General features: G+C 44.0%; 1 protein-coding gene across 1 annotated transcript; it reads right to left on the bottom strand.

Moving 5' to 3' along the window:
• Nucleotides 1-48,698: 48,698 nt before the first annotated feature.
• c19h8orf34 (chromosome 19 C8orf34 homolog) lies at nucleotides 48,699-281,967 on the bottom strand. Its single transcript, XM_060900851.1, has 15 exons — nucleotides 281,899-281,967; nucleotides 240,399-240,546; nucleotides 240,131-240,262; nucleotides 228,484-228,612; nucleotides 228,356-228,384; nucleotides 224,942-225,105; nucleotides 176,225-176,391; nucleotides 129,835-129,970; nucleotides 105,319-105,404; nucleotides 104,873-104,949; nucleotides 84,859-84,988; nucleotides 62,931-63,349; nucleotides 57,971-58,067; nucleotides 50,769-50,816; nucleotides 48,699-48,977 (listed from the first exon to the last, which is right to left on the bottom strand). Exons 1-15 carry the CDS (start codon nucleotides 281,965-281,967, stop codon nucleotides 48,946-48,948), a joined length of 1,863 nt encoding a protein of 620 aa, XP_060756834.1. The 3' UTR covers nucleotides 48,699-48,945.
• Nucleotides 281,968-288,358: the final 6,391 nt, after the last annotated feature.

Genomic DNA, 288,358 nt, shown 5'->3' with positions numbered 1-288,358 from the left:
ATATATTTTTCTGGATATGAATTAAACACAGCTACAATTTGGAAAACATTTTTAAACAAAAACACAGCCGAGAACATTTCACACTACAGACCTGGATTAAAAGTGAAGGGTTATCAAAATTGTCAATAAAACATTTCTCAGTCAAAATAAGTAAAATATAGGGAAAGTGTCATTGAATGAAATGTGTGGCACCCAGCTCTGTTTGGCTCCCCAAGGTCAGTGCTTGTGCCTATTCCAGAACACTCTGCTGTTACTGCTGAGGTTCCTGACAAAGAGCTGCTTTCAATAATGATCAATTTTTAAACAACATGCCACAATTTTAAAATATAAAATGTTGTTAAAACAAGAAAAAATGTCTGCACACTTAGATCCTTTTATTCATTAAATTGCCAAGCTTTCGATCAGAGACCTTCCTCAGGGCACAAACAGATGGAGCATACAACAAACTAATCATCTCATCTCATTATCTCTAGCCGCTTTATCCTTCTACAGGGTCGCAGGCAAGCTGGAGCCTATCCCAGCTGACTACGGGCGAAAGGCGGGGTACACCCTGGACAAGTCGCCAGGTCATCACAGGGCTGACACATAGACACAGACAACCATTCACACTCACATTCACACCTACGGTCAATTTAGAGTCACCAGTTAACCTAACCTACATGTCTTTGGACTGTGGGGGAAACCGGAGCACCCGGAGGAAACCCACGCGGACATGGGGAGAACATGCAAACTCCACACAGAAAGGCCCTCGCCGGCCCCGGGGCTCGAACCCAGGACCTTCTTGCTGTGAGGCGACAGCGCTAACCACTACACCACCGTGCCGCCCCGAGCATACAACAAACTAATCAATTAAGATTCATTAAGGTGCTCAGTCACACCTACACAGATGAGTTGTAGTCCAAGTGTGGGAGTTGTAGTTTTTCTGTTCTTCCTGGTTTCATATTTCCTCTACCCAAGGTAGCTAGCATTAAATTGACCCCAAATGCACCAATAAAATTACCCACCACAAAAACATCTTTTTACATACAAACTTAAGTACACCCACACACACATATAAGCAAGTGTAAGTTCAAGATAACTGCATAAACATCAGCAAAAACTTCATAAACAGTTTGGTTTTACTTCTGAAAGTGACTTCCCGAGTGACTCCGACTCCTACCATAGTTCCCATCACTCCCAAACATGTCAGCCTCCAAAAAATGATCAAAGGGACAACGGAAAGAAGCCGCAAGGAAACAGAAGGGGACGAGGAGGACGAGGAGGGGACAGAGGAAACAGAGGAGTAATGGGGACAGTGACACGCCAACAGGCCAGAGTCCGGTTGTGAACCTGTCTGACAAGGTACTCACCCCACAACATCTGTCAGCCCTGAGTAAGGGGTTGAGCTTTGTTCCCACCAACCATACAAACTCTTTTGAAATTAAGACTGATATGTTTTATTTTTTCAGGAGAATTAAATTAAGATATATGTTTGGGACTGGAAATGAAAATCAAAATGTAAACAAAGCTAAGTTTAAGCCTAAAAGTACCTTTGTGCTTCATGTAAACCATCCCTCGATTGATACATTCTGTAGGGTTGTTGAACAGGAGATTCTTGAGAAGTTACAGAATGCACCTTACTCACATCAGCAAAATTTGAGTCAAGATGAACGACATGCCATTCAGGAGCTTGCAAAAGACCCTGAAATTATAATAAAACCAGCCGATAAAGGTGGGGCTATAGTCATCCAGAACAGCACTGACTATATAACTGAGGCATACCGTCAACTGAATGATGAAACATTCTATAGGAAGCTTAAGACTGACCCCACTATGGATTTTAAAAACATAATTGTTGAGCTGATTACTCAAGCATTGGAACAACACTGGATAACCAAAGATGAATTTAATTATCTAAATAAACAACATCCGGTCACTCCAGTATTTTATATGCTTCCTAAAATTCATAAAAGCCTAATTAAACCTAAGGGCAGACCCATAGTTGCCAGTATTGAGTCCCTACTTGAGCCATTATCGAATTTTGTCGATTATTTTATCAAACCCTTTGTACAAAACTACCTGCTTATGTACAAGATTCTACTGTCATAAATAAAATATCTGAACTTCAAGATCTCCCTACTGATACCATCCTTGCCACTTTTGATGTAGAAAGTCTCTACACGAACATTTCTCACAAACGAGATATTATAGCACTTGAATATTATTTGCAGAACCGCTCGGAGGATGAGAACCCCCCAAATACCTTCATCTGTGATTTGGCATCATCTATCCTCAGACTAAATTTCTTTTCCTTCCACCAGGGAGAGTATTACCTCCAAGTTAAAGGCACAAGTATGGGGAGTAACTTTGCCCCCAGCTATGCTCATTTGTATGTGTGATTTTTTGAACAACAGTTTATTTTTAATGAGGACAGAAATCCGTTTTATAGTAACATCATCAGATATTTTAGATATTTAGATGATGTTCTTTGTGTTTTTAAAGGGTCTCAGAATGAGCTGAATGAATTTACCACATATTTGAACAAAATGAGCCCTGACCTGAAATTCACTGTGGAGTTTGACTCTAAACGTGTGCATTTCTTAGATATGTGGATCAGACTAGAAGATGGGAAACTGACCACAACCCTCTACCGAAAGGAAACGGACCGCAATTCTTTCCTGTTGGCAAGCAGCTCACATCCTAGTGCCCTAAAAAACGGACTGCCCAAGAGTCAGTTCTACAGACTCAGACGGATCTGTCACTCTACTGAAGAATATGAGGAGAATGCATTAGAAATGAAACAAAGATTTTTGGCTAGGGGTTATTCCATTAAGATTGTTGAGGAGGCATACAACATTGCCCTGTCCACGCCACGGCCATATCTTCTGAAAAAAAGTGTTAAAAAAGATAAAGTTTTCAGTTTCTTGCATTACTACTTTTACTCCAAAATCCTACATAATTAAAAACACAGTCATGAAATATTGGCATTTAATATGTGATGATCCTTCACTCCAGGGTAAATTTAAGGACCCCCCGTTGTTTGTCTCCAGACGGGGTCCCAACCTCAGGAATAAGCTTGTTAAAGCATGTATAAGATCTGCTCCTGCTCAAACACTCTTAGCACCCCTGAGGGATGGTAACTACCCCTGTGGCAACTGTGCCCAATGTAACAGTACATATAAGACTCATACTTTTAAACATCCCAGGTCTGGTAAAAATTACAATGTGAAGGGTTTTATTACATGCAATATAAAGAATGTTGTTTATTTGTTAAGATGTCCCTGTGATAAGGTCTATGTGGGAAAAACTACACGTAGCTTAAAACAAAGGATCAGCAAACATAAGAGTTCGATTAGACGGGTTGATCTTAATTACCCTGTGGCTTGTCACTTTGTAGAGTGTGCCCACCCTGTTTCTTCCCTACGGTTTCAGGATATTGAGCAAGTTAAATTGTCAAGGGGTGGGAACATTGATAAAGTGCTATGGCAAAGGGAATTGTTTTGGATCCATACATTGGATGCCCTACAACCCAAAGGGTTAAATGTAGATTTTGACATGAGTGTTATGTTATGATTGGAGGTATACCATTTGTTAAGTCTTGAAACTGCAGTTTATGAAGTTTTTGCTGATGTTTATGCAGTTATCTTGAACTTACACTTGCTTATATGTGTGTGTGTGTGTACTTAAGTTTGTATGTAAAAAGATGTTTTTGTGGTGGGTAATTTTATTGGTGCATTTGGGGTCAATTTAATGCTAGCTACCTTGGGTAGAGGAAATATGAAACCAGGAAGAACAGAAAAACTACAACTCCCACACTTGGACTACAACTCATCTGTGTAGGTGTGACTGAGCACCTTAATGAATCTTAATTGATTAGTTTGTGGCGGCACGGTGGTGTAGTGGTTAGCACTGTCGCCTCACAGCAAGAAGGTCCTGGGTTCGAGCCCCGGGGCCGGCGAGGGCCTTTCTGTGTGGAGTTTGCATGTTCTCCCCGTGTCCGCGTGGGTTTCCTCCGGGTGCTCCGGTTTCCCCCACAGTCCAAAGACATGCAGGTTAGGTTAACCGGTGACTCTAAATTGACCGTAGGTGTGAATGTGAGTGTGAATGGTTGTCTGTGTCTATGTGTCAGCCCTGTGATGACCTGGCGACTTGTCCAGGGTGTACCCCGCCTTTCGTCCGTAGTCAGCTGGGATAGGCTCCAGCTTGCCTGCGACCCTGTAGAAGGATAAAGCGGCTAGAGATAATGAGATGAGATGATTAGTTTATTGTATGCTCCATCTGTTTGTGCCCTGAGGAAGGTCTCTGACCGAAAGCTTGGCAATTTAATGAATAAAAGGATCTAAGTGTGCAGACATTTTTTCTTGTTTTAACAGTCTTTTGGTTTTGTTTTGCACCTTTTCATCGTGAGTGCGGTGTGATTCGTTTAAATGCAAAATATAAAATGTTAAAATATACCCCTCCCCCCCAACACCACCATCATGTATATTGGACAGTAGGCTAATGGGCCAAAAGAACCTGTTATTTCACAGTTTGTGACGCTGCCAACAATCAGCCAGATCAGAGGCAAGAGTATGGGCAAAATTGATGTTTTTTCTTTTAAAATCTGGAAATATCGTAACCGACCAGCCTCCCCTGTTTGAAAGACTACCAGCCGCCACTGATATAGGGTATTACTATATAGAGGACTATATAGTGAGCTCATTGGTAAAATGAAAAAAACCTTTTCAGACACTAGTCCGTTGTGCTGGTATTTACGTCATTACTGTCGCACAATTAAAACTTGCCAGATCAGTCAGCTGGTGGGTTTTCAAAATAATAAATCCAGGTAGTCGTCGACTTACGACCTATGCGACTTACGACTGATCGACTTTACGACCGTCTGGTTATGACTGGCAAGTGTTTCCCAGCTGAGCGTATGACAGTTTCCGCCCCAGCTCCCGGCAGCACCTCTCACCGCATACAACAGTTTCCGCCCCAGCTCCAGGCAGCGCCTCTCGCCGCGTACAACAGTTTCCGCCCCAGCTCCAGGCAGCGCCTCTCACCGCGTACAACAGTTTCCGCCCCAGCTCCCGGCAGCGCTTCTCGCCGCGTACAACAGTTTCCGTCCCAGCTCCCGCCAGCGCTTCTCGCCACGTACAACAGTTTCCGCCCCAGCTCCAGGCACATGCGCAGTCTCTCTCGCGCTCCCTCACGCACTCCGTCATACAGTTTCCGCCCCAGCTCCTGGTTTATGAAACGAGCAAATGCTCCCGCCAGCCCAAGCGCTGCAACAGCTGATGATGACGTAGACGACCCACAGCCAAGCACCAGTGATGCCAGTGGTCACTAAGTTTTGTATTTTGCTATGTTTTACATTTGTATTTTGGTATGTTATAAACTAAAATGTTTTCTATTTTTTATTTTGTATTTTTTGTTTTGCACATATTAAACGAATTGCACTGTACGCAGTGTAGTATGCAGTGTTTGACTTAAACCAAATAATGAGCCAATGTAATGAAATAAGAAATGTTGATAAAATAAGACTTTATCATTACACATCACAATATACTTACGTTCATTTAACATGGGCCGACTTACGACCTAGTCAGTTGTAACCAAACGCAGTCGTAAGTCGACGACTACCTGTACATGCATGTGTTTTTGTGATAAATCCATATTATACTGAGCGCATTTCCAGAGGTGGACAAAGTACCCAACTTCATTACTTAAGTCAAAGTACAGATCCCACTGATCAAATGTTACTCTGATACAAGTGAAAGTTGTCCAGTCAAATTTTTACTTAAGTTAAAGTACTGAAGTACTTGCTTTTAAAAATAAGCATTAAAAGTACATTTTCTGTCAACGTATCGTTATATTATTGCCACAACGCTTACAAAACCTAATGCCGTTACCAAAGACAGAAATGTGAATTCACAAAATGAACGCATGCTGTGCCATCATGGTGGTTTAACATTAAGCTAGCTAGTCAGTGACGCACCACCTGACATGCTAGCAAACTCTTTTCAAACTTGAAATCATATTGGGTAGCTAACATTACTAGAAAAAAAAGATTTCTACATTCTATTTATTTGGCAAGATTATGCTAAAACATTTTTCTGAAAGGACTTCAGATAAGTTAACGTAATTCATGTTAGCATAACTCCGTTTTTACATGCTAACTAACAGTGTCCAAGTTAACTCGCTATGTGTAAACGTTAGCTGTGGACAAGGCTACGACAACTTGTTGGGAAAATCCATAGAAAGCCATTTGACTAACCAGACTGCATAGCTATTGCAATGTTATCGCTAGCTCTAAAAGCACAGACAACTTCACTGCAAGCTTTCTCTTGGAATAAAATGTTTACATACTTCAATATGCTTCTGCAGATTGGACGGCGAGTTTTTGTAGGCCGTGATGTGGTTTGTTTTCGACAAACAAAGCAAACATTTAAAACGAAACAAATCTTTAATCCTTGCAGAAAACTGAAACATGGGTTCATGGACCATGGGTGTGTGCATTCCCGGGAAGAACCGCCTCCTTCCATTCTGCCATCAACTGATCGTGTTCAAATAATACTGCTGAGAAATCACTGATCTTGATTTTATACAGTCTATGGACGTGACGTGACCCGAGTGATTACTGATAGGCTGTCTCAGTGTCACCTGCAAAAAAAACCAATCACCTTTTAGAAAAGAAAAGGAAAAAAACATCCACTTTCAAAGCTGCTTAATAGTATGAGGACCTTGATAGAAATGTAGTGGAGTGAAAAGTACGATATTTGCCTTTCAAATGTAGTGAAGTTAAAGTCATAAGTTGACAAAAAAATAATGCTCAAGTAAAGTACAGATACTTAAAAAGTGTACTTAAGTACAGTACTCAAGTAAATGTACTTCGTTACTGTCCACCTCTGCGTATTTCCCACATTAATCAATACAAAGTACCTGCATCTTTCAATTTTTTTAAAATCTTTCAAAAATCTTGCCTGCTCAAGCACCTAGAGCACAAGTAAATTGAGCATCTACGAGTGGTCACCCATACCTTGTCAGTGTACCTAAATCTAACACCCAACTCCATCTATCTTCAGATGTCCCAAGGGCAAGCAGATTGTGGAACTCACTTCCAGCTTCTGTATTTCCCAACACTGTCAGTGTGGACAGATTCAAGACTGCTATAAATGCACATTTCCTGAAGTCATTGTCTCATCTCATCTCATTATCTCTAGCCGCTTTATCCTGTTCTACAGGGTCGCAGGCAAGCTGGAGCCTATCCCAGCTGACTATGGGCGAAAGGCGGGGTACACCCTGGACAAGTCGCCAGGTCATCACAGGGCTGACACATAGACACAGACAACCATTCACACTCACATTCACACCTACGGTCAATTTAGAGTCACCAGTTAACCTAACCTGCATGTCTTTGGACTGTGGGGGAAACCGGAGCACCCCGAGGAAACCCACGCGGACACGGGGAGAACATGCAAACTCCGCACAGAAAGGCCCTCGTCGGCCACGGGGCTTGAACCCGGACCTTCTTGCTGTGAGGCGACAGCGCTAACCACTACACCACCATGCCACCCTGAAGTCATTGTAGATACATATATTTATATTTGTATTGCTATTAATGATAGTCAGATGACAATGCGATTGCGATGTAATTTATATTACTATAAATTCCTAGAGCCACTCTTCATCTTTTAGATGGCATCACCAGGCTCAGAACTCAGATGTAAAAATAAATAAATAAATAAATAAATAAAGGCTGAATACTTTCTTCTTTGCTGCTGCCTTTTATTAAATCAAATTTGAGGCTTTTAATTTGATTTCTTTCAGCATAACCGCTATGCATGATGGGATATATTGCTTTGGTTAGTGACTATCGGGTGTACACTACTTTTTGTGATGCATTGTGGGATACTTTGAGTGCACTATATAGGGTGTAAATAATCCTCACTAAGGTTTCGGACAGCACTACAAAATGGCGTCCTCGCTATATAGTGCCCTATATAGTGAGTAGGGAGCGATTTCGAACACAGGGCAGATATTACCCCAAATCCCCTGCGGTTCTGAAAGTGTATGTAACACCTCTAAACCCCACTTTTTTTCCTTGTACAAAGCAACAATCATTGTTGATTGACCATGTGTTTTCGAACCATAGCTGATCCAAAAGGCCATAAATTGATGGAAAATCAATAAGATCAGCCGATTTTCACGGAATCTGCCAAGACTGAAAGGGGTGCATGACGTCACATGTGTAACAATCCAGGTATCAGTTTCGTTCCTGTGTACAGCAGTGATTAGACCAGTCTCAATATGGAATCACGTTTTGGAGAGAATTCTGATAGTGATTGGCATTCTTATATGTCGGATGAAGGGGCAGATGATTATCAAGGATATTCCGGAGTAAATGATTATCTTTTCGAGTCCCCAAGACAAGAAACTGCTAGTTCACTCAGTTCATGACAGTCTTCCTCTGTAGAGCACAGGAGAGACAGACAGATAGAGAGAGAGATGTGCAGAACGTGGTGGTGACCTTTCATCATGTTTTCATCTCATCTCATTATCTCTAGCTGCTTTATCCTGTTCTACAGGGTCGCAGGCAAGCTGGAGCCTATCCCAGCTGACTACGGGCGAAAGGCGGGGTACACCCTGGACAAGTCGCCAGGTCATCACAGGGCTGACACATAGACACAGACAACTATTCACACTCACATTCACACCTACGGTCAATTTAGAGTCACCAGTTAACCTAACCTGCATGTCTTTGGACTGTGGGGGAAACCGGAGCACCCGGAGGAAACCCACGGGGACACGGGGAGAACATGCAAACTCCGCACAGAAAGGCCCTCGCTGGCCACAGGGCTCGAACCTGGACCTTCTTGCTGTGAGGCGACAGTGCTAACCATTACACCACCGTGCCGCCCCCATCATGCTTTCTTGAACAAAACTAAAAACAAATCAAGTCTTGCAATATTGCAATCTGAGAGCATTTAACAGGCTTCAGTTAATAATTAATAATGATGATTTCGCACATGCATTTTTCTTCCTGCACTGTAAAAAAAAATCCGTTGTTTTTACGGAAAAATATTGGCAGCTGTGGTTGCCAGAATAATCCTGTTAAAAATACAGTGAAATGTAAACAACATTACAGAATAACTTGTACATTTCACTGGGATTCCATGTACAATTAATGATAACTAAATGTAAATTTTACAGGTATTCAATGTACAATAATCAATACATAACTGTTAATTTTACAGATATTCATTGTACAATAAAAAAGCATCTAGGAATGAATTGCGAGTGTTCTCGATTATTGGTTTTTGTGGCTCCAAAATGATGGTTACAAGCAATGATCTACTAGACAGATATTTTATTTGATTTAGAGTTTTACGAAATGTGCCGGAGAGCCTCTACTGACATTTTTTAAATTTTTTTAACAGGGCAATGATGTAATTTTAACTGTCACATTCTGTTTTAGTGTTACAGTTTGTCTGTGTTTAAACTACAACAATTTGTAAATTCTACAAAAAAATATGATCAATTCAACATATTCTTACTGTTAAATTAACAGTGGTATTTGGTTAGGAGTTTTACATTATATTGATGTAAATTACACACTGCTTCATTGTTTTTGTATTTACAGTTTTTTTATGTCATGATTTTACATAAATTCACTGTTAATTCTACGGACATTTTTTACAGTGTGTTAAAGCGCATCAGATATGATAAGATTGGATGTTGCGAACGTGTAAATGTTGCCCATAATCCTGCTTCTGGTGCACTGTGTGTGTGTGTGTGTGTGTGTGTGTGTGTGTGTGTGTGTGTGTGTGTATGTGAGATAATAGGGGAATCAACGAACTGTCTAAATGTCAGATCAAATGTCATTTATTAAATAAATGGGTTTCTTTTTGCTCCAATAATTCCCATGTGGTCGTTCTGATGGCGATGAACAATTGATGAATCAGATTTATTATTAGTCAGTGACACAAAATCTGCCCGCTTCGTTTGCACAAACTTCACCCAGTGTCGCTTTAGATTAGTGTCATTTCTTAGAAATTCGTGAACTGAATGTCCTGTTGTGTAAAAAATCTACCATGGTTTACTATGGTTTTACCATGGCTTTTATGTAGTAACCATGGTTCTACTATGGTATTTCATGGTGATTCTAAGTACTATGAACCAACCATAGCATTACTGTGGTTTATCCATAGTACTGCAGTAGCTGTGGTAGCATCATAGTTGTATGTGTAATAGGTCATAGTAACTACGAAATTAGTGTAAAAAGGGATAGTATGGTTTTTAAAAGGATGCACTAACTGTAGTAGAGAAGGATCTCGATTAACAGCCCAGATACATTAACATTTACTTAGAACCTAAAAATTTAAGTGAACATTGAGGTAAAATACACCATGGTTTTCATGGTTACCCAAAAAAACATGAAAACCATGAATAACTATAAACCATAGTAAAACCATGGTTAGTTTTCATAGTAAAACCATGGTTAATTTTCGTAAGGGTGAATCTGAACACAGAAACACAACACAGCACTTTCACATTGTTATTTTTGTAAGATTCCAACAACAATATCCAATTTCAGTAAGTAAACAAGCACGGAGTCAGATGAACTGAAATAACCCAAATAACCGGGGTTCCAAGCGTGACGTCATGCGAGATTAGCCCTGAGGCAAGGCTGCCTTTTTCCAGGATCCAGGCACTGCAATTTATCAATAGTTTTGTGCTTGCTAAAATAATTAATCATATTTCCCCCCTGCTTTATTAATTCATTTTGGTCATTACTAATGATGTATATTCATTTTAAAGCATTACAATAAGACATTACATACACTTTAATGAGGACTATCAAGAAAAAGATTAAACAAATGGACATGGAGGACAAAATGGGCTGTTTTTGTCTCCTTTAGAGCGGAATTTCAGTAGAATTTAACTGCCTTGGGTTGTTTTTTTTAAATAACGAATGTTCTGTGAACCTTCTGCCTGAAGATGCACACACACACACACACACACACACACACACACACACACACACACACACACACACACACACACACACACACACAGGGTGTTTCCAAAAAAAGGTGATATTATTTGAGATATAAATATCCCAGAAACTACATAGTCTAGGCAAATGAAACTGAACAGGCTTAATGTTGAGCAATATAAAATTTATTCCTCAAAATTTGAATGAGAAATTCAAAGGTGTGTGGATTCCATGAACGATTTCACAAATTTTCAATATGCGCGCCACCTGAGAGACAGCACATGTCAGGTTAGTAGTCCAACTCCTGCCATACATGCTGCAGCATGTCTTTGGTAACAGTCTTTTCTGGTAACAGTGCATTTTTAGAGAATTCTCTCATAAATGCACACTGCTCAGTCTTGTTCGACTGTGTTCGAGTGTACTCTAAAGCCCGGCGCACACGGGCGGCTTCTCGTTGCAAGCATATTGCGATTTTAGGACGTAAGTTTCCCCTCTCGGGTAGCTGTGTGTGCATTATCTGCGACCAGTTGGAGATTTGGGGAGGGGGATGCAAGTCACTTGGAAATCGCATGACTACTTCGCAGGCGGGGATTGGTTTAGCCTTTGGATGTGATCGCTTCATTATTGCAAAGACACGCACATGCAATGATATCTCTGCAGCAAGTCAGCGACTGGCAATTTTTTTGTCATAGGATCAAGCATGTTCGATACCTGCGATCTGTCGCAACAAAAAAATCCCCATTGCAAATATCCGCACACGAAGCAATTTTTCACTTGCATCAAAAAGTTGCATGACCAAGCAATGGAAAATTGCCCATGTGCACTGGGCTTAACACACAAAACGCCTTTTCTTTTCCAGTAAATGGCATTTCTATACCTAAAAAGATAAAACCAAAAAACATTAAACATAAAATTTTGACCTGTTTCCACACATGCTGTTAAAATTTGAGGTCATTTGAATGAGAATTGGCAAAGTTATTAGATTGTGAAATGATATAAAAAAATTTTTTGAAACACCCTGTATATAGTGTGGGAAATAAGGCTGGACCGGCGGACATTGACCGGTAATTTTCACATTAAGTCAGTCTGTATTTCAAAAGCATCAAACCAGATGGCCCATGAAAAATTGTAAAGATACGGGTCTAAGCTACTTCTAATTTTCTTCCAAATGTTACTGTACACACGATGCTGTTATCAGCTGGGTAGGTTTACCACTAACGTTAAAAGAAAATAAACTACTACAGGTTTTGGACCCTGACAAAGTGTTTTTTCCATCATATTTTAACCCTGTGGGGTCCCAGCGAAGCTCGGCAGGCTTAGAATGAGTAGGTCATGTATTTAGATAAATACCTTTGTGAGATTTTATCATATAAGCATGATAAACACTGACAGAAACTTTATACTTTATAATTTCCTATGTGCCCACTGCCAAATAATATTAGATTTGTTAAATTACCTAAATCAGATGAAACATAAAACTTGTCTCCTTACTCAGTCACACCAGAGTCAGAGTGCTGAGCACACACTTACGCATTCATAAACTATTCACATGGTAACAGCATGATAATCACTTTCACGCTTTCGGTTTCCATTGGTTTCTCTTTCGCTGTGTTGTCTTCTATTTTCTAAGTTCTAGTCCAGCAGATTTTAGTCTGAATGCCAAATGATATGACCGTGTCTAGTTTTGAGTCATTTTGTTCCAAAGTTACTTGGAATCTCGTTCTCAAAATTTTAACTCAATTATGTAAGAATAGTTGTCTTGTTAATTACTAAATTTCTTATAGATTTATTATAAACATAGTCATTGCTGACATAATGTTTCACGAGTGTTATTATAGTACCTATATATGAGTCCTAGTAAGTTGTAACCAACTGGAACATCCTTGGGCCCATCGTACTTTTTCTCTAGACATGGAACTGACCTGTGTGCGCTACTGTTTTCTTGACTATAACTTTAAGCAAGTTTTTCTGGAATCTTTCTGATATTTTCTTGTAAACTATATTCAGTTTGTAGTGTAATTAGCAACTAATGTCTGGTGTAATTTAGCCTTTGAAGATCACAAAAATGTGCCTGGAAATAGCTGAGAAGCCATCTCCAGGCATCTAAAGCCCTTTAGCTTCCAGGGCCCACCTTAGGGCCCCGGACCCCCCAGCCACATTGTCCTGGGGCTTTGATAAATAAATAAATAAATTTGATAAATAAAAACTTTATACAAAATGTCCGACAAGATCATTTCCATTTAGAATGTAAACAAACCGGCAAAATGACAGTAGCAATTTGTAAAAAAAAAAAAAATGCTATAATAATAATTCTTGAAAAATAAAAAAAGATATGTTATTTCCATCAAATACTTTTATTCCACATTTTGTTGCTTTTTTGTATTTTGGGGGGTTTTCTTCTTCTTCTTCTTCTTCAGGGTTTTTTGGTGGTTGGCAAAAAAACTTAAAGGTACATTACCACCACTGACTGGGCTGGAGTGTGGAACAGGAGATATTGGAGAAAAAACAAACAAACAAACAAGTATATTCTTTTAGCTATTTCTGTTTCTTTTAAAGACTTTTTTTCTTTTAAATAAGTTTTACATTCCCAAAGTATGACATCATGTTGTCTTGACAACCATGCAATATCGTAAACCGTATTCAACGCTCATTCTCCATTGGGTAGAGTGACGTAATACACGTAGGATAAGTGATATGCTAACAATATTGTATGCTATCAAACCAAATGAATGAAACCTGCTAGAAGGGAATAGAACACGTTTTTATTCCATCAAAAAAGTGGCCTGTATGTATAATAATCAGTGATATTTCACTCCGATGGCGTCACTCCCAGTGTTTTCCCGCTGACTAGAAGTGTGTTGTCAAAATGGCAAACCGGTTCAGAATTAAAATCCTTTTGATTAACTGGAGTATTTATTTATTTATTTATTTATTTTGGTGTGTGGATGTGTCCATATAATATAAAGAACATTACACGGTGGCACGAAGACGTGAAGTGTATCTTCTCATGTTGAATATTATATCACTCGTTCACTGCACTCACTCGTGAAATATGTTCACCACTTGAAGATAAACTTCATAACTTTGCACCACCGTGTAATATCCTCTCTATATATGTTAACCTGTGCTAACTTTGCACAGTGGTACTATTTGCACTTCTGGTAGATGCCAAACTATACTTCTTAGTATCTGTACTATGCAATGACAATAGAGTTCTATCTATCTATCTATCTATCTATCTATCTATCTATCTATCTATCTATCTATCTATCTATCTGCTGTCTAAATGATTTAGGACTTCATATTTATTGCTTAAAGGCAGGGTAGGCAATTTATTTGTGAAGCATTTTTTTAAAATATTTCTTGACGTTCTCTTTATATCAAAAACAGCAAGGAAGAAATCATATACTCTGACAAAAAAGAAAAAAAAACCCTGTCATTTGTGGCAGTTATTCGTTATGATAAAATTACATGTTTTCTTACATGTGAATGAGACATGAGGCAGTTGGATATGACAGTGACGTGCAACTCTCTCTCTCTCAGCAGTAATCATGGATTTTGGAGGAATGACTTTAGACTGAGCACTAAAGTACGGGGTAGCATTTTTCAAAATCTAGCTACAGTTGTGGTCAGAAGTTTACATACAGTGACATGAATGTCATCTTGGATACAAATGTCATGGCAATATTTGGGCTTTCAGTCATTTGAACTGTTCTTTTTCTGTGGCAGAATGTACAGCATACATCTTTAATAAAAAAAAAACTCAAATTTGATGCACAAGTTTTAATTTTCTTTGGGTTTTCTGAAATCAACACAGGGTCAAAATTATACATACAGCACACCTAATATTTGGGTAAAATGTCTCTTCGCAAGATTCACCTTGACCAAACATTTTTGTCTACCATGAACAAGCTTCTGGCAGAATTCTGGTGGGATATTTCATGACTCTTCATGGTAGAACTGGTAGAGTTCAATTAAATTTTTTTTTTCTTGGCATGGACTCGACTTATAAGCACGGTCCATATATTTTCAATAGGGTTGAAGTCAGAACTTGTTTTAAGCTTAATGTTAGCCTGCTTGATCCTCCACAACCAGCTCTGATGTGTGTTTGGGTTCATTGTCCTGTTGTAACTCCCAAGTCATGTTCAAGTTTCTGATGGTTTATACTGAAGAATTCTGAGGTAGTCTTCCTTCTTCATTATTCCATCCACTTTGTGCAATGAACCAGTTCCACTAGCAGCAAAACAGCCCCAGAGCATTATGATCCTACCACCACCACCAGCTGGTACAGTGTCCCTCTCTGCATGGTGGTCATTGTGGCCAAACAACTCAGTATTTGTCTCATCTGACCATATAGCTTTCCTCCAGAAGACTTTTTCTTTGTCCATGTGGTCAGCTTCAAACTTTAAGCTTGAAGGTGTCAGTTTTGGAGCAGGGGGTTATTTCTTGGATAGCAGCCTCTTAGTCCATGGTGATCTGAACTGTAGACAGTGATCCATAATCTTCCAGTTCATGTCAGGGCTGTAGAGTGGTGGTTCCCAGGTTGCTCCTGACCATCCGAACCAATTTCCTTTCAGCTGAGGGTGACAGTTTGGGTTTTCTTGAAGTAAAGTGGCTTGGCAAAGTAACTACACCTCACAATAACTTGGATACCATTGTTTGAATTGATCTTGGAATTTGCAGTTGTTTAAAAATGGCTCCAAGAGACATTCTGGAGTTGTGTGCATCTGCAATCCTCTTTCTCAGATCTGCACTGAGCTCCTTGGACTTTCCCTTACTGTGTGTTGGTCAATCCAATGAGAGCTGTAAGCAAACCCTTTTTATGAAGCCACAGAGAAGCTACCAGCTGTAGTCAATCATGATCACTAACAGGAAATTAAGATACCTTGGCCTTGGCAAGATAAGAGACATTTTGGAAGTTTCAGCACCTCTGAATTAATAATCTAAGTGAGCGTGTGTAAATTTTAGGACCCTGTATGTATAATTTTGACCCTGTGCTGATTTCAGAAAACCCAAAGAAAATTCAAAATTGTGCACCGAATTCTACTGTGTTTTTTTTTTTTTTTTATTAAAGATGTATGCTGTATATCTGCCACAGAAAAAGAACAGTTCAAAGAAATTACTGAAAGCCCAAATATTGCCATGACATTCATATCCAAGATGACATTCATGTCACTGTATGCAAATGTAGAAATGGTTAAGGTGGGTGGAGCACAGAAGCACGGCAGGCCAGAACTGAGTTTGCAAAAACCCTTTTTATTTTAGCTTTTCAGCTTTTAATTATTCTCCCACACACACACAAGTGTTCTTGTTCAGGGAGAGCCCCCTTCCTCTGCTCTCCCTCTCCTCTTATAGGGCGTGGTCACTGAAGAAGACACACAAACACAGGTTAATTCCTGTCAGGTGCAGTGATTCTGCCACTTACCTTCCCTGACTCCACCTTCCATTCACAGAACAACACTTGACCACGCCCCCACTGCCACATACCCCCACCGCCCGACTCAGGCCGGGGAGCCGTCCTGGACGGGAGAGGAAATCCGCCACGACCATCTGTGCCCCCGGCCTGTGGACCACCTTGAACTTAAACAGCTGGAGTGCCAGATACCAACGGGTGATCCGCGCATTGGCATCCTTCATGCGGTGGAGCCACTGCAGGGGCGTGTGGTCCGACCAGAGGGTGAAAGGGCACCCCAGCAGGTAGTAGCAGAGGGCAAGGACCACCCACTTGATGGCAAGGGATTCCTTCTCTATGGTGCTGTACCTGCCCTCGTGCACCGACAGCTTGCGGCTGATGTACAGCACTGGACGGTCCTCCCCCTCCACCTCCTGGGACAGGACAGCCCCCAGCCCTCTGTCCAATGTGTCTGTCTGCAAAACAAAGGGGAGAGAAAAGTCAGGGGAGTGTAACAGTGGCCCCCCACACAGACCAGCCTTTACCTTAGAGAAAGCCTACTGGCATTGCTCCGTCCACTGGACCTGATCTGGTGCCCCCTTTTAGTGAGATCAGTCAGTGGGCTGGTGACGTCCAAATAATTAGGTATAAACCTACGATAGTAGCCAGCCAGCCCCAGGAACTGTCTCACCCCATTTTTGGTCTTGGGCCTCGGGCAGGCTGCAATCGCTGCTGTCTTATTGATTTGGGGACGCACCTGCCCATTGCCCAAGTGGAAGCCCAGATGCTGTACTTCCACCTGCCCAATCACACACTTCTTCGGGTTGGCTGTGAGACCCGCTCACCTCAGTGACCTAAGGACGGCCCTTAGGTGTTCTAGGTGCTGCGGCCAGTCATTACTATAAATAATAATGTCGTCCAGGTATGCGGCCGCATAGGTGGCGTGGAGGCAGAGGACCCTATCCATAAGCCGCTGGAATGTACCGGGCGCCCCAAACAGCCCAAAAGGAAGTGTGATGAACTGGTGTAAGCCAACCGGTGTGGAAAAGGCCGTTTTCTCTCGGGATAGTGGAGTCAAGGGGATCTGCCAATATCCCTTTGTCAAATCCAGTGTCGAATAAAAATGAGCCGTGCCTAGTCGATCGAGCAACTCATCAATACGAGGCATTGGGTATGCATCAAACTTAGACACCGTGTTGACTTTTCTATAGTCCACACAGAACCGGACCGACCCGTCAGCCTTGGGAACCAAGACCACCGGGCTGGTCCAGTCACTGTGGAACTCCTCGACAATGCCCATTTTGAGCATGGCCTCGAGTTCTTCCCAACTACCTTCTTCTTGTGTTCGGGCAGTCTGTAAGGGCGGCTGCACAGTACTACCCCCGGGGGCATCTCAGTGTGGTGTTCTATGTGGTGGGTGCGGCCGGGCAGGGGCGAGAACACGTCAGAAAATTCTGTTTGCAACTGGGCTACCTCCGTGAGCTGGGTCGGGGAGAGGTGGTCTCCACAGGGGACCGGAGTGGTGGGCGATGTCAATTTTCCCTTTTGAACCTCCGGCCCCAGCTCCGCCTTCTCTGGAACCACCAATGCCATGGGCACCTCCTCGTTCCAAAGTTTTAACAGATTGAGGTGGTAAATCTGTAACGCCCCACCCCTGTCCGTTTGCCTCACCTCATAGTCGACGTCCCTGACTCACCGTGTGACCTCAAAGGGTCTTTGCCACCTGGTGATCAATTTGGAGCTCAACGTGGGCAACAACACAAGTACTATATCTCCCAGTGTGAATTCCCTAAGGTGCGTGCCCCTGTCGTACAGATGGACTTGACATTCTTGGGATTGCCGCAAATTCTCCTGGGTTAGGTGTGTGAGGGTGTGGAGTTTGGTGCACAGTTCAATAATGTATTGAATTTCATTTTTGCTTGTTGAAGGTCCATCCTCCCAATTTTCACGCAGCACATCTAAAGTGCCGCACAGCTTACACCCGTATAATAATTCGAACGGGGAGAACCCCGTGGAGGCTTGTGGGACCTCTCGCACTGCGAATAACAGGGGCTTGAGCCATTTATCCCAGCTGCATGCGTCCTCGCTTACAAATTTTTTAATTATGTTCTTGAGGGTGTGGTTGAACCGTTCGACTAAGCCATCCATTTGTGGGTGATAAACGCTGGTGCGGATAGGCTTAAATCCCAGTAACCCATACAGTTTGCGCAGTGTGCGTGACATAAACGTAGTGCCTTGATCAGTCAGAATCCCTTTGGGGATTCCGACTCGGGATATGACGCGGAAGAGTGCTTCCGCAATACTGTGTGCTGAGATATTGCGAAGAGGCACTGCTTCCGGATATCGCGTTGCATAGTCCACCAGAACTAAAATAAAGCGATATCCTCATGTTGACTGATCTAATGGCCTGATGAGATCCATCCCAATTCTTTCGAATGGGGTCTCGATTAATGGCAGAGGGCGCAAAGGCGCTTTTGGAATGGCTGCTGGATTTACTAACTGGCATTCGCGGCACGCCATACACCACCTACAGACATCGCCGCAAATCCCTGGCCAATAGAACCAGGCCATTATTCGGGCTAGTGTCTTATCCTAGCCTAAGTGTCTGGCCATGGGATTAAAGTGAGCTGCCTGGAATATAAATTCCTGGCAGCTCTTTGGGATCAAAAGCTGTGTTATCGGTTCCTTAGTCTGAGCGTCCTGCGTTACTCGGTATAATCTTTCCTTAATAATGGAGAAATAGAGGAAGGACGGGGTGGCGTTTGGCTGGAGCATTTGACCATTGATTACTCTCACTTGGTCAAATGCATGCCACAGAGTCTCGTCTCATGACTGCTCTAATGGGAAATCCGCGAAGGAATCCCCGAGAGATGGAGGAGGAGCCTGCTGCTCCTCACTCTGATGCGGTGATGATGTAGACGGCTCTGTGACAGCTGCTCCTGTCAAAGCCACACCAGGACCTCCCTCCGCTAAACTATGGCAGGCCCCACTCTTCACTAAATGTGTCATTAATTCCCCGAATCCTGGCCAATCAGTCCCCAAAATTATTGAGTGGGTAAGGCGAGGATTAACTGCCACCTTTACTCTAAATTTCTCCCCTCGAAATAGAATGTAGACCAACACTAAAGGGTAGTTGTGAACATCCCCGTGCACACACAACACCTTCACCAATTGTGCTCTCCCCAATGCCTCATCTTGCACCAGGCTTTGGTGGATTGAGGTCTGATTACAACCGGAGTCCACTAAAGCCTGATACGTATCCCCTTGGATACTCACTGGTATGCGATACGCTCTGGCCCGATCGAGGGCGGTCCCTGTCGCATCGGGGATCTGGACCACCATGCCCACCTCCATCGCCGAGCACTGATGCTGGAGGTGCCCCAGCTCTCCGCAGCGCCAGCATACCGGCCCAGGCTTTCCCTCTGCACCGGTGTTCTGGAGCTCGCTCACCTGAGGGGGGGAAGACACAGACACAGAAGTAGGAAATGGTAGGGCACCACGGGTGCGGCGAGCCGGCTGGGGTGGAGCCAGCCCCCGCCTCCGTGGTGGGGGAATGGGGCGAGGACGAGGAACAGAAGGAGAGAGAGAGAGAGAGAGAGAGAGAGAGGGAGAGAGAGGGGAGAAGAGGAGACATGCTGTCCTGCTGTCGGAACAGCCGCCATATGGTCCTCCGCCAGCTCGATGGCCTGATCCAGCGACACCGGGCGATGGCACTGGACCCACTCCGCTGTTCCTTCCGGCCGTCGGGCGATGAATTGTTCCAGCACCACCAGGTCAATGATTCCCTCGGCGTCGCAGCTGTTGGCCCTCAGCCACTGCCACCAGGCATCCCGGAGTTGCTGGCCAAACGTGAACGGCCGGCCGACCTCCTCCAGGCGCAACGCGCGGAAGCGCTGCTGCTCCGGGGTGTGCCCCACACATTGGAGGACGGCCCTGTGGAGGTCACCATAGATCAGCCGGCTGTCGGTGGGGAGCTGTAGCATGGCCAGCTGTGCCTCGCCCATTAGCAGGGGGAGGAGGCGTGCCGCGTGTTGTTCCACCGGCCAACCCCATGCCTCTGCCGCCTGCTCAAAAAAAGCGAGGAAGGCTTCGGGGTCGTCCTGTGGACCATCTTCATTAGGGTAAGGTGGGGAGGGTCCGCGGCGGTGGTGATGGTGTACCCCGCCAACGCGAGCAGGTGCCGGAATGCCTGGCGATCTTCCTGCTGTGCCAGCACCAGGGCTTCAAACCATTTTTCCTGCTCCTTCTGGAGGGTGACCAGCACCTGTTGCTGGCTCTGTTGGGCTGAGGCGAGGGCATGGACCGGGTCCTTGAAGGGGGAGGACTCCATGAGGCTGTTCTCTTCTGTACTCCGTCCCGGGTTTCAGCACCACTGTAGAAATAGTTAAGGTGGGTGGAGCACAGAAGCACGGCAGTCTAGAACTGAGTTTGCCAAAAACCCTTTTTATTTTAGCTTTTCAGCTTTTAATTATTCTCACACACACACACACACACACACACACACACACACACACACACACACACACACACACACACACACACAAGTGTTCTCATTCAGGGAGAGCCCCCTTCCTCTGCTCTCCCTCTCCTCTTATAGGGTGCAGTCACTGGGGAAGACACACAAACACAGGTTAATTCCCACCAGGTGCAGTGATTCTGCCACTCACCTTCCCTGACTCTGCCCTTCATTCACAGACTGATGCTTGACCACGCCCCTGCTGCCACAGTAAACTTCTGACCACAACTGTAAATCTTGCTGGTTTATCCAAAATTTCCTACTCTACCCTTAAATATAGATTGCACATTCAAAATCTACCTCTTCCCTTTGCTACCATTCGTCACATATATCTTGTACTCACTGTCTGTGCACCTACAGTCTGTCTTTTGTCTACTGTCTTGCACCTGAGAAACAGCCTGAAAGTTTCATTGTATTGTACAACACTTGTATTGGTATATTGGCAACAAAGACGAATCGAACTTCTCTGAAAAAAAATCCAAAAAATTCTTTCTGGGTTCTCTAGTTCTTGAAAATCTTTTGGCTCTAGTTCTAGACCCACCTTTAACTTGACCAAGATAAAGATGAATGACTAAATGAATAACCCTTCTCACATTTGGACCAGGCGGCACGGTGGTGTAGTGGTTAGCGCTGTCGCCTCACAGCAAGAAGGTCCTGGGTTTGAGCCCTGGGGCCGGCAAGGGCCTTTCTGTGCGGAGTTTGCATGTTCTCCCCATGTCCGCGTGGGTTTCCTCTGGGTGCTCCGGTTTCCCCCACAGTCCAAAGACATGCAGGTTAGGTTAACTGGTGACTCTAAATTGACCGTAGGTGTGAATGTGAGTGTGAATGGTTGTCTGTGTCTATGTGTCAGCCCTGTGATGACCTGGCGACTTGTCCAGGGTGTACCCCGCCTTTCGCCCGTAGTCAGCTGGGATAGGCTCCAGCTTGCCTGCGACCCTGTAGAAGGATAAAGCGGCTAGAGATAATGAGATGAGATGAGACATTTGGACCATCGAAAACCAGATTTTATTTGTTTGTTTTTTTCAAGCAGTGACACTTGTACAGTGTTCATATGAGTCCTATTAAATGTCGTATCTTTGCTGCACACATTTCCCCCATGTGCCAGATAATATATCGCTAAAATGTTTTTCTTTTGAATAATTTCACACTCTTGTTTTAACAATGCATCCAGAAGGAGCTTGGTTGTGTTTTTAACTCAAAGCGTCCATGTAAACCTGTTTCAACCCTGTAGTGCTGTAGGCAAATTCACTTAGTAATTAGTTCAACGTGATCTCAAATTGTGGGATATTTGCATGATGAATGATCCAATTTAATAAGAGCCTTAAGGCTGACTTACAGACCCCACAGCAATACAACACTGCAGGACTGTGTGACCAAATTACAAATGCAGACAAACCCGAATACGTTTGTTCTATTTTCTTTAGTGAGATTACAAAGTTGGGAGATGTGCCTAGTGTGCCTGGCTAATAAGATGGGTGTAGCATGAGTTCTAGATGGGTGGAGCACAGAAGCACGGCAGGCCAGAACTGAGTTCTCAAACTCTTTTATTTTAGCTTTTCAGCTTTTATATTCACTCTCTCACATACACGCACGCACACAAGCGTCCAGGTTGGGGGAGAGCTCTCTTCCTCTGCTCTCCCTCTCCTCTTCATAGGGCATGGTCACTGGGGAAGACACACAAACACAGGTTAATTCCCATCAGGTGTAGTGATTCTGCCACTTACTTTCCCTAACTCTGCCCTCCATTCACAGACCGACGCTTGACCATGTCCCCGCTACCACATACCCCCACCGCCCGACTCAGGCTGGGGAGCCGTCCAGCCTGAAGCCGACTCCCCCCCCCCCCCCCCCCCCCCGATGGGAGAGGAAGTCTGCCAAAACCATCTGCGCCCCCGGCCTGTGGACCACCTCGAACTTAAATGGCTGGAGTGCCAGATACCAATGGGTGATCCACGCGTTGGCATCCTTCATGCGGTGGAGCCACTGCAGGGGCACGTGGTCCGAACAGAGGGTGAGAGGGCGCCCCAGCAGGGAGTAGCAGAGGGTGAGGACCGCCCACTTGATGGCGAGGCACTCCTTTTCTATTGTGCTGTAGCGGCCCTCGCGCACCGACAGCTTCCGGCTGATGTACAACACTGGACGGTCCTCCCCCTCTACCTGCTGGGACAGAACAGCCCCCAGCTCCCTGTCCGACGCGTCCGTCTGCAAAACAAAGGGGAGAGAGAAGTCAGGGGAGTGTAATAGTGGCCCCCCACACAGTGCAGCCTTTACCTCTGAGAAAGCCCGCTGGCATTGCTCCGTCCACTGGAACGGATCTGGTGCCCCCTTTTTAGTGAGATCAGTCAGCGGGCTGGTGACATCCGAATAATTAGGTATAAACCTACGATAGTAGCCAGCCAGCCCCAGGAACTGTCTCACCCCCTTTTTAGTCTTGGGCCTCGAGCAGGCCGCAATCGCTGCCGTCTTGTTGACTTGGGGACGCACCTGCCCATTGCCCAAGTGGAAGCCCAGATACCATATGTGGCAGTTTGTATGAGTGGGTGGAGCACAGAAGGATGGCAGGCCAGAATTAAGTTAAAAAAACCCTCTTTTATTGTGCACTTTTCAGTCGCACTCTAATTCCCCTGGCCCCACACACACACACACACACACACACACACACACAAGTAGTCTGGTTGGGGAGAGAGCTCTCCCTCTGCTCTTGCTCTCTCTTTAAGTAGGGCGCGGTCACTGGGGAAGACACACAAACACACGTTAATAGACCTCAGGTGCAGTGATTCTGCCACTTTCCTTCCCTGACTCCGCCCTCCGGTCACAGACCAACGCTTGACCACGCCCCCGCTGCCACATAGCCCCACCGCCCGACTCAGGCCGACTCCCCCCCCCTTGACAGGAGAGGAAGTCCGCCACGACCATCTGCGCCCCCGGCCTGTGGATCATCTTGAAGTTAAAGGGTTGGAGCGCCAGATACCAACGGGTGATCCGTGCGTTGGCATCCTTCATGCGGTGGAGCCACTGGAGGGGTGCGTGGTCTGAACAGAGGGTGAAAGGGCATCCCAGCAGGTAGTAGCGGAGGGCGAGGACCACCGACTTGATCGCGAGGCACTCTTTTTCGATGGTGCTGTAGCGCCCCTCACGTACCGACAGCTTCCTGCTGATGTACAGCACTGGACAGTCCTCCCCCTCCACCTCCTGGGACAAAACAGCCCCCAGCCCCCTGTCTGACGCATCTGTCTGTAACATAAAGGGGAGAGAAAAGTCAGGGGAGTGTAACAGTGGCCCCCCACACAGTGCAGCCTTCACCTTAGAGAAAGCCTGCTGGCATTGCTCCATCCACTGGAACGGATCTGGTGCCCCTTTTTTAGTGAGATCAGTCAGCGGGCTGGTGACGTCCGAATAATTAGGTATAAACCTACGATAGTAGCCAGCCAGCCCCAGGAACTGTCTCACCCCATTTTTGGTCTTGGGTCTCAGGCAGGCCGCAACTGCTGCTGTCTTGTTAATTTGGGGACGCACCTGTCCGTTGCCCAAGTGGAAGCCCAGATACCGTACTTCCACCCGCCCAATCGCACACTTCTTCGGGTTGGCTGTGAGCCCCGCTCGCCTCAGCGACCTAAGGACGGCCCTCAGGTGTTGCAGGTGCCGCGGCCAGTCATTACTATAGATAATGATATCATCGAGGTACGTGACCGCATAGGTGGCGTGGGGGAGGAGGACCCTATCCATCAGCTGCTGGAATGTAGCGGGCGCCCCAAACAGCCCAAAAGGAAGTGTGACAAACTGGTGTAAGCCAAACGGTGTGGAAAAGGCCATTTTTTCTTGGGATAATGGAGTCAAGGGGATCTGCCAATAACCCTTTGTCAAATCCGGTGTCGAATAAAAGCGAGCTGTGCCTAGTCGATCGAGCAACTCATCAAAATCATTGGGTAAGCGTCGAATTTAGACACCACGTTGACTTTTCTATAGTCTACACAGAACCGGACCGACCCATCGGCCTTGGGTACTAAGCCCACTGGGCTGCTCCAGTCACTGTGGGACTCCTTGATGATGCCCATTTCGAGCATGGCCTCGAGTTCTTCTCGAACCACTTTTTTCTTGTGTTCGGGTAGCCTGTAAGGGCAGTTGCGCACTACCACCCCCGGGGGCGTCTCAATGTGGTGTTCTATGAGGTGGGTGCGGCCGGGCAGGGGCGAGAACACGTCCGAAAACTTGGTTTGCAACTGGGCAACCTCCGCGAGTTGGGTCAGGGAGAGGTGGGCTCCACAGGGGACCGGAGAGGTACACGATGCCAATGCTCCCTTTTGAACCTCCGGCCCCAGCTCCACCTTATCCAGAACCACCAACACCAATGCCATGGGGATCTCCTCATTCCAGAGTTTGAGTAGACTGAGGTGGTAAATCTGTAGCGCCCCACCCCTGTCCGTTCGCCTCACCTCGTAGTCGATGTCCCCGACTCGCCGTGTGACCTCAAAGGGTCCTTGCCACTTGGCGATCAATTTGAAGCTCGAAGTGGGCAACAGTACAAGTACTTCATCTCCCAGTGAGAACTCACTAAGGTGCGTACCCCTGTTGTACAGGCGGGTTTACCATTCTTGGGCCTGCCGCAAATTCTCCTGGGTTAGGTGTGTGAGTGTGTGGAGTTTTGCACGCAGGTCAATAATGTATTGAATTTGATTTTTACTTGGTGAAGGTCCCTCCTCCCGATTTTCTTGCAGCACATCTAGAATGCTGCGCGGCTTATGCCCATACAACAGTTTGAATGGGGAGAACCCCATGGAGGCTTGTGGGACCTCTCGGACTGCAAATAACAAGGGTTCGAGCCATTTATCCCAATTACGTGTGTCCTCGCTTACGAATTTTTTAATTATATTTTTGAGGGTGCGATTGAACCGTTCAACTAAACCATCCATTTGTGGGTGATAAACGCTGGTGCGGATAGGCTTAATTCCTAATAACCCATACAGTTCGTTCAGTGTATGTGGCATAAATGAGGTGCCTTGGTCAGTCAGAATCTCTTTCGGGATTCCAACTCGGGAGATGACGCGGAAGAGCGCTTCCACAATACTGCGTGCTGAGATATTGCGAAGAGACACTGCTTCTGGGTATCGCGTTGCATAGTCCACAAGAACTAAAATAAAGTGGTACCCTCGTGTTGACTGATCTAATGGCCTGACGAGATCCATCCCAATTCTTTCGAACGGGGTCTTGATTAATGGGAGAGGGCGCAAAGGCACTTTTGGAATGGCTGCTGGATTTACTAACTGGCATTCGCGGAACGCTGTACACCACCTACGGACATCGCCGCGAATCCCTGGCCAATAGAACCGGGCCATTATTCAGGCTAGTGTCTTATCCTGCCCTAAGTGTCCAGCCATGGGATTAAAGTGAGCCGCCTGGAATACCAATTCCCGGCGGCTCTTTGGAATCAAAAGCTGCGTGACTTGCTCTTTAGTCTGAGTGTCGTGCGTCACTCGTTATAATCTAGCCTTCATAATAGAAAAATAGGGGAAGGACGGGGTGGCGTTTGGCTGGAGCGTTTGACCATCGATTACTCTCACTTGGTCAAACGCATGCGGCAGAGTCTTGTCTTGCGACTGCTCTAACGGGAAATCTGCGAGGGATTCCCTGAGAGAGGGAGGAGGAGCCTGCTGCTCCTCACTCTGACGCGGAGATGATGTAGATGGCTCTGTGACAGGTGCTCCCACCAATGTGACACCAGGATCTCCCCCTGCTGAACTACGGCAGGACCCACTCTTCACTAAATGACTCATTAACTCCCCGAATCCCGGCCAATCAGTCCCCAAAATTATCGAGTGGGTGAGGCAAGGATTAACTGCTGCCTTTACTCTAAATTTTTCCCCTCAGAAAAGAATGTGGACTGACACTAAAGGGTAGCTGTGAACATCCCCGTGCACAAACAACACCTTCACCAATTGTGCTCTCCCCAATGCCTCGTCTTGCACCAGGCTTTGGTGGATTGAGGTCTGATTACAGCCGGAGTCCACTAAAGCCTGAGACATATCCCCTTGGATACTCACTGGTATGCGACACGCTCTGGCCCGATCGAGGGCGGTCCCTGTCGTGTCGGGGATGTGGACCACCATGCCCACCTCCATTGCCGAGCACTCATGCTGGAGGTGCCCCAGCTCCCCACAGCGCCAGCATACCGGCCCAGGCTCTCCCTCTGCACCGGTGTTCCAGAGTTCACACATCTGAGGGGGGGGAAGACACAGACACGGAAGTAGGAAACAGTAGGGCACTGCGGGTGCGGCAGGCTGGCTGGGGTGGAGCCGGCCCCCGCCTCTGCGGTGGGGGAATGGGGCAAGGACGAGGAACAGAGGGAGAGGGAGAGAGAGAAGAGAGGGGAGAAGAGGGGACACGCTGTCCTGCCATCGGAACAGCCGTCATATGGTCCTCCGCCAGCTTGATGGCCCAATGCAGCAACACCGGGCGATGGCACTGGACCCACTCCGCGGTTCCTTCCGGAAGTCGGTCGGCGAATTGTTCCAGCACCACCAGATCGAGGATTCCCTCACCATCGCACTTGTCAGCCCTCAGCCACCACCAGCAGGCATCCCAGAGCTGCTGGCCAAATGTGAACGGCCGGCCAACCTCCTCCAAGTGCAGCGCGTGGAATCGCTGCCACTGCTGCTCCTGTGTGCACCCCATACGTTGGAGGATGGCCCTGCGGAGGTTGGCGTAGACAGGGAGCTGTAGCGCAGCCAGCTGCACCTCGCCCATTAGCAGGGGGAGGAGGCGAGCCGTGCACTGCTCCACCGGCCAACCCCACACCTCTGCTGCCTGCTCAAAAAGAGCAAGGAAGGCTTCAGGGTCATCCTGAGGACCCATATTCGTTAGGGTGAGGTGGGGAGGGTCTGTGCCGGTGGTGATGGCGGACCCCCCGACACGAGCAAATGCCAGAACACCTGGCGATCTTCCTGCTGCACCAGCACCACGGCTTCGAACCATTGTTCTTGCTCCTTCCGGAAGGTGACCAGCGCCTGGTGCTGGCTCTCTTGGGCTGTGGCAAGGGCATGGACCAGGTCCTTGAAGGGGGAGGACTCCATGGGGCTGTTCTCTTCTGTACTCTGCGTCCCGGGTTTCAGCACCACTGTAGCATGAGTTCTAGGTGGGTGGAGCACAGAAGCACGGCAGGCCAGAACTGAGTTCTCAAACTCTTTTATTTTAGCTTTTCAGCTTTTATATTCACTCTCTCACATACATGCATGCACACAAGCGTCCAGGTTGGGGGAGAGCTCTCTTCCTCTGCTCTCCCTCTCCCCTTTATAGGGCACGGTCACTGGGGAAGACACACAAACACAGGTTAATTCCCATCAGGTGTAGTGATTCTGCCACTTACCTTCCCTAACTCTGCCCTCCATTCACAGATCGACGCTTGACCACGCCCCCGCTGCCACAATGGGATTTGGCAGAAATTTAATTAGAAATGAAGGAAGTAAACATAATAGATCCTTTTCGATCCCAGTAGAAGTGTCCAGGACCAGAAACTACTTTACTAAAGCGTATGTTAAAGCAGGTTGCATTATGCCTTCAAAAGTGTCTCTTCAATGAAGAAAAAAAAACCTGGATAGAATTTGACTTTCAAAATAAACTGATGTTTTACAAAATGTATGTAATTAGAAGAGTTATTAGGAGTAGCATGTAGTACTGAAATACTCCCGAACTACATATGGCTAGGCTCAATATTATTTGCACAATATACAGTGGTGCTTGAAAGTTTGTGAACCCTTTAGAATTTTCTATATTTCTGCATAAATATGACCTAAAACATCATCAGATGTTTCACACAAGTCCTAAAAGTAGATAAAGAGAAGCCAGTTAAACAAATGAGACAAAAATATTATACTTGGTCATTTATTTATTGAGGAAAATGATCCATTATTGCATATGTGAGTGGCAAAAGTATGTGAACCTCTAGGATTAACAGTTAATTTGAAGGTGAAATTAGAGTCAGGTGTTTTCAATCAATGGGATGACAATCAGGTGTGAGTGCGCACCCTGTTTTATTTAAAGAACAGGGATCTATCAAAGTCTGATCTTCACAACACGTTTGTGGAAGTGTATCATGGCACGAACAAAGGAGATTTCCGAGGACCTCAGAAAATGCGTTGCTGATGCTCATCAGGCTGGAAAAGGTTACAAAACCATCTCTAAAGAGTTTGGACTCCACCAATCCACATCCAGACAGATTGTGTATCAATGGAGGAAATTCAAGACCATTGTTACCCTCCCCAGGAGTGGTCAACCAACAAAGATCACTCCAAGAGCAAGGTGTGTAATAGTCAATGAGTTCACATAGGACCCCAGGGTAACTTCTAAGCAACTGAAGGCCTCTCTCACATTGGCTAATATTAATGTCCATGAGTCCACCATCAGGAGAACACTGAACAACAATGGTATGCATGGCAGGGTTGCAAGGAGAAAGCCATTGCTCTCCAAAAAGAACATTGCTGCTCATCTGCAGTTTGCTAAAGATCATGTGGACAAGCCAGAAGGCTATTGGAAAAATGTTTTGTGGACAGATGAGACCAAAATACAACTTTTTGGTTTAAATGAAAAGTGTTATATTTGGAGAAAGGAAAACACTGCATTCCAGCATAAGAACCTTATCCCATCTGTGAAACACGGTGGTGGTAGTATCATGGTTTGGGCCTGTTTTGCTGCATCTGGGTCAGGACAGCTTGCCATCGTTGATGGAACAATGAATTCTGAATTATACCAGTGAATTCTACAGGAAACCATCAGGACATCTGTCCATGAACTGAATCTCAAGAGAAGGTGGGTCATGCAGCAAGACAACGACCCTAAGCACACAAGTCGTTCTACCAAAGAATGGTTAAAGAAGAATAAAGTGAATGTTTTGGAATGGCCAAGTCAAAGTCCTGACCTTAATCCAATGGAAATGTTGTGGAAGGACCTGAAGTGAGCAGTTCATGTGAGGAAACCCACCAACATCCCAGACTTGAAGCTGTTCTGTACGGAGGAATGGGCTAAAATTCCTCCAAGCCGGTGTGCAGGACTGATCAACAGTTACAGGAAACGTTTAGTTGCAGTTATTGCTGCACAAGGGGGTCACACCAGATACTGAAAGCAAAGGTTCACGTACTTTTGCTACTCACAGATTTGTAGTATTGTATCATTTTCCTCAGTAAATAAATGACCAAGTATAATATTTTTGTCTCATTTGTTAACTGGTGTCATGTTCCACCTCGGACTTCCACTCCGGAGATTTATTATCTCCCAATTCAGCGCTAATCTGGATCCGGGATGGGACCTCCATCTTGCCGGAGTTCACTTCCTGGTTTGCTCTGCTGTGTATAAAAAGGCCGTTCTCAGAAGGGGACTTTGCTAGAACATCTCGTTGGTTTTTCACGTCGTCTCTGTGCCATTATTGCTGTTTGGATTTGCTCTCTGTTTTGCCTGTTTCTTGTCCCAGTTTTTTGCACTACTTTTTTTGTCTTTTTTCATGTTTGTTGTGCTACGTTTTTGTCTTGTTTTTTTGGTCTAGATTATTTTCTATGCTATCGGTTTTTTTTTTTGTCCTTGCCTGCCTCGCTTTTTTTTGTCCCTAGCTTTTTCTGGATTATTTTTGGTTTATTTTTTACTCTTATTAAATCTTTTTTATTATTGGATTTACTGGTCTGTGTTCTGCTCTTGGATCCTTCTCACCACCCACAACAACTGGGTTCTCTTTATCTACTTTTAGGACTTGTGTGAAAATCTGATGATGTTTTAGGTCATATTTATGCAGAAATATAGAAAATTCTAAAGGGTTCACAAACTTTCAAGCACCACTGTACACTCACTGGCCACTTTATTAGGAACTTGTTCTTGATTCTAAGATTCTTGGCTGGCAGGAGTGGAACCCAATGTGAATCCACTTAATTCTAATAAAGTGGCTGGTGAATGTGTATTTGTCCTATATACATATGTAGTTGAGTTATGAACTTTCCCAGGATTTCCATGGGACTAGTAGGTTTCATATTTAATTAGAAATAAATAAAATAATTAATTGATCATTTAAAAAGTAAACGATCAATTAATTATTCACTGTTGGTTGAAACACACAAATATGAATATTTGGAGTGCTAAACATATAGTGTGTTGTGTGATACCTCAAATATATACTGGACATACGTGTACATACCATCCATCCATTATCCATAACCGCTTATCCTGTGCAAGGTCGCGGGCAAGCTAGAGCCTATCCCAGCTGACTATGGGTGAGAGGTGGGGTCATCAAGTCACCAGATCATCGCAGGGCTGACATATTGAGACAAACAACCATTCACACTCACATTCACACCTACGGTCAATTTAGAGTCACCAGTTAACCTAACCTGCATGTCTTTGGACTGTGGGGGAAAGAGCACCCGGAGGAAACCCATGCGGACACAGGGAGAACATGCAAACTCCGCACAGAAAGGCCCTCGCCGGCCACGGGGCTCGAACCCAGGACCTTCTTGCTGTGAGGCGACAGTGCTAACCACTACACCATTGTGCCACCCACGTGTACATACATACATGCTAAATTATGTCAAGCACATAAAGTTTCTTCATGGCTCTACGTCTACAAGTCATATTGTCACCTAATACTGCTCCACTTGTAGAAAGACTGCACAGTGGTTCAGAGAACAGAAGAGTTAACACCATGTATTACATCCAAACGTAAATACACTAGTTAGTGATACTCGATGTCTACACTGTCCTTCACTGAATCAGTTTAACAACATAACAGTTCAGAAGATGGATCAAAAGCCGGAGGTTTTGGGACTTTCTTCCCAGAAACTTTACAATCACCAGCCACTTTATTAGGAAAACCCATCCACCTGCTGTTTGATGCAGTTCTCTAATCAGCCGATCCCTTGACAGCAGCATAATGCATCAAATCATGCAGATACAAATCAAGAGCTTCAGTTAATGTTCACTTCAAACATCAGAATGGGAAAAATTACTATGATCTCAAAGTGTGACTTTCTTTCACTGTGGTATGGGTGTTGGTTTGAGCCAGATGGACTGGTTTGAGTATTTCAGAAACTGCTGATCTCCTGGGGTTTTCACACACAACAGTCTCTAGAGTTTACACAAAATTGTGCGAAAAACAAAAAACACTGAGCAAGCGACAGTTCTGTGGGTGGAAACAAACGCCTTGTTGATAAGAGAGGTCAGAGGAAAATGGACAGATTGGTTCGAGCTGCCAGGAAAGATATAGTAACTCATAGCAACTCTTTACCATGGTGAGCAGAAAAGCATCTCAGCATGCATCAGCAGGAGACCACATTGGGTTCCAGTCTTGCCAACCAAGAACAGGAATCTTAGAATCAAGAACGAGTTCCTATTAAAGTGGCCGGTGAGTGTAGTCATACAGTGGGCTCCATTTCTCAAAATAGAAACAAACTAGTAGTATAATTTAAACCACTGGGACCCTGACCAGGCAGTTATTAAAGAATAAATGAATAAGCACTGTAAGCTTATCACTCAGTGATTCAGGATCAAGTTAAAGAAATTGGTTTTGATTTGTTAACTAACTGCTCGAACCACAAACAGCTCCCACTGTGACTTTTTGTTGCATCCTGCAGAATCCCAGTCTTGAGCATCTCCATATATGATATATAATAGATGTGTGGACTGATTGTTAAATATTGAACAAATATGAGACACTGTGACCACTTTAAAAGAAAAACAAAAGCCAAATCTTAAGGATGGATGTCCATCGGTGGGTCTATGTAGAACCCTCCAACAGAAAAGAGTTTTCAGACACTAAGAATCCTTTAATATACAAAGGAACCCTTGAAGAAGAGTGCAGTGAACAGAAGATAAGGGTTGAACTAATCAAGGATCCCCAGCTGATTCCTGTGCTCCATTTGTTGACAAGCTTCTGGTGTTCTACATGCTCTTTTTCGGATGTTTACGCCTGCTGTGGGTTGAACTCAGGATCAAACCTTGATGTCTACTCAGTACTTCACATTATCCAGACCAGTGACGCATCTGTGGCCATCCAAGGCCAAATTCCTCATTTTCTTTTACCAGGCTTGTTGGGAAATGGAAGCAGTTCCAGAAATGAGAAATTATCCCCCAAAATTTTTTCGAGGCCAGACTTTGGTTTCCGATTCACATGGCATGGTTTAAAACATCTGCTTGGAAGTTCATAACATTGTCCATCAGCCAAGCATTGCTGCCCAGAAGCTTCGACTGAAAGGGCGTTTCATGAAGCAGGTGAATTCGATATTTCCCCACACCATTATAAGAGTTCTTTGGGTTTGACCTGAAGAACTGAGCTTGACAGTGCAGATTGGATCCATGCAGCACATGGGAGCAGAACGAGGCCAGCATGTCATGTGCATGCCTTCAAAGCATAATTTGTAGATTTATATGTGCATTATGTCAGGATTAACATGGCCAAATTCAGCAATAAATACAGAGATGAGGCAAGTCAGCTAACCGCAAAAATGGTGCTCCAGGTCTCTGTGCTACTTTTGGGTGGCCAATGGCCTTTGAAAAGATTTCTGTTATGTTTATTGCAGAGAGCGCATTAAACATAAAGGCAGTTAGACATTGAATTTGGAGACAGTCGGCATTAATGTAAGGCCCTGGTCTCACTACAGCTCACGATGAGTTTGCGAATACTTGGTGAGGAAAAATTGGAAGCTTCGCCACCAATCATGTGATGCATGGCAGTTGTTCTCTGAAGTTCGCAAGTTGTTTTTTGGTATGTCTCCTCCTCATGAGTGGCCAAAAACGTTGTGAAACATTTTAATGCATGCATTGAAATTTGGTGCTGATGTTTTTGTCGGAAAACTAAGCAGCAAAAATTCACAGATGGGTGATTCCTGAAGCATGGGGAACCTTCGGGGAGCCTTGAGATGTGTTTGTCTCAAATCCATGTACCTGATGCTCGTGGGAGCCTCATCGACACAGCGGCTCAGCGTCACTTAACCTTCGCCGAGACTTATAAAGAGCATTTAAATTCGGGGATCCTTCAGAGTGTGTTGTGCGCACACTTGGGACCCAGTCATTATGGGAAACACTTGATGCTGATCTGAGCGCAATCAGCGCATGCATACAAGGACGCTGTTTTCACAGAGACTTTGCAAGTATTCTGTCAGGTATGCACTGGTAGACTGATCTAAGTGCAGGAAGAGTGTTTATTAGCAGGCATGATAAAAATAAAACACAAACCAAACCAGAAGCAAAACAGAAAGCAGAGTCATAAAGCTGTGTATTTAACCGGAGCCATAAACATGGCGAGAAACAAACGTGACAGTGATAATGATAATACTTCCTAAAGCCTCTGTGTCCTTATATACATGTGCTGATTGTGCTTAAATCAGCATCAGGTGTTTCCCATAACGATTGGGTCCTCTGAGCGAGCGTGGCCATTTGAGCGAGCAAAGGCGTGACAGTCAAGCGTTCGCCTGCTGTGTGACCACAACTTTTAGCTCACCTGTATATCGCCATGCATCGCCACCAAAACGCCTCATTTTCATTAGAGCATCATGAGCTGGAGTGTGACCATAGCTTTAGGAAAACTAATGGTGGAGGTTAAGCAGGAGGCTAAGCTTGTAGTAGTACATTAGTTTAGTTTTTCTTTCACCTAAAACTTTTGACTTTTACTTTCAGCAGGATGAATCAGGCAAGTCCGAGGAACCCCAGCAAACTTTCAACTAGTTTGGAATGTCAGAGTTAGCGTGCTTGCTAACACTTCAGAGATTAGGAAGAATGTTGTTGTTCTTTGACCTTGATGTTAAAGATTTTTGATGTTCTTTGGTGAAAGATGCACTAATCTACTGAGCATGAGGCGAGAACCCACCCTGGATCACAGGCTGCCAGGATGTCACAGGGCACCATTCACACCGAGGGGCAATTTAGAATAGCTAATCCAGATACTAGCATGTTTCTGGGAGATGGGAGGAAATTGAAAGAACCCTATGCAGCTACAGAGAGAACACGAGAACCTTTCTTTCTTTCACAAAATTGAAAGAGTTTATACTTTTTCTCTACTTTAATTTCAGCAAAGATTTTGCAGCTATACTTCCACTTGTTCTAGCTAATGCATAAAAATCTGGGTACTTTTACCTCTTCCTGTGCATATGAAACAATTTACAACCCCGATTCCAAAAAAGTTGGGACAAAGTACAAATTGTAAAGAAAAACGGAATGCAATAATTTACAAATCTCAAAAACTGATATTGTATTCACAATAGAACATAGACACCATATCAAATGTCGAAAGTGAGACATTTTGAAATTTCATGCCAAATATTGGCTCATTTGAAATTTCATGACAGCAACACATCTCAAAAAAGTTGGGACAGGGGCAATAAGAGGCTGGAAAAGTTAAAGGTACAAAAAAGGAACATCTGGAGGACCAAATTGCAACTCATTAGGTCAATTGGCAATAGGTTATTAACATGACTGGGTATAAAAAGAGCATCTTGGAGTGGCAGCGGCTCTCAGAAGTAAAGATGGGAAGAGGATCACCAATCTTCCTAATTCTGCGCCGACAAATAGTGGAGCAATATCAGAAAGGAGTTCGACAGTGTAAAATTGCAAAGAGTTTGAACATATCATCATCTACAGTGCATAATATCATCAAAAGATTCAGAGAATCTGGAAGAATCTCTGTGCGTAAGGGTCAAGGCCGGAAAACCATACTGGGCCTTAGACGGCACTGCATCACATACAGGCATGCTTCTGTATTGGAAATCACAAAATGGGCTCAGGAATATTTCCAGAGAACATTATCCGTGAACACAATTCACTATGCCATCCGCCGTTGCCAGCTAAAACTCTATAGACCCTTTTCAGTCACGTGACCTTCGTAAACGCGACCACCATTTTGGACATGTAGCGGACTTCGGCTCGAATTGGTTTGAATGCAAGGAAGGCGACAAACGGAGAACATACAAGAAAAAGGAGTGAGATGCAGAAAACACCTTCGCTATCCAGCGACGTAGGGCATTTACAGGGCGAGCAGAGGGAGAAATAACAGTAACGACACATTAGCAACGCTGTACAGAAATAACGGTTTATGGCACAGACCCTTTCGGTTCTCGCTCATCTAGCTGCTACAATGACTGCTTAGACTGCAACCATAATACCTAACACACATTTAAGTATCCGTCGTAAAGACGTGAAACTCGTCGAGTGACGAGTGTGTTCATTGATAAGCTAACACAATCTAAAAGTAGACATACCATCACACTGCCCTGGCGCTGTGTACAGTTTACCTTCTATGGTTTGTGCACTCACTATTTGCCATTACTTTCTCCAACCGTTGTGACAGATTACAGGGAACGGCCTGGATTTAAGAGACAAATACATGTTCCTCTTGTTTTGAACACTTATTTGTAAGCAGTGCTTAATTTGTAAAGTGGGAGGTCCCGGAGCGCAGAGGATGAGCGGCTCCGGTGCGGAAAAAAGAGGGGGGGAGGGGGGCGCGGCGCTGCGCTTCTGGGCATGTTTTATAACAACACTGCAAATTAAGTTCATCTGCAGATATTTTGTGGATGTCGTTTCATGAGAGAAATCACCAACAAGACAGATATCAAAATCAGACATTAACACTAAATAAACTTGCATTTTTTTATTTAATTATTTGTTTGTTTGTTTTTTGTTACATAGTCAAAAGAGGTGTCGGATCACCGGATCCAGTGTAAATAGCTGCCGGAGCCAACGCCCGAGGTTCCGGAGCACGCTCCGGCTTGCTCCCCCTCAAATTAAGCGCTGTTTGTAGGACACTGCCTCTGATCTGTCCTACAGTCTACCAACAGCAAAGGAACACAACGCTAGCTAATGTCGTTAGCTAATAGCTACTACAGAAGAACAAAGAGGTTACAATGGGTTATTTTAGCCTATTTGGTTACACACTCGCCCCCACAGAATGTTAACAGCAATGTAATGCCTTTTCTGGCTAATTTTATTCATCTTACCTCCAACAAAGTGGTCACTACACAAGCGCTGGTATGCCGAGGGCTGCCAATCTTTCCTGTTTATGTCCGCTATCCATCTACCGGGATCCGATAAAATGATAACCCTTGCCTTGTTTGTTGATGGTTACTACATCCAGGTGCACAACAATATAGTGGCACGATGGAAGTCTTGCTGAAAATAAACACTTTCTTTGCTGCTGTTCCTCAATGTTGGCTGTGGTAAACTACTGGTAGTACATGTCCAAAATGGCGGCCGCGTTTGTCGTGACGTCACGTGAAAAGGGTCCATAGTTCAAAGAAGAAGCCGTATCTAAACACGATCCAGAAGCGCAGGCATCTTCTCTGGGCCAAGGCTCATTTAAAATGGACTGTGGCAAAGTGGAAAACTGTTCTGTGGTCAGACGAATCAAAATTTGAAGTTCTTTATGGAAATCAGGGACGCTGTGTCATTCAGACTAAAGAGGAGAAGGACGACCCAAGTTGTTATCAGCGCTCAGTTCAGAAGCCTGCATCTCTGATGGTATGGGGTTGCATTAGTGCATGTGGCATGGGCAGCTTACACATCTGGAAAGACACCATCAATGCTGAAAGGTATATCCAGGTTCTAGAGCAACATATGCTCCCATCCAGATGACGTCTCTTTCAGGGAAGACCTTGCATTTTCCAACATGACAATGCCAAACCACATACTGCATCAATTACAGCATCATGGCTGCGTAGAAGAAGGGTCCGGGTACTGAACTGGCCAGCCTGCAGTCCAGATCTTTCACCCATAGAAAACATTTGGCGCATCATAAAACGGAAGATACGACAAAAAAGACCTAAGACAGTTGAGCAACTAGAATCCTACATTAGACAAGAATGGGTTAACATTCCTATCCCTAAACTTGAGCAACTTGTCTCCTCAGTCCCCAGACGTTTACAGACTGTTGTAAAGAGAAAAGGGGATGTCTCACAGTGGTAAACATGGCCTTGTCCCAACTTTTTTGAGATGTGGTGTTGTCATGAAATTTAAAATCACCTAATTTTTCTCTTTAAATGATACATTTTCTCAGTTTAAACATTTGATATGTCATCTATGTTCTATTCTGAATAAAATATGGAATTTTGAAACTTCCACATCATTGCATTCCGTTTTTATTTACAATTTGTACTTTGTCCCAACTTTTTTGGAATCGGGGTTGTACAATGAGTGTTCCTTTGGACAAATCTAGAACGAACTTAAGTCCCCAATATACTCAGTTTGTGCTTGCGATCAAAGCCAAAGTAATATACTTGCTGTAGTAATATTCAGAAGAAAGCAATAAAAGTATTAACTTCCATGGAGATGAACTGAAAATAACATCTAGCTGATTTCCGTTTGCTTAAAACAGGAACACGATGCTTCAGAGCAAGGAAAAGTGAAGCAGTAAATCAGTGACTTGTTCAAATGGTGAATGGCACACACGCACACACACACACACACATGCAAACAGTTACAACTAATAACATTGATCCAAAGTGAGGTATGTTCTCCGAGCTCCCTAACCACATCCCTCATTCCTCACACCAGTCTAAACATTATAAGGGAAATACCTGAATGAGATGGTACGCATACCACAGTTAATAAAATTGCGATAATTTTTTTTAACACAGGAGACTGATGATGATGGTTCAATCACAGCAGTTTTTCATAACTCCTTTTTGGAAAAGCAGACATGCTGAGGCTTCTCAAAACCCACATCCTGCTTAAAAGCTTTGCTTTTAAGGTTTGGAGAAGGCCAGCTTGGTAGGATGCTGGCAGCGGCCCACTGATCTCACGCTCTTGTCTGAATAAATGAGTCTGTCCTGAAAAATGAGCATGAGGCTGCTGTTTGTCGGTCAGTCGTGAGGTCATCTGTACACACCCTGATGATATTTTTGAGGAATTGTCATGGAAAACGGAGGTGATGGAGCCTGGAGAGATTTATTCCTGGGAGAGGTTTCTAAGTTCAGGATCAGGTTCGGTAAATCTTATCATGTACTGAGGAAGGTGTATCCAGCTGATTTCCGTTTATTTAAAGTCATGCTGACCTTTCGCAAAAGCCAAGATCATTACAACTCGAAGAACTTGAGGCATGAAACAAGAGCTGCTGAAATCTCAATAGCGTCAGCTCTGAAAACAACATCTGTCTGGCTGATGGAGAAATCATGGGGCTTAACTGACTCTAAAGAGGAGTAAAACTTCCAGAGTATACAGTGAATGTCACACGAATGTGTGATTGTTGTAAAATATGTCAGTGGTGGTGGAGCCTGGGTTAAAGACCAAGTGTGATTTGGACGCCATTTAGATACAAACGAATCTTTTCCACTGAAATTGCTGCCCAGAAACAAAACAGCTAGACTCTCAGGTTTCCCCGAATCGAACGTTTTCAAACCAATTAAACAAATTTACAGCCTACGTAGGAACAGCATCAGGTTCAGGTGAAGCTTGATCAGGATCTGTGCTTTTGACGTCAAAATTCGAAGCCCTCGTCAAAATTCAGAGATGTTTAAAGTATGGAATTTAATCTGTGTGGGTTCAAAGTGCTGAAGGAAGAGAATGAGTTTCTTTTTCCTTTTATTTTCTCATCCTTCACTACCGCCATGGCAACAAGAAGCAGCATTCAAAGTGATGTCACTGTTATAGCTATTCTCATTGAAATGTATCTCACCACAGCAAATGAGCTACTCTTAATTATGATCATACAAAACAAAGACAATCAACTGATATGGAAGTGCAGAATATGGTGCAAAAGTTTACACACCCCAGAGCAACACCCATGTGAATGAATCTGATGATATGCAAAAGTAGGTAAACATTCCATTAAGCTTAATCAGCACCATAAAGAAGTCTAAAGAAAGAAAAAAAAACAAAGTAAAACACAAACACACATACATACATACATACATACATACATACATACATACAGTGGGGCAAAAAAGTATTTAGTCAGCCACCAATTGTGCAAGTTCTCCCACTTAAAAAGATGAGAGAGGCCTGTAATTTTCATCATAGGTACACTTCAACTATGAGAGACAGAATGGGGGGAAAGAATCCAGGAAATCACATTGTAGGATTTTTAATGAATTAATTGGTAAATTCCTCTGTAAAATAAGTATTTGGTCACCTACAAACAAGCAAGATTTCTGTCTCTTACAGACCTGTAACAACTTCTTTAAGAGGCTCCTCTGTCCTCCACTCATTACCTGTATTAATGGCACCTGTTTGAACTCGTTATCAGTATAAAAGACACCTGTCCACAACCTCAAACAGTCACACTCCAAACTCCACTATGGCCAAGACCAAAGAGCTGTCAAAGGACACCAGAAACAAAATTGTAGACCTGCACCAGGCTGGGAAGACTGAATCTGCAATAGGTAAGCAGCTTGGTGTGAAGAAATCAACTGTGGGAGCAATTATTAGAAAATGGAAGACATATAAGACCACTGATAATCTCCCTCGATCTGGGGCTCCACGCAAGATCTCACCCCATGGGGTCAAAATGATCACAAGAACTGTGAGCAAAAATCCCAGAACCACACGGGGGGACCTAGTGAATGACCTGCAGAGAGCTGGGACCAAAGTAACAAAGGCTACCATCAGTAACACACTACGCCACCAGGGACTCAAATCCTGCAGTGCCAGACGTGTCCCCCTGCTTAAGCCAGTACATGTCCAGGCACATCTGAAGTTTGCTAGAGAGCATTTGGATGATCCAGAAGAGGATTGGGAGAATGTCATATGGTCAGATGAAACCAAAATAGAACTTTTTGGTAAAAACTCAACTTGTTGTGTTTGGAGGAGAAATAATGCTGAGTTGCATCCAAAGAACACCATACCTACTGTGAAGCATGGGGGTGGAAACATCATGCTTTGGGGCTGTTTTTCTGCAAAGGGACCAGGACAACTGATCCATGTAAAGGAAAGAATGAATGGGGCCATGTATCGTGAGATTTTGAGTGAAAACCTCCTTTCATCAGCAAGGGCATTGAAGATGAAATGTGGCTGGGTCTTTCAGCATGACAATGATCCCAAACACACCACCCGGGCAACGAAGGAGTGGCTTCGTAAGAAGCATTTCAAGGTCCTGGAGTGGCCTAGCCAGTCTCCAGATCTCAACCCCATAGAAAATCTTTGGAGGGAGTTGAAAGTCTGTGTTGCCCAGCGACAGCCCCAAAACATCTCTGCTCTAGAGGAGATCTGCATGGAGGAATGGGCCAAAATACCAGCAACAGTGTGTGAAAACCTTGTGAAGACTTACAGAAAATGTTTGACCTCTGTCATTGCCAACAAAGGGTATATAACAAAGTATTGAGATGGACTTTTGTTATTGACCAAATACTTATTTTCCACCATAATTTGCAAATAAATTCTTTAAAAATCAGACAATGTGATTTTCTGGATTTTTTTTCTCATTTTGTCTCTCATAGTTGAGGTATACCTATGATGAAAATTACAGGCCTCTCTCATCTTTTTAAGTGGGAGAACTTGCACAATTGGTGACTGACTAAATACTTTTTTGCCCCACTGTACATACATACTGATGCAAATAGACACAGTGAGGTGGATGGTGAAGGAAGGGACAAAGATTCTGAGGGTTATCAAGTTTCAGAATTGGCCAATAGACACCACCTCCATCATAACGAGGTTTAAAAGAAAAACAACAACATACAATAAACCTCCTTTTTTCACTGTAAAATATGGTGGCAGAATCATGAACATGAATTCATATATTATTTAATAATATATAATTTATTAACATATTATTCATATATTATTCAATATATATATTTTTTATTCTAGTCACATTCACTGGATATGAGCAATCGAGCGCTCTGATTGGCTACTCTACTACTAGGCTATCAGCCTGTATACCGTGAGCAGAGAAAAACAAAATGGCAGAGTGTGTTGCTAAACCAACTGAGGACAAAATAAAAACTCTACTCGAAAACAACCCCCCCAAAATGATCAAATATTTAAAAGAAATAGCTAAAATAATATAGTTTTTTTCTTTCCCCGATATCGCCTGTTCTACACTCCAGCCCAGTCAGTAGCAGTAATGCACCTTTAAGTTGGTTTGCCAACCACCAAAAACCCTAAAGAAGAAAATCCCCCCCCAAAAAAAATCAACAAAATATGGAATAAAAGTATTTGATGGAAAGAACCATCGTTTTTCAATAATTATTATTATCATCGCATTTTTCACAAATTGCTGCTGTCATTTCGCCGGTTTGTTTACATTCTAAGCAGAAATGATTTTGCTGGACTTTCTGTATAAAGTTTTTAATTATCGAATTTGCAAAAAATAAAAATGCTTCATTTCTCAAAATCCAGTGAATGCGGATACAATAAAATAGTTATTCCACTCAATCTCCTCATATACGGCTTATCACCAACTCGGTGGTATGCGCCTCATCGGCTATCAGCTCATATACGACTCGATTTTGTGGAATAACTGTTAATTGTATTTTCATTATGCACACTGTGATTAAATTAACATATACACTAGATCAGGGGTCATCAAACTACAGCCCGTGGGCCGAATCTGGCCCGTCACCCCCCTTTGACCGGCCCCCAGCCCCTCTGCCCCCCACCACTTGAACTGGCCCTATGAGTCAGTCCCCAAAAGTGGTCATGGCCTATTTTTTTTTTTAAATTGCTTTTTGGCAAATAATAACATGTCTGCATCTTGTATTTTGTTGATTTTATCAATTAAAATTGATATTTAGTTATAAAATGAACTATTCATATTTTCCGAATTTTCGTCATATGCTCGCGATCAAGCAGTGACAGGCAGCGCACGCGCAGAGAACTGTCAGTGTTCAGGACAGCAAAATGGCTAGCGGTCAGCGAAAAGCTGACAGAGAGTGCAGAGTTTTTAAAGAACAGTGGACCACCGATTATTTTTTCGTTCAGTGTAAGGACCGTGCAGTTTGTCTTGTATGTAAAGAAAGTGTGCCGGTTTTCAAAGAATATAATCTGCGTCGTCACTCCGAAACCCGCCACAAAGAGTATGCTAGTTTGCGAGGGCAAACAAGAGAAGACAGGATGAAATACAGACTGGCTGCACAACAGAATGCATTCCTTCGCCAAACCCAGATCAACCAGGCTGCTGTCCGAGCTGGCTATAAGGTAGCTCACCTACTAGCTACCCATGGAAAGCCGCTTACTGATGGGGACTTTGTTAAAGTATGCATGCTTGCTGTGGCCGAGGAGGTGTGTCCCGACAAGAAGGATGCGCTCAACGCGATGAGTCTCTCCGCACCTACTATGACCAGGCGAACCGAAGATTTGGGGGACAACGTGTATGACCAGCTGAATGAGAAAGCGTCAGAATTCGAGTTTTTTGCTTTGGCCATGGATGAGAGCAATGACATGCAGGACACAGCACAACTGCTGTGATCTATTGATCTATTGCTCATATTATTATAATTTCACTGGTTTTTTTAAATGTATTTATTTTATAGGCCTATTTATTTGACCTTTATTAAGTGCTGCACACAATTATTATTAATATTATTAATAATATAAACAGGCCTACCTACAATTTATAATTTTCCACTCACCTTTGCCAGTGTCAATCACCTCAACTAGGCAGATGTTTCTTACCTTGACAGCTTTGATGTTATTTTTATTAGAAAATAAATAAATGGAATATCTGTGGTATTTCAAATTAAAACAAAGTGTGAAGACTCGATTACTACTTTTGCAAACCACTAGTAAAGATAAACAAATATGTGCCAGGAATCAAGTGTTGATGGGCGGCAGGGTGGTGTAGTGGTTAGCGCTGTCGCCTCACAGCAAGAAGGTCCAGGTTCGAGCCCCGTGGCCGGCGAGGGCCTTTCTGTGCAGAGTTTGCATGTTCTCCCCGTGTCCGCATGGGTTTCCTCCGGGTGCTCCGGTTTCCCCCACAGTCCAAAGACATGCAGGTTAGGTTAACTGGTGACTCTAAATTGACCGTAGGTGTGAATGTGAATGGTTGTCTGTGTCTATGTGTCAGCCCTGTGATGACCTGGCGACTTGTCCAGGGTGTACCCCGCCTTTCGCCCGTAGTCAGCTGGGATAGGCTCCAGCTTGCCTGCGACCCTGTAGAACAGGATAAAGCGGCTAGAGATAATGAGATGAGATGAATCAAGTGTTGATATACGGTAGTAGTGTGGATATAGTAGTGTGGGATGGCTGTGCCAGGCTAGTAATCTCTACTACACAATGAGGCCTGCTGGTGGTCATATTTGTCTGGGTCATACAATTCTATGTTATATAGCTGACCCAACCCCGGCCCCCCATCACAGTCAGGAACGACAATGTGGCCCCCAGAGAAAAAAGTTTGGTGACCCCTGCACTAGATGGTCTATGTGGACACGTGACTATCACACATAGAAGAGCATGGTGGACATCCAGTTCCAAAACCACGGGCATTAATATGGAGTGTCGTCCCCCCCGCCCCCGCCTTCATGGCTATAACAGCCTCTTCTAGGAAGGAGGGGTTTCTCCAAACCATTGCTACAAGGATGGAAGTATCTTCTTCTTTAAGTTGCTACCATTAGGAGTCGCCACAGTGGATCATCATGATCTGCATATTTGATTTGGCATAGGTTTTACAACGAATGCCATTCCTGCCGTAACCCTCCCCAATCTACCCGGGCTTGGGACTGGCGCAAAGTATGCACTGGCTTGTGCAATTCCAGTGGCTGGGCATTTTTGACCTAATCTGCATGTCTTTGAACAGTGGGGGAAACTGGAGCACCCAGAGGAAACCCATATAAGAATGGAAGTATATGACTGGCTAAAAACGTCTTTCTATTTTGCAGCATTAACATTAACCTTCACTGGAACTAAGGGGCTCAAATGCTGCAAAACAGCCCCAGACTGTTATCCCTCCTCCACCAAACTTTACTGTTGGCACTATGCATTCTTTTAGGTAGCGTTCTCCTAGCATGTGCCAATCCCAGATTTGTCCATTAGACCAGATTCTTGATTTCCATTCTTGTAACTCCAACTCCATCTCTCCTACAAGATATGGAGATTTTTAGGTGCAAACTGGCAAGTCAAATGAAAAAGGAATAAAACAATAATTGCAGTGAACCCGTCATTTCCATCGTTAATAGCATTTCAGTATTCAACCACTAGAGGGAGGGTAGAGTAGTCTGACTAATTTCCCTGGCTAGCTGGACCTGCCGTCTATCTCCTTTGGCTACAGAGCTGAGTTGAGTGTTAAACAGCTAACTAGCTAGCTAGTGAACACAAGTGATTATGCACGTAAACATGATCCAATGGCTTACAAAAATGAAAGCAAACAAAAAAGGTGAAGCTGCTCAAATGTGCAATAACAACAGATGGGTGTTGTTGCAGAAGAATCCACAACCGATAACCAGGATGGTCTTCAATAAGACCCATCCTGCTGTCATTGTTTGTCTATAGAGATGGCTCTATATTGGCTATGTGCTTGATTTTATTCACCTGTTAGCAATGGGTGTGGCTGAAACACCTGAACCCAATTATTAGGAGGGGTGTCCACATACATGTGTCCATAAACACTCACTGGCCAATTTAATAGGAACTCGTTCTTGATTCTAAGATTCCTGTTCTTGGATGCAGGAGTGGAACCCAATGTGTTCTTCTGCTGTTGCATGCTGAGATGCTTTTCTGTATCTCACCATGGTTGTAAAGAGTGATTATATGAGTTACTATATCCTTTGGTTTGTTTCCACCCACAGAACTGTCGCTCATTTGATGTTTTTAGTTTTTTGCACCATTCTGCGTAAACTCTAGAGACCGTCGTGTATGAAAACCCCAGGAGATCAGCAGTTTCTGAAATACTCAAACCAGTCCATCTGGCTCAAACCAACACCCGTGCCACAGTGAAAGAAAGTCACACTTTGAGATCACAGTAATTTTTCCCGTTCTGATGTTTGAAGTGAAGCTCTTGATTCGTATCTGCATGATTTGATGCATCGTGCTGCTGTCAATGGATTGGCTGATTAGAGAACTGCATCAAACAGCAGGTGGATGTATGGGTGTTCCTAAGAAAGTGACTGGTGAGTGTATGTATCTACAACCCCGATTCCAAAAAAGTTGGGACAAAGTACAAATTGTAAATAAAAACGGAATGCAATGATGTGGAAGTTTCAAAATTCCATATTTTATTCAGAATAGAACATAGATGACATATCAAATGTTTAAACCAGGGCTTTGAACCAGAATTTTTTTTCCTATTGGTTCGTTCCGAACAGAAACGGAATTTTAACGTTTCCGGTTTTGGGTTCCACCATTAAATAGACGTTCCCGAACCGGTTAGAACAAAAAAATTTCGTTCCCGGAACGGTTAATTACGTTCCCTGTCAGCTGTTTAACAAATGGCTATAAAATTGTCTCATCCAGCTTAAGCCAAATGTAGGCTAATTCTATTACAACCTTCATTAAATAAGACAAGAAATAATTCAAAACAATTATTATTTCAAATGTTGGCGATTTGGATTCTCAGTATGTCTTCCCATCTACACAAACAGAAAAAGTGCCAAAAATGAAAGAGAATTCGTTTAGTGTGTTACCAAAGGCTAGTCAGGCCCTGTAGAGGGCTACCGCATGACGTCACCGTGCCGCGAGATTTTGTTAGGCGCCATATTGGAAGACCAAGTACACTATGCAAGTACATACATACATAAAACAAACTACACCTGAAATGTAGCCAGGGCCGGTTCTGCCCTAATCTGGACCCGGGTGCAACATCGCGCAACCCCCCTCCAAAAAAAAACCACCAGTCTAAATCAGGACAACCATCACATAACTATAACTATAAACATTTTAGATCAACTATTTTAACTAAATGGGCTATAATAAATAAGCCTGCAGGCAGCCACGGCGGGCTGCCTCAGAAAAGTAACCATTTGTCCTACCTTAAAACTCATTTTGCATTTTCTGCCTCCTTTTTTGTATTTTCAACCCTCCGTTTATTTTCTTTCCTTTTCTGAAAACCCGATTTGTGTCCAGACATTTTGTTCTGCTACCAACGAACTAACCCGTCAGGTCTCGTCTCTCGAGCCCGCGATGATTCCCGTGGGAAGGGCAACAACTGATACATTTTTACAAACAGCCAATAGGGAGGTTGCAACGTTCAGGCTCTTCTTTGCTCAGACACTCGTGGCTTTTTTATTTGTAGGCTACGGAAACTTTGAGGAACGAAATAAAAACCGGTATTAACCGGTTACCATTATTTTTAATAAGCGTTTCTGTTCCGGAACATAAAAAATAATAAAGTTTCTGGTTTCGTTTCTGTTCCATGTGAAATAGAAAAAGTTCCCGGTTTTCGTTTTCGTTCCTTGAACCGGTTCAAAGCCCTGGTTTAAACTGAGAAAATGTATCATTTAAAGAGAAAAATTAGGTGATTTTAAATTTCATGACAACAACACATCTCAAAAAAGTTGGGACAAGGCCATGTTTACCACTGTGAGACATCCCCTTTTCTCTTTACAACAGTCTGTAAACGTCTGGGGACTGAGGAGACAAGTTGCTCAAGTCTAGGGATAGGAATGTTAACCCATTCTTGTCTAATGTAGGATTCTAGTTGTTCAACTGTCTTAGGTCTTTTTTGTCGTATCTTCCGTTTTATGATGCGCCAAGTGTTTTCTATGGGTGAAAGATCTGTACTGCAGGCTGGCCAGTTCAGTACCCGGACCCTTCTTCTATGCAGCCATGATGCTGTAATTGATGCAGTATGTGGTTTGGCATTGTCATGTTGGAAAATAAAAGGTCTTCCCTGAAAGAGACATCGTCTGGATGGGAGCATATGTTGCTCTAGAACCTGGATATACCTTTCAGCATTGATGGTGTCTTTCCAGATGTGTAACTGGCCCATGCCACACGCACTAATGCAACCCCATACCATCAGAGATGCAGGCTTCTGAACTGAGCGCTGATAACAACTTGGGTCATCCTTCTCCTCTTTAGTCCGAATGACACGGCGTCCCTGATTTCCATAAAGAACTTCAAATTTTGATTCGTTTGACCACAGAACAGTTTTCCACTTTGCCACAGTCCATTTTAAATGAGCCTTGGCCCAGAGAAGACGTCTGCGCTTCTGGATCATGTTTAGATACGGCTTCTTCTTTGAACTATAGAGTTTTAGCTGGCAACGGCGGATGGCACGGTGAACTGTGTTCACAGATAATGTTCTCCGGAAATATTCCTGAGCCCATTTTGTGATTTCCAATACAGAAGCATGCCTGTATGTGATGCAGTGCCGTCTAAGGGCCCGAAGATCACGGGCACCCAGTATGGTTTTCCGGCCTTGACCCTTACGCACAGAGATTCTTCCAGATTCTCTGAATCTTTTGATGATATTATGCACTGTAGATGATGATATGTTCAAACTCTTTGCAGTTTTACACTGTCGAACTCCTTTCTGATATTGCTCCACTATTTGTTGGCGCAGAATTAGGGGGATTGGTGATCCTCTTCACATCTTTACTTTTGAGAGCCGCTGCCATTCCAAGATGCTCTTTTTATACCCAGTCATGTTAATGACCTATTGCCAATTGACCTAATGAGTTGCAATTTGGTCCTCCAGCTGTTCCTTTTTTGTACCTTTAACTTTTCCAGCCTCTTATTGCCCCGTCCCAACTTTTTTGAGATGTGTTGCTGTCATGAAATTTCAAATGAGCCAATATTTGGCATGAAATTTCAAAATGTCTCACTTTCGACATTTGATATGTTGTCTATGTTCTATTGTGAATACAATATCAGTTTTTGAGATTTGTAAATTATTGCATTCCGTTTTTATTTACAATTGTACTTTGTCCCAACTTTTTTGGAATCGGGGTTGTAGTACAGTATATCCCCCCCAACCCCAAAAAAGAAGCTGGACACAGGACAAGACAAGGAACCGTATAAATCAGTTTAATTTGCATCATACAAGTTGTAGCAGGCTATATATGCAGTGCATCATTGGTACAAAAGAAAATAAATCTCATCTTGTTCTACATGTTGCTTCTGTCATTCATTGTAGGAAGTAAAAGAGTGCTTGCTGTGTTGGTCATCCAGGGCAGTGATACAGGATAAAGCCTCTTTTACACTGTACAATTCTGTCACGCTGTATGACATGATCCCAGAAAACTCGTTCCTCAAATTCTACTTCAAGTGAAGTTTCTCTAGAGATAGACCTGCAATTACAGAAAACATCTACATTCTGTTTCTGAAACATTCTTCAACATGAGCTTGAGGTAAGAAGGATGTTGTTTTTTTTTCCATTAGCAAGCTTTGTTCTGTCCCGTGATCAGTGTGTAATCCTAAGTCACCTTACTTTTCGACAAGCTTTGAAGCAGCACTCACTCTAAGGCTACAGTCACACTACAGCTCGCGATGCTTTGCGAAGGGTTATTGGTGAAAATGAGGCGTTTTGGTGGTGATGCTTCCCCGAGTTTCAGGAAGTGTTCCCAAACCCATCTATGAGTATTCGTGGCTTGGTTTGCTGATGAAAACATTGCCACCAAATTTCAATGCATGCACTGAAATTTTTTGTGACCTTTCTGGTCACTCACGAGGCGGAGGCACACCCAAAAACAACTCACGAAGCTTGAAGAACCATTGGTGGCGATGCTACCAATTTTTCATCGCCAAGTATTCGCAAACCCATCGCAAGCTGTAGCCTAAGATTCTACTCAAATGTTTCAAACACCGAAAGAACTTTTTTCCATCAGCTGTTTTTGGATACAATGCCACTAAATTTGCTGGACTGACCCGACTTCTTTTACGATGTGCGATTTTTCTCTGCAACAATAAAATTGGGCTGAAAATTGTAAAATCATACAGTGTAAACCCGGCCTAAGGGTGCTTCTCTACCGAGCTTTAACATTCACAAATCCATCTCATGCCAAACAAGGCTGCCATTTCATTTAGTGAAAATGGTTAATAAAAATGTCTTCTTTTTTTCCCCATCAATTGGCACATAAAATCATATACATAACTTCAATGCAAGGCCATGTGTCAAGATATTGTCCCATAATTCAGTAATGGGAGGCATGCTAAAAAGGCAAACAAATCAAAAACAGCAGATAGACAGCATTCTTATCAACATACTACATTCTCTAATTTCAAGTATTTGTACTTTAGCATACAGATGTGCCAGGTTCTAAGAAATATTAACCTCTGTGGAAAAAACTACACAATCCTTTTTTTAAATAGGAATTATAAAAAATAAGTCTCTCTGGCTTATTCACAATGTTCAAAATGCCCGCTTAGATTGCATAAATATAACTGGGTCTCTGTCTGCAGTTGTCGTGTTATAAGCCTGTTAAAAAAAAAAAAGAGCAGAGGCAAAAATCATTAGTTGTTTAGAGACGGGAGTCATTCAAATCCAACCACTAAGAAGAATAATGACAGTGGTAATGACCACAAACACACCCTTTAATATTCAAACATGCCAAAGATAAACATGAAAGTGGAAAATTGAACTGCTGTGTGAATTGCCATCCAATCTGATATTTTATGATGTGTGTGTTTGTGCGGGTATCTAGATGAGATCGCACAGAGAAATCTCCGTAAAATCCACCCGTCCCCCCTCATGTAAGAACGACGACCGCAGATGAAACGGCCAGACGCTTCCCTCACTTTTTCGCCTCTGGAGCTGTTTGAGTCAGTGGAAATGGGCATCAAACATAGTCTTTCCTCACCAGCTGTCTGGTGCGCCATCGACTCTTGCAGGCACTCTATATCTTCTAATAAAGATGTGGTAATAATAGGCAGCTCTACAAAAGCAGGCGAGGGCATCTGACTCATTCATGACTAATTTGGAGGGAAAAGCAGCAGAGATTTGTCTGGGATGAGATCACTGACAGAAAGTGGGGGAATATTAAATACTCATAATGGGTTTGTCAGTTTTTATGCACTCGTGGTGTCACGATTCTTTGACTTCTTCATAGCTTAGTAACTCGTCAAATGTTTAGCAGGCTTACCTGAAAACACTGATCGTTTACTAGCATCTCTCATTCCGCCAGGGTTACCTATGAACAAGAAAAAAGATGGGAAAAATTTAATAATGGACCATTGTAGAATTGAATAAAATAATCTGTTTTGAGCAGTGGACAGATGGATGGATGGATGGATGGATGGATGGATGGATGGATGGATGGGAAAATAAATAATGCTGGACAGGCAAAGATACTGAAATAAATAATTTAAAGACAAATGTACATTTCATAATTATTACAGAACAGATTGATGGCTGTATGAAGGGATGCATCAATGGATGGACACAGAGATTGATAGATCTTGGGTGGAAATTGGATGGACATAAGGATGATATGAGTCTAAACGTTTTAAGAATGCATGCATGGATGGATTGCTTGATGACTGGAACCATTAGATGGATGGCTGGATGGATGGACGGACGGATGGACAAATTAATGATGTGGATGGATGGATGGATGGATGGATGGATGGATGGATGGATGGATGGATGATGTGGCTGGCTGGCTGGATGGATAGATGGATGAATTAATGATCTGGCTGGCTGGCTGGAAGGATGGATGGATTAATGGATAGATGAAAGATGTATAAAAGATGGGTTGCCAAGAATAAACCCAGCATAAATACATGGAAACACCTACAGCATGTATGTATGTATGTATGGATGGATGGATGGATAGGTTGATGGTTAGGGATATGGTTGAACAGATGAATGCAAGGAGGAAAGGATGATGTTGGTAGATGGATAGATGGAGAGATGTATGGTTGGATCATTGATGTTGATAGCTGGATGACTGTTTGGTTGGACAAATGAATGAAACAACATGGATAAGTAGATAAAAAGATAGATGAAGTGGGTGGATGGGATACATAGAAGTACCTACACTATGGATGGATGGATGGATGGATGGATGGATGGATGGATGGATGGATTAATGATGTGGCTGGCTGGCTGGATGGATGGATGGATGGAAGGATGAATTAATTATGTGGCTGGATTGATGGATGGATGGATGAATTAATGATGTGGCTGGCTGGCTGGAAGGATGGATGGATTAATGGATAGATGAAAGATGTATGAAAGATGGGTTGCCAAGAATAAACCCAGCATAAATACATGGAAACACCTACAGCATGTATGTATGTATGTATGGATGGATGGATAGGTTGATGGTTAGGGATATGGTTAAACAGATGAATGCAAGAAGGAAAGGATGATGTTGGTAGATGGATGGATGGAGAGATGTATGGTTGAATCATTGATGTTGATAGCTGGATGGCTGTTTGGTTGGACAAATGAATGAAACAACATGGATAAGTAGATAAAAAGATAGAATGGATGGATGGATACATAGAAGTACCTACACTATGGATGGATGGATGGATGGGTGCATAGATAGGTTGATGGTTAGGGATATGGTTGAACAGATGAATGCAAGGAGGAAAGGATGATATTGGTAGATGGATGGATGGACAGACAGATGGTTGAACCACTGATGCTGGACAGATGAGTGAAACTGGATGGACAAGTAGATAAGGAGATGAAGTGGGTGGATGGATGGATACACAGAAGTAGCTACACTATGGATTAATGGATAGCTGGATTGATGGATGGATGCGTTAAATATAAACAGTCCATCCCAAGATTCCAGGGGGTCTAGATTTGTATCAAACCCTGCATGTACTTCAATACAATGCTATGCTACACTCATAAATAAATCTGTTATTCAGGCTAACCTTGGGGAGAGTTAACCAATATTTGCTTTGTGGTTGATGTTTTAGTGTGTTGCACATGTTGTATCATACACACTTTAGACCACAGCAGGTTGTTCATCAGCTAACATTAGGAATTAGGTCAAACACACGAACCACAATAAAGGATGGAGAAAGACCAAAGGCTGTCTTTCATCTTTCAGGGTTAGTGGTTAGCCCATTCTGGAAGCCTCCGGAATAACAGGAAATGGTTATGAGCACTGCCCGCTCTCTTCACGTTCGTACCATAGGCTTGGAATGGGCTCAGAAACAACCACTGGCATGGAAGCGCAGACAGGAAAGGAGGGGTAAATGAACCCCTGCTGATCGACTCAATGAGCACGTCTTTCAGCACGCCAGGCAGCACACGGACCTGTCTGGTGGTTGGCAGTGCCAGTGGTTTTCTGGCTCACGACTCGCATCCTGTTAATACACTGCTTTATTTATTTACTTTATTATATAGGAACCCATGCTTTACTGTATATGCTTGTGAGATTTAATTTTGGCAAAAGAAAACCAGCATTCCTCTGGATCAGCTCTCATATACTGTACAGTTACACTCTGATTTGATTGCAAGACTTGTGTAGTGTTTTGTTGGACTTCAGTTGTTCCTGCCCCATGACTTCTATTAAAAATTGGCCGAAGCTTTGTCTTGATAATTTTGCAATTTCGTATCTGGATAAGTTGTTTACTAGATGTTAATCTGAGAACTTTTCAGTGTTTGCGAGAACAGATGGGTCAGTTGAGATAAAAAAAAAAAAACACTGTTTTGATATTTAATAACCAATGAAGGTGAAGCCAAACTGCTGACCTTTCCATTTGACTGAAGTCATTTGCTGGAGCAAAAACATTGTGTAACCGCTTAAATACAATACATATAAAGATTAAGAAGTAATCAGCTGTCCACACACACACACACACACACACACAAACTTACGTAATGTGCAAGCGCAAAGCTGCCATTTCTGGGCCAGGACTTTGATTTAAAACTACATTAATGTCATTATAAGACTAACGGCTCCTGGAGGACGCGCTACATCGGCCGTGCCATGTGAGAAAAAAAAATGAGGCCAGCGGTATTTATTAATGACGCTGAGGTACAGTTTGGGCAAAAAACCCCATCCCTTTGCTGACTTGGTGCATGCTTAAATCTTTCAGTTTTTCCTTTGAAAATGAAACCTAAGCTATAATCCACTAGACAATATGAACACAATCAAAGCATCTGCTGCATTTCAGCCTCCAAGTCAAACAAGGTGCAGCCGCGTACTGATACTGCGAGAGGTAGGCTTTAAAATGCCTTGGCACGCTGAAGGATCTCACAGACAGTTCTACCTCAGCTCTTCTCAGACAGTCTCTATTATTTTAGAAGAATGTCACATTAACATATCGCTCTTGAATTACTTGCGTGCCAGTTGTAAAAAGCACTGCGATGAATAAAAATGGGGGAATGTATATGCCGTATAATTAGTAATAGGATCTCTCTCGTATTCTTTGTAAGAAGATATGACCGAGAGAAAGAGTTATTCTGTATATACACCAATATCTGTCTGTATTAAATTAACCCTTACCACGACATCTTTCTCTGTTTGACGATGTGTTAATATACCGCTACACCTCAGAGATGCCGAGTTCTCGATTCTGACTTTATTTGTCACATGTACACTCTGCATTGGGGCGGCACGGTGGTGTAGTGGTTAGCGCTGTCGCCTCACAGCAAGAAGGTCCTGGGTTCGAGCCCAGCGGCCGGCGAGGGCCTTTCTGTGCGGAGTTTGCATGTTGTCCGCGTGGGTTTCCTCCAGGTGCTCCGGTTTCCTCCAAAGACATGCAGGTTAGGTTAACTGGTGACTCTAAATTGAGCGTAGGTGTGAATGTGAGTGTGAATGGTTGTCTGTGTCTATGTGTCAGCCCTGTGATGACCTGGCGACTTGTCCAGGGTGTACCCCGCCTTTCGCCCGTAGTCAGCTGGGATAGGCTCCAGCTTGCCTGCGACCCTGTAGAACAGGATAAAGCAGCTAGAGATAATGAGATGAGATGAGACACTCTGCATTTAACCCATCTGAAGCAGTGAACACACACAAGTGAGCAATGAGCACACACACACAGACCCAGAGCAGTGAGCAGCTATGCTACAGCACCCGGGGAGCAGTTGAGGGTTATGCCGCTTTTCCACTACAAACGCGGCTGAGCCGTGCCGTGCTGAGTCGGGCTGAGCGGGGCTGTTGGAGTTGCATTTCGACTACAACCGCGCTGAAGTGGGTGGACACATTGGGTGGAGTTAGCGAAAGTGAGTGGACGTCACGTGATGTCGTTAAGCAGCGCAAACAGTGACATCAGTGATCTTTTAAGCGGTAGTCTCACGACCCGGATAGTAAACAATAAACATGGAGGACATGGAGTCGTTAGTGTTGCTGGTCTTGGTGCTGTGGCTTGTTGTCACCGACAACGCGGACAGATACTGGCAAGAGCATATAGATGAGGCGAGGCGCATAAGGCTTCAGAAATTCTCGTAATTCGTAATTCTTCTCCTTCCGGGTTTGCGGTGTTTACAGATCCCAGCGTGCTCGCGGGGCGTGTGTGGGCATGTGAGGACACTCCTCCTCACCAATCAGTGCACAGGGGAGTGTCTGCTCATGCCCCCAGCCTCACTCGGCTCGCTTTGGCTCGCTTCAGCCCCACTCCAAAACGGTGCGAGTTTTAGGGGCTAAGCAGGGCTGAAGCGAGCTGAGTCGTGCTGGTTTTTGGTAGTCGAAACGCGAGCCGTGTCGGGCTGAAGTGAGCTGAAGCGAGCTGAAGTGAGCTGAAAAAGGGTAGTGGAAAAGGGCCATTAGGTGCCTTGCTCACGGGCACTTCAGCCATGATACAGAGGGAAGGGAAAGTGCTGTTCATTCATTCAACTCCCCTCACATTTTTCCTGCCGGTCCCAGGAATCGAACCAGCAACCATTTGGGCCCAAGGCTACTTCTCTAACCTTCAGGCCTCTCTTCCTTAAAATGGCAGATTTATAATAATGTTCTCATTTTTATATCTATAGTATGCACTTACACAGACAATGGAATAGCGGACACTCTACATATTCTAAAACTAATAATAAATGCAATGAAAATACATAAGTAATTTAACAAAGAAAAACAGGAGATGTTTATATCACATTTATGGAAGGAGTGGCCAGAGTTGGCACTTGGGAACAACCAACAAGTTTTCCACCATGGGCAAGTCTTAAGGACTGATGACTTCGCGATACGGGGCTAATCAATAACATGACACGATGTTTGTTTTTTGTCTGATTAACTTTATGATAGAGAAAACAGAGAAGCTGGTGAGGGACCTACTACAGTACGAGTTAACAGGAAGCAACTAAAAAAAATTTTTTTTACTGCTTTAAAATAATAAAAAAAAAAATGTAATCATTGGCAAATTGCTGTGTGTCAGGTAGCAGAGATAGTTAAAATACTTTTCACAGAACAACAATCGGGAATAATCTGGCTAAAACAGAAAAGTGTCAGCATTTACTTTTTCAGCAGTTTGTACTACAGTAGCTCTTCTGTGGGATTGGACCATATGGGCTAGCCTTCGTGTCCCATCAATGAGCCTTCAACACCCATGACCCTGTCGCCAGTTCACAGGTTGTCCTTTGGATCCTTGGACCACTTTTGTTCGGTACTAACTACTGCATACCGGGAACAAGATGCTCAGACCCAGTCATCTCGCCATCACAATGTGGCCCTTGTCAAAGTCGCTCAGATCCTTACGCTTGCCCATTTTTCCTGCTTCCAACACATCAGCTTCAAGAACTGACTGTTCTCTTTCTTGCTGCCTAATATATCTCACCCCTTGACAGGTGCCATTGTAATGAGATAATTAATATTATTCACTTCATCTCTCAGTATTTTTAATTTTATGGCTGATCGGTGTATGTAGTGTGTGATCAGTAATTAGGTGAGCTTGTACATTGGGAATTGTGGTCTATGGCATCCATCTTTGTAGGTCATAATGCTGAGGAGTTGTAGTGAAGCTCTGATTCTGGCATGGATATAACACTGTGATGATAGTAATATGCTTTGTTAAGTATTCTTAAGGCAGGGTGATGTGGTTAGATTTTGCTTGACTGAAAAATCATAGTACATTACATTAATGTCACTTATCAGACGCTCTTATCCAGAGTGAGCTACAACGTACCCAGAGGAGCCTGGGGAGCAGTTAGGGTTAGGTGCCTTGCTCAAGGGCACCTAACCCCCAACTGCTCCCCAGGCTGCTCTGGGTACTAATGGTTAGAGAAGCAGCTTTGGGATCAAAAGGTTACTGGTTTGCTGGTCCAGGGAATCAAACCAGCAACCTTTTGATCCCAAAGCTGCTTCTCTAACCATTAGTCCATGGTTTCCAACATATACTCAGCAAAAATAAAAACTTGACACTCATTATTTTTCAAATAGTGTTTAGAAACTTTTCTTGAAAGAGTTCTTGTTGTGATTATGGTTAAATGCATTGTCAAGGGCATTACGTCACACATTCATTCTACTGGTCGGGCCTATGTAGCACGTGCGAGAGCACTGCACGCTAAAATCACGTTTCCATGTGACACAAGTGACGTGACCTATTGATACACGTGCAATTGATCTCACGGTAGCAGAGTAGAGTGTCATCTCAGAAAAACAAGGTTTTATGGTTAATTATTCGTTAATTTGCAATGCCACGACTGTCAAACATTCAGCGTGAACGTGCCATTGGCATGCTGAATACGGGAACATCCGTCACTGACGTTGCGAGGGTTATGGGATGCAGTCGACAGACCATCCATAATCTCCAGACACGTCTCCATCAAACTGGCACCACAGTAAGGAACCCTCCACAGAACTTGCAGGAGCTTGGTACCATGTTGGTACAAATATGGCGGTGCATTCCCCAAGCTGTGTTCAGACGCATCATCCAATCCATGAGGAGACGTTGTATCGCAGTTGTGAACGCCCATGGAGGACACACACGATATTGACATGATTTCATTAAGTTGTGACTCACAGTTTTTGATCATGGACATTGTCGTCGCATTTCCGGTGGAACCGATTCCATGACAAACATGATCTGTATGCTATAGCATCTTTAATGACAAGATAATTGAATACAATCGTTATTTCAAACCTATTTTCCAAAATGTTCAAATTATTGACTTTGAAACGAGTGTAAAGTTTTTATTTTTGTTGAGTATATATGACTTCTTGTTGGAATAGATACGAATTTGCAAGTGTGAGAACATGTTGTGTTTATCTGTAAGATGGTCTTTGAAAGATGTGGATTTTCTTTTTTTGTATTTATCAATTTGTATTTAAGAGAGAAATAGAGAGAGAGAGAGACAGACAGACAGAGAGCACTACAGCAGCTCCGGCAAGTGCCGAGTAAAGCTTGGTGTAAATGTAAACGTGTTGGAAAGCTTTAATATGCTCACACGTGTCCTGCTCTGGACGCTCCATACACTCGCTCTCAGTGTCACTGGGGATGAGCCAAGGCTGTCTGACGGCCTGCAGCTGCCGGTAAAATTCATCCTACACACACACACACACACACGCAGAGGAGTGAAAATTATTCTCATGATAAAGCAAAATAATGGGATGGCAAAGGATTACTACTGTGCACTTTTGGTCAGAATGTGTTGATTATTTTTCTATAACAGCAGCTCTGACAGTACTGTACTTCTGGCTTCAAAGCAACATTATTGCTTCTACACTCTCAGAAAATAAACTATATTACTGCACCCTTAGGGGTACAATGTCTTGTCACTGGGGTAGGACCCTCGAAGGTACTTATTTGTACCCTTTATATGCTGCTTGGGAACATATATGTACCTTTTTGGACCTAAAAATGTACACATAGTTACCTTGAGGTCCATTAATGAGCCCTAGAAGGTGTGTTAGTGCAGACTGTACCTTGAGGGACAGAAATGGACTCCTACTATAGCCCTATTTCTGACAGTGTAACACAGGGATTTAACACAGACACTCCACATATTGATTAAAAAAAAGTATATTCATTGAAACGGTGACGTTTTCTGTCAGGAGGCGATCCTTTTTCTGCATTTTGGAAGGAGTCTCCAGTGTCAGCACTTTGTAAGAGTCAGAGGTAAAACTGTAACTTTTCTGTCGTTTTCTGTCATGACTATACTCTGTCTTCGAGAAGCATGACCTTTATACTTAATCACCCAGCTATTGTGCATCCCATTAGATATACTGTACATCGTCAAAGGACAGAAAAGAAATGCTGTAAATAGTATGAACATAATGTTCTTTATAGCTATAATATTAGTGCTTAAGGGAAACTAAATCAGAAAACCAAATCAGTCAATAGATTGTATGAAACCTTACAAATAATCAGCACTCTACTTTCTCCCATGTCGAATGAGTCTAACTGGTGTGCTGGTGTATTAGCGTATGGAAAAGTCCAATCTTCACATTACGCTGAGATCTTCATCTATGCTAAACTCGAAGCAGAAAGGAAGACAGCTGGCACGCGTGCATGTCAGACCCATTACTTCTACAGATGTTTTTATTTTTCGTTGAGTTAAAGTGCACCTCAGAGTCGAGTCCTCAGGGCCACCGTTTAATAAATAAATTGCCCTGCATTCCCTTCTGTGCACTTTTATGCCTTCTCGTCTTTCAAGTGCTAGAAGGTGACGGTGGTCCAAGGCCTACCAGGCAGAGGATGCAGTCATGCATCTTTGCTACATTTCAGGCCTAAATTACCCACAGGAAGGAAAAAAAGAAAGACAAATCGTCCTCCATTCCCCGTGTTCCTGCACATCCGATCTGCGAGGCACACTGCAGAATAACTGTTTCCACTTCAACAGCACGCCAGGTGGCTTGAATCAAAGAGCGTTCAGTGACCTGATGTTTCTTATAACAGCACTAAAGTATTAAGTGTAGGATTTGTTAAGGAGTCACGGTGAAACTGTAAACTCCTGCTAGTGACGAATATAGTGCCTAATAAAGAGCTTCAGGTTTAACAGCGCTCCCGTCCATGAAAAATACTAAAAATAATACAGGAGGATGAGAAAACCAGTCGACATACGTACCATATCTCAAATACGTGTCAAATATGTTTTATTGGTGGCTAAATCAGTGACCTCAGGTTTACAAGCTTTACACACTTCTCAGATGCTTTAAAAGGACATGATGAGCCCAAGACAGATGCTCTACTCTGCTTTATCAGGTGATGCAACACTGATTTATCTGGGAGGGACACAAATCTGGTCCAGAAATCCAGCCACAACTTCTGGCGAAGATGAATCACATTATTAGCCATGAAAGTGTCATTTGAGCCATTTTAATTAAAAAAAAAAAAGGTTTAGAGTTTGGTGTTTAACCACCAACACATCGCTAATTATTCAACTGAGGATTGTGTGACACAAACTCAGGACATCTTCTAGGCTTTCCCTCCTGAATTTCTTGTGTCAATTGTAATAAATGTTTGCAATGCTTGCTGCTAATAAACAACAAGAATTGCACAGCTAGCTGGCTAGTGCGCTACATCATAACTGCTAATACTGGGCTGCCAACTCTCACGCAATGAGCGTGAGACACGCATTTGACTGCCTTCACACGTTCACACGCCATACCTCCGATTTCTCATGCTAGAAAAAAATCTAGTTTATCTATCTGATCTAGGCTACCCATTGCATCGCGCCAACCACTTGCGATCGATCAATTACGCCTTACGCACGGCTAAACAGGCAGAGAGGTGTTCTCTTCTGTACACACTCCCCTATGGTAGGTGGCGCATCTAATGATGCTGCACTCGCCGGAAGTTGGATAATTGCCTACCGTCAATTTAGAGGAAGAGGAGGGAGAAGAAGGTATCCGAGTTGAAGACGGGTGTCTCAGACAGGTTTGTACATATGCACGCCAATGTGTGGCGTTACTGGCGTAATTATGAACTTATATAAAGTTTCTTAATCGTTTTAGCCTATGTGTTGTGAGAATATTTAATGCCATATCGAGAGCTATGTACCAGGCATGCTAAATCATTATAGGCCTACTGCCGTGCCACAGCCTCTATCTTCCCCAACAAGCAGCATGGGAGAGCACCTCCTTAGCACACATTTATTAAGGCACATTTTTAGTTTGTTTACTGTATGTTATCATACTTTATGACTTTATTTGAAGCCATACTGGAAATGTTGTAAAATAAAGCAAATAAGAGATAATACACTACCGTTCAAAAGTTTGGGGTCACCCAGACAATTTTGTGTTTTCCATGAAAAGTCACACTTTTATTTCCCACCATAAGTTGTAAAATGAATAGAAAATATAGTCAAGACATTTTTCTGGCCATTTTGAGCATTTAATCGACCTCACAAATGTGATGCTCCAGAAACTCAATCTGCTCAAAGGAAGGTCAGTTTTATAGCTTCTCTAAAGAGCTCAACTGTTTTCAGCTGTGCTAACATGATTGTACAAGGGTTTTCTAATCATCCATTAGCCTTCTGAGGCAATGAGCAAACACATTGTACCATTAGAACACTGGAGTGAGAGTTGCTGGAAATGGGCCTCTATACACCTATGGAGATATTGCACCAAAAACCAGACATTTGCAGCTAGAATAGTCATTTACCACATTAGCAATGTATAGAGTGCATTTCTGATTAGTTTAAAGTGATCTTCATTGAAAAGAACAGTGCTTTTCTTTCAAAAATAAGGGCATTTCAAAGTGGCCCCAAACTTTTGAACGGTAGTGTATTACAAATGCAAGAAGAGCCATTAGCCACCATACCTATTGCAGGGTATTTATTTTTAATTATTTATGATGTATGTAATTGCTCAGTTAAAGTAAATAAAGCATGGTCACCTGTAATATCAAAGAACTTGAACTTGTGAATAATTGAAAAAAAAAAGAGAAAACAATACTGAGGAGACAGGGTTTCAAAGAGGGCAAGACAGGTAGAGAATATTTGTCAGATAACAGGCCCTGACGAATGCTCTATTACTAATAAGAAACATAGATAAGAAATAAATTAATAAGAAATGTATTAATATAGCTTATTTAAGTATGACCAAAATTTTTAAGCCCAACTTTGTGTGCACAGTCCCACCTATGGCCAAGGTTCAGCTTTTTGTGTTTCAATACTGTTCAAACTTAATCATTGTAATGTTTCTTGTAGCACATGCACATTTTGCTTACTGTTTTAAACATTTTATTTGTTCTTTTGCTGTTGATATTTTTCCCCATGCCAATCTTCTGCTGAACCCAGTGGTGGGGAAAGCCCTTAAATGCATAATGAATAGTCAGTGAGGGACAATCTTATTTTTGCAACAGTTATTAAAAACTTAACATTTAGTTTCAATTCAGAAGGTGTTTAGGCTTAGCTGATGAAATATTTTCAAACATGAACTTGCCTTTAAATCTGAAACACAGGTCTATAGGGCTACAGGAACATTGGCAGTCATCTGTAGTTTTCTAATGTGGGGGCTTTTAAGCCAAAACTTGGTGCTTTTGTTGGGCACAAGCTGAAGGCTTGGCAAGTCAGGGTGTGTAAGAATGTAGGTATGGCACAGCAGGCCACTCCAAAAATCCACCAGAATGCAGGAACAGCTACTAAATTCAAAATCTCAACCCCCCTTCATTGTCCATCTCCAGCTGGACGACCCACAAACAAAACACCAGAATGCAGGGGGACAAGTGAATATCAAACTGAATACAAAATTCCCACTTACCGCGTGGTGTGCGGAAAAATTTTGCTGTCGACCCCCCCCGCCAAAAAAAAATCTCACTCCAAGGAATTTTGAAAAGTTGGCAGCCCTGGCTAATAAGCTAGCTTGCATGACTACGACAATAGAGAGATGATCGTAGGATTTCAGTATCCATGTCTCGATATGGATTGTGATATATTCTACACTATTTATAAAAGAAATCATAACCTCAAAGTCAAAATATATCAGACACTCAAGATTTAGCTAGCTAGCTTAGCATGCTGGTCCTGTAGCTAAAGGTTTCTGGCGACGGAAATAAGAACATGTTCTTTCAACATATTGTTATTCTTTCATAAACTAAGTTTACATAACTGTATGTCAAGGTGAATAAGAGTGAGTGTGTGTGAGACCCCTTGCCATTACCACAGCTAATAAACAAGCTCACCATGACTGTGCAATTTTTGGCCAATCATCTAGGGCTCCAGGACTCTTAGAAAAAAGGTTCTTCAAGGGGTCTTTGGACAATTAAGGGTTCTAACAGGTTTTCTATTTAACCCCCTGTACTTCCTGTCAAAGTGTAGCATCGAATGCATAGTATATACCATTACTAATCCTTTGGATTTCGGTCTACTTCCTGTTTTTTGCTTCTTGTTTAGACGTCTTCTTGTTTTTGAACTTTGTAGCTGAAAAGATTTGTCTTTCGTGACTGCATGCCACATGGCTCACCTCAGACAGTGTGCTGCGCAGACTGAAGCTGTCTGTGCTGCTGAGACCGGGAGGGGTCAGAAGAGGTCGTGTTATTTGCCCAGTCGGGGTAACCGGTCTGCTCCTTGAGCGCCTGTACATGCGATCTGGGTTTCCGTGGCTTGTAGTAGGTAGAGAGCGCATCATGAGGCTGTTGGGGGTCATGGGCCTGCTGGGGGTCTGGGCTCTGCTGCAGGGGTTGCTGGGAGATTGAGTCCGGCTGATGATGAGCGGCAGCACGGGAGTCTTGCTTGGCGAGTTGGGCTTGGAGCTGAAGCCTGGCATGGGCAGCGCGTTGGCACTGTGAGGGTTCACAGGCAGGAGCAGGCTGCTGTGGGGGCTGATGGGACTCCTGCTGAGCTTCCCTTGTTCAGCCAGCTTGGCCAAGTCCTTCTCCACCTCTGGAGAGAATAAAAGTGGATTAGCTGTTTAATGAAATAAAGAACACAGCTTTTTAACTGATAACATCGAGGCCAAAAGTTTGTATACCCCTTAGGACAAAATGAAGAATACACAAAGGTTTAATTAATGCCAAAAGGACATTCTGAGGGTTCCACAGATGTTCTTTTTTTATTCATGGTATTTATACCACAGTGCCATCGAATTGGCAAATCTGATTGGCTGAAAGATGTTGCTTAATTTTCTATGTTCATATAAATTTGCTCATTCAAATACATTACTGTGGGCGGCACGGTGGTGTAGTGGTTAGCGCTGTCGCCTCACAGCAAGAAGGTCCGGGTTAGAGCCCCGTGGCCGGCGAGGGCCTTTCTGTGCGGAGTTTGCATGTTCTCCCCGTGTCCGCGTGGGTTTCCTCCGGGTGCTCCGGTTTCCCCCACAGTCCAAAGACATGCAGGTTAGGTTAACTGGTGGCTCTAAATTGAGCGTAGGTGTGAATGTGAGTGTGAATGGTTGTCTGTGTCTATGTGTCAGCCCTGTGATGACCTGGCGACTTGTCCAGGGTGTACCCCGCCTTTCGCCCGTAGTCAGCTGGGATAGGCTCCAGCTTGCCTGCGACCCTGTAGGACAGGATAAAGCGGCTAGAGATAATGAGATGAGAATTAAATACATTACTGTTACTATAGTAATAGCTAATTCACATGGATTTAGCAGATGATTGCTGAGAAATCAAACACTTCAGGCAGGATGTTATAAGAAAAGAATCAGGTCATAACAGGAACTCTATTTCACATTGGACCATATCACACCACCCTATTGTTGATTAATTAAATAATGTTGGCTGGGTTTTTTCCTGGTCTATCAGATATATTCCATTCAGCTAGCATGATACTGAACGAGTCGAAGACGAGTAGCTGAATGGAATATATCTGATAGACCACGAAAAAAGCCAGCCAATATTATTATCATTATTATACATTCCTTTCAGGTGTTCAACGTGTCTTTCTCTTTCAAAACTCTCTCAAAATCTTCCATATTTAATAAAGCAAACCTGGTGGCCGCGTTTGTTTACAAATTGTCACAGTCGCTCGCTAGCGCGGAAGTTTTATGTCTCCGATGTGTGACGTCATGTTGTCTTGACAACCATGCAATATCATAAACCATATTCAACGCTCATTCTCCATTGGGTAGAGTGACGTAATACACGTAGGATAAGCAATATGCTAACAATATTGCATGCTGTCAAACCAAATGAATGAAACCTGCTAGAAGGGAATAGAACACGTTTTTATTCCATCAAAAAAGTGTCCTGTATGCATAATAATGTGCTATAATAGCACACCTCATTATGTTTTAGCGAATACATAAATCAATCTAACATCAGTTGATCTTTCATTCTGACAGTAATAAAGATATTCTTTCGACTTTTTTCCCTGCCTCCATTACATTACAGGAATTTAGCAGACGTTCTTATCCAGAATGATGTACAACATACCCACAGCAGCAGCCTGGGGTTCAGTGCCTTGTTCAAGGGCACTTCAGCCATTCCTGCTGGTCCAGGGAAATGAACCAACAACCTTTTGGTCACAAAGCAGCTTCTCTAATCATTAGGCCATGGCTTCCCTGTAGCCGCCAACATCTTTTCTATCATCAGAGCAGCTTAAAGTAAATTAAAGGCACTTTTGACTATTTTTTAAACACACAATCCATAAGAAATACAAATTCAGCTGTTTGTTCTGTTTGGATTAAAGTGACCTTTCTGAAATTTTTCCTAAAGTAGCACAACGATAAATGTAAATACATGAAAACTTTTTTTTTCCGATATTGCTTGCCTCAATGTTTGGGTTGCATTTGGGTGAATTTGACCTGAGAAATAAACTAACAGTGTTGAAAATGAAGCACAAACTGAAACAGAAATATGATCTTATCCCCTGTCCGCAAATATGGCAGGAACTTTAAGCGGTGTGTTTTTATTGGTAATAACTGAGATATGCTGCGTTTTATGGCAAATAATTTAAAAAGATTGCCAGGGTCGATGGAACATTGTTAAGTGCTGAACCGAACATGAAGGTTAATCTGCCAAATCACAACCGCAGCCCTGCGGGGAACATTTCAAACAGCTCATTTTGGTGATTTAAACATCCTTGCACACCTGAGTCAGCTTATGGAGGGCTTAATATTGATCTGATGAGTTGAAACAGGTGTGTATGAGCAGGATAAACCCCTGAAATAAGCTGTGCGGGATTAGGATCGACAACAGCAAGCTGTTACCTTGCGTTACCTTAAATGAATTAATGAACAAATAAAGAGATAAATGAAGTAAGGGATAAAATACAACGTGGTGTGCTGGAGTAGGAGAACAATCCACGATAGGGTGGTGTGATACGGCCTGATTCAAAACAGAGTTAGTGTCATCACCTCAAAGCAAAGTACAACAATTTTACAAGAATTTTTTTGTTTATTAAAACATGACGTCATGCGATTTATCAATTTATAGCTATGTTTAATGATGAGAAATGCCACGTCATGTTACTGAAGTGCAAAGTCCTGTGTTACAAACATGACAAACCCTTGACACTAGAGATTCCTTCTATAAATGTTAATAAACGCATCACCAGATCAACAATTTTTGTGAAACAGTAAATTTTTTAACCCATTCCCTGTATTATTAGTCTTAGATTAAGTGCAATGCCCTCTATACATGTCCCCGTGTAAGAAAAGACAATGAGCACATTAATATAAACCTGTGATTTAAAGAAAATTAATCCACACCTTCTGACCAATCAGATTCAAGACCGCACCAGTGCTGTGGTAATTAAAAAAAATGAAAGGACAATGAAATAAACGAATGTACAAGCTATTTAAAAGTGAACACTCTTCAGTCACTCACATCCACTTGGGCTTGCGGTGATACACACATGTGGCTGCCGTCTAATCCCTTACATATTTAGTCAGCAGCGTGAGAGCATCGTTTCCTGCCGTTTGCCCCAAAGTGGTTTTAATAGCGATGGGTAGGAGTATTTACTGGCTGTGTAAATTGTATGAGAGGCTGCTTCCTCTGACAGCGTTCAAAACATACTTAACAGAGCCACAGCTCTTCAGAAATATACTTATTGGCTTTGGTAGGTGTTCAGATGTTGTTGTTGTTTGTGCTGTCTTTTCTCCTCCCATTTCTCAGAAAGAACATCTGGGCTGCTCTCGCTATGCTTTTAATATCATTAGCGCCACTCTTTTTTCTTGGGTTTTTCCCTCATGGAAGAATTTTATTCCCCAAAATAGGACTTATTTTGAGAATTCCCGGGAAGCACACATGCGTGATGTGCGAAACACGGAATATGTGTATTTCCTAAAACCATTACTTCTTCTGTAGCCAAGAGCGAACATGTGCATAATAAAATTATGAGATCACAACTGTGGCGCACATACCAGTGTTGTAGTTGAGTCAATAAACCTCGAGTCCGAGTCCAGTCTCGAGTCCCCAGTGTTCAAGTCTGAGTCAAGTCCAAGTCATTAAAAACAATTTCGAGTCACGTACGAGTCGAGTCCACGATTGAGCCGAGAACAAGACTCCAACTGCGCCATTTGACGGTGGCTGTTTCAGCGCCATTAACATTAGTTTGTTCCTGAACATGACATATGAACAGGTGAACGTGCATTCTCTTTATTAGGGAGTGTGAAGTATTCTGTCAGAGATGGTTGGGAGATGGATGCAAGTGCAGAAGGTGTGTTTATTAATATAAGTGAAGACAGGTAAACAATCCAGAACGGCAGGCAAAATTGTAAAACAGTAAAACAGGCAATAGGTCAAGCGAGGCACAAAGAGGCTATCGTAGACTCGGCAGAATCAAAGACAAGAAACAGGAAATCAGGGATCAGGAACCCAAACAAGGAAATAAGGCTCGGTAATGTGTCAGCAACGCAACTCAATACTTCGCAAAGTAAGTGTGTTTTCACAGTTTATATACAGGCGCGCTGATTGTGCCTTAATCCTGTGCAGGTGTGAGTTGTTTACAGCGCATGCAAGAGTCCGCTTGGTGCGTGCACTGTCTGGAGCGCACCCGAGAATCTATCTGATGCACTCGCCAAGGCACGCAGGTATGACACAAAATTAGCACATAAATTAATGTAGATCAGGGCTTTGAACCAGAATTTTTTTCCTATTGGTTCGTTCCGAACAGAAACGGAATTTTAACGTTTCCGGTTTTGGGTTCCACCATTAAATAGACGTTCCCGAACCGGTTAGAACAAAAAAATTTCGTTCCCGGAATGGTTAATTACGTTCCCTGTCAGCTGTTTAACAAATGGCTATAAAATTATGTCTCTGTCTCATCCAGCTTAAGCCAAATGTAGGCTAATTCTATTACAACCTTCATTAAATAAGACAAGAAATAATTCAAAACAATTATTTCAAATGTTGGCGATTTGGATTCTCAGTATGTCTTCCCATCTACACAAACAGAAAAAGTGCCAAAAATGAAAGATAATTTGTTTAGTGTGTTACCAAAGGCTAGTCAGGCCCTATAGAGGGCTACCGCATGACGTCACCGCGCCGCGAGATTTTGTTAGGCGCCATATTGGAAGACCAAGTACACATCTATGCAAGTACATACATACATAAAACAAACTACACCTGAAATGTAGCCAGGGCCGGTTCTGCCCTAATCTGGACTCGGGTGCAACATCGCGCAACCCCCCCCCCCAAAAAAAACAAAAAAAAACAAAAAACAAAACACCAGTCTAAATCAGGACAACCATCACATAACTATAACTATAAACATTTTATATCAACTATTTTAACTAAATGGGCTATAATAAATAAGCCTGCAGGCAGCCACGGCGGGCTGCCTCAGAAAATTAACCATTCAATGACACAACTGAAAGCCTGCAGCCACGGCGGGCTGCCTTAAAAAGTAACCATTTGTCCTACCTTAAAACTCGTTTTGCATTTTCTGCCTCCTTTTTTGTATTTTCAACCCTCCGTTTATTTTCTTTCCTTTTCTGAAAACCCGATTTGTGTCCAGACATTTTGTTCTGCTACCAATGAACTAACTCGTCAGGTCTCGTCTCTCGAGCCCGCGATGATTCCCGTGGGAAGGGCAACAACTGATACATTTTTACAAACAGCCAATAGGGAGGTTGCAACGTTCAGGCTCTTCTTTGCTCAGACACTCAGTAATGGAGACATGATAGCAGTCCACCTTCCCGCTCTCTCCATTCAGTCAGCGAACGTCACACAGGAAGTGAACCCCAGCGGGTCATAGAAACTTGTGCAGGAGAAGAATGACTTTTTTATTTGTAGGCTACGGAAACTTTGAGGAACGAAATAAAAACCGGTATTAACCGGTTACCATTATTTTTAATAAGCGTTTCTGTTCCGGAACATAAAAAATAATAAAGTTTCTGGTTTCGTTTCTGTTCCATGTGAAATAGAAAAAGTTCCCGGTTTTCGTTTTCGTTCCTTGAACCGGTTCAAAGCCCTGATGTAGATATAAATATCTTATGCCAAATTATTATGGCATGTTAAAAAAAATTAAGAGAAACCCGAGTCCTTGTCTCCAATTTATGAGTCTGAATGCAGTTAATGCACGAGTCCGAGTCTGAGCCATCAGTGCTCAAGTCCAAGTCAAGTCACGAGACCTTAAAATCAGGGCACGAGTCAGACTCGAGTCCAAGTCCTGGACACGAGTACTACAAGCCTGGCACATACTGTACGTATATGCATTCCACATGCTGTCCACACACAGACTCAGACTTCAATCACAGGAAGAATGGCTCACTCTCATCTCATTATCTCTAGCCGCTTTATCCTGTTCTACAGGGTCGCAGGCAAGCTGGAGCCTATCCCAGCTGACTACAGGCGAAAGGCGGGGTACACCCTGGACAAGTCTCCAGGTCATCACAGGGCTGACACATAGACACAGACAACCATTCACACTCACATTCACACCTACGGTCAATTTAGAGTCACCAGTTAACCTAACCTGCATGTCTTTGGACTGTGGGGGAAACCGGAGCACCCGGAGGAAACCCACGCGGACACGGGGAGAACATGCAAACTCCACACAGAAAGGCCCTCGCCGGCCACGGGGCTCGAACCCAGACCTTCTTGCTGTGAGGCAACAGCGCTAACCACTACACCACCGTGCCGCCGGAAGAATGGCTGTTAAAAAAAAAAAAGAAACTATGTACAACCCCAAAACAGGAAAAGTTGGGACAGTATATGGAAAACACAAATAAACAAAGAAAGCAGTGATTTCTAAATTGACTTTGACTTCATTGCAGACATAATGAACCCAAGATATTTCATGTTTTGTTGGTCAACTACATTTCATTGGTTAATATACATCCATTCCTGCAACACATTCCAAAAAAAAGTTGTGATGGAGGCAATTTAGGGCTAGAAATGAAGTAAAACAATTAAATAATGATGTGATTTGAAACAGGTGATGTCAACAGGTGATTATAATCATGATATGGTACAAAAATCAGTATCCAAAAAAGGCTGAGTCTTTGAGGAGCAAAGATGGGCGAAGAATCTTCAGTTTCTCAACAAATGCATGAGAAAAGTGTTTAAAAACAATGTTCCTCAAAGAAAGATATGAAGGGATTTGGATATTTTACCCTCTATGGTGCATATCATTAAACGATTCAAGGAATCTGCAGGAATTTTGGTGCGTAAAGGGCAAAGGCTCAAGCCTAATCTGAACGCCCATGATCTCCGATCCCTCAGACGGCACTGCATCAAGAACCCTCATTCGTCTATAGCTGATAAAACCACATAGACTCAGGATTACTTTGGCAAACCTTTGTCAAGCTACAATCCAGAGTTGCATCCACAAATACCAGTTAAAACTCATTCTCATCTCATCTCATTATCTCTAGCCGCTTTATCCTGTTCTACAGGGTCGCAGGCAAGCTGGAGCCTATCCCAGCTGACTACGGGCGAAAGGCGGGGTACACCCTGGACAAGTCGCCAGGTCATCACAGGGCTGACACATAGACACAGACAACCATTCACACTCACATTCACACCTACGCTCAATTTAGAGTCACCAGTTAACCTAACCTGCATGTCTTTGGACTGTGGGGGAAACCGGAGCACCCGGAGGAAACCCACGCGGACACGGGGAGAACATGCAAACTCCACACAGAAAGGCCCTCGCCGGCCACGGGGCTCGAACCCGGACCTTCTTGCTGTGAGGCGACAGCGCTAACCACTACACCACCGTGCCGCCCCAGTTAAAACTTTACTGTGCAAAAAGGAAGATGATTTTGCTATATCTCCAGTATATAGCTCCAGTGCAAGGCTGGTTGTGTTTAGATATAATCACATGATCTTGTTTATGCTGTAAAAGTGGAAAAACCACATTTACACACTCAGAGACGTAAACAGGATACACTCGGGAATAACTCCACCACACGCTCTGCCGGGTCCAGTCAGGGTTAAATCTGGATTTAGGAGGCGGGGAAGCCCTACTTCTTTCACTGGTGCGAAGAATCTGTTCTTATATCAAGCAATATCACGGAAATGTTTTTTAGAACAACTTGCAATTAAAGTAACTCCAACTGGATGGCCAAAACTAAAGTTTGTTTGTCAAGTTTCAGCATCAAACTTGTGTCAAAATATATTCTGGTTGTTTTCTGGGAAAGTTATAAGACACAGTAACGTAATTAAACTTGCTAAATAAACCTGTTTTTGATTTAATAACCAAAGGTCTTCTTGAAGAAACAGTCTATAAAGTAGTGTGGAACTGTTTTACACCATCATATTAATCATCACCATGATGTCTTTCTGTGAATTACAGTATCAGAGTTCACATCATCTCACCATTTATATAAACCAAAGCTGGAGGAGTTCTCAGAGTCCCAGATTTACATTGCTTTCTACTTACAAACATTATTTATACTGTAAATATATTATTGTAGCCAGGGCCGGCTCTAGGTCTTTGGCTGCCCTAGGCGAGATTGAGTTTTGGCGCCCCCCCCAAGAAAAAAACCCCTCTATCTAAATAACACTTTAATCTAATCACTCTATTCTATTACTATTAAACAATGTACGGTGCATGGACAATAAACAAGAAGTCATTTTTATCTTTTTCATTATTGTTATCATTATTAACATAAAGTGTCACAAAGTAAAATGACCACACAAATTCAATACATATCTCCATATAATGGGCAAAAACTCTTCCGCACCCTGTTCAAAGTGTAGTGCATGGACAATAAACAAGAAATTATTTTTAGTTTCTTTTTTGCTATTAAAAGTTAAGTCATCTCTGAAGAATTAACAAATTAAATGAATAAAAAATTCTACAATTCTAAATTGTGCAAACTTAAGCACCCTGTTAGGACATCAATGGGCTGTATTTTCAAACAAAAGTGCCATTATGGGTACTTTGTTATTGAAGTCTATTGCTGTTTGCATCTAGTTAGCTAGGCAGACATTGATTCAGGCGTCTAAAATATTAATTTGCCACTATAATGGTTGATATGAGAGATTAGATCAGACTTACCTCTATACTTGGCTCTATTTGTTTCTTCCTGTAGCCTTCGTTTGCGCCCTAGTTTGGATTTCTTCATTTAAGCACTTGTAGTCTGGGCTACTTTTTGCAGTGGATAGCCATTCTCATTCCCCGATGAACACCGCTCCCCCCCCCCCCCCCCCCCCCATAACCTATCATTGTGCATTTTTAGTAGGCATAAGGAAATCACCGACCACTACTGCGTAGGCTACACTTGTTTTTCAACCTTTCTGAGCCAGGGCGCACTTTTTTCAATGAAAAAATCTCAAGGCACATCACCAATAGAAAATGTTGACTGAAACTAAAACGCTGTTGCCAATATTTACAATATACAGTCATTCTATAATTTTCCACGGTACACTTGGTGATCTCTCACGGCACACTAGTGTTCCGCGGTACTGGAGTTCGGCAGCACAGTGGTTGAAAACACTGTACACCACTGATGCACTTGGTAACATCTCCATTCAATAACTCCATCCCTCCTTTTTGGTGGGGTTTTGGTCACCCTTGGCGCCCCTGGGCACACTTTGCGCTCTAGGCAATTGCCTAGGTCGCCTATAGCAATCGCCGGCTATGGCCAAAACAGAGAATAGCCGCGGATGCGCACTTGCGCGCCCGAAGACACACTATAGACAGGGCGAACCACTGTTGAGCACTTATTGTTTCATGATTAACAACCACCACCACGATTTTTTTTGACAAATCGCACCCTGACTACATGCTTTGCTGTACAATTAAATTAGGCTAAGACATTATAATGCTGACTCGTTTTCAGAAGAGTGGAAGTCATAATTTTTCTCCCCCCATTTCTGCGCCCCTGGATGGACGCAGCGCCCTTAGCATTTGCCCATACGCATGGGCCGGCTCTGATTGTAGCTACTGTATCTGTGTATAAAACTGAAGTCTGTGTGTATATCCTTTTTACACAAGTGTGTTTTAACATACCTGAGCTTGCATCCACTCCGATCCCACGCTCGAGCAGTTTTTTTTTTAAACCTGCCCTTGATGTTTCTAAGCAATCTAAGTAAATTATTTAAAGGAAACTGACTCCTTTTTACAATTTTTCCCCCCTAATTCTACATGAATAAGTTGAGTCAATATATTTAAAGGTGCTGACTGCAAAGTTGAATTCTAGGCAGAATGTTCTATTTCTGTTGCTGTTGGAGTTTTGAGATGTTTCGCTGCTGCACACACACTGTGTATCCTGTGTGTAAATGTTTTGCCGAGATTAAAAGCGTGCTGCATTTTACAATTCCGGAGATTGCCAAAGCAAGTGAGCAACAATATCACGTGACCACTGTGGGACGTGTTTGACCTACTTTAACCAAAACAAGTCGGCGTGGGCAAACATGGTGGATTCGGCTCTCCCGCCAGCTAACGTCAACCACAAATTACATCCCTGCAACTCAAAACTCTCCGAGGTTGATGCAGAGTCACGATGTTTTCCGCATGTCGCCATCTTGGTGTGATGCAGTTCCATAGTTATGCTAATTAATTAAAGCTCTTCGCATTCAGCTGTTTCTGTCGGGCCGTACTGTTTACCTCAAGAGGGGGGAAAACGGTCCCAAAATGAAGAAAAGCGACCCTCAAGACATCAAAATGATCATATCTTGTCTGCATGATATTATTCTTGTGAGACAGAGGAAAATGCCATGCACAATACAAAAATGAGAAAATTTCAGATGTCTTTGCAGTCAGCACCTTTAAGGGCATTGCCAAGGATCCAACAGTGGCAGCTTGGTAGTGCTCAGGCTTAAACTCCCAATCCTTCCATCAGTAACCCAGCACCTTTACCGTTTGAGCCAACACAGCCTCAATGATATGTCAATTTGACTTTTTTGTTAAGTTCAGTCCTAAAAGTCATGGGTTGACTCTCTCATCAAGAATGAAAAAACCAACCAAACAAAACTTGACACATATTTGCACAGCCAATATAACATCAATTAAATGGTGTGAACTCTATCAGAAACCTGTCCAAAATACAACATTGAGAAAAACTAAACACAGGTACTATATATTTTGTTCCTAATGTACTCATGAAAGAAAAAAAAGTCACAGTCTTTGTTAGCACTGGAGGTGTGACAGTGTGATGGAAATCTAATCTAACTTCCTTCCATCCATTATCCATAACCGCTTATCCTGTGCAGGGTCGCAGGCAAGCTGGAGCCTATCCCAGCTGACTACGGGCGAAAGGCGGGGTACACCCTGGACAAGTCGCCAGATCATTGCAGGGCTGACACAGAGAGACACACAACCATTCACACTCACATTCACACCTCCGGTCAATTTAGAGTCACCAGTTAGCCTAACCTGCATGTCTTTGGACTGTGGGGGAAACGGGAGCACCCGGAGGAAACCCACGCGGACACGGGGAGAACATGCAAACTCCACACAGAAAGGGCCCTGTCGGCCACGGGGCTCGAACCCAGGACCTTCTTGCTGTGAGGCGACAGTGTTAACCACTACACCACCGTGCTGCCGTATCTAATCTAACTTTTACAGGATAATATTAAAGCCTAGGTCACAACCGGACAAACGATTTTTTGGCCGTGTGATTTTTGGCGTTTCCCAAATCGCTGTGTTTTTTTTGTTCATGGAGAAAGATGCACGTTGGCCGTAAGTTTGTCTTGCAACCTGAAAAAAAACGTAAGCGCCCGTAGAGTTTGTTTGACATGACAAAGAACCTCTGCGGCCAGTCTACGGCTCGAAAATCAGCACGTCATACGCGCGCCCTCCGTGCGTTTCTTGCGTTTTTTGCACGTAGACCGGCCGTAGGAGCACGTACGGCCGGTTGTGACCGAGGCTTAAGTCATTGTTTTTAACATTTTGTGTAACTGAGTCATAACCATGATTAACCTTCTCATTATCTCAAAATAGTGCTTGTGGTATAAATTTGTCTTCAACTCACAGAAATGGACTTAAGCAAAAATAATACCTGCTTGTTGGTTGTAACAGAATGGACACACAGCTGTCGCTTCTGCATTTGCATTTTGTACTTTTAACTAGAAGCACTCATGAAGACAAAGCGGTAAAAAAACAGGGATGTGCTATTTCATTCATTTGAGTTAGTAAATTAATTTGCACAAAACTTGTCAATCTATATTCTTCTTCAGCCAGCAAGGGCACCACTGATGACATTTTAACAGTCCATCATTGATGTGTCTAAAGCCTCACTCACAACCTGCCAGACGTGCTGCTACGGGCGGTCTACGGTAAAAAATTTGGCAAAACCGTGCTTGAGACTTGCGCGACACTTGCGTGTGTTTGGCACCGTAGAAGGTCACAGACTGCCCGTGGAGACTTTTGGTCCTGCACATGCAAATTCTACAGGTCTTGCGACAAATCAAGAATCCTTTTGTACACCTGAACCAAGTCAGCAGCGCAGCGAGTAGAGGCTTTTTGCGATGACAGTAAGACGCATGAGTGATGCACGGTCATTGTATGAGTGACGTGCCTCAGAAGTACTACACAAGTATTCCACACTTGCCATTTGTGCGGTGTGCAAGACAGAAGTACCTCTCACTTTCTACCCCATGTGTGGCGTGCACGCAGCGCACGCGACACGAGGGGCAAGACTCTGGGTATACAGTATATATTGGGGAGGAACCAAGGAACCGATCGTGTAGCGTGTAGCATTGTAGAAAGGAAGAAGACCACCTCATTTGCTGTTTTTATTTGAGTATATGTTAATTTGCCATGCAAACGTCAAATAATAAAACATGAGTATAAGGGAATAACACATTTTATTACATTGTAAAAAATCCCAACTAAATAGCCCAACAGTTTGAGCACTGAAACACACTTTGACTCCAAGCTGCTGTCCTGCTCCTACTGCTGCTGAGTGGTGGGACGGGGTGTCGGGATGTCCTTGTCCTCATCACTGAGCATGGCACAATGGCCCGACAGCGATGATGGGATTGCAATGTCCTCACTTCTGGGCGTCGTTAGCTGAAACATACATGAAAATCAGCACATATAGTATTAATTACATAAGCATATAGATGTTGAAAGTTTAAAGCACGTGTATTTACCTGTGAAAATCCCTCTGGCGGGGTGCTGGGCCTTCTGCCGGCTTGAAGGCAAACTTCTCCCTGTCCGTGCAGGGCTCGCCGGTGCTGCTACCATCATCATCAAATTCTTCCTCCTCCTTCCCCTCTGCTGTTTCAGGCTGGGTTACTTCACTTTCGCTCGCTTCTTCTTGGGTCCCATTTTCTAAACTTTAAACTGAAAATTTTTAAATTTTTCCCACAAAATATCCAATGTTCTTCAGCCGAAAGAGAGATGCAGAATGCTGCAGACACGCTGGTTTTATACCCACTCCTGGCTTGCATCACACGCAAGTTATGAGTGATTGTAATGTGCTAATCACATGCATCACACACGCTTCACAAGTGCGGCCCGAACTCGTAGCGCAGGAAACTGGTCAAATGCAAGTCTCACACACTCCACACTCACTGAACAAGCACTGATGACATGCGTCAGATATACGCTTTCCACGGGCTAACATCGCAATTTTTTCCACGCCTCAAGGAAGTCAGGTGGGCAACCTGTACTTGACAAGTACTTTGCCCGTACTCCTCCCCCAAACTTTCCCCCAGGTTCACCGCGACCCTCCAGCACGGCTGCGAGCTACCAAACCCTGCGACCCGTGCGTGTCCAAAACACTTACGACGGGTTGTGAGTGAGGCTTAAGGCATTTTAAACTTGGCAGAGCCCATTCTTCTCCAAGCTTGATCAGTTTAGAGTAGTCAGTTAGTCTTTGGAGTGTGGGGAGAAACCAGAGCACCTGGAGGAAACCCACAGAGACACGGGGAGGACTCCACAAAGAAAGGCCTCTCATTGGCCATGAGGTTCAAACCTGGAACCTTCTTGCTATGGGGCAACAGTGCTAACCACTACACCACCGTGCCACCCAAATACTACATAGCTTATTCATAAAATAAACTTCACTTCAACCTGAGATGCTGCCAGAATCTAACAGGGTCTTGGACTGTATTGAGCTGAGAAGTTGTTATTTAAGACCTGACCCTTTTCTACATTTTCAGCAATCAAACTTAGCTAAATTCCACGTCTGTTCAGGGTGTAAGGGCGTGTGTTAATCGCTGGTCTTGAAATGTCATTAACTCAAGCAAGAAAGAGTTAATAAATATTGTCCTTTTTGGCTCAAGTCTAATTAAGATGGACTCGCTTCCAGGAAAGCATATTTCTGTCACCTATTCTATTAATAGTCGACACTTTAGCTTGTGGTAAAGTTCAACAGCTGGAGCCAATTCACAACTTTCAGTTATATCAAATTCTGCTAAATTTGGGCACCCTGATATTATTAACGATCGTGTTCGTAATTAATATCACTGTATGGAAAGCCAAAATTCCAGTCCCAGAGCATATCCAGATGTTAATAAAATCTGATTTGGAGCTTGGAATCATCTCCCTAATGTCTATCACATTGCTCATTCTCATTCTCCATAGACATATCACTTTACTGAACAATTTTTTTTTTCTGGAAAAGCTTCACATCATCATGGCTGGCTGGAAGAATTGTTTATGTCTGTGTACTGAGTGGCGTGTGGCTAAATCAGCTCCGATCTCAGGCTCGATTAGGGCTGATTAAACAAGAGAGGATGACTTTGAAGAAACGGGGAAGAAATGTAAGCTCGGGAGTAGATTGAATCGAATCTTTTTTGAATAGTCTTTGATCAGAAAAAGGAGGAAAAATGAATTGTCTCTTTGAATAACACAAGTATGAAACTCATCCCTGAGCGGGAGGATGAGATGAAAAATAAGTCATGTGGAACGCTGTTACAGTGTTTGGAGTTACTCAGAACAATCGTACAGCATATACGAATTATCCACGTGTAGCAAAAAACGCTATTGCACAGGAGGAAATAATAATAATAATAATAATAATGCAGATCCATTTGCCTTATCATAAATAAGGCAAAAGTGCTAGCTTTCGATATGGAAGGCATAACAAAAGCATGAAAGAACTGAATTAGGCTGCTGGACGGTCAAATGCACCTCCTCATGGAGAAATCTGTTTAGATAGAACCCATGGTGGAAAAATAAAATAAATCCATGTTTTCTGAGAGACTGGAGGGAATTTTGTTGATCTGTTATATCAGTCCACCAAATAACATGGATATTCTCAATACAGTATACAGCATATACACTCACTCACCACTTTATTAGGAACACCCATCCACCTGCTGTTTGATGCAGTTCTGTAATCAGCCGATCCCTTGACAGCAGCACAATGCATCAAATCATGCAGATACAAATTAAGAGCTTCAGTTAATGTTCACTTCAAACATCAGAACGGGAAAAATTGTGATCTCAAAGTGTGACTTTTTTTCACTGTGGCATGGGTGTTGGTTTGAGCCAGATGGACTGGTTTGAGTGTTTCAGAAACTGATGATCTCCTTCCTGGGGTTTTCATACACAGCAGTCTCTAGAGTTTACACAGAATGGTGCGAGAAACAAAAAAACATTGACTGAGTGACAGTTCTGTGGGTGGAAACAAACGCCTTATTGATGAGAGAGGTCAGAGGAAAATGGCCAGACTGGTTCGAGCTTTTTTGCCAGGAAGGATATAGTAACTCATAGCAACTCTTTACAACCGTGGTGAGCAGAAAAGCATCTCAGCATGCAACAGCAGAACACCACACTGGGTTCCAGTCCTGCAGCCAAGAACAGGACTCTTAGAATCAAGAACAAGTTCCTATTAAAGTGGCCAGTGAGTGTACATCGACCTCTGAATGTACTATAAAAATTGATTATAGCCTTAGGTAGCTTTTACATATTAATATACCTAACGTCTATGTTACTACAATAAATTAAGTTTGTAAATGTACATATTTCTATTTAATAAGTTTAACATATACCTGCCATTATTTCCCGATTTACGTTTTGTTAGACTTACATACTGTATTTTTACGTCTGCTCTTAATTTAAATAAATTGAGTTATGAATGGCTTTTTATCAGAGTGATATATGTCACTTTATCATCACCCATGCCTCCTGGTTCCAAAAACAAAGCAGGAGACTATAATGATTTTAAAAGCAAGCCAGAATTTGTTTTCTAAACTGTTGCATGTCAGAATCAGAAAAGAATCGAATTGGACTCCATTCCAAGCTAAAAGAAGATAGACACAGATAATGAGGAGGTTGGAGAAGCTCTCACCAATTAGAAAATCAACCAAAATGAGACTGTTCAAGGCAACCGTAGAGTCAATTCTTCTTTATGGTGCAGAATCCTGGACATTAACTGAGTCTCTAAGGAGAAAGCTTGATGGAACATACACTCGCATGTTGAGAAAGGTCCAAAACGTCTCTTGGCAATTGCATACCACCAACAGCTCACTATATGGAAACTATCCTCGCCTTTCTGCCGTCATTCGACAACGCAGACTAACATTAGGTAGTCGTGTGGCAAGACACGAGGAAGCTGCCGGTCGTGTTCTTTAATGGACTCCAGATGCAAAAAGAAACATTCGGAGACCCAGAACAACTCTAATCAATGTTCTGGAAGAAGACACTGGTCTCAGAGGGGATGAGTTATTGACTGCGTTGTTGGATCGAAAGAATTGGAGGAAGAATTTCGTTCATGTCACCAATCACGTTGGATGCGGTTAAGTAAGTAAGAAGCTCTGGCTTTGCAGATGTTATTTTATCTCAGCTAAGTAGCTAACTATTACATCAGTATCAGCTGAAGTTGGCTTGCTAACTAATAATTTAACAGGCTTAGCTTCCTAGTTAGCTAACATGGCAAATTTATATTGCTTTAAAAATCTAACATAGCTCACATAAATCCACAAGAAACTAGCTAAATACATACTTATACACATTCTTACTCAGGAGTTATCACCTCTTCCAACTTTGTTGGAGAAGGTTATATTTTCACCTCCGTTTGTTTGCTGTTCCCAACATATCTCAAAAAGTAGTGAACAGATTTTGAGGAAATGAGATCCAGGAGCCAAGGAACAATTGATTTAGATTTTGATGCAAATCCAGATATGTATGCGAATCCAGGATTTTTTTTTTTGTCTGTTCCCAATGTAACTCAAAAAGTAGTGAATGGATTTGGATGAAATTTGGTGTACAGCTTTACTATTATCCTCTGTTCAAGTGATTTGATTTTGATGTTGATAATTTGTGGCTTGGCGGAGGTATGCACTCTACCGGGTGCCCTTCTAGTTTATAGTGGACACATTTAGCTGTTCAGTTTATGGCATCTGGTTGGGCAGCACCTTTGGCAGTTAGTGCTATGCTGCCGCCACTGCCAATCTTGTAATTGTAAAACATTACATTGTGCCCACAAACAACAACAAGAGACTTGTACGGCTTTAATATCTCTCTGTCAGCTGTCCATCGCTAGTAATGATGAATGCTTCATTAGGATGCGCAGAAACGCAGATGGGCCGCGAGGCCTGCACCAGAGTGACAGAGTCGCCTGTGGCGGCGGCATGAATGGCTCGGCCGAGCCACCACAGAATTTCCAGTCTCGTGAGCTCTTGCATGCTATTCTCCTTTCCTAACGAAGTGCCTTGCACAGTAAGGTAAGACAAACAATGTCATGCCCCCATCGTCTTGTCTCTCTGGACTTCCAGACCTGATGCCAAGTGGTGCACAAAAGTGCCACAGACCTGACAGGTATGGAAGTTGCCCTGCAGTGACAACTGACTTGCTGAGTGATGCCATCCATGGGCCATTTGAGTGGCTTTTCCACATGCCATCTGCTGGTGTGCCATTGACCCTGTTGGGTTCATCTGCCACATTGCACCAAAAAGTGCCCTGCTGCCAGTGCCTTATTGGTGATGTACAATTTAACCCATAGCTGGAACCCAAGCAGGTGCTACCACTCCGGGTCAGAATGGACCTGGGAGCAGTGGTGATTAAGGGGTAATTGCACTTTCTCCAATACTCAAGTCCTCCTTGAGCAGTGGTGATTAAGGGGTAATTGCACTTTCCCCAATACTCAAGTCCTCCTTGACCTGAGACTCACCACGGGTTGCAGTTTAAGGTCATACCCAGGACTATATATTTCTAATATACAGTAAATGGTTGGAATTTTAAGAAAGAAAGAAGCCTTTATTTGTCACATGCACACTTCAAGCACAGTGAAATTCATCCTCTGCATTTAACCCATCTGAAGCAGTGAGCACATGCACACACACATGCAGAGCAGTGGGCAGCCACACACAGCACCCGGGGAGCAGTCAGGGGTTCGGTACCTCGCACCTCAGCCCAAGGCCGCCCCACGTCAACCTAACTGCATGTCTTTGGATTGTGGGGGAAACCGGAGCACCCGGAGGAAACCCACGTGGAGAACATGCAAACTCCACACAGAAAGGCTGGGTTCGAACCCGGAACCTTCTTGTTGTGAGGCGACCGTGCTAACCACTACACCACCGTGATGTGGTGTAGTGATGAGATGTGATGAGATGTGTATATACTGTATGTCTAGTCATTGCAGACTAGACCAAGCATAATGCCATAAAACCAGAAGGATCTCCTCGGGTTAGTTTAATCCTTTCAACTGGTATAACTCCTTGTCTTGAACTGTTTGTCCATTTTAGCAAATGTCAATCTGATTCCTAAATAAAATTCTTGATACATTCTTTAGTCAGATTATAACTAATTAGCATCTGCTTACTTGGCTCCTCAGGTCTTTTTCAGACCAGGCTCCGTGCATCTGTTTTTGTTTACAAACATTTAAGGGGTCTGTATATAAAGTATACAGTATAACCTGTACAATCTATGTGTGTGGCAGCCTGGAAAAATGTTGACGTTATCACGAATTTGCCGTTCTCAGCACACGTTGTGGATCTCAGTGCACTTCACGACTCTCATTCAAATAGTGCTGTTTCCGTTTTTTTGTATTTATTTGTATAGCCAAGTCAAGTTTATTTGTATAGCGCTTTTAACAATAAGCATTTTAACTCCTGTCACATTTTTTTTATATACCCAAATGCTCTTTATTTTCATTCCATCCTTGTCTCTGTCCCACCCTGTCACTGCCCTACTGTATTCACTTACTTCCTGTTTGGTTGTTGATTAGTCTCTCAAAAGAGACTACTTAGTGTGTTTATACAATAATTCCTATTCTTTCACTCTCTCTTTGCAAAGTCTTGCCAGTGTTATGATGTGTTACTAAGCCTTATTTCTAACCTTGTTTACTAAATACATGTTTTCTGGTTTTGAACTTTGTTTGTGTTTTCTGTTATGATTATGAATATTTCTTTTTAGATGCTATCTGACTTTAATTTGACCCTTTCTATGGACTGTGCCAGACTGCGTTAAATTACCCTCCTGATTTTACACACTTGCACCCTACCTTTTTCAACTACACATTAAAGCTAGACAGCCTTTTGATTTCATAAAATTGGTGAAATTTAGTTCCCTCTGAAATTTGGTCATTGTGATATATGTTTATTTCTGTAATATCTCACAAAATATGAGGCCATTCTGTGCTCACTGACCGCCGATATTTATTAGTTTGGTCCTGCCTTTCCTTTCCTTCACAACATAACGTCTTTTCTTCTCGCTTTCTGTTACTGTAGTCAGTCTTTCACATTTCATTCTCACACTCACGTCCTCCATTTTTCTCTCCCATTTCAAATTTGAATCCCGCAATGCCTTGCGCGAACGGGGAAAGCCCACCATGTGATGCATGACATAGTATCTTGAATTGGGTCATGGTGAAGCAGGAAAAAACAGCGGAGAATTTAGGGCCACATGGCTCTAAATTCATTAATTGTTCTATAGGTATTTTTAAAAAAACTAATAAAATTGGAAGTGTGTGATTTGAATTCAGTAGCTTTCGGTCCACTAAACAAAAATAACTGGGTGTAAGGGAAAATTTTTTTTATGACCTACACTTGAAAAATCTGAAAGGCAGTCTAGCTTTAAAGCTTTTTTCTATTATATAAAATTCTGTAAACTACAGACTTGCCTAAACTGAACTGTTTTGACTTTTGCATGCATCAAGTAAAGTGCTAGCATTTTAAATCTGGTTACAGTCAAAAGTGAAAAAGAAGAAAATTGTATTTAAGATCGGCATGTAACAATATATCATGCAATGATAAATCATGCTAAAAGTTTATAATGATTCGAATCAATAAAATAAAAGATTAATCACAATTATTATCACGCTATGTAATCTCTTAGTTTTTCCTAGCTGTAACTGCATTGTTTCGACAGCTGAGGGTGCAATAACGTACAATAGCGAGAACACACATGACCTCACTGTAGTCAGAAGTAACACAGCTCTAATGCCGTGAAAACATACACAAAAAAAAAACAGATTTAAAATGGGAAAGAGCTGTTGTGTGATTGCCTGTACAAATAGATTTCATAAGAAATCAGAGCTCTATTGTTATAGACTGCTGACAGCTAAAGAAAAGAGAAGCAAATGGAGGTAGTACAAAAGTTTATAAAAGTTCATTGAGAAAAGGCCTATTTGTTATTCACTTTTTTATTTTTAAGAAAATTAATATGTTAGTAAATAGGCTATTATATTTTACTCTGACCTTTACAAATCTCATCATCTCTAGCCGCTTTATCCTGTTCTACAGGGTCGCAGGCAAGCTGGAGCCTATCCCAGCTGACTACAGGCGAAAGGCGGGGTACACCCTGGACAAGTCGCCAGGTCATCACAGGGCTGACACATAGACACAGACAACCATTCACACTCACATTCACACCTACGGTCAATTTAGAGTCACCAGTTAACCTAACCTGCATGTCGTTGGACTGTGGGGGAAACCGGAGCACCCGGAGGAAACCCACGCGGACACGGGGAGAACATGCAAACTCCGCACAGAAAGACCCTCGCCGGCCACGGGGCTCGAACCCAGGACCTTCTTGCTGTGAGGCAACAGCGCTAACCACTACACCACCGTGCCGCCCACCTTTACAAATGTGGGCAAATAATAATTGTTGGTTATTAAGAAAATGAAACCAAAGATTTTTGTTTTTTTATTTAACAAAAGGAATAATTAAATTGATACAGAATAGGAAAATAAATGTTGCTTTTTTTTTGGAAATAAAATTTTCTTCATTAATTTTTTTTTTCAAAAAATATCACAGGGAATACTGAATCATGAACCCAATATCGTAAATTGAATCGAATTATGAATCATGTGACTCATTACACGCCTAATTTAAGGCTTTCAATTCCACTGAAATATGCCAACACACTGATCATCTTAAAGCAACTGTTGTTTATTACTTCATTTTAATTTGCAGCTAATTCAATAATTAGCAAAAAAGATATACAGATTAAAGATATGTAAGATCACGAAAATTCCAACCCTGTGAATCTTTACATTGACCGACAGGATTTTCAGAAGTCCTGCCCCTCCAGAAGAACAACAGAGCTCCAGTAAAAAGGCCAGAGAATGTAGTACAAAGTAGATGGACTGTTTTTTTTTTTTTTACACACACACACACACACACACACACACACACACACACACACACACACACACGCGCGTACAGTAGGTGTGGCACAAACACAACACACAGCTGCAATCCTGCTGACTCAAAGCCCTTAAGTGTTTTCAGAGAGTTCCACATCCCTCTCAAGATCTGAAATTTATGTTGTGTACAAAAGCTAACCGGATAAAAAAAAATGGAGGAGCGCTATAAACACACAAATGCTTAACACATGTCAGCTCTCCGAGATCTCCAACTCTGTGTGCTTGTGCTTTTAATAAACGAATGATTTCTCATGCATCTCGATCTCACCGCAACCCGAAGAGACATGAGATCAAACCTGGTACACACACACACACACACACACACACACACACACACACACTGCTTGAGCTCCCTTTACGTCAGTCACACACTCTAACTGCGTTGACAGGCGTCAGGAAATTAATCAAAGATGGCTGGAATCATCAGAGGGTTTTGTCACCATGTTCTCTGATGTGAGAAAACAGAGACACTGCCTGATTGATGTGTGTGTGTGTGTGTGTTTTAATACTAACCAGCAAGGTGCTTGCCCATGTTCTCCAGCTCTTTCGAAAAGAGAAGCTCCTTGAGCTGTAGCGCTCGCCTCTGTGCCTGTGGGCTCGTGCCTCTCACCGGCTTCACGTCAGATGTCCATGCAGGGTAGCGCTGTCTCACATACATGTACACAAAAGAAAGAGAGAGCAAGAGAGAAAAAGAGAGAGAAAAAAGTCATAGAGCGAAAGAACCCATATCTGTTATAATGAGGCAACAATAATTTTAATAAGCACTAGAAAAACAGTGAAAACCACACCAGTCGGAGATGAAAGTGCTCATGGGTAATAAGGAATGTTTTGTGTGTGAGTTTCAGGGTGGATTTTGAATCAGCAACCGTTAAATCCAAATGATCAAGAAAGGCATGATGGCTGGCACAGTGCCTGACAGGGGTTCTGCTACCACACTTTACAAACTTTAATAAACCGCACAGTTTTATGATAAAAGAAAACTGAATATAAATCTAGATCAAGGATGATTCAATCAAATCGCCCACCAAGAAAGACTTGTGTAATTTGCTGATCTTCTGGGACGTCAACAGTCTCACTATGCAGAATGGTGCAAAAAAAAACATCCAGTGAGCAGGAGTTTGACTGGTTCGAGCTGACTGGCTACAGTAACTCAAAAAATAACCACTTTTTACAACCGTGTTGAGCAGAAAAGCATCTCAGAACGGACAACATGTCAAACCTCGAGGTGGATGGGCGACAAGAGCAGAAAACCACGTCGGATTTGACTCGCATCAGCCAAGAACTGGACAGATGAAGATTGGAAAAATGAATGAGAGTTCTGATTGCCATTGTCAGCACTGAACGCGTGTACAGAAACTCAGCTAGACAGGAATTGGACAGGGATTCAAAAGACTATACGAAGACAGATTCACATTTTCCTATCATCATGCAAACATTTGGTGTCCTCAAAGAGAACCAGACAAACCACGCACAAATAAGAAACACCTCCGAGCCCACACAGTCTGACGTTAGCAAAATTTACGGCTCGTCTGAATGTCGTTTGTCTAAACATGTGGAAAAGTCGGTTTCTCTCGAGTGCCTTGGAATCTCCTCGTACACAAGTATCTTCATCTTCTGTAACAACAAATAAGGTCGAAAAACTTTACAGTACTCATTAGGTGAATTATGACTCGACATCTTTTAAGTGACGCATGTCAATGTTAACGTTTGTGAAGATTTTAATCCCTAATATTATTTTCCCTCTGTTGCCGCTCCAATGTTTTCTCTTGTGGTTTTCTGGCTCATATATTAGCGGCATCACCAAATGCTCCAACCCGATGAAGACTTTTCTCAGTGACATCATGATCTGGAAAAGAAACGCAGTGGTCTTCGCTATAGCATGATTGTGGCTTTCGAAAAGGCAATTGTCATTATTGATCATGATGCATGCGTGCAACGCAAACCGCAATGAGTCAAACGTCTTTCATGCACATGAGGGAAACTTTCGCCTACTGGCACTGGCCGGAGTTGTTTATCAGCCAAACACAAAACCAGCGTTTCCGTTTACGAGCGGCAAAGGGATCTGTTAAAGCTGGCATGGTGAGGTCTCGACCAAGACTTTTGGAGAAGCTTCTGTCCAACTGGGAGATGTGGATCCAATTTCTTGAGAAATTAAATCCATGTTGAGGAGTCAATATGAGAACCCTGTGTGAGTGTCCACATCTAAAGAGCTCTTTGGTATGCATGTGGGTGGGAGAGGCTGTGTGTGTGCATTTATATGCATTTCTATGTGTGTGTGTGTGTGTGTGTGTGTGTGTGTGTGTGTGTGTGTGTGTGTAAAGCAGCAGCGGTCAGAGGCTGCAGTGAACCCAGTTATGGTGAGCCTCAGTCAACTATGGGCCAAAAGGCCACTTTGAGCAAGTGAACCATTAAAACCCCACACAGTTTCGTCCATAACGGCCCCCGAGTGTGCACGAGCGTAGCCACATTCATTGGAAACAGTTTCCAACACCACGAAAGGAAGCCAGAGCTTTTAACAGCCTGCTGCACAGAACTGCAAAAGCCACCAGGACACACACACACACAGAAAATGTAAAACATGCAGCTATACATTTTTATACATTAATACACAAGCCAGAATGCACATTATAGCACAATACTGTATCATGTGCTCAACATGCACTTGCTATTATAGGTATTTTTAACAATTTTCACCTTTAAAGTGGTAGTCATGTTGTGCAAATCAAATGGTGCTAACGCCCCAAAAATCCATTTTAATTCCAGCTTGTAACGCGACAAAACAGGACAAACACCAAGGGGGATGAATACTTTGGCAAGATATCCATGCCATAATAGCAGTGGTGAACCATTACTATTAGAGCTGGGGCTTAAGCACAGCCAAAACTTAGCCAAACACCAAAAAAAGCAACAGGGCAAAGGATTTTGCAAGGGATAAGCGACAGGCTGCCAGGTCGCTCTGTTTGGTGTAGCTGTCGATATTGATTTTAAAAGTAACTAAGTAAATTACACAGGGAAATGAATACCTAAGTATGAGTGAAAAACACTGCGGTGAGCGTGCGGCACGGAAGAAGAGTCTGGAGACATAAATCTTAGTTTCTCAGTCATTAGCCTGTGCTACTTGCTCTCGATAGCACTGGATTGACCGCTTTATTAGCATACACTAACACTACTGATGAACGCTACACCGGCTGGAAAGTGACTGCACTGCTGCGCTGATGGCACTGATTCGCTGTTAAGCTCACGTTGGCCTTCAAGAAGACCTAGGGCGATAAATTTTTGGTCCCTCCCACTATAAATCAAAATATGATTGGTTAATTCATCTGTCACTTCCTACATAAACATACACTGCCATGACCTTCTGTCCCGGCAATGAAGTCCAAACCAATGAGTGAGCCAGCTCTAAACTCTTCTCAGCCTAGAGACAACAAACACAAAAATCTCACTGGATAACTCTATATTAATGTTTTCAGGACAGTAACCCTTTCATTTCTGAAGCAAATTTGATAGAAAATGAGGCCAAATTAGAAGAGAATAATTATAATGAAAGAATGAAAGCAATGAAAGAATGAAATAAATTAAATATAACATTTGAAATGCTGATATGTTTGGGCCTTCTCTGATGGCCTAGAAGGCCCTGACGGTTCCCTTCTGCATAATAGGAGGTTACTGAAGCATGACATGCTGTAGTTTTTACCCATTTATAGTTACATATCTTGTTGTGGAACATGTCAGTGAAACAAGTTAGTTCCTGTTATCACTTATGTTACAGCAGCTATAAACACCAGCCTCGCTTTTTTCCTCTCTGTAAAAAGTAATAAGACAGAAAATAAATGCAGCTTGTCATGTTAGAGAGAAACCAGAACTCGAAAAGTCTTCTGTCTTTAAGACTTACTTCCTGTTACAAAGTGCTGATGCTGAAGACTCCCTCCGTTAACATGAAATATACATCTTTGAATAACGTCGAAATACGGTAACATGCTTCTAAATTGGTTTATTATTACACATACATACAAGCCCCTGTGAATGAGCTGTTACTATGGAAACGATAATGTGTTAGAATGAATGCATGAATATCAACCTGTGCTTTGGATTACTGTCAGAGCTGAGGTTATAGAAAATGAGTCTACACCTTCTGACCAATCAGATTCAAGATGTTATGACACCACACACACATACACATGTATACGTTGTATACATTATACACGTTAGCACACGTTATACATGAAGTTTATACACATGATACACATTATATATGTAGGTACCACATGCTATACACCATACACACTAACCACGCCAGCACACACACCCACACACATGCTGTTTATTATTGTATTATATAGAAGGCTTCCAGCCTGAGCTTGCAACATGTTCAGCACAAAAAGCAGGAATGCTGCATATCATGTGAATTCACACCATCCCTGGGGAGATGGAGTGATGGTTAGAGGGAGAGGGAAAGATGGTTAGAGGCAGAGATGGGAATCCCAGCTAGGCTCCACCAGCAACCACACTGCCGCAATGCCACAGCCGTGCGCCCTCTTAAAACCAGTTTAGAAGAGGTTTTGTTGTTTGGCTGCAGGATGTGAGCTGTAGGGAAGTTTTAGATGAGGAGGGGGATTTAAAAATACTTCATTATGATTTTTGCTGTTTTCCCTGTGGTGGCCTGCCTTTGAGTTCACAGAATTCACTCGAAACTGATTTCTGATCTATTGCCATATGATGAAGAGACACACACATGCTTTATACACTGTGTTTGATCATGAAATTTGATTTATAAGAAAAAAATGTTGCAGTTATTTCATTTAACAGGACAATTTTTCTTGGCCTACATCACTTTCTCTGCTCCTGATTGGCTCACATAGAGTGTGGTTCCTCCCCTTATACTGCCTTCTGGATATGACACTGGATACTGCCTTTGTTTACTGTTTTCAGCAGTGTGTAAACCAAATAAAGTTTGGTTTTATTTGCAGAGCACTTTTAACACTTGGTACTGTCCCGAAGCAGCTTTACAGAAATCCGGATTTAGATTTTGCTCAAGAGGCAACAGTGGCAGGGAAAAACTTCCTGAGTAGACATGAGGAACAAACCTTGACAGGAACCAGACACAAATGGGAAACATTACTACAGTAAGTGATGTTGGACACTAGGTGGCATGGTGGTGTAGTGGTTAGCACTGTCGCCTCACAGCAAGAAGGTTCTGGGTTTTAGCCCAGTGGCCGACGGGGGCCTTTCTGTGTGGAGTTTGCATGTTCTCCCCGTGTCTGTGTGGGCTTCCTCCGGGTCCTTTGGTTTCCCCCCACAGTCCAAAGACATGCAGGTTAGGTTAACTGGTGGCTCTAAATTGACCGTAGGTGTGAATGTGAGTGTGAATGGTTGTTTGTCTCTATGTATCAGCCCTGTGATGACCTGGCGGCTTGTCCAGGGTGTACCGCGCCCCTCACCCATAGTCAGCTGGGATAGGCTCCAGCTTGCCCGCAACCCTGCACAGGATAAGTGGTTACGGATAATGGATGGATGAATGGATGTTTGTGTCTATGTGTCAGCCCTGTGATGACCTGGCAACTTGTCCAGGGTGTACCCCGCTTCTCACCCACAGTCAGCTGGGATAGGCTCCAGCTTGCCTGCGACCCTGCACAGGATAAGTGGTTACAGATAATGGATGGATGGTTGTTTGTGTCTATGTGTCAGCCCTGCGATTACCTGGCAACTTGTCCAGGGTGTACCCTGCTTCTCACCCACAGTCAGCTGGGATAGGCTCCAGCTTGCCCACGACCCTGCACAGGATAAGTGGTTATGGATAATGGATGGATGTTGAATACGAAGATTATAAATCATTACCCTTCTAAAACTGTATACTATTTAAAAAAAAAAACAGTGCTAAGTGTTTTGAAAGTCTCATCTCATTATCTCTAGCCGCTTTGTCCTGTTCTACAGGGTCGCAGGCAAACTGGAGCCTATCCCAGCTGACTACGGGCGAAAGGCGGGGTACACCCTGGACAAGTCGCCAGGTCATCACAGGGTTGACACATAGACACAGACAACCATTCACACTCATACCTACGGTCAATTTAGAGTCACCAGTTAACCTAACCTGCATGTCTTTGGACTGTGGGGGAAACCGGAGCACCCGGAGGAAACCCACGCGGACACGGGGAGAACATGCAAACTCCGCACAGAAAGGCCCTCACCAGCCACGGGGCTCGAACCCGGACCTTCTTGCTGTGAGGCGACAGCGCTGACCACTACACCACCGTGCCACCCTGTTTTGAAAGTGTGTTCTGTATATGCATATTGTATTGTGTCACCAATACAAGTCCTGGGATGACCACAGGACAGTGTTGATGATTACAGCAGCAGTTCTTACTGTAGGTACAAATCTACAGTCTCGAGGTGACTTTATTCACCGAAGGAAAGGCAGGACATGGGTATAAACAGTTTATGGAAAGTGCAAATCTTTCAGGTATTCATGTGGAATTATCCACAGCAGCAAAAAGTGAGTGACGGTCAGCCGGATGAATCAGGCAGATCCGTAGGGTGACAGGAACCCATCAGTAGTGTGCCAGGATCTAATATTTTTCTGTGCTTGGATGCTCATACATATACACAATTATGGGTTTGTCCACGTTTACCCCATCACTCAGGTTTATGAAACTATATCTTCCTGTGTTGACTATACATCAGTAAAACTAAACAACACACTTCCACCTCCGGCTGCTGTGCATTATGGAAAACTTGGAATCGTGGAATCACTGGAACAATCAAAATGAAATTTTATTTAAACAACCAACACATTTTTCAAGCTTTTATCTTTCACAAAGCACTCATTAACAAATGCAAATGCATTTCCCATTCTAACTCATTTCATCCCGGCACAATTAGATTAAAAATGCTTCGTGACTGCATTTGCAATGCTTTATGCATTCAAATTCCTCCACCAAAATGCTCCAGGAGGAAATTAAGTCTAACACGTGGAATGATTAAATCCGGTTGAGTTGGCTTCACAAGCTTATAGTTAATAGAAGCTCTCGGGCACTGGGCCGAGACAGGACTGCCAAGAGCATCGAGGATATTGACAATAATGCAATTACTATCTTATGTATCTGCATTATGCACGAGTCTACATGTTAAACGAAGACGTCAAACCTCAAAATGAATTACAGATAAGAGCAACAAAACAGAATGCTCAAACAACAGCTACATGCATTCACTGGCAATTATTACGGCATGGCAGCAAATGTCAATGGTTATGAAGTTGTTCCTGTGGCATTGGGATGACATTATTGACACCAAAGTGGTACATTGTATTGGGCTACACCAATACCTCCTCACCAGATTGCCAGCGATCCATCCATCCATTATCTGTAGCCGCTTATCCTGTGCAGGGTCGTGGGCAAGCTGGAGCCTATCCCAGCTGACTATGGGCAAGAGGTGGGATACACCCTGGACAAGTTGCCAGGTCATCACAGGGCTGACACATACAGACAAACAACCATTCACACTCACATTCACACTTACAGTCAATTTAGAGCCACCAGTTAACCTAACCTGCATGTCTTTGGACAGTGGGGGGGAAACCGGAGCACCCAGAGGAAACCCACGCAGACACAGGGAGAACATACAAACTCCACACAGAAAGGCCCCCGTCGGCCACTGGGCTCAAACCCAGAACCTTCTTGCTGTGAGGTGACAGTGCTAACCACTACACCACCGTGCCGAGCAATGGCCAGAAAAGCTTAAATCTAAAACCCAAAGAGGTCAAGGAAACCTTTTCTGGCTTGTTCATCAAGAGGAAACCCAAAAAAGTTCTATGCAAAACCCAACAAGAGGGTGTTTTCCTATTAAACAGGGTTCCAACTAGAACCCCTTTAGGAAGTGAAGAACACTGACCACTCCAAAGAACACATAAGGAACGCTTTTCTAAATCATTCCATCTAGCACTGAAAAGTGTTCATAACCTTGACACTCTGGTAGTTAGAAATCTACTTGAAAAATTTCCTTTTCAGAATTTGTTACAAAGAACTCCTTTAGAATGCTGGAACTATTAACCAAAGAACCAAGACTCTAAGAGTTCATTGATTAAAAAATACCTCAAACTGAAAAGGAGAGAAAAGAAAACATAGTTTGTTGCATAATACAGTTTTTAATTATACAGTTTTTAATTTATTGGCATCTTGTGAGATGGCCAGAAGAACCAGATTGATGCCCAAAACTCTTCCTTAAGTATCCCAACCATTCTACATATTTGTTATCTTCCATAAGCCATTATTTTGCTGAATCATGTGTGTTATTACTAGAGTTGAGCAAAAAACCTGTGTGTATGGGATGGTAATCACCTGCCAAACTAGATTTTCAAGATAGGCTGTTTAAAAGTTCAAGAAACTGTGCAGGAAACAGTGAAATATCCAAAAAGCTGTCTGCATGATGAACAGTGGTTAAAGGTCAAATCCTTATGGGGCAGAAAGAAAGCTAGTGAAATGCTTGCTCGGCATCTGGCAGAATCATCTGGCACCAAAGTCAACACACTGAGTGTGAGCAGAAATGTTGGAGAAATGGTCTTGTAGGGTATACTGTAGCTAAGGAGACGTTTTCTGCAAAAAGGCAAAACAGAAGAGACTGAAGAATGCTCAGGATTATAAAAAGTGACACAGCAACCAGAAGCAGAAAGTGTTGTGGGATGGCAAGTCCAGCCAAAAAAAAAAAAAGCACATTAAATCTTTCATGAACTTCAGAAATTAACTGCATCTTCAGAAAGGTCACACAAATACAAAAAAAAAAAAAACAAATCTTGCCATTTTATTACTTACTATTATTTACTATTCTTTTAGGCATTCAAAAAAGTGCAAACGTTTTAAAACTTTTACACAGGGAGAAGGTTATTCTCCAACAGTGCGCTTCCCTATACAGGACTCCAGGTTTAATTTCTTTAGTAAGCAGCTCTGTAGTAAGCTAAGAAACTATAACTGTCATGCTCCACCCTGGACTTCCACTCCTGAGATTACTTATCTCCCAGGTCAGCGCTAATTAGGATCCAGGACGGGAATTCCATCTAGCCTGCATTTCGCTTCCTGGTTCTCTCTGCTGTGTATAAATAAGCCGTTCTCAGACCCTGACTTTGCCAGAACGTCTCGTTTTGCTATTCTAGCCGTTTCTGTGCCTTTATTGCGTTTCATGGTTTTTGCTCGAGCTATTTTTCTAGTTCATGGTTTTTGCACTTAGGGTTTTTTCTTGTTTACTTTTTTTTTTTTGCTCTAGCATTTTTGTCCTTGTCTGTCTCGTGTTTTTATCAAGTTTTTTCTCTCTTTTTACCTGGACTATTTTTGCCATTTGTTTTTATCCCGTTTGTTTACCTTTTTGCCACGCCCTTTTCCCTGAATTAAGTCACCTTATTTATTGGATTACTGTCTGTTCTGCTTGTGTATTCTTCTCACCACACCTCCGCCCCCCCTAACAGTACGTTCTGGCCAACATGGATCCAGCGGAACTCACCCGTCTGAGAACGGCCATCCAGCAGCAAGGGACTCTTCTCGGGACCCAGCAGCAAGACCTCTAGCAGATCACCCAGAACCTCGCCACCCTGTCCAACTCACTCAACCTCCTCACCACACAGATGCAGCGCTATCAAGCCGTGCCTACCCCTGCCCAGCCGTCTCCTACTTAGGCTCCTCTCTGTGAACCCAGACTTCCAGCGCCTCAGCCCTACGATGGAGAACCAGGTACTTGCAGATCGTTCCTATCTCAATGTTCTTTGATCCTAGAGCTGCAACCTCTGGCCTTCCCGACAGAACGCTCCCAGGTAGCATACACTATCATGCTCCTCACCAGCAAGGCCAGAGAGTGGGGAACAGTGGTCTGGGACGCCAATGCACCCTTTTGTTCTTGTTTCAAGGATTCCTCCGAGGAGATGAGGCGAAATTTTGACCGCTCTGTCAGGCCGGGAGGTGGCTAGAGAGCTCATGGAGCTGCGGCAGGGGTCCCGGTCTACCTTGGACTACGCCATCAAGTTCCGGACATTGGTGGCATCGTGCGGTTGGAACGAGAGCACCCAGGTCGATATGTTCCTGTATGGCTTGTCCAACGCCATTAAGGATGAACTGGTATTGTGGGAACTGCCGTCAGACCTTTCCAGTCTCATGGACCTCATCAACCATATCGACGCCCAGTTCCAGCAACAGAGGAAAGAGAAGACCCGCCCCAGCTTCACCTCTTCTCCACCTCCTGCCTTGTCCGCCGGACCCATGCAGGTAGACCGGGTACAGGTGTCAGTGGAGGAACGACAGCACCGGCAGAGCACAGGGGCCTGTTTCTACTATGGTCAGCGAGGACACATCTGCCGAGCCTGCCTGGGAAAGGGAATGAGACCACCAGTGAATCGAGGGGCCCTGGTGGGCAACACTTGGAACCAGCCCCCCGCTGATCGACCGTTACTCTCTGTCATCATCATCCATGACAACCAGCATCACCATCTCCAGGCTCTCGTTGACTCCGGGGCGGACAGGAACCTGATCTGCTCCGCCACCGCCAAGTATCTGGGAATTCCACTACTCACCCTCGACGTCCCTCTCACAGTTCTGACACTCAATGGCACTGGCTTGACCACAATCACTCACCTTACTCACCCTGAGGATTTCCGGCAACCACTCTGAAACCATCCAACTCCACGTCATGAACAACCCCCACATACTCATCATCCTAGGATTACCCTGGTTAACGCAGCACAACCCCCACCTAAACTGGGCCGATAATACCATCCTAGGCTGGAGCCATTCCTGCCTAGCTTCCTGCCTGAACTCTGCTCTGCCTCCCGCCAAACCACTGCAGCCTTCAGCGAGTGAGTTTCCCGACCTCTCTCACGTGCCTCTGGAATACCTGGACTTAAGACTTGTTTTCAGCAAGACCCAAGCAGTGTCCCTCCCTCCTCACAGACCCTATGACTGTGGAATCGACCTCCTGCCTGGGACGCCGCCACCCAAAGGGCGACTCTACTCTCTTTCTCCCATTGAAAGGCAAGCCATGGAGAAGTACATCTCTCAATCTCTGGCAGCTGGGATCATCCACCCTTCCTCCTCCCCAGCAGGGGCCGGATTTTTCTTTGTGGAAAAGAAGGACAAGTCGCTCCGCCTCTGCATTGACTATTGAGGCCTCAACGCCATTACGGTCAAGAACCACTATCCCCTACCGCTCATGACTATAGCCTTTGAACTACTCCAGGGAGCCAAGATATTCACCAAGTTGGACTTACGCAATGCCTACCATCTCATCAGGATCAGGGAGGGGGACGAGTGGAAGATGGCATTTAACACCACCACTGGCCACTATGAGTACCTCGTGGTCCCTTTCGGCCTGACCAACGCGCCCGCAGTCTTCCAGGCACTCGTCAACGACATCCTAAGGGACTTTCTTAACATCTTCATTTTCGTGTACCTGGATGACATCCTGATCTTCTCTCGCTCCCTGGAGGAACATCGGTGCCACGTCCGGCAGGTCCTCCAGCATCTGCTAGAAAACAAGCGGTTTGTCAAGGCGGAAAAGAGCGAATTCCACGTTTCTGGGGTTCATCATCTCCCCAGCTAGGATCCAGATGGACCCCCTCAAGCTTGAGGCAGTCGCAGACTGGCCTACCCCATCCTCACGACGAGAGCTCCAGCGTTTCCTGGGATTTGCTAATTTCTACAGGTGCTTCATCCGTGACTTCAGCATGGTGGCCGGACCTCACACTGCCTTGACCTCGATTAAGACCTCATTCAAGTGGGGGGAGAAAGCAGAGAAAGCCTTCTCCATGCTCAAGCACAAGTTCACCACAGCACCCATTCTCACCATACCTGACCCGACCAAACAGTTCATCGTGGAGGTTGATGCTTCAAAGTCTGGGGTCAGAGCCATTCTCTCCCAAAGGGCCAGCAATAACAAGGTCCACCCCTGCTCCTTCTTCGCTCACTGGCTGTCCCCTGCTGAACGTAATTACGACATCGGAGACAGAGATTTGTTGGCCATCAAGCTAGCCTTGGAGGAGTGGAGGCACTGGCTCGAGGGGTTAGATCTCCCCTTCCTAGTCTGGACCGACCATAAAAACCTGGAGTACCTCAAGTCTGCCAAGCGTCTCAATTCCCGTCAAGCCTGTTGGTCTCGCTTCTTCTCCTGGTTCAACTTCATGCTCTCCTACCGCCCAGGCTCCAAGAATGGCAAACCCGATGCCCTGTCCAGGATGTTCTCTTCCCACCAAGAGGAGTCCAAGCCACCCGAGGCCATCCTTCCTCCACACTGCCTGGTGTGAGCTGCCATTCTAAAGGTTGAGACGCTTGTGCAGAAGGCCCTGGAGCAGGACCCCAGTGAAGGTAACTCAAGCAACATATCACCTAACCATCTGTTTGTTCCCTGTTCTGTGTGAACCCAGGTGCTGCAGTGGGGTCATGGCTCCAAGTTGGCTTGTCACCCGGGAGCTGCTTGAACCCTGGCGCTCGTCCAATAGTGCTTCTGGTGGCCATCCATCAAGGAAGACATCCAGGAGTTCGTGGCAGCCTGCAACACATGTGCCTGGAACAAGACAGCCAATCAACCCCCTGCCAGCTTGCTAAGACCCCTCCCAATTCCTCATCGACCCTGGTCTCACATCGCCTCTGGACTTCATCACAGGACTCCCCAACTCAGGTGGCAATACATGCATCCCCACTGTCATTGACTGTTTTTCCAAGACCGTCCATTTCATTCCTCTGCCCAAGCTCCCCTCAGCCAATGAGACCGCAGAACTACTCATCCACCACATTTTCCGCCTACATGGCCTGCCAACCAACATAGTTCCTGACCGGGGTCCCCAGTTCACTGCACAGTTCTGGAGAGCCTTCTGCAAACTCACTGGGGCCACCTGTAGTCTCTCCTCAGGCTTCCACCCACAGACCAATGGCCAGGCAGAACAGGCTAACCAGGCTTTGGAGGTTGCACTCAGGTGCATGACATCCAGGGATGCCAGTTTTTGGAGCAAGTACCTACCTTGGATCAAATACACATATAACACTCTCCCTCTGCCACAGGTCCCTCTCCATTCCAGTGCTCACTAGGGTACCAACCACCACTGTTCCCCAGCCAGGAGGAGGAGGTCGCCGTACCCTCAGCCCAGACCTTCATACGCCACTGCAGGAGGACGTGGGCAATGGCCCAGAGAAGACTCATTCGCTCCACCCTAGCATCCAAGAGGCAGGCCGACAAATGCCACTCTAAGGCACCCACCTACTGGGTGGGACAACGAGTCATGCTCTCCACACGCCACCTGCCACTCAGAACTGTCTCCTGCAAGCTGGCTCCCAGGTACCTAGGACCTTTCCTCAGCAGCAAGGTAATCAATCCATGTTCCATCAGACTGGCTTTACCACTCACCATGCGACGTGTTCACTCCACGTTTCACGTACCACAGCTTAAACACCTCTGGTCTCCAGTCCTTTGCATCACGGACTGGGATGTGCTGCTTAGCCCACACTGTGAGGGCATAGAGGGGCTGACACACTGTCTGACAGATTACCTTAACTTCTGTGCAGACATGGTCTCCCCCACTAAGACTGTACGGTGTTACCCTAATAACAAGCCATGGGTAACACAGGAAGTCAAAGCTGTCCTCAACAGGAAGAAGGCCGCCTTCAGGAGCAGGGATAGGGAGGCAATGAAAGCAGCACAGCAGGAGGGAAAACACTGCATGAGGGAAGCTAAGGACAGCTACAGGAGAAAGGTGGAGCAGAAGCTGAAGGAGAACAGCATGAGGGAGGTCTGGGAAGGTGTGAAAACCATCACAGGCCACAATACAAAGACCAGAGTCATTGAGGGGACAGTGGAGAGGGCGAATGAGTTGAATGACTTTTTCAATCGGTTCAACCAGCCCACGTCCCCCCCACCCTCTCCCTCACTGCAGCCATCTCTCCTTCTTCCCTCAACACACCTCCCCCCAGTCATCACAGCAGTCCCCTCCTCCCCCACCTCAACAGACTCCTCCATGCATTAATGCAGACCAGGTCAGAGGTCAATTGAGGAAGCTTCACCCCAGGAAAGCAGCAGGCCCGGACAAGGTGTGTCCCCAGCTACTAAAGACCTGTGCTGCTGAACTGGGTGAACCACTCCAATGCATCTTCAACCTTAGCCTGCAGCTGGGGAGAGTGCCCACCCTCTAGAAGACATCATGTATCGTTCCAGTTCCCAAAAAGAATCGGCCCAGCGAGCTGAACGACTTCCGACCGGTGGCACTCACTTCACATCTGATGAGGACATTGGAGCGGCTCTTCCTCAGCCTCCTCAGACCCCAGGTACAACATGCCCAGGACTGTCTGCAGTTTGCATACCGGGCAGGTGTCGGTGTGGAAGATGCCATCCTCTACCTGCTACACTGAGCCCACTCGCATCTGGATAAGGGAAATGGCACAGTGAGGATCCTCTTCTTGGACTTCTCGAGTGCCTTCAACACCATCCAGCCCCTACTGCTTCAGGACAAACTGAACAGGATGCGAGTGGACCCCTGCCTGGTCACCTGGATCTCCAGCTACCTCACTGACAGGCCGCAGTACATCAGGCTGAAGGACATCATGTCTGACACTGTGATTAGCAGCACCGGAGCACCCCAGGGCATGGTGCTGGCCCCTCTTCTCTTCACCCTGTACACCGCGGACTTCTGCTACCACTCGGAGCTGTGTCACGTTCAGAAGTTTGCCGATGACACAGCCATCATTGGTTGTATCAGTGACGGCAGAGAGGAGGAGTATAGGAGCCTGGTGAGGGACTTTGCTGTGTGGTGCAACAGGAACCATCTGCAGCTCAACACCTCGAAGACCAAGGAGCTGGTCATTGACTTTGGGAGGTCCAGACCAAGGTCACAACCAGTTCTGATCGAGGGAGTTGAGGTGGAGGCTGTGGATTCCTACAAGTACCTCGGGCTGTGGCTGGACAGCAAGCTGGACTGGACTTGCAACACCAAACACTTATACAGGAAGGGACAGAGCAGGCTATACTTCCTTAGGAGGCTGCGGTCCTTTAACATCTGCAGGAAACTCCTGTGGATGTTCTATCAGTCTGTGGTCACCAGTGTCCTGTTTTACACTGTGGTGTGCTGGGGGGGGCAGCACATCCAAGAAGGACACATGCAGGCTGGACAAACTGATCAGGCGGGCCGGCTCTGTGGTCGGCATGAAGCTGGACTCTCTGGTGACGGTGGCAGAGAAGAGATCTATGGACAACCTATTGAACATCATGGATGATGCCAGTCACCCTCTGCACACCGTCATCAGCAACCAGAGGAGCCTGTTCAGTGACAGAATGCTCCTTCCCAAGTGCTTGAAGAACAGACTTAAAAACTCCTTTGTCCCTCACGCCATCAGACTGTACAACTCCTCTCTGGGGGGTAGGAGGGGTAACAGGAGGACAGAGGATGGGAAGGAGCAGTAGCCTAGCCTAACAATAAGCAATACCCCCTTTTTTTCTCCCCCCCTCCTTCCCCCCTCTCCTTCCTCTTTTCCCCATATCTTATTCTTTTTATATTTGTATATGTAAATAATTTATTTTAATTTATCTAGAAGTTTTCTCTATTTCTTTTCTCTGTTTATCTGTAATGATGCTGCTGGAATCTTAATTTCCCTGAGGGAACCCACCCAAAGGGATTGGGAAGTTTTATCTAATCTAATCTAATCTTTATTGTCTTTCATGTTTTTTTGCACTAAGGGTTTTTGCTAGTTCATGGATTTTGCACTTAGGTTTTTTTCTTGTTTGTTTGTTTGTTTGTTTTTTTGCTGTAACATTTTTGTCCTTGTCTGTCTCGTGTTTTTTGTCAAGTTTTTTGTCTCTTTTTACATGGACTATTTTTGGCATTTGTTTTTGTCCCGTTTGTTTACCTTTTTGCCACGCCCTTTTCCCTGAATCAAATCACATTATTTATTGGATTACTGTCTGTGTTCTGCTTGTGGATCCTTCTCACCACACCTCCGCCCCCCTAACATTACCCCCCCCCCCCCCCAGAACATACAACTAAAAATCAACTGCCCAAAAGTGTATGTTAAGATATGAATAATGATAAATAAGAAAACTGGATGGATTCAAAAGCATGAAAGTGCTATAAATATTTTACAACACTTTTCTAAACCATTGCGTTGAAGAGCCTTGGCAAGGAGTACAACAGCAAGCTGACAAACTGAACATCAGTATAGGTAGCCTGCCAGGAGCTGGACAACTGGCTGAAAGCTGACTGGTCAAGACTGCCTGGTAAATTCAAAACATTTATAGACCAGCACAGGATCCTAACAAAAATTGTGTTGCCATTGCTGTTGAATGAATCCCCAAGTTCACAAATTGAGAGGTTAGAGGGGAAGAGAAGTCCAAGGTTACTCATGCAAGAGGGGACGATGCAGTATAGGGAGTTGAACTACCCCAAAGTCCTGACTGTGCTAAGAGATCCCAGCAGAAGTGTCTCAGAACTGAAGAAGCCTTTCAGATGAGAGGTGAAATGTCTTCAAGAATTTCAAGCAAGTCCAGTTGCCTTCTTTAGCATCTACGGTTCCCAGTGAAAGTGCTGACACAGGGGACAGCAGGCCTGTGGATCTGTTCAGTCCCCAGGAACTTTGATGATACTTTGAATGGGAAGGAGAAATGATGGTTTTTGATGAGAAAGTAAGGGCAGCTCTTGAGGAGCACAAAATCAGCAGAGCAGTTCCACAGAAGCAGCAAAGTGCTTGGATGAGGTGGGAGCAAGTGATGGAGAGGACACTAATGTGGGATGACTTCTGGCAGGTGGAACCACACCATATTAAATTCCTGATCCAAGCAGTGTATGTCATCCTTTTCAGCCCATCACACTTGTAATACTGACAAAAGTGGGATCTATTACTCATTCAAGTACTTGAAGGTTAACGGGCCTTCCTAAAGGGCCCAACAGTGACAGTTTGGCAATGCTGGGATTTGACCTTCTGATTAGTAAGTCAATGTCTTAACCATATGGCCACCATGCTAAAGACCACTGCAGCAGCATTCAGCACAGAAGCAGCAAGGAGGTATAGCCCTCCTACCAGCCCATTGCCTTTTAAGAACAGGAGAGTAGCTGTGAGCAAGATGCCATTGGCTGAGATCTTGGCAACCGCATGAGACTGGAAGATACCGATTTACATGGAGAAGCAAGTAAGTCTTTCCCAATACAGCAACCAGACAGCTCTATGGCCTGACACTGTACTGCTCTCAGAAGCAACAAAGTAAGTTATCCTACTAGAATTGATGGTATCTCAGGAGGAATGTCTTGAGGAGGCCCATGAGAGACATCACAATACTGGAAGGCAAAGTGTATGCCCATCAGGGTTGGCTGCAGATGCTTTGTGGCACAGTCCCTGCAGGCCACTGGAGGAAAGCCATCCAGAATACCACTGAGGTAGCAAAGAAAGCTTCAAGATGGCTTTTGATGAAAAGACCAAGGACATTGAGAGCCAAAACATAATGACACTTGAGCACAAGTCATGGTTTGCTTAACCAAATCTGGGTCACTTTGGAGAGGATGTATGATGTTGAAAGACCCAGAAAACACTGACCCCAGGGAACATCACTGATCATCAGCCCTTTTCCACTGCATGGTCCCAGCTCAACTCAAGTCAACTCTACTCACTTTTTTTTGTTTCCTATCTGGCAAAAGTTGTGGCTAGTACCCGGTCCTTTTTTGATATCACTACTTTTGAGGTTCTAAACAAGCTGAGGCATTACTAAGAGGTGATGTGAAAATATCACAAACTACTGATTTCTTTTTTATAGATAGCTTCATATGTATTTTTTACCAAGTGGCCTAACACCTTCACACAATTATTCTTTTATGCCAGACATTTGTGCACTTGAAATTAATGGCACATTTCTATTCATACTGACGTGATTAGTAGAGCAGGAGGTCTCAAAAACACATTTTTAAACAATCAATTACCACCACGCAGATTGTTTCTCTTAAAAGTGAATTAGTGGCTATATTTATAGAAGCAGTTCTGTGAACCACATAAGCACATTTTATTCCTCTATCCCATTTGTTTTCTGGGTCCATTGAAGGCAAGTAATTTGCATTTGTTTTGCTGTTGTTTTTCATTTCCCCGAATGCAAAAGGCCGTCCTTTATTATCTGTGATTTACATGCATGTTGTGTTCATGAGACATGGAGGATTGCATTAATGAGGGACTGCGGTTACTCATGGGCACGCATGTTCGTGTGCTCATGGATATGTGAAGATGACAGGTCATAGGAGGGTTAAACATATTCGAGTGAATACACTGGAATAAAAGAGCACTCGGGATAGAATCCAGACCAATTTTTAGCCTTAGTGCTAGGTTTTGGACATTTTAAGACTGAGAAGTTTAGCAGTTGATTAAAACTCTATCTGTGCATAAGGAATAATTCTATTAGTTGGACACTGAACTTGAAATTAAAGCTCTGTCTATACCGAGCAGTCAATTGCCTCATTTCTGGTCTATGCTCTGCCTTAGCAGGAAGGAAAAAGTAGCAAAAGTGCATGTAAAAATTTCCTATAAGATTTTTTAATGTCTTCACAGGATTAAGTCAATTAAGCAGTGAGGCCAAATAAAATAGCCCCATTAATGAGCAGTATCTTATGCAATGCAGCAGGCACACCAGGGTCCTGAAGGTGTAAGGGCAATAATTCATATCTACTGAGGTGGAATGCCAGATGAAGGAGGCCTGGTCTCCTTAAATAAACCAGCTTGTAAGGTGCACTTTGGGTTATACTACTACGATGATTGCTTTCAGATAAAAATGAGTTATTCTCCTTTAGGTCATTTTATTGTTGTTTCATCCAAGTTCAGGCTCGAGAGAATTAATTATACCTATCACATGATGCTTATAAGGCTGGAATTCATTGGAAATTTCTCAAAGAACTGCTCGGAGGACATCTCTGAGCTTTAGCTTAATGAGGCAATTATTATGATGCCTAGTGACCAGCTTGAGCAACTAATGAGGTATGTTAGTAGCTCCGCCAGTTAACAGCGAAATAAAGAGCCTGGATCAATGTTCTATCAAATTTATGCACGATATTAAACCAGCTTCTATGTGCTTAGGAGACCGTTCCGCATCTCAAAGTTGTGAAATGAAAAGCGCTGAGATTCACAAAATTCACATCACACACATACACAGCAGTCGACTTTGGATTAGAGCCTGATCCAAACCCAACAACTCTGAGCGTCCCTCTGAGGGCTCTCCATAATATAAAACTGGTGATTATCAGTGCTGTTAACTGCACATGTGAAAACCGAGCAAGACAGGGAGCAGAGATATGCCACACACACACACACACACCTTCAACTATTGTTGTCCCAATAAATGACTCAGCCTGTAAAAGCATTACGTTTGTTTTCCGCGACAGTCACGGTGGTGATGGGAGAAACCCTGCAGGACCAGTTAAACTAATAAGCTATTAAAAAGACAAATTGCATTTGCCTTTCAAACAGTGCCTAAAATAAGCAATTATATGCACAACAACCACATCAGGCCTTAAAAAGTTTCAGTAGGTGAGCTAAGATGTTCACAATCGCCACTGCATATGGAAGAGATTACCCTCATTGCTCTGGCACTGCTTAACCTGTAGACACCGAGGCCTCCTTTCTCTCTCTTTTCTCAATTCAAAAAAAAAAAAAACAACAACCCACAAGTAAAGAGAGCCTGTCTTTGTATGAATATGAAAGGAGATCTGTGTATGTGTGGGGCTCTGTACAGTGTTAAGCCTGGCTACATGGCATTATTTACTCTGTGACATGCTTTTCAAGGCGATGCCAGGTCCTTGGGTGGAGCAGGCGGAACGAGTGCGGTAGCACAAGGCTAGACGAGACGATACGATTCGAGACGAGGCCTCGTGCTCCCGACGCTGCCAGCATGTCTGGAGCCCTCTTCCATCTGCTCGGCACACCACACGAGCAAAAAAAAAAAAAAAAGCTGTTAAAAAGACTTTCCAGCACCAGACTGCTATAATTATGGCACTGCCTAGCCTTGGTGTCGCTGCTGATAGGAAAATAACCACTTTATGATGAGGGGAGAGAGTGCAGTGTTGAGCACTGAATCCATAGCAACAAAGGCCAGACAATTAAGAAGCCGTGAGGTCTCGCTTTTCTATGAAGCGAGATCAAGAGCATCAAGCACTTATGTTGTTGTTGACAGGTTTGATTGAACAGGGGCTGCTCCATGATTCCACGACCTCCATGTCAACTCCATAATGCCATGTAATTGTAAACCCCTTTTTCTTCTACAGCTCCTGTCTGGACTAGAGTTCAAGGCTCCATACAGCTCTGTGATGGCTCCTGGATCCCAAACTCTCACACCATGAGCTGTTTCGGCATTGTTTAGGGAGCTAAGTTATCCGTTACCGTGACAAGCCTAGAGAAAAACAGACACGTCAGGGTGGGATAGCTTTGTAAGAAAGAGTGATTAAGTGGTTTTATCTGTCTCTGTGACAACACATGCACAATGGAGATGATGGAGAAGACGTTAACGAGGGAAGAAAAGCGATACGTGGACCATTTCTTTCTTGGTCAGGATCGCTTACCGGTGCGGACACTTGAGAAGCGCTCTGGAGTTCCAGCTCGGTGGCAGTCAGAGGCTCAGTCACTCCAGGCAATGGACCTGTTCCAGAAAACACACATCGAGCAGGTCTTTACCACCCACGCTCATCAGAGAACATATAGACATGCAGCCCCCATGCTCAGGTAGCGATACTCAAGACCTGCCACTCAGCTTGATCCACCAACGGCATCTTTTTAGCAGTGTTCCAAATCAAGCACTAGGGCAAGAAAGCAATGGGAAAATTAGGTGTTGCAGTGCCAGGTTGGAACAAATACCTCCATATTCTGTTGGATCAAGTTGAGCACCCTTTAGGCTTAGAAAAAAAAAATAAATTTTATATATATATATATATATATATATATATATATATATATATATATATATATACTGTAAAACACAACAAGATGAACTCTCAAATCTCTCACTCACATGTCACTTCAGGCATGGCCTGCTCAGGAATATGCGGTACTGGTTCCTCCTCAGCGCCGGCTGGAGCGAGACTATCCCCCTGAAGCCTAAGAAACCCAAAACACACACACATGCAGAACGCACAGCACCAAACAAAAGGATTCAATTTCACACCAATCTTTGATGCACTCTCAAGATAACAGCACTAATAATCTCATGTTTGTCACAGAAGGGAGACTTGAGGGAAACACCGTGATTCACTGAAATCCCATCAGCCATCTTGCCTGGATGAGAGAGCAGGAGACACTGTGTCTCCGTTCATTAAAAGGTATCGAAACAGCCCAGGTAAGCCATTTGTCTTATCAGCCATCACTCTGATGGGGAAAAAGTAAGGGGCAAACAAGAATGTTGAAGATGTGATAACTATCCACAAATGATTTCCGGTCATTCGGAACAACTTTCACACCCCTATCGTTCACCTTCTCATATCTAAAAGAACTCCCGAGATTATGAGCTTGTCTAAAGAGGATGTCTTCGATGCCAGCTTAAAGATGGCAAAATTCCCTTCTGATGTGTCATTGGCAAAACTCCTCTTTCCTAGTAATGTCCCAGGGGATGCACTGACACAGAATTGACTTATTTAATCACAATATTTGGGGTTTTGAGTGATTTTAAGCTTGGAAAATACAATAGGATTTTAGACCTTCAGACTCTACAAATTTATGCGCTACTCAGCATGCAAGAGTTATGCACCCAAATTAGATTTTGCCTTAAACAGAGGGGCATCTCAGTTCTGCATGAGTCCGATTGGTCTTAAGTGCATTTTTCTAGTGAGATAACAGCTCAACCAAGCAGCAGGGCAACACTGTCTTTTAGTTTGATGTATTGCATAAGGCACTATACAGCCAAAAGTTTGTGGACACTCGATCATCATACCTATATGTGCTTTTTGAACATCCTGTTCCCCATTTATTCGCTTTTTGCTGTTATAATAATCTCCACTCTTCTGGGAAGGCTTTCCACTAGATTTTGGAGCATCGTTGAAGGGATTTGTCCATTCAGCTACCAGAACATTAGTGAAATCAGTCACTGATGCCATGAGAAGAAGCCTGGGATGGAGTCAGAGTTCAAATTCATTCCAAAGGTGTTCGGTGGGATTGAGATGCAGGACAACCAAGTTCTTCTACTCCAATCTTGGCAAATCATGTCTTCATGGAGCTCGCTTTATGAACAGAGGTATTGTGATGCTGGAAGAGGTTTTTGTCTCTTAGTGCCAGTGATGAGAAATTGTAATTATGGAGCAAACAAAGACATTATAGACAAGTGTGTGCTTCCAACTTTGAGGCAACAATTTGGGCAAGAACCACATATGTGTGATGGTCAGGTGTCCATGTACTTTTGACCATATAGCGTATATGAAGCTGAGATTTATGTTATGGGCTGTAAATGCACTAAAATACTATGGAATGCAATCAATCAATCAATCATCAATCAATTATCCTTTTAAAATGCGTGAAATTGTTTGTTTACGTACGCACTAGTAGTTATTGCCCGTGACAATTGAAACTTTCGGGCGAGTCAGGGAGGGGATTCCTTGCCAAGGCTGCGTGCAGTGTGTTAGCGTGAGCATGTAACCTATGGGAAATGAATAGTGTGTTGGATTAGCACTAATCCTATGTTTTGGAAAATCGAAAATGTTGTCTTGGGCCCCTCTGGGGTGTCACCAATCCATGTGCAAAGTATGGAGTATGTGCATCCAGCCTTGTCGATTTGCACAGGTGAACAGACAGAGAGACAGACAGCCTTCCTTTAGAAGTATATATGACACTGGAGGATCTTAATAGGAGATGCTGCTTATTAACAGTGATTTTTTTTTTATGGATAAAGTTATACATGAACCAAAAGTGACTAGTATTCGGATGCCAAGTCAGCTTATCCTTCAAACCATGGCATGTTTTCTAAATGGTGAACTAAAAACACAATAAAATCATGCACACGTTACAGTTTCATGACCTTGATTCAGTATATCATGGCTGCAATAAGTTGAGCGCATGATATTAAAAAAAAAAAAAACCTTAAACGTGATAATAATCAGGGGTGGGTTTCCCAAAAGACTCTTAACGCTAAGAGCATCTTAAATAGGAGAGACAGCGCTCATTGTGCTGCTCGCTCTACTTGATGATCTTTGTGCTACAATGCTTTTGGGAAACTCAGGCCAGATGTGCTAGATCAAGTGCTATTTTATAATCTATCAAATAATGAGGATAGAAGCCATATTGTTAAATTAAAACCAAATTTTGCAGTGATTGTGATAATTACAACTAGGAATATTCATGCAGCAATATATTCGCTGTTTACAAACCTCATATGAGATGTTCATTTGTTGACTGCCCTCATCTTTAATCATGTATCATATTATTTTTTAAAAATAGTTTTCATTGTGAAATTGTCTCTTGCTTTTAGCTTACATCTTATTACATTCGACAGCGAAGGAAATTTGATGCTTTTTCAGTCCACGTTTTCTGTCCCGGATTTTTAACAGTCTTAAAGCCAGGTGCTTATGTGTAAAAGCAGTGATCTATTAAAACATTTTCTCAGATGCTCCTCCTTAATAAAAATAAAATAAAAATAACAACCTGAATATGGATCACAAAACATTGACCTCGGTACTCGATTTTTCAAAAAATAAAATCTAACTTAACTTTTGGAATAAAGTCAGCGAGTCCGAATACGTCCCCTTGAGCAGATCTGAGGTTAATGAGCATGTGTTTGGAGGTTTAGCATTAGATTTAAATTTATGGTGCTGCAACAAAGTGAAAAATTCCGGCAGCTGACTCAGTTTTCATGAATAACAAGCATAAAAGTAAGTAAAATGTATTCATACGTGATAAATGATGAAATAAAAACAGTCCTAGTGGAGCCTGCTGTATTTACAGCAGCATGTGGAGCTCTAGTGAGTCACTTGAGGTGTCCGTGTAGGATATGATGACAAAATATTAACTATAAATCATACACACCATGTCCTGCAGCGAATGTGGTTTTGGCAGCACTTTTAAATGACGCAACCCAAATTCAAAGTATTATGATCTATTAGATCATCTAGATCTTATATTCTTGAAACTTCGGCTTGAAAAGATCAACAAAGGGGTAACCCAGCTCAGGGTACTTTCTAAATGATCAGTAACCAAAAACCGTTGAAAGTGTTGAAACTGGGACCACCAAGGATCAAAGCAGTAAAGAACACTTGCACACTGCTGTAGACAAATTTCAATTGTAAACTGACATTATCCTTCCACAGGGATGCAAAAATGGGTCTTGGTGTGTGTGTATATATATATATATATATATATATATATATATATATATATATATATATATATATATATATATATATATATACACACACACACACACATACACACACACACCACACACACAGGGGTGCTTGAAAGTTTGTGAACCCTTTAGAATTTTCTATATGTCTGCATAAATATGACCCAAAACATCATCAGATTTTCACACGAGTCCTAAAAGTAGATAAAGAGAACACAGTTAAACAAATGAGACAAAAATATTGTATTTGGTCATTTATTTATTGAGGGAAATTATCCAATATTACATATCTGTGAGTGGCAAAAGTATGTGAACCTTTGCTTTCAGTATCTGGTGTGACCCCTGTAGCGAGACCCTGATGTGGGTGGACCGCAGAAGCATGGCAGGCGGTTGTTTCCATCTTAATTATTTTCTTTATTGCTGCTTTTCAGCACACAACTCAAAACACTCTCTTCTCACACACACACACACACACACACACACACACACACACACACACACACAGGCTACTATCAAGCCTTCAGCGCCGACCTCCTCTTCTCACCCTCCTTTTATAGGGCACGGTCACTGGAGGAGACACACAAACACACGTTAATTGACAAAAGGTGTAGCGATATGACCACTCACCTTCCCTGACTCCGCCGTCCATTCACAGACTGACGCTTGGCCATGCCCCCGCTGCCACATACCCCCACCGCCCGACTCAGGCCGGGGAGCCGTCCGGCCTGCAGCGGACTCCCCCCCTTGACGGGACAGGAAGTCTGCCACGATCATCTGCACCCCCGACCTGTGGACCACCTCGAATTTAAATGGCTGGAGGGCAAGATACCAACGGGTGATCCACGCATTGGCATCCTTCATGCAGTGGAGCCACTGGAGGGGCGTGCGGTCCAAACAGAGGGTGAAAAGGCGCCCCGGTAGGTAGTACCGGAGGGTGAGGACCACCCACTTGATGGCTAGGCACTCTTTCTCTATCGTGCTGTACCTGCCTTCCCACATTGACAGCTTCCGGCTAAGGTACAGCACAGGATGCTCCTCCCCCGCCACCTTCCGGGACAGAACGGCCCCCAGCCCTCTGTCCAACGCGTCTGTCTGTAAAATAAAGGGGAGAGAAAAGTCAGGGTAGTGCAACAGTGGCCCCCCACACAGTGCAGCCTTTGCCCTAGAGAAAGCCTGTTGGCATTGCTCCATCCACTGGACCGGATCTGGTGCTCCCTTTTTAGTGAGATCAGTCAGCAGGCTGGTGATGTCTGGATAATTAGGTATAAACCTACAATAATAGCCAGCCAGCCCCAGGAACTGTCTCACCCCATTTTTGGTCTTGGGTCTCAGGCAGGCCACAATCGTTGCCATCTTATTAATTTGGGGACGCACCTGCCCATGGCCGAAGTGGAAACCCAGATACCGTACTTCCACTCGCCCAATTGCACACTTCTTTGGGTTAGCTGTGAGACCCGCCCGCCTCAGCGACTTTAGGACAGCCCTAAGGTGTTCAAGGTGCCACGGCCAGTCATTGCTGTAGATGATAACATCATCGAGATACACGGCTGCGTAGGTGGTGTGGGGGCGGAGGACCCTGTCCATAAGCCGCTGGAACGTAGCAGGTGCCCCAAACAACCCAAAAGGAAGTGTGACGAATTGGTGTAAGCCAAACGGTGTGGAAAAGGCCGTTTTTTCTCGGGACAGAGGAGTCAAGGGGATCTGCCAATATCCCTTTGTTAAATCCAGTGTCTGTGGCAGTTCGTATGGGTGGGTGGAGCACAGAGGACAGCAGGACAGAGATCACGGTTTGGAATAGGGCTTTTATTGCCACACTTTTCAGTGAACAATATTTGTCTCAAACAGATAGACACACACACACACGACAGGCGTCTTGTTCGGGGATGAGCTCCTCTGCTCTCGCTCTCCCTCCTTAAGTAGGGCGCGGTCACTTGGAAGACACAAACACAGGTTAATTGCTCTCAGGTGTAGTGATTCTGCCACTTACCTTCCCTGACTCCGCCCTCCTGTCACAGACCGGCGCTTGACCACGTCCCCGCTGCCACATACCCCCACCGCCCAACTCAGGCCGGGCAGCCGTCCGGCCTGCAGCCGACTCCCCCCCCCCCCTTGATGGGAGAGGAAGTCTGCCACGACCATCTGCGCCCCCGGCCTGTGGACCACCTTGAAATTAAAGGGTTGGAGTGCCAGATACCAACGGGTGATCCGCACGTTGGCATCTTTCATGCGGTGGAGCCACTGGAGGGGCACGTGGTCCGAACAGAGGGTGAAAGGGCGCCTCAGCAGGGAGTAACGGAGGGCAAGGACCGCCCACTTGATCGCCAGACACTCCTTTTCAATGGTGCTGTAGCGCCCCTCACGCACTGACAGCTTCCTACTGATGTAGAGGACAGGACGGTCCTCCCCCTCCACCTCCTGGGACAAAACTGCCCCCAGCCCTCTGTCCGACGCATCGGTCTGCAACACAAAGGGGAGAGAAAAGTCAGGGGAGTGTAAAAGTGGCCCCCCACACAGTGCAGCCTTTACCTCTGAAAAAGCCCGCTGGCATTGCTCCGTCCACTGGACCGGATCTGGGCCCCCTTTTTAGTGAGATCAGTCAGTGGGCTGGTGACGTCCGAATAATTAGGTATAAACCTACGGTAATAGCCAGCCAGCCCCAGGAACTGTCTCACCCCCTTTTTGGTCTTGGGCCTCGGGCAGGCCGCAATCGCTGCCGTCTTATTAATTTGGGGACGCACCTGCCTGTTGCCCAAGTGGAAGCCCAGATACCGTACTTCCACCCGCCCAATCGCACACTTCTTTGGGTTGGCTGTGAGCCCCGCTCGCCTCAGCGACCTAAGGACAGCCCTCAGATGTTCAAGGTGCCTCGGCCAGTCATTACTATAGATGATTATATCATCTAAATATGCGGCCGCATAAGTGGCGTGAGGGCGGAGGACTCTATCCATCAGCCGCTGAAACGTCGCGGGTGCCCCAAACAGCCCAAACGGAAGTGTGACGAATTGGTGTAAACCAAACGGTGTGGAAAAGGCCGTTTTTTCTCGGGATAGTGGAGTCAAGGGGATCTGCCAATATCCCTTCGTCAAATCCAGTGTTGAATAAAAGCAAGCCGTGCCGAGTCGATCGAGCAACTCATCAATACGAGGCATTGGGTACGCGTCAAATTTAGACACCGCGTTGACTTTTCTATAGTCCACACAGAACCGGACCGACCCGTCGGCCTTGGGTACCAAGACCACCGGGCTGCTCCAGTCACTGTGGGACTCCTCGACGATGCCCATTTCGAGCATGATCTCAAGTTCTTCCCGAACCACCTTTTTTTTGTGTTCGGGTAGCCTGTAAGGGCGGCTACGCACTACCACCTGCAGGGGCGTCTCTATGTGGTGCTCTATGAGGTTCGTGCGACCGGGCAGGGGCGAGAACACATCCGAAAACTCGGTCTGCAACTGGGCGAACTCCGTGAGTTGGGTCGGGGAGAGGTGGTCTCCACAGGGGACCGGAGAGGTACGGGATGCCAATGCCCCTTTTTGAACCTCCAGCCCCAGCTCCGCCTTCTCCGGAACCACCGACACCAACGCCACGGGGACCTCCTCATTCCAGAGTTTCAGCAAATTGAGGTGGTAAATCTGTAGTTCCCCACCCCTGTCCGTTCGCCTCACCTCATAGTCGACGTCCCCGACTCGCCGTGTGACCTCAAAGGGTCCTTGCCACTTGGCGATCAATTTGGAGCTCGACATGGGCAACAGTACGAGTACTTTATCTCCCTGTGTGAACTCCCTAAGGCGCGTACCCTTGTTGTACAGGCGGGCTTGCCGTTCCTGTGCCTGCCGCAAATTCTCCTGGGTTAGGTGGGTGAGCGTGTGGAGTTTTGCGCGCAGGTCCATAACGTATTGAATTTCGTTCTTACTTTGTGAAGGTCCCTCCTCCCAATTTTACCGCAGCACGTCTAGGATGCCACGCGGCTTACGCCCATATAATAATTCAAACGGGGAGAACCCCGTGGAGGCCTGGGGAACCTCTCGCACTGAGAACAACAAGGGCTTGAACCACTTATCCCAATCACGTGCGTCCTCGCATACGAATTTGTTAATGATATTTTTGAGGGTGCGATTGAACCGTTCTACTAAACCGTCCGTTTGTGGGTGATACATACTGGTGTGGATCGGCTTAATCCCCAATAACCCATACAGTTCGCACAGTGCTCGTGACATAAATGTAGTGCCTTGATCAGTCAGAATCTCTTTCGGGATTCCGACTTGGGAGATGACGCGGAAGAGTGCCTCTGCAATACTGCATGCTGAGATATTGCGCAGAGGCACTGCTTCCGGGTATCGCGTTGCATAGTCCACCAGAACTAATATAAAGCGGTACCCCCGTGCTGACCGATCTAATGGCCCGACAAGATCCATCCCGATTCTCTCAAACGGGGTCTCGATCAATGGAAGAGGGCGCAAAGGCGCTTTTGGAATGGCCGCTGGATTCACTAACTGGCATTCGCGGCATGCTGTACACCACCTACGAACATTGCCGCAAATCCCCGGCCAATAGAATCGGGCCATTATTCGGGCTAGTGTCTTATCCTGCCCTAAGTGTCCAGCCATGGGATTAAAGTGAGCCGCCTGGAATACCAATTCCCGGCGGCTCTTCAGAATCAAAAGCTGCGTGACTCGCTCTTTAGTTTGAGTGTCCTGCGTCACTCGGTATAACCTATCCTTTATAATTGCGAAGTAGGGGAAGGACGGGGTGGCGTTCGGCTGGAGCGTTTGACCATCGATTACTCTCACTTGGTCAAATGCATGTCGCTGAGTCTTGTCTCGTGATTGTTCTAATGGGAAATCCGCGAGAGATTCCCCAATAGAGAGAGGAGCCGGCGGCGGCTCCTCACTCTGACGCGGAGATGACGTAGACGGCTCTGTGACAGCTGCTCCCACCAAAGCGACACTGGGCCCTCCCCCTGTCAAATGGCAGGACCCACTCTTTACTAGGCGTGTCATTAAACCCCGAAATCCCGGCTAATCAGTCCCCAAAATTAAAGAGTGGGTAAGGTGAGGACTAACCGCTGCCTTCACTATAAATTTTTCCCCTCTGAAAAAAATGTGGACCGACCCCAAAGGGTAGCTGTGAACATCCCCGTGCACACACACACAACACCTTCACCCCCTGTGCTCCCCCCAGTGCCTCATTTTGCACCAGGCTTTGGTGAATTGAGGTCTGGTTACAACCAGAATCCACCAACGCCTGATATGTATCCCCTTGGATACTCACCGGTATGCAATACGCTCCGGCCCGATCGAGGGCGGCCTCTGGCGCGTCGGGGATCTGAACCACCGCGCCCACTTCCATCGCCGTGCACTGCTGTTGAAGGTGGCCCGGCTCCCCGCAGCGCCAGCAAACCGGCCCGGGCTTTCCCTCTGCACCGGTGATCTGGGGCTCACTCACCTGAGGTGGGGGAGAGACAGACACAGAAGGGAGAAACAGGAGGGCACCGTGGGTGCGGCGGGCTGGCTGGGGTGGTGCCGGCCCCTGCCTCCGCGGTGGGGGAATGGGGCGAGGACGGGACACAGGAGGAGGGGGAGAGAGAGAGAGAGGAGAAAAGAGAAGATGCCATCTGCTGTCCTGCCGCCGGGACAGCCGCCAAATGGTCCTCCACCAGCTCCACTGCCTGATCCAGCGACGCCGGGCAGTAGCACTGGACCCACTCCACGGTTCCTGCTGGCAAGCAAAGGACGAATTGTTCCAGCACCACCTGATCGATGATTTCCTCAGCGTCGCGGTTGTCGGCCCTCAACCACCGCCAGCAGGTGTCCCGGAGCTGCTGGCCAAATGCGAACGGCCAGCCGACTTCCTCCAAGCGCAACGTGCAGAAGCGCTGGCGCTGCTGCTCTGGGGTGCGCCCCACGCGCTGGAGGACGGCCTGGCTGAGGTCCGCGTAGGCCAGCCGGCGGTCGGCGGGGAGCTGTAGCGCGGCCAGCTGTGCCTCTCCTGTTAGCAGGGGGAGGAGGCGCGCCGCGCGCTGCTCCATCAGCCACCCTGAGGCTTCGGCGACTTGCTCAAAGAGCGTGATGAACACCTCAGGGTCGTCCTGCGGGCCCATCTTGGTGACAGTGAGGGGAGACGGGCCCGCGGTAGGAGCGCTGGTGGACCCCGCTGACGTGAGGTGCCGGAACGCCTCTCGATCTTCTTGTTGGGCCAGCACCAGGGCCTCGAAGCGTTGCTCTTGCTCCTTCCGGAGGGTGACAAGTGCCTGGTGCTGGCTTTGCTGGGCTGTGGCAAGGGCGTGGACCAGGTCGGCGAACGGGGAGGACTCCATGGGGCTGCTCGGCTGGTGCTCCACTTTTCCCGGGTTTCGGCACCACTGTGGCAGTTCGTATGGGTGGGTGGAGCACAGAGGACGGCAGGACAGAGATCACGGTTTGGAATAGGGCTTTTATTGCCACACTTTTCAGTGAACAATATTTGTCTCAAACAGGTAGACACACACACACACACACACACACGACAGGTGTCTTGTTCGGGGATGAGCTCCTCTGCTCTCGCTCTCCCTCCTTTAGTAGGGCGCGGTCACTGGGAAGACACACAAACACAGGTTAATTGCTCTCAGGTGTAGTGATTCTGCCACTTACCTTCCCTGACTACGCCCTCCTGTCACAGACCGGCGCTTGACCACGCCCCTGCTGCCACAGTGTTGAATAAAAACAAGTAGTGCCTAATCGATCAAGCAGCTAGTCAATGCGAGGCATTGGGTACGCGTCAAATTTAGACACCACGTTGACTTTCCTATAGTCCATACAGAACCGGACCGACCCATCGGTCTTGGGGACCAGGACTACTGGGCTGCTCCAGTCAATGTGGGACTCCTCAATTATGCCCATTTCGAGCATGGCCTCGAGTTCATCCTGGACCACCTTTTTTGTGTTCGGGCAGGCAGTAAGGGCGGCTGCGCACTACCACCCCCGGGGGCGTCTCAATGTGGTGTTCTATGATGTGGGTGCAGCCGGGTGGGGCGAAAACACGTCGGAAAATTCTTTCTGCAACTGGGCTACCTGCATGAGTTGGGCCAGGAAGAGGTGGTCTCCACAGGGGACCGGAGTGGTGGGCGATGTCAATTTCCTTTTTTGAACCTCCGGCCCCAGCTCCGCCTTCTCCGGGATTACTGACACCAATGCCACGGGGACCTCCTCATTACAACATTTTAATAGATTGAGGTGGTACAATGCCCCACCCCTGTCCGTTCGCCTCACCTCATAGTCGACGTCCCCGACACGCCGTGTGACCTCGAAGGGCCCTTGCCACTTGGCGATCAATTTGGAGCTCGACATAGGCAGTAATATGAGTTCTTTATCTCCCAGGTTTCAGCACCACCGTAGAGAGACCCTGATGTGGGTGGAGCACAGAAGCATGGCAGGCGGTTGTTTGCGTCTTAATTATTTTCTTTATTGCTGCTTTTCAGCACACAACTCAAAACTTTCTCTTCTCACACACACACAGGCTACTATCAAGCCCTCTGTGTCAACCTTCCCTTCTCACCCTCCTTTTATAGGGCGCGGTCACTGGAGGAGACACACAAACACACATTAATTGATAACAGGTGTAGCGATACGACCACTCACCTTCCCTGACGCCGCCCTCCATTCACAGACTGATGCTCAGCCATGCCCCTGCTGCCACACCCCCTTGTGCAGCAATAACTGCAACTAAATGTTTCCAGTAACTGTTGATCAGTCCTGCACACCAGCTTGGAGGAATTTTAGCCCATTCCTCCGTACAGAACAGCTTCAACTCTGGGATGTTGGTGGGTTTCCTCACATAAACTGCTCGCTTCAGGTCCTTCCACAGCATTTCCATTGGATTAAGGTCAGGACTTTGACTTGGCCATTCCAAAACATTAACTTTATTCTTCTTTAACCATTCTTTGGTAGAACAACTTGTGTGCTTAGGGTCATTGTCTTGCTGCATGACCCACCTTCTCTTGAGATTCAGTTCATGGACGGATGTCCTGACATTTTCCTTTAGAATTCACTGGTAAAATTCAGAATTCATTGTTCCATCAATGATGGCAAGCCGTCCTGGCCCAGATGCAGCAAAACAGGCCCAAACCATGATACTACCACCACCATGTATCACAGATGGGATAAGGTTCTTATGCTGGAATGCAGTGTTTTCCTTTCTCCAAATATAACGCTTCTCATTTAAACCAAAAAGTTCTATTTTGGTCTCATCCGTCCACAAAACATTTTTCCAATAGCCTTCTGGTTTGTCCACGTAATCTGTAGCAAACTGCAGATGAGCAGCAATGCTCATCTTGGAGAGTACTGGCTTTCTCCTTGCAACCCTGCCATGCACACCATTGTTGTTCAGTGTTCTTCTGTTGGTGGACTCATGAACATTAGCCAATGTGAAAGAGGCCTTCAGTTGCTTAGAAGTTACCCTGGGGTCCTTTGTGACCTTACTGACTATTACACGCCTTGCTCTTGGAGTGATCTTTGTTGGTCGACCACTCCTGGGGAGGGTAACAATGGTCTTGAATTTCCTCCATTTGTACACAATCTGTCTGACTGTGGAATGGTGGAGTCCAAACTCTTTAGAGATGGTTTTGTAACCTTTTCCAGCCTGATGAGCATCAGCAGCGCTTTTTCTGAGATCCTCAGAAATCTCCTTTGTTCGTGCCATGATACACTTCCACAAACATGTGTTGTGAAGATCAGACTTTGATAGATCCCTGTTCTTTAAATAAAACAGGGTGCCCACTTACACCTGATTGCTAGTCCTAGAGGTTCACATACTTTTGCCACTCACAGATTTGTAATATTGGATCATTTTCCTTAATAAATAAATGAGCAAGTATAATATTTTTGTCTCATTTGTTTAACTGGGTTCTCTTTATCTACTTTTAGGACTTGTGTGAAAATCTGATGATGTTTTAGGTCATATTTATGCAGAAATATAGAAAATTCTAAAGGGTTCACAAACTTTCAAGCACCTGTGTGTGTGTGTGTGTGTGTGTGTGTGTGTGTGTGTAAGCGAGGGGGAACTGTAAGGAATTTTGCTTGCATCCAACAAGCTGTCACATGCCCTGAGATGGAACGAGAATGAGAGAGCGTTTGTTTTTCTATGGGAATGATAGCGTGATAAAGAAACGGAAACAGATACAAAATGAAAACTGCATAAACGTATACATACAAGGCAAATCACATGTTTAGATTAAAGTGCTTATTCAAGTACATCATTTCTATAGTAACAACATACAGATATGCCACTTAAACAGAAAAAGAAAATGGTAAGATTTTCAGTGAGGACACCTTTAGTTCATATTTGTGGAAGCATCCAAAAACCGCTTACTACCCAGATAAAATTCGTATTCATGCTTTTAAAATCACACGTGATAATCTCTGCATGGTTGCATTCAGCTTCCAGGGGCCATCCTACATGTGTGCAACAGATAAAATAGTCATGCACGATGAACATAAAGAGGCAGGTAAAGCCCAAACACAAGCGGACAAAGACATGAATGTGTCACCCATCTACTCCAACAAATAGAGCTTTATCAGGCCCTGGTATCAGAGCTAAAGGGCTGAGCCGTGACACTGAGGCAAGCGCTGTGAAAAAGCAGCCTCAAAACAGGAAGTGCACTGAGGAGAACAGAGATGATAAAGAAGTCTATCAGCACTCTTATGAAAACAAGAAGATACAGAATGGTAGAGGCGTTTTTATGTCTGAAGCTGTTTGGTCTGGAGATAAAAGGCAGAGCGGACACCATTATCTCGGGATTTTACACTATTTTACACTTGCCCCAAATGGAGATGTGTTTGGTGGCTGGAATTTGCTCATATAACTTTGTATGGATCTAAAAAGCTCATGTACTGTACAGTGCTCAGCGTAAATGAGTACACCCCCTTTGAAAAGTAACATTTTAAACAATATCTCAATGAACAAAAACAATTTCCAAAATGTTGGCAAGACAAAATTTAAAATAACATCTGTTTAACTTATAACATGAAAGTAAGGTTAATAATATAACTTACATTACACATTTTTCAGTTTTACTTCAAATTAGGGTGGTGCAAAAATGAGTACACCCCACAACAAAAACTACTACATCTAGTACTTTGTATGGCCTCCATGATTTTTAATGACAGCACCAAGTCTTCTAGGCATGGAATGAACAAGTTGGCAACATTTTGCAACATCAATCTTTTTCCATTCTTCAACAATGACCTCTTTTAGTGACTGGATGCTGGATGGAGAGTGATGCTCAACTTGCCTCTTCAGAATTCCACAAAGAAAATAATTTCTTTACACCACAAAGATGAAGGCTACAAATAGATAAGCAAAGCTTTACTTATCAGAATACAGTAGCAAAAGTGGTACACAAATTTAAGATGGAACTGCAACCATCTCACAGAGACGTCCAGGTCATCCACGGAAGTTAACACCTCGACAGGAGCGTCTTCTGATGAGAAGCATTGAAGAAAATCGGCATGCAAGTTCAATGCAGTTATCTAAAGAAGTAGAAAGCCAAAGTGGGGTGACTATTTCCCGTGACACAATACAGCGTACACTGCAAAGGAATGGCATGCATGGATGCTGTCCATGAAAGAAGCCTCTCCTAAAGCCCAGGCACAAAAAAGCCTGCCTAGAGTTTGCCAGGGCCCATGCTGACAAAGATGAAGACTACTGGGACTCTATACTCTGGAGTGATGAGACCAAGATAAATGTTTTTGGAACTGATGGCTTCAAAACTGTATGGCGCCACAAAGGTGAGGAATACAAAGAAAAATGCCTGGTGCCCACAGTGAAACATGGTGGTGGCAGTGTCCTTATGTGGGGCTGCATGAGTGCTGCTGGTTTCGAGGAGCTGCATTTCATTGATGGCATCATGAATTCACAGACATATTGCTCTATACTGAAAGAGAAGATGCTACCATCACTCCGTGCCCTTGGTCATCGTGCACTTTTCCAACATGACTAAACGCACATCTAAGGCCACTGTTGGATTTCTGAAGAACAGGGTGAAAGTGATTCAGTGGCCAAGTACTGTATGTCTCCTGATCTGAACCCAATCGAACACCTATGGGGAATTCTGAAGAGACAAGTTGAGCATCACTCTCCATCCAGCATCCAGTCACTAAAAGAGGTCATTGTTGAAGAATGGAAAAAGATTGATGTTGCAAAATGTCACCAGCTTGTTCATTCCATGCCTAGAAGACTTGGTGCTGTCATTAAAAATCATGGAGGCCATACAAAGTACTAAATGTAATAGTTTATGTTGTGGGGTGTACTCATTTTTGAACCACCCTAATTTGAGTAAAACTGAAAAATGTGTAATCTAAGTTTATATTATTAACCTTACTTTCATGTTACAAGTTAAGCAGATGTTATATTAAGCTTTGTCTTGTCAACATTTTGGAAATTGTGTTCATTGAGATATTGCTTAAAATATTACTTTTCAAAGGGGGTGTACTCATTTTACGCTGAGCACTGTAGCTAATAAGAAAAAGGAAGCTTAAAGCCACCAGTTTAGCAGTGTACACATCGCACATCAAACACTTGCTACAGGTATTAGTAAAGATGGGCCTTATTAAAGCTCAGAGTAAACGGTTTTAATTTTATGCACACTTAAAACTTTATATGTTAGAAAACCCTCTGTAATTTTCTTCTGGTCCCAAGAAGTATTGTTAATAAGTAAGCGCGGATCGCGGCGAATTTCTGTGACCATTTGGCGCGTGATGTCATTTAAGCCAAACAAACCACTTGAGTTGAGTCCACTTCCGTTTACTTACATGGCCGTTCTGTTAGGGTTTTGCTGGGAATAGAACGCAGGTTGCTGGTGTAGTAATCCAGCAAACCCCCACTGGGCCACCAGGGGAATGACTCAAGTGCAGAGGAGTCAGGCAAAAGTAGAGTAGAAAAAACAGTTTATTTACAATGCAAAAAATCCAAGGCAAAAAACAAAAGTATAATCCAAACGCTCAGAAGATATACGGGAAAAAATAAAAATCCAAAAGGTCAAAGTCAAAACAAAAAGCCAAAAAATAAGAAAAGGCAAAAAATCCAAACGCTCAGAAGATCCAAAATGGTAAATACAAAGTGCAAAAAGTCCACAAGAAAGCAAAGTACAAAAGACCACAAAGGCAAGGAACACAGGTCTCTAGTAATAACATAACAGCACAAAGACTCCGTGACTAGGGACCAAACTGAGGAAGTATTTATACACAGGGAAATTAAGAAACTGGGCGGGGCAGGAAATAAAGAACAGGTGGGGGTAAAAGGCACATGGAAACAGGCAATCAAAACAAACACAAAACACAGAAGCGGTGGCGACCTCTAGAGGCCAAAACAAACATGACAAGATAAAGCAATAACAGCGGCCTCTAGAGGCCAAGACAGTCCCCAGTCCTAACACGTTCGGCTTGAGCACAGACGTGCGTTCGGGAATTTCCAAATAAAACCATGCCTTATTGTTGTGCAGTGAACTGTAACAACGGGACCGGTTCAGGAAGAAGTTTTTACCTTTTTCCGAGAGAGGAGAAGAGGCAGAGAGAGTGGATTGGCTTTTTCCAGAAGAGGAGAAGAGACGGAGCGAGAGGATTGGCTTTTTCCGAAAAAGGAGAAGAGGCGGAGCAAGAGGATTGGCTTTTTCCGAAAAAGGAGAAGAGGCGGCGCGAGTGGGTTGGCTTTTTCCAAAACAGGAGAAGAGGCGGAGCGAGAGGGTCGGCTTTTTCCGAAAAAGGAGAAGAAGCGGAGCGAGTGGGTTGGCTTTTTCCGAAAGAGGAGACGAGGCAGAGAGAGTGGATTGTGCGCATGAAGCCAGAGGGTTGGCTTTTTCCGGAAGAGGAGACGAGGCGGAGAGAGTAGGGATTGTGCGCGTGAAAAATATCAAGCAGTCAAAGAAGAAACGGAGCAGCAACGCTCAAGCAAAAAGAAGAAGATTGGAGGTAAATATTTTTACTTTTGCTTGCAATTGACAAGTCAAGAATCCTGAGGGATCCTGTACAATCATTGTGGAAATGAGACTGTAACGGTTCAGTGTTCGTGGGTGGAGCACAGAGGACGGCAGGACAGAGATCAGGTTTGACAGCACGTTTTATTACCACGCTTTTCAGCATAACAATTATGTGCACTTTTCAGACACACACACACACACACTCAGCGTCTGGTTCAGCAAGAGCCCCTCTGCTCTCGCTCTCCCTCCTTAAGTAGGGCGCGGTCACTGGGAATACACAAACACAGGTTAATTGCTCTCAGGTGTAGTGATTCTGCCACTCACCTTCCCTGACTCCGCCCTCCTGTCACAGACCGGCGCTTGACCACGCCCCCGCTGCCACATACCCCCACCGCCCGACTCAGGCCGGGCGGCTGTCCGGCCTGCAGCCGACTCCCCCCCCCTTGGCGGGAGAGGAAGTCCGCCACGACCATCTGCGCCCCCGGCCTGTGGACCACCTTGAAATTAAAGGGTTGGAGTGCCAGATACCAACGGGTGATCCGCGCGTTGGCATCTTTCATGCGGTGGAGCCACTGGAGGGGCGCGTGGTCCGAACAGAGGGTGAAAGGGCGCCCCAGCAGGTAGTACCGGAGGGCGAGGACCGCCCACTTGATGGCCAGACACTCTTTCTCTATGGTGCTGTAGCGCCCCTCACACACCGCCAGCTTCCTGCTTATATACAGGACGGGGCGGTCCTCCCCCTCCCCCTCCTGGGACAAAACCGCCCCCAGCCCTCTGTCCGACGCATCGGTCTGCAACATAAAGGGGAGAGAAAAGTCAGGGGAGTGTAGAAGTGGCCCCCCACACAGTGCAGCCTTTACCTCTGAAGGAGGACTCTATCCATCAGCCGCTGAAACGTCGCGGGTGCCCCAAACAGCCCAAACGGAAGTGTGACGAATTGGTGTAAACCAAACGGTGTGGAAAAGGCCGTTTTTTCTCGGGATAGTGGAGTCAAGGGGATCTGCCAATATCCCTTCGTCAAATCCAGTGTTGAATAAAAGCAAGCCGTGCCGAGTCGATCGAGCAGCTCGTCAATACGAGGCATTGGGTACGTGTCAAATTTAGACACCATGTTGACTTTCCTATAGTCCACACAGAACCGGACCGACCCATCGGCCTTGGGTACCAAGACCACCGGGCTGCTCCAGTCACTGTGGGACTCCTCGACGATGCCCATTTCGAGCATGGTCTGAAGTTCTTCCCGAACCACCTTTTTTTTGTGTTCGGGTAGCCTGTAAGGGCGGCTACGCACTACCACCCCCGGGGGCGTCTCGATGTGGTGCTCTATGAGGTTCGTGCGACCGGGCAGGGGCGAGAACACATACGAAAACTCGGTCTGCAACTGGGCGAACTCCGTGAGTTGGGTCGGGGAGAGGTGGTCTCCACAGGGGACCGGAGAGGTACGTGATGCCAATCTCCCTTTTTGAACCTCCGGCCCCAGCTCCACCTTCTCCGGAACCACCGACATCAATGCCACGGGGACCTCCTCGTTCCAGAGTTTAAGCAGATTGAGGTGGTAAATCTGTAGCGCCCCACCCCTGTCCGTTCGCCTCACCTCATAGTCGACATCCCCGACTCGCCATGTGACCTCAAAGGGTCCTTGCCACTTGGCGATCAATTTGGAGCTCGACATGGGCAGCAGTACGAGTACTTTATCTCCCGGAGTGAACTCTCTAAGGCGCGTACCCTTGGTGTACAGGCGGGTTTGCCGTTCCTGGGCCTGCCGCAAATTCTCCTGAGTTAGGTGGATGAGCGTGTGGAGTTTTGCGCGCAGGTCCATAACGTACTGAATTTCGTTTTTGCTTTGTGAAGGTCCCTCCTCCCAATTTTCCCGCAGCACATCTAGGATGCCACGCGGCTTACGCCCATATAATAATTCAAACGGGGAGAACCCCGTGGAGGCTTGGGGAACCTCTCGCACTGAGAACAGCAAGGGTTCGAGCCACTTATCCCAATAACGTGCGTCCTCACTTACGAATTTTTTAATAATATTTTTGAGGGTGCGGTTGAACCGTTCTACTAAACCGTCCGTTTGTGGGTGATACACGCTGGTGCGGATCGGTTTAATCCCCAATAACCCATACAGTTTGCGCAGTGTCCGTGACATAAACATAGTGCCTTGATCAGTCAGAATCTCTTTCGGGATTCCAACTCGGGAGATGACGCGGAAGAGCGCCTCTGCAATACTGCGTGCTGAGATATTGCGCAGAGGCACTGCTTCCGGGTATCGCGTTGCATAGTCCACCAGAACTAATATAAAGCAGTACCCTCGTGCTGACCGATCTAATGGCCCGACGAGATCCATCCCAATTCTTTCAAATGGGGTCTCGATTAATGGAAGAGGGCGCAAAGGCGCTTTTGGAATGGCCGCTGGATTTACTAACTGGCATTCGCGGCATGCTGTACACCACCTACGGACATCGCCGCGAATCCCCGGCCAATAGAATCGGGCCATTATTCGGGCTAGTGTTTTATCCTGCCCTAAGTGTCCGGCCATGGGATTAAAGTGAGCCGCCTGGAATACCAATTCCCGGCGGCTCTTCGGAATTAAAAGCTGCGTGACACGCTCTTTAGTTTGAGTGTCCTGCGTCACTCGGTATAACCTATCCTTCATAATTGCGACGTAGGGGAAGGACGGGGTGGCGTTCGGCTGGAGCGTTTGACCATCGATTACTCTCACTTGGTCAAATGCATGTCACAGAGTCTCGTCTCGCGATTGTTCTAATGGGAAATCCGCGAGGGATTCCCCAATAGAGAGAGGAGGAACCGGCGGCTCCTCACTCTGACGCGGAGATGACGTAGACGGCTCTGCGACAGCTGCTCCCGCTAAAGCGGCACCGGGACCTCCCCCTGTTAAATGGCAGGACCCACTCTTTATTAGGCGTGTCATTAAACCCCAAAATCTCGGCCAATCAGTCCCCAAAATTAGAGAGTGGGTAAGGCGGGGATTAACCGCCGCCTTCACTATAAATTTTTCCCCTCTGAAAATAATGTGGACCGACACCAAAGGGTAGCTGTGAACATCCCCGTGCACACACAACACCTTCACCCCCTGTGCTCCCCCCAATGCCTCGTTTTGAACCAGGCTTTGGCGAATTGAGGTCTGATTACAACCAGAATCCACCAACGCCTGATATGTAGCCCCTTGGATACTCACCGGTATGTGATACGCTCCGGCCCGATCGAGGGCGGCCTCTGGCGCGTCGGGGATCCGAACCACCGCGCCCACTTCCGTTGCCGTGCACTGCTGTTGAAGGTGGCCCGGCTCCCCGCAGCACCAGCAAACCGGCCCGGGCTTTCCCTCTGCACCGGTGATCTGGGGTTCACTCACCTGAGGTGGGGGAGAGACAGACACAGAAGGGAGAAACAGGAGGACACCGCGGGTGCGGCGGGCCGGCTGGGGTGGTGCCGGCCCCCGCCTCCGCGGAGGGGGAATGGGGCGAGGACGGGACACAGGAGGAGGGGGAGAGAGAGAGAGAGAGAGAAGAGGAGAGAAGAGAAGATGCCATCTGCTGTCCTGCCGCCGGGACAGCCGCCAAATGGTCCTCCACCAGCTCGACTGCTTGATCCAGCGACGCCGGGCGGTGGCACCGGACCCACTCCGCAGTTCCTGCTGGCAAGCGAGAGACGAACTGTTCCAGCGCCACCTGGTCGAGGATTCCTTCGGCATCACGGTTGTTGGCCCTCAGCCACTGCCAGCAGGCGTCCCGGAGCTGCTGGCCAAACGCGAACGGCCGGCCGACTTCCTCCAAGCGCAGCGCGCGGAAGCGCTGGCGCTGCTGTTCTGGAGTGCGCCCCACGCGCTGGAGGACGGCCCGGCGGAGGTCCGCGTAGGCCAGCCGGCGGTCGGCGGGGAGCTGTAGCGCGGCCAGCTGTGCTTCTCCCGTGAGCAGGGGGAGGAGGCGCGCCGCGCGCTGCTCCATTGGCCACCCCGAGGCTTCGGCGACTTGCTCAAAGAGCATGATGAACGCCTCGGGGTCGTCCTGCGGGCCCATCTTGGTGACGGTGAGGGGAGACGGGCCCGCGGTAGGAGCGCTGGTGGGCCCCGCCGACGCGAGGAGGTGCCGGAACGCCTGGCGATCTTCTTGTTGGGCCAACACCAGGGTCTCGAACCGCTCTTCTTGCTCCTTTCGGAGGGTGAGTAGCGCCTGGTGCTGGCTTTGCTGGGCCATGGTGAGGGCGTGGATCAGTTCAGCAAACGGGGAGGACTCCATGGGGCTGTGAGGCTGCTGTGCTCCAGGTTCCGGGTTTCAGCTTTCAGCACCACTGTAACGGTTCAGTGTTCGTGGGTGGAGCACAGAGGACGGCAGGACAGAGATCAGGTTTGACAGCACGTTTTATTACCACGCTTTTCAGCATAACAATTATGTGCACTTTTCAGACACACACACACACACACACTCAGCGTCTGGTTCAGCAAGAGCCCCTCTGCTCTCGCTCTCCCTCCTTAAGTAGGGCGCGGTCACTGGGAAGACACAAACACAGGTTAATTGCTCTCAGGTGTAGTGATTCTGCCACTCACCTTCCCTGACTCCGCCCTCCTGTCACAGACCGGCGCTTGACCACGCCCCCGCTGCCACAGAGACAAAGGGATATTTCCTCGCTTAGAGTCGGCTATAAATAGTACAATGCTGTGGATGGCAGGCTAATGTGGCCTACCGGCGCACTGTCCAGTAATCGTTCCCTATATCCACTAGGGAGGGCGGTTTAATTATTCTTCAAAAGGGCTCTTATTTAGTATTACGACGAAAGTAGGAATTTATCATAACTACCAGGATAAATCGTTTGGGTGCGAGTCTTGTTGAGGTCCGGGGTCACCACAATCAGAGTCGGCCAAGTCGCTGTCCGATTCCAAGGCTGCACGGTCAAACCAGTGAGCCACATTCACTGATTGCTTCACAATGGCCATAGATTCATACATATATGGTTTCACCTCTCGATATTCAATTTGGAGAGTTCCTACTTCAAAATCGTTATCACTTTCAGACATGTTACACAACCTCTCACGACCAAAGTCCGTACACGTGTGCTCGGTTCACAGGTAAACACAGAGCTGCTCCCAGTCTGTTTGCCTTGAATGACGTCACGAAGACGGTCCCCTGGCGGTAAAAGTGTGCATAAGTGAGATGTAAACAAACCTTCGGAACTTGGGCACAACAGTATATTTTAACCGTTTTATTCAATTTTAGGGTGCAAATTAGACACTAGGAAGATTAAGTTCGCTTTTTGGGTCGTTCTTCTAGACAATAAAGTTGATATTCTACGTTTCACCTCCGACCCTTGCCAATGACCTTTAAGAATAGGACAAATTGAACTCAAACGTGTCTTTTGAAAATTTTTATGAAACAATTTACACATTTCGGTAACACATTTCTTCATACACCTATCACCTGTAAATTACCAAGCACATGCACAGCACATGGGATGTATATTTAGCAAGGGACATAAAACTTTGTAAGATCAAAAAAGCTCGCAAAGAACTGAAAATCACAAAATGCCAAATAAACATTTCATTACAGGCTTTTCACAGACGCTCTTATCCAGAGCGATGTACAACAGGGCCCTGACATACCCACAGTAATGGGCAGCCTGGGGAGCAGTTGGGGGTTAGTTGCTTTGCTCAAGGGCACTTCAGCCATTCCTGCTGATCCAGGGAATCAAACCAGCAACCTTTTGGTCCCAAAGCTGCTTCTCTAATCTTTAGGCCATGGCTTCCCCAGTAATTCTCTCCTCCCACATTTTTCCTGCTGGTTCAGGGAATCAGTCCAGCAACCCTTTGGACCCAAGGCTGCTTCTCGAACCTTTAGGCCATAGCTGTTCCATAAACAGTTAATGATGCTCTAAATTTTTGAGCAATGCTGCTCAGCCACAGTACGTCAGCCACCATACACACAAACTCATACACACACTTTCTCATTTTATACGATGCCATTACTTTGGTTCACTTTCTTTCAAATCATTAATATGAAACCATTGAGTTTCACAAATTTTTCACAAAATAAGTAAACTAAACATACATAATCAATAAAATCAAAACAGTTCATCACCAATTATATGATTCAAAGCCGATCAATCCAGGTTCACATTGCTGAAGCTCCCAATATGTACATTTACACTAAATCAGGAGCTCTCGTTGAATACAAAAGTTTTTTTCGGAACTAAGTGGATTTTCCTAAACACCACATTTCTTGCGAAAATGCTCCTGAACATGATTTATGATAAATATTTGCTTGTATTCGATTATCTAGGCTCAATGGAACTACATTATCATCTAAGTAACTTCTAGCCAATAAATCCACCTCCAAACTTTGGACAGAGCTTCAAAAACGGCCACCGTTAGTAAATATTGAAAAAAAAAAACCTCAAATGAATTAACCTCCTGGCAGAGGTAATGTAAAAGTGTACAGTTGTGGTCAGAAGTTTACATACAGTGACATGAATGTCATCTTGGATATGAATGTCATGGCAATATTTGGGCTTTCAGTCATTTTTTTGAACTGTTGTTTTTCTGTGGCATATTGTACAGCATAGATCTTTAATTAAAAAAAAAACACTAGAATTTGGTGCACAAGTTTTAATTTTCTTTGGGTTTTCTGAAATCAGCACAGGGTCAAAATTATACATACAGGGTCAAAAATTTACATACGCTCACTTAGATTATTAATTCAGAGGTGCTGAAACTTCCAAAATGTCTCTTATCTTGCCAAGGCCGAGGTCTCTTAACTTCCTGTTCGTGATCATGATTGACTACAGCTGGTAGCTTCTCTGTGGCTTCATAAAAAGGGTTTGCTTACAGCACTCATTGGACTGACCAACACACAGTAAAATGGGGAAGTCCAAGGAGCTCAGTGCAGATCTGAGAAAGAGGATCGCAGATATACACAATTCCAGAACGTCTCTTGGAGCCATTTCTAAACAACTGCAAATTCCAAGATCAGTTCAAACAATTGTATGCAAGTTATTGTGAGGTGTAGTCACTTTGCCAAGCCACTTTGCTTCAAGAAAACCAAAACTGTCACCCTCAGCTGAAAGGAAATTGGTTCGGATGGTCAGGAACAACCTGGGAACCACCATGGCACAGCCCTACCATGAACTGGAAGCTGATGGATCACTGTCTACAGTCCAGATCACCATGGACCAAGAGGCTGCTATCCAAGAAATAACCCCCTGCTCCAAAACTGACACCTTCAAACTAAAGTTTGACGCTGACCACACAGACAAAGTAAAAGCCTTCTGGAGGAAAGCTGTATGGTCAGATGAGACAAAGATTGAGTTGTTTGGCCATAATGACCACCGTGTTCAGAGGGACACTGTACCAGCTGGTGGTGGTAGGATCATCATGCTCTGGGGCTGTTTTGCTGCCAGTGGAGCTGGTTCATTGCACAAAGTGGATGGAATAATGAAGAAGGAGGACTACCTCAGAATTCTTCAGCGTAAACCATCAGAAACTTGAACACAACTTGGGACTTGTCAGTTACAAAAGGACAATGAACCCAAACACACATCAAAGCTAGTTGTGGAGGATAAAGCAGGCTAACATTACGCTTAAAACAAGTCCTGACTTCAACCCTATTGAAAATATATGGACCGTGCTTATAAGTTGAGTCCATGCCAAGAAAAAAAAAATTAATTGAACGCTACCAATTCTACCATGAAGAGTCGTGAAATATCCAACCAGAATTCTGCCAGAAGCTTGTTCATGGTAAACAAAAATGTTTGGTCAAGGTGAATCTTGCCAAGAGACATTTTACCCAAATATTAGGTGTGCTGTATGTATATTTTTGACCCTGTATGTATAATTTTGACACTGTGTTGATTTCAGAAAACCCAAAGAAAATTAAAACTTGTGCACCAAATTCTAGTGTTTTTTTAAATTAAAGATGTATGCTGTACATTCTGCCACAGAAAACGAACAGTTCAAAGAAATGACTGAAAGCCCAAATATTGTCATGACATTCATATCCAAGATGACATTCATGTCACTGTATGTAAACTTCTGACCAAAACTGTATGTGTATAGAATTCATATAAGCTGTTACATACACATGTAGCATGTGGCTACGTTTAGTAAGTGTGTTTTCAAGTGGTAAGCTGTTTTGTGTGTGTGTGTGTGTGTGTACACATTGTGGCTGACTTGCTAAACAGAAGCTGAGAAGGTGACTGTGAGAGTATGCACACACGGAGAGACGGCACCAGTGGTTGCTCGGAGGGTAAATATTTACCTGGCACACCTTGAGCAGATGTTGAGAGTGACTTTGGCCTGCGGTTCGGGGCAGTAGGAGCTGCGCCCTTGGCTGAACTTACTGCCAGAAGAAACCAGGCCAGTGACCCCCTCCATCCTCAGGTCATCCAGGTCCTCTGAAGAGAGACACAGAGAAACGAAGGGAGACAGAGACACAGACAAAGCGGTGGCTTTAGCGTGGCTAAAATTAAAAGGAGTCCAGAGGAGATGGAAATGGAAAAAAAAATAGATCGAGGTCAATGACAGGAGAGAAGATACCAGTGATGGAAGTATTAGTGAATGTGGACGAATGTGTAGCCTGTGTAGAACGTGTGTAAATTTCTAATTGGTGAGTTTTTCATCCAACTAAAGCTTTAATAGCTGGAATGCCCCTGGGAAGCAGGGCATAAATTCAGGAAGATTTTTAAACTTCTGTGATTGTTGAATGTCTGATGGAAGAGAGCAATGGATCAGAGATGACAGGTCTACAGTGCAGACAGGGGCAACATCCAGACTACAGCCAGACAAACAGGTGATGACAAATAGCATGTAGTGTGAATATATGTGTGAATTTTCTAACTATTTAATGAAGCCATCGTATTAGTTAGCATATTACGTTAGTCGGCTTGCTTTCTAACATGCATCCATTTCAAATGAAAACTAAGTAACTGTCTGTTAATAGTATGATAGTCTTCATTTTTGGAACAGCAAAACTTGATAACTAGCTGTTAGTTGGATAGCTTGCCAAATAGCTTCAGCTTTAGCTTCCTAACTGTTAGTTGGATAGCTTGCTAACCAGCTTCAATTTTAACTTGCTAACTTAGGGTGACCAGATTTGCCGAGTCTAAAACCAGGACGCTTTGCGCGTGACCGTGATACTCGTGCATGCACATGCGTTTTGATGTAAACATGCGCCGGCTCAAACCATGGCTCAGACAGGTGCTTTTATCATTTTGTAGAAGTTCACTTTTATCAACATTTCAGAGAATAATCAAGTATTTTCTTGTTATCTACATGTACTTCTATCACAATTCAGTTAAAGTAAGAAAATCAGACAACAGATGTGATGATGGGGAATAGGCCAACAGCCTAAATTTCAACTGATTTATTTCACCTTTGTGAAAACGCCAAGAAAATGCATTGCTTGCATATTAACATCAACATTTTATGTGATGAACTTTTTTTTTAAACAATAGGCTATGCATTGTAACAGGAATGAGCGCATGAGCCTAATCGTTGTCACCTCTGAACCTTTACCCAAAATGCCTCTGTTTAATCTTAACCAGTGTATACTGTGACCAGCTATAAATATCTACCTAACTATTAGGTAGTCTGTAAAAACCCCCAAAACAAAACACAGTATCTATACAGGTAGCTAGCTGAAACCAGGAGAGCTAGCTTTAACTAGCTATTTTACTAACATCTAGTTATCAAGCTAAAGTTGAATCTAGTTAGCAAGCTACCCAACTAACAGCTAATTAGTAAGCGAAAGTTGAAGCTAGTTAGCAACCTAACCAACTAACACCTAGTTTGCAAGTTAAAGTTGAAGCTATTGAGCAAGCTACAGGTATTCATCTAACAGCTAGTTTACAAGCTAATGTTGAAGCTAGCTGGCAAACGAGCTATCTAACAGCTAGTTAGCAAACTAAAGTTGAAGCTATTTGGCAAGCTATCCAACGAACAGATAGTTAGGAAGCTAAAGTTCAAGCTAGTTAGCAAGCTATCTAACTAACAGCTAGTTAGGAAGCTAAAGTTCAAGCTATTTGGCAAGCTATCCAACTAACAGATAGTTAGGAAGCTAAAGTTCAAGCTAGTTAGCAAGCTAGCCAACTAACAGCTAGTTAGGAAGCTAAAGTTCAAGCTAGTTATCAAGCTATCCAACTAACAGCTAGTTAGGAAGCTAAAGTTGAAGCTAGTTAGCAAGCTATCTAACTAACAGCTAGTTAGGAAGCTAAAGTTCAAGCTAGTTGGCAAGCTATCCAACTAACAGCTACAGCTATCCAACAGCTAGTTAGGAAGCTAAAGTTCAAGCTAGTTAGCAAGCTAGCCAACTAACAGCTAGTTAGGAAGCTAAAGTTCAAGCGAGTTATCAAGCTATGCAACTAACAGCTAGTTAGGAAGCTAAAGTTCAAGCTAGTTGGCAAGCTATCCAACTAACAGCTAATTAGGAAGCTAAAGTTGAAGCTATTTGGCAAGCTATCCAACTAACAGATAGTTAGGAAGCTAAATTTCAAGCTAGTTAGCAAGCTATCCAACTAACAGCTAGTTAGGAAGCTAAATTTCAAGCTAGTTAGCAAGCTATCTAACTAACAGCTAGTTAGGAAGTTAAAGTTCAAGCTATTTGGCAAGCTATCCAACTAACAGATAGTTAGGAAGCTAATGTTCAAGCTAGTTATCAAGCTATCCAACTAACAGCTAGTTAGGAAGCTAAAGTTGAAGCTATTTGGCAAACTATCCAACTAACAGATAGTTAGGAAGCTAATGTTCAAGCTAGTTATCAAGCTATCCAACTAACAGCTAGTTAGGAAGCTAAAGTTCAAGCTATTTGGCAAGCTATCCAACTAACAGATAGTTAGGAAGCTAACGTTCAAGCTAGTTATCAAGCTATCCAACTAACAGATAGTTAGGAAGCTAACGTTCAAGCTAGTTATCAAGCTATCCAACTAACAGCTAGTTAGAAAGCTAAAGTTCAAGCTATTTGGCAAGCTATCCAACTAACAGATAGTTAGGAAGCTAACGTTCAAGCTAGTTATCAAGCTATCTAACTAACAGCTAGTTAGGAAGCTAAAGTTGAAGCTATTTGGCAAGCTATCCAACTAACAGATAGTTAGGAAGCTAAAGTTCAAGCTAGTTATCAAGCTATCCAACTAACAGATAGTTAGGAAGCTAAAGTTCAAGCTAGTTAGCAAGCTAGCCAACTAACAGCTAGTTAGGAAGCTAAAGTTCAAGCAAGTTATCAAGCTATGCAACTAACAGCTAGTTAGGAAGCTAAAGTTCAAGCTAGTTGGCAAGCTATCCAACTAACAGCTAGTTAGGAAGCTAATGTTCAAGCTAGTTAGCAAGCTATCCAACTAACAGATAGTTAGGAAGCTAAAGTTCAAGCTAGTTATCAAGCTATCCAACTAACAGATAGTTAGGAAGCTAAAGTTCAAGCGAGTTATCAAGCTATGCAACTAACAGCTAGTTAGGAAGCTAAAGTTCAAGCTAGTTAGCAAGCTAGCCAACTAACAGCTAGTTAGGAAGCTAAAGTTCAAGCTATTTGGCAAGCTATCCAACTAACAGATAGTTAGGAAGCTAACGTTCAAGCTAGTTATCAAGCTATCCAACTAACAGCTAGTTAGGAAGCTAAAGTTCAAGCTATTTGGCAAGCTATCCAACTAACAGATAGTTAGGAAGCTAACGTTCAAGCTAGTTATCAAGCTATCTAACTAACAGCTAGTTAGGAAGCTAAAGTTCAAGCTATTTGGCAAGCTATCCAACTAACAGCTAATTAGGAAGCTAAAGTTGAAGCTATTTGGCAAGCTATCCAACTAACAGATAGTTAGGAAGCTAACGTTCAAGCTAGTTATCAAGCTATCCAACTAACAGCTAGTTAGGAAGCTAAAGTTCAAGCTAGTTAGCAAGCTAGCCAACTAACAGCTAGTTAGGAAGCTAAAGTTCAAGCGAGTTATCAAGCTATGCAACTAACAGCTAGTTAGGAAGCTAAAGTTCAAGCTAGTTGGCAAGCTATCCAACTAACAGCTAATTAGGAAGCTAAAGTTGAAGCTATTTGGCAAGCTATCCAACTAACAGATAGTTAGGAAGCTAAATTTCAAGCTAGTTAGCAAGCTATCCAACTAACAGCTAGTTAGGAAGCTAAATTTCAAGCTAGTTAGCAAGCTATCTAACTAACAGCTAGTTAGGAAGTTAAAGTTCAAGCTATTTGGCAAGCTATCCAACTAACAGATAGTTAGGAAGCTAATGTTCAAGCTAGTTATCAAGCTATCCAACTAACAGCTAGTTAGGAAGCTAAAGTTGAAGCTATTTGGCAAACTATCCAACTAACAGATAGTTAGGAAGCTAATGTTCAAGCTAGTTATCAAGCTATCCAACTAACAGCTAGTTAGGAAGCTAAAGTTCAAGCTATTTGGCAAGCTATCCAACTAACAGATAGTTAGGAAGCTAACGTTCAAGCTAGTTATCAAGCTATCCAACTAACAGATAGTTAGGAAGCTAACGTTCAAGCTAGTTATCAAGCTATCCAACTAACAGCTAGTTAGAAAGCTAAAGTTCAAGCTATTTGGCAAGCTATCCAACTAACAGATAGTTAGGAAGCTAACGTTCAAGCTAGTTATCAAGCTATCTAACTAACAGCTAGTTAGGAAGCTAAAGTTGAAGCTATTTGGCAAGCTATCCAACTAACAGATAGTTAGGAAGCTAAAGTTCAAGCTAGTTATCAAGCTATGCAACTAACAGCTAGTTAGGAAGCTAAAGTTCAAGCTAGTTGGCAAGCTATCCAACTAACAGCTAGTTAGGAAGCTAATGTTCAAGCTAGTTAGCAAGCTATCCAACTAACAGATAGTTAGGAAGCTAAAGTTCAAGCTAGTTATCAAGCTATCCAACTAACAGATAGTTAGGAAGCTAAAGTTCAAGCGAGTTATCAAGCTATGCAACTAACAGCTAGTTAGGAAGCTAAAGTTCAAGCTAGTTAGCAAGCTAGCCAACTAACAGCTAGTTAGGAAGCTAAAGTTCAAGCTATTTGGCAAGCTATCCAACTAACAGATAGTTAGGAAGCTAACGTTCAAGCTAGTTATCAAGCTATCCAACTAACAGCTAGTTAGGAAGCTAAAGTTCAAGCTATTTGGCAAGCTATCCAACTAACAGATAGTTAGGAAGCTAACGTTCAAGCTAGTTATCAAGCTATCTAACTAACAGCTAGTTAGGAAGCTAAAGTTCAAGCTATTTGGCAAGCTATCCAACTAACAGATAGTTAGGAAGCTAAAGTTCAAGCTAGTTATCAAGCTATCCAACTAACAGATAGTTAGGAAGGTTCAAGCTAGTTATCAAGTTATCTAACTAACAGCTAGTTAGGAAGCTAAAGTTCAAGCTAGTTGGCAAACTATCCAACTAACAGCTACAGCTATCTAACAGCTAGTTAGGAAGCTAAAGTTGAAGCTATTTGGCAAGCTATCCAACTAACAGCTAGTTAGGAAGCTAAGTTCAAGCTAGTTAGCAAGCTATCCAACTAACAGCTAGTTAGGAAGCTAAAGTTGAAGCTATTTGGCAAGCTATCCAACTAGTTTTGAAGCACAAAAGAAAAAAACCAAGCTTTTTTGTGTGTGAGGTGAACAGAAAAATTTAGATTGCGCCCAATATGCTAGAACAGAGCAGAGTCTCTTTCTAAAGCCTTTCTGACTGAAACTTCCTCTACTGTACCATCCTCTAGAGGAACAAACTAAAGAAACATATGGCGTATTTTTAGCAAATCTGCTGCTCAAGAAGAGAAGTCAAGCTAAACATAGCATTTCCAGAACAATGCTGTAATAACATTGTGCAATATAAGGCAATTAATACACCATAAATTTCCAGAAATCAGGCTCGACTATAATAAAGACCACTCCGTGTTCCCGCTCGACATGGGACGTGTTTTTATAGTGTGTCACTGTCATCTGTTCTGCAAACTGTCAACAGTTGCTGAGTGCTGAGTTTACAGAGCAGAGCTTTGGCAGCGATCTCATACACACACACTGAAACAGGACAGAAGGAGCCTCCTGCTTCTCTTCACCATGCAGCTGCTCTCGTCTCGTGCCGCCATCCCACGTGCACAGGCCCGTGTTGGACCTACAAGTTCAGAGTTCAGCCAGATCATTTGATCGTGGAGAGTAGAATGTGGGTTTCTGCTTTGCAGCACAGTTCTGGTTGCTTTATGAGAATTTGACATGTGCATGTCATGGTGAACGTATAAACAGCAGGACAATGTAAAGGAAGCTGTTCCTGGAAGTTCAGCTCACAATGAGGATAGTTTGAATGTCTGGGATTGTTTGAAGTATGATGGAAGCGTGCTTTGGATAAGAGATGACAGATGTGTATTGTGTATCACACACACACACACACACACACACACACACACACACACACACACACACACACACATTCCCAGACTCCTGCAGACCTCTTCTAATGCAAGTAGCACTGTGATGGCATTTATCCCAGTGGTGTATGGTTTAGACGATGGCAATATGGCTGATGTCGGCTTGTTCTTGGGATTTTTTTTTTTAATTCTATTTTACGTTGTACAGTGTGTCTTTTTTCACATTTCTGATAACTTGCTGCTATAACATACAGTAACAGTTTCCCAGCTTGGGAAAATTAAACCTATCAATCAATCAATCTGTCTGTCCATCTATCTAGCCAGCCAGCCAGCATGATCATTGTATTTCCAGTACCAAGACATCATTGAGGTCATGCTGGCTTATTTTCATTTTTTTGTTTCTTTTTTTTTTGCAAAACATTTATTCACAATTAACTTCTGGATTTTAAAGGGCACTTAACATCTTGAAACGATAAAACATTTATATGAATTTGAAGATTCGTGACTTGATCATTTTATTCTACCATATAAGGAATAAACATTCATTATACTCGCTACTCTATAAACTACAAAATTACCACTTAATCTTGGTAACTGTCGCCTATCCTTGGAACCCTGGGCGCAGCTTAACTGGATGTGAATATGTCCCAGATAAGCCACTAATAAATCATCACCGGATAGCGACCACACACATATACACACAGTCATTCACATCTAGGGGCAATTTAGAGTCACCAGTCTGCCCAACAGCATGCTTATGGGAAGTTGGAGGAAACCAGAAAACCTGGAGAAAACCTTGGCCTCTGGTTCATCATGGTTGCCTCTGCCATGAGGTTAAAACCTGACCATAGACATATCTTTCAACAAGATAACGACAAATATCAAGACAGTAAATGTTCTGGGACGTAAAATCAGCGTGTTCCAGTTGCTGCAATGTTTAGATTTCAGCCATGTCATCCAGAAACTAATTCATTTTAAGAATATAAAATATACAGAGCTTAAAACGTTACGCATGGAAAAGGGTCCAAGATCTTTTGACAATCTCAAGCTTTTGAGATTACTGAACAAGAAGTGCTTTAGTGCAGCTTTCTACAAATATAAATAGACGTGCCAATAAATTTGAAACCAGTGTTTTGCACTATTGTATTAAAATAACAGTAGTTATCTCTTTGCGTATGGTTGTCTGTGTCTATGTGTCAGCCGTGTGATGACCTGGCAACTTGTCCAGGGTGTACCCCGCCTTTCGCCCGTAGTCAGCTGGGATAGGCTCCAGCTTGCCTGTAGAAGGATAAAGTGGCTAGAGATAATGAGATGAGATGACATCTCTTTGCACTTACAATCCAAATATCACATCGTGCGTATTATATATTAGGTATTATATAGTGCTGTCAAGCGATTAAAATATTTAATCGTGATTAATGTCGCGACTGTCATAGTTAACTCGCGATTAATCGCAATTTAATCGCACATTTTTGTCACATGAAAAACCATTGTAATTCTCTTATCAGCATAAAAAAGTGAATGGGCTTGCTTTGTACCAATGTTTTTGTTTTTTTTTGCAGAGCATAACACATCTTGTCACAGCCACTGCAAAGTCGGGCTGGAGCTGCCGATGGGAAAACGAAACCTAAGCCGAGCACCGTGGCTCTTCGTCTCGAGGCGCGGGGCTAGCGCGTCATGCCCGCGCTGGTTCTTTGGGGGGAGGGCAGAGGACTCTGGCTGTGCGGGGCGGGGCGGGGCATTACAGTCTAGCTGCTATCGTTTTTCTAAGCAAAGTCTCTGTTCCAAGTTCCTGGCAGTTTCAAAAGCTTATGAAAAACCTACATCATGTCACAGAGCGTTAATCTCGCGATAAAAAAATTATCGCCGTTAAAACTGAGTCAAGTTAACGCGATAATAACGCGACATTTTTGACAGCACTAGTATTATATATATTTTTTTTTTTGTCCTGTTGAAACACAGTTATGACATGTTTTATTTAGTCATTAAGGATTTAACCATAAAAAATACGACATCCCAAATTACCTGTCTACAACCTCATATTTGTTCCTTGGGGCTCTGATATTACCCAAAACCTGCTACAGTGATCATTATGCTGCTATTATGTTACACACAGACTGTGAGGGCAAACAGGGATGAAGACTTTCTTCCCCACAGAAGGAAGCGTGACAAACAGCAGGGATTAAATAAAACATCTATCCGGTGAAAGATCCGTCTCCACCCTCCCTTAACGCAGCTCGGTTTAATTTGCAGAGGTGTCTGATACGAAATGGCTTATCAATGTCAATTAGGAATTTCGCAGTGTGTAAATCTATACAGGTGCTCTTGTGCGTCCGATTGGTGCTCACTGGGATCTCTGGCAGTCGGAGCACGCTGCCAGGCTCGTGAATTTTCCCACAGGATGGACGGAGACTCTGTGTGGGTACTTGGGTGAGACGGGTTCTAAAGAAACCTGGCTCATGAAACAGCAGTACATGTGGTGATATTAGATGTCTCATTTATCATCACAGCCCTCATCTTAGTGCCAGAGACAACATACACACTCACATACACACACGCAAACTGAGAACTCTACACCACTGACCCTTGTGGGAAAAATCTCTCTTACTCACTCGGTCTCTTCTGGCTCAAGGACAAAAAAATAGAGTCACTAAGTACAGTCAGCACTGTCCGGGTTGTTTTTATCTTTTTTTTTTTTTCCTCTCACCAGATTTTGGGTTTATTTCACCTCAGGGTACAGGCTCAAGAGGAATAAAAGATTACCATTCCCACTACCAATACCCTTAGCTCACAGATAATCATCATTAATAACCAGTAATAACCATGGACTCTGTATCTGTTCGGTATTTTAGATTCATATTTGTGCACTTCCCAGTGTCCCAAACAGTACGACACTCCAAGTTTAGTAAATGTCACATTTTTCACCACGTATGAAGAATAAGATGTAGAACTCAACTGAATGCCAACATCCTTTCAGAATTTTTTTAACCTATGACCCTGTTTAGATCAATTCCAAAATCAACTCAGTTCATCTTCTGCTACAGTAACAATACTAATTCCATCTAAATCCTACAAACATTCAACTATGCATTCTTGAAATATTGCTGGGTTTCAGTCACATGACTTTTCTTAGCGGTTTTACTGGAAGTGAAATAGCTGGTGGTCTAAACGACTGCTGTAGTGCAAACAACTAGAGATAACTTATCAGAGTATGCTCGTAATCTAGAAGCCACTGCTGGCTTTAGATCTATTCAGAAGATTGCTATGTGCAATGGAATCGACCCCTACAGTCTGGGAAAGAAGGATTTGTCATACGATCTCGAAAACTACCCTTTAGTCGAGTTCCCCGACATCTCAAACTATCTGGTGTTGCAGACGTCCTTCTACACCGCAAAACAGATGAAAGCGTGGAAGAATATGGAGGCTTACAACTTTTTTGTATGCGGCTGGGTAAAGGACCTCGCTTTCAAGTCGCTGCCGAATGAATCCTGTATTGTTTTTGCCCGTGTAAGGATGTTTTTTTAAGCTTTTTGTTCGCGTCTTTACAACGAAGGTGAAGCGCAAACAAACAACATTTCGCTTGATTCTCATTTGTGTTGGCTCTTATCTCTCAGGTAAATCATTCACAAAGATCATCAGAAACCTCTTTAAAGACCTGGATCTTAGTTAAACAAGACGGAGAAGTGATCACGGCGCATTGTAACTGTACGGCTGGGTGAGAATTTTGTCGCGACCTTCATGCATATGGACTTTGTGAGGAGTGAGGAGTAAACAAAGAAACAGCTGGGGACATTAGCGCTTTGTGACTAAAAAAGTACCGTAAAATAACAACACACAGCAAGAAAAGTCCATGGAAAACACTAAGGACATAGCTGAGAGGGAGATACAAACCTTTCACCAAGTGATCACTGCAAACTCGAGCATGCTTCAACTCGGCTCCCTTCGATTTCAGTGAGAGGTTTAAAAACCACCTTTCTCGACGTCTTTTTGTGAAATCCTGTGTTCGTTCACCATTTTTTATTAGTTCACGGGGAACCCTGAAGAAACTTTTATCAGTTTCATGGTTTGATCGATTCGAACAACCTAAAACAACGCAAGCGTAAGGCATTTTTCATGTGAGTAATGCACCTTCTCCGTACAAACGCTTTATCAACTGAGCTTCGGTAGACCACCAGCTAAAGTTCTGAATAACTAATGAGGCGGATGTGACGTCACGTGAAACCCAGCAATCGCACCTATGGGAACCTTGGACAGAATTTTCCTTAGGGCAGTATGGTGGTGCAGTGGTGAACTCTGTCACCTAACAGCAAGAATGTTTTGGGTTTGAACCACATGGCTGACAGGGGTTTTCCTGTGTGGAGTTTGCATGTTCTCCCCGTGTCTGCATGGGTTTCCTCCGGTTTCCCCCACAGTTCAAAACATACAGATTAGGCACAATTGGGACACTGTAATTGGTGCAAGCTGTAGTGGTTTCCCAGCCATAATGTATGTACAGGTATATCTCGCTATGGCAAAGCTAATAAACTAAATTAAAAATTCCTATAATGACACATCCAGAAGGATGCTATTATTCCTCTTTTTATTACATGGATTTGGTGAATACTCGATCCTGATTGGTCAATCACGCCATTCTACGGTCTGTTATTTCTGAATAGCAGACTGTTGCTATGAACACAGTTCTAATCATCGTCTCTGGAAGACCAAAGACCAAATTTTGTTACTTTAATAATCAAATTAACAACACTGTAAATAAAAAGGGCTTAGACATGTCTTATATAAATACCCCTAAATGTAACACTTAGAAGACATGTATTGGGTATTTAAAAATACCTGGAAGACATGTCTAGGGTATTTAGCAATGCCTGGAAGACATGTCTTGTGTCTACTGATAGACACCGGTGTCTTTATAATAGACATGTGTGTTTTCTTGCATCCTGCATATACACCCACGTCTTCCTAGAAGACACTGAAGTATTATTTAAATACCCCGGTGTTTCATGTAAATACCCTGGTGTCAGGTACACGAGGGAGGCGGATGTATGTGCAGAAGTGTTCAGTTTAACAATGTGCATACAGATACACACAAAGGCAAACAGTCCAAGTCAGCAGGCTAAATCAGAGACGTGAAAACAGGCAAAGGGTCAGTCGAGGCGCAAACAGTACCGTACATAGAAGGCTAAGCGAGAACAATAACGAGAAACAGGCCAAAGAATCAAGAAACCAAGAAAACAAGAACATGCGAAGAAAGGCTCGGTAATGTGTACTTAACGTAGTGTAATACTTCGCGATGCAAATGCATCAGCGCAGTCCTTAAATAGGCAAACACAATATTCTCTAATTGAGTTCAGGTGCGCCTTGTTCACGGCGTGTGTGCTGGAGTCCACTCAGCGCGCGCACAGCCCGAGGCGCGCCTTCAGGTGCACATGCCACAGTGCGCAGGACTGACACCTAGACATGTCTTATTTTTTACAGTGGACATGAGCTCATTTGTGACATCCTGTAGATAGATAGATAGATAGATAGATAGATAGATAGATAGATAGATAGATAGATAGATAGATAGATAGATAGATAGATAGATAGATAGAACTCCGATTCCAAAAAAGTTGGGACAAAGTAAAAATTGTAAATAAAAACGGAATGCGATGATGTGGAAGTTTCAAAATTCCATATTTTATTCAGAATAGAACATAGATGACATATCAAATGTTTAAACTGAGAAAATGTATCATTTAAAGGGAAAAATTAGGTGATTTTAAATTTCATGACAACAACACATCTCAAAAAAGTTGGGACAAGGCCATGTTTACCACTGTGAGACATCCCCTTTTCTCTTTACAACAGTCTGTAAACGTCTGGGGACTGAGGAGACAAGTTGCTCAAGTTTAGGGATAGGAATGTTAACCCATTCTTGTCTAATGTAGGATTCTAGTTGCTCAACTGTCTTAGGTCTTTTTTGTCGTATCTTCCGTTTTATGATGCGCCAAATGTTTTCTATGGGTGAAAGACCTGGACTGCAGGCTAGCCAGTTCAGTACCCGGACCCTTCTTCTACGCAGCCATGATGCTGTAATTGATGCAGTATGTGGTTTGGCATTGTCATGTTGGAAAATGCAAGGTCTTCCCTGAAAGAGACGTCGTCTGGATGGGAGCATATGTTGCTCTAGAACCTGGATATACCTTTCAGCATTGATGGTGTCTTTCCAGATGTGTAAGCTGCCCATGCCACACGCACTAATGCAACCCCATACCATCAGAGATGCAGGCTTCTGAACTGAGCGCTGATAACAACTTGGGTCGTCCTTCTCCTCTTTAGTCCGAATGACACGGCGTCCCTGATTTCCATAAAGAACTTCAAATTTTGATTCGTCTGACCACAGAACAGTTTTCCACTTTGCCACAGTCCATTTTAAATGAGCCTTGGCCCAGAGAAGACGTCTGCGCTTCTGGATCATGTTTAGATACGGCTTCTTCTTTGAACTATAGAGTTTTAGCTGGCAACGGCGGATGGCACGGTGAATTGTGTTCACAGATAATGTTCTCTGGAAATATTCCTGAGCCCATTTTGTGATTTCCAATACAGAAGCATGCCTGTATGTGATGCAGTGCCGTCTAAGGGCCCGAAGATCACGGGCACCCAGTATGGTTTTCCGGCCTTGACCCTTACGCACAGAGATTCTTCCAGATTCTCTGAATCTTTTGATGATATTATGCACTGTAGATGATGATATGCTCAAACTCTTTGCAATTTTACACTGTCGAACTCCTTTCTGATATTGCTCCACTATTTGTCGGCGCAGAATTAGGGGGATTGGTGATTCTCTTCCCATCTTTACTTCTGAGAGCCGCTGCCACTCCAAGATGCTCTTTTTATACCCAGTCATGTTAATGACCTATTGCCAATTGACCTAATGAGTTGCAGTTTGGTCCTCCAGCTGTTCCTTTTTTGTACCTTTAACTTTTCCAGCCTCTTATTGCCCCTGTCCCAACTTTTTTGAGATGTGTTGCTGTCATGAAATTTCAAATGAGCCAATATTCGGCATGAAATTTCAAAATGTCTAATTTTCGACATTTGATATGTTGTCTATGTTCTATTGTGAATACAATATCAGTTTTTGAGATTTGTAAATTATTGCATTCCGTTTTTATTTACAATTTGTACTTTGTCCCAACTTTTTTTGGAATCGGGGGTTGTAGATAGATAGATAGATAGATAGATAGATAGATAGATAGATAGATAGATCCATCAGAAAACATCATGGACAATTTTTCTATTAATTTTAATGTTCAGTTTAACGTGAATTATAATGCTAAGCAGGCTAATCTTACGAAGGCTACACACCTTACATTGCTATGTTTTCAGTTCCAACTGCAAAATCTAACAGACTTTTTTTTTAGCAGAAGCACAAAATTCATTTGTTCATCAATATTTTGTGCCAAATTATTGATTTCTTTAGTAATTAGACATATCATAAGCAGGATAATGTACAGCGAGCTGGTCATTATTGCGAAATAAACCCCTTCATAGTGACATGTCGGGGTTTATTTTGCAATAATGACCAGCTCGCTGTACATTATCCCTAACATACATTAAATCCTACAAACATTCAACGACTCATTCTTGCACTGACAAAGAGACAGGAAACTGAACTGGAGGTAGCAGAGATGAAGATGTTGAGATGTTCATTAGGAGTGACAAAGTGGGACAGGATTAAGAATGAGTATCTTCGAGGGACAGAACATGTAGGACATCTTGGAGACAAAGTGAGAGGGGCAAGATTGAGATAGCTTGGACACGTACAGAGGAGAGATCCAGGGTATATTGAGAAACAAATGCTGGAGATGGAGTTGCCAGGTAGAAGGAAAAGAGGAAGAGCAAAGATGAAATTTATGGATGTGGTGAAGGAGGACATGAGGACAGGTGGTAGGACAGAAGAAGATACGGAGGACAGGAGGAGATGGAGGGACATTATCTGCTGTGGGGAGCCCTAACGGGAACAGCCGAAAGAAGAAGAAGATTCGACTGTTCATTCTTGAGATATTGTACCTATGTGAATCTTGGACGATAGTGGATTATTTTCCTAAAACAGCATATCCAGAAGGGTTTTATTCCTCTTATACTGTATATGACAGCAACTTGCCAGTGATTACACTTTTTCAAATATATTACAAAATGACACATTGTACTTTTGTGGATCGTCTGTGAAATAACTTCGTTCCTGCTATCACTTATGCTATTTGAGCAACAAGCATTTGTATCACTGTCGTATGGGTGTTGATTTGAGCCAGATGGACTGGTTTGAGCACACACAACAGTCTCTAGAGTTTACACAGAATGGTACGGAAAACAAAAAACGCTGAGCGAGTCAGCGACAGTTCTGTGGGTGGAAACAAACGCCTTGTTGATAAGAGAGGTCGGAGGAAAATGGCCAGATTGGTTTGAGCTGCTAGGAAGGATATAGTAACTCATAAGAACCGTGGTGAGCAGAAAAGCATCTCAGCATGCAACAGCAGAAGAGCACATTGGGTTCCACTCCTGCAGCCAAGAACAGGAATCTTAGAATCAAGAACAAGTTCATCAACAAGCATTGATGCAGCAGATCCTCCTCGTCACACTACCCTGTAGCTATGTTGGTTACATAGCTAGCTATTCTGTCTAGCTAGTCAGAGGTTTTTTTTTTTATTCTCTTCCAGTTGAAACATCTCATCTCATCTCATTATCTGTAGCCGCTTTATCCTGTTCTGCAGGGTTGCAGGCAAGCTGGAGCCTATCCCAGCTGACTACGGGCGAAAGGCAGGGTACACCCTGGACAAGTCGCCAGGTCATCACAGGGCTGACACATAGACACAGACAACCATTCACACTCACATTCACACCTACGCTCAATTTAGAGTCACCAGTTAACCTAACCTGCATGTCTTTGGACTGTGGGGGAAACCGGAGCACCCTGAGGAAACCCACACGGACACGGGGAGAACATGCAAACTCCGCACAGAAAGGCCCTCGCCGGCCACGGGGCTCGAACCCAGACCTTCTTGCTGTGAGGCGACAGCGCTAACCACTACACCACCGTGCCGCCCAGTTGAAACATCCTGGAAATATAATAAATGCTGTATATCAAGCGAGCACTAATTAGTTTAAGGATAAGGATTATAATGCATGTTATTGGCTTAGTGAAATATCATATATTCTCTGGAAGTAAGGTGAGTAATTTTAGACATGTTTCAACAGCAGTGATATTGGGAAGCGAGAAATAGTCATGTGACTGAAACACTAGGATAACACGACCATGACGTTCCGTATGCTGAATTATAAAGTTGCAGTTGTCAAGGCGACATACTATCAGCCATCAAAAACAAACAAAAACTGTGTTTGAGAACTGGATACACAACAAAAAAGGCCATGTTGTCAGATTGGTTATCAGCACCGTGTGATAATCCCCTGCGGGACTGAATGATACCGTATCTCATACAGCTTCCCTTCGTCTCTGAAGAGAAAGAGAAAAAGTCTGTTTGTTTTCCTGCACTGTTCATATCTCTGCTTTATTCCCACCACATTCCTCACGACTGGAAAACTGCTACCTGGAAAACAACTGCGGCGTGATAAGCTTGGTCCTACGTATCTGTATGGAACAGTGTGTGTGTGTCTCAGTGCGAGTGTGGCGTGGCGTGTGTTGTCACTGAATGTTTTGAACAAAACACACAGCAGAGCTTCCAAACCGAGGTGGAAACTATTTTAGCCACGCTATCCTAACAAAGCCCGAAGTGATGAGGATGAATCCGGTCTATAATGACTCCCACACACTCCGGCCCGCGTACAAAACTTTCCGTGTTGCTAAACAATTGTCAGACAGAAGGCGGAGACGGGTGAAAGACATGCAACTCAAGCAGCACTGAGCACACAGAGAAGTAAAACCATTATCAGAATGGTAAATGCTGAGAAACGTTACAAGCTGATGCATCAAGCAGACGTCTAATGAAGGAATAAAGAAACGAATGATGGATGGTGGATGTCCGACTCAGGTCGGCTCCATAAGGCATTCATTATGGGATGTAACATGGGACCAGGGTGTGCTTCTGATCTCCATCGAAAATCAGTTTGCAGTAATCCTCCCAATCTGACAGCTCTTACCTTGACCTCGTTCCTTTAGACGACACTTCGACCTGACATGTTCACTCGCTCGCGCTCCGACGCGCTCAGCATTTGGGTTTCATTAAGCAGAAAAAAGTGTAGCCTCTGCGGTTCGCCCTCATACACGGCACTTTGATGTCAAGTGGGAAAAGACGGCATTTTGTTTGGCTTTGTAATAAAAACAATATTTCTATAATTAGGCCTCGGATTTGAGACGTGAAAGTAAAGCCTCGCGCCTGCACCATGTGGGCTGTAAAAAAAGAGACGAATGATTGAGATCAGATGCTTCGAGATCAGACAGACATGAAAGATGGAAGCAACAGGATTTGGGTACGACAAGAGCTCGACGTCTCCATGGCACAGGAGATTAATGCACTTCAATGAGCAGATGCAATCAAAGGCTAGACAGCAAAACTGAGCGAGTTGGATATTCTACACCATGTGTCATTAATATACGGTATACAGTGCAAAACGCTTTTATCCGTCTTGTCATCCTTGATTTATATTTCGTACATGATTTTTTTGAAACAAAGTATAAAGTCACTCTTGTCTTCTCTCTCTCTTGCTCTCACAGATACAATATTGCCATCTTGTGGATATCATACTATCAACCAAGCCACATCGATGACGGAATTACAGCTATTAATTTTAAAAAAACAGCAAACACCTATTCAAACACCAAAGACAATTAAGAAGACGGAAATTCCTTCGTCATCACATCAAGCCAATACGATCGCCCTTTACGTAATAAATGTCAGGCGGGTCTCTGATTACACAATAACCACCTTGTAATGCCAATAACTCATTCACCAACCCCTCTATTTATTTGTCAGTTACATCATTTCACATTTCAGTCTCTAATGCCCGGGTGGTGGCTTTATGGCGTAATACTGTAATACCCTATAATTACCAGGACGCAAACATCTATTCTCATATGCCTAACTGAGCTCTTGGCTGCATGGAGCAAAATTTGTCAAAGAAACACATGTGCATTACTCACATGAAAAATGCCTTACGCTTGCGTTGTTTTAGGTTGTTCGAATCGATCAAACCGTGAAACTGATAAAAGTTTCTTCAGGGTTCTTCGTGAACTAATAAAAAAGGGTGAACGAACACAGGATTTCACAAAAAGACGTCGAGAAAGGTGGTTTTTGAACCTCTTACTGAAATCGAAGGGAGCTGAGTTGAAGCATGCTCGAGTTTGCAGTGATCACTTGGTGAAAGGTTTGTATCTCCCTCTCAGCTCTGTCCTTAGTGTTTTCCAAGGACTTTTCTTGCTATGTGTCATTATTTTATGGTACTTTTTTAGTCATGAAGCGCTAAAGTCCCCAGCTGTTTCTTTGTTTACTCCTCACAAAGTCCATATGCATGAAGGTCGCGACAAAATTCCCACCCAGCCGTACAGTTACAATGCGCCGTGATCACTTCTCCGTCTTGTTTAACTAAGATCCAGGTCTTTAAAGAGGTTTCTGATGATCTTTGTGAGTGATTTACCTGAGAGATAAAAGCCAACACAAGTGAGAATCAAGCGAACCATTGTTTGTTTGCGCTTCACCTTGCAGCGCTTTGTTGTAAAGACGCGAACGAAAAGCTTAAAAAAACCATCCTTACACGGGCAAAAACAATATAGGATTCATTCGGCAGCGACTTGAAAGCGAGGTCCTTTACCCAGCCGCATACAAAAAAGTTGTAAGCCTCCATATTCTTCCACACTTTCATCTGTTTTGCGGTGTAGAAGGACGTCTGCAACACCAGATAGTTCGAGATGTCGGGGAACTCGGCTGAAGGGTAGTTTTCGAGATCGTATGACAAATCTTTCTTTCCCAGACTGTAGGGGTCGATTCCATTGCACATAGCAATCTTCTGAATATATCTAAAGCCAGCAGTGGCTTCTAGATTACGAGCGTACTCTGATAAGTTATCTCTAGTTGTTTGCACTACAGCAGTCATTTAGACCACCAGCTCTTTCACTTCCGGTAAAACCGCTAGGAAAAGTCACGTGACTGAAACCCAGCAATGGCTGTCACCCCTCCTCCACCCCCTTCACACACGCTGGTCTGGTCCTGGTCTTGACTTGGTCTTGCCCTGCCTTGATCTTGGTCTTGACTTGATCTCATCTTGTCTTGGTCTTAACACACTTTGGTCATGGTGTCAGTGGTCTTGACTCCATCACTAATGTACGTTATATGTTATCGTTTATGTTATCACCGTGAAGCACATGTTCCTTTGTCCTGTGTCCTAAGGTTACAGCTTTACTTCTAACGGTTACGAAGCACTCACACTGGAGCCCCCTTCCAAGAAATGCTACACAAGACACATATATGAACATTTCTCAGTTCTTCTTTGAAGATACCATGCAGGGAGGATTGCAATCTGTCTCAAGCATGAGATTTCTCCCATTCAGTGGTATTTCTCATGCACCAAGGTTTATCCATTCTGGTTTCACCCTCACAAAGAGAAACGAGTGTTCCTGTGTAAGATGGTTCCAGAAAGTTCTCTCTCAGTGTTAATTGCCTTTGTCTCATTAATCTTTGGGTGGTTTCACGATTGTGCATTTCTCCAGAGTTGATTTGCACTCCGAGTGAGTTTGCTCCATTTGTTTGCGTGTCAAAGCAGTTTTCAAGTCTGAGTGTAAGGAAATGGATTTTTGGTCCACCTGAAAATGAAGCCTGATTGAGGCTGTCGAAAAACGTGATTGGTTACTTCCTGTTTCATGTTTTATACAGGAACAATGTGCTTTACAATGTAATGTTAAAAGAAAGTGATTTTCAATTATTCATCTTCTATACTGGGGCGGCACGGTGGTGTAGTGGTTAGCGCTGTCGCCTCACAGCAAGAAGGTCCTGGGTTCGAGCCCCGGGGCCGGCAAGGGCCTTTCTGTGTGGAGTTTGCATGTTGTCCGCGTGGGTTTCCTCCGGGTGCTCCGGTTTCCCCCACAGTCCAAAGACGTGCAGGTTAGGTTAACTGGTGACGCTAAATTGACCGTAGGTGTGAATGTGAGTGTGAATGGTTGTCTGTGTCTATGTGTCAGCCCTGTGATGACCTGGCAACTTGTCCAGGGTGTACCCCGCCTTTCGCCCGTAGTCAGACCCTATAGAAGGATAAAGCGGCTAGAGATAATGAGATGAGATGAGATCTTCTATACTTTTAATCCACTGCAGTTTGTGGGTGAACTGGAGCCAATCCCAGCTGACACTGGGCAATAGGTGGGGTTCACCCTGGACAGGTCGCCAATCTATCACGGGGCTAACACAGAGAAGCAGACAGTCATTCACACTCATATTCACACTTATGGACAACTTAGAGTAGATATTTGACCTAATCTGCATGTCTCTGAACTGTGGGAGGAAACCAGAGCACATGGAGGAAACCCACGCAGGAAAACATGCAAACTCCATATAGGAAGGCCCCAATCGACCTGCAGGATCGAACCCAGAAAAAAGTAAGAAAAGAATAAAACACTTCAGAGTTAGAGGAACTTAATCATGGGCGACTGTGAGTTAGATGTACGTGGAAGTGGGTGGATAGCACATTTCTCCGAGGGTGTTACGCCGCAACCCTGAGGTTGCATAGTCAGCAGTTCGGAAAGATGCAGTCAGCTGGCTTCATGGTCCGTGTATCATCCAATCATTCAAGTATTCCATTCAATCTGGAAAACGAAAAACAAAAAAACCACTCAATATTTCGTTTTCTTGTTTTTCTGTATGACAAAAAAATGAGGGATTGGTGTTTGTTTTCCTTTTTCCAACTCAAAACAGAACAAATAATAAACAGGGAAACCAAAACGAAATAATAACTCTAATTTACGATTATTGATTTTCTCTATTCCCCACGCTACATTAGCCTTCCCATGATCCTCAGCGACAGTCCATCATCATCATCTCTGCGTCTATGAAACAGAAAAATTGCATGTGCATGTATATATCAAGTAATTTATTCATACATCCTATTCATTTAATATATTAAGCTGTTAATGTTAAGCTGATGATCTCTTAATTATTATTATTATCTCAATATAATAGTAATCTGTACTCGAGTTGAGGGGGGATGCCATCCTCCCGGAATAAAAAATGGTCAAAATCATCCCCCCTCTAAAACGGGCATCCCCCCTCCCTTCCCTTGAGCAATTTTATCAATAAATGTGGACATTACTTCTATTTAACATTGGAATTAGAAATGCCATTCCACGTAGCTTTGCTGAAACTGAGCATACAATAAGCTACCGCGAGAGAGGGCGCGCGCAAGCGAAGCGTTTGAGGAGGTGACATTCAGTTGGGGTTCCGTTATTTTTGATTTCATTCGGCGTCAGTGACAGCAGCGGATTGCAGCATCATGGCCAAGCGGAGTGGACAGCAAGACCTAAGCAAGTTCGGATTTAAGATCGCAAGAAAAAAACATTTCAGGGGGTAAGTCAAGAGTTACGAATATCAGTCCCACTTTCTGTGAGCCCACTATCATGCTGTAAAGTTCCCGTTATGTAGCCTAATTTGTGGGTGGCAGATAACAGCACAGCTATCATAATGAATGTTAGTTTGGAGTCTAGCCAGCTATCGATAGCTTACTCAGGTTCATGTTAGCTTTGATTTCTTGTATAAGGCCATTAATTTAATCAGCCTGGACGTTCGTTTGTTATTCTTCAGGCAACAAAAAGTGTTATTCAAGTCAGGAAGGCTAAAATTAACGACACTAGCAGTTTTGAAGGCTTCATTGCCTCATTAGAGAGCCGGTCACAACATGTAAGGCAGAGCAGCTGGCTAGACTCCAAACTAACATTCATTATGATAGCTGTGTTGTTATCCGCCGCCCACAAATTAGGCTCCATATCGGGAACTTTACAGCATGATAGTGGGCTCACAGAAAGTGTGACTGATATTCGTAACTCTTGACTTACCTCCTGAAATGTTTTTTTCTTGCGATCTTAAATCCGAACTTGCTTAGGTCTTGCTGTCCACTCCGCTTGGCCATGATACTGCAATCCGCTGCTGTCACTGACGCCGAATGAAATCAAAAATAACGGAACCCCAACTGAATGTCACCTCCTCAAACACTTCGCTTGTGCGCGCCCTCTCTCGCGGTAGCTTATTGTATGCTCAGTTTCAGCAAAGCTACGTGGAATGGCATTTCTAATTCCAATGTTAAATAGAAGTAATGTCCACATTTATTGATAAAATTGCTCAAGGGAAGGGAGGGGGGATGCCCGTTTTAGAGGGGGGATGATTTTGACCATTTTTTATTCCGGGAGGATGGCATCCCCCCCATCCCCCCTCAACTCGAGTACAGATTACTATTATATTGAGATAATAATAATAATTAAGAGATCATCAGCTTAACATTAACAGCTTAATATATTAAATGAATAGGATGTATGAATAAATTACTTGGTATATACATGCACATGCAATTTTTCTGTTTCATAGACGCAGAGATGATGATGGACTGTCGCTGAGGATCATGGGAAGGCTAATGTAGCGTGGGGAATAGAGAAAATCAATAATCGTAAATTAGAGTTATTATTTCGTTTTGGTTTCCCTGTTTATTATTTGTTCTGTTTTGAGTTGGAAAAAGGAAAACAAACACCAATCCCTCATTTTTTTGTCATACAGAAAAACAGGAAAACGGAATATTGAGTGGTTTTTTGTTTTTTGTTTTCCAGATTGAATGGAATACTTGATGATCGGATGATACACGGACCCTTCATGTGCCTCAGAGGCACGTGCCTCATGTGCGTAACCTTCACCCTTGCTGTTTGGTAGTTTCTGTATGGTATGGGAGAGCTAGCTGGATGGTGGGGATCAGCCAGAACTAGATCAGAGAAAAGTCCAAAAACAAAATAAGGCCAAACCAAACAATAAATAAATACATCAATAAAATGCAATTACTGTTACCACCCCAAAGTTGATTATTTTCTTCGAACACGTTTTTGACAGAAAACTTAAGCATACTTACTGACTGTTATAAAGTGTTAACGCTGCAGACTCTTTGCTAGATAACATGTTTCTTATTTGTTTATTATTACACTGTAAACCCGAATAAGTTGAGTTTACTTAAAAAAATTGAGGAAAGTGGTTGCCTTAAAAAAAATAAGTAATTATTAATGATTGAATTGAGTACCTTAAACTTACCAGAAGATTGTAAGTTTAAGGTACTCAATTCAATCATTAATAATTACTTATTTTTTTAAGGCAACCACTTTCCTCAATTTTTTTAAGTAAACTCAACTTATTCGGGTTTACAGTGTATGTCCATCATCCACCATATGAATGCCTGTGAATGAGCTGTTACCATAGAAACAATAATGTATTAGAGTGAGAGCATTACTATAAACCCAGAACTACTGTCAAACCTGCTAATCCTAAGTTTGGCTCTGACTTCATCTCCCTGAGGTTACGACAGCTGCAAAAAGAAAACAGTGATTCATTTCACCCCATCAGACACATCTGCCTGGGTGGTCTCACTGCTCAAAGCTAAATTACCCACAGTCCAAAACAGTATCAGTGACATTCATAACCCTCACTATCTGTTTACCACAACAGCAAGTCATGTAACATTTGTCCAAAAGCATCACAGCCAAGTGATGGACAGCTGAGTGAAAGTAGGTATGGTGTTTGTGTTGTGCCAGTGAAGGAGGTGTGGCCTCTGTGTTAGTCCCAGTGAAAGAGGTGTGGCCTCTGCATCATGCCAGTGAAGAAGGTGTGGCCTCTGTGTTAGCCCCAGTGAAGGAGGTGTGGCCTCTGTGTTATTCCCAGTGAAGGAGGTGTGGCCTCTGTGTTAGTCCCAGTGAAGGTGTGGCATCTGTTAGTCCCAGTGAAGGAGGTGTGGCCTCTGTTAGTCCCAGTGAAGGACGTGTGGCCTCTGTTATTCCCAGTGAAGGAGGTGTGGCATCTGTTAGTCCCAGTGAAGGAGGTGTGGCATCTGTTATTCCCAGTGAAGGAGGTGTGGCCTCTGTGTTAGTCCCAGTGAAGGAGGTGTGGCATCTGTTATTCCCAGTGAAGGAGGTGTGGCCTCTGTTAGTCCCAGTGAAGGAGGTGTGGCATCTGTTAGCCCCAGTGAAAGACGTGTGGCCTCTGTTAGTCCCAGTGAAGGAGGTGTGGCATCTGTTATTCCCAGTGAAGGAGGTGTGGCCTCTGTTAGTCCCAGTGAAGGACGTGTGGCATCTGTTATTCCCAGTGAAGGAGGTGTGGCATCTGTTAGTCCCAGTGAAGGAGGTGTGGCATTTGTTAGTCCCACTGAAGGAGGTGTGGCATCTGTTAGTCCCAGTGAAGGAGGTGTGGCATCTGTTATTCCCAGTGAAGGAGGTGTGGCATCTGTTAGTCCCAGTGAAGGAGGTGTGGCATCTGTTAGTCCCAGTGAAGGAGGTGTGGCATCTGTTAGTCCCAGTGAAGGAGGTGTGGCATCTGTTAGCCCCAGTGAAAGACGTGTGGCCTCTGTGTTAGTCCCAGTGAAGGAGGTGTGGCCTCTGTGTTATTCCCAGTGAAGGAGGTGTGGCCTCTGTGTTGTAGGAGATGTGGCCTCTGTGTTAGTCCCAGTGAAGGAGGTGTGGCATCTGTTAGTCCCAGTGAAGGAGGTGTGGCCTCTGTTAGTCCCAGTGAAGGACGTGTGGCCTCTGTTATTCCCAGTGAAGGAGGTGTGGCATCTGTTAGTCCCAGTGAAGGAGGTGTGGCATCTGTTAGTCCCAGTGAAGGAGGTGTGGCATCTGTTAGTCCCAGTGAAGGAGGTGTGGCATCTGTTAGCCCCAGTGAAAGACGTGTGGCCTCTGTGTTAGTCCCAGTGAAGGAGGTGTGGCCTCTGTGTTATTCCCAGTGAAGGAGGTGTGGCCTCTGTGTTGTAGGAGATGTGGCCTCTGTGTTAGTCCCAGTGAAGGAGGTGTGGCATCTGTTAGTCCCAGTGAAGGAGGTGTGGCCTCTGTTAGTCCCAGTGAAGGACGTGTGGCCTCTGTTATTCCCAGTGAAGGAGGTGTGGCATCTGTTAGTCCCAGTGAAGGAGGTGTGGCATCTGTTAGTCCCAGTGAAGGAGGTGTGGCATCTGTTAGTCCCAGTGAAGGAGGTGTGGCATCTGTTAGTCCCAGTGAAGGAGGTGTGGCCTCTGTGTTATTCCCAGTGAAGGAGGTGTGGCCTCTGTGTTGTAGGAGATGTGGCCTCTGTGTTAGTCCCAGTGAAGGAGGTGTGGCATCTGTTAGTCCCAGTGAAGGAGGTGTGGCCTCTGTTAGTCCCAGTGAAGGACGTGTGGCCTCTGTTATTCCCAGTGAAGGAGGTGTGGCATCTGTTAGTCCCAGTGAAGGAGGTGTGGCATCTGTTAGTCCCAGTGAAAGAGGTGTGGCATCTGTTAGTCCCAGTGAAGGAGGTGTGGCATCTGTTAGCCCCAGTGAAAGACGTGTGGCCTCTGTGTTAGTCCCAGTGAAGGAGGTGTGGCCTCTGTGTTATTCCCAGTGAAGGAGGTGTGGCCTCTGTGTTGTAGGAGATGTGGCCTCTGTGTTAGTCCCAGTGAAGGAGGTGTGGCATCTGTTAGTCCCAGTGAAGGAGGTGTGGCCTCTGTTAGTCCCAGTGAAGGACGTGTGGCCTCTGTTATTCCCAGTGAAGGAGGTGTGGCATCTGTTAGTCCCAGTGAAGGAGGTGTGGCATCTGTTAGTCCCAGTGAAGGAGGTGTGGCATCTGTTAGTCCCAGTGAAGGAGGTGTGGCATCTGTTAGTCCCAGTGAAGGAGGTGTGGCCTCTGTTAGTCCCAGTGAAGGACGTGTGGCCTCTGTTATTCCCAGTGAAGGAGGTGTGGCATCTGTTAGTCCCAGTGAAGGAGGTGTGGCATCTGTTAGTCCCAGTGAAGGAGGTGTGGCATCTGTTAGTCCCAGTGAAGGAGGTGTGGCATCTGTTAGCCCCAGTGAAAGACGTGTGGCCTCTGTGTTAGTCCCAGTGAAGGAGGTGTGGCATCTATTATGCCCAGAGAAGGAGGTGTGGCCTCTGTGTTAGCCCCAGTGAAGGAGGTGTGGCCTCTGTGTTATTCCCAGTGAAGGAGGTGTGGCCTCTGTGTTATTCCCAGTGAAGGAGGTGTGGCCTCTGTGTTTGTCCCAGTGAAGGAGGTGTGGCATCTGTTAGTCCCAGTGAAGGAGGTGTGGCCTCTGTTAGTCCCAGTGAAGGACGTGTGGCCTCTGTTATTCCCAGTGAAGGAGGTGTGGCCTCTGTTAGTCCCAGTGAAGGACGTGTGGCCTCTGTTATTCCCAGTGAAGGAGGTGTGGCCTCTGTTATTCCCAGTGAAGGAGGTGTGGCATCTGTTAGTCCCAATGAAGGAGGTGTGGCATCTGTTAGTCCCAGTGAAGGAGGTGTGGCCTCTGTGTTAGTCCCAGTGAAGGAGGTGTGGCCTGTGTGCTGTGCCAGTGAAGGAGGTGTGGCATGTGTGTTGTACCAATCCCACTGAGGGAAACGGATCCTTAATTAAATTGAAATAAAACAGTTTGTAATGGATACACTTTGAAAAACAAGTTCTACATGGAAGGTTCTTAGCATCCAAACATGGTTCTTATACCCTTAAAGAAGGCCATCTGAAGGGTTCTGGATTTACTTGATGGTTTTAGATTTAGTCCTTTTCCTCTAACTGAATTGCAGCTTAAGGTCACCTGTAATAAAATGATCACAGCATCGTTTCACCGTAATGTAATCTGTCTGTAAACCTACTTTCCCTGAGTCATAACGCATTAACCATACAGTAAAAAGAAGGAAAAAGGAGGGCAGATCTGTCGAGCTGTGAGATTAGCATCATTATTCTCACTCGGGTGAAGTTCATTCCAGCTGAGCATTTAGTACAGCGCTAAGAGGTGTTACAGCACGGCACGCTGCGAGAGAATGGCACTGCATAAAATGAGCCTTTCCGGGGGGAAGGGAAGGGAAGGGAAGGGAAGGGAAGGGAAGGGAAGGGAAGGGAAGGGAAGGGAAGAGAAGAGAAGAGAACCAAAAAGAAGAAGAAAAGAGAATTGAAAAAAATTCCGAAATAACATGAAAAGACAAGTGACAATAACGAGATAACAAAGACAAAAAAGAATGAGAATAGAAGAGAAAGAAAAGTAAAGAGAAGGAAGAGAACAAACAAGAAAAAGGAGAAGAAAACTAAAAAGAAAAGAAAACGAGAGAAGCGTGAGAAGAAAAAAGAAAAGTAGAGAAGAGAATGAAAATAGAGAAAAAAGGAGAAGAGAAAAGGAAAGCAAAAGAGAATGAAAAGAGAACAAAACCAAGAATTAAAAACATGATAAGATGACAAAAACAAGAAAAAACTAAATGAAAAAAAGAAGAGAAAACGAGGGAAAAAGTCAAAGGGAACAAAAATGAGAAACGAACATGCAGAGAAGAGAAGAGGAGATAGAAAAGCTGAAAAAGTGAAAGACAAGAGGAGGGAAGTGATTAGACGAGGTCTTCATTCCTTCACCTTTTCATTTCCTGTCTGTTTCTCTCAAAGCTCACGACATTCTTCAGATTGATATGAAACCCAGCAATGTCAAGTGTTTTCATTTTCTAACAGCGAGGTGTGTTTATATAACATGCTGTGATGCGTGTATCTGGTTTGACATCTTTCGCTCATCCTCACATCACATCACTTAAAAGTGAAAAGATTGAAGAGAACAAAACTGGCTCTCTGGGTGGGAGGAATGGTTTACTCTCTCACCTGTCAATCACAGTGACACCAACCAGTCCTGGGTGTCTGTGAGCTCAGGTATGCAGAAGAGGGCAGAGGGCTGTATGTGTAATTATGCTGATAGAAAAGTTATATATTTTGCCTTTTGCATGATATACTGTACACTACCGTTCAAAAGTTTGGGGTCACCCAGACAATTTTGTGTTTTCCATGAAAAGTCACACTTTTATTTCCCACCATAAGTTGTAAAATGAATAGAAAATATAGTCAAGACATTTTTCTGGCCATTTTGAGCATTTAATCGACCCCACAAATGTGATGCTCCAGAAACTCAATCTGCTCAAAGGAAGGTCAGTTTTATAGCTTCTCTAAAGAGCTCAACTGTTTTCAGCTGTGCTAACATGATTGTACAAGGGTTTTCTAATCATCCATTAGCCTTCTGAGGCAATGAGCAAACACATTGTACCATTAGAACACTGGAGTGAGAGTTGCTGGAAATGGGCCTCTATACACCTATGGAGATATTGCACCAAAAACCACACATTTGCAGCTAGAATAGTCATTTACCACATTAGCAATGTATAGAGTGGATTTCTGATTAGTTTAAAGTGATCTTCATTGAAAAGAACCGTGCTTTTCTTTCAAAAATAAGGACATTTCAAAGTGACCCCAAACTTTTGAACGGTAGGTACTGTACACCCACCGGCCAATTTAATAGGAACCTGTTCTTGATTTTAAGATTCCTGTTCTTGGCTGCAGGAGCGGAACCCAATGTGTTCTTCTGCTGTTGCATGCCGAGATGCTTTTCTGCTCACCACGGTTGTAAAGAGTGATTATATGAGTTACTATATCCTTCCTGGCAGCTCTGGCCATTTTTCTCTGACCTCTCTTATCAACAAGGTGTTTGTTTCCACCCACAGAGCTGTCGCTCACTCAATGTTTTTTGTTTTTCGCACCATTCTGTGTAAACTCTACAGATTGTTGTGTGTGAAAACCCCAAGAGATCAGCAGTTTCTGAAACACTCAAACCAGTCCATCTGGTTCAAACCAACACCCATGCCACAGTGAAAGAAAGTCACATTTTGAGATCACAGTAATTTTTCCCTTTCTGATGTTTGAAGTGAACATTAACTGAAGCTCTTGATTCGTATCTGCATGATTGTATGCATTGTGCTGCTGTCAAGGGATCGGCTGATTAGAGAACTGCATCAAACAGCGGGTGGATGTATGGGGGTTCCTAATAAAGTGGCCGGGGAGTGTATTATGCAACCTATAAAATATTATAATATAATAAAACAATCCAGTCAGTTCATATTCATCACAGTAGATGAAAATCATTATATGTTTTATTTTAATCAGGCTTAATGATAAAATCTGAAGTCTTTCCTGAGCATGTGTAACCAACATAAGACTGTCATCCACCAATTTGTCCACCAGAGGGCAGTCTGAGCACATAGTTACACATTTTATTTACACACTTTTTCCCTCCCCCCAAGCTCAATATTCCAGGCTCTATGATAAAATAATCACCTGTGTATTTATACTAAAACAATTATCTGCCTCAGGCTCAGTGAATATCGGCGAATAATTGTTAAATATTAGTAATTATTATACATACAGGACACTTTTTCCATGGAATAAAAACGTGTTCTATTCCCTTCTAGCGGGTTTACTGATGGCATGCAATATTGTTATCATTTCACTTATCCTCCATGTATTACGCCACTCTCCCCAATGGAGAATGAACGTGCAATATTGTTACAATATTGCACATTGTCATGACAACACAACGTCACACGTCAGAGCTCATGCAAATATTCGATGACAAAGCTTTTCTACTGCGCATGCCCAGAATGATTTCTTTTCCCACCAGGAAAGAGGGAAGACGAGGCTAATCTAGTGCTACTGCTAGGATTAGCTATGCTATAATTAAGCACTAAATAAATAAACTGAAAACTGACACTAAAGATGCGCTGAACACCCGAAAGGCTACCAAAACTTCATTATGTATTCTTCATGCATATTTACAAGAGAAAAACATACCAACGGACATCGAAAAACTGGAAAAGAGACACATCGGAGATGTAAAACTTCCAGGCTAGTGAGTGACTGTGACAGTTTGTAAACAAACATGGCTGTGAGGTTTGCTTCTTTGAAAGTGCAAGATTTTGAGAGAATTCTGGCTGCCAGGTCGCTCCGCTGTGTGTAGCTGTCGATGTTGAATTTCAAAGTAAGTAAGTAAATTACACAGGGAAATGAATACCTAAGTCTGAGTGAAAAATACTGTAGCGAGCGTGCAAGAAGAGTCTGGAGACAGAAATCTTAGTTTCTCAGTTGTTAGCCTGTGATATTTGCTCTCGATAGCACTGGCTTGACTGCTTTATTAGCATTCGCTAACACTACTGATGAACGCTACACCGGCTAGAAGGTGAGAATGCTGATATGAACAGTGTGTATGTATAATAATAATAATAATAATAATAATAATAATATTGGCGGCGGCACGGTGGTGTAGTGGTTAGCGCTGTTGCCTCACAGCAAGAAGGTCCGGGTTCGAGCCCCGTGGCCGGCGAGGGCCTTTCTGTGCGGAGTTTGCATGTTCTCCCCGTGTCCGCGTGGGTTTCCTCCGGGTGCTCCGGTTTCCCCCACAGTCCAAAGACGTGCAGGTTAGGTTAACTGGTGACTCTAAATTGAGCGTAGGTGTGAATGTAAGTGTGAATGGTTGTCTGTGTCTATGTGTCAGCCCTGTGATGACCTGGCGACTTGTCCAGGGTGTACCCCGCCTTTCGCCCGTAGTCAGCTGGGATAGGCTCCAGCTCGAATAAAGCGGCTAGAGATGATGAGATGAGATAATATTGGCTGGCTTTTTTTCATGGTCTATCAGATATATTCCATTCAGCTACTCGTCTTCAACTTGCTCAGTATCATGCGAGCTGAATGGAATATATCTGATAGACCACTCAACGCCAGCAAATATTATTTAAATAATTTTACTGGTATAGAAGTGAATCAGAATAACTTCCAGTTCTGTTTTCAGCCTCGAACCTGATCGATCGTTTCGTGCAGATGGCTGTTTGTACGCTTGGACTTTTGAAGAAAATCAGCGTTTCAGAAACTTTCACAGATCAGGTGTAAACTTTATACAAACATTTACACACAACTTTACAAAAAAGCTGATGAATGAGACCCATTGTGTGTGGTTTTTTTTTTTCTCAACAAAAAGTCATCAAGTCTGACTAGTAATATTATTAGGCTGTAAACTGAAGACCACAAATGTTTGTTAATTATAAAGATTGATATGCAAGTCATTCAGGATGTATTTGTCGCCGTTCTGTTCTGTTCAAGTTTTCTGTTCTTTTCTTTGTGCAGAGACACGATTTCATTGGATCTAGACGCTACATACAGTATACATCTGGAAAATCACTGTAGTGCTCCTTTAAAATGCTGAATGTTAAAAAGATAACCTTTTCTGAATGCACCAGGCAGGCAGTCAGTCTCTCTCTCGCTCTCTCATTCTCTTTCCTTCTCTCTCTCTCTCTCTCTCTCGGTCTCTGTCTCAGTCTCTCTCTCTCTCGGTCTCTCTCTCACTCTCTCTTTTGCTCTTTCTCTCTCTCTCGCGCTCTCTCTTTTTTCCCTCTCTCACTCTCCTTCTCTCGCTCTCTCTCTCACTCTCTCTTTCCTTCTCTTTCTCACTTTTGCTGTCTTTCCCTTGCTCACTTTCTCTCTCTCTCTCTCTCTTTCCCTCTCTCTGTCTCGATCTCTCTCTCTGTCTCTCGGTCTCTGTCTCTCTCTCTCACTCTCCTTCTCTCTCTCTCTCTCTCTCTCACTCTCTTTTGCTGTCTTTCTCTTGCTCGCTTTCTCTCTCTCTCTTGCTCTCTCTCACTCACTTCTCTCTCTCTCTCTCTCTCTCTCTCTCTCTCTCTCTCTCTCAGTGACCTGCTTAGTTCAACTGACAGAATGTTCAGTAAGAGTGATAAGGCTCAATCACAGAGAATCTGGAAAATTCTATGTGAGTGGGACTGTTCAGAGAGGCTCATCTTCTCCAATACAAACACCACTTATTTTGTCCACTACACAACAACAACAACAACACACACACACACACACACACACACACACACACACACACACACACACACGCACACACAAAACTGTGTGCAGGATCAAGCAAAGGAAAAAATGTGTATTATTCTCCATCAGGACTTGATCGTGCTTAGTACAAGCAGTACAGCAGTTCAGTGATAATGAAAGCGAGACTGTGTGTGTGTGTGTGTGTGTGTGTGTGTAATTGAACTGGAGACACTTTGCCTTCGGAGGATTGCACTCAGCGAAAGGGACTGGGAGACTTTAATGAAAACCTGCAGTGGAGTCTTGTCCAATCAAAAAGGTAAAAGCTCAGAACAGGTTCACCCCGAGAGAAAAGATTACTGCCATGAAAAATGTGGTGAGTTCGAATCCTGGCGATGCCACAACAGTCCAAGAGAGCATAATTAGCCGTCTCAATCGGAGCGATGCAGGCAGATCTTAATCCAAGCACTTCTACCGTTCAGTTAACTCACAGCTGAGCTAACTGTTGTGGCTCAATATTTAAAGTGTTGAGTTACAGTTTCCTGGCGACTTGTCCAGGGTGTACCCCGCCTTTCGCCCGTAGTCAGCTGGGATAGGCTCCAGCTTGCCTGCGACCCTGTAGAACAGGATAAAGTGGCTACAGATAATGAGATGAGATGAGATGAGTTACAGTTTGGAAGGTCATGTGTTCAAATCCAAGCACTACACTGCAGCTTCTTGTGGGACGTCCAAATAATTTGTTATACCAAAAAGTTCGTAATACTGAAATGGACCCACTTGTCACACCAAACACTCACGTTATAAGCAAAATTTTCAGCACATTCTCTTTCTCACAAATTTCTCCTTCTGAGCCACTATCACAATTCACTGACTGAGGTAAATGATCAGGCAGCACGGTGGTGTAGTGGTTAGCGCTGTCACCTCACAGCAAGAAGGTCCGGGTTCGAGCCCCGTGACCGGCGAGGGCCTTTCTGTGCGGAGTTTGCATGTTCTCCCCGTGTCCGCGTGGGTTTCCTCCGGGTGCTCCGGTTTCCCCCACAGTCCAAAGACATGCAGGTTAGGTTAACTGGTGACTCTAAATTGAGCGTAGGTGTGAATGTGAGTGTGAATGGTTGTCTGTGTCTATGTGTTAGCCCTGTGATGACCTGGCGACTTGTCCAGGGTGTACCCCGCCTTTCGCCCGTAGTCAGCTGGGATAGGCTCCAGCTTGCCTGCGACCCTGTAGAACAGGATAAAGCAGCTAGAGATAATGAGATGAGATGAGATGTTTCAACATAAAAAAAAAAATACTATAAACAGTAACCAGTAACGCCATCATTTCACCGAGAAATCTTCCAGGAAGACCGAGCTGCGATCTCGGAGCATGGCTTGGTCACCGCAGGTCGTACGCAGTCGACGGTTGACCGAGGATTGGTCACGCCTTGGTCTTCTGTGGTTGCATGTGGTCGAGGAATGGTCTCCCCGACAAAGAGATCGTAGCTCGTTTTTTTGACATGTCAAAAAACTGAGCCTCGACCTAAAAGTCGCACAGAGAGCGTCAAAAGAGCGAACAAGGTCGAGGACAGGACGCATTGGTCGAGAGACAATCGAGGCTAGAATGGGGATGAGCGATGCTCAGTCTTCTCGAGCGAGAACTGATTGCACGCATGGTTGTGCTGCTCGGCCCGTCCTCGACACTCACTCGATCCGTGCGATCTAGCTTCACTCTTTTGCGATCAAGCCTCGCTCTGCGCAACCTGTCCCAGACCTTCCCTAGACCCGTATGCTCCCTATTCTTCCCATGGGCACGATTGGATTCTAAAAAGGATTAAGGTGCGACCTACTTCAACCAATAAAGATCGGCCATCGCTTAAGTTGCGACCTACCTTCACCTAATCCTATTAAAGCTACGCATACTGAATGTCATATAAATAGGGCGCATAACATAGCATGATGCAGAGCGATTGGGTCCATGTTGTCCCTTCGGAGGCCGGTCAAAACTGATGGTCGGCCACTGATCGCTGGGCCTTTTTATACGGTTGCAGTGGGTCGCACACAAATCTGGGCGACCGTGACAAATTTGCGCGTAGCTCAGGTGAGAATCTGTCTAGAAAAGATCGAGAATTGAGCGTACAGAGCGAGGCTAGAACATTTATATCGCAGGCTAAATCGTATTGATCGAGGGTACGTTGCAACTCATACGTAGCTAGATCGGCCAAGATTGAGCCTTGATCGGCCAAGGTCGCGCACTTGCGAGGATAGGTCGCCGAGAGATCGACGCTATGTCGCAGATTGGTCGAACAGAACGAGCCTTGGTCGTGTTAAGATCGCATCAGATCGAGTGGATAAATGCAAGTAGAGCATATGTAGCGCATCTACAGAGCGTATAGGATGCAGGTAGAGCGTACACATCGAAGGTCGAATGAGATAACATCGAACATAGAGCGTACACAGAAAATAATGGGTTTAGGTCGCACGGATTTTGCCCGCGACTACGGGAAAACATAGCTGCGATCATAGTCGCGCGTGGTCACGTGCGATTTTTCCAGATCGTACTCGGTGAAATGATGCCCTAAGTCATAAGAAATGAAACAAAGTCAATATTTGGTATGAGATGACCCTTTGCTTTAAAAAAAATTGTACTCTCAGGCAGTGCTTTAAGTGGGCTGGTATGCACCGGTACACAGTACCGCCACTTCTAGATTTTAACCCCTGGCGTCCCAGACTTCTCACAAGCTCACAGTACCCTTTCCGGTCCTCTCCATATCAGAGTGTCTCTTGGTGATTCATTATGATATTTAAACTACATTACTCAGGGTGCACTACGCGCCGCTCGCCTCTCTCGACGCTCACAGGACTACATGATGCTCAGTCGCTTGTTCATGGAGAAGTCAGAAACAACAAACAGGAAAAACAAAAACAGGACAGTAATGTTGGCATGGCTACAAAAGGGCACAAAGAGAATGAGAGTCGAAACGGAGTCGGATGATGACGCGGCTCTTCAACGTCAAATTCTACCGCGGCAGAAAATGCAGGTGGGGAGCGGCAAGCTAACGCTAGCACATCTGCTAACAGCGAAGAGCCTGTTGCTATAGCAACGCCTTTTGCTACCGATACTCCAGCCAGCTGTGACGTTAACAATAACCTCCTTCAACATGAATGGCCAGACTGTTGGTCAAAGGATCAAGTACAGTATTTTTGCTCACAGAACAACTGGCTTATTTGTAAAGACAAAAAGCTTCGGTGTAAGATATGTTGCCAAGTTATCTCACTTAAGGCCCGGTCCCACTGCACTTACGGATGCAAAGAGGATGTAAAACGTAAAAAAATCTTTGCCATCCGTTGGAAAACGCTATGCATCCGTTGTGTACTCATTGCATACGTGCTTCATACGCTCTATCCATCGAGCATCCGTCCACTGTGATTTCATCCGCGCAAAAAGTTTTGAGCTGCACAAAACTTTTAGAACGGATGAACTTTCCGCCGTGTACGATGTAAATCCGCGACATATACGAGCAACAAACGTTCTATGTCCGTTATCATCCGTTAAACTTCTGCTGTATCCTCTCTGCATCCTCTGGGCATCCTCGCAACTCACATCCGCTGCAGCTGAAAACGGAAAGAGGGAGGAAAGATAAGGTACATGAAACGTCTATTCATCGTTAGTAGCACGGAAATAGAAAGGATGTAAGCGTATGCATCTCGTATATAAAGTATTCAAAACGGACAAAGCGTTTATATCTGGGATGTATCTCATATATTTAGGATGTCTGGAGTATGTCTAGAGTATGTAGAAGGACACCTAGTGGACAATCGATATTTTGTATAAAAAGGGGGAGAAAATCATCTGGATCTCTCGATGTAGCCGCCAGCACGTCTTTCCGCTTTATGCTGACGGCGTGCGTGCTGCATCCCTTTATATCCACAGAGCAGACGCAATTCATACCCCCCGCATGCGCAGTGAACGGTCTGCATCCGATATACATCCGCGCAACATCCCCTTTGTTTCCGTTAGGCGTACGTGATGCATCCCCTTCATCCGCTATGCATCCGCTCTTTCTGCTATGCGTCCGCTTCTCAGTTATCACCGGTAACCCCTTCGGAGCTGTCATCCACTTCCATCCGCTTTCATCCGCTAGGCTTCCTATGAACATGCGTTTAACATCCCCGCTATATACTACCCACGTCCGTTCTTTTCCGTTCTGTTTTTGCAAATTTTCGCCAATTTTGTCCATTTCTGGAGCGGATGAAAACGGATAGAGCCACCCCCGAAATTTTGCTCGTCTGCTGTGTCCTTTTTGCATACGTTTTGTGTCCATTGGCCAGTGGGACCGGGCCTTTACTGTCCAAACGCTAGCTTTAATTTCCTGTAGAAATTCAGAATGCATTACCTGATGATTGGCTGATACCGACCACCCGACTCATATGCCAACAGGTGAATATGGGGAGTACTGGCTAGGGTGGTCCCCAAATTTTTTTTTTTTAGGATTTTGTTACGACCACCTTACCTTTTTTTTTTTTTTTACATTGCCTAAAAGAAGTTATTGTGCGAAATTTGGTTAAGATTGAACAATGTTTAGAGGTGCCACAAAGCCATTAAAGTTTTCACTCAAGACACAATATAAAATAATGTGGCTTATTAACTGTTTCATATTAATACAAACAATACAGTAATATAACTTCCTGTGTTCAAAGTAACAATAGCTATTACATGGCTGTGATTTTCTAAACCCTTCGGTATTATGGCATCTTGTGGAGATAAAAGAACACACTAAGGACTTCCCTAGCAGAAGGAAGCTTTCTCCCAGACAGTTCCTTGGAAGTGGGACCAATTATCCAAACATAATTGTCCTTTCTGGTTTTGTGCTTTGCACCACCGGTACTACTTGTATTACTGTTGCTAGCCGTCTGAAAAACGTAGAAAGAAAAACATTCACAACTTCATCAGCATATTACGATCAGTGCTCATTGTTTAAGAAGCCCTTAGTGCATGAAAGTTAACCTTCTATCAGTCTATAAACTCTTCCTGCCTCTTCTTTTTCATAGAAGTGGCGTATTCCCTCTAGAACTGTGACTTTTTGGGGGTTTGAGATCTTCTCTGCAACAGTCTACGCACCAACTAATGTTAATGGCTTAACCCGATTTGCAACCTCGTGTGGCACCTCTAAATATTAACCAATTTTTCTGAAATTTTGCTTGTTGCCTTCTTTTAGCCTATGTAAAAAATGGTAGGGTGGTCCGGACCTGGCGCCGTGGGGGGGCGAAAGGGGGCGTCGCCCCCTCGTGGCTACAGCCCCGCCCCCTCAACGGAGACTCAGATCACTTAATTGTTTTCTTATGAAAATATAATGTATTATAGACGTATTAATAATTTGCATTTTCAAATACGAAATATTAAGTGGTTGCGCATTGCACAAAAATACATTTCACATAAATCACTACTAAAACTGGCACGGTAGAACAAATCTGATTGGTTGTTATGACACTTACAAGTGCACTGTCTCTGCAATGTCCTGTAATATGCAGTCAAGTTTACGGGAGTAGTCTTTCCCCCACCGAATTAAACAAATTCAATCACAATATTGTGAATCCATTTTCTTTCTTTGTAGGCTAAGTTTATCTCCGTTTATGTCGGTGTATGTGTTCATATATGGTCCGCTTTGTGCGCAAATAGCGTAAGAATATGTGTCGTTGACGTCACCCCTCATGCAGCGGGGGTGAAAATTCATCACTTCAGAGTGTTTTGTCCCCTACACGCCTAAACTGGTATCGCGGATTAAGTGGTTAGCGTTGACTCGGTGCGAGTCAGGAAGGCTATTACTGGTGCAGCCGCGGGGTCTGTTGATTTTTTTAAATTATGATTTTGGCCGCCGAGCCAAGTACCTTAGACTTGCATTGACGTTTTGTTTTCATGCCGCGGAGCTATTTGTATGTATTTTAAATGTAAAGGACTTGCCTGTAGGTTTGTGTGTGTTGTTTTGTTTGGCATCTTTCCGGTTGTAACGCGTGTCTGTGAGAAAATCGGAGGGGAGGGTTAACAGGTGGGCACGGGTGTTGATAAAGCGCAACTGCCCTGGTAATATGTCACATGATTTTCCTGTACTAAAGCAACCTTCGGGGCCGTGGTTTTGTGGTTGGCGCAGTTAATTGTTTGAAACACGTTGTCAGACCGCCATCACTACTACACACTATATGAAAAATATTTGCCCCCTTGCGATTTCCAATTGCCCCCTTAGTAAAATGTTCCTGGCGCCGGGCCTTGGGTGGTCGGAATGTTTTGATAAAAAAAAAAAATTTCCCATACATTTCGGGACCACCCTAGTACTGGCACTTATTTTTTTTCCACTTAAAGCACTGGTCTCCAGTATAGTGAGTGCAGTTGTATGCGGAAATGAGCTGTAGGTTTTACTGAGCATCTTACAGAACCAGCCCCAGTTCTTCTGGACACTTTGACTGTCACACTCGCTTCTTCATTTTGCACCAAAACCCAGCAGCCTTCATTATGTTTTCTTTTTTAATCTGAAAAGTGCTCTCTTATGGAATATGCTGCTCAGATACAAACTTTTTTTTTCTGTAACATTTCATTTTGTGCTGGAAAAAAACCCAAACGTTTGGACTCTAAAATGTTTTTGTACCGACTCGATAATGTAGAAGTCATTAAATAGAAATCTCATCTCATTATCTCTAGCCGCTTTATCCTTCTACAGGGTCGCAGGCAAGCTGGAGCCTATCCCAGCTGACTATGGGTGAAAGGCGGGGTACACCCTGGACAAGTCGCCAGGTCATCACAGGGCTGACACATAGACACAGACAACCATTCACACTCACATTCACACCTACGGTCAATTTAGAGTCACCAGTTAACCTAACCTGCATGTCTTTGGACTGTGGGGGAAACCGGAGCACCCGGAGGAAACCCACGCGGACACGGGGAGAACATGCAAACTCCACACAGAAAGGCCCTCGCCGGCCCCAGGGCTCGAACCCAGGACCTTCTTGCTGTGAGGCGACAGCGCTAACCACTACACCACCGTGCCGCCCTCATTAAATAGAAATCTATAACAAAATTTGTATGAAAAAAAAAATAGGGTGCCGAAGACTTTTGCACAGTACTGTGAATCTTCACCATTCAGTTCATTCATGATGACAAATCACCGATGATGTCATTTATGTCACGCTGTCGTTTCATCAGCAGGCATTTCGTCCTTTTATCAATCACCGTTCTCGATAATATTAGTGATCGACACCTGAGTGATGCTCGTTAAGCCTTTGCTCTATGGCGTTAAAGCATATTGTTAACACGACTGCGGACTTGATTACTTATTTTTTGTCTCTGGTGGGAAGAGGAGCACATGGCTCAGTGATATTTTTTTTTGAGACTCCGACTCATTTCGTAGTGAAAGAGTTCATTATAGCAGGGTTGCAGTGTACCATGCTGTCCTTGAACAAAACCCTTAACCTTGAGCTCAGTTGTATCCCGAATGCATTGTCAGTCCTTTTCTTCAAAAGCATCAGCCAAATGAGCAAATATCCTGCATTATGTTGTTTTATACAATGTAAGGGATTACAGTACATATATGCTATTTACCAGCTGGGAGGTCCGTATCGTGAAATACCGTGACCGAGGTCTTGAAAGTACTGAGCGAGGCCCTCTGGGCCGAGGTCACGGTATTTCACCATACGGACCGACCTTAAGCTGGTAAATAATATATATATTTTTTTTCTTTACCAAATTCTAACAGAAAACGAGAGCGCCCGAAAGGGAAAACCGAGCCAAGGCACCATTTTGAATCCTCATTCACGGCTGTAATGCAAATGGCTTCCTCCTCGGTATACAAGTGCACTTCCATGGAAGGAAAAAAAACTACATTTTGCCGCCTATGTAGTCCCCTATTTATACAAATAGGAGTCATTCAGGATTCAGCCATGTTTTTGCTCGGCGTTAGCAACAGTTACAGGTTTTTAGCTTTCTCCTGAAATGTTTTCTTTTATTTCTTCTTCCTCAGGGTAGTAAAACTCGCTTTCGCTGTGAACATTGTCATTATCGCTATCCATGCTGTAAAATTAATGCTATTCTCCTGAGAAATGCTGGCAAAAATTTACAAGATTTTTGATAATCTTATAAATAAATCTTATAAAAAAAGATAAATGTAGACAAAAAATGCTACTATGTTTGTTGTTGTTGTGAATGAGCGAGTCGCCAGAGGTCCATAACTGGGGTCCGTAACTGGGGTCTGTACCGTAGGATACGGACCCGCTCGCCAGCCAGAGCGCAGGATTTGATGGAGACCGGACTGTGAAAAAAAATATTTGCTGTTAATATGTTTAATTTTTACAGTATGATCAAAATGTTCCGAAACTGTTCCTGTTATGAATGATTGAGCGGTGATGTGTATCCATCGGGAGCGAGCAGCATCTTTCATGAGTCTGTATTCTATGTGATGCCGCGCTGTTAATATCAGGACCTGTGTTAGACACGTTTTTGTGACAACATGCACGTATGCAAACATCAAATCCTGTGTCAAACTCAGGAAATCAGCAATGGAGACCCTTGAAACGCATCAGCGAGCCTAGGGCAATGATACAATGAGCTGGTTGAGGTGTTTGGAGTGGCGTTCATGCTTTAAGAGGGATAGAACTCGGGGCAATCCGACGATCCGGACGCACAACATGCTCAGTTTTGAGAGTTGTGCTCATGAAGCTTTTCAAATGTCTCCATTGCGTTTTCCTGAGCTGGACACAGAATTTGATGTTTGCTCTCTGAGCCAGAGGGAAATTGCAAATATATATGTACAGTGTCACAAAAACATGTGCAACACAGGTTCTGATGTTGGCAGAGCAATGTCATGTGGAATACTGACTCACGAAAGTTAATGCACGCTCCTGATGCATGCGCATGACCGTTCCACGCTCCATTCAATCACAACAGGAACATTTTGATCTCAAACCTATTTCCAGTAAATTATTGTCAAATGTACTGACAGGTTGTTGGTTTTTTTTGAGTTGAGAAAAATAATTCATCATGATACAATTTAGCATATAGTACCAGTCAAAAGTTTGTACACCCCTACTGTACTCATTCATCGTTTTTTCTGTATTTTGACGTTTTTCTACTTTGTACTTTTCTACTTGGCCTTAAACACCAAGAAGACCAAGGAGATAGTCGTGGACTTTCGCAGGAAAGGACACACTGACCACCTACCTCTCTCCATAGGCAACGATGTGGTAGAGAGGGTGAGGAGTTTCAAGTTCCTGGGGGTAACAGTGACGGAGGACCTGTCCTGGGGCACTCACATTTCCACAGCCGTGGGAAAAGCACAACAGCGGCTCTATTACATGAGGAAGCTGAGGAGCGCTAATATCCCCAGACCTCTGAGGGTGAACTTTTACAACTGTGCCATCAGTAGTGTGCTGACACATGGATTTCTAGTGTGGTTCTCCAGCTGCACTAAGGCCGACCAGCAGGCACTTCAGCGAGTGGTGAAAGCTGCCGGCAACATCCTGCGGGATCAGCACCACCCTGCTCATCACCTCTTCCACCTGCTGCCCTCAGGGAGAAGATACAGGTCCATACAGGCCAGAACATCCAGACTGGCCAATAGCTGTGAGGCTACTGAACTCTGCTACATCCACAACCACATCCACCAATTAATATCATTGAACTGGTTTGCATTGTTGCAGTTGTCACTACTCTCTCTCCCCTGACCCCCCCCCCAGACAATAATGTTATAACATTATAATGGCACTGATCTGGTTTTTGCACTGTTTATCTCATCTCATCTCATTATCTGTAGCCGCTTTATCCTGTTCTACAGGGTCGCAGGCAAGCTGGAGCCTATCCCAGCTGACTACGGGCGAAAGGTGGGGTACACCCTGGACAAGTCGCCAGGTCATCACAGGGCTGACACATAGACACAGACAACCATTCACACTCACATTCACACCTACGCTCAATTTAGAGTCACCAGTTAACCTAACCTGCATGTCTTTGGACTGTGGGGGAAACCGGAGCACCCGGAGGAAACCCACGCGGACACGGGGAGAACATGCAAACTCCGCACAGAAAGGCCCTCGCCGGCCACGGGGCTCGAACCCGGACCTTCTTGCTGTGAGGCGACAGCGCTAACCACTACACCACCGTGCCGCCCCTGCACTGTTTATACAATGTCATAATACTCAGGTATCTGTCTGAATGTCCCTGCTCTGCACTTTATCAACATTGATGACTTGAACTTATGCTGCTATTTGCTATGCTGCTTTTTGTTGTACTGATGTAATACTGGGTCAAATGCTTACACTGGGTTACTTAGGGGGGTATGTATTTATTTATGGGTTTGCACTTTAGCAACTCTGCTGTATGGATGCTCCAAACGAAATTTTGTTGTTCTTTTTTGTGACAATGACAATAAATATTCTGAATCTGAATCTTTGTAGAACAACACTGAAGACGTCAAAACTAAGAAATAACATCTGGAATTATTCTATTCACATTCACTGGATATGAGCAATCGCGTACTCTGATCGTGTACTCTACTACTAGGCTATCAGCTCGTATACCGTGAGTAGAGAAAAACAAAATGGCAGAGTATGTTGCTGAACCAACCGAGGACGAAATAAAAACTCTACTCGAAAACAAACACACACACAAAAAAAAAAAAAAAGCAACAAAATGTGGAATGGGGCGGCACGGTGGTGTAGTGGTTAGCGCTGTCGCCTCACAGCAAGAAGGTCCGGGTTCGAGCCCCGTGGCCGGCGAGGGCCTTTCTGTGTGGAGTTTGCATGTTCTCCCCGTGTCCGCGTGGGTTTCCTCCGGGTGCTCCGGTTTCCCCCACAGTCCAAAGACATGCAGGTTAGGTTAACTGGTGGCTCTAAATTGAGCGTAGGTGTGAATGTGAGTGTGAATGGTTGTCTGTGTCTATGTGTCAGCCCTGTGATGACCTGGCGACTTGTCCAGGGTGTACCCCGCCTTTCGCCCGTAGTCAGCTGGGATAGGCTCCAGCTTGCCTGCGACCCTGTAGAACAGGATAAAGCGGCTAGAGATAATGAGATGAGATGAAAATGTGGAATAAAAGGACAGGGTGTTTCAAAAAATTTAATATCATTTCACAGTCTAATAACTTTGCCAATTCTCATTCAATTGACCTCAAATTTTAACAGCATGTGTGGAAACAGGTCAAAATTTTATGTTTAATGTTTTTTGTTTTTATCTTTTTAGGTATAGAAATGTCATTCACTGGAAAAGAAAAGGCGTTTTGTGTGTTAGAGTGCCGCGTCTCAGGCGGCGCGCATATTGAAAATTTGTGAAATCGTTCATGGAATCCACATACCTTTTAATTTCTCATTCAAATTTTGAGGAATAAATCTTATATTGCTCAACATTAAGCCTGTTCAGTTTCATTTGCCTAGACTATGTAGTTTCTGGGATATTTACATCTCAAATAATATCACCTTTTTTGAAACACCCTCCTGTGCGGAGTTTGCATGTTCTCCCCGTGTCCGCGTGGGTTTCCTCCGGGTGCTCCGGTTTCCCCCACAGTCCAAAGACATGCAGGTTAGGTTAACTGGTGACTCTAAATTGACCGTAGGTGTGAATGTGAGTGTGAATGGTTGTGTGTGTCTATGTGTCAGCCCTGTGATGACCTGGCGACTTGTCCAGGGTGTACCCCGCCTTTCGCCCGTAGTCAGCTGGGATAGGCTCCAGCTTGCCTGCGACCCTGTAGAAGGATAAAGCAGCTACAGATAATGAGATGAGATGAGATGAAACACCCTGCATTTGATGGTAAGAACGTATCTTTTTTTTTAATTGCTACTGTCGTTTCGCCAGGTTGTTTACATTCTAAGCAGAAATGATTTTGTCGAACGTTTTGTATAAAGTTTTTATTTATCGAATTCGCAAAATATAAAAATAAAAATGCTCCATTTCTCAAAATCCAGTGAATGTGGATAGAATAAAACAGTTATTCCACTCAGGGCCCGTTTACACGAGGACGCTGTCGGGTAAAAACGACTAAATATTTTATCGGAAGTGCCTTTCGTCTACACGGGGACGGCGTTTTCGAGGCTGAAAAACGGAAAAAATTGAAAACGCCTTCCAGAGTGGATAAGTTAAAAACAGCCCCCGTTGCATATCAGTCTAAACTACCCAATACGCGAAACTCTGCTCGGATCTGCTCACGTTGGGTACGCGTTTACGTCATAGTAAGAGCATGTGTGGCAGCGGGGGCGTGGTCAAGCGCCGGTCTGTGACAGGAGGGTGGAGTCAGGGAAGGTAAGTGGCAGAATCACTACACCTGATGTCAATTAACCTGTGTTTGTGTGTCTTCCCAGTGACCGCGCCCTATTTAAAGAGGGAGAGCAGAGAAGCTCATCCCCAAGTTAGACGCCAGTTGCGTGTGTGTCTGTTGGTTTAAAAATATTGTTAGACTGAAAAGTGCGGCAATAAAGCCTATTTGTAAACCTGATCTCTGTCCTGCCGTCCTCTGTGCTCCACCCACTCATATAGAACGGCTACAGCATGTCTGATTACATCGATCCAACGGACCTTCAAGCTGCTCTGGCAACCTCACGAGTAGCCATAGCCAGAGTAGTCAAAGTTTTCGCGGCGCAGATGTGCAGATCAGACAAGACGGAAGACGTTGCGCATGCGTGCAGACATAGCGGAGGTCTTTCACAGCACCACTAAGCCACCTGGCATGCACATCCAATTGAATTCCACACATTTATGCGTCACCGTATAGACGCAGATTTCCTCCTTGAAAACGGTCGTGTAGACGCGGAAAAAAGTGAGAACGAAAACGGACTTTTGCGTTTTTGTTTCAGACCGTCCCCGTGTAAAGTGGGCCTCAATCTCATCCTACACGGCTTATAGCCAACTCGGTGCTACGTGCCTCGTCAGCTATCAGCTCATGTACGACTCGATTTCGTGGAATAACTGTTAATTATTCATAATACAAGCAGAGAGAAGAGAACCATGGAGAGTCCATGTCCATGGAGCGTGCAGAGTGATCAGCAGTATAGGTCAGAGAGATAAGAAATGAAGAGACATTTGTCGGTTTGCTAGTTTTCAAGCTGTGGTCTTTTTGGTGCTTTGCATGTTTGTATGTCACACTCATTAAAGGCTGAGCACCTGTAAAGGTCCTGCTCTAAACGTTTGCTCTATCAGGAGATTTTTTTTTTTTTTTGAATATGGATATTTGTTACAACACTGCTCTCATACAAACAGCTCTGGTGCAAAACTCAAGACGCTGATCGTTGATGGAGGTGGGAAATGCATTCCTCTAATTACGGTCATAAATCATTCGAAGGTAATTACTCTATCCGATTTCATATAAGACCATACGCAGGCTAATAGGAATATTCTTTCAAGGCGGATTTCAGCTTTCTTATTCGCTCCTATTCAGCTTCGCCGAGCCGTGCTGTAACCGACAAAGAGCCTGAGTAATCCCTTAATCTCCAGGTCCACACAGCAGGCGTTCACGTGGGCACTGAAGATCTTACACACACACACACACCTCTAAGTGACTGAGCTTCTTCAGTTTAACCCATGTCTAACTCCTGCTGTCCTCACAGTCAGGAAAGTTCAAGGGGAAGTGAATAGTGTTGTCACTTAAGCGCCGCTATTGATCTTGTATTCCTTCCAAGATACTCCAAAGTTCTGCTTTTTAAAGTCCAGCCAGAGAAAAATTCACATGAACAGACTCCATGCATGGATTGGCCTAAAACACGCACATATTTCAAACATTATGTTTCACGTTTAGTGAGAGCATGCTCAGGAACACACACTATAAGCACATTCAGTTCTCATCGTTACAAACAACGCAAATGTCGCCTCACAGCTGGGTCCTTAAAGCTACAGTCACACTCCAGCTCGCGATGCTTTGCGATGGGTAATTGATGAAAATGAGGCATTTTGTTGGTGATGCATGGCGATATACAGGCGAGCTAAAAGTTGTGGTCACACAGCACGCACACACTTGACTGTCACGGCTTCATGGGCTCGAGCGGCCTCGCTCGCTCACAGGACCGAGTCGTTATGGGAAACGCCTGATGCTGATTTGAGTGCAATCAGCATGCGTATATAAGGACACAGAGGCTTTGTGAACTATTATCATTATCACTGTCACGTTTATTTCTAGCCATATTTATGACTCTGCTTTTTGTGTTTTGTTTTTGTAAATATCACACCTGCTAATAAACACTCTTCCTGCTCTTAGATCCGTCTACCGCTGCAGACCTGATAGAATACTTCACAAAGTCTCTCTGAAAACAGCGTCCTTATACGCGCGTGCTGATTGCGCTCAAATCAGCATCAGGTGTTTCCCATAATGACTGGGTCCCAAGAGCGCACACAATGCACTTTGAAGGATCCCTGAATGTAAATGCACTTTTTCAGTCTTGGCGAAGGTCAGGCGATGCCAAGTCGCTGTGTCGATGAGGCTCCCGCAAGCATCAGGGATATGGATTCGAGACAAATACATCTCAAGAGACTCGAAGAAGGCTCCCCGAGCTTCAGGAAGTATTCCCAAACTGATCTGCAAGTATTCACTGCTTGGTTTACTGATGAAAACATCGCCACCGAATTTCAATGCATGCATTAAAATTTTTTGCGACGTTTTTGCCCACTCACGAGGCAGAGACACAACAAAAAACAACTCACGAAGCTCGGAAAAAAATCACGTGTATTGCACAATTGGTGGCGATGCTACCAATTTTTCATTGCCAAGTATTCGCAAACCCATCACAAGCTGTATTGTGATCAGGGCCTAAAGTCTGATAATGTTGTTTAAAAAAATTTAAAGGCACTATGTGCATTTTTCTAGTTAATTAAACAGTGACTGAAGATACACTCCTGAGGAGCTCACCAAACACTTCCTGGAAGGTACGGTTGAATTCACATTAACACACACACACACACACCCCGCTGTTTTTGTGCTTTGCACTCACAGGCCACCATGAAAAAAAAAATCTAATAAAATGTAGGTATATCTATTTTTTACGATGAGAAAAATTAATAAATAAAAATTCTAAGCCCTTTTTCAAAACAATTTTATAAATTTGAAGTTTCAGTCTGAAGTGACTGCATAAGCAGAAATGAAAAAAGAATGAGAATGTAAAACTACGCTGCATTGTGTGTGTGTGTGTGTGTGTGTGTGTGTGTGTGTGTGTGTGTGTGTGTGTGTGTGTGTGTGTGTGCATATTTTTATATACCTCTGAGGACCAAATGTCCCCACAAGCAAAGTAAAATCTGACAATTTTTACCTTGTGGGGACATTTGGATGGGCCCCATAAAAAAAAGTGGTTGTTGTTGTTTAACAAAAATTAAAAAAGAGCCATTTCCTTTTCATTACTGAGGTTAAGGTTAGGTTTAGGTCCAGGCATGGCCTTAATTAACTGCATTACTAATTCAGTGGAAGGTCCTCAGAAGGATAGGATAATAAATGTGTGTGTGGGGGTGGTTTAGATTTATTTATTTCTCTGTGGGACAGTGAGAAGGTGATGAAAGACAGACACAGGGCCTGTAGTTTGGTTACCCAGAAGCTCCATGGCGTCGTCCTCATCCTCCATCTCGTCCTCGGTGATGGACGGAGCCGAGCTGGCCATTGAGTCGAATGAGTCCTGAGACAACATGGCTGCCAGGAGCTTCTTCCGGTGCTGCTGCTGCTGCTTCAGCCCTTTCGTCTTCACCTCCATCTTCAGGCTGGGAAAAAAAAAGTTTGAGATGTTAGTATACCTTCAGGGTTTTAGTTTGAGTCCTAAAATAGATGTAAATAAAGAAATAATAATAATAATAATAATAATAATAATTATTATTATTATTATTATTATTATTATATTGCATGAGCCTTTACATACTTCTACACGTATAGTATACAGTATGTGATTTGTACAACAATGTATTTGGGCCACTACAGATTTAAAATAAAGGGAGGCAGGGGGTAATATTCTGGGAAAAATCTCAATCATTAAAGTCGTATCTTTATGAGAAAAAACTTGGATGTTCTCAGAGATTCAAAGTCATAAATTTGCGAGAAGAAAACTTCAAAATTCCAAGATTAAAATTAAAAAATTCCAACCTTAAGAAGTCACAAATTTATGAGGAAAAAAAAATCTTATTTGTAATATACACTTTGCAGTGCCAACCCAGACACATCATCAGTGATGTAACCTGGGGTCATCGGGTGTTTCAGGTCTTTCAACATCATACACCCTCGCCCAGGCGACCCAGCCAGGGATCATCAGTCCCCGACTTGTGTCTGGGTAGCCTGTGTGGTCCACGGACCACCCCGTTTAATCCACAGCCATCTGGATGCCTTCTCTGCAGCATCTGTGATGTTCTTGATGGCTTTCTTGTTATGCAGTCTTCTGATCCCCAACAGCTTCAAGGCTCTGGAAAGTGACTGGCTGGTGAATCCACGGCAGCCAACCTCAATGGGGTAGCAGTAGGTTCTCCATCCCTTGCTCCAGAATTCAGCTGTAAGCTCCTGGTATTTGGCCCTCTTCCTCTCGAAGGCCTTTACCATCCAGTCTTCCCAAGGCACAGTCAGTTCCAGCAGGACCACCTGCTTTGATGCTTCGGACATAAGAACAATGTCTGGCCTGAGTGTGGTCACAGCAATGGTGTCAGGAAACTTGAGCTGTCGCCCCAGGTCGACCTTAAGTTGACAGTCACAGGCTGTCGCCAGGAGCCCCCCTGCTGGATTCTTGTGCTGTTGGGGCTTCTTTCTGGCCTTGACAAAGGCAATAGCGTGCTTGGCTGGTTCTTGATGTCTACTCAAAGAGATCTCTGTGCTAATAACCTCTGCTGTTGCTCTCAGCACCTGGTCATGCTGCCAGCGATAAATCTTAAAAAAAAAAAAAAATCTTAGAAAAATAGTGCAGATTACTTTACTTTGGATGAACGCCATTATGTCACAGACTCCATAGCTGAGCCAAGATTTATCAGAAACACTGTCTTTCCACTTTGATTGCACAATATAAAAGAATAAAGCTCTAAGAGATTTTCAACTCCATTTCTCAGAATGCACTGCAGACAGGAAGCACGTGATTGATTCTTGTGGTCCCTGGATGCAACGAGTGATGAATGTATAAAAGCACACAGCTTTGTTTCTCCATTTCCTTTTTTTTGTCTTAACTATTTATATCTGTATAATTATTGTGTGAGAGCAGTTTCCTGTTACTTTCAGTGTATGGATGCTTCTCTTTTGCCCAAATCTCTGCCAAGTTATAGGAAATGTAGTCTTTCCTCCTCGACTGTGTAATAGAAAAGAATAAAGCTTTAAGAGATTTTTTCCTACAGTTCCCAGAATTCACTGCAGGCAGGAAGCTGGGAATTATGACAGTTTTTTCTCATATATTTATGATTTCTTAATCTTGAAGAATATCCAAGGGTTTTTTTTTTGTAAACATATGATTTTAATCTCAGAAATTTAGAATATTACCCTTCACTTCATACACCTCCTAATACATCCTCGTAGATTTGAGGCATGCAGAGCCACCAAGAGCTAAAAATGAAACGAGGATTCTTTTATCACATTAAAGTTTAATGATATGTTTAATAAGAAGCAGGCAGATATCTGTACTCTACACACAATATTGCATTTTCATATCACAGTAATTGCCAAACATTAATCATGGTAATCATGATTATATTAAAACATTATTAAACATTTCATTCTGCTTGTCTTTTTAACTGAAAACGGAGCATTAGCAGGCATTGTATTCAGAGCACCCCGTAGTGTGACACGTTGATTCACAGCTAAAATAAAAAATCACGACTAGCATTTTCAATACAGTGTTATTAATGCAAAGCTCGAGAAAAGTGTCACGTGGCAAAACAGCACAAAAAACATACAATGTTCAGTTAGGTCCCTGAAATGAAATCAACATCATAATGAAAAGGTAAAGCAAAAGAAGTACAAAAATGAGTAATAATGAGCAACAATATGTCTACGCCTTACCCCACCCTTCTCAACGGGTATGAGATTACCTTAAAAAAAAACATGTTTCACTTTTTTGGCTGGGTTCAAAATACAAAGCCAACAATCTGGATGGACTTCTTGATAGATGCACCAAGATGCTTTAGGATAGATCATTTCAGTCATTTAAGTCAGCACCACCCATGCCCATAAGAGAGCGAGCTGGCCTAGTGGTTAGCGTGTCCGCCTTTTCATGGATCATACCAAAGATCATCATAAAAATGGTACACTGCCATCTGGTAAGGCATGCTGGAATATAGATGCGAGTGTGGAGTCAAACTCTCGTGGTTACCAGAGGACCAAACTCCCAATGTAACCCTAGCTATATAATATGCGAGAGACCAAGGGCTACTGAAACGGAGATTGGTGCCGCACCCGTGCGCCTCAAGAACTGGTTAATACTGGGACAGGATACTGCCTGGAAAGACCAGGTCCTGGTGCGGGAGGGACTTTGACTTGACTTTGACCCATGCCCATAACTATCAAAATGAATTGACTGTCCTTACAGATTTAGTGTGTGATTAAAGTGACGAAAGGTTTATTTAAGAGAAAATGCAACAGGTGGTCAGCCATGACGATGAGGCAGTCAACATGAGGATTTTTTCATTTGTACTAGAAACTATGAAAGTAGTAATGCCAGCAGCGCTTGCTGTGCGGGAAGCGCCTATCCGTTTACATAGTAAATTGCAAGTTTTCGATCGCCGTGTACCAACATAAAAAGTACATTCAGCTTCACAAGAGTTGGGTATTTTATAGGAAAAAAACCTGAATTTTCAGAATATGCACTCAGATTTGCATGATACTGATTACTTTTGACATGGTGATCTTTTTGCTGAATGTTGACAGTGAAACCGCTGGGCGCGGCCATGTTGGATTTTGGTCAAAAGCCGATGATGTGCCACCCTTGTGACGTTTGACTCTAGCTCGCTTTCTATTGGTCGACACTGGCCAAAATCGATACCAGAGGTCAGGAACAATCATGACCCCTGGTGGGCCTTTTCGCGGTAATTTTGGTCAAACCGGAAGCCGACCAGAGACAGCAGAAGTTCTAGTCATGGTCAACAGATGTGTATCCTTCTATGGAAAACAATACAAATCTTGGATTCTGGATGATAGAGAAAAAAAGAGAAGGGTCAGTGATGTTAATAATATTGTTTTGAAGAAGTCACATTTGATTAGAAACATGTAAAATATAGCGCTTTTGAGCGCCGCCCTCTAAAAAGTAACATGTGGAACTGTGCTGCCACCTTTTGCCTTGTTGTGCCATCACATGCAATAAGAGGCATTTGTATGCCAATTAGGGGAGTTGTTAGCCTGGGCCCGCCCATCCTAAGTGTGACGCAACACGAGGGCCTGTTGCGAGCTTAGTCTGGCCAGGCAAGCTCTCTCCAGCTCTTCCAAGCTCCCGAAAAATCGGGAGCCAATCAACTTTGAGCATCTCCAACGGCCCTGGGTAGAGGCGTGTTCAAGGCAGTGACGTAGTAGAACTGCGACCGGAAGCCATAGATTGTTTACACAATCTATGCCGGAAGCGCTTCATTCACTAGAAACATTACGAACATGGAGCAGCGGCAAGCCTTTGACACAGCGGTAGATGCTGTATTGAAAGCATTCAACGGGAAGTTCTCATTGAAAACAGAGCAAAGAGCAGCCCTGGAGGTATTTATCTTCTTCCTGTTACTCAAGCAGTTTCCGTCGCGTCACATATGTCAGAGGAAAGAGTGATGTGATTGGTTTAAGCTTCGTCACAGCCTTTTCTGGCTTCAACCAGTAGCAAACTGAGGCATTTCAGGGAGGCGGGTCAACCACGCCTTTGGGAAACGGTTGGGCTTAATATCTTTGCCAGACCAATGCTCGCAGAGCTTTGAAGTCGCGTTAGCCAGACTAGGGAGTTGTAGAGAAGAGAATACAGTCAGAGAGGACATAACCCCTTCGATGCCCTTGGATGAGTCAAATACGTCATGAAATCTTTTACCGCTGTGCCTTATGACGTACGCTACTCATCATAAACACCTCCTTTTATGTATCTTACATGGCACAATACTTTTACTTCACAGTGGCACATATGAATTACAATCAATGTGTAAAACATTCTTCCATCATAAGGCACAGCGGTAAAAGATTTCATGGTGTACGTGACTCGTCCAAGGGCATTGAAGGGGTTAAAAGGAATCTATGTAGATTGTTATTATCTTTAATGATCTTTAGTTGGGTTTGAATGATTCGGTACGATGGCCAGCAAAGTACCTACAATCAACAGTTCTGGTCATGCCATTGCTCAGTTGTTGAAACTGATTTGAGTAGTTTACGCCATCTCACTATGCAAATCATGCAATTACATTTCAAAATAAATAAAAAATACTGGTGCAAAAAGTTATTTTTAAACTCTGAGCAATTGATAGATGTTTTGGGCACAAGAATTGCTCCTGAAGGTGCTTTACTTTACTTTCTCGAGATGGATGTATGTGGCTGGAATCGGTCAAATAAGGCTGACGGGAAATAAAAAAATCAAATTTCAAACAATTGAAAAATTCAAGCAGCTGTAACTTCTGTTCTATTTAACCTGGGGGGGGGGATAAAACCAGTTTTGGATTCAGAACGTCATACTCTGTCTTCTGATATGACACACTCCTTGATCACAACTAGATTTAAAAATGGCCTGTCATTGCTAATAAAAGGTGCAAAAATGACCTCCTCAACCACCAACTCGTGTTGCATTCACAGCTAATTAGGTTGTCTAATCTAATCCTCCCAGACATAGAAAAGAATCAGAGGCCTGTTTCAACTCATACCTTACAAACTTTAATATTCTTAGCAGTAAATATGATTCACGTAGGCTGGGAAGATGGAACTGTATTTTACATTATATTTTCTGGCTGAATATTACTACGCCAATTCTCATACTATTATGCAGGAGAGTGAGGTCGGACAGATCATTTAGTATGATCATTTAGGTTCTACATTTGTCCTCAGTTTTAGTTTTCCCCAGCTATGGCACTGCATCAGTCAACTGACTCCCTCTTCGGCTCTTCTGGTTTGCTGCATCAGCAGAGCACGCAGTGCGGTCCAAGTGCTCATAAACAGTCACATAAACACACCCACACCTCTCACAAAGGATTCTGTCAGCTGAATAGATGTAGTTCTGTAAAGACAGTCTTACAGAAAGTTTGTGTCTCTTTTTAAGGGAAGTTAGAGCTCACTCTGCATGGAAAACCACATACGCACTACCTTCTTAATGTTCAAGAAGGAAAAATCTGAAAGGCATCTGATTACGTATTCTGTTCAATGTACGTATTAAGCCTTGAACAATTAGTGGTCAATGATTTTTGCCCACCTTTCCAAACCAGGCCTTTGTTTCTCAGAGCAGTATTACCAGTGTTGCCAGGTACACAATTTTCACACAAAATTGGGAAATTTTCAAAATTGACAGTTGATTTTTTTTTTTCATTCTCATAAATATAGTTTACTAGGGGTGTAAAGATACACAATTTGATTCAATTCATGATACTGCGTTCACAGTTCAATTCAATTTGATTTTCAGAATATTTTGAAAAAAAATATGAGAAAAGAATATATAACTGAAAAGATTCCTTTTTTATTTTTGAATCACAAACAGTGCAAAATAATTAGTTTTTTTCTGTATAAAACTAACTAAATTAAAAAATAGTGATGAACAGAAGTTTAATATCATAAACAAAATGGATGTCAAGTTCACCAGATCTTAAAAATAAATAAATAAATTTATAAATTCTCCCAATTTTTATCCCCTGCTGGCCGAAAGGTCCAAAGGGGGATTATGTCATGGCAATGTCCGTCTGTCCGTCCATCCGTCCGTCCCGGGAAAGGTACTTACCTTCTGAAATCAACTCCTCTCACAATTTTTGGAGGAATTTCACAAAACTTGACAGGATTATTTGTTATATGTCGATAATACACATATTGCAATTTCATTAAATTCAGTCGCATTTTACCAGAATTATGGCATAGTTGCCAGCGGGGGATATTGTGCTCTCAGGGCACTCTTCTCATCTCATCTCATCTCATTATCTCTAGCCGCTTTATCCTTCTACAGGGTCGCAGGCAAGCTGGCGCCTATCCCAGCTGACTACGGGCGAAAGGCGGGGTACACCCTGGACAAGTCGCCAGGTCATCACAGGGCTGACACATAGACACAGACAACCATTCACACTCACATTCACACCTACGCTCAATTTAGAGTCACCAGTTAACCTAACCTGCATGTCTTTGGACTGTGGGGGAAACCGGAGCACCCGGAGGAAATCCATGCGGACACGGGGAGAACATGCAAACTCCGCACAGAAAGGCCCTCGCCGGCCCCGGGGCTCGAACCCAGGACCTTCTTGCTGTGAGGCGACAGCGCTAACCACTACACCACCGTGTCAGGGCACTCTTGTTAACTGATAATATAAACAAAGTCTCTGATTCGGGGAAAATTATTAATTAAAACATAATGAGTTCTGTAGCAGTGCCTGAGGTGTCATTTTAACCAGAACTAGAGCTCCAAAGCTGGCTAAAATGGCCGGCTTCTGTTTGAATCTTGTTAAAATTCAATCATGTCAGTTTGAATCTACAGATCATCAACTCATCCCGAGTCCTTTCCCAATTTCAAACTTGTGTGAACTCTATTGATACATTTAACAGTATAACTGTTGATAGTTAGTCGATAGTCTGCCTGATGACAGTCATATAGTGTGCCTACAAATAAAGTGTAACTAGAAATCGTACAAAAACAAGGCCATTTAAGGTCCTGGGTGAATAAACAACCAAATGTTGTGTTGGTGTATAAATTTCACTCATTCCCACAGTAAAGTGTGGCTAACAAACTGTCCAGAGCAACACATGACAACATGATGCAGTGTCTTGCAAAAGTATTCATCCCCCTTGGTGTTTGTCCTGTTTTGTCGCATTACAAACTGGAATTAAAATGGATTTGGGGGGGGTCACACCATTTGATTTACACAACATGCCTACCACTTTAAAGGTGAAAATTGTTGTTTTATTGTGACACAAACAATAATTAATATGAAAAAAACAGAAATCTGGAGTGTGCATAGGTATTCACCCCCCTAAAGTCAATACTTTGTAGAGCCACCTTTTGCTGCAATTACAGCTGCAAGTCTCTTGGGGTACAACCCCGATTCCAAAAAAGTTGGGACAAAGTACAAATTGTAAATGAAAACGGAATGCAATGATGTGGAAGTTTCAAAATTCCATATTTTATTCAGAATAGAACATAGATGACATATCAAATGTTTAAATTGAGAAAATGTATCATTTAAAGAGAAAAATTAGGTGATTTTAAATTTCATGACAACAACACATCTCAAAAAAGTTGGGACAAGGCCATGTTTCCCACTGTGAGACATCCCCTTTTCTCTTTACAACAGTCTGTAAACGTCTGGGGACTGAGGAGACAAGTTGCTCAAGTTTAGGGATAGGAATGTTAACCCATTCTTGTCTAATGTAGGATTCTAGTTGCTCAACTGTCTTAGGTCTTTTTTGTCGTATCTTCCGTTTTATGATGCGCCAAATGTTTTCTATGGGTGAAAGATCTGGACTGCAGGCTGGCCAGTTCAGTACCTGGACCCTTCTTCTACGCAGCCATGATGCTGTAATTGATGCAGTATGTGGTTTGGCATTGTCATGTTGGAAAATGCAAGGTCTTCCCTGAAAGAGACGTCGTCTGGATGGGAGCATATGTTGCTCTAGAACCTGGATACACCTTTCAGCATTGATGGTGTCTTTCCAGATGTGTAAGCTGCCCATGCCACATGCACTAATGCAACCCCATACCATCAGAGATGCAGGCTTCTGAACTGAGCGCTGATAACAACTTAGGTCGTCCTTCTCCTCTTTAGTCCGAATGACACGGCGTCCCTGATTTCCATAAAGAACTTCAAATTTTGATTCGTCTGACCATAGAACAGTTTTCCACTTTGCCACAGTCCATTTTAAATGAGCCTTGGCCCAGAGAAGACGTCTGCGCTTCTGGATCATGTTTAGATACGGCTTCTTCTTTGAACTATAGAGTTTTAGCTGGCGACGGTGGATGGCACGGTGAATTGTGTTCACAGATAATGTTCTCTGGAAATATTCCTGAGCCCATTTTGTGATTTCCAATACAGAAGCATGCCTGTATGTGATGCAGTGCCATCTAAGGGCCCGAAGATCACGGGTACCCAGTATGGTTTTCCAGCCTTGACCCTTACGCACAGAGATTCTTCCAGATTTTCTGAATCTTTTGATGATATTATGCACTGTAGATGATGATATGTTCAAACTCTGCAATTTTACACTGTCGAGCTCCTTTCTGATATTGCTCCACTATTTGTCGGCGCAGAATTAGGGGGATTGGTGATCCTCTTCCCATCTTTACCTCTGAGAGCCGCTGCCACTCCAAGATGCTCTTTTTATACCCAGTCATGTTAATGACCTATTGCCAATTGACCTAATGAGTTGCAATTTGGTCCTCCAGCTGTTCCTTTTTTGTACCTTTAACTTTTCCAGCCTCTTATTGCCCCGTCCCAACTTTTTTGAGATGTGTTGCTGTCATGAAATTTCAAATGAGCCAATGTTCAAAATGTCTCACTTTCGACATTTGATATGTTGTCTACAGTATGTTCTATTGTGAATACAATATCAGTTTTTGAGATTTGTAAATGATTGCATTCCGTTTTTATTTAGAATTTGTACTTTGTCCCAACTTTTTTGGAATCGGAGTTGTATGTCTCTATTAGCTTAGCACATCTAGCCACTGGCATTTTTGCCCATTCCTCAAGGTAAAACTGCTCCAACTCCTTCAAGTTAGATGGGTTGCATTGGTGTACAGCAATCTTCAAGTTATGCCACAGATTCTCAATTGGGTTGAGGTCTGGGCTTTGACTAGGCCATTCCAAGACTTTTAAGTGTTTCCCTTTAAACCACTCCAGTGTAGCTTTAGCAGTATGTTTAGGGTCATTGTCCTGCTGGAACGTGAACCTTTGTCCCAGTCTCAAACCTCTGGCCGACTCAAACAGGTTTCCCTCCAGAATCACCCTGTATTTAGTGCCATCCCTCTTTCCTTCAGTCCTGACCAGCTTTCCTGTCCCTGCAGACAAAAAATATCCCCACAGCATGATGCTGCCACCACCACGCTTCACTATAAGAACGGTGTTCTCAGGGTGTTGGGTTTGTGCCACATATGGCATTTCCCATGATGGCCTAAAAGATCAAATTTAGTCTCATTTGACCAGAGAATCTTCTTCCATGTGTTTCGGGAGTCTGCCACATGCTGTTGGGCAAACTCCAAACGTGTTTTCTTAAGCAATTACTTTTTTTCTGGCCACTATTCCATAAAACCCGCTCTGTGGAGTGTACAGCTTAAAGTGTTCCTATGGACAGATCCTCCCATCTCCACTGTGGATCTTTGCAGCTCCTTCAGTGTCATCTTTGGTGTTTTTGTTGCATCTCTGATTAATGCCCTCCTTGCCCGGTCTGTGAGTTTTGGTGAGCGGCCTTCTCTTGTCAGGTTTGTAGTGGTGCCGTATTCTTTCCATTTTGCTATAATGGATTTAATGGTGCTCCCTGGGATATTCAAAGTTTGGGATATTTTTTATAACCCAACCCTGATCTATACTTATCCACAACTTTGTCTCTGACCTGTTTGGAGGCTCCTTGGTTTTCATGTTGCTTGCTTAGTAGTGTTGCAGAGTCAGGGTCCTTCCAGAACAGGATGATTTATACAGACATCATGTGACAGATCATGTGACACTTTGATTGCACACAGGTGGATCTTAATCAACTAATTATGTGACTTATGAAGTGAATTGGTTGGACCAGCTCTTATTTAGGGGTTTCATACGAAAGGGGGTGAATATCTATGCACCCCCCAGATTTCTGTTTTTTCATTTTAATTATTGTTTGTGTCACAATAAATCAGCAATTTGCACCTTTAAATTTGTAGGCATGTTGTGTAAATTGAATGGTGCTAACCCTCCAAAAACCCATTTTAATTCCAGCTTGTAATGCAACAAAACAGGACAAACACCAAGGGGGATGAATACTTTTGCAAGACACTGTATACTGTACTTATAAAACACCTATTTTGTTGACGTACTTGATAAAATAGCCACAAGGCAGCCAACCATGTGTTCACTTGAGCTATGGGCTCCTCACAGTTCTGGCAAGGTTTGGATAGGTTCCATGATGAAATTCACACCTGTGATGCCATGACATGATGACACTGGGTTGTAGACATGTAAATTGGTGTGAAACCACTGGGTCAAATCGATTTCCTGCTACAAAACAGAAGCTAAAGCTATCTGAGCTGTACGGGAAGCTTCATTACTTAGGCAATTTACTCCAACGATGCCAGAATACTAAACCACTACATTATACATCCTTGGTAGAAATTTAAATGTGTCTTATTGAACATGTAAACTAGCAAATTATAGTGTTATGTGACCTATTCAGCTAGTGTAGTAGCCCAGGACTTCACATTCCGCATATTTTTATAATTCCTGTGCTCACACACCTGACTCGAATCATCCGCAGATTTTCACAAACATAATGAGTTTATTCAGGTGTGTGAGAGCATGCATGGAGTCTTGAGACCTGGAATCAACAACCACAGAGTTAAATGGATAAAAAAAACACTTTCAATGTCCAAGTAGCACCCACTGGTAATTACTCAATTTCATTAACACCATAAAGGCCCCATTTCACTTCCTGTTAATCTAAAACATATTTTTTAGCAAACAATCTCATCGAAATGCTTTATAAGTGAGGTGGAATATTATCCTAATATACTAATAAAGGATCTGAGAGTGATACCATTGCTACAGGACATATAGTCAATTTTATTGCTCAGATCCAAATTCTCTGCTTTGACTGTTCACATTTGATGCATTTCCACTCTGAAATTACCTCCATGTGCACTCCTAAGATTGATAATACAAACAGTAAAGACAAAAAACAATCACAGTTACAAGACAAATCGATCACTGCAGTAGTAATAAAAAGAAGGAACCAGCAGCACAACCAAATATTATTCCATCTGAACGTCAGCATGTCAACTGTTCACGATTGTGATCTGTTTATTATTTTTGTGCTAACACACCACTCCGAAAAAAAAAGAGAGATCTGCACTGAACTACAAGAAAAATCTTTGGTCAGGAAGGCTATGATGGAAAATCTGAACAAATATTTGGCAAGTGTGTGTAGAAATCACAAATTCTTGGCATTTGCTAGAGACTCCGGTACATTTCATTAATAAATATGGCCAAGAACCACCACAGAAAAAGGCAATTCGACTGGCATGGCAGACAACCAAACACAGATCTTTTCCTGCAAGATTTTCCTGTTCACTCATCACTAACTGCTTCAAAGCAAACTCCATAATAAATTTTAAAGGCAGGTTCTGCAAACATTTCAGTTCAGCGTACTTAAAGGCTTAAAGGGGCTTATTGTATTCAAATGTTTGTTTTTCTGCTAGAAACCGGCACAGTAAAGTGCAAAGAGACATCAGATTTCAGCCTTTGCGATTCTGAAGCTTATGGCCAGAAAAGTATATAAACGGTATGAGATTCTCTGTGGCCCACAGGTGGAGGGTCTAAAGCAGAGTCATATCCCATTTAACCATGATCAGGATAGAAATGATGATTTTAATATCATCAAAACAATTCTGAGGAACATTTTAGCCATTATCTTTCATATCTTTGTCACGTTTACATCAAAAATTATATTTCAGCCCCAACCTATAGGGGTATAGGGTAAGGCATTGGGGAAGCCATGGCCTAATTGTTAGAGTAGCAGCTTTGGGACCAAAAGGTCACCAGTTTGATTCCCTGGACTGGCTGAAGTGCCCTTGAGCAAGGCACCTAACCCCCAATTGCTCCGGCAAGAATGGTGGCATACCTTCTGTCTAATTAGCCAAAGTGATTATTAATTCAGGCGGTGCCTGGCCACTAAACTATAGGGGTCTAACAATGGACTTTGGTCACAAAAGGACCTTTTTTGACCAACAGGAACCAGGTACTTGAACCAGTTCCATTCAGGATTCTTTGAACCTCGGTGCCAGTTAGCAAACCAGGCCATGTTCTCACCAGTTCTGAGCAGAACAATTGGAATCAAGAATGCATCATGGATGGAAGGCGTTGCACAATTCACAACAGAAGTAAGCAGTAGCAGCAAGATGGCGGATTGCATTGATTACCTGCGAGCTTTTGTTCTGTTATTGCAGACATAATGCAGGTTTTCATTCCCTTTTTTCTGAAGATGTATCCTTTTCTATTGTGTTCTCCATTGCTGTGCTCTGCTTCCACTTCAAACTAATGACACGCCCACTGATGTTGTTACAGTTCCTGCTGGAAAAACCAGCTATATTTTGGTTCCAGCTGGGAAGCAACCTTTCAGGTTCCAGTTTATTTTTGCTCGAAATGGATCAAAATTTAGTGCGCGAACCAGAACAGAACCCGTTCCCTGTTGGTGCAAAAGGGGTAGATTTGAGTCAATTCATGATACTGGTTGTTTGCCAGGGGCGTCACTAGGCCTTTTTTTACTGGGGCACGTGCCCCAGTAAAAATCAGCTGTGCCCCAGTAAGAAAATGTTGAAAGATTTTCGTAACAAACTAGTTTCTTTGGCAGATCATTTATCTACTGTAAGTTGTAGGACAGAGTGTGTTTCAAACTTCTATCACCTCTTCTTTCTAACTAATTTTCTGATTGGTCTGGGAGATTCTCACTGTAAACATAGCGTGCGTGCGGCGTGCCATGAGTCCATTTAGCCTACTGGAGAGATGAGTCTACTCTTTGGATGAGTCAGAGAACGGGCTCTGGATGAGTTAAAGTAGCGCGAAGTTTTTGCAACAAAACTAAGCAAACCATATTCTAACAAACCCATTAAACTACATCGAATTAAACGATATTAAATTACTTTTCCAGATGGATATCAGACAATTCTTCTCACGAAGCAGAGACGGGGCAGGGAAACAGTGACAGATGAGGAGGAGGGTGAGAGAGGTAAGATTAAGGTTGTAGGCTATGCGCTAGTCAGTCATAACTAACCAGCTAAGTTCGTGAATCGTGAGAGTTGTGGTGACACGTTTAGCATCAGCATGCATTAAAAGCCCAAATGCCAACAATAAATTATTTGGGGACTGGGATGTGTTTTCCGTCTCGTTGACCTATTCCTCGCATAACTTCATCCACGAGAGCATGAGAATTATCCACTTTGCGTAAGTTGGCGACAAGAACGTTAAGGTGCATTGTGCGGGGGGTGGGGTGGGGCATTTTGTGTGTGTGTCGGGAGGGGGGGCAGTGCCCCAGTAAAGCTTAATTCCTAGTGACGCCCCTGTTGTTTGCTATTTGATTCTCAGAATATTCTGAAACTTTTAACGAGGAAATGATGACTGAAAAGAATACCGAACAATGATCATGAACAATGCAAAACAATGTGCATTTTTGTGTCAGTAAAGGCATTGAGAACGTCAGCGCTAGCCAAACTACAAACATGGCTACTCAGGACCACAGCGCCCCCTGTGACCGGCTTATTGAACTCAGCTGTCGCTCATTCACAACCCATCAGCCACACTACTTAAGCCTCACTCACACTCATTCAGTGCGTTTACATGCACATAGAGAGAATCGAATTGCTGCCGTTGCTCGACTGAAATCGAAGTTCAAAATGCCATGTATACACCTTAATTCGGCTGAAATTGAACCGAACTTGATTTCTCGGAATCGAGCTACACGACCTAGATTATGCGATTTCTGCCGAACTACTTAGTGCATGTAAACCCTATTGAGCTACGTAGTCGAGCTACTTACTTCAGCACTGCCCCTTCCGGAAGTGACGAGTGACGAGACCACAAGCGGGAAACACAACAGCCTCGGTCGGCATGACAACGGCATGAATCTTTTCTTTTTGTGGCATTGTTTGCACTGTTAAAATTTAGCTCACTTACTGTATCACCAAATACATCTGTACAGCTGTTGCATAGCTGTGAATTGTGTACATAAATAAGTCACTGTATTTGTGTGTGTGTGTGTGTGTGTGTATATATATATATATATATATATATAGATGTCCAACATCTGAAGAATGTCAATAAAAACAAAACAATTTAACTTTTTGTGTGTTTATTAAGACATAAGTTAAATTGTAAGCAAAAAATAGACTTTAGAAAAATATACAATTGTGCAAAATAAGTTGTCTTACAAAACAGTGGTTTGCGCAGGACAGTTTGTAGCCATACAGTCTGTTAGAGCAAGCCTAACAGCTTGAGCACGGAACTTGTGAACACAAGAACTGCCAGTGTTGCCAGATTGGGCGGTTTTAAGTGCATTTTGGCGGATTTTAACATGTTTTGGGCTGGAAAACGTCAGCAGTATCTGGCAACACTGCTGATAACTTTGTTTATACTCTTGAATAGCTCTTCTTCATGACGACAACCGGAAGTGTACCAACACGATGGGGCGTGTAGCGCCACCTGTGGCTCGGGTGCACAATGTACCTCACACAATAGCTCGATTAACTTGTGTGCATGTAGGATTGGATTTCTCTGGCACCCCTGCTGGGACCCTTAGCTCGATTACCGACAGTAGCTCGATTTGGATGTGCATGTAAACGCACTGATTGTGAAGTATCGTTCTGTGTTTTCCAGTCCATACCAAGCCTTTCTATCTCTGCCTGACTTTAGTTATTCTGACCCTCACTATCTCTCTCTCTTTGTCTATGCTTCTTGTCTCTTCTGTACTGTCCTGTTTGCTGATCGACCAATCCGTAAGTGCCTGCACTCTGACAGGACGATGTCATACATCAGAGCTCAAGCGAAGTATCCTGTCAGAGTGCAGGCACTTACGGATGTATGTGCAGGGGAGAGTGGGGAGCAAATTAGTAATGAAGTCAAATCACAAAGCTAGAAGCATGGTCAAAAAGGCAGGCAAGGGTCAGTCGATCAGCAAACAGGACAGTACAGAAGAGACAAGGAGCGTAGACAAAGAGAGAGATAGCGAGGGTCAGAATAACTAAAGTCAGGCAGAGATAGAAAGGCTTGGTATGGACTGGAAAACACAACAATACTTCGCAATGAGAGGGAGTGTGAGTGAGGCTTAAGTAGTGTGGCTGATTAGTTGTGAATGAGCGACAGCTGAGTTCAATAAGCTGGTGACAGGGGGCGCTGTGCTCTTTGGGTGTTGTAGTCCTGAGTAGCCATGTTTGTAGCTTGGCTAGCGCTGACGTTCTCAATGCCTTTACTGACATTTTGTCTGTATAAAATCAAATAAATCACAAAGTGTGATGAACAGAGGTTTGATATTTTAAACAGGTTCACCATAACTTAAAAATAAATAAATGAATTGATACATTCTTTCAAAAAATTTGATTGAATAAACAACATTTCTGACTTGGGGGGATATAATTGATTGAAACATAATGAGCTCTGTAGCAGTGCCTGAGGCGTCATTTTAATGGGAATTAGAGCTCCAAAGTCGGCTAAAATGACCATCTTCCGGCTAGTAAAGTGCTCTTTTTATATGTTTTTAATGGTGAGCTGGAATGATCTCCAAGCTCTCCACAAAAGAATGTGACCAGTGTGCTCTCTGTACATTTTAATTCTGTGGTTTACACAGATTGGGACCTTTGGTGTTCAAACAGTGCAACTGTATTAGATGCGTAATTAACAAAACACTGATTCTACAATGTGAATCACACATTTCCACGATGCATACGGTCACATTTTTGCACTGTTAAATCATTAAACCTCTAAGAACTATGCAACTTATTTATTTATGTACCCGAGTTTATGCATGTATTCATAGCCGACAAGGATCATCAAGAAATCGCATGAATCACAAATATCACATCAGGCTTTTGCTACACAGTAAAACCAAAAGGCTTGAAAGAGAGAGAGAGAGAGAGAGAGAGAGAGAGAGAGAGTAATAATTTGCCATCAGTCCTCAGTAGGGAGCGAGTGTAGCACCTCTGTTTAATCAACACCTATTGGGCACTGGCAAGACTGCATAGGAGCACAAAGATTTCTGTAGCAACAGCTCACGGGTTTTTGCTTCATTATGCCAGCTTTCTCTCAGTAATCAGCTCTCTCATTAAAACTGCAGCAGTGGCTTGCAGGCATCATCACCTTGCTGTGCTTTCCGAGTGTAGGACGAATGAATGAGTCACGTCTGACTGATCGTTAAGCTAAATTGAAACCTTGTTTAAAAACGTGCCCAGGAATCATCTAGAAGTGGGTCTGAGATAAAAAGTTAGTGTTGCGAGTCCATAAGGAATACTCGCTCTGTGGTACACATTGTACGACGCATGGGAGCTACGACCCTGGAATACACTGCAGCTGATTTAATGCACCAGCACATATCCAGGCCAGGGTGGAGAACAGAGTACAGAATGAAAAATTACAGTCACGCATGCAGACCCGAGGCTGAGTAGAATACTAATGCTGAGAGTTTATTGGCCTGAAACCACCTGAGAATAGAGCGGTGCTGGCTTCCGTACTGGCCCGTACAGTACAGTATGCAGTGAAATTTAAACTTTTCAACATTTAAAACCTATTGAGCAACTCTTAAAGCATTACCATAGCCACTGCAGACTTAAAAGTCAGACTCCATTTTAGGAGTATAAAGGCCAATTTATGCTGACAACCCAGTCCTCGCAGATGGCGTCGCAGATGGCGTCTGCGAAGCCCCCCCCTTCGCAGACGCTCTGCGCGCACCTCCCAAAAATTGTGACCACCACAGACAGCCTCGCAGACAGCGTCGCAGACAAGAGGGCTCTGATTGGTCCACTCTACATCCGCTGTACATGCACTTCCGCTTCCCTACTTTCCCGGTTTGGTTTGTTTTCACGACCGCCATTTTTAAAAACACGAGCGAAGATGGAGCAGCACGAAGAGCGGTTGATCGAGGAAGTGAGGAAGTACGGACATCTATACGACTCCAGTTCTAGTCATTATAAGTAACCGGAGGATAAACACTCCACTAACCACACCCACCAACTACTCCTAGCGATTTCGCGACTTCGCGCCCCCTTGCGTTGTGGCGGTGAATAACATCGCGCACGCCTATTACTCCCCGCTCAACGATAAATCACAACTGTCTGCAAAAGCCTTGTCGCAAGAGCATGCAGAGGCCCTTGGCTTCAGACGCAATCTCGGCATTTCTGTATGGATAAAGTCCAACAATCATGTTATCTTTAACAGAGAGATACACTCCTCTCGTGTGTGTGTGTGTGTGTGTGTGTGTGTGTGTGTGTGTGTGTGTGTGTGTGTGTGTGTGTGTGTGTGTGTGTGTGTGAAAAAACTCATCTTGTCTGAACGAGACCCATTAGTATGACAGTACTGTAACGAAAGGAAGTGCACAGAGCAGAGGACAGCCTCAGTGATCAGAGAGTGATAAGAGACGCTCATTAGTGCTGCACTCTCGACCCTTACACTCCACTTGGCTGTTGTTTGCATGCATAATGCCCTTTGGACAGCAAACTCTTCAGGTGACTTCAGGATTAATTATCAAGGCTTGAATGCATACACACACACACACACACAAGTTTTCCCTGCCCTAACAAACATACAGCTATAGATATAGCATCCCTCTGACAGGAAATACTTTACAGCTCATAAAGTCGAGAATATCTTTGGCTGGAAGGGAAAAAGTGGGTCGATTAAGATGTATAAGCACCTAAGTGAGCATGTCGACATGTGGGTAGGGGAAACGGCAGGAAGACAGAAACCGAGCGCTGAGACTAAAAGAATAAAAGGAGACTGCCAAGAAAGTGAAGGAGAAGAAAATGAATAGAAGTGGTGTGATTGAGAGCAGGAATCGGTCCAGAGTGGATTTCATCATCCCTGTAATCTGCTTCTGGAAGACATCCTCGTACACACTTCTGCCTGTTCCTAATTTCCCAGCAGCCTCAGCACTCTCACACATATCCTTAGGCTCCTGTCAGCTCCGCTCCAGCGCTGACGGAAAAGGACAGCCTCATGTGTGGCCATTAAAGTGAGAGGAAAACGTGCTCCATTAGTCCAGGCTGTCCAGCATAGGAGCCAGTTTCTCACTCCCTGAACAGATTACTGAACAGGCGTTGGAAAACGAGCCTTGCTCAGACACCACTGTATTTCATTACTGATGTAGTGTGGGAGTCTAACAGTGACACTTTCCATGAATGCAAATTGTATAAATGGTGTATTATTTTACTATACTGTATATGTATACGCTTAGCTGCAATACTCTGGTGGATAAAGTGGATAAACGTGACACATTTTCAGTGCTACTAGCTAAAACTGAAGCTGAATTTAACACTGACGTTTTTTGACCTTGTTAGTGCAAGTCATAATGTGATTGATTTATCAGTATCTATCATGTAAAAGACAAAAGTCTTGTTTTTCCATCAAACTGTAAGACAAATACTACGAACCACCCTTCAAACCATCATCATAATTTAATACATTTTATATAAGGAAGAAAACACTTCAGGACATGATGTTATAGGAAACTAATCAATGACAAGGTGGGATGGTGTGACCCAATGCTATCATTCCCAAGTTAATTAAGTGTTTTTTCTACTTATACCAAAGCAATTTTCCAAGACTAATAATTTTTGCTTATTAAAGAACGTCATATTTTAAACTGTTTATAGTTATGTTAATGTTGTTGAATATCCAGTAAGCAAGTTCACTCATGTTATGTTCTAGTTAAACAGTCATTCTTTCCATAAGTGTTAAATACTGCAAAACTTCAAGCAAGCCACACCTCCTTCACTGAGACCGACACACAGGCTATGCCTCCTTCATGGAAACTGACACATAGGCCACACCTCCTTCACTGAGATTGACACACAACCTATGCCTCCTTCACTGAACCTGAAACACAGGCCACGCCTCCTTCACTTTGACTGACACAAAGGCCACGCCTCCTTCACTGAGACTGACACACAAGCCATGCCTCCTTCATGGAAACTGACACATGGGCCACACCTCCTTCACTGAGACTGACACACAGGCCATGCCTCCTTCATGGAAACTGACACATAGGCCACACCTCCTTCACTGAGACTGACACACAGGCCATGCCTCCTTCACTGAGATTGACACATAGGCCATGCCTCCTTCACTGACCCTGACACACAGGCCACGCCTCCTTCACTTTGACTGACACAAAGGCCACGCCTCCTTCACTGAGACTGACACACAGGCCATGCCTCCGTCACTGAACCTGACACACAGGCCACGCCTCCTTCACTTTGACCAACACAAAGGCGAGGCCTACTTCACTGAGACTGACACATAGGCCATGCCTCCTTCATTTAAACTGACACATAGGCCACACCTCCTTCACTGAGACTGACACGCAGACCACGCCTCCTTCACTGAGACTGACACACAGGCCATGCCTCCTTCACTGAACCTGAAACACAGGCCACGCCTCCTTCACTGAGACTGACACACAGGCCACATGTGCTGCACTGAGACTGACACACAGACCTCCTTCACCAGGTTGACACACAGGCCACACCTCCTTCACTGACACTGACACATAGTCCATGCATCCTTCACCAGGCTGACACACAGGCCACACCTCCTTCACTGAGACTGATACACAGGTCACACCTCCTTCACTGACACTGACACACAGGCCAAGCCTCCTTCGCTGAGACTGACACACAGGTCACACCTTCACTCAGACTGACACACAGGTCACACGTCCTTCACTGACACTGATACACAGGTCACACCTTCACAAAGACTGATACACAGGTCACACATCCTTCACTGACACTGACACACAGGCCACGCCTCCATCACTGAGACTGACACACAGGTCACGCCTCCTTCACTGAGACTGACACACAGGCCACACCTCCTCCACTGAGACTAACACACAGGTCACACCTCCTTCACTCAGACTGACAAACAGGTCACACTTCCTTCACTGACACTGACACACAGGTCACACCTCCTTCACTGACACTGACACACAGGTCACACCTCCTTCACTGACACTGACACACAGGTCACACCTCCTTCACTGACACTGACACACAGGTCACACCTCCTTCACTGACACTGATACACAGGTCACACTTCCTTCACTGAGACTGACACACAGGTCACACTTCCTTCACTGAGACTGACACACAGATCACACCTCCTTCACTGACACTGATACACAGATCACACCTCCTTCACTGACACTGACACACAGGTCACACCTCCTTCACTGAGACTGACACACAGGTCACACCTCCTTCACTGAGACTGACACATAGGCCACGCCTCCTTCACTGACACTGACACACAGGTCACACCTCGTTCACTGAGACTGACAAACAGGTCACGCCTCCTTCACTGAGACTGAGACACAGGTCACACCTCCTTCACTGAGACTGACACACAGGTCACACCTCCTTCACTGACACTGACACACAGGTCACACCTCGTTCACTGAGACTGACACACAGGTCACACCTCGTTCACTCAGACTGACAAACAGGTCACGCCTCCTTCACTGAGACTGACACACAGGTCACGCCTCCTTCACTGAGACTGAGACACAGGTCACACCTCCTTCACTGAGACTGACACACAGGTCACACCTCCTTCACTGACACTGACACACAGGTCACACCTTCACTCAGACTGACAAACAGGTCACGCCTCCTTCACTGAGACTGACAAACAGGTCACGCCTCCTTCACTGAGACTGACACACAGGTCACACCTACTTCACTGAGACTGACACACAGGTCACACCTCCTTCACTGACACTGACACACAGGTCACACCTTCACTCAGACTGACACACAGGTCACACCTCCTTCACTGAGACTGACACACAGGTCACACCTCCTTCACTGACACTGACACACAGGTCACACCTCCTTCACTGAGACTGACACACAGATCACACCTCCTTCACTGACACTGACACACAGGTCACACCTCCTTCACTGAGACTGACACACAGGTCACACCTCCTTCACTGACACTGACACACAGGTCACACCTCCTTCACTGACACTGACACACAGGTCACACTTCCTTCACTGAGACTGACACACAGGTCACACCTCCTTCACTGACACTGATACACAGGTCACACTTCCTTCACTGAGACTGACACACAGGCCACGCCTCCTTCACTGACACTGACACACAGGCCACACCTCCTTCACTCAGACTGACACACAGGTCACACCTCCTTCACTGAGACTGACACACAGGTCACACCTCCTTCACTGAGACTGACACACAGGCCACGCCTCCTTCACTGACACTGACACACAGGTCACACCTCCTTCACTGAGACTGACACACAGGTCACACCTCCTTCACTGAGACTGACACACAGGCCACGCCTCCTTCACTGACACTGACACACAGGCCACGCCTCCTTCACTGAGACTGACACACAGGCCACGCCTCCTTCACTGAGACTGACACACAGGCCACACCTCCTTCACTGAGACTGACACACAGGTCACACCTCCTTCACTCAGACTGACAAACAGGTCACACTTCCTTCACTGACACTGACACACAGGTCACACCTCCTTCACTGAGACTGACACACAGGCCACGCCTCCTTCACTGAGACTGACACACAGGCCACACCTCCTTCACTGAGACTGACACACAGGTCACACCTCCTTCACTCAGACTGACAAACAGGTCACACTTCCTTCACTGACACTGACACACAGGTCACACCTCCTTCACTCAGACTGACACACAGGCCACACCTCCTTCACTGAGACTGACACACAGGCCACACCTCCTTCACTCAGACTGACAAACAGGTCACACTTCCTTCACTGACACTGACACACAGGTCACACCTCCTTCACTGACACTGACACACAGGTCACACCTCCTTCACTGACACTGATACACAGGTCACACTTCCTTCACTGAGACTGACACACAGGCCACACCTCCTTCACTCAGACTGACACACAGGTCACACCTCCTTCACTGAGACTGACACACAGGTCACACCTCCTTCACTGAGACTGACACACAGGTCACACCTCCTTCACTGAGACTGACACACAGGTCACACCTCCTTCACTGAGACTGACACACAGGTCACACCTCCTTCACTGAGACTGACACACAGGTCACACTTCCTTCACTGAGACTGACACACAGGCCACACCTCCTTCACTCAGACTGACACACAGGTCACACCTCCTTCACTGAGACTGACACACAGGTCACACGTCCTTCACTGACACTGATACACAGGTCACACCTCCTTCACAAAGACTGATACACAGGTCACACATCCTTCACTGACACTGACACACAGGCCACGCCTCCATCACTGAGACTGACACACAGGTCACACCTCCTTCACTGAGACTGACACACAGGCCACACCTCCTTCACTGAGACTGACACACAGGTCACACCTCCTTCACTCAGACTGACAAACAGGTCACACTTCCTTCACTGACACTGACACACAGGTCACACCTCCTTCACTGACACTGACACACAGGTCACACCTCCTTCACTGACACTGACACACAGGTCACACCTTCTTCACTGACACTGACACACAGGTCACACCTCCTTCACTGACACTGACACACAGGTCACACCTCCTTCACTGACACTGATACACAGGTCACACTTCCTTCACTGAGACTGACACACAGGCCACACCTCCTTCACTCAGACTGACAAACAGGTCACACCTGCTTCACTGAGACTGACACACAGGTCACACCTCCTTCACTGAGACTGACACACAGGCCACGCCTCCTTCACTGAGACTGACACACAGGCCACGCCTCCTTCACTGAGACTGACACACAGGCCACACCTCCTTCACTGAGACTGACACACAGGTCACACCTCCTTCACTGACACTGACACACAGGTCACACCTTCACTCAGACTGACACACAGGTCACACCTCCTTCACTGAGACTGACACACAGGTCACACCTTCTTCACTGACACTGACACACAGGTCACACCTCCTTCACTGAGACTGACACACAGATCACACCTCCTTCACTGACACTGACACACAGGTCACACCTTCACTCAGACTGACACACAGGTCACACCTCCTTCACTGAGACTGACACACAGGCCACACCTCCTTCACTCAGACTGACAAACAGGTCACACCTGCTTCACTGAGACTGACACACAGGTCACACCTCCTTCACTGAGACTGACACACAGATCACACCTCCTTCACTGAGACTGACACACAGGCCACGCCTCCTTCACTGAGACTGACACACAGGCCACACCTCCTTCACTGAGACTGACACACAGGTCACACCTCCTTCACTGACACACAGATCACACCTTCACTCAGACTGACACACAGGTCACACCTCCTTCACTGAGACTGACACACAGGTCACACCTCCTTCACTGACACTGACACACAGGTCACACCTCCTTCACTGAGACTGACACACAGGCCACACCTCCTCCACTGAGACTAACACACAGGTCACACCTCCTTCACTCAGACTGACAAACAGGTCACACTTCCTTCACTGACACTGACACACAGGTCACACCTCCTTCACTGACACTGACACACAGGTCACACCTCCTTCACTGACACTGACACACAGGTCACACCTCCTTCACTGACACTGATACACAGGTCACACTTCCTTCACTGAGACTGACACACAGGTCACACTTCCTTCACTGAGACTGACACACAGGCCACACCTCCTTCACTCAGACTGACAAACAGGTCACACCTCCTTCACTGAGACTGACACACAGATCACACCTCCTTCACTGACACTGATACACAGATCACACCTCCTTCACTGACACTGACACACAGGTCACACCTCCTTCACTGAGACTGACACACAGGTCACACCTCCTTCACTGAGACTGACACACAGGTCACACCTTCTTCACTGACACTGACACACAGGTCACACCTCCTTCACTGAGACTGACACACAGATCACACCTCCTTCACTGACACTGACACACAGGTCACACCTTCACTCAGACTGACACACAGGTCACACCTCCTTCACTGACACTGACACACAGGTCACACCTCCTTCACTGACACTGACACACAGGTCACACCTCCTTCACTGACACTGATACACAGGTCACACTTCCTTCACTGAGACTGACACACAGGTCACACTTCCTTCATTGAGACTGACACACAGGCCACACCTCCTTCACTCAGACTGACAAACAGGTCACACCTCCTTCACTGAGACTGACACACAGATCACACCTCCTTCACTGACACTGATACACAGATCACACCTCCTTCACTGACACTGACACACAGGTCACACCTCCTTCACTGAGACTGACACACAGGTCACACCTCCTTCACTGAGACTGACACATAGGCCACGCCTCCTTCACTGACACTGACACACAGGTCACACCTCGTTCACTGAGACTGACAAACAGGTCACGCCTCCTTCACTGAGACTGAGACACAGGTCACACCTCCTTCACTGAGACTGACACACAGGTCACACCTCCTTCACTGACACTGACACACAGGTCACACCTCGTTCACTGAGACTGACACACAGGTCACACCTCGTTCACTCAGACTGACAAACAGGTCACGCCTCCTTCACTGAGACTGACACACAGGTCACGCCTCCTTCACTGAGACTGAGACACAGGTCACACCTCCTTCACTGAGACTGACACACAGGTCACACCTCCTTCACTGACACTGACACACAGGTCACACCTTCACTCAGACTGACAAACAGGTCACGCCTCCTTCACTGAGACTGACAAACAGGTCACGCCTCCTTCACTGAGACTGACACACAGGTCACACCTACTTCACTGAGACTGACACACAGGTCACACCTCCTTCACTGACACTGACACACAGGTCACACCTTCACTCAGACTGACACACAGGTCACACCTCCTTCACTGAGACTGACACACAGGTCACACCTCCTTCACTGACACTGACACACAGGTCACACCTCCTTCACTGAGACTGACACACAGATCACACCTCCTTCACTGACACTGAAACACAGGTCACACCTCCTTCACTGAGACTGACACACAGGTCACACCTCCTTCACTGACACTGACACACAGGTCACACCTCCTTCACTGACACTGACACACAGGTCACACTTCCTTCACTGAGACTGACACACAGGTCACACCTCCTTCACTGACACTGATACACAGGTCACACTTCCTTCACTGAGACTGACACACAGGCCACACCTCCTTCACTCAGACTGACACACAGGTCACACCTCCTTCACTGAGACTGACACACAGGTCACACCTCCTTCACTGAGACTGACACACAGGCCACGCCTCCTTCACTGACACTGACACACAGGTCACACCTCCTTCACTGAGACTGACACACAGGTCACACCTCCTTCACTGACACTGACACACAGGTCACACCTCCTTCACTGACACTGACACAAAGGTCACACCTCCTTCACTGAGACTGACACACAGGCCACGCCTCCTTCACTGAGACTGACACACAGGCCACGCCTCCTTCACTGAGACTGACACACAGGCCACACCTCCTTCACTGAGACTGACACACAGGTCACACCTCCTTCACTCAGACTGACAAACAGGTCACACTTCCTTCACTGACACTGACACACAGGTCACACCTCCTTCACTGAGACTGACACACAAGCCACGCCTCCTTCACTGAGACTGACACACAGGCCACACCTCCTTCACTGAGACTGACACACAGGTCACACCTCCTTCACTCAGACTGACAAACAGGTCACACTTCCTTCACTGACACTGACACACAGGTCACACCTCCTTCACTCAGACTGACACACAGGCCACACCTCCTTCACTGAGACTGACACACAGGCCACACCTCCTTCACTCAGACTGACAAACAGGTCACACTTCCTTCACTGACACTGACACACAGGTCACACCTCCTTCACTGACACTGACACACAGGTCACACCTCCTTCACTGACACTGATACACAGGTCACACTTCCTTCACTGAGACTGACACACAGGCCACACCTCCTTCACTCAGACTGACACACAGGTCACACCTCCTTCACTGAGACTGACACACAGGTCACACCTCCTTCACTGAGACTGACACACAGGTCACACCTCCTTCACTGAGACTGACACACAGGTCACACCTCCTTCACTGAGACTGACACACAGGTCACACCTCCTTCACTGAGACTGACACACAGGTCACACTTCCTTCACTGAGACTGACACACAGGCCACACCTCCTTCACTCAGACTGACACACAGGTCACACCTCCTTCACTGAGACTGACACACAGGTCACACGTCCTTCACTGACACTGATACACAGGTCACACCTCCTTCACAAAGACTGATACACAGGTCACACATCCTTCACTGACACTGACACACAGGCCACGCCTCCATCACTGAGACTGACACACAGGTCACACCTCCTTCACTGAGACTGACACACAGGCCACACCTCCTTCACTGAGACTGACACACAGGTCACACCTCCTTCACTCAGACTGACAAACAGGTCACACTTCCTTCACTGACACTGACACACAGGTCACACCTCCTTCACTGACACTGACACACAGGTCACACCTCCTTCACTGACACTGACACACAGGTCACACCTCCTTCACTGACACTGACACACAGGTCACACCTCCTTCACTGAGACTGACACACAGGTCACACTTCCTTCACTGAGACTGACACACAGGCCACACCTCCTTCACTCAGACTGACAAACAGGTCACACCTGCTTCACTGAGACTGACACACAGGTCACACCTCCTTCACTGAGACTGACACACAGGCCACGCCTCCTTCACTGAGACTGACACACAGGCCACGCCTCCTTCACTGAGACTGACACACAGGCCACACCTCCTTCACTGAGACTGACACACAGGTCACACCTCCTTCACTGACACTGACACACAGGTCACACCTTCACTCAGACTGACACACAGGTCACACCTCCTTCACTGAGACTGACACACAGGTCACACCTTCTTCACTGACACTGACACACAGGTCACACCTCCTTCACTGAGACTGACACACAGATCACACCTTCACTCAGACTGACACACAGGTCACACCTCCTTCACTGACACTGACACACAGGTCACACCTTCACTCAGACTGACACACAGGTCACACCTCCTTCACTGAGACTGACACACAGGTCACACCTTCTTCACTGACACTGACACACAGATCACACCTCCTTCACTGACACTGACACACAGGTCACACCTTCACTCAGACTGACACACAGGTCACACCTCCTTCACTGAGACTGACACACAGGCCACACCTCCTTCACTCAGACTGACAAACAGGTCACACCTGCTTCACTGAGACTGACACACAGGTCACACCTCCTTCACTGAGACTGACACACAGATCACACCTCCTTCACTGAGACTGACACACAGGCCACGCCTCCTTCACTGAGACTGACACACAGGCCACACCTCCTTCACTGAGACTGACACACAGGTCACACCTCCTTCACTGACACTGACACACAGGTCACACCTTCACTCAGACTGACACACAGGTCACACCTCCTTCACTGAGACTGACACACAGGTCACACCTTCTTCACTGACACTGACACACAGGTCACACCTCCTTCACTGAGACTGACACACAGATCACACCTCCTTCACTGACACTGATACACAGATCACACCTCCTTCACTGACACTGACACACAGGTCACACCTCCTTCACTGAGACTGACACACAGGTCACACCTCCTTCACTGACACTGACACACAGGTCACACCTCGTTCACTGAGACTGACAAACAGGTCACGTCTCCTTCACTGACACTGAGACACAGGTCACACCTCCTTCACTGAGACTGACACACAGGTCACACCTCCTTCACTGACACTGACACACAGGTCACACCTTCACTCAGACTGACAAACAGGTCACGCCTCCTTCACTGAGACTGACACACAGGTCACACCTCCTTCACTGACACTGACACACAGGTCACACCTCCTTCACTGACACTGACACACAGGTCACACCTTCACTCAGACTTACACACAGGTCATACCTCCTTCACTGAGACTGACACACAGGTCACACCTCCTTCACTGACACTGACACACAGGTCACACCTCCTTCACTGACACTGATACACAGGTCACACCTCCTTCACTGAGACTGACACACAGGCCACACCTCCTTCACTCAGACTGACAAACAGGTCACACCTGCTTCACTGAGACTGACACACAGGTCACACCTCCTTCACTGAGACTGACACACAGGCCACGCCTCCTTCACTGAGACTGACACACAGGCCACGCCTCCTTCACTGAGACTGACACACAGGCCACACCTCCTTCACTGAGACTGACACACAGGTCACACCTTCACTCAGACTGACACACAGGTCACACCTCCTTCACTGAGACTGACACACAGGTCACACCTTCTTCACTGACACTGACACACAGGTCACACCTCCTTCACTGAGACTGACACACAGATCACACCTCCTTCACTGACACTGATACACAGATCACACCTCCTTCACTGACACTGACACACAGGTCACACCTCCTTCACTGACACTGACACACAGGTCACACCTCGTTCACTGAGACTGACAAACAGGTCACGCCTCCTTCACTGAGACTGAGACACAGGTCACACCTCCTTCACTGAGACTGACACACAGGTCACACCTCCTTCACTGACACTGACACACAGGTCACACCTTCACTCAGACTGACAAACAGGTCACGCCTCCTTCACTGAGACTGACACACAGGTCACACCTCCTTCACTGACACTGACACACAGGTCACACCTTCACTCAGACTTACACACAGGTCATACCTCCTTCACTGAGACTGACACACAGGTCACACCTCCTTCACTGACACTGACACACAGGTCACACCTCCTTCACTGAGACTGACACACAGATCACACCTCCTTCACTGACACTGACACACAGGTCACACCTCCTTCACTGACACTGACACACAGGTCACACCTCCTTCACTGACACTGACACACAGGTCACACCTCCTTCACTGAGACTGACAGACAGATCACACCTCCTTCACTGACACTGACACACAGGTCACACCTCCTTCACTCAGACTGACACACAGGTCACGCCTCCTTCACTGAGACTGACACACAGGCCACACCTCCTTCACTCAGACTGACAAACAGGTCACACCTCCTTCACTGAGACTGACACACAGGTCACACCTCCTTCACTGACACTGACACACAGGTCACACCTCCTTCACTGACACTGATACACAGGTCACACTTCCTTCACTGAGACTGACACACAGGTCACACCTCCTTCACTGACACTGATACACAGGTCACACTTCCTTCACTGAGACTGACACACAGGCCACACCTCCTTCACTCAGACTGACACACAGGTCACACCTCCTTCACTGAGACTGACACACAGGTCACACCTCCTTCACTGACACTGACACACAGGTCACACCTCCTTCACTGACACTGACACACAGGTCACACCTCCTTCACTGAGACTGACACACAGGCCACGCCTCCTTCACTGAGACTGACACACAGGCCACGCCTCCTTCACTGAGACTGACACACAGGCCACACCTCCTTCACTGAGACTGACACACAGGTCACACCTCCTTCACTCAGACTGACAAACAGGTCACACTTCCTTCACTGACACTGACACACAGGTCACACCTCCTTCACTGACACTGACACACAGGTCACACCTCCTTCACTGAGACTGACACACAGGCCACACCTCCTTCACTGAGACTGACACACAGGCCACACCTCCTTCACTGAGACTGACACACAGGCCACACCTCCTTCACTCAGACTGACAAACAGGTCACACTTCCTTCACTGACACTGACACACAGGTCACACCTCCTTCACTGACACTGACACACAGGCCACACCTCCTTCACTCAGACTGACAAACAGGTCACACTTCCTTCACTGACACTGACACACAGGTCACACCTCCTTCACTGACACTGATACACAGGTCACACTTCCTTCACTGAGACTGACACACAGGCCACACCTCCTTCACTCAGACTGACACACAGGTCACACCTCCTTCACTGACACTGACACACAGGTCACACCTCCTTCACTGAGACTGACACACAGGCCACGCCTCCTTCACTGAGACTGACACACAGGCCACGCCTCCTTCACTGAGACTGACACACAGGCCACACCTCCTTCACTGAGACTGACACACAGGTCACACCTTCTTCACTGACACTGACACACAGGTCACACCTCCTTCACTGAGACTGACACACAGATCACACCTCCTTCACTGACACTGATACACAGATCACACCTCCTTCACTGACACTGACACACAGGTCACACCTCCTTCACTGAGACTGACACACAGGTCACACCTCCTTCACTGACACTGACACACAGGTCACACCTCGTTCACTGAGACTGACAAACAGGTCACGCCTCCTTCACTGAGACTGAGACACAGGTCACACCTCCTTCACTGAGACTGACACACAGGTCACACCTCCTTCACTGACACTGACACACAGGTCACACCTTCACTCAGACTGACAAACAGGTCACGCCTCCTTCACTGAGACTGACACACAGGTCACACCTCCTTCACTGACACTGACACACAGGTCACACCTTCACTCAGACTTACACACAGGTCATACCTCCTTCACTGAGACTGACACACAGGTCACACCTCCTTCACTGACACTGACACACAGGTCACACCTCCTTCACTGAGACTGACACACAGATCACACCTCCTTCACTGACACTGACACACAGGTCACACCTCCTTCACTGACACTGACACACAGGTCACACCTCCTTCACTGAGACTGACAGACAGATCACACCTCCTTCACTGACACTGACACACAGGTCACACCTCCTTCACTCAGACTGACACACAGGTCACGCCTCCTTCACTGAGACTGACACACAGGCCACACCTCCTTCACTCAGACTGACAAACAGGTCACACCTCCTTCACTGAGACTGACACACAGGTCACACCTCCTTCACTGACACTGACACACAGGTCACACCTCCTTCACTGACACTGATACACAGGTCACACTTCCTTCACTGAGACTGACACACAGGTCACACCTCCTTCACTGACACTGATACACAGGTCACACTTCCTTCACTGAGACTGACACACAGGCCACACCTCCTTCACTCAGACTGACACACAGGTCACACCTCCTTCACTGAGACTGACACACAGGTCACACCTCCTTCACTGACACTGACACACAGGTCACACCTCCTTCACTGACACTGACACACAGGTCACACCTCCTTCACTGAGACTGACACACAGGCCACGCCTCCTTCACTGAGACTGACACACAGGCCACGCCTCCTTCACTGAGACTGACACACAGGCCACACCTCCTTCACTGAGACTGACACACAGGTCACACCTCCTTCACTCAGACTGACAAACAGGTCACACTTCCTTCACTGACACTGACACACAGGTCACACCTCCTTCACTGAGACTGACACACAAGCCACGCCTCCTTCACTGAGACTGACACACAGGCCACACCTCCTTCACTGAGACTGACACACAGGTCACACCTCCTTCACTCAGACTGACAAACAGGTCACACTTCCTTCACTGACACTGACACACAGGTCACACCTCCTTCACTCAGACTGACACACAGGCCACACCTCCTTCACTGAGACTGACACACAGGCCACACCTCCTTCACTCAGACTGACAAACAGGTCACACTTCCTTCACTGACACTGACACACAGGTCACACCTCCTTCACTGACACTGACACACAGGTCACACCTCCTTCACTGACACTGATACACAGGTCACACTTCCTTCACTGAGACTGACACACAGGCCACACCTCCTTCACTCAGACTGACACACAGGTCACACCTCCTTCACTGAGACTGACACACAGGTCACACCTCCTTCACTGAGACTGACACACAGGTCACACCTCCTTCACTGAGACTGACACACAGGTCACACCTCCTTCACTGAGACTGACACACAGGTCACACCTCCTTCACTGAGACTGACACACAGGTCACACTTCCTTCACTGAGACTGACACACAGGCCACACCTCCTTCACTCAGACTGACACACAGGTCACACCTCCTTCACTGAGACTGACACACAGGTCACACGTCCTTCACTGACACTGATACACAGGTCACACCTCCTTCACAAAGACTGATACACAGGTCACACATCCTTCACTGACACTGACACACAGGCCACGCCTCCATCACTGAGACTGACACACAGGTCACACCTCCTTCACTGAGACTGACACACAGGCCACACCTCCTTCACTGAGACTGACACACAGGTCACACCTCCTTCACTCAGACTGACAAACAGGTCACACTTCCTTCACTGACACTGACACACAGGTCACACCTCCTTCACTGACACTGACACACAGGTCACACCTCCTTCACTGACACTGACACACAGGTCACACCTCCTTCACTGACACTGACACACAGGTCACACCTCCTTCACTGAGACTGACACACAGGTCACACTTCCTTCACTGAGACTGACACACAGGCCACACCTCCTTCACTCAGACTGACAAACAGGTCACACCTGCTTCACTGAGACTGACACACAGGTCACACCTCCTTCACTGAGACTGACACACAGGCCACGCCTCCTTCACTGAGACTGACACACAGGCCACGCCTCCTTCACTGAGACTGACACACAGGCCACACCTCCTTCACTGAGACTGACACACAGGTCACACCTCCTTCACTGACACTGACACACAGGTCACACCTTCACTCAGACTGACACACAGGTCACACCTCCTTCACTGAGACTGACACACAGGTCACACCTTCTTCACTGACACTGACACACAGGTCACACCTCCTTCACTGAGACTGACACACAGATCACACCTTCACTCAGACTGACACACAGGTCACACCTCCTTCACTGACACTGACACACAGGTCACACCTTCACTCAGACTGACACACAGGTCACACCTCCTTCACTGAGACTGACACACAGGTCACACCTTCTTCACTGACACTGACACACAGATCACACCTCCTTCACTGACACTGACACACAGGTCACACCTTCACTCAGACTGACACACAGGTCACACCTCCTTCACTGAGACTGACACACAGGCCACACCTCCTTCACTCAGACTGACAAACAGGTCACACCTGCTTCACTGAGACTGACACACAGGTCACACCTCCTTCACTGAGACTGACACACAGATCACACCTCCTTCACTGAGACTGACACACAGGCCACGCCTCCTTCACTGAGACTGACACACAGGCCACACCTCCTTCACTGAGACTGACACACAGGTCACACCTCCTTCACTGACACTGACACACAGGTCACACCTTCACTCAGACTGACACACAGGTCACACCTCCTTCACTGAGACTGACACACAGGTCACACCTTCTTCACTGACACTGACACACAGGTCACACCTCCTTCACTGAGACTGACACACAGATCACACCTCCTTCACTGACACTGATACACAGATCACACCTCCTTCACTGACACTGACACACAGGTCACACCTCCTTCACTGAGACTGACACACAGGTCACACCTCCTTCACTGACACTGACACACAGGTCACACCTCGTTCACTGAGACTGACAAACAGGTCACGTCTCCTTCACTGACACTGAGACACAGGTCACACCTCCTTCACTGAGACTGACACACAGGTCACACCTCCTTCACTGACACTGACACACAGGTCACACCTTCACTCAGACTGACAAACAGGTCACGCCTCCTTCACTGAGACTGACACACAGGTCACACCTCCTTCACTGACACTGACACACAGGTCACACCTCCTTCACTGACACTGACACACAGGTCACACCTTCACTCAGACTTACACACAGGTCATACCTCCTTCACTGAGACTGACACACAGGTCACACCTCCTTCACTGACACTGACACACAGGTCACACCTCCTTCACTGACACTGATACACAGGTCACACCTCCTTCACTGAGACTGACACACAGGCCACACCTCCTTCACTCAGACTGACAAACAGGTCACACCTGCTTCACTGAGACTGACACACAGGTCACACCTCCTTCACTGAGACTGACACACAGGCCACGCCTCCTTCACTGAGACTGACACACAGGCCACGCCTCCTTCACTGAGACTGACACACAGGCCACACCTCCTTCACTGAGACTGACACACAGGTCACACCTTCACTCAGACTGACACACAGGTCACACCTCCTTCACTGAGACTGACACACAGGTCACACCTTCTTCACTGACACTGACACACAGGTCACACCTCCTTCACTGAGACTGACACACAGATCACACCTCCTTCACTGACACTGATACACAGATCACACCTCCTTCACTGACACTGACACACAGGTCACACCTCCTTCACTGACACTGACACACAGGTCACACCTCGTTCACTGAGACTGACAAACAGGTCACGCCTCCTTCACTGAGACTGAGACACAGGTCACACCTCCTTCACTGAGACTGACACACAGGTCACACCTCCTTCACTGACACTGACACACAGGTCACACCTTCACTCAGACTGACAAACAGGTCACGCCTCCTTCACTGAGACTGACACACAGGTCACACCTCCTTCACTGACACTGACACACAGGTCACACCTTCACTCAGACTTACACACAGGTCATACCTCCTTCACTGAGACTGACACACAGGTCACACCTCCTTCACTGACACTGACACACAGGTCACACCTCCTTCACTGAGACTGACACACAGATCACACCTCCTTCACTGACACTGACACACAGGTCACACCTCCTTCACTGACACTGACACACAGGTCACACCTCCTTCACTGACACTGACACACAGGTCACACCTCCTTCACTGAGACTGACAGACAGATCACACCTCCTTCACTGACACTGACACACAGGTCACACCTCCTTCACTCAGACTGACACACAGGTCACGCCTCCTTCACTGAGACTGACACACAGGCCACACCTCCTTCACTCAGACTGACAAACAGGTCACACCTCCTTCACTGAGACTGACACACAGGTCACACCTCCTTCACTGACACTGACACACAGGTCACACCTCCTTCACTGACACTGATACACAGGTCACACTTCCTTCACTGAGACTGACACACAGGTCACACCTCCTTCACTGACACTGATACACAGGTCACACTTCCTTCACTGAGACTGACACACAGGCCACACCTCCTTCACTCAGACTGACACACAGGTCACACCTCCTTCACTGAGACTGACACACAGGTCACACCTCCTTCACTGACACTGACACACAGGTCACACCTCCTTCACTGACACTGACACACAGGTCACACCTCCTTCACTGAGACTGACACACAGGCCACGCCTCCTTCACTGAGACTGACACACAGGCCACGCCTCCTTCACTGAGACTGACACACAGGCCACACCTCCTTCACTGAGACTGACACACAGGTCACACCTCCTTCACTCAGACTGACAAACAGGTCACACTTCCTTCACTGACACTGACACACAGGTCACACCTCCTTCACTGACACTGACACACAGGTCACACCTCCTTCACTGAGACTGACACACAGGCCACACCTCCTTCACTGAGACTGACACACAGGCCACACCTCCTTCACTGAGACTGACACACAGGCCACACCTCCTTCACTCAGACTGACAAACAGGTCACACTTCCTTCACTGACACTGACACACAGGTCACACCTCCTTCACTGACACTGACACACAGGCCACACCTCCTTCACTCAGACTGACAAACAGGTCACACTTCCTTCACTGACACTGACACACAGGTCACACCTCCTTCACTGACACTGATACACAGGTCACACTTCCTTCACTGAGACTGACACACAGGCCACACCTCCTTCACTCAGACTGACACACAGGTCACACCTCCTTCACTGACACTGACACACAGGTCACACCTCCTTCACTGAGACTGACACACAGGCCACGCCTCCTTCACTGAGACTGACACACAGGCCACGCCTCCTTCACTGAGACTGACACACAGGCCACACCTCCTTCACTGAGACTGACACACAGGTCACACCTTCTTCACTGACACTGACACACAGGTCACACCTCCTTCACTGAGACTGACACACAGATCACACCTCCTTCACTGACACTGATACACAGATCACACCTCCTTCACTGACACTGACACACAGGTCACACCTCCTTCACTGAGACTGACACACAGGTCACACCTCCTTCACTGACACTGACACACAGGTCACACCTCGTTCACTGAGACTGACAAACAGGTCACGCCTCCTTCACTGAGACTGAGACACAGGTCACACCTCCTTCACTGAGACTGACACACAGGTCACACCTCCTTCACTGACACTGACACACAGGTCACACCTTCACTCAGACTGACAAACAGGTCACGCCTCCTTCACTGAGACTGACACACAGGTCACACCTCCTTCACTGACACTGACACACAGGTCACACCTTCACTCAGACTTACACACAGGTCATACCTCCTTCACTGAGACTGACACACAGGTCACACCTCCTTCACTGACACTGACACACAGGTCACACCTCCTTCACTGAGACTGACACACAGATCACACCTCCTTCACTGACACTGACACACAGGTCACACCTCCTTCACTGACACTGACACACAGGTCACACCTCCTTCACTGAGACTGACAGACAGATCACACCTCCTTCACTGACACTGACACACAGGTCACACCTCCTTCACTCAGACTGACACACAGGTCACGCCTCCTTCACTGAGACTGACACACAGGCCACACCTCCTTCACTCAGACTGACAAACAGGTCACACCTCCTTCACTGAGACTGACACACAGGTCACACCTCCTTCACTGACACTGACACACAGGTCACACCTCCTTCACTGACACTGATACACAGGTCACACTTCCTTCACTGAGACTGACACACAGGTCACACCTCCTTCACTGACACTGATACACAGGTCACACTTCCTTCACTGAGACTGACACACAGGCCACACCTCCTTCACTCAGACTGACACACAGGTCACACCTCCTTCACTGAGACTGACACACAGGTCACACCTCCTTCACTGACACTGACACACAGGTCACACCTCCTTCACTGACACTGACACACAGGTCACACCTCCTTCACTGAGACTGACACACAGGCCACGCCTCCTTCACTGAGACTGACACACAGGCCACGCCTCCTTCACTGAGACTGACACACAGGCCACACCTCCTTCACTGAGACTGACACACAGGTCACACCTCCTTCACTCAGACTGACAAACAGGTCACACTTCCTTCACTGACACTGACACACAGGTCACACCTCCTTCACTGACACTGACACACAGGTCACACCTCCTTCACTGAGACTGACACACAGGCCACACCTCCTTCACTGAGACTGACACACAGGCCACACCTCCTTCACTGAGACTGACACACAGGCCACACCTCCTTCACTCAGACTGACAAACAGGTCACACTTCCTTCACTGACACTGACACACAGGTCACACCTCCTTCACTGACACTGACACACAGGTCACACCTCCTTCACTGACACTGACACACAGGTCACACCTCCTTCACTGAGACTGACACACAGGCCACGCCTCCTTCACTGAGACTGACACACAGGCCACGCCTCCTTCACTGAGACTGACACACAGGCCACACCTCCTTCACTGAGACTGACACACAGGTCACACCTCCTTCACTCAGACTGACAAACAGGTCACACTTCCTTCACTGACACTGACACACAGGTCACACCTCCTTCACTGACACTGATACACAGGTCACACCTCATTCACTGAGACTGACACACAGGCCACACCTCCTTCACTGAGACTGACACACAGGCCACACCTCCTTCACTGAGACTGACACACAGGCCACACCTCCTTCACTGACACTGACACACAGGTCACATCTCCTTCACTGAGATTGACATGAGTAGCCTGAATGGAAAAAGAGAAATGAACAGTGCCAAAAGACATTAATTTGATTTCTTTGATGAATTTCAAAATAATAAACCTCACTCAATAGTAAAGTATGACTAAATTACGGTTCACTCTTCAGTCTAAGCTACTGCAGAGCATCTAAACATCACTCCAATTGGCAGCACCTGCATCCTGATAATCTGATATTTAAAGCACTGCAGCATTGGATTACAGCACACGGTTGCCTCCTTTCTGTTTAATGAAGTGAGTTACTACGGTGCCTTGGGTATTTCAGACGCCTGCGGTATTGACCGCCAAACCCCATGATAATGAGCGCAAACACGAACCAAACGAGAGCGCGTCTGTTTGCCCGGCCCGGCACATGATTTATGATTTAATATCTGATCCACTCTAATTAGTCGTGTTCTCAGAGGACGGCCCCTGCCCTTCCAAACAAACACCCCTAATTAAAATCACCAAGACAACATTTGGAGGAGGCTACAAGGTTCGCTATGGTGTTCTTAAAGCCACAGATGCGAAGGGGTTGGGATTTATAAGGCCGCAGTTGAGGTTGCATTTCCTGAAGTCCCATGGTACAAAAGCTATGTAGAGTCGACTCAAAATGTCTGAGTGTATGACCAAAAACTATTTTTGGAAATAAAAATGATGAATATGTTCGTACTGACTGAAAACAGTCAGCAGACTGGAACTCAAATTCCTCCAAAAAAATGAATGGAACACAATATCCACCCTGTAGTGGTTAGCGCTGTCGTCTCACAGCAAGAAGGTCCGGGTTCGAGCCCCGTGGCCAGCGAGGGCCTTTCTGTGCGGAGTTTGCATGTTCTCCCCGTGTCCGCGTGGGTTTCCTCCGGGTGCTCCGGTTTCCCCCACAGTCCAAAGACATGCAGGTTAGGTTAACTGGTGACTCTAAATTGACCGTAGGTGTGAATATGGGTGTGAATGGTTGTCTGTGTCTATGTGTCAGCCCTGTGATGACCTGGCAACTTGTCCAGGGTGTACCCCGCCTTTCGCCCGTAGTCAGCTGGGATAGGCTCCAGCTTGCCTGCGACCCTGTAGAACAGGATAAAGCGGCTACAGATAATGAGATGAGATGAGACCTGTAATTTTCAGTGCAGGTGATTGAAGAAAAAAAGGCTTCACAGGGTGCACAGCCGAAAAAAAGGCTTCACAGGGTGCACAGCCGGTGGTGTAGTGGTTAGCACTGTCGTCTCACAGCAAGAAGGTTCCAGGTTCGAGCCCAGTGGCCAACGGGGGCCTTTCTGTGTGGAGTTTGCATGTTCTCCCCGTGTCTGCGTGGGTTTCCTCCAGGTGCTCCGGTTTCCCCCACAGTCCAAAGACATGCGGTTAGGTTAACATGGCAAGGCACCGATCCCCCAACTGCTCCCTGGGCACTGTAGTACAGCTGCCCACTGCTCTGGGTATGTGTGTGCGCTCATTGCTCACTTATCTGTGTGTTCACTGCTTCAGATGGATTAAATGCAGAGGAGGAATTTCACTGTGCTTGTGACAAATAAAGGCTTCTTCTTGAAGCTGAATATTTTAATGTCACTCCATTATCAGACTCAGGGAGGAGGCGTGGCCCAAAGTTTGAACATTAAAAGTGTATAAATATGCTTATTCTGATTTTATGATGAGATGTTTAAACGGTGCAACTGAGTAAAAAGAAACATAGCTTGGGTTGGGTGTAGATGGATTAAGCATGAAGATAAAGTGGTAGCTATAAGCTTCCCTTACTTGTTGACTACGTTAAGGGTTTAGCGATGCTCTGGTGCAAAAATAAAGAATAAAACAACAGACGCATGTCTTAGTCATGTGTTCGATTTCATTTGGAGTGAGTGAATTATCATGTTTGTGGAAAAACCCATCGGTGAGGCTAAAAATGTAACAATTTCTCAAAAGCGAGACAGATATATATATATTAGTGCTGTCAAGCGATTAAAATATTTAATCGCGATTAATGTCACGACTGTCATAGTTAACTCGCGATTAATCGCAATTTAATCGCACATTTTTGTCACATGAAAAACCATTGTAATTCTCTTATCAGCATAAAAACGTGAATGGGCTTGTTTTGCATTGCAAAGCATAACACGTCTTGATACAGCCACTGTATAAAAATGGGTGTCCGGTGATGGACAGGGTAAAGGACTGTATAAGGGGGACACTGGATCGGGTATACAGCAAGCTACACAGGCTGTCCGGTTAGAACAGGAATTAATGGATGTCCACTCACGAGAAACCGTGTAAACCGTGGTTTTAATTCAAGGACGCACGGAATGCTCACACGGCACAAATGATGGACGTTGGATCCTGACACGTCCGCGATAGAAAGACAGAAAGCAAGAAAGAAATGAAACCGAGAAAGAAAGAGAGAAACGGATCCAAATATTCACTGATGAGAAGCAGGTGTTGCATGGAGTCCCCGTCTGATGTGTGCTGTGTTTTCTTCGATGTTTGTGCGCATCTTATATAGTCCACGCAGCACAGTGTGATGGACAGTGGCGCCAGGGTGTCTGAAGTTGGCGTGTGATGGACAGTGGCGCCAGGGTGTCTGAAGTTGGCATGTTGTAACATGCCCTGACAACTAACGAGTTGGGAGCCACTATGTCTGACAAGGGTGCCTGTTTACTACTTTTAAAGGTCAAAATAATTAAGACCTGGCACCGCAATTCTGAACAGCCGCCCCCAACTTTGTGGAACAAAGTTGTGTCCATGATGTCAGGCAGAGGTGTCCTGAGGGAGTGAAGGGAGTCTCACCAGGCGTGAGACTGGGCATGTGTAGGTCCGGTCCTTGACCTGCACCTGTGCAGTACGTACCCTGCCATCTGTTCCAGGGGTGACAGCAGTGACCTTGCCCACAGGCCACAGGGCACGTGGGAGCTGAGGGTCGACAATCATCACGATGCTGTCAACGATGAGGTCCTCCCGGTCTCGTTGCCACTTGGAGCGGGTTTGAAGAGAGGGCAGGTAGTTCCTGATGAACTTAGCCCAGAATTGGTCCACAAGGGCCTGGCACTGTCTCCACCTGCGCCTGCTCAGGATGTCGGAGTCGGTGTAGACCACTTGTGGTATGGAGGGGTCGTGCCGCCCCATCAGCAGCATGTTTGGAGTGATGGGATCTGGATCTGCGATGTCTGACGAGGTGTAACCCAAGGGCTTGGAGTTGATGATGCCTTCCACCTCGATCAGCACTGTCCTCAACACCTCCTCAGTGACTGTCTGTGCATCGAGTGTAGTGTGTAGGGCAGCTTTGATGGAACGGATCTCCCGTTCCCAGGAACCACCGAAGTGCGGAGCATGTGGAGGATTGAACTTGAAGTCAATCTGTTGACTGGCTAAGTGGGACTGTAGCTCTGGGCTGAGGGCTTTGAACGTCTCCTGCAGTTCAGACTGACCCCCTCTGAAATTGGTGCCTTGGTCGGAGAGCAGCTCATGTGGCTTCCCTCGGCGTGCGATAAAGCGCTGCAGGGCCATCAAGAAAGCATCAGTGTCCATGCTGGTGAGGAGGTCTAGATGCACTGCATGGATTGTCAGGCACTTGAAAACGATGCCCCATCGTTTCTCAGTGCGTCGGCCGATCTTGATGAGGTACGGCCCGAAACAATCCATTCCAGTGGAATAGAAGGCTGGCTTGTGCAAGCGCAGACTTGATGGTGGCAAGTCAGCCATTCTGGGGATCACTGGTGTGCCTCGCCACTTCTGACACTCTGGACAGCTGTGCTGATGTTTCTTGACAGCCGCTCTCCCACGCACGATCCAGTACCGCCGGCGCAGCTCAGCAAACACTCGCTCTGGTCCTGGGTGCGCCAGGTGGCTGTCGAAGTCTCGGATGATGAGCTGTGTGATGGGGTGCTGAGGGTCAAGCAGGATGGGGTGTAGAGTCTCCTCCTCAACCGTGTCACACCTGCGCAGACGACCTCCGACCCGGATCAGCTGTGTCTCAGCGTCGTACTCCGGGGACAATGTGAGGATCCTGCTGTCAGTGGAGACTGGCTTCCCCGCTGAGAGCAGGGTGAGGTCTTCGGGGAAGGAGTCACTCTGTGCCTTCCTGAGGAGTGCCATCTCCGCTTGCCTGTAGTCCTCAGCTGTGATGGCGGGTGTGGCCGCCCCGTGACGCGCTCTGACTGTGGCCTCCAGCAGCTCTGGATATTGACTGAAGTTCCCTGCATCAGGCAACGCAGGGTCAGAGGTCACGGTGATGTGGCCGCAGAACTGGGACTTCTGCAGCTCGGTGGCATCCTGCAGCAGCTCCACTGATGGTGACGGTGCACTGATGAACAGGCACGCTGGGGTGGAAGACCGACGCTTGACAGCCTTGGCGGGGCCTTGAAGTGTCCACCCAAGGCGTGTCTTCAGGGCAATGGGTCCACCTAGTGGGCCTATGTGCACAGGCTCGATGGGGATGAGAAGGTCTGGGTAGTCAGACCCAATGAGGAGCAGCGGACGGGCCTGAGTAACGGAGTGAAGAGGCAGCCCTCTGAGGTGGCGGTAGGTCCTTTGGAGGGCCTCACCTGGGTGTGAATGAGGGGACAGTCCCAGTTCGGGTGATGTGAAAGCCCGCTGTATCTTGTACCGCTGCTGCGGTTGACTGAGGGATGACACAGAGAAGGACACTGACCTCCCCGGCACCGTTCTGATGTCATGACGGATGGTGCGGAGGGCCAGGTTCTCACTCTGTCCTTTGAGGCCAAGCTGCTGCGCTGCTTGGGGGAGGAGCATGGTGCGCTCTGACCCGTCATCGAGGATGGCGTAGGTCTCCATCTTCTTGCCCCCGTGATGAAGGAGGACCTTCACCATCTTCAGCAGCACACAACTACCTCTCCGTGCTGGGTCGAGGTAGTAGGTGGATGGCTGGCTGGGTGAAGACAGTGTCGCAGTCTCCGGCCTGCTTTGTGCATTCACCTCATGCAGTACCTCGAGGTGCAGGCGATTGCACTTCGGGCACCGTGCCTTGAGGTAGCACTGAGCTGCTTGATGGTCGCGTCCACACCTCCAGCACTTCTTCCCGGTCTTGATCCACTGGAGCCTTGGTTCCAGTGACATACTCTTGAACGCAGTGCACTGGTTGAAGTAGTGCTCCGTGCTGTTGCAGAAGGGGCAGTACTTCTTTGGAGGCTCCACCTTGGCGGGTGTACGTGGAGCTGACTTTGATGGCTGCTGAGCTGACTTGGCTGGGGGGTCTACCAGCAGGACCGTGGTGGAGCGTGTGGCTGCCGGCTGCTTGCCTCTGGTGCTCCGCTGCCACTCTGCTTGGCTCGCTGTTGCCTTTGGCGGGTCGTTGGTCTCGTCCAGCTGCACACCAACCTCGTGCTGTAACCATGCGGCGAAGTCCAAGAGTGTGGGGACAGGCACACGGTCTGGGTCGATGTACCGCCTGAAGGCAGTACGCAGCTCGTGAGGCAGCTTGGGCAGCAACCGAGACACATGCGAACCGCACCGTAGCTCAAGCTGTTCCTGGGTCCCCATCTTATCCAGCATCCCCACCAAGGACTGCACCTTCAGGGCGAAGTTCCTGAAGCCTCTCTGGTCACCGCTCCTGACAGGGGGCTCAGCCAGGACCTGGTTGATCTGCCTGAGTGCCAGTTTGCGGGGCTGCCCAAAGAGCTTCGTGAGGGCTGCCATCGTATCACTGTAGGGATGGCTGCTGTGGCAGTAAGCATCCGCTACCAGGACAGCATCCTCTAGCTTCAGGTGGTCCAGCAGGATCTGATATTTGAAGCGCTCTGTCGCGTCGGGTGGTAGGACGTTGTCGAGCGCCAGCTGCATCCTGTTGAACTGCCGTGGGTCGTCCTCGGTGAACGCTGGGATTCTCATCTTGGGCCCGCGGTAGGTCAGCTCCTGAGGGGGAAGAGATGTCAGTCGCTGTGGGACAGGTGACAGCCTGTGATGATCTGGTGCCACTGCCCTCTGACCGGCCGACACCGGTGATGACGTCCGCTGTCTCTGAGCGGACGAAGGGCGCCGTGGGCTGAATGGCGCTGAGTACTGTGGGGTGGCAGGAAAGGGTGAGGATGACGTGACTGAGTGACCCTGTGGCAGATTCATGCTCCTCAGGTGCTCTGTCAGCTCTGCCGTCAGTAGTGTTGGCAGATGGGGAGCTCCTCCGTGTGGCGGTGTGGACGTCGCTGCCTCAGCTCCTGCGATGTGTGGCCGAGGTAGAGGTGACGACTGCTCTGCCACCGGGGCGCGGCGATGTCCACTGGTTGAGTCAGCAGGGCTGTATGTTCTGTCATGCTGCAGTGGTGATGATGAGACTGCTGGGGGGGTTCCAGGCGTGACGGCTGGAACCTGGATGGCCCTCGCTGGAGTGCGTGGAGGTGATGCATAGTGTTGTTGCAACAGGTACTGCACATCCCGCTGCAGCTGCCGATTGTCCTCCTGCATCTGCCGATTATCCCGCTGCAGTTGCTGATTGTCCTCCCGTATCTGCTGAAGGGCGAGGAGGATAGCTGCTGACGTGTCGAGGGGAGTCTGCCCAGCAGGGGGAGTGTGTGATGGCTCCCGGGGCCTGCTGTCTCCCACGTGGGAAGAATCATCCTGGGTGTGTGCGCCGTCCTGTGGCAGCCGTCGCTGAGCCTGGGTCACCACGTAGTCATCCAGGTGCCTGGGGTGGTGGTGCTCACGGCGAGGACGGGCACTGCCATCATGAGTGGACATCCTGACTGTGTAGAACGCTGTATCCGGCTCGAAGGACCATATAAAAATGGGTGTCCGGTGATGGACAGGGTAAAGGACTGTATAAGGGGGACACTGGATCGGGTATACAGCAAGCTACACAGGCTGTCCGGTTAGAACAGGAATTAATGGATGTCCACTCACGAGAAACCGTGTAAACCGTGGTTTTAATTCAAGGACGCACGGAATGCTCACACGGCACAAATGATGGACGTTGGATCCTGACACGTCCGCGATAGAAAGACAGAAAGCAAGAAAGAAATGAAACCGAGAAAGAAAGAGAGAAACGGATCCAAATATTCACTGATGAGAAGCAGGTGTTGCATGGAGTCCCCGTCTGATGTGTGCTGTGTTTTCTTCGATGTTTGTGCGCATCTTATATAGTCCACGCAGCACAGTGTGATGGACAGTGGCGCCAGGGTGTCTGAAGTTGGCGTGTGATGGACAGTGGCGCCAGGGTGTCTGAAGTTGGCATGTTGTAACATGCCCTGACAACTAACGAGTTGGGAGCCACTATGTCTGACAAGGGTGCCTGTTTACTACTTTTAAAGGTCAAAATAATTAAGACCTGGCACCGCAATTCTGAACACACTGCAAAGTGAAACCTTAGTTGAACACCGGGGCTAGCAACAGAACCATGAGTGAAGTGATTTACTGTTTGAGTTAGTCTACAACTCAGAGAGACAGGTTACACAGTGACGGTAGGCTTGACATGCTTGATTATAATATAAAGTACACTATTATATTAACTTTAAGTTGTTCGTTGATAAATATTGCATTGAATCTGATCTTTACTGTTTCAGCTCACTTAACACATTTTGTACTTTTACACTTTCTGCCTGTTGATGCGTCGCGCTGTCCAATCAGAGGTGGCCAAATTTGCATATTACAGGAAGGATTTCTGGGATAGCATTGAGTTTACAGTTCAGAGGGATCTGGCTTCTTTAGACGCTGTCTTCTTAAAACTGAATAAATATTTAAAAAGAGCCAAATGAGCCAGTCTTTTGAACGGCTCTTTTCAAAGAACGGATCACAAAGATGCGGATCCCATCAAAGAGCCATAAATCCCATCTCTACTAGCGCGCCCTGCCCGCGCTGGTTCTTTGGGGGGAGGGCAGAGGACTCTGGCTGTGCGGGGCGTGGCATTACAGTCTAGCTGCTATCGGTTTTCTAAGCAAAGTCTCTGTTCCAAGTTCCTGGCAGTTTCAAAAGCTTATGAAAAACCTACATCATGTCACAGAGCGTTAATCTCGCGATAAAAAAATTATCGCCATTAAAATTGAGTCAAGTTAACGCGTTAATAACGCGACATTTTTGACAGCACTAATATATATATATATATATATATATATATTTTTTTTTTTTTTTAATGTTCTTTTTAGTCTTCTAGTAACAATCATGTAGAAAGCTAGTGACTGGAAATCTGACTATTTTTAGTGAGCCGGATCATTTGGTTCAGCTCAGCAATAAGAGCCGGTGTTCTGTAAAGTTATCCTACCTCTTGGATTTGTCCTACCAAGCCTACTGCGCATGCGCAGAACACATGATGTCATATCTTGGAATTTGGACCGAGTTTTGTCCTACCGATCAGCTTGGCTGACAGAAAACGCATTTGCCGATTTTTATGTTTTGTGCGTATTGGTCGAGTCTTTGGCCGAGTCAAATAATTTGTAATGACTTGTTTTGAATAATAAAACGGTCTGTATGAGAACTTGCTAATTCTGTCACGCAGTGGGCACTGTGCAGTCAAAGTTATGACGGGGCATCGTTTCGTTTGTTTATAAATACTGTATTTTATACGTTTCTGAATTGCACAAGGGAGTAACTTTGATTTTGACATTGGTGGGGACACAAAAGTGATCCAAGGCAGAGATAGCCAACCATGTAAGTTAGCGAGAAACAGGTAGCTAATCAGAGAATGATATCTACGTTAGAGGGGGGATTATTAGCAGTGTCATACATTTAACCCTTTGTGTGCCATATAATCATTGCTCAGGTTAGGACATCGGTTTTATTGATCGTGATTACACAGTAGCGGCTGAATATTGGTAGGGACACGTCCCTAGCGTCCCTACCCAAAATTACGCCCTAGATTGCAAATATGCCTACATTGTAATTATTGAATATAGCTTATTTGGTTGAGTAAATCAGCACGGCTCGGCAGACGAGTCTGTTGAATTTTCCTACCCTCCTGGATTTCGCGCATGCGCAGTAGACTTGGTAGGACAAATCCAAGAGGTAGGATAACTTTACAGAACACCAGCTCTTTCGGCTCCCAAAAGACTCTTCATTTAGTACCATTTCTGGCTTTTATAATTCAGCCAAATTTAGTAAAGTTATGACCTGTGATTGGTATGTGTGTGCGTATATCACTTAAACAATTCAATGTAATTATACTAAACTTTATAATTTCCGGAATACCATTATTTTTATTATAATAAAAACATTAAAGCGAGACGGCCTTTCGATTTCATAAAATCGGTGAAATGTAGTTCCCTCTGAAATTTGGTCATTGTGATGTATATTTATTTCTGTAATATCTCACAAAATATCAAGACATTCTGTGGCTGGGAAGTTATATAATTTGAGGGGATTCCCAAGCAAATAATGCACATGAAATCGCTCGCTTCGCACAGTCAAGCAGACAGAGGAAGTCCGTGTGCGTATACGCAGGTTTACCTAGGATCGTGCACTGACAGTTACATCATTCTTTCGCTAAACGAACAGCTGATCACACCGAGGTGCTCGCTGACCGCCGATATTTATTAGTTTGGTCTTGCGTTTCCTTTCCTTCGTAACATAACGTCTTTTCTTCTCACTTTCCGTTACTGTAGTCGGTCTTTCACATTTCATTTGCACACTCATGTCCTCCATTTTTCTCTCCTGTTTCAAATTTGTATCCCACAATGCCTTGCGCAAACAGGGAAAGCCCACCACGTCATGTATGACGTAGTATCTTGAATTGGATCATGGTGAAGCAGGAAAGAATAGAGGAGAATTTAGGGCCATGTGGCTCTAAATTCATTAATTGTTCTATTTTAGAAAAAAAACTAATAAAATTGGAAGTCTGTGATTCGAATTCAGTAACTTTCAGTCCACTAAACAAAAATAACTGGGTGTCGGGGAAAATTCTTCTTCTGACCTACATTTGAAAAATCTGAAAGGCAGTCTAGCTTTAATGTAAAAAAAAAAAAAAATCATGATTAGTTTGTAATCAGATTGCAGCTGTCAAAATATCTGCGATACTCTTGCTCTTGCATGATCATTGATAGTCAGAATAGATTTTTTTTTTCATGAGATTTTCTCCCTTTTCAATTTTGGGGGACTTTCAAACACTCAAAGATTAAATACAAAATAATCGACAATTAGAGTTTGAAATTAGTTATGGATCATAGATTTTTACACACACACACACACACACACACACACACACACACACACACACACATACACACACTCAGCCTGACCTCCCTGCAGGACTGGTGTCTTGGCTGCTCCATCCCTCGTTCTTTGCCCTGGGGACAGGCGGCTGGAGCATCTCAGCAGCCAGTGGGTCAGCGTCGTCCTCGTCTCTGCCCAGCCACTCGCCCACAATACGGGGCCGCAAGACCGAGTTATAAAGCCGTGGGTCCTGACAGGGTGCCACCACACACACACGCACACAGAGACAATTACAGAGATGATTGTGAACTTGAAATAAGCAAAAAGCACACTGACAAACACTTTGAATCATTTAAATCAGCACAATTTAAAACCGCCCAACATTAGAACATCAAATTACTACCAGGGCGCATTTTAGTCTCTATGGCTGCTCCTAAACTCATTTTAATAAATCCTCAGTCGAACATGCGGCCTGTGGAAATTTCAGCATCAGCATCATGATTTTGGTTATGACTAATAACTGCTACTTATATTTCAGGAGTAGGCTAGCTATGGGAAAGATTTCCTTTAAACAGATGCCAAAATTAAATAAATAGCATTTTGTATCAAAAGCTGAATGCTTTAGAAGCCAAACTGCAGTCTAGATCGTTTGGGCACACAGCCCAGTTGGCTCCATGGCTCTAACACAGAGACGTCTGTGTTACATTCAGCAAGGCGCAGCAGATTTCAAACCTGCACCACTTCACATGCACTGTGGAATTGAAGATGCTGTGAAAAATAGTGTCCTAAGTGAGGAATAAAACACTTGGGGCGTGCTGTTATAGGAAAATAATCATCAACGGGGTTCTGTGATGAAACAGAGCTACTGTTACTACATTTTTCAATAACAGATATTTCAGTTAATGAAGCAAAAAATACAGTATGTTGTGTTTATCTTCTTCTTCTTCTTATTATTATTATTATTATTATTATTATTTTACAACATAACCGAATTATTTTTTAATAAGGGCATTGTTATTTTATGAAATTTAATTCACCAAGTCAAAAAATGTCTGTTAAGGTGAGTACGCAGTTTCCACAATAATTAAAGGTGCTGACTGCAAAGTCACCTGAAATTTTTACCTTTTTTTTTTTTTATTGTGCATGGCATTTTCCTCTGTCTCACAAGAACAATATCATGTGGACGCGATGTGATCATTTTGATGTCCTGAGGGTCGCTTTTCTCCGTTTTGGGACTGTTTTCCTCCCTCTTGAGGTAAACAGTACGACCCTACGGAAACAGGCGAACGCAAGGAGCTTTAACTAATTAGCATAATTATGGAACTGCGTCACACTAAGATGGTGTCGCGCAGAAAACATTATGTCTCTGTATCGACCTCCGAGAGTTCTGAGTTGCAGGGATGTGATTTGTGATTGACATTCGCGAATAGATCCGTGAAACGAAAGATGACTATATCTTTTCTCTGTTACTGCTTTTGTGTTATCGTTTCTTTCTCTGGAAGATCAAAACATTAGGTGTATAACTCCATACTCGCTACCGTGGAGTCGAGCTCATGCATTCTAAGGCTAAGATAGCTAATCGCTAGCTAGAATGATTTAATTATCTGTCCAGAAAAATGACACGTCATCTAATCTTGCTCTATCTTGCAGTTGCACTCACTAGGCAGGCTTTCCTTTTCTTTTCCTCTGGATTTTAGCTGGCAGGAGAGCCGAGTCCGCCATGTTTGCCCACACCGACTTGTTTTGATTAAAAGAAGGTCAAAGACACCCCATGGTGGTCACGTGATATTGTTGCTCACTTGCTTTGGCAATCTCCGGAATTGTAAAATGTGGGACATATTTTATCTCGGCAAAACATTTACACACAGGATACACAGTGTGTGTGCAGCAGCGAAACATCTTGAAACTCCAACAGCAATAGAAATAGAATATTTTGCCCAGAATTCAACTTTGCAGTCAGCACCTTTAAACTAGTAGCTATAAGTTTAAAGTGCATATCATGGGTAAATTTGGGCACAAGATCAATGTAATTCTCCTATTTTATATTAAACTTTGGTCAAATATCTGTCACATTTTGCATTTTGTGCATTTTTTTTTACCTTGCGCAATACCAGAAAAATTCAGTTGAAATCAAGCCATTTGAGGTGAATTGGTCCGCCTCTGAAAAAACTTGCCGTTTGGATTTCCCGGCAAACATTGATTTTCATGACGTCGCGTGCGGGACGCCTCCTTCTGAATCCTACATCAGTGCTGGTTTGTTTATGAGAGAACGACCTGGTGGTTTTCTGCAAATTTCTTCAACGTTATCGCGTAATTATTAAAATGGTTAACAGATGTATCGTAGGAGGGTGTAGCAACACCAATCTTGATGGGATTAGTACTCATCGTTTCCCAAAAGACCGGACAATGAGAGAGAAATGGGAGCGCTTCGTGCGAGGCACCCGGAAACATTGGCTACATGCTACAGACTACAGCATTATTTGCGGTGCTCACTTCACAAGGCCCAGCGACTTTGAGAACTATTTGCAGTGGGAAATGGGCTTTGCGAGGCAACTTGATCTGAAAAAAGACAGTTCCATCTGTCAGAATGCCCAAAGCAACACCATCTCCATCTGTGTCAGCGTCACCAAAGGAGCCAGCCGTGTTCGTCTCCCCTGACAGAAGGCGAAGTGCCGCATCCACTGAGGCCCTCGAAGCCGAGGACCAAGCAGAGCTGAGAAAAAGACCAAGAAAATCGGCAATTCACAAGTCGACTGTTGCCAGGGTAAGAAATAAGAGAGACTATACTCTAAATTAGGTGTTCCTGTGTTTGTGTGGTACACGGATAATATTATTTATTGACACACACAGAAGTAAACAACACGAAAGCGCTGGGCGATAATGCACTTACATCACATGTATCAAAGGATGTGCGTGTCAGGGCTTGAGATCTTGGGACCTGTCAAACACATTAAATGTATATACAAGCCTGCTTAGCCGATTCCATGTGTGTAGCTTATGAAATCTTTCTCCTACAGTAGCCAGTACTCTTCTAAACGAAGAAATATATAAATAAATACAATTCCATATTTCAATGCAAAATCGCTAGCTGCTAAACTTGGTCTACACAGGCTGTGCACTGAAACCGTGCAAAGCTCGCGCAGCCTGCTGGCGCTTCCGCAGGTAACGTCACGAATCTGGCTCCAGACTCCCTTGGGATTTTTCCAGACAAGTTTTGTTATTTTATTTTTTTCTGCTGTAGACCGATGGCCTTGTGCAAAATTACCGTTCTGGATGAGTGTGTAAAGGGACATACTTTCATATAAAAAAAAAAAAAAACGAAATTGGTCCAGGATATGCACTTTAAGCTTGTTATTAGCATCATAGCTCCAGGCCAAAACTAAACAAACAAATCTCAGTCACCAAAATGCCTCAGATGACTGACTATATTTGAGGTAATGTTGTAATGTTTTTGTCCAAAAATTTCCAGCAGTTGAAAACTTGATACATGAATGAATTACCTGATCAAGCTCATCAGATAAGGCAATACCTGTGAAAGACAGAATTTATTCAGTAATATTTACTTCAAGTGTCTTGTTGCACTACACATGAACAAAATGTGAAGATTACAGTGTTTGGAGGCACTGACTTCGGGATAGGTTCTCCAATGCTTTGCCCAGCTTCTTGCTCTCCCGCAGGATGTGGTTGAGCTCGTCAAAGTCCCGGCTCTCGGGTTTGGTCCTCCAGTCCCATGAGGGACACTCTATAGAACGAGGCACTGCAGAGAGAGCAGGTAGAGCTGAGAGCTCGTCTCTGCTGAACAACACATACAGTACAGGACATGTTACAGTGGTGCTTGAAGGTTTGTGAACCCTTTAGAATTTTCTATATTTCTGCATAAATATGACCTAAAACATTATTGTACTTTACTTAATACATTAATGTATTATACTTGGTCATTTATTTATTGAGGAAAATGATCCAATATTACAAATCTGTGAGTGGCAAAAGTACGTGAACCTTTGCTTTCAGTATCTGGTGTGACCCCCTTGTGCAGCAATAACTGCAACTAAACATTTCTGGTAACTGTTGATCAGTCCTGCACACCGGCTTGGAGGAATTTTAGCCCGTTCCTCCGTACAGAACAGCTTCAACTCTGGGATGTTGGTGGGTTTCCTCACATGAACTGCTCTCTTCAGGCCCTTCCACAACATTTCCATTGGATTAAGGGCAGGACTTTGACTTGGCCATTCCAAAACATTAACTTTATTCTTCTTTAACCATTCTTTGGTAGAGTGACTTGTGTGCTTAGGGTCGTTGTCTTGTTGCATGACCCACCTTCTCTTGAGATTCAGTTCATGGACAGATGTCCTGACGTTTTCCTTTAGAATTCACTGGTATAATTCAGAATTCGTTGTTCCATCAATGATGGCAAGCCGTCCTGGCCCAGATGCAGCAAAACAGGCCCAAACCATGATACTACCACCACCATGTTTCACAGATGGGATAAGGTTCTTATGCTGGAATGCAGTGTTTTCCATAACGCTTCTCATTTAAACCAAAAAGTTCTATTTGGTTTCATCCATCCACAAAACATTTTTCCAGTAGTCTTTGGGCTTGTCCACATGATCTTTAGCAAGCTGCAGATGAGCAGCAATGTTCTTTTTGGAGAGCAGTGGCTTTCTCCTTGCAACCCTGTCATGCACACCATTGTTGTTCAGTATTCTCCTGATGGAGAATACTGAACATGAAGCTCCTCATGAACACTAGCGTTAATGTGAGACAGGCCTTCAGTTGCTTAAAAGTTACCCTGGGGTCCTTTGTGACCTCGCCGACTATTACACGCCTTGCTCTTGGAGTGATCTTTGTTGGTCGATCACTCCTGGGGAGGGTAACAATGGTCTTGAATTTCCTCCATTTGTACACAGTCTGTCTGACTGTGGATTGGTGGAGTCCAAACTCTTTAGAGATGGTTTTGTAACCTTTTCCAGCCTGATGAGCATCAACAATGCTTTTTCCGAGGTCCTCAGAAATCTCCTTTGTTCGTACCATGATACACTTCCACAAGCACATGTTGTGAAGATCAGACTTTGATAGATCCCTGTTCTTTAAATAAAACAGGGTGCCCACTCACACCTGATTGTCATCCCACTGATTGAAAACACCTGACTCTAATTTCACCTTCAAATTAACTGCTAATCCTAGAGGTTCACATACTTTTGCCACTAACAGATATGTAATATTGGATCCTTTTCCTCAATAAATAAATGACCAAGTATAATATTTTTGTCTCATTTGTTTAACTGGGTTCTCTTTGTCTACTTTTAGGACTTGTGTGAAAATCTGATGATGTTTTAGGTCAAATTTATGCAGAAATATAGAAAATTCTAAAGGGTTCACAAACTTTCAAGCACCACTGTACATCTGATTACTACTAAAATGATTATTTACAAAACAGATTGTGAAGTGGCTGATGTAATAGGGTAGTCACAGTAGAGGCGGAATGAGCCGGAATGCCGTCGGAATGAAAATTCTTCATATATTCCAGGATATTCGAAGTGCATTCTAAAAATTCTGACTGCATTCTGAGTGCATTCCAAACATTTGCGCCCATTCTTGTGGCCAGCCCAAATGTTTTGCTCATGCTCAAAACATTCAAGGTGCATTCAAAGAGGAGAAATATCGAACGGCATTCGAAGTGTATTCTAACTGCATTCTGACTGCATTCTAAATTCTTACGGCATTCCAACAGCATTCGAAACATTCTCATCGCATTTGAGGGAAAAATCAAAATGGCAAGCCACTTCAAATCCTGCCAGAATGTCCCAAATGTGCCCTGAATGAGCCAGAATGCCGTCGGAATGAAAATTCTTCGTATATTCCGGGATATTCGAAGTACATTCTAAGTATTCGAGCTGCATTCTCTTTGAATTCTTAGATGTTCGAAACATGTCCGGCGGCTATTCCGGGAGCGTTCTGACTGCATTTGAGGTGAATTTGTACAGCAATTGAGGCACCTTCTGACCAGACTTCGGGTGGTATTCGGGCAGCAATCGAACCGCACTCATACGGCATTCGAAGTGCATTCTTAATATTCTTACTGCATTCTGCATACTGAAGATGGGATGGAAGTGCCGAGTTTGTATTCAGGCTGTTCATTATAATCCACAACTGTCAGGTTTAGTTACAGCAGAGATTCAGGGAAGAATAAGGAAGTAGAGGGCTAGAGAAAGGGAAACCACTGATAATCTGGAAAGAATTGACAATCTGTAACTACTAATAATCTGGAAACCATTAATAACCACCGATAAACTGGAAATGGTTGCTAAACTAGAAACTAGTAACAATCCGTAAACAACTGATAATCTGGAAACCAAAGATAATTTGTAAAACATTGACAATCTGGAAACGATTTATAATCTGGAAACCACTGATAACCACTGATAATCTGGAAAGAGTTGCTAAACTAGAAAACACTAACAATCCATAAACAACTAATAATCTGGAAAACATGGATAATTTGGAAAACACAGACAATCTGGAAACTATTAATATTCTGGAAACCACTGATAATCTGGAAACCACGAGAAACCACTGAGAACCACTGATAATCCTGAAACAGTTGCTAAACTAGAAACCACTAACAATCCATAAACAACCAATAATCTGGAAACCATGTATAATTTGGAAAACACTGATAATCTGGAAGCTATTAATATTCTGGAAACTACTGAGAACCACAGATAATCTTGAAATAGTTGCTAAACTAGAAGCTACAAGCCAGTCATAAGCAACTAATAATCTGGAAACTGCAGATAATTTGGAAAACACTGATAATCTGGAAACTATTAATAATCTGGAAACCACTGATAACCACTGATAATCTGGAAACAGCTGCTAAACTAGAAACCACTAACAATCTGTAAACAGCTGATAATCTAGAAACCATGGATAATTTGGAAAACACTGCTAATCTGGAAACCATGAATCATGTGGTTTCCAGATTATCCGAGTTTATCAGTGTTATCAGCTCTACTGTTCTACAATGTTATCAATTCTACTGATAATCTGGAAACAATTAATAATGAGAAACAATGTCTCAGTGAGCAACAAGTGTATAATCTGGAAACAGCTGGTAATCTGGAAACTACCAATAACCTGGAAACTAGTAATAATCTAGAAACCACAGAAAATGGAAACACCTGATAATCTGGAAACAATGGGTAACTGAACAATAACATATAAAGTGGAAACTACTGATCTACACAAAACTTACAGAAAATCTGTAAATTATTGATAATCTAGAAGCAACTAATTTGATTATCAAATGATTCCTTCTTGAAGCATCTCAATTACTGTTAAACATAAAATAAGCAAACTCAAAATAAAGTAAATAAAGCTATCTTCCTACCTCACTTACATTTCCGATACTTTATAACTCATTAGGCCAAAAAAAAAAGATAGTGTGTTTCCGGTAACATGAAATACTAAAATAAGGTCGGTAGGTAGGAAAAATTTTTTTTCTTAATTTTTTTTTATTTTGTTCGAAAAAATTAACACAAGTAAACATCTTACAAAATAGTATTTTGGCACAGAATCCTTTATACCACACATCATAATAAAAAATAAAAGTGTTTTAAATCTTTAAACGAATAAAAAAAAATATCGCAAGAGTTCGAGTTATGATCTACGGAAGCGTATTGCTGCCACACTCAAAAAAAATTGGCTTAGAATCAAGTAATTACGTGAAAAGATATTGTTAACAAAGTTATCACGTTTTTACAATATATTTATCATGTAATAACATAACATCACGTAATTTCATGATACGAAATTATCACGTTATTTCATGATATTTTCATGTAATAACATGAAAACACCTTATCAAGAAATAACGTGAAAATAACGTCCTAGGCTAGGCTACTTCCATTAAAAGCAGACGGCCTAGCCTAGCCTACTGTAGAACTTGGGTTGAGCAAAAACACTGAGCAAAAACATGGCTGAATCCTGAATGACTCCTATTTGTATAAATAGGGGACTACATAGGCAGCAAAATGTAGTGTTTTTCCCTGCCATGGAAGTGCAATTTGCATTACAGCCTTAAATGAGGATTCAAAATGGCGGCTCGGCTCCGTTTTCCCTTCCTCCTTCAGTATACAAGTGCGCTTCCATGTTTATGCAGGAGGGCTGATAGAAGTGGCGAAACATTTTACTTTTTATCGTTTCTTTCACAACTTGAATGCGTTGAAACAAAAAATTATGACAAACTAACGCCGCTTACACTAAAATATCGAGGGAAATTTGTAATAAAAACTTTACGGTCGGCAATTTTGCCGCCGAAATTATCGGTCGGTCGGGTTACCGGAAACACACTATTTTTTTTATTTGGCCTTAACAAGCAATTATTCTGTGTCTTCCTGCTGCTTCAGTGAGCACACAGCTAGCCCAGGAAGGTTTTTGTGTCTCTTATTTTGGAGTATAGTGTGATTTAGCTTGAGGTCATTCTGATTCAACAGAATGTGAATAACCATGACAGACTTAATGGTGCTGGGAAAGCCTTTACCTTTTCCTATCATGCCTTTCTTTAGGAATTTAGGACCATGCCTGTCCAAGGGCAATAGAAAATTTAACATAGGACATCTGTCATAAGCCACGAGCCACATCCTTGAGAGAGCTTCAAGTAAAAAAAAAAAAAACATGCGGGTTAGATGATGAATAATTCAAGATGCGCAGAAAAGCATGTCAACCGAAAATGGGCCATCTTTACTGTCGTTGAGTTCCACTGAGGTTCACTGAAACTTGCTCTGGATGATTTTTGAGCTACTTTCTTGGCCAGGTGTTTTGCTTTCAATACCCAGTTGCTCTGTCACGAATACAGTGGTGCTTGAAAGTTTGTGAACCCTTGAGAATTTTCTATATTTCTGCATAAATGTGACCTAAAACATCATCAGATTTTCACACAAGTCCTAAAAGTAGATATAGAGAACCCAGTTAAACAAATGAGACAAAAACATTATACTTGGTCATTTATTTATTGAGGAAAAGGATCCAATATTACATATCTATGAGTGGCAAAAGTATGTGAACCTCTAGGATTAGCAGTTAATTTGAAGGTGAAATTAGAGTCAGGTGTTTTCAATCAATGGGACGACAATCAGGTGTGAGTGGGCACCCTGTTTTATTTAAAGAACAGGGATCTATCAAAGTCTGATCTTCACAACACATGTTTGTGGAAGTGCATCATGGCACGAACAAAGGAGATTTCTGAGGACCTCAGAAAAAGCGTTGTTGATGTGCATCAGGCTGGAAAACGTTACAAAACCATCTCTAAAGAGTTTGGACTCCACCAAACCACAGTCAGACAGATTGTGTACAAATGGAGGAAATTCAAGACCATTGTTACCCTCCCCAGGAGTGGGCGACCAACAAAGATCACTCCAAGAGCAAAGCGTGTAATAGTCGGTGAGGTCACAAAGGACCCCAGGGTAACTTCTAAGCAACTGAAGGCCTCTTTCACATTGGCTAATGTTAACGTTCATGAGTCCACCATCAGGAGAACACTGAACAACAATGGTGTGCATGGCAGGGTTGCAAGGAGAAAGCCACTGCTCTCCAAAAAGAACATTGCTGCTTATCTGCAGTTTGCTAAAGATCACGTGGACAAGCCAGAAGGCTATTGGAAAAATGTTTTGTGGACGGATGAGACCAAACTAGAACTTTTTGGTTTAAATGAAAAGTGTTATGTTTGGAGAAAGGAAAACACTGCATTCCAGCATAAGAACCTTATCCCATCTGTGAAACATGGTGGTGGTAGTATCATGGTTTGGGCCTGTTTTGCTGCATCTGGGTCAGGACGGCTTGCCATCATTGATGGAACAATGAATTCTGAATTATACCAGCGAATTCTAAAGGAAAATGTCAGGACATCTGTCCATGAACTGAATCTCAAGAGAAGGTGGGTCATGCAGCAAGACAACAACCCTAAGCACACAAATCGTTCTACCAAAGAATGGTTAAAGAAGAATAAAGTTAATGTTTTGGAATGGCCAAGTCAAAGTCCTGACCTTAATCCAATTGAAATGTTGTGGAAGGACCTGAAGCGAGCAGTTTATGTGAGGAAACCCACCAACATCCCAGAGTTGAAGCTGTTCTGTACGGAGGAACGGGCTAAAATTCCTCCAAGCCGGTGTGCAGGATTGATCAACAGTTACCGGAAACATTTAGTTGCAGTTATTGCTGCACAAGGGGGTCACACCAGATACTGAAAGCAAAGGTTCACGTACTTTTGCCACTCACAGATATGTAATATTGGATCATTTTCCTCAATAAATAAATGACCAAGTATAATATTTTTGTCTCATTTGTTTAACTGGGTTCTCTTTATCTACTTTTAGGACTTGTGTGAAAATCTGATGATGTTTTAGGTCATATTTATGCAGAAATATAGAAAATTCTAAAGGGTTCACAAACTTTCAAGCACCACTGTATACACACCATCAACACGAACAGTGCAGCCTGGCCTCCTCCACCTTGCTGTATAGAAGCTACAAGTAATGAAACAAGAAACCTGGATCATTTGCTCTGGGACTAAAATGGCTTATCACATAAATCTTAGCTAGCTCATGCCCTCATTCTACACAGCACAATGTGAAGCATTTTTTCTTGTGCTAGAAAATGTTCACTATATGGACAAACAGTAAAGATTTTACCAAACCTGTAGCTATAAGCTGCTATAAAATGTTGAGATTAATTTCCTTGATTAATCTCCATGTAAAGTTTCATTTCTTTACTTTAAATGTTACAAGAGCATTTGATGCTATGGCATGTAATGTTACTGCCTAGAAAATGATCATCAGCTATATTAGCCTGCAGAGTTGGCTAGCTATTTTCTCAAAGAAGAAAAAAGACCAGCTAGCATGCATTAACTTGCTAGATTAAGCTTATACAGTAATTTGTAATTCATTTGTAAAATGTCAGATAAAATTTATCATGATGCTAATTTACTTCTGAATCTCTAAGATTTAGCATGACAGCGCATTCTCGAACCACTGTGTCACTGCATAGTGTGAATATACTTTAGCTAACGTACCTCAGAATATTTATGGTTTAGAATAATGTTAATGTTCTATAATGTTATGGTTCTATAATAATGTTAATGCAATTGTTTTACTGGGGGACTTCAACGCTCACATGGGCAATGACGGTGAGACCTAGAGGGGTGTGATTGGGAGGAACGGCCTGCCCGATCTGAACCCAAGTGGTGTTCAGTTGTTGGATTTCTGTGCCATGCACAGTTTGGCCATAACAAACACCATGTTCAAGCATAAGGGTGTCCATAAGTGCACGTGGCACGAGGACACCCTAGGGCGTAGATTGATGATTGACTTTGTAGTTGTTTCATCTGATCTACAACCGTATGCCTTGGACACTCGGGTGAAGAGAGGAGCAAAGCTGTCAACTGATCACTACCTGGTGGTGAGCTGGATCAGATGGCGAGGGAGGAGGCCAGACAGACCTGGTAGGCCCAAACGTGTAGTGAGGGTATGCTTGGAACGTCTGGCGGAGGCTCCCATCCGTTGGATCTTCAACTGCCACATCCGACAGAGCTTCAGTTGTTAGGATGCCCCCTGGACACCTCCCAAGGGAGGTTTTCTGGGCATGCCCCACTGGAAGGAGACCCCAGGGCAGACCCAGGACATGCTGGAGAGATTACATCTCTTGGCTGGCCTGGGAAAGCCTTGGTATTCCCCCGGAAGAGCTGGTGGAGGTGGCCGGGGAGAGGGAAGTCTGGGTTGCTCTGCTTAGGCTGCTACCCCCGCGACCCAGATCCGGATAAGCAGTAGAAGATGGATGGATGGATGGATGGATGGATGGGTTAATGTACCTCGGGATATTTATGGCTTAGCATGATGCTAATGGCCTCATAATATTTAAAGTTTAGAATAATATTAATGTACCTCAGAATATTTATGGTTTAGAATAATGTCAATGCACCTCAGGATATTTATGGCTTAGCATTATGCGAATGTACTTCAGAATATTTAAAGTTTAGAATAATATTAATGTACCTCAGAATATTTATGGTTTAGAATACTGTAATGTCAATGCACCACAGGATATTTATAGCTTAGCATTATGCGAATGTACCTCAGAATATTTAAAGCTTCGAATAATGTCAATGTACTTCAGAATATTTATGGTTTTGCTAATTGTATCATAATACTTATAGTTTAGCATGATGCTAAGGTTCTACCGAATCTTTCAAATTTATCAGGATGCTAATATACATCTGAACCTTTAGGAGTTAGCATGATGCTAGTGTCTTTGCATAGTGCTATCATACTTTAGCTAATGTACCTCAGAATACTTATAGTTGAGTATGATGCTAATGTCTCATCTCATCTCATCTCATTATCTCTAGCCGCTTTATCCTTCTACAGGGTCGCAGGCAAGCTGGAGCCTATCCCAGCTGACTACGGGCGAAAGGCGGGGTACACCCTGGACAAGTCGCCAGGTCATCACAGGGCCGACACATAGACACAGACAACCATTCACACTCACATTCACACCTACGCTCAATTTAGAGTCACCAGTTAACCTAACCTGCATGTCTTTGGACTGTGGGGGAAACCGGAGCACCCGGAGGAAACCCACGCGGACACGGGGAGAACATGCAAACTCCACACAGAAAGGCCCTCACCGGCCCCGGGGCTCGAACCCAGGACCTTCTTGCTGTGAGGCGACAGCGCTAACCACTACACCACCGTGCCGCCTGATGCTAATGTATGTCAGATTATTTAAGATTTAGCATGTTCCTGATGTACCTCAGAATATACGGATTAGCACAATGCAGGTGTGCTCCAGAATATTTAAGGTTTCCCATGATGCTACTGTACTTCATAGCCTTTCAAGGTTTAGCATGATGCTAATGTACGTCAGATCATCTTAGATTTAGCACAATGCTCGAGTACTTCAGAAACTTTTAGGGTGATACTAACATACATCAGAATCTCTAAAGCTTATAATAATGCTAATTTGCTTCAAAATTTTTAAAGGGTAGCGTAAGGCTAATGCTGATATACTTCGCAATCTCTGAGGTTTAGCATGATGCTAATGTATTTCAGAATTCTTAAATATTAGTGTAATGCTGATGTTTCTTCATAATACTTAAGGTTTAGAGTAATGCTAATGCACCTCAGAATCTCTGAGGTTTAAAATGATGCTAATGTAGTTTAGAATACTTAAATATTAGCATAATGCTAATGTTTCTTCATAATACTTAAGGTTCGAATTAATGTTAATGTACCTCAGAATCTCTAAGGTTTAGCATGATGCTAACACATTTCAGAATGCTTAAATGTTAGCATAATGCTAATGTTTCTTTATACTAATTAAAGTTCAGAGTAATGCTAATGTACCTCAGAATCTCTGACGTTTAAAATGATGCTAATGTATTTTAGAATTCTTAAATGTTAGCATAATGCTAAAGTTTCTTTATAATAATGTTAATGTACCTCAGAATCTCTAAGGTTTAGCATGATGATAATGTATTTCAGAATGCTTAAATGTTAGCATAATTCTAATGTTTGCTTCTTTGTAATAATTAAAGTTCAGAGTAATGCTAATGAACCTCAGAATCTCTAAGTTTTAGCATGATGCTACTGTAGTCAGAATGTATCGAATGAAATGAAGGAAAGGAAGCTGTAACCTCTTTTAAAATCTTTCTTGACACAAGCAAGCTAAGTGCCTAAATACTGACATCGCTTGAAAAATCAACATGCCACTGAATGATCATTTCTAATGAGCTCAAGTCACTTGAATAATGTCAATTAAAGACGGCAGAACCGACCAATTCCTCTGCTAGAAACCTGACATATTGGAAGAAGGCTGTAATTAAATGAGGTGGGGAAGCTGGAGCAGAAAAGGATCTGTACTAAGGCTGCACAATATATCGAAAAAGTATCGATATCGCGATATCATAGTTTGCGATACACATACCGCAAAAATTACTTAAATTTCGATAAAAGGCACATTTTTCTGTGCCGTCCAATCACATTTGAATGTCAACAAGCGCCGCGGGATAACTCCGCCCCCTATTGCAAAACAAGTAAAAGCCTCATGGTGATGGCGGAAGGTGGGAGCGGTAGCAAGTGTGGTGAGACAAACTTGTGTGAGGAGGAACTGGTTTCCAAAAAAAAAAATGCACGTCTGCTATTTGGAAGTACTTTGGATTCAGGAGGGATGACGTACTGCAAACTCAGGTACTTTGCAAGACATGTACCTGTAAAACAGTGGTGGGGCGGCTCACTGGGACAAACACTGCTGTACAGAAGCATAAAAACATAAAACCGCGCTCTCTCTCACTCTCTCTCTCACACACACACTACCTCTCACTCTCACACACACACTACGGCTCTCTCTCTCTCACACACACACACACACACACACACACACTGCTCTCTCACCCGCATGTGTTATTAACAGATTGTGTTTGAGTTTATGGTGAATCTGTGTCGCTCACCTTCATCTCCCGGGAGCCGCTGAAATTGCCATTTTGAATGCTTTATGTTAATGTAATGTAGTTTTCAGTTTTTTGTTTACTTCAACTTAAGACATTTTCTGCTGCGCTAACAAAAATTAAGAGATTTAAAGATGATTGATGGACACCATTGCAGGTGTAGCCATGTTTTTCCAATAAAAAATAATGTTGGAATGGAAGCGATGCATTGGGTGTTTTTTTTAAAATGCTAGATACAGGGCAGAACGGCGAGTAGAGGTAAGAAAAACATTAGATATTTAATTATCGTGATACATATCGATATCGAGATATTCAGTCATGTTATCGAATATCGCATATTTTTCTGATATCGTGCAGCCCTAATCTGTACGTCTGAGAGAAAAGCCACTCGTGCAGAAGAATCTATAAGTGATGGAGACAGACAGACAGACAGCAGCCCATAGGCTGGAGTGGGAAAGATGCTCTCCAGCTCACTGCCAGCTCCGCAAAACTTGAAAACTGCCTGTCGTCAGAAATAGAAACTGTGGTGGTGGCAGCGCATGGTGTTAAATTATTTACATCCTTCACTCTTGTCCAATATGGCAGCGATGTAATGCTGAGAAGTGCTCTGTCTCCGAGTAGCCTAGTTTTCCACTTATGTAGGACATGCACGCTTTATGTTAATCCTAACCTTTAACTAAACACAAGAGACGATCTCAGACACTTCACCTGAATTTGTCAAGCTGGAGTCACTTAGCCAATGTGTTCCTGCTGATTTTACTATAACAAAGTTACTTACGAGACTTTGACTCAGAAGAAGGAGGAGAAATGTTGGACACTGCTAAGTCACTCTTGGACTTTTTGGGCTTCTTGGGGTGAATCTGCCAGGCTCTGTCGTAACTCCTGAAATCCCGTCGATTACTTTTGCTTTCTGTGGAAATAAAAATTTGCTCTGAGACTGAAAGCTGTTTTTTTTTCTTTGTTTTTCTGAAAAGAATTGTTTGGCATGTGAGAAAGAGAAAGTGACAGGCAGGTGGACGGGCTGTGATCGATTTTCCGCCTCGCACCTGAATAGTCGCTCTCGGCCCACAGAGCTGCAGATCCAGACAGCGTTCGGTGAATCCGGCCTGGACTTTCCTGTTTGGTCTGTAAATGTCCAATTAGAAACGGGATTGGATGGTCTGGAGTCTCAGTTATCAGTTTGGTCATCATTTCCTAAAATAGTACAACAAAAAGCAGAAAGGGAAACGGACATGAAGCGTCCAAAAATTTCCAAAGGTTTTAGAATGAACATTTCTACCAACTCTTACTGTATTTTTTTTTAATTAAAAATGAAACATTTCTTGTTGAAAATCAGATCAGCAATCAGGTCTAGAGCACAATTTCCTGTACTCTGACAGAAACAATACTACAGGACAAAAAATATTTCCGTCAAAATAGCTTTTAAGTCTCATTAATGGGCCTTAAAAAAAAAAAAGCAAGTCCATTGATGAGGGTAAAATGATTTCCTATTGATTGTTTAGCACAGAATTATCATTTGTCACTGCGAACAAGAATAAACTTTGAAGACGTGTTTATGATTGTAGAAAAATCAGCAACGAAGGGTTCCAACCTGAATAAAGGGCATAAATTCTTCATGGAATAATTAATTCACAGCTATCAGGGTAAGGTAATAGTACCTTGACATTAGCATTAGTGATAAGTAGCTAGAGATGGAGTAAATTGATAGTGTATATGTATTACTTCGTATTTACTACATTTCTGTTCATTTCCATAAATCGCTACAAAGTTGTAGACAAGTGAAAAAGCTTAACATTCATAGCATCCGTTTCATAATGCTAGCTAGATGTATTTCTCGTTAACTGAGAGCTGATGTTTCAAAAGCTCATACTCTTTAACTCTGCCATTGCTGTTGTTGTTGTTGTTGTTATAATGGAAGTAAAGATACCCTGTGATTTCTACTTCCTGGAACCTGGAAGTGTGAAAAGGCCCCGTTTATCCCAGTTGACCATCTGCGCTCTTTATTTAAATCAAAATCCATCACCTCACCTAAGTTGTATGCAGTCGTACCCCTACACTCACCGGCCACTTTAATAGAAACTTTAATAGGAAGCAAGAGTGGAACTCAATGTGTTCTTCTGCTGTTGCATGCTGAGATGCTTTTCTGCTCACCACAACTGTAAAGAGTTGCTATGAGTTACTATATCCGTCCTGGCAGCTCGAACCAATCTAGCCATTTTCCTCTGACCTCTCTTATCAACAAGGCATTTGTTTCTACCCACAAAACTGTCGCTCACTCATTCATTCTCTCTCTCTCATTATCTCTAGCCGCTTTATCCTGTTCTACAGGGTCGCAGGCAAGCTGGAGCCTATCCCAGCTGACTATGGGCGAAAGGCGGGGTACACCCTGGACAAGTCGCCAGGTCATCACAGGGCTGACACATAGACACAGACAACCATTCACACTCACATTCACACCTACGCTCAATTTAGAGTCACCAGTTAACCTAACCTGCATGTCTTTGGACTGTGGGGGAAACCGGAGCACCCGGAGGAAACCCACGCGGACACGGGGAGAACATGCAAACTCCGCACAGAAAGGCCCTTGCCGGCCCCGGGGCTCGAACCCAGGACCTTCTTGCTGTGAGGCGACAGCGCTAACCACTACACCACCGTGCCGCCCGTCGCTCACTCACTCAGTGTTTTTTGTTTTTCGCACCATTCTGTGTAAACTCTAGAGACTGTTGTGTGTGAAAACCCCAGGAGATCATCAGTTTCTGAAATACTCAAACCAGTCCATCTGGCTCAAACCAACACCCATGCCACAGTGAAAGAAAGTCACACTTTGAGATCACAGTAATTTTTCCCGTTCTGATGTTTGAAGTGAACATTAACTGAAGCTCTTGATTTGTATCCGCATGATTGTATGCATTGTGCTGCTGTCAAGGGATCGGCTGATTACAGAACTGCGTCAAACAGCAGGGGTGTGGGTGTTCCTGATAAAGTGGCCGGTGAGTGTAGCTGCTTTATTGTGTTCCTACGCCTCTCAAACTGTATTTTAGTGCGCATTTCACAATTTTTCATCCATTTGCAGAGTCTTAATCAGAACTAAATGCCTACTTTTGGAAGTAAAGGAACCAAAGAGAAAAATAAAAAGACTGAGGGACATGTAGAGCTTAAAATATCTTTGAAAACTTACAAAATTAGAAGGGCACTCAGTAGGGTGAATACCTTCACCAAGCCACATATCATCAACATCAAAATCAAAGGACTTGAACCGAGGATAATACTAAAGCTGTACACCAAATTTCATTGAAATCTGTTCACGACTTTTTGAGTTACACTGGGAACAGACAAAATCCATCCATCCATCCATTATCTGTAGCCACTTATCCTATTCTACAGGGTCGCAGGCAAGCTGGAGCCTATCCCAGCTGACTACGGGCGAAAGGTGGGGTACACCCTGGACAAGTCGCCAGGTCATCACAGGGCTGACACATAGACACAGACAACCATTCACACTCACATTCACACCTACGGTCAATTTAGAGTCACCAGTTAACCTAACCTGCATGTCTTTGGACTGTGGGGGAAACCGGAGCACCCGGAGGAAACCCACGCGGACACGGGGAGAACATGCACACTCCGCACAGAAAGGCCCTCATCAGCCACTGGGCTCGAACCCAGAACCTTCTTGCTGTGAGGCGACAGCGCTAACCACTACACCCCAACAGACAAAATCATGGATCCACAAACATCTCTGAATTTGCATCAAAATCTAATCAATTGTTCCTTGGCCCATGGCTCGCCTTTCTTCAAAATTTCATTAAAATCTGTTCACTACTTTTTGAGTTATGTTAGGAACAAACCAACAAACAAATAAACAAACAAATGGAGGCAAAAACAAACTCCTTCAACAAAGTTGGTGGACGTAATTAACATAAACATAACTAAAAAATGACAAAAATTATCCAAGCATGGAGAACATGGAGCTACTATGCGGATGATGAAGGGGAAAAGAATACTGGAGATGAAGTTGGCAGGTAGAAGGAAGAGAGGAAGACCAAAGATGAGATTTATGGATGTTGTGAAGGAGGACATGAGGATGGGTGGTTGGACAGAAAAAGCTACAGAGGACAGGAGGAGATGGAGGGACATTATCTGCTGTGGCGACCCCTAATGGGAACAGCCGAAAGAAGAAGAAGGAGAAGAAGAAGAAGAAGAGGAGAACATGGAGTAAAATAAATGATTCGATTCTTGTATAAATAATTTGTTTAAAATGTTATGTTTGTTCATTGGTCCATGGTACACTGCATTTCTGCAGCACTGAAGCTGTTTCTGTCTTAATTTGCCTCTCATGAGTCGAATAAAATTCTGTCTGCAACCCAAAAATACATATTATGTTTGATTCACTTTCTGCAGCTCGAGTCGATTCAGTATCGAACCTCTTTATCACTTCAACTGAAATTTGCTCAAGGACCAAGACCACCTCACTCTGACGATCTCAGTCTGGATTTTGGGGTCCGCAGTCTCAGTGTGATTACCGGGTTCTCGTCTGCCTGGGGTAGAAAACATACCAGGGTTCGACTCACACTTAATGTCAAGTCCATTATCTCGTTCACTGGTCACTGAGCCATTCTGATCTTCTCTACGCTATATGCTACAGTATCTTTCTGTTGATCTCACCTCTCAATGTACCTTCATCCCATTTTCCCAAGTTATTCAAGAACATTCTGTATGAAGGCTGTTGTACTGATTTTGCCAAGAAAACCTTAAAAAACCTCCTTTGATAAATTAAATACACGCTGCACAATTAATCACTCGACAGAGATGTAAACACAGTGATTTCAGCTCCTGTAAACTACGTTGGGTAATTACGCTAACCAGGCATCGGGGTGGGGTGGGCTCAGAAACCGAGGGCTGTAATTTGTGGATTTTGCAGGAAGTGGAACGAGCGTGGTTGTTTTAAGTATTCTTGAGTGTGTAACTCAAGTGCTTTGGGGTAAACAGGAAAACACTGCGATGATCACATGTGGGAAATTTCCAAACGAAATACTGAGTCTCATCTCAGATAGGGTGGGCTACGTTTTTTTTTTAACCGACTAGTGGCCTAGTGGTAGCGTGTCCGTCTCTCAATCGGGAGATCGTGAGTTCTATTCACGGTCGGGTCATACCAAAGACCATTATAAAAATGGTACCTACTATCATCTGGCAAGGCATGCTGCAATACAGATGTGCATGGGGAGTTAAACTCTCGTGGTTACCAGAGGACTAGCCCCCCACTGTAACCCTAGCTATGTAATGGGCGAGAGGCCGAGGGCTATGAAAACGGAGATCGGCGCCGCCCGATGCGCCACCATCAGAGTTGGGCCTGGTTAGTACTTGAGTGGGAGACTGCCTAGGAATACCAGGTACTGTAGGCGCAGAAAGGACTTTGACTTTTTTTGACGTTTTTTTTAATTATTATTATTATTTTTTGAGTTGCATGAACATCACCGATGGATGAAGATGTGCAAAAAAAAAACAGGCAGACCAATCTAAAAACCAGTGCTTTAAGAAACTGAGTAAAAAGTAATACAAATTAAAAAAAAATCTGATTCTTTGAAGAAGATAATCACACATGGATGTAGAGCATATGTGAATTTACATCGGCGTCCAAACACAAGATCATGTCAAATGTGATTTCTTCCGATTCCATCAACAGGACTAGCAGTGACAGACTGTGTGGAGGCAGATACAGCGAGGAGCTCTTGCTCAGTCTCACTAATAGATGAGCTGAAGGCTTGCCAAGTCCAGCCAAGCTTTCAAGGGTATCGACTCCACAAGACTGCAGCTTCCAAGGATTCTCAGCCTCGGAAGACGAGGTTATCTGCAGTCAGCAAGGACAGACGGGTCATTCTTAAAGCCAGATATGCTTAGACTTATTTATTTAACAAACGCTTTTACCCACTGCGACTTACACGAGAGATAGAGCATAGTCCAAGCACCAAGCTGATAAAGGAGCCAAGAGCAATACACATGCTGCAAGACTGAGTTCCACTGTCTGACACACACACACACACACACACACAGGACTCATTTAGCAGTTTAAAACTAATGACAAAAATTATCAAACTTGTAAAATTGCCATCTTTCTTTTGAGTCCTAATTGGATTCATGCTGCAGTGTGATATCACATCATTCATCTTCTGGAAATGCTTTATCATTTCCAGGGACATTGTGGATCCGGAGTCACAATACAGGATAATAGACAGGACATTACACCTTGAATGGGATGCCAATCCATCGCAGGACAGCATGCACACACACTCCTCCCAACATCCAGTGTTGTGCAAAAGTCTTAGACACCCTATTTTTTTTCATACAAACTTTGTTATAGATTTCTATTTTATGACTTCTACATTATCGAGTCGGTACAAAAACATTTTAGGGTCCAAACGTTCGGGTTTTTTCCATCACAAAATTAAATGTTACAGGAACAAAAAAAGTTTGTACCCGAGCAGCATATTCTGTAAGAGAGCACTTTTCAGATTAAAAAAGAGAACATAATGAAGGCTGCTGGGTTTCGGTGCAAAATGAAGACGCGAGTGTGACAGTCAAAGTGTCCAGAAGAACTGGGGCTGGTTCTGTAAGACGCTCAGTAAAACCTACAGCTCATTTCCGCATAAAACTGCACTCACTATACTGGAGACTCCTTTTTTTTTTTTTTAAAGCAAAGGGTCGTCTCACACCAAATACTGACTTTGTTTCATTGATTATGGCTCACTGCTTACTGTTTATAGTATTTTTTTTAATGTTGAAACATTTCATTTCATTATTTTTAAGCCATTTTTCATTTCTTTACATGTGCTTAAGACTTTTGCACAGTACTGTAGTTTTTTTTTTTCTCCAAATACAAACATATGCTAAATTGCTGTAGAGTAAAACATTGAAGGTGCGGTCTATTAAAATGCAGTATATGGGGTTCTTTAAGCACTTTTACTTGACGCCCTACGACAAGGGTGCTGATATTTTGTAATTCTGTTCACACTGCAAAAAATGATATCTTAGCAAGTGAAAATATTTTGAAAATAGTTGAAACGATCCAGCATTTCCTATGTGTCAGCCCTGTGATGACCTGGCGACTTGTCCAGGGTGTACCCCGCCTTTCGCCCGTAGTCAGCTGGGATAGGCTCCAACTTGCCTGCGACCCTGTAGAACAGGATAAAGCGGCTAGAGATAATGAGATGAGAAGAATACAAGACACCAATTCTGAGATTATTAAAAATAGATATCTTGTCAAGTAAAAATATCTGTCCATGTAGCAAGATAATTTCACTAGTATTAAGTATTTTTTTCCTCAAATTCAATTTTCAATTTTTTTTTTTGCAGTGCATGTATCAGAGTACATCACAGTACCAGTCAGAAAATTTGGACACACCTTCTAATACAATATATACAGTGGGGCAAAAAAGTATTTAGTCAGTCACCAATTGTGCAAGTTCTCCCACTTAAAAAGATGAGAGAGGCCTGTAATTTTCATCATAGGTATACCTCAACTATGAGAGACAAAATGAGAAAAAAAAATCCAGAAAATCACATTGTAGGATTTTTAAAGAATTTATTTGCAAATTATGGTGGAAAATAAGTATTTGGTCAATAACAAAAGCTCATCTCAATACTTTGTTGTATACCCTTTGTTGGCAATGACAGAGGTCAAACGTTTTCTGTAAGTCTTCACAAGGTTTTCACACACTGTTGCTGGTATTTTGGCCCATTCCTCCATGCAGATCTCCTCTAGAGCAGTGATGTTTTGGGGCTGTCGCTGGGCAACACGGACTTTCAACTCCCTCCAAAGATTTTCTATGGGGTTGAGATCTGGAGACTGGCTAGGCCACTCCAGGACCTTGAAATGCTTCTTACGAAGCCACTCCTTCGTTGCCCGGGCGATGTGTTTGGGATCATTGTCATACTGAAAGACCCAGCCACGTTTCATCTTCAATGCCCTTGCTGATGGAAGGAGGTTTTCACTCAAAATCTCACGATACATGGCCCCATTCATTCTTTCCTTTACACGGATCAGTCGTCCTGGACCCTTTGCAGAAAAACAGCCCCAAAGCATGATGTTTCCACCCCCATGCTTCACAGTAGGTATGGTGTTCTTTGGATGCAACTCAGCATTCTTTCTCCTCCAAACACGACAAGTTGAGTTTTTACCAAAAAGTTCTATTTTGGTTTCATCTGACCATGTGACATTCTCCCAATCCTCTTCTGGATCATCCAAATGCTCTCTAGCAAACTTCAGACGGGCCTGGACATGTACTGGCTTAAGCAGGGGGACACGTCTGGCACTGCAGGATTTGAGTCCCTGGCGGCGTAGTGTGTTACTGATGGTAGCCTTTGTTACTTTGGTCCCAGCTCTCTGCAGGTCATTCACTAGGTCCCCCCGTGTGGTTCTGGGATTTTTGCTCACCGTTCTTGTGATCATTTTGACCCCACGGGGTGAGATCTTGCATGGAGCCCCAGATCGAGGGAGATTATCAGTGGTCTTGTATGTCTTCCATTTTCTAATAATTGCTCCCACAGTTGATTTCTTCACACCAAGCTGCTTACCTATTGCAGATTCAGTCTTCCCAGCCTGGTGCAGGTCTACAATTTTGTTTCTGGTGTCCTTTGACAGCTCTTTGGTCTTGGCCATAGTGGAGTTTGGAGTGTGACTGTTTGAGGTTGTGGACAGGTGTCTTTTATACTGATAACGAGTTCAAACAGGTGCCATTAATACAGGTAACGAGTGGAGGACAGAGGAGCCTCTTAAAGAAGAAGTTACAGGTCTGTGAGAGCCAGAAATCTTGCTTGTTTGTAGGTGACCAAATACTTATTTTACCGAGGAATTTACCAATTAATTCATTAAAAATCCTACAATGTGATTTCCTGGATTCTTTCCCCCCATTCTGTCTCTCATAGTTGAGGTATACCTATGATGAAAATTACAGGCCTCTCTCATCTTTTTAAGTGGGAGAACTTGCACAATTGGTGGCTGGCTAAATACTTATTTGCCCCGCTGTATTTAATAATTAAAAGTCATTTCATGTCCTAAAGTAATGATGGATGTCGTTTCTCTTTACTTAGTTATTTGGTTCTTGACATAATATGTATGGATTACTACAGTTATGGTGTTGAATAGGGCGATTTACTGATTTTTTATTATTTGCGATTTATTGTTTGATGATGTCAAATGGTGGGCGGCACGGTGGTGTAGTGGTTAGCGCTGTCGCCTCACAGCAAGAAGGTCCGGGTTCGAGCCCCGTGGCCGGTGAGGGCCTTTCTGTGTGGAGTTTGCATGTTCTCCCCGTGTCCGCGTGGGTTTCCTCCGGGTGCTCCGGTTTCCCCCACAGTCCAAAGACATGCAGATTAGGTTAACTGGTGACTCTAAATTGACCGTTGGTGTGAATGTGAGTGTGAATGGTTGTCTGTGTCTATGTGTCAGCCCTGTGATGACCTGGCGACTTGTCCAGGGTGTACCCCGCCTTTCGCCCGTAGTCAGCTGGGATAGGCTCCAGCTTGCCTGCGACCCTGTAGAACAGGATAAAGTGGCTACAGATAATGAGATGATGTCAAACGCATTAAGAAGGCAAGAAACTCGTCCGTTAATTACCTTTTGACGAGACACCCCTGTAATTGAAAAGCATTCCAGGTGACGGCCTCATGAAGCTGGTTAAGATAATGCCAATAGTGTACAAAGCGTCATCAAGGTAAAAGCTGGATACTTTCAAGAATCTAAAATATGAAACATATTTTGTTATTTAACACTTTTTTTGTTTACTGTATAATTCCGTATATGTTCCATATGTTATTTCATAGTTTTGATGACTTTAGTATTATTCTACAATGTAGAAAATACAAAATACAGAAAAGCCTATGAATGAGTTGAGTAGGGGTGTACAAACTTTTGCCTGGTACTGTATGCTTTAGATGAATGCTGACACATTTCAGAGGAGTCTGCAAAGCTGATTATTTTTTTTAGTCTAGCCCATTTGAAAGTGTAATATATTCTGTTATCTGATGTGAATTTGCCATCCCTGCCCGAGGAGGTGAGACTGTTTACTGAGTACGGGAGGAAGTGAGCCTCATGGAGAAACTTCTGGGAGCTTTAAAGAAGGTCATCTATAAGTTAATTAGAGCTCACATCTCCTTGAAATAAAGATTCTCCTTTCAAAAAAGAAACGCTGGAGAGAGACAGCATCTCTTAATCTACATTCTCTCTCTCTCTCTCTCTCTCTCTCTCTCTCTCTCGGCTGTATATGTAGCTTCAGTGTGGTAATTAGTTCAGGCCCTACAGGAAATCTGTGTTTGCTAACATTGCTCTGTGATTAAGCCTCATGTTTATCTCACTTACCTCCTGACATCATCTACACCAGTGGTTCTCAAATGGGGGTACTCGTACCCCTTGGGGTACTTGGAGGCACTCCAGGGGGTATGTGAGATTTAAAAACTATATATATATATATATATATATATATATATATATATATATATTTAAAAAGTAGTATAGATTCAAAAGTCATTATAAATATTATTTAATAAATATTTCAATAAAATATAAGTGCTATGTAAGTTTATAAGCTGAATTTTATATTCAGTAGGCTATTTAGTTTCATTATTCTAAAAAATACATGAGTCTTCCCCATTCCAGGATGGTTTGACCCAACCTGGTACTACACCGCATCACCTGTCAATCACTGTCACCTTGACAACACAAACAATGGAGTCGTGGTTAAAGTGCAGTAGCTGTGCTGCTGAGAACAGAGAGGGACAGGTGACGAAGAAGGTAAAATCACAGCCCCCAAAATTCCGACAGTACTCGGAAGATCATGTCCTAATGGGATTTACGTCCACAAGCTCCCATCCACCCATGGCATTGTGTTTTTTCTGTGGGGAGACGTTAGCTAACAGTGGAATGAAGCCGGCACATCTCCAGCGCCATCTCCAGACAAAACACGCATCTCATGTTGGTAGGCCACCTGAGTTTTTTAAGAGGAAACTTTCAGAATTCAGGTTCTCTCAAGACACAATGCGGAAAGCCTCCACGACATCAGCCAAAGCCCTGGAGGCCTCTTATGCTACGTCTTTGCTCATAGCTAAAGCCAAGAAACCGTTCACTATAGGTGAAAAGCTGCTTCTTCCAGCTGTTGTTGTGCTGGCTGAGACGATGCTGGACAAAAACGCAGCGGAGAAATTCAAGACTGCGCCTTTGTTGAATGACTCCGTTTGCCGCAGAGTAGACAAAATGGGAACAGACATTGTCGAGCAAGTTGTAGCAAAACTTAGCAACTCTTTTTCCCTCCAGCTGGATGAGTCCACAGATGTCAGTGGAAATGCACAACTTGTAGCTTTTGTGAGCTACGTCGATCCCGACGGCATTTGTGAGCACATACTATTTTGCAAAACTCTCGAAGGGAAAACAACAGGAGAGGATATTTTTAATGTTGTCAACACCTTCTTCTGTGAAAACGGCCTCAGCTGGAAATCTTGCAGCAGCATCTGCACGGACGCAGCAGCATCAATGACGGGCAGTGCAAGAGGACTCGTAGCATGCATAAAAAAGGAAAATCCCGACGTGAAGTGGACTCACTGTGTGATACACAGGGAGGCATTGGCGTCCAAGAAAATGAGCCCTAAGTTACATGACGTTTTAAATGACACCAGGGCCGGAGTGGGCCCTGTTTTCAGTCCGGGAGTTTAATTCACATTCAGGCCACTTTGAAATGGAGGAGGAATTTGAGTACATTAAAAAAGATAAAACAAATAACTGTTCTTTCACAATGCTTTTTATTTGGTTTAAATTCAGGTAGTGACAATGTATGTTGTTCGTCGTTCTCTGCATTACTTTAGGGTTAATAAAACTTCCATTACGCGGTAGTTTAATGACCACAAACGTAATGCAGAGACCGACGAACGATTTCATCTAGTATGAGACGGGGCTCCACTTAAAATTGGATGGTGTGTGGCCGCGTGTCTAATCCGCATATACATTTATCTGTGTCACCAACTTGTCCCAAAGTTCCTTAGTGAAAATATTTGAAAACACATCCAAAGGACATGCATCTTCAGAAATCGGCATCTTCGGCCCGGGTGTGGGAATGAACTTTTACGTCGGGGGCGAAATCCAGCTGACTGCCACTCCAAATAGCAAAGCAGCGAGTATGGCTGATTGTTTCGCGTTATTTAAGACGAATTACACAACACATTTTTAGTCACATAGTCTTAAAATAACGAAAGCACCCATCTCGCGTGCATTTGAACCAATGCTTGTGCATTACATGCCGCATACGCCTCGAAAATAATGGCAAATCAACAATGCTGGGTACTCAGCAACCGGCAGATAAAGGGTGAGGGCGCATTAGGCAACTCAAAAATGGTTAAATGAAATGTAGGCTAAAGCAAGTGTTCGATTCTGCTTAGAATATTGGCATACGCATACACCTCTTCTAAGTTATATATTTAACAACAATTATTTAACATGGGCGGCACGGTGGTGTAGTGGTTAGCGCTGTCGCCTCACAGCAAGAAGGTCCTGGGTTCGAGCCCCGTGGCCGGCGAGGGCCTTTCTGTGCGGAGTTTGCATGTTCTCCCTGTGTCCGCGTGGGTTTCCTCCGGGTGCTCCGGTTTCCCCCACAGTCCAAAGACATGCAGGTTAGGTTAACTGGTGACTCTAAATTGACCGTAGGTGTGAATGTGAGTGTGAATGGTTGTCTGTGTCTATGTGTCAGCCCTGTGATGACCTGGCGACTTGTCCAGGGTGTACCCCGCCTTTCGCCCGTAGTCAGCTGGGATAGGCTCCAGCTTGCCTGCGACCCTGTAGAAGGATAAAGCGGCTAGAGATAATGAGATGAGATGAATTATTTAACATCAAATATGACTTCTAGGCCTATGTGTTCATAACCACAATGTGCGCACGCCTGTGGAAATGCACGGTGTGACAGCGAGATGAAATAGGCTGGAGGAGGAAATAACGCGCAACAGCACATTTGGGACCTGTTCATCTAAAATTGTTAATAACTGGGATGTAAAGCAATGTCCGGTTCTTCTTAGAATTAAGACATACACCACATCTATACCGTGTAAATTGCAAGATTTCACATGACATCAAAAAGCTGAATTGACATCGCAAACTATCGACACATTATAGGCCTAGCATAGACTGATAAAATCGACAAACAGGGTTATCATACTCCATATCTTTCGTAACCTACCAGCTGGTCTCGAGAACATATCTGTCAATTTGGCACATTTTGCTGCCACCTCCTTCCTTTTTTTAAGCTTCGCCCTTTCGGTTCCACCTGGCCTCTTTCTGCCCTCCATCACTGACGCGCGCTGTTTCGCGCCAATGTTGTTTAAGTTCCCCGCAATACAGAGGAGGAGTCTTGGACCAAACCAACTGCAATAGAGGGGAGGGGAGAATTTCCTTATTTGGTAGCGCCTATTTAATCTGCTGCGATGCTGTTGGCGTCTGGGCTGCCATGTGAAAATGCAGAGTGCAGTTGAATTGATGATTAATGCAAGAATAAGATCAGTGACCAAAATTAGTGAAAATTATTTTCCCCATGCTCCAAGCAGGCCACCATTGATGGTTTGGGCCGGGGATGGTCCCGGCTAAATATAGGGCCACCCCGGCATTGAATGACACCATCAAAGTGGTTAACTTTATCAAGTCAAGGCCACTTAATGCACGCCTTTTTCGCTGCCTCTGTGGGAGCTGAACACACACAGCTGCTGCTCCACACAGAAGTGCGCTGGCTCTCTCGAGGAAGAATACTCAACCGGTTGTTGGAATAACGACCTGAGATAACCACCTTTCTGACTGACCACAAATCCCCCCATGCCACCTTATTCCAAGACGCAGACTGGCTGGTAAAGCTGTGCTATCTGGCAGATATATTCAGCAAACTGAACGAACTGAATATGTCTCTACAAGGCAAAGACACCAGCATTTTAAATCTCTATGATAAGGTGGGCGGCTTCCTGAAGAAAGCAGAGCTGTAGAGAGGGGCCTGTACGCAGGGAAATTTCACCTGCTTTCCTCAGGTGGATGATTTTCTCTATGGTGAGGATGTGAACAGAGCTCCAGTCAAGTCCCTCGTAGTGGGACATTTGGCCAACCTGATTCAAAATTTCCATTCCTACTTTTCTGACATAGAGGAGAAATCTGCACAGCTGGATTGGGTCAGAAACCCCTTTCTCTTGTCTGAAGCAAACAGAAGCAAGCTACCTGTTGCTGATCAGGAAAAACTCTTGGAAGTGTCATCTGACCGTGGCCTCCAGATGAAGTTTGCTACATCCACACTCACACAGTTTTGGGTGTATGTGAAGCAGAGGCGTTGCCAGGATGTCATGCTTGGGTGGGCATTTGGTTTATTTGGGGGGGCAACAAATTACATTTCTTATTGTAGTGTATGTGTATGTATGTGTGTATAAGTCCCCCATTTTCGTGATCAGACGTGTTTCCCATGATTAATAGCGCATTCAGACAGGTATGAGCAAATTAATAGGACAAAGATTTCCTAAATGATAGTTGCTGGTGATTGGTTGAAGCAAAGTGGATAAAATAACATAATGGTGGGAAAGCTGCACTGCTTGGAAGAGGTTTTGTTTATTGCTCTTGTGACATTTGCTACTTTTTATCATCATCGTCCTCACCATCATCATCTGCTTGACCCCAGGGAGTTGGGTAGCCCCACTGGGCTCTGAATCTGCTACAAATCCAGTAATGTAATTTGAACTATAAGATGTTTTGATTGAACTAGGTTTTGATTCCAGTAATTATCACCTACTAATGCTTCCAATTTCACAAATGGCCATTTTTAGTTCTTTACAAGAACAAAAATCTTTTGAAACTCTATTTTGCGTAATAATTTGGAACAGTCCATTTTTAGTTTTTTTTAATTTAAAAAAATACAGTTAGCATTGGAAGGTTCATTCAAAAACAGTTGATTTGTACACTGACGGTTGATGACTTGAAAATTAGGACGATTGTCATTTCTATTGACTCTTCAGGAAAATCAGTGAAAAAAGTCATTTGCATAATAATTTGGAATGTAGTGTAAGTTGAGATCCATACTCACACATAAACATTCAGAGGGTCAAACATGAAAAAAACAGACACATGAAAAAAAGGTTGGGCTTCATTATGCACCATATCTGCATCTAGTGATAAAAGGAAAGGACCTGTCATTACATGGACTTGTGTGATTAAGAGAAGCAATGGAACATTTTTATATCAATATTTTTCCCTTTTTTATGAATACAAACAGAACTTATAGGCTGCAATATAGGTGTATTAAAGAACTATACCTACTAGAGAACAAGAATAGTGGAAAATTGCTCTCAGTCTAGTTAGATAAGTGATCAGTTTCTAGTGTATAACCTGGAATATCTACAGTATTAGTCTGCGGTTAGATTTGGAAAATTCTAAAACAAATTCATTCATATCCAAATTCTTTGTTATTTGTTTTTCATGTGCCAGAATGACTAAATGTGTCTTCCTTGAATGCAGCATTGTTCTTCGGAGAGGTGTGAGGAGGAAGTGCTGGGCACGGGGGGGTGAGGGTGTCTGTTTTTTAATGAGAAACCTATGCATGACTATCAGAAGGGAAAGTAAGCAATGTATTACTGTTAACTATTAACTCGGAATCTACAGTACTGCCGTACACACTGACTTTGCTACTACCGCATGTGCGTAGAGCGAGCACGCACGCAGCTTTTTTATATATAGGGTGGGCAGGGCACCCCCCCCTCCCCTTCCCTTTCGAAATGGCCAATGAGAAAGCAGTAGAGTGCAAAATGGATTTAAAGGAGAACACAAGACGCCACCTCCGAGCAAAATCGCGCATATTGTGATGATATTCACAGGCGTTTTTTATAGGATGGGCAACCAATTTATCAGGGTGGGCAAGGCTTATCTCAGGGTGGGCACTGCCCCCCCCTGCCCCCCCCCCCCCCCCCCCCCCCCCCCCCCCCGTAGACACGCCCCCGATGTGAAGCAGGAGCACCCTGACCTGGGACAGAAAGCTTTGGAGCAGCTACTACCCTTTGCCTCCACATATTTATGTGACGCCTCCTTCTCTGCAATGACTGTGATAAAAACAAAGCAGAGAAACAGACTGTGCCTGGAGAAAAGCTTGATCACAGCAGTTGCCTCCCTGCCACCAAGGCTGACCAAGATCCTTAGTGAAGCACAAGCACAAGTCTCTCACTAAAACAATGCAATCATCAGTGCTGACAGTTTTTAAGTTTGACATGCTAGTCTTGTTTTGATCGTTAAAGAACGTACAAGATTTCTTTTTTGTGAACATTTTCTGTGTACAAATATCTCATCTCATCTCATTATCTCTAGCCACTTTATCCTGTTCTACAGGGTCGCAGGCAAGCTGGAGCCTATCCCAGCTGACTACGGGCGAAAGGCGGGGTACACCCTGGACAAGTCGCCAGGTCATCACAGGGCTGACACATAGACACAGACAACCATTCACACTCACATTCACACCTACGCTCAATTTAGAGTCACCAGTTAACCTAACCTGCATGTCTTTGGACTGTGGGGGAAACCGGAGCACCCGGAGGAAACCCACGCGGACACGGGGAGAACATGCAAACTCCACACAGAAAGGCCCTCGCTGGCCACGGGGCTCGAACCCGGACCTTCTTGCTGTGAGGCGACAGCGCTAACCACTACACCACCGTGTCGCCGTGTACAAATATAGTAATGATATTTTTGTGTGTTTATTTATCAACAATCGAGTTCATAAATTCAGTTTTAAACATATATCTTTGTTATAAACCTAAAAGAGGACACTTTAAGTTGATTATTTTGTGTGCACAAATCTTTATTTATAACTAAGTTAATTATTTCTTTAAAAAAATCTTAAGTTATTTTTATACATTTTCAATTCCAAAGAGTTGAGGATCATACAATATTTTGCAGTTACAAAGTTTAATAAAACAGACAGTGTTGACACACTGTTTTACGTCTTTTTTTACACTGGTTCAGGGGTACTTGGCTGAAAAAGTATTTTACAAGGGGTACATCACTGAAAAAAGGTTGAGAACCACTGATCTACACCATACAGTATATTCCTTCAATATTCAATATGAAGGTATTTTCCCCTACTTTCCATCTAATGGCTAAGTTTTGCTCTGTTGCACAACAGTGTTCCCATCAGACCCCTATCTGAGAGGGCCATGATCTATTTCCTCCTGAGACACATAAAGCCACACAGTAAATAGTCCTATTCCACAATTGCAGTAATCCATATTATATGAAGATCCGCTCAACTAAGTAAAAAGAAATGAAATCCATCATTATTTAAAGACATGAAGTGACTTTTAATTAACATTTTGATTGGTACTATATAATGTATAGCGCATTGTCAAAATGGCAAATTGTTTCAAAATTAAAAGTCTTTTGATTAACTTACATATTTTTTGTGGATGTGTCCATATAATATAATATGAAATTTTATATCAATCAAATGAAATCCATCATTAATTACAGACATGAAGTGACTTTTAATTAACATTCTGATTGGTACTATATAATATATAGCGCGTTGTCAAAATGGCAAACCGGTTCAAAATTAAAATTCTTTTGATTAACTTGTGTATTGTTTTGTGGATGTGTGGTGGCATGAAGATATGAAGTTTATCTTCTCGTGTTGAAAAATACATCACTCGTTCACTTCACTCACTCGTGAATACAGTATGTTCACCACTCAAAGATAAATTCATATCTTCGCAAGACCGTGTAATATCCTCGATATATTTAATATTGGCCTCAATCAGGATTCCATAGTTTGTATACTGTTATATCTAAAACATGCGCTTCAACATGACATACTGTGGTCACATAAAACTATCAGACAGTGGCGCTTGACTTAATAGTCTGGCCGATATCACTCAAGAAAATCAAGCAGAATCGTACGATCACACTTTGGCTTGACGATATGAAGTTTATCTTCTCATGTTGAAAAACTCACATTTTTTTCATATGAAATACATCACATATCTGAGTGACATATTTAAATAATATTGGTTGGCTTTTTTTCATGGTATAAATCAGATATATTCCATTCAGATAGTATGATATTGAAGACGTTGAAGACGAGTAGCTGAATGGAATATATCCGATAGACCACGAAAAAAAGCCAGTCAATATTATTATTATACATACACACTCTCTTCGTATCAGCATACTCGAATGCCAATGCTAGCTTACGCACGACGTGGTGCTGTTAGTGCGGCGGTGCAGTTACCTTCCAGCCAGTGTAGTGTTAGCGAAGGCCAGTGCTAGCGCAGACAAGCCAAATTTTATTATTATTATTATTATTATTATTATTATTTTCCCTGTCAGCCCTACGATGACCTGGCGACTTGTCCAGGGTGTACCCTGCCTCTCGCCCATAGTCAGCTGGGATAGGCTCCAGCTTACCTGCGACCCCTATAGAACAGGATAAGCAGCTACAGATAATGGATGGATGGATGGATGGATTATTTTCCCTGTGTAATTTACTTAGTTACTTTTAAAATCAACATTGACAACTACACACAACAGAGCGACCTGGCAGCCAAAATTCTCTCAAAATCTTCCGCTTTTAATGAAGCAAACCTCGGGGCCATGTTTGTGTACAAATTGTCACAGTCACTTGCGAGTGCGTAAGTTTTACGTCTCTGACTTGTCTCTCTTCCAGTTTTTCGATGTCCATTGGTATGTTTTTTTCTTGTAAATATGCGTGAAGAACATATAATGTTTTTTATATTCAATCCACAACCTGTACATGTTGCTTGATTTCCATATCGTTTCTGTTAAGCGTATTTATGTTCATTTTTGTATATTTTATATTTAATTATTTATCACCTTTATTAGCTCTCGGGTTTTATTTGTTTGTTTGGTTTGGTTTTTTGTCTTAATATTTTGCACCTTAACTTTTTGCACCTTTGGGACCAGCACAAAAGAAATTTCGTTGTGTCTTAACAATGACAATAATGTACTTGAACTTGAACTAATGAACTTTTGGTAGCCTTTTGGGTGATCAGCGCATCTTTAGTTTCAGTTTATTTATTTAGTGCTTAATTATAGCATAGCTAATCCTAGCAGTAGCACTGGATTAACCCCGTCTTTTCTCTTTCCTGGTGGACAAAGAAAAGATTCTGTGCATGCGCAGCAGAAAAGTTTTGTCATTGGACCTTCGCATGAGCTCTGACGTGTGACATCATGTTGTCTTGACAATGTGCAATAGTGTAACAATATTGCACGCTCATTCTCCATTGGGTAGAGTGGCATGATACATGGAGGATAAGCGATATGATAACAATATTGCATGCCATCAATAAACCCACTAGAAGGGAATAGAGCATGTTTTTATTCCATGGAAAAAGTGTCCTGTATGTATAATAATTCCCGATATTTCACTCCGATGATGTCACGTCCAGTGTTTTCCCACTGACTAGACGTGTGCTGTCAAAATGGCAAACTGGTTCAAAATTAAAATTCTTTTGATAAACTTGTGTATTGTTTTGTGGATGTGTCCATATAATATAAAGAACATTACACGGTGGCATGAAGATATGAAGTTTATCTTCTCGTGTTGAAAAATACATCACTCGTTCACTTCACTCACTTGTGAATATGTTCACCACTCGAAGATAAACTTCATATCTTCGCAAGACCGTGTAATATCCTCGATATATTTAATATTGGGCGGCACGGTGGTGTAGTGGTTAGCGCTGTCGCCTCACAGCAAGAAGGTCCTGGGTTCGAGCCCCGGGGCCGGCGAGGGCCTTTCTGTGTGGAGTTTGCATGTTCTCCCCGTGTCCGCGTGGGTTTCCTCCGGGTGCTCCGGTTTCCCCCACAGTCCAAAGACATGCAGGTTAGGTTAACTGGTGACTCTAAATTGACCGTAGGTATGAATGTGAGTGTGAATGGTTGTCTGTGTCTATGTGTCAGCCCTGTGATGACCTGGCGACTTGTCCAGGGTGTACCCCGCCTTTCGCCCATAGTCAGCTGGGATAGGCTCCAGCTCGCCTGCGACCCTGTAGAAGGATAAAGCGGCTAGAGATAATGAGATGAGATGAGATATTTAATATTGGCCTCAATCAGGATTCCATAGTTTGTATACTGTTATGTCTAAAACATGTGCTTAAACATGTGGTCACATAAAACTATCAGACAGTGGTGCTTGACTTAATACTGTTCCTTAGTCTGGCCGATGTCACTCAAGAAAATCAAGCAGAATCGTACCAGACATGCCACTTTTATCTTTTTTTTTGCAAACTCCAGGTGAAACAGTCCTTTAATCCTTATTAATTCCTCACTACACGCTTAAGTCAACTCTTAATAAAAGAAGAAAAGAAACTCATGTGTGCAAAAACTTTTTACTGGCAGCATTCAATACTTTTTATATATATAAAAGCACATGAACTTGACGGAAACCCTTAATAAATGCAGGATTTATATAGCTGAACCTCTGTACACTGAATCAAAAATGTCAATATTGCCTTGAAACAGCCAAAACAATATTCCACAACAAGGGTGCAATAACTTCTATCCATAATCCCCAAGCTGCAAAGTGCAGATACAGTGCTGAAATAAAAAAGAAAAATGTTCTGTCTCTTGAACATTTCTTCATATTTCACACAACGCCACAGTCACTGGACGATATCAGTCTATCCACATAACGTTTACATTTACAACCGATTATTCCCGAGATCACCAGCTCAGTCCTTAAAGCCCCCGGCATCTTTCTCTCGGAGCAGACATCGGTCGGCTTTGACGAATAATCTGATGTAAACGCTGAGAAAATTCTGTATTTTTTCCCCCAACACCAATTGTATAACATCATAAAAGACTCACATTGTACCCAACGTTCTGTACTGTATGCCTCAGTTAACGGACAGTTACAGTTGACTGTCTGAGTTCTGAATACAGAGAAATAAGTGAAGCTTTACTTCCCAACCAAGTGAGCAGGATAATTACACTTTCTTGGACTTTTTCATTTGAAAGTTCAGAGGCATTTCTCCAAGTGTGCCCACACAGAGGGATTTAAGCTTAGCCCTCGCGCATTTGAAGCGCTATTTCAATTTCGCATTGTTGTCAGTTCCAATTACGAGACGAGAATACAATGACTTTCCAGCAAGCTGATTTTATTGGCGTTCTCCGTGCTGGTGTAGCATTCAATTTGTCACTTGGAAGACTCTGAGAAAGGCTCTTATGACAGAAACAATTGAAAAGCATCTGGCTCAGTCTGAAAACAATAGGTATTCAAAGGAAAGCTAGACAAGGTTCAGGAATTGACATATACACGTGTTCAGCATCATACACCACTAGTTTATCGCCCTGCTATACTGTAAAACATTTCAGCCTTGTTTAGTTATGTCCACTTACTTTTTCTCTTGAGCTCTGAAAAGTGTTTTAATTTGAACTAATCTGTGCAAGTTTTCAAAGGGTAGACTTGAATTACTTAGGTGTCTTGACTATCTCATCTCATCTCATCTCATTATCTCTAGCCGCTTTATCCTGTTCTACAGGGTCGCAGGCAAGCTGGAGCCTATCCCAGCTGACTACGGGTGAAAGGCGGGGTACACCCTGGACAAGTCGCCAGGTCATCACAGGGCTGACACATAGACACAGACAACCATTCACACTCACATTCACACCTACGGTCAAGAGTCACCAGTTAACCTAACCTGCATGTCTCTGGACTGTGGGGGAAACCGGAGCACCCAGAGGAAACCCACGCGGACACGGGGAGAACATGCAAACTCCGCACAGAAAGGCCCTCACCTAGCCTGGGCCCGCCCAGCCTAAGCGTGACGCAACACGAGGGCCTGTTGCGAGCTTAGTCTGGCCAGGCAAGCTATCTACAGCTCTTCCAAGCTCCCGAAAAATCGAGAACCAATCAACTTTGAGCATCTCCAACGGCCCTGGGTAGAGGCGTGTTCAAGGCACTGACGTAGTAGAACTGCGACTGGAAGCCATAGATTGTTTACAGAATCTATGCCGGAAGCGCTTCATTCACGAATTCTGTATTGAAAGCATTCAACGGGAAGTTCTCATTGAAAATGGAGCAAAGAGCAGCCCTGGAGGTATTTATTGAAAGGAAGGACGTTTTCGCCTTGCTCCCGACCAGCTTCGGTAAGAGTTTAATAATAGGATGTCTATGGTTTAATCTACCAGTTAGCCCCGTCGCGTCGCATACGTCAGAGGAAAGAGTGATGTGATTGGTTTAAGCTTCGTCACAGCCTTTTCTGGCTTCGACCAGTAGCAAACTGAGGCATTTCAGGGAGGCGGGTCAACCACGGGCTCTGGGAAACGGTTGGGCTTAATATCTTGGCCAGACCAATAACTCGTAGAGCTTTGCAGTTGCATTAGCCAGACTAGCCCTCACCAGCCACAGGGCTCGAACCCGGACCTTCTTGCTGTGAGGCAACATCGCTAACCACTACACCACCGTGCCGCCTGCGTCTTGACTAATTGAGACTTTTTCTGAGTTGAAACAAAGATAATCGTCAAATTGAGTTAACTTGCATTTTCAAGGCAGCTGGTGAACTTGCATTTCCAAGTTAAACCAATTTGAAATGTTTTACAGTGTATAGCTTCTACATGGTACTGGAGTACTTTCTGCTTTTCCTCACTCCGTCAGCTCTCAGTGTTTGTACATGCTCCTCATCATTAGTTGCGCTGAACCTCATTAACCTCATGGTTAGAGAAGGTTACAGAAGCAGCCTTGGGCCCAAAGGGTCGCTGGTTTGATTCCTAGGACCGGCAGGATAAATGTGAGTGCAGTTGAGTGAATGAACAGCACTTTCCCCTCCCTCTGTATCATGGCCGAAGTGCCCTAGAGCAAGGCACCTAACCTTCAACTGCTCCCTGGGTTCTGTAGTATAGCTACCCACTGCTCTGGGTCTGTGTGTATGCTCATCGCTCACTTGTGTGTTCACTGCTTCAAATAGGTTAAATGCAGAGGTTATTCTTCTTATAAACATTGCATAGACATCAAATTCCATCCTTAACTAATGGAAAAGACCAAATAAACAGACTCAATAAATACAGCCCAGATCTATCCTACTTTTTTCCTGACATTTACACCAAAGCTCACTTATTAAACAACTATACTGCTGGGAAGAGATTAAGAGATTTGAGTGAATATGTCTGTATCTCACATCAGCTTAAACTTACCCATGTTTTTGTGGAAAATATTGAATAGGGTCAATGCAGTATATCTAGTATTGCCTTATAAGTGTTGCCAGGCAAAACAAACCTCGCCCGGTAGCACTTATGATGAATATGAAGGAAGATATCACAAACAAAAAGGTACCCTATGAGTACATGTGGCGACTGCTTATGAATAAAATAGTTTTCTGATCCCATGTCCATACAGTAAATATAGCATATATATTTACTCTATGAGACAGCAGCCACAAAAATGAAGCGTAAACCAAAAATCTCATCTCATCTCATTATCTCTAGCCGCTTTATCCTGTTCTACAGGGTCGCAGGCAAGCTGGAGCCTATCCCAGCTGACTACGGGCGAAAGGCAGGGTACACCCTGGACAAGTCGCCAGGTCATCACAGGGCTGACACATAGACACAGACAAGCATTCACACTCACATTCACACCTACGCTCAGTTTAGAGTCACCAGTTAACCTAACCTGCATGTCTTTGGACTGTGGGGGAAACCGGAGCACCCGGAGGAAACCCACGCGGACACGGGGAGAACATGCAAACCCCACACAGAAAGGCCCTCGCCGGCCACGGGCCTCGAACCCAGACCTTCTTGCTGTGAGGCGACAGCGCTAACCACTACACCGCTGTGCCGCCGTAAACAAAAAATGAACAATTTAAAAATCACAGAAGTAAAATATACTAAGTGTCTGTACTTTATATTATTCTACTCTTAAAGTGCTGATGACACGTTTTTGACATCTTTGGCTATGTTTTATAACATAAAAAGTAATTCCCGATGATCCATATATTAATTCACGAAGGCGCCTATTTTACAAGTTATGATAAAAAACGCGGCTATTTGGGCAAATTTGACGGGGCTGCAGCACCCAGGAGACGAAGGAGGAGGAGGAGCTATATGACATCAGCGAAAGAACCTTCCTCCTAACTTACCAGTTTGTTGTTGATGCGGCAGGTGTTCAGTTTATCATTATTAGTATTTTTATTATACATTATTATACATTTTATATATATATATATATATATATATATATATATATATATATAGTTATTATGCCTTCGCGTTGTGTTGCCGGCTTTTGCTCCAAAACCCACAAGGATGGGGTAAGTTTATTCAAGTTTCCCAGAGATCCCGAGCTGCATGCGAAGTGGGTGAAGCAAGTCAGGCGCACTCGTGACAAGTGGGAGCCCTCACCAACATCCGTCCTGTGCTCTGAACACTTCGATTCGGATTGTTTTGACACCCTTCCCAGCTTAAAAGAATCTCTTGGGTGTGCAGTTCATCACAAATGTGTGTTACTACCATCAGCAGTGCCTACACAGTGTTGCCAGATTGGGAGGTTTCCCGCCCAGTTGGGCGGTTTCAAGTGCATTTTGGTGGGCTTTGAACATATTTTGGGCTGGAAAACATCAGCAGTATCTGTTGCCAGATACTGCTGATGTTTTCCAGCCCAAAATATGTTCAAAACCCACCAAAATGCACTTGAAATCGCCCAACTGGGTGGGAAACCTCCCAATTTGGCAACACTGCCAGTATTCCGGAGGGGGTCTACTAGTAGCTATGCCGGATCCAAAGACAGTCCTCCTGTCAGAACATGTGTTGTGAAATGACATAAGATAAAGGTACGTAGAGCTATAGATTCTACATGATAATCATAAATGTAATCATAAAGTCGGCGTGATATCAGTCATGTATTTGCTTGTGAAAGCTTGCGGCTTTCATGTAACTGCCGCCTAGCAATGAGAGGCAAAGGTTAAAGAGGGTAGGCTATCATAGATTCTATTCGGAAGAGATCAACACAGTTGTAGACTCCCAGAAGAGGAAGAGCTAGCACTAGAGAGTTCAGCGGCTTTTTCATGTGCCATTTCCATTGAGTAGAACCAGAGTAGAACAGCCAGTGAACCGCAGCGTGTTCTTCCGCTGACGTCACAACATGGCCGCGAGCCACGGACCCAGTTTTCTTGCGCTGTGCAATTAAAAGTTGGATATTCGCATAACAACAGCTTCTTTTCACGTAATTATAACAGAAATCTAACATGTTTGCCATGTTGTATAGTTTATTTAAGAAATTGCATAGAGTCATGTTCGTGTCATCAGCCCTTTAACTCTTACAGTTTTCTAAACTGAAGCCTCCGAACCGAGGCTGACATACACACGCTGTCGCCATGACCCAAACTCTTATTTCCCAGAAAAAGCTCAGTGCTAGAGCTCAGTGGAACGCACTTTCCTTCTGTAATAAGCATAAACATGTCTGAAAGCGATTTCTTTAGTCGAGTCCATTTATTTCGAATGGTGAACCGAATTGTAAACACTCACTGGCCATTTTAATCGGAACACGTGTACACGCACACGCAGTACGTGATTGTTACACTCTTACATTCTTACAGCATGATAACGTATTGGTTAGCACGTCTATATGAGGCAGTAGACACAACAAAACCGATTTGGACCTTTTTGGTGACCTTAACCGGATGACCCTCAAAATGTTGGAGGTTATATTTGAGACCAATGCCCATCTATCCTGAAAGTTTCATGAAGATTGGTCTAGCCGTTTTCCCGTAATATCGTTAACAAAAAAAAAAAAAACGAAAACAATACCTCACCCCCTGGTGGACTCCGTCCCGGGTGAGGTAAAAATTAAGATTATTAAGCCTATTTCTAGATTTTGTCTACTTAATCCAATCTTCTAGTTATCTTATTTTATTGACAACAGTCTACAACATATGTCTTTATATCTTGAAATAGGCTTACTGGTCTAATATTTGTGACATACTAATTTCATAGTGAACTAGATAGAACTCGACGCCAACGGTGTTGATGGGGATGCCTCCGCACGGTAGACTACACGCCTTATTAAGCTGTGATTTGTGGATGGACATTTGACCTCACAGTAATCTTGACCTGGTGAAATTACTTGTAGTAGCCTTGGAGATACTGTGTTCACAAGGTTTTCGGACAGACATTTGACCTCACAGTGACCTTGACCTTACACCTTTTGACCTCAAAATCTAATCAGTTCATGTTTGTCCCCAAATGCACAAATGGTGAAAGTTTGGTGAAATTCCTTTCATCTGCCTTGGAGATACTGTGCTCACAAGGTTTTCGGACAGACATTTGACCTCACAGTGACCTTGACCTTAGACCTTTTGATCTCAAAATCTAATCAGTTCATGTTTGTCCCAAAGCGCACAAATGATGGAAGTTTGGTGAAATTCCTTTCATTAGCCTTTGAGATATCGCGTTCACAAGGTTTCGGGACGGACGCACGCGGACAGACACTTGACCTCACGGCACGGGCGATTGCTCTAAGACAACGAGGGAGGCTCAGCCTCCTCTAAAAATGACGAACATCGTGTAGGATGAATTGCGCTAGGCTTATGTTATAGCCGACCTTATAACATTGCTATTTCAGATCCAGAATCATAGAAATATATGTGCTCAACCCACTACAGTGCGAAATCATTCCGTTATAACTTTCCCCAGTTCGCCTAATGTGTGCGTGAGTTTTTCCCCCTCGTGACAGCACGATGCAGCCCAGCCTCAGTGGATTGGGAGCTATGTGCTTGTCAATCTCAAAATACAAGACGGTTATTGGACAAATACTGCGAAAATGCCCGCCCATGGAGTCTCACGGACTCCCAGCCTCAGTGCACTTCAATGGCATTTGGGAGCTATGCGCTTTTCAATATCAAAATGCAAGACGGTTATTGGACAAATACTGCGAAAATGCCCGCCCACGGACTCCGAGCCTCACATGGGAGGGACATGGCAGTTTCCGCGAGGAGACTGGTGATTGGTGAAAGCGGCCGGATATTTTCTTTGATTGACAGCTCGTTTCAACTATAGACAGGCAGCGGTTACAGTGTTGCCAGACTGGGCGGTTTACAGTGCATTTTGGCGGGTTTTGAACATATTTTGGGCTGGAAAACGTCAGCATTATCTGGCAACATCAGTTCAGTTCCATGCGGATTCGCAAGTGGTGTGGTGTATTGTAAGAGATCGGCTTACATTTCGATTTCATTCATTACATACGGTTTCTACCAGCTTTTTTAGTTTGTATATATTTTCATTGTAAATAAAGTGTAAATATAGTGTTGTCAAGTTTGCTATCTTAGTTCCAGAAATGTCGTTTATTTGAGTGACTGAACTTGAACTTGAGGGGGCTAGTCAGCTAGCAAGAAAGCTGCGCACGGATGCCAAGCATTGCTGATTTAATTTTGGCGAAGCCATTTGCCAGTCTTCCTTTCGAGGAAAAAATTAAAATTAAAGAGCAGGGTAGACCAACGCCTCAAATTGACTTGGTGAAAAAGGTAGGGAATAATACTCGTTCCTTTCAGCTCTCCTGGTACGAGAAAGTGAATTGGCTAACAGCAAGTGACCCACATCAACAACAGTAAATAGGCTACTTTAGTAATATGTCATGGATGGACCAAAAATATAGAATCTATTTAAAATGTTTATGCTGAGTATATTATATTGGAATATATGTTTTTCTGGATATGAATTAAACACCGCTACAATTTGGAAAACATTTTTAAACAAAAACACAGCCAAGGTCAATTTTTAAACAACATGCCACAATTTTAAAATATAAAATGTTAAAATATACCCCTCCCCCCCAACACCACCATCATGTATATTGGACAGTAGGCTAATGGGCCAAAAGAACCTGTTATTTCACAGTTTGTGACGCTGCCAACAATCAGCCAGATCAGAGGCAACAGTATGGGCAAAATTGATGTGTTTTTTCTTTTAAAATCTGGAAATATCATAACCGACCAGCCTCCCCTGTTTGAAAGACTACCAGCCGCCACTGCCTCACGGTGACCTTGACCTTAGACCTTTTGATCTCAAAATCTAATCAGTTTATCTGTGTCCCCGAATGCACAAATGGTGAAAGTTTGGTGAAATTCCTTTCATTAGCCTTTGAGATATTGCGTTCACAAGGTTTCGGGACGGACGCACGCACGGACAACCCGAAAACATAATGCCTCCTGCATCTTATGGTGGCAGAGGCATAAAAATATGAGATGACTTTTTCTTTATGCAAGATATCTTCATTTGCTAAGATACAATTTTTTTGCAGTATACATACATATGCACAGCAGGGGTGTCAAATATCTGGCCTGCAGAAAGATTCAAAATGGCCCACATGTCAATCAAAGAATGTAGGTTGTGTCAACCATTACCCCAAAACGCAGTTCGTCATCCATTGATAAGGTGGTGACAACAGCTAGTCATTCATGACTAAAGAAAGATGGCAAGCTAGCTTCTTGCTTTCAAGTTTCAAGATGTCAAAAAAAGGAAAGTTGATAAAGTGTCGAAGCTTTCAAGAAAACTGGAAAAATGCCTACTTTTTTTGGGACGTTACTCGTGAGCCAATTTGTTTGGTTTGCTCACAGCAAGTTGCTCTCTCTCTCTCTCTCTCTCTTTCTCTCTCTCTCTCACACACACACACATGCAATCATTAATCACTGTACATGTCTCTTGAGTAAGTGGTTGGCTTGCAGCCACTTACCCTGAACGCTGCCTCATTGACTCGTATAAATTATGCTTCAAGCAGCCAATCAATGGAGTTCAACTAATGCTTTTTAAAAAACAACAAACTCGGCTCTGATCTTTTGACTTACATTTTACTCAATTGGCACAATACACTTCGGCTGAAGTGCTCTCAGATCGAAAGCATTTCTGCCTAAATTACTACCATTTTTAGGCATGTAACAGTATAGCATGCAACGAGAAATCACAATACAAATTTACGAAGATTCAAATCGAGGAAATAAAAAAGTGAATTCCAATTGTTATCAGGATCTGTAATGTCTTAGTTTTTCCTACCTGCAATTGTGTTGTTTAGACAGCAGAGGGCGCAATGACTTACAAAAGCAGGAATGCATGTGACTTCAACGGAGGCAGAAGTAACACAGCTCTAATGCCACGAAAAAACACACACACAGGCACACACAAAAAAGAACAGATCTAAAATGGGAAAGCGCTGTTGTGTGATTGATTGTACAAATAGACTTAAGAAGAAATCAGAGCTCTTTTTATACACACTGCTGAAAGCGAAAGAAAAGAAAAGCAAATGGAGGGAATTGTTTATTTTATTATATTTTACTCTGATCCAAATGTTCCAAATATAAATAATTATTGTTGAAACAAACGTGGTTTTTTTTAACAGATCTCATCTCATCTCATTATCTCTAGCCGCTTTATCCTGTTCTACAGAGTCGCAGGCAAGCTGGAGCCTATCCCAGCTGACTACGGGCGAAAGGCGGGGTACGCCCTGGACAAGTCGCCAGGTCATCACAGGGCTAACACATACAGTGCCTTGCAAAAGTATTCATACCCCTTGAACTTTTTCACATTTTTCCACCTTACAACCACGAACTTAAAAGTTTTTTATTGAGATTTTATGTGATAGACCAACACAGAGTAGCACATAATTGTGAAGTGAAACAAAAATGATAAATCGTCTTCAAATTTTTAAACAAATAAAAATCTGAAAAATGTGATGTGCATTAGTATTCAGCCCCCCTGCGTCAATACTTTGTAGAGCCACCTTTTGCTGCAATTACAGCTGCAAGTCTTTTGTGGTATGTCTCTACCAGCTTTGCACATCTAGACACTGAAATTTTTGCCCATTCTTCTTTGCAAAATAGCTCAAGCTCAGCCAGATTGGATGGAGAGCGTCTGCGAACAGCAATTTTCAAGTCTTGCCACAGATGCTCAATGGGATTTAGGTCTGGACTTTGACTGGGCCATTCTAACACATGAATATTCTTTGATCTAAACCATTCCATTGGAGCTCTGGCTGTATATTTAGGGTCATTGTCTTGCTGGAAGGTGAATCTCCTTCCAAGTCTCAAGTCTTTTGCAGCCTCCAACAGGTTTTCTTCCAGGATTGCCCTGTATTTAGCTCCATCCATCTTCCCATCAACTCTGACCAGCTTCCCTGTCCCTGCTGAAGAAAAGCGTCTCCATAGCATGATGCTGCCACCACCATGTTTCACAGTGGGGATGGTGTGTGCAGGGTGATGAGCAGTGTTAGTTTTCTGCCACACAAAACGCTTTGCATTTAGGCCAAAAAGTTCAACTTTGGTCTCATCTGACCAAAGCACCTTCTTCCACATGTTTGCTGTGTCCCCTACATGGCTTCTTATGCCTGTCTTTCAACAATGGCTTTCTTCTTGCCACTCTTCCAAAAAGGCCAGATTTGTGGAGTGTACGACTTATAGTTGTCCTGTGCACAGATTCTCCCACCTGAGCTGTGGATTTCTGCAGCTCCTCCAGAGTGATCATGGGCCTCTTGGCTGCTTCTCCGACCAGTGCTCTCCTTGCTCGCTCTGTCAGTTTAGGTGGACGGCCATGTCTTGGTAGGTTTGCAGTTGTGCCATACTTTTTCCATTTTTGAATGATGGATTGAACAGTGCTTCTTGAGATGTTCAGAGCTTGGGATATTTTTTTATAACCTAACCCTGCTTTAAACTTCTCCAGAACTTTATCCCTGACCTGTCTGGTGAGTTCTTTGGTCTTCATGATGCTGTTTGTTCTTCAGTGTTCTCTAACAAACCACTGAGGCCTTCACAGAACAAGTGTATTTATGCTGAGAGTAAATTACACACAGTAGGACTCTGTTAACTAATTAGATGACTTCTGAAGGCAATTGATTGCACTGGATTGTCTTTAGAGGTATCAGAGTACAGGGGGCTGAATACTAATGCACACCACATTTTTCAGATTTTTATTTGTTTAAAATTTTGAAGACCATTTATCATTTCCGTTTCACTTCACAATCATGTGCTACTCTGTGTTGGTCTATCACATAAAATCTCAGTAAAAACTTTTAAGTTCGTGGTTGTAAGGTGGAAAAATGTGAAAAAGTTCAAGGGGTATGAATACTTTTGCAAGGCACTGTAGACACAGACAACCATTCACACTCACACCTACAGTCAATTTAGAGTCACCAGTTAACCTAACCTGCATGTCTTTGGACTGTGGGGGAAACCGGAGCACCCGGAGGAAACCTATGCGGAGACGGGGAGAACATGCAAACTCCACACAGAAAGGCCCTCGCCGGCCACGGGGCTCAAACCCAGAACCTTCTTGCTGTGAGGCGACAGTGCAAACCACTACACCACTGGCTGTGCACCCTGTTAAGCCTTTTTTTCTTCAATCACCTGCACTGAAAATTACAGGTTCTGCAGATATTTCCTTCAAGGTCAGAGCGCTAAAAATAAAACATAATTACCCAAGATGTGGTTTGGATATGTAACCTATATCAGTAATTTTCTTTCAAATGCAACACGTTTTCTTTTTTTTTAAGGTTTTATCATATTATGAAAATCTAGTGGCCGCTAAACATTATTGAATATGATAAACCAAATTCACTAAACCTTTTCCCTTTTGTAAGTTAGAAACATGATGCTGAATGTCTTTCCATGAGTGTGTGTGTGAATTCTGTGAGGCCCATCCCATCCAAACTCGTTTTCTCTGGAATGACCTTTCATGGAGAAAATGACAGGCTTTGAGATAATCACATACATAGACAATCAAGGTTGAAGTTACAGTGCAGCTTAATTATATGATCTGAAATAATTAGGATGAATCATGTTCTGTCAAATGCACTAAAATTCCAAAAGTTTCTTAGCTGTGCGCACAATATGTGAAATATACAGTACTGTGCAAAAGTCTTGGGCACGTGTAAAGAAATGCTGTGGGCCAAAAACGGCTTAAAAATAATGACATGAAATGTTTCAACATTAAAGAAAATACTATAAACAGTAAGCAGTGAGGGGCGGCACGGTGGTGTAGTGGTTAGCGCTGTCGCCTCACAGCAAGAAGGTTCTGGGTTTGAGCCCCGGGGCCGGCGAGGGCCTTTCTGTGCAGAGTTTGCATGTTCTCCCCGTGTCCGCGCGGGTTTCCTCCAGGTGCTCCAGTTTCCCCCACAGTCCAAAGACATGCAGGTTAGGTTAACTGGTGACTCTAAATTGAGCGTAGGTGTGAATGTGAGTGTGAATGGTTGTCTGTGTCTATGTGTCAGCCCTGTGATGACCTGGCGACTTGTCCAGGGTGTACCCCGCCTTTCGCCCGTAGTCAGCTGGGATAGGCTCCAGCTTGCCTGCGACCCTGTAGAACAGGATAAAGCGGCTACAGATAATGAGATGAGATGAGAAAGTCAGTATTTGGTGTGAGACGACCCTTTGCTTTAAAAAAAAAAAAAAAAAGTAGTCTCAGGTGCAGTTTTATGTGGAAATGTGCTGTAGGTTTTACTGAGCATCTTACAGAACCAGCCCCAGTTCTTCTGGACACTTTGACTGTCACACTCGCTTCTTCATTTTGCACCAAAACCCAGCAGCCTTCATTAGGTTTTCTTTTTAATCTGAAAAGTGCTCTCTTGTGTAATATGTGGCTCAGATACAAACTTTTTTTTCTGTAACATTTAATTTTGTGCTGGAAAAAAAAACGAACATTTGGACTCTAAAATGTTTTTGTACCGACTCGATAATGTAGAAGTCATCAAATAGAAATCTATAACAAAGCTTGTATGAAAAAAATAAGGGGTCTAAGACTTTTGCACAGTACTGTATGTATATATGTATGAGTACTGTAAGTGTGTCTAAACTTTTGACTGCTTCTGTAGGTGCACAATCCCTGTCGCTACTTACTGTACCTACCTAATCTGTCAACCCCTTTCTCGCCCATCCATCAACGGAAACAGACCACTAAAGGAACCATTATCAATTATGCATTAATCTTTACCTTCGTCAACTTTGTTGGAGGAGGAGGCCATGTTTTCACCTCCGTTTGTTTGTCTGTTCCCAACATAACTCAAAAAGTCGTGAACGGATTTTGGTGAAATTTTGAGGAAAGGTAGGCTAAGGAACACCCGATTCCATTTTGATGTAAATCTGGATATGTGTTGCTTTTCCAAAAGATATGTTGGTTGAAACACAACATGCCACTGGTTCATGTCTTCACTGATGGTTCAAAGTACTAAACAATGAATTGTTTCAAATGCGGACCTCTTTTACAAACCTCTGCACACACATATAACTTGAGGAAGCAATCTGGTTATTAGTAAGAACCACTACTGAGAGGATCTTTACCAGGCATATTAATTAGCTCTGAATGGATGCTAGACAATATTCCCAGAATCAGGATACAGTATCAGTACCAAAACTGCATTTTTAAAACAAAACATGTTTCATATTTTAGATTCTTCAAAGTATCCGGCGTTTACCTTGATGACGCTTTGTATTGCTATTGGCATTATCTTAACCAGCTTCATGAGGTCGTCACCTGGAATGCTTTTCAATTAACAGCTGTCTCGTCAAAAGTTAATTAGTGGACGAGTTTCTGGCCGTCTTAATGCGTTTAAGACCAAACAGTAAATAGTAAATAATAATCTTACAGTAAATAGCCACAACTGTAGTAATCCATATTATGTCAAGAACCGCTCAACTAAGTAAAGAGAAACGACATCCATCATTACTATATATAGATTTTAATATAATATATTCTATAGACACGAGTGTTTTACTGGGAAATACACCACTTGTATTTTTAATACGAGCTCCATCCGGGACATGGAGAACCAAAACCGTGACACAAATCTCTATATGTCACTTGTGAGGAAATCAATGAATTGTTTTGATAAATTTGGGTACTTATTGTTTGTGAACATGTCGATATAATAAAAATAAAATCACACTTTGGCTTGACGATATGAAGTTTATCTTCTCATGTTGAAAAACTCACATTTTTCATATGAAATACATCACGGATCTGAGCGACATATTTAAATAATATTGGTTGGCTTTTTTTCGTGGTATATCAGATATATTCCATCCAGCTAGCATGATATTCAACAAGTTGAAGACGAGTAGCTGAATGGAATATATCTGATAGACCATGACAAAAAGCCAGCCAGAATTATTATTATTATTATTATTATTATTATTGTTATTATTATTATACATACACACACTCTTCATATCAGCGTACTCAAAGGCCAACACTAGTTTACCCGTGACTTGGTGCTCTTAGCGCAGCAGAGCAGTTACCTTACAGCCAGTGTAGTGTTAGCGAAGGCCAATGCTAGCGCAGTCAAGCCGAATATTATTATTATTATTATTATTATTATTATTATTATTTTGTTACTTTTAAGATCACCATTGACAACTCCACACAACGGAGCGGCAGCCAAAATTCTCTCAAAATCTTCCATTTTAACAAAGCAAGCCTGGCGGCCATGTTTGTTGACAAACTGTCACAGTCACTCGCTAGCACGGAAGTTTTACATCTCTGACGTGTCTCTTTTCCAGTTTTTCGATGTCTGTTGGTTTGTTTTTCTCTCGTAAATATGTGTGAAGAACATATAATGAACTTTTGGTAGCCTTTCGGGTGTTCAGCACGTCTTCGGTTTCAGTTTATTTATTTAGTGCTTAATTATAGCATAGCTAATCCTAGCAGTAGCACTGAATTAACTCCGTCGTCTCTCTTTCCTGGTGGACAAAGAAAAGATTCTGTGCATGCGCAGCAGAAAAAGTTTTGCCATTGGATCTTCGCATGAGGTCTGACGTGTGACATCGTGTTGTCTTGACAACGTGCAATAGTGTAACACTATTGCACACTCATTCTCCATTGGGTAGAGTGGCATGATACATGGAGGATAAGCGATATGATAACAATATTGCATGCTATCAATAAACCCACTAGAAGGGAATAGAATGCATGTTTTTATTCCATGGAAAAAGTGTCCTGTATGTATAATAATTCCCGATATTTCACTCCGATGATGTCACGTCCAGTGTTTTCCCACTGACTAGACATGTGCTGTCAAAATGGCAAATTGTTTCAAAATTAAAAGTCTTTTGATTAACTTACATATTTTTTGTGGATGTGTCCATATAATATAATATGAAATTTTATATCAATCAAATGAAATCCATCATTAATTACAGACATGAAGTGACTTTTAATTAACATTCTGATTGGTACTATATAATATATAGCACGTTGTCAAAATGGCAAACCGGTTCAAAATTAAAAGTCTTTTGATTAACTTGTGTATTGTTTTGTGGATGTGTCCATATAATATAAAGAACATTACACGGTGGCATGAAGATATGAAGTTTATCTTCTCGTGTTGAAAAATACATCACTCGTTCACTTCACTCACTCGTGAATATGTCCACCACTCAAAGATAAATTCATATCTTCGCAAGACCGTGTAATATCCTCGATATATTTAATATTGGCCTCAATCAGGATTCCATAGTTTGTATACTGTTATATCTAAAACATGCGCTTCAACATGACATACTGTGGTCACATAAAACTATCAGACAGTGGCGCTCGACTTAATACTGTTCCTTAGTCTGGCTGATATCACTCAAGAAAATCAAGCAGAATCGTACCAGACATGCCACTTTTTTCTTTTTTTTGCAAACTCCAGGTGAAACAGTCCTTTAGTCCTTATTAATTCCTCACTACACGCTTAAGTCAACTCTTAATAAAAGAAGAAAAGAAACTCATGTGTGCAAAAACTTTTTACTGGCAGCATTCAATACTTTTTATATATATAAAAGCACATGAACTTGATGGAAACCCTTAATAAACAGAGGATTTATATAGCTGAACCTCTGTACACTGAATCAAAAATGTCAATATTGCCTTGAAACAGCCAAAACAATATTCCACAACAAGGGTGCAATAACTTCTATCCATAATCCCTAAGCTGCAAAGTGCAGATACAGTGCTGTAATAAAAAAGAAAAATGTTCTGTCTCTTGAACATTTCTTCATATTTCACACAATGCCACAGTCACTGGACGATATCAGTCTATCCACATAACGTTTACATTTACAACCGATTATTCCCGAGATCACCAGCTCAGTCTTTAAAGCCCCCGGCATCTTTCTCTCGGAGCAGACATCGGTCGGCTTTGATGAATAATCTGATGTAATCGCTGAGAAAATTCTCCACAACGTGCAGAGATTTCCAAAGTGCAAAATTATCTATATATTACAACCTTCTCAACGGGACAAAGACTCAGGACTGTGGTTGTCTTCTAGATTACACAGTTTTTCCTGAAAGTGTTTACTGCACCAGCATTACAGCCACTCTACGCAGTATATTACACAGTCATGTGACCACCTTTCAGTCAAATGACACCATATTGCTTTTTTATACAGCATATTTCCACAGTTATGGTAGCTCATAAAAGTAGTGATTAAATAAAAGAAAGGACTTAAAGCTAGACTGCCTTTCAGATTTTTCAAGTGTAGGTCATAAAAAGAATTTTCCCCAACACCCAGTTATTTTTGTTTAGTGGACCAAAGCTACTGAATTTGAATCACAGACTTCCAATTTTATTAGTTTTTTTTTTTAAATAGAACAATTAATAAATTTAGGGCCACTTGGCCCTAAATTCTCCACTATTTGTTCCTGCTTCACCATGACCCAATTCAAGATACTACATCATGAAGCACGTTGTGGGCTTTCCCCGTTCGCACAAGGCATTGTGGGATACAAATTTGAAACAGCAGAGAAAAATGGAGGATGTGAGTGTGTGAATGAAACGTGAAAGACCGACTACAGTAACGGAAAGCGAGAAGAAAAGACGTTATGTTGCGAAGGAAAGGAAACGCAGGACCAAACTAATAAATATCGGCAGTCAGCGAGCACCTCGGTGTGATCAGCTGTTCGTTTAGCGACAGAATGATGGAACTGTCAGTGCACGCTCAAAGGTAAACCTGTAGATGGCAGTAATGCAACACTGTGGATGCCAGTTGCCATAAAACCCAAAAGAAGAAGAAGAAGGTAAACCTGCGCATGCGCACACGGACTTCCTCTGTCTGCTTGACTCCACAAAGCGAGCGATTTCATGCACATTGTTAGGATTTAAAGCCATGATTTAAGTTAGTTTTATAGCTGCAGAACGTGATTTAGGATTGTTAGATTTAACCAGTCTCTCCAGTGTTGAATTTGAAATGATTGAATGTTAGATTTAATGTTAGATTTAAAGCTGCATTAAGTGATTTAAGTTAGTTTTGTAGTTTTAGAATGCAGAATGTGATTTGGGATTGTTAAGACTTTATGAATTTAATATTTTAGCCTTAGATCCTATTCCTGTATAATTTCCTGTAAAGTTACTGTGTGACCTTCCTCCGGTGGAGAAGACACACACTTCTTTGCTAGACTAGACATAAACATGTCTTTGTTTAAAATTGTCGTAAAAAAACAACATCTCGCGCTTTGACGTGCGTAAATGCTGAGTTGCTGAGTTATTAAAAAACATCCGTTGATATGAAATATATTGCTTATTAAGATGTGTTTTGCTCAGTCCAAGGTTTACTGACCTAGTCACTGTTGTCATAGTCTGACATCCTACGACGCACACACATAACACACACACACACAAATTCACATACACACACACAGACATACACACATAGACAGATATCAAACAGTGATGTCATTTCATCCACACAGATAAGACACATATAAAATCCCTGTATTCTCTCGTTGTATTGGGGGACTTGAGAATAAAGATTGTGGGGTTCCTTTCTTTTTTCTGCGACTCACCACCAGACGTCTGGGTGACACGAGGGGACTGATCTCGAGATGGTGAGGGCCAGAGGTGAAGAAACCTAACACACATTATTTGCTAGAGAATCCCCTCAAATTAAATAACTTCCCAGCCACAGAATGGCCTTATATTTTGTGAGATATTACAGAAAAAAACGTATCAAAATGACCAAATTTCAGAGGGAACTAAATTTCACCGATTTTATGAAATCGAAAGGCTGTCTAGCTTTAAGGCATTCACAACCAGTTTTAGCCTTAATTTTACAACAAAAGTAAAGGAATAAAACACATAAAGATGTGATGCAATTGGAAACTAATCAACCACAGGGTGCTGTGATGTGTCCAATGACACCATTTCCTGAAGTGTTTTAATGTTCCACTTATACCACAGCAGTTAATCAATAAATTCAAATTTTTACTTATAAAAAACAATGTCCTTTTTTGGCTATCTATAGCTACATGTAATATTGTGGAACATCCTGGAAACAAGGTCCTGATATCACTCATTACAGCAGCTGTCTTGAAGTTAAGAAGATATAAAATTATCATGTTACCAAGAAACTCCTGAGTCCTGAAGACTTTCCCATAATGGAAAGCATTACCTCTTATTTCCACTTTACATCAACACCTTTTTAGTGCAGTGTCCGCTGTACAAGTCCCTGTGAATGAATTACTGTAGAAATTATAACATACATAATAAAAGTAGTAATTGGGGTGTAGAAAAGTCTCTGACCTGGGAAAATGATTGATTGAAACAATGAACTCTGTAGCAGTATCTGAGGCATCATTTTAACCTGAAATAGAGCTCCAAAGTGGCTAAAATGGCTGGCTTCTGCACCTCTTTCTCTGGCTTTTTTTTTTTTTGACTCAGCTGGTGAAACAAATCTGCCGCTGTGCCAGTATTTAAATACATATTGTATGACTTAATGTATTTTTATACAGATTTTTTTATTGACATCACTGGCAGTATAACATTATAGCACCGTTTATACCTAAATGGACTTAGTACAGCATCTGGAAGTTTCTACTGATGAAACTAATGAGGAAAACATTTTTTACCACTATATATTGGATAAAAATATTAATTTCAGGTAAAGCTCTAATTTCAAATGTGTATAAAACATTAATCGAAAGTTTACAATCATTGATGTTATGCAGTATGAACGGTCCATGTAAGAAAAGGGTACACACTGATTAAACATTCAGGGCTGAAGGTGATTCATACATTGATTCATTCATCTTCAGTAAACACTTTATCGTGGACATCAGGGTCAAAGTGGATCCAGAACTTATCCCGGGAACACTGATGGGAAAATTCACCAGCCAATCACAGGGCACCATGCACACACATTCACACCAATTCAGCATAGCCAATTCACTTTCTGGCATGCTTTTGTACAATGGGACAAAACCAAAGAACCCAGAGGCAACCCATCCATCCATTATCCATAACCACTTATCCTGTGCAGGGTCACAGGCAAGCTGGAGTCTATCCCAGCTGACTATGGGCGAGAGGCAGGGTACACCCTGGACAAGTCGCCAGGTCATCGCAGGGTTGACACACAGAGACAAACAACCATTCACACTCACATTCACACCTACGGTCAATTTAGAGCCACCAGTTAACCTAACCTGCATGTCTTTGGACAAACCGGAGCACCCGGAGGAAACCCACACAGACACGGGGAGAGCATGCAAACTCCACACAGAAAGGCCCTGTCAGCCGCTGGGCTTGAACCCAGAATCTTCTTGCTGTGAGGCGACAGTGCTAACCACTACACCATCATGCTGCCCAGAGGCAACCCATATATAGGCATATGGAGAACATATAAAATTCCACTCATACAGTAATCTGGTAAGCTCAGGAAGGCGTCTCCCCTGACAGTGCTTTGTAGCATGCCAAGCTTGTCTTATTAACTTCACAAGAGAGAAAATGAGAGTAAGCGATAACAGGAAGTAACTTGCTTCAAGGATCTTCCACAATATTCACCATAACTCATCTCATCATCTCTAGCCGCTTTATCCTGTCCTACAGGGTCGCAGGCAAGCTGGAGCCTATCCCAGCTGACTACAGGCGAAAGGCGGGGTACACCCTGGACAAGTCGCCAGGTCATCACAGGGCTGACACATGGACACAGACAACCATTCACACTCACATTCACACCTACGCTCAATTTAGAGTCACCAGTTAACCTAACCTGCATGTCTTTGGACTGTGGGGGAAACCGGAGCACCCAGAGGAAACCCACGCGGACACGGGGAGAACATGCAAACTCCACACAGAAAGGCCCTCGCCGGCCACGGGGCTCGAACCCGGACCTTCTTGCTGTGAGGCGACAGCGCTAACCACTACACCACCGTGCCACCCTCACCATAACTATAAAATGAATTTTTAAAAAAAGTATGAAGTGTGTGATATAAAACACTTTGTGACATGTTGTTACTGGTAAGCAATCACTTCAACATGATAAGAGTTACTCTGATTCAGCACAAAATGACATTTCCTTATATATTTTACACCTGCTGCTGGATTCGCCTTGGTCAGACTTCCTTTATAGATGCGTTCCAAGGGCAGTTTTTTTTCTTCATTGTCTGTAGAATCTACTCGTCATACATAAGATACAGATGTTGCCATTAGAAGGGCAGATCCAGCTGAAACCACTCGATGGTTCCTTTAAGCCGTCACTGGCGCTGTCCATGGTGCTACATCATCACGACCATCGCTCTGCTTTCAGCCTCACAGCTCTTTCATATTCCATCCATGTGCACAGAGTCTTTGCTCCAACAGAGCTGATACATCAGCACTTTGTCTCGTGTGAATACCGCTGGGACTGTGCCAGATGTGCAGAGCAGACTACAGTCGCACCAAAGCAGCATGGTGAAGTGAAAAATTCAATTCTACTGAGGAGTATTATAATGGTCTGGAGTTATCATACTGCTACAGTAGTCAGGTTCAATAGGAGCCATCACAAGACTATGAAAAAACGCAGACATTAAATCTTATTACAAGATCCAACTGAGCTGCTGAAGAGGGCATTTTAACACTTCACAACCACACTATGGTTTTCAGTCACCTTAAATGTGACATTTTAAACATTTTTCATACGTGGACTATTCATAGGTTGTGCATGTGTTTTTATTTTTCATTATTTTTAAAATTAATTTAAATTAAATTCAACAATTATTGAATACACAGTCCTGTGCAAAAGTCTTAGGCACATGTAAAGAAATGCTGTAGACCAAAAACGGCTTAAAAATAGTGAAATGAAATGTTTCAACATTTTAAAAAATACTATAAACAGTAAGCTGTGAGCGATAATAAATGAAACAAAGTCGATAATTAGTGTGAGATGACCCTTTGCTTAAAAAATAATAGTAGTCTCGGGTCCACTGAGTGCAGTTGTATGTGGAAATGAGCTGTAGGTTTTACTGAGCGTCTTACAGAACCAGCCCCAGTTCTTCTGGACACTCTGACTGTCACACTCGCTTCTTCATTTTGCACCAAAACCCAGCAGCCTTCATTATGTTTTCTTTTTTAATCTGAAAAGTGCTCTCTTATGCAATACGCTGCTCAGATACAAACTTTTTTTTTCTGTAAAATTTAATTTTGTAATGGAAAATGAATGTTTGGGCTCTAAAATGTTTTTGTACTGACTCGATAATGTAGAAGTCATAAAATAGAAATCTATAACAAAGTTTGTATGAAAGAAAAAAAGGGGTCTAAGACTTTTGCACAGTACTGTGTATATACTGTGTGTGTGTGTATATATATGTGTGTGTGTGTGTGTGTGTGTGTGTGTGTGTGTGTGTGTGTGTAATAAATATATATAATTGCTTTGTTTACCTTTATATTTATATTTATTTTTCACCCATGTGTTTTTCCCCCATGATTCACTTCTTTTCACATCATTTTGCAATATTATTTTCTTTTAATCATTATTGTTTCATATATATATATATATATATATATATATATATATATATATATATATATATATATATATATTCCTTTGTACAATTTTCTTATCCTTTTTACATCATTCTATACTTGATTTTATTTACATAACATTTCTATTTATTTTTAACACATAACTGTATTGCAAGTCCAGTGAATTTCCACAAGTTACATTTTCACGAGGTACAAAATTTTTTTTCATGTGATTCTTTTTTTTTTCATCGAAGTTTTTAACACACAGGTCTTTCCTTTACACATTAATGTTTGACTTGGTTTTAGTTTTCACCTGTGACTGCTTTCCCCACATGATTCGTTTATTTTCAGATGTTAATTTTTCCACATGTGATTTTATTTGTCATGTGCGATTTTGATTCATTCGTTACTTTTTTTTTTGTACCTGTTTGTTGTATTCACATGTGTAATTAACAGGGCAAGACATGGTGAAATGCACCTTCACATGTTATTCCACATAATCACGTAGAAACAAACAAAATAAAACTTTAGACCACATTATAACAGTTTGATGTGATCTGGTGTAGAGCTCAGATTCAGGACTTCCTGTCCCATGTGTTAGTTAAAAAAAAAAAAAAGAGGACTACTGAGCCTGTGACCTGCTCACTTCTTAACCAGCATCCTGCACATGTTCATCCAGCTTGAGACTGCATTAATTTTTTTATGTATAATAATAACATGATAATAACATGATAATAACATGATAATAACATAGTATAATAATAATAATAATTATTATTATTATTATTATTATTATTATTATTATTATTATGTAAATAAAGCTTCTCACCTCAAACAGGGGTCCGATTTTGTTCCTCTCCAGGTAAGACTGGATGCGGGACTGTTGCTGAGACGCCATGGAGAACACTCCTTACATCACAGCAGAAAGAGGAGAAAGAGGAGGAGGAGGAGGAGGAGGAGGAGGAGGAGGAGGTGTGCTACCGGACCCGCGCGCGCGCATCATCAGCAGAGAAATTAAATGTGCTTTCGGTTAAAAATAAACAAATAAACGAATAAATAAATAAATAAATAAATAAAAAAAAGCTGTGGCAGAGAATTTGTGCTGAAGCTGCAGGTCCTGTTCTTGTGCAGAAACACGCTGTAAAGTGTGTGTGTGTGTGTGTGTGTGTGTGTGTGTGTGTGTGTGTGTGTGTGTGTGTGTGTGAGACACCGGACAGGACTCCCGGTGAACACCGCTGCTTTCCTCTGTACAGCTCGGGGACACGCAGCGCGCGCGCGACTTTTACCGACTGAACCGCACCTCGGGGCGAAACCGATCCTGATTGGTCCTGATTGGTGAAGCGCGACAGCCAATAATAATGGAAAGGAGGCGGGGCTTATCACCTCCTGAGGTAAACTCGTCAAAGATGGTCGAATTTGTGCTGTAATAACAAGGACGTTTCTCATCATTAGGACTTGAGTTCTCATAACAATGAGATAATTTTCCCTTCATTATAACTTGCTATTTCATAACAATAATGAGATGAGATGAGATCTTATAATAATTACTTGGTATCTCATAATTGGGGTGTCATGGTGGTGCAGTGAGGTGCTCATTGGGGACACGTAAAATTAGCTCATGCTTAAAGTCATTAAAATTCTGTAAAGCTGCTTTGCGACAATGTCTATTGTTAAAACCGCTATAAAAAAATAAACTTGACTTGACTGTCACCTCACAGCAAGAAGGTTCCGGGTTTCTGTGTGGAGTTTGCATGTTCTCCCCGTGGGTTTCCTCTGCGTCCTCTGGTTTCCCCCACAGTCCAAAGACATGCGGACAGCTACTAGGGTTGGACAAGACAGTGCATACTTAGTGCCAGTCCCAAGCCGGGATAGATTAGGAAGGATTGCGGAAGGAAGGGCATCTGGTGTAAAACCTATGACAAATATGCAGATCAGATCTGCTGTGGTGACCATACCTGTCAGCCCTCCCGTTTTTCCCGGGAAATCCCTTATTTTGACTTATTTCCCGCTGTCTTCCCATTTTTTTATTTTCCCGAAAATATCCCGTATTTTCACATTAAATAAAAGTCCCGTATTTTCACAATATAAAAAAGTCGGTAGGTCCAGAATTCATGACGCGCCTCTGCCAGGAGTTTACAGCAGGAAGTCGGGCCATGAATTCACGTCCCCGCCCTCTCAGGCATCAGTAATTACAGAACTACGTCCGGAGGCGAGGCTGAGCAAGTGATTAGGTCCAGTGTTGCCAGATTGGGCGGTTTCCCGCCCAAGTTGGGCGGTTTCAAGTGCATTTTGGCAGGTTTTGAACATATTTTGGGCTGGAAAACGTCAGCAGTATCTGGCAACACTGATTAGGTCTGAGGTGTAGATGGCGATGCTAATAGCTAAGAAAAACATTAGCCTCTCTTTCTTTGATGATTTCAACAAGTGCGTGGCTGGAATGTTCCCAGACTCTTCCATCGCAAAGAAATTTTCCATGGGGAAAACGAAAGCCTCCCAAATAATCAAAGGTAAGCTACACATGTTTACATTAAGTATGTCCTGGCTAAGACCTCATAAATAGCCTAGTGTAAACTAATTGGTGTATTAACTGTTTTATCCACTCATTGTCTATTTTATTTTCTATCTGAAACTTACCCTTTTTAAATCACTCTTGGTTTAATATCTTATATTACTCTCTATTACATCTAGTTTCTCTTTATTACATCTATCTATCTATCTATCTATCTATCTATCTATCTATCTATCTATCTATCTATCTATCTATCTATCTATCTATCTATCTAGTGTTCCGAGGCCATGACTATGGTAAAACCATAATAAATTGCAATGGAATTGAATTTATTGACTGGTTATATAATGACCTTTCTTATTTTAACATAAGATACGTATTTTAGCCCTTAATTTGGGAAATAACTGGTACCACTGAAAGCAAATAAAAATAAATTTATAGTTTATTCACAAATGCACTCTATAAACCATAAGCATATTGAGTTTGGGTCTTGGCTATCACCAACATGCACCAGAGTACAGGAAATCACAAATACTAGATAGAAAATTGCCCCCCATTCAACTACACACTCACTTTTGGTGAAGGGTATGACTTTCCGAAATTTTCCCTTATTTTGAGTTAAAAATCTGGGAAATATCCCTTTTTTTCAAACCTCAAAGTTGACAGGTATGGTGGTGACCCTGAACAGGAGCAGCCAAAAGAAGAAGAAGACCAGGCATCTCATAATTATTATGAGATGCCATAATCTCTCATCTCATCTCATCTCATTATCTCTAGCCGCTTTATCCTGTTCTACAGGGTCGCAGGCAAGCTGGAGCCTATCCCAGCTGACTACGGGCGAAAGGCGGGGTACACCCTGGACAAGTCGCCAGGTCATCACAGGGCTGACACATAGACACAGACAACCATTCACACTCACATTCACACCTACGCTCAATTTAGAGTCACCAGTTAACCTAACCTGCATGTCTTTGGACCGTGGGGGAAACTGGAGCACCTGGAGGAAACCCACGCGGACACGGGGAGAACATGCAAACTCCACACAGAAAGGCCCTCGCCGGCCACGGGGCTCGAACCCGGACCTTCTTGCTGTGAGGCGGCAGCGCTAACCACTACATGTGTATATATATATATATATATATATATATATATATATATATATATATATATATATATATCACCCTCCACAATTATTGGCACCCCAGTTAAGATGTGTTAAAAGCCTTAAAATAAATTCAATTTTTATTGCAGAAGCATAATCTCACACTGAAAATTGTAGAAAAATGTAACCCTTAACTCAAGTGAATTTAAAAAAAAAAATCCCTGACTAAGAAATAATTATTTTTCATAAAATCACCTGTTTCACAATTATTGGCACCCATAACAATTCCTAGAAAATAAATGTAATTGAAGCATTTCTGTCATTTCTACTGTAGTTTATAAAGTTGATCAGAGTATCTAGGAACCTTTAATTAGTAATTCATCACATCCTGTTTCCCTGGGGTATAAATATGATGTGACACAGAGGCCCGTTTCTCTTATCCACTCTTCAACATGGGAAAGACAAGAGAACACACCATTCAAGTAAGGCAGATGTGTCTCAACCTTCATAAGTCAGGCAATGGCTACAAGAAAATAGCCACTTGCCTACACCTGCCCATATCTACAGTCAGAGGAATCAAGAAGTTTAAAACAACTGGAACGGTGGCAAACAAGCCTGGACGAGGATGCAAGTTTATCTTGCCACCACGCACAGTGAGGAGGATGGTAAGAGAAGTAAAAAGTTCTCCAAAGCTCACTCTTAGAGAATTGCATCAAAGAGTAGCATCTTGGGGGTCACAAAGTCTCCATAACAACCATTAGGCGCTATCTACATGCCAACAAGCTGTTTGGGAGGCATGCACGGAGAAAGCCTTTTCTCACTTACAAGCATAAACGTAAATGTCTGGGGTTCACTAAGCGGTACTGGGACTTCAACTGGGACCAAGACAGAGCTTTTGGGCAACAAACACTCTAATACATCACAAAAGATGAGTATGCGGAAAAGCACCTCATGCCCACTGTGAAGTATGGGGGAGGATCGGTGATGCTGTGGGCCTGTTTCTCTTCCAAAGGCCCCGGGAACCTTGTTAGGGTGCATGGCATCATGAACTCTTTGAAATATCAGGACATTTTAAATCAAAATCTGGTGGCCTCTGCTTGAAAGCTGAAGATGGGTCGTCACTGGGTCTTTCAGCAAGATAATGACCCTAAACATGTAGCCAAATCTACACAAAAATGGTTCACCAGACACAAAATCAAGCTCCTCCCATGGCCATCTCAGTCCCCAGACCTCAACCCAATTGAAAACCTGTGGGGTGAGCTGAAGAGGAAAGTGCATAGGAGAGGACCCAGGACTCTGGATGATTTAGAGAGATTGTGCAAAGAGGAATGGTCAAAGATCCCTCCCTCTGTATTCTCCCATCTGGTGAAATGCTATAGGAGAAGATTAAGTGCTGTCTTGTGGGCAAAAGGGAGTTGTACAAAGTATTAACATCAGGGGTGCCAATAACTGTGGCATACATGATTTCATGTAAAAGAATTATTTCTTAATGTGGAATTTATTTTCCCACTGAATAAATGCACTTGAATTAAAGGCTGGATTTTTCTCTTTTTTTTTTTTTGCATTGTTGTCCTATATTATTTAAAAAAAAATGAATTTATTAGAAGCCTAAGAACATATCTTAACAATGGGTGCCAATAAGTGTGGAGGGTGCTGTGTGTGTGTATACAGTACTGTGTAAAATTCTTAGGCATATGTAATGAAATCCTGTAGATCAAAAACAGTTTAAAAGAGCAGTAAGCCATAATAAATGAAACAATCCCTTACAGAAAAAACACATGAATTTCCCACGTATTTCACATGTGATCACATGTTACCACATGGTAACATGTGGAATACATGGTATCAGATTTTGTAGCATGTGTTACCATGTAGCGCACATGTGGAAAACATGTTACCACATGTGTAAAACATTCCCACATGCATGTGATTCAAATAAAATTGGGCCAAAACCACGTTTCCCACGTGCAAATAACATGTTTCCCATGTGCAAAACACATTTTCCATATATTTCACATGTGAGAAATCACATGTGAAGTTCATGTGGTTCCTAGCCTAAGAGAACATATCTTAACGAGGGGTGCCAATAATTGTGGAGGGCGCTGTGTGTGTGTATATATACAGTACTGTGCAAAATTCTTAGGCATATGTAATGAAATCCTGTAGACCAAAAACAGTTTAAAAGACCAGTAAGCCATAATAAATGAAAGTCAGTATTTGGTGTGAGACGACCCTTTGCTTTAAAAAAAAAAAAATAGTAGTCTGAGGTCCAGTGAGTGCAGTTGTATGCGGAAATGAGCTGTAGGTTTTACTGAGCGTCTTACAGAACCAGCCCCAGTTCTTCTGGACACTTTGCCTGTCACACTCGCTTCTTCATTTTGCACCGAAACCCAGCAGCCTTCATTATGTTTTCTTTTTTCATCTGAAAAGTGCTCTCTTGTGTAATATGCGGCTCAGATACAAAATTTTTTTTCCCTCTAACACGTGAAAAGCAAATGTTTGGACCCTAAAATGTTTTTGTACTGACTCGACAATGTAGAAGTCATAAAATAGAAATCTATAAGAAAGTCTGTATGAAAAAAATAAGGGGTCTAAGACTTTTGCTCATGGCTTTTCGGCTACGCGCAGCAAATATTAACTGAAATTGTTAGCTTTGAGCATGTACGAGGGGAGAGTTTATAGAAATACACATGAAAACTGCTGAAACTTCTTCACGAATTCTATTAGCTTCATAGTTAACTTTAATACTCTCAGCCGCCGAAAAACTAAAACAGTGAAACATCAAAGAAAAGTTCTTTAATTACAAACAAGTTTATGTTCGGTTTAGTTACAGTTATACTTTTTTAAAGTTTTAAAGTGTTTCATTTCAGCATTTTCGTTATAGCCGCTGTGTCCGGGGATCAGGTCGTCGAGGCCCCTGCCTTCGACTGCCACCCAATCCACACTGCACCAGTCCCCTACTGCTACCTCTGTGGGTGGTGAACCCACAGGAGGTCGGGCCCACGTCACCTCTTCGGGCTAAGCCCGGCCGGGCCCCATGGGCAAAGGCCCGGCCACCAAGTGCTCGCATACGAACCCCAACCCCAGGCCTGACTCCAGGGTGGGGCCCCGGCTGCGCCATACCGGGCGACGTCATGGTCCTCGATGGTTTCTCCATAAGGGTTTTGGTGAACTATGTCTTTTTTTTGACAGTTTTTTGACATAGTTTTGACATAAGGGTTTTGACGGGACTATGTCTCTCGGCTGGCCTGGGAACGCCTCGGTGTTCTTCCCGAGGAGCTGGCCAAGGTGTCTGGGGAAAGGGAAGTTTGGGCTTCCATGCTTAGACTGCTGCCTCCGCGACCCAGTCCCGGATAAAGCGGAAGAAGACGAGACAAGACGAGATTTTCGTTATATTTTTCTGAACGTGAAATGAAACCGGGTCTTTTTGAGGAAAACAACTAGCTTATAATGCTAATAATCTAATATGCTATTTGTTTTCTACATAGCATTAGACTAGAATAACATCTCAACAAATCACATTAGTGATTTCTTCCAACAATATCTGCTCCACCAACAAACAGTAGCGTGTTTTTCATGCACCGCATCCTTTTCCCTTCCAAGAATCTCCTTTGTCATTGGTTGGACCACTGCTTTGGCTGAGAAGAGCAGAAAAGTATTGTTTTTAAAGTGTATCAC

Source organism: Neoarius graeffei, chromosome 19, assembly GCF_027579695.1.
Source record: "Neoarius graeffei isolate fNeoGra1 chromosome 19, fNeoGra1.pri, whole genome shotgun sequence".
Taxonomy (NCBI): Eukaryota; Metazoa; Chordata; class Actinopteri; order Siluriformes; family Ariidae; genus Neoarius; species Neoarius graeffei.
The sequence above is the reverse complement of the archived record's forward strand: the minus strand, read 5'-3'. Positions and strand labels throughout refer to the sequence as shown.

What these genes read in the sequence shown, in the direction of transcription:
- c19h8orf34 (XM_060900851.1), bottom strand. Translation starts at nt 281,967, where the DNA reads ATGGCGTCTCAGCAACAGTCCCGCATCCAGTCTTACCTGGAGAGGAAC. An exon ending in GGCCGAGAGCGACTATTCAG is followed by an intron (nt 240,263 to 240,398) that starts GTGCGAGGCGGA and finishes TTATTTCCACAG; the next exon opens with AAAGCAAAAGTAATCGACGG. An exon ending in TTCTTCTGAGTCAAAGTCTC is followed by an intron (nt 228,613 to 240,130) that starts GTAAGTAACTTT and finishes CTCTCTCTGCAG; the next exon opens with TGCCTCGTTCTATAGAGTGT.